At 41.3% G+C, this 249801-nt stretch overlaps 8 protein-coding genes and 4 non-coding genes across 20 annotated transcripts; 7 read left to right on the top strand and 5 right to left on the bottom strand.

Annotated features, from left to right (window-relative positions):
• The first annotated feature begins 6404 nt into the window (after window positions 1–6404).
• On the top strand, window positions 6405–42923 carry LOC103187947 (phosphatidylcholine:ceramide cholinephosphotransferase 2). 2 transcript variants are annotated; one of them, XM_007907688.2, is made up of 6 exons: window positions 6405–6641; window positions 30920–31657; window positions 32189–32306; window positions 38001–38154; window positions 39380–39546; window positions 40800–42923. In XM_007907688.2, exons 2-6 carry the CDS (start codon window positions 31215–31217, stop codon window positions 40977–40979), a joined length of 1062 nt encoding a protein of 353 aa, XP_007905879.1. In that variant the 5' UTR covers window positions 6405–6641; window positions 30920–31214; the 3' UTR covers window positions 40980–42923. The 2 variants fall into 2 exon arrangements, with proteins under 2 accessions (XP_007905879.1, XP_007905881.1); XM_007907690.2 differs by lacking the exon at window positions 6405–6641 and adding an exon at window positions 7610–7744.
• Window positions 42924–47194: 4271 nt separating this feature from the next.
• Window positions 47195–65521, bottom strand: LOC103187948 (protein regulator of cytokinesis 1-like). Of its 3 annotated transcripts, none has more exons than XM_007907696.2 (14): window positions 65376–65521; window positions 64032–64164; window positions 62375–62497; window positions 60794–61027; window positions 58848–59018; window positions 58588–58737; window positions 58211–58358; window positions 57434–57570; window positions 56568–56663; window positions 55026–55169; window positions 54506–54583; window positions 51437–51517; window positions 48331–48486; window positions 47195–47566 (listed from the first exon to the last, which is right to left on the bottom strand). In XM_007907696.2, exons 1-14 carry the CDS (start codon window positions 65387–65389, stop codon window positions 47504–47506), a joined length of 1728 nt encoding a protein of 575 aa, XP_007905887.1. In that variant the 5' UTR covers window positions 65390–65521; the 3' UTR covers window positions 47195–47503.
• Window positions 65522–66389: 868 nt separating this feature from the next.
• idua (alpha-L-iduronidase) lies at window positions 66390–113225 on the top strand. 5 transcript variants are annotated; one of them, XM_007907699.2, is made up of 14 exons: window positions 66390–66504; window positions 69634–69774; window positions 88933–89015; window positions 92256–92363; window positions 94130–94225; window positions 96487–96689; window positions 99232–99411; window positions 102958–103171; window positions 106964–107179; window positions 108769–108890; window positions 109246–109371; window positions 111029–111105; window positions 112016–112131; window positions 113005–113225. In XM_007907699.2, the coding sequence occupies exons 3-14, from the start codon at window positions 88937–88939 to the stop codon at window positions 113097–113099; spliced, it is 1632 nt and encodes a 543-aa protein (XP_007905890.2). In that variant the 5' UTR covers window positions 66390–66504; window positions 69634–69774; window positions 88933–88936; the 3' UTR covers window positions 113100–113225. The 5 variants fall into 5 exon arrangements, with proteins under 5 accessions (XP_007905890.2, XP_042195392.1, XP_007905892.1 ...); XM_007907701.2 differs by lacking the exon at window positions 69634–69774 and having other exon boundaries at window positions 66475–66504; XM_042339449.1 differs by lacking the exon at window positions 66390–66504 and having other exon boundaries at window positions 69580–69774.
• Window positions 72115–83655, bottom strand: slc26a1 (solute carrier family 26 member 1). Of its 2 annotated transcripts, XM_007907698.2 has the most exons (4): window positions 83574–83655; window positions 82602–82682; window positions 78928–79588; window positions 72115–75335 (listed from the first exon to the last, which is right to left on the bottom strand). In XM_007907698.2, exons 3-4 carry the CDS (start codon window positions 79555–79557, stop codon window positions 73803–73805), a joined length of 2163 nt encoding a protein of 720 aa, XP_007905889.1. In that variant the 5' UTR covers window positions 79558–79588; window positions 82602–82682; window positions 83574–83655; the 3' UTR covers window positions 72115–73802. The 2 variants fall into 2 exon arrangements, with proteins under 2 accessions (XP_007905889.1, XP_007905888.1); XM_007907697.2 differs by lacking the exon at window positions 82602–82682.
• Window positions 113226–114146: 921 nt separating the features above from the next.
• rbp4l (retinol binding protein 4, like) lies at window positions 114147–128956 on the bottom strand. Its single transcript, XM_007907703.2, has 6 exons — window positions 128917–128956; window positions 120496–120613; window positions 118825–118961; window positions 117619–117731; window positions 116397–116609; window positions 114147–114577 (listed from the first exon to the last, which is right to left on the bottom strand). The coding sequence occupies exons 2-6, from the start codon at window positions 120610–120612 to the stop codon at window positions 114564–114566; spliced, it is 594 nt and encodes a 197-aa protein (XP_007905894.1). The 5' UTR covers window position 120613; window positions 128917–128956; the 3' UTR covers window positions 114147–114563.
• On the top strand, window positions 125157–125247 carry trnay-gua. The gene is given in 2 exon segments: window positions 125157–125193; window positions 125212–125247. It is a non-coding gene; the product is annotated as a tRNA-Tyr (tRNA).
• A 162-nt stretch (window positions 128957–129118) lies between the features above and the next one.
• Window positions 129119–129211, top strand: trnay-gua. Its single transcript has 2 exons — window positions 129119–129155; window positions 129176–129211. It is a non-coding gene; the product is annotated as a tRNA-Tyr (tRNA).
• Window positions 129212–130497: 1286 nt separating this feature from the next.
• On the bottom strand, window positions 130498–130590 carry trnay-gua. Its single transcript has 2 exons — window positions 130554–130590; window positions 130498–130533 (listed from the first exon to the last, which is right to left on the bottom strand). It is a non-coding gene; the product is annotated as a tRNA-Tyr (tRNA).
• Window positions 130591–131711: 1121 nt separating this feature from the next.
• trnay-gua lies at window positions 131712–131803 on the bottom strand. The gene is given in 2 exon segments: window positions 131712–131747; window positions 131767–131803. It is a non-coding gene; the product is annotated as a tRNA-Tyr (tRNA).
• A 2721-nt stretch (window positions 131804–134524) lies between these two features.
• On the top strand, window positions 134525–163086 carry LOC103187952 (phosphodiesterase 6B, cGMP-specific, rod, beta). The gene is made up of 21 exons (XM_007907704.2): window positions 134525–134998; window positions 141435–141587; window positions 141686–141775; window positions 142992–143132; window positions 143475–143549; window positions 143650–143714; window positions 143839–143905; window positions 144447–144494; window positions 146378–146527; window positions 146633–146776; window positions 147770–147835; window positions 148619–148765; window positions 152071–152178; window positions 153340–153449; window positions 155152–155239; window positions 156653–156753; window positions 158529–158636; window positions 158969–159032; window positions 161538–161612; window positions 161795–161878; window positions 162891–163086. The coding sequence occupies exons 1-21, from the start codon at window positions 134525–134527 to the stop codon at window positions 163053–163055; spliced, it is 2523 nt and encodes an 840-aa protein (XP_007905895.2). The 3' UTR covers window positions 163056–163086.
• Window positions 163087–186316: 23230 nt separating this feature from the next.
• On the top strand, window positions 186317–190132 carry LOC103187953 (myosin light chain 5). The gene is made up of 7 exons (XM_007907705.2): window positions 186317–186403; window positions 186503–186610; window positions 187522–187597; window positions 188308–188412; window positions 188505–188583; window positions 189065–189113; window positions 189929–190132. Exons 1-7 carry the CDS (start codon window positions 186401–186403, stop codon window positions 190028–190030), a joined length of 522 nt encoding a protein of 173 aa, XP_007905896.1. The 5' UTR covers window positions 186317–186400; the 3' UTR covers window positions 190031–190132.
• A 23567-nt stretch (window positions 190133–213699) lies between these two features.
• On the top strand, window positions 213700–217639 carry nkx6.1 (NK6 homeobox 1). Its single transcript, XM_007907713.2, has 3 exons — window positions 213700–214306; window positions 215526–215698; window positions 217363–217639. The coding sequence occupies exons 1-3, from the start codon at window positions 213700–213702 to the stop codon at window positions 217603–217605; spliced, it is 1023 nt and encodes a 340-aa protein (XP_007905904.2). The 3' UTR covers window positions 217606–217639.
• Window positions 217640–249801: the final 32162 nt, after the last annotated feature.

Below are 249801 nucleotides of genomic sequence, written 5' to 3'. Positions count from 1 at the left end.
ACCCCCCCCCCGACACACACCCACACACATACCCGACACCCCCCCCACACCCCACACACACACCACACCCCCCGGACCCTCCCCACACACACCCCCCCCCCGACACACACCCCACACACATACCCCGACACCCCCCCCCCACACCCCCCACACACACACCCCGACACCCCCCCACACACACACCCCGGACCCTCCCCACACCCCCCCCCCGACACCCCCCCCCCCGGACCCTCCCTCACACACACCCCCGACACCCCCCCCCCCCCCCGGACCCTCCCTCACATACACACACCCCGGCCCCCACCCCCCCACCCGGACAGCACCCACATCCCTCCCCCACCAGCACCCACACCCAAACCTCCCACAGCCCCCAGCACCCGCACCCCCACCAGCACCCACGACCCCCAGCATCCATACATCCCAGCACCCACACCCCACCAGCACCCATACTCACCCATAGCACCCCACCCCCATCACCCACACCCCTCCAGCACCCACAAGCCCCCAGCACCCTCACCCCGCCCAGCACCACACCACACACACACCCCCAGCACCCACACACCCCAGCACCCACACACCCAGCATCCACACCCCCAGCACCCCACACCCCAGCACCCACACACCCCAGCACCCACACACCCCCAGCACCCACATCCTACACCCCCTGCCAAGACCCACTCTCCCCAGCACATACATCTCATAACCCCCAGCACCCACACACCCCAGCACCCACACCCCCCCAGCACCACACACCCACAGCACCCACACACCCCCAGCACCCACACACCCCCAGCACCCACACACCCCAGCACCCACACACCCCAGCACCCACACCCCCCAGCACCCACACACCCCAGCACCCACACCCCCCCAGCACCCACAAGCCCCCAGCACCCACACACCCCAGCACCCACACCCCCAGCACCCACACACCCCCAGCACCCACACACCCCAGCACCCACACCCCCCCAGCACCCACGCACCCCAGCACCCACACACCCCCAGCACCCACACCCCAGCACCCACACCCCCCCCAGCACCCACACCCGGTACTCCCCCCTCCCCCCAGCACCCACATCCTGTACCCAACACCTACACCCCATAGCCCCCCAGCACCCAAGGAACCTGACGGCTCAAAGCACTTGAGCTGCTCCATACCCTGTGTTATTAATAATACGATACTTGCATTTTGTTTTGCACCTTTCACTTTAGGAGGATGTCTGAAAGTGCTTCATAGGATATGCTATGAAATGTCGTGACTGGGTATTTGTTGGCGAACACAGCAACCCCTTTCACCCGCAGTAATATAATGCAAACAGCCATGAAGTACATGACCAATTTTATTTGAGAGATTGTTAGCAACGCACCAGTAGGAACAGCCTTCTCTTTTTGAATAGTGCCATGGGATATAAAGCATCCACCTGACTGGCAAATGGAGCCGCACTTTAATGCCTGATCCAAACACCTCCAACACGGCAACAAATCCAGCACTGCCCTGAATTGTCAACATTAGATTATATAAATTCAAAGTCTCCACATGGGGCTTGAACCCATAACCTTCTGACTCTGAGTCGTGAATGCTACCAACTAAGCTAGAAATTCTCTAAGTTTGGATGGTGTCCTTTGCAAATTTTGTAGTAAATTAATTGTTTATTGCAGAGGGTCCTAAATTACATGTTTTGTCTGCAGATTAAACATTCGCCACTCAGTCACTAGATGGTGCTACAATACCTATCAGCCACTGAAAAGGAAACTGCAGATTTCAGGTCCATGTTCACTGCTACACAATAATAATCCTTGCATTTCATACAGCACCTTATCACATTGTTGAAATATCTCAAAGCGCTTCATAGGATATACTGTGATGTGTAGTGACTGTATTTGCAGATGAACTCAGCAGCCAATTTGTACATTCCACAAACCTGCATGAAGTGTGTGACCAATTTTAAATGCATTGGTGCTTGACTCATAGACCACAATGTGCTCCTTAAGTACAAGCAGTTTCCTGGTAAAAAAAATATAGAAAATACTCACATTCATGAAAAAGATAAGCACAGTATAACATTTATTTCAAGCAGTTAAAATTTCAGTGCAGACCTGATAAGGATTGACATCTTGGGAGAAATATATATTCTACTTGCTATTAACCCCAGTGATTCTTGAGATTGCACCAGTTTTATACGGGTACAGGTGCATTTCCCAATGGCTGAGTTTGGAGGTGGGGGAATCCAGAAGAAGGGGACGTATCTTAAAATTGGAACTAGACCATTTAGGAGTACATTTTCACACAAAGCATTGTGGAAATCTGGAACTTTCTCTCCCAAAAAGCTGTGGATGCTGGATCAATGGAAAGTTTCAAGATTTGAGGTGGATAGATATTTGTTAGGTAAGAGTATCAAGGGATATAATAATAATAAAATCTGTGCATCTGATAAAGTGCCTTATCATGTCTTTGGGACGTCTCAAAGCGCTTCACAGAATAAACTGTAAAGTGAATTGACTGTATATTTTGTGGGTGAAATGTGGCAGCCAATTTCGCACAGCAGTGTCTCACAAACAGGCGTAGATTGAACGACCAATTTATTATTTTCTTTTAAGGAATTATTACCCCCGGAAAAACAATCCGCCAATCAACTAACAACTGGGTTCCTACTTACTGCTAGGTAAACAAAGGTGTATGTAGTTAGGAAGCTTGCCCAGAATTTTGGCCTGCTGGAAATCAAACCAGGTCTCTTGCTTGCAAGGCGAGTGCTCTAACCACTGAGCTACAGGACTCCATGTGGGGCAAAGGTAAGTGAATATAATACTATTATATTATATAAATATAATATACACAAAAATATATTTGGTATAATGCCTTTCACATCTGGAGGACGTCCCAAGGCACTGGGAGAAAATGGAGAGAATAGAGTTGAGGAACAGATCAGCCATGATCCAATAGAATATGGGAATAGGCTCGAGGGCTGAATGGCCTCCTGTTGTTCCTATGTTCCTTTAAGTTGGTGTTCCTGAGCCAGGGAGCGTAAAACTCAGCCAAGATTCTTGCTCCTGATCCCTCGTGCACAGTGGTAGCCACCCTTTTTCATCTGCCAACCAAATAATTTTTCCTTTATTTAATTTTTCTTCATTTATGTCTGTATCGCAGCTCAGTAGCTATTGGAAACAAGGAATTGATTTGGTATGGACTTGTCAGGCCACTATTTTGCCACTTCTTGAAGCTCCAAGAAGTCAATCGCTATCCACTGGTTGGAGACCCTGATCTAGCAGATTTAGTGATCTGGCATCTATCAGGCTTTTTGGCAAAACACAGCTACACTGCTACTAATCCTGCATGTTGTGCCACTCTTAAGATGATTACATTTAACTTTCTCCTCGGTGATATCTCCACAGCGATGTGAGTTAGGCTGTTGACTTTTTTTTCTCACTTCTACCAAAGTTCTCGTGCATTAAATGAATAGATAGAAACCCCACCTACTCCCCCCGGTACAACAGCCACTCAGATGGCACAGAACCAGCCTTGCAGTCCATCATCAGATTTGGCTCAACCACTTTCGAAATTTCCACCTCTCCCTCTCCAAAGATAAGACCTCCTTCTACTCCAAGGTCAACCTGGAGGTCAAGGACTACCCGAAGCTCCTTTTCTCCACTGCACATGGCCTCCTCCCTCCCCAAGCCTTCTTCATTCTAACCTCTGACACCAAATGCAACTGCCTTAGGAACAAAATCAATAAAATTCATCTGTCTGTATCTTCTGTTTTTTGCCCTCCCTCCATCCTTCCGCCCCATCCTCCGTGCCTTCTCCAATACCCCTAACCTACAAACTTTCACCCACATTTCTTCTGTATCCCTCCCCCCACCCTTTTAACCCACGTGAAACCCAACAACTGCTCCCTTGATACCCTCCCCACCCAATTGCTGATGATCCAAGTGCCCCTCCACTGCCCCCTATTGGTAGACATAGGCAACCTGTCCTAAATCCAGTAAAGCACTTTGAGAAATCCTCCAGACATGAAAAATGCTATATCAAATGTAAGAATTATTATTATTAACTCTGTGTCATCAGCCCTCCTTAAAAATCCCACCCTCAGTCCTATCCCTGCTCTGCCCTACCCATACCCATTAGTGACTGAGCTTTCAAATTGTTTACCCATAACCTCTGGAACTCTGTCTCACACCTTCCCTCTGTCTTCAAATCTATTTAAACATATCTCTTCGACCGTGCCTATGGTCACCTACTTCCTCTCGCAAGGGTTTCCACACACCCTCCTGCCAACATTCACTGTAAAAGTCACCTCTGAATAATGGCCATTTAAATGAATGGACATACCTCGCTAAACTTGCTAAGCCAAGGCAGGCTGGCATAGGCTGACTTGCACTTTCCACTTACATCCAGTTTACGGCTATTATGAAATGAAGTCTGGGTCACACAGAGGGTGTGTTACACGCCTCATACATTGAGTAATTGAAATCAGCACAGAATCAGATTAGTATTTATTGGTGTAAGCGGCTCACTGACCACTACAGTGAATTCATATCTGTGACACATAATGACAATCATTTAACCAAATGTGTTATTTGCCAGCTAGTCCCAACCATGCTAGCAGCTCCATTCTGTCATGCAGTAAATGAGACAGGATGCTCCCAGAATCCAGGACCCTGATCACAGTGACCAACCACTCACCAAACAACTGTGAGTTAAATCACCATGTAATTCATTCACTGGGTATTAGTTGGTCCTTGGCTCAGTTAATAGCACTCTCAGCTCTGAGTCAAAAGGTTCTGGGTTCAAAACCCATGTCAATAGTGCCATTGGATAAGACAATAACACAGGGACCAATCTACTTGTTTGGCTGGATGTCAAAGATCCTATGGCACTATTAGAAAAGAGAACAGAGTTTCTCCTGTTGGTGTGGCCAACAATCCCCCAAATAAAATTGGTCATTCACGCCATGGCTGTTTGCAAATTGGCTGCCGTGTTTGTCTACACGTTACATGTGCATCACACTTTACAGCGAAGTGCTTTGAGGTGTCCTCCCGGCATAAGGTGTGGTATCAAATGTAAGGATTATTCTCATAACTCCTGTGTGTGAGGCTTGTTCATTACTTGCTATCTGTGTCACATCCTGAGAATTACACAATAATGTGAAATATTGTGATGTCACCGTGTCGGGATACACCTGGTGGTTACTTGTTTGACAACATTTTTCTCCTATTAATTTCCTACTGTAACGTATTTATTTTTTTAAAAGGGTATTGATTTTGGCTAAGATTTACACTCCTGTATCCTGGTAGCATTAGCACATGAGTGAAGGCGTCACCACGTCCACTGGGGCTTAAGTTCACCTTTGAAAACTCACTTGTGGCACCAGGCTAAATGCTAAGTAACTTGAGAGCTTTATTCAGCTTCTATCACTTTAACACAAGCTCATGGATAAAAAGCATCAACATCTCTTTGCGTGTGTGTGTATGGAGGAGGGAAAGAGAGAAGAAAAAGAGAATGTGGCCTTAAATCACATTTCATTTCAAATTGATTTTTTTTTGATATACATAGAGAAAAAAAATGTACAAGCAGATAAAGTGAGCAATCGGTTTATCACATGGAAGTCTCTTGCCCAACCTCCAGATTTGTTCAGTGAGTGGGTGGGACTGAATCAGCTGAACAAACCTTGTATATCCACAGGTAGATCTGAGCTTGTGTCAAAGTGATCAAAGATGAACAAAGCTCTCACGTTACCGAGCCGAAGTTAACCCGGTGCCCGCTTCCCAATTGGTGACGTGCCTTCGGTCGCCCTCCCACCTCTCTGCCCTCCCTCCCTCCCTCCCTCACCCCCTACCCCACCCTTCCCCTCCCCTCCCCCATGCTCGGGTCCTGACCCCTGACGATCCAGCGCCTTGGGACGTCCCCCCGACGTGAAAGGCGCTCTTATAAATGTGACTTGTTGTTGTGGTGGTGATTTGGGGAGAAAATCGAAACTCAAATGTGAGCACTTGGTCGATTGCTGTGTAAGCTGCGAAATTCGAAGAGAGTAGAGCAATAGTGTAGAGAGTGTGTGTGGGGGGGGCGATGCAAAGAGGGAAAACTTAAATGAAGCGCCTTGAGGTCAGGTTCATGCGCAGTCTGTGTGGGAGGGTGGAGATAGAGAGGGAGACAAACAGGAATACTCAGTCTCTGCTCCTTCTCACTGATAAACAGAGACCAACCCCCCACACCCACACCCTGAACCATTGCACAGCCACAGCCAGGGAGTGAGTAAGTGAGAGAGACAGAGAGCAGTCCACACAGTGGTAAGAACTTCCCTCTTGACTTTTAGTCATTCTCTTTTCTGACTTTCAAAAGTTTTTTTTTCTTAAAAGTGTCAGCAGCTCCCCAGGGAGGGAGGGAGGGTCCCATCCTCCAAAGTAGGTCTATCCACTGTCGTTGGGGGCTTCTTTCCAGGCAAGAGGACGGTGGGGGGTTCCCTAAGGAAAGGGAACGTCAGGAGTATCACCTTGAAGGAACCAGGGAGCAGGTTTGCAGGGACTGGCCCCTGAATTCTCCAGTCTTGGCTTGAAATTGCAAGGAGTTATTTGAACCACTTCAGCTCTGGAGCACACACAGGACTTGACTGGGTGCGACTTCGCTTGGGCTGTTGATACTGAAGGTCTCGCTTTTTATACCCAGGTCTTGTATGAATGAAAGTGCAGGAGGACCACTGCCCCCGACCGAGAGAGAGACACACACACACACACAGAGACACACACACACTGTGAGAGAGCGACACACAAACTGTGACACACACACACACTGTGAGACACACACACACACTGTGAGACACACACACACACTGTGAGACACACACACACACTGAGACACACACACACACACTGTGAGACACACACACAAACTGAGACACACACACAAACTGTGACACACACAAACTGTGACACACACAAACTGACACACACAAACTGTGAGACACACACACACACACACACTGTGAGACACACACAAACTGTGAGACACACACAAACTGAGACACACACAAACTGAGAGAGAGACACACAAACTGTGAGACACACACACTGTGAGAGAGAGACACAAACTGAGACACACACAAACAGAGAGACACGCACACAAACTGAGAGAGAGACACACACAAACAGAGAGAGACACACACAAACTGTGAGAGAGAGACACACAAACTGTGAGACACACACAAACTGTGAGAGAGAGACACACACAAACTGAGACACACACAAACTGAGACACACACACACTGTGAGAGAGACACACAAACTGTGAGACACACACACACACACTGAAAGTGAGAGACACATACGCACAAACTGTGTCTGGTAAAGGAAAATCTCTCGTCGTTGTGCCCTGTTGAGTGGGTAAGCCTGATGCAGGTCAGTGGGATTGCTGCCCCTTATTACCCTGAGAAATGCACTTCAGTCAGTTGCAGTACTTGGCAAATAAGCCCTGAGCCCCACAGCCCCAGCACAGGGCGATTAGTTGAGTTTTTTCTCTCTCTCTCTCTCTCTCTCTGGACGTGCATTGATTTAGTTCTGTGTTTAGTTTCTCAGTCTCTCAGCTCGTGTGTGTTTTTTTTTTAATTTAAAAGCTCTCCAACGTGTGTGGATCTGTTTCTGAGACCTGCTCCACGCTTTCAGGGCATCTTTGGCTCAACACCCAGACTCTCTCTCTCATTGCTGTGCTCTTGGGAGGAATGTCTTCTCAGCAGTGGATTTGAAGCGTTTGAAGGTGACTCAGTGTGGCAGTAATCGCCCATGCACTTGTGGGAGGCAGCATCGCCTTTTGGTCAATTGCCATGCAGGAAGGGGGTTAACCCAGCCAGGAGGAAGCAAGGGGTTAAACCAGCCAGCAAGGGGTTAAACCAGCCAACAAGGGGTTAAACCAGCCAGCAGCTATTGCAAGGGTTTCGTCTCTTCGAAGTATTGCTGAACTTTGGGCTGTTGGGTGCTGACGTGTCAGCGGGCGTTTTAGTGTAAACTTAATCCACGCTGCGTTTCCCTTGTGGTCACTCAGTTCATAATGTCTTGTTGCTGATCCAGCAGATAAACTGCTAGGACAGGGCAGGCAGTGGGGATGAAAACTGTTGGGGAAGGGTGTGAATACTTAACCGTTCTCGTGGCTTGGGGTTTGTCCTCAGTCAAGACTTTGGGCAATCCCTGATTTTTAACTATTATTTTAAATTATCTACTGAGCAAAATAATTTATTTTTAAAATGCATCTACCAAATGCAAGCACAAGAAAGGTTACAGTCGGAGATGCGTATATTTTTTAAAATCACAAATGTTAAACTCTGGGGGTGGGAGGAGAGAGTTGCAAACTGGATAGATCGTCAATCTAGGAATGTGTAAAGTGGAAAATTATTGTAGTTTAATACAAGTGACTTGCCTGTCAGACCCAGGGCTCGTTGATAAAGAATACAGAACTGGTACTGGGCACACAGGTGGCTGAAAGTCATTAAGCAGTTCCTGCAGAATAGGTAAAGGCAAGATTTAAATAGTGTTGGACCAATGGAATGGGGAAGCAAATAATTGGCTTGAAGCAATTGCAAGTTGGTGAAATAGGACTCGGTACAATAAAGGTCTGATCTGAAGATACTGTCGTCTGAGATTACCTGTTTGTTTAATCTGACTGATTTCTCCCCTAGTTTTAAGATTCAGCCAATTTATGGATTGCCGAATTGTTTGCCGCGTGATTGACTGCTCTGGAATATTTGGACAAATGTAATAATGTTGATACTGTAAATTTTCCTTCCACTTTGTTTTCTGTAGCTTGCTTTATAAAATCTGTTTGTGTAGGAGATTGAGGCAACAAATTCTTTTTTTAAATCTTTAATAAATAATTAATTTGGTCGCTCAGTCCATCTCAGTTTGTGGGATACTGCTGTGCGCATTTGGCTGCCGTGTTTCACCCACAAAATACACAATCAACTCACTTTACAGGATATTCTGTGAAGCGCTTAGAGACATCTCACTGAAATGATAAGGCGCTATATCAAATGCAATTATTATTACAAGAATATTAGTTGTAGATGTGATCATCAGCAAAATGGTCAGCAAAACCAGTAATGTAAAACTGATATTATTGGGGTTTAATTTGTGATATTCACGGACCTAGTTAGGTGCAGTAATTGTGGGTTCTTTGCAAAAATCAATTTTTGAGATTCATAAAACAATGAACTGTGATTCCTGAAAGTAAGCAATGTTCAAAAAAGCTGGCAAGGAAAGTTAATAACTCTTGCATTAGATATAGAGCCTTATCATGTAATTGAGGATTCAAAGAATTTCATAGGTTTTTCAGTAAGTACAAATGCAGGTGACAGTATATTTGTAGGCAAATGCAGCAGTTAATTTTCACACAAACAGGCATAAAGTGAATCATTTTATTTGGGGGAATTGTTGGTCAGAGAACCGGGAGAAATTACTTTTTCAAAGTTCACAAATTAGAGTCTTTGTTACCAATGGTTCAGTTTTGGACTGTAAAGTCCAGTTTTAAGGGCATTGTGTAGTGTCCAGTCAGAAGCATTGACCGACACCAAATGTCCGGTTACTGCCCGCAGGCCTACAACTCCCAGTGTCCTCCATGCATCGGGCACGCATAGAGTATGCACATAATAACATAGTACTAGTGTCCAGTTTTGAGAAACTAGAAAGTTGACAACCCTAGTTACCAGACAGTAGCACTGGAACCTGTACCATCTCCTGCCTTCCACCGGTGTTTTTTTTTATTGGTTGCGAAACCACTTTCACTAGCCATAAAATTTGCCAGGGTATGATAATTATTTGATAAGACTCTGTTCTTCTATACAATTGAAAACATAGGAACAGATTCAGTCTGTTGAGTCTGTTCCACCATTCTATTAGATGGTAGTTGATCTGTAACTTAATACCATTTCCATTTAAGTGATGGTGTACCTGTTGAGTCCCATAGTGTAGTGGTTAGTGGGCTCATCTCGCAAGCATGAGGACCCGGATTTGATTCTCGGGTAGGGCAAAACCTTAGCCAAGTTTCCTTACACTACACGTCTCTGGTTATCTAGCAGTAAGTAGGAAACCAGTTGTTAGACGATTGGCAGTTTGCTTTCCACGGGTAATAATCCAGCCATAAAAAAGTTTGTAAAAAAATGGTTACAATTAATTTGGTGACTCAATCCACAACTGTTTGTGTGCCCACAACATAGTTGATTCACTTTACAATACTGTATATTCTGTGAAGCGCTTTAGGATGTCTAAACGATTAGATAAAGCATTATATGAAATGCAAGGAATATTATTGTAGATTGTAAATGATTTGTAAGTTAATACCATTGACGTGATGGTGTACAGACGGCAGGAAGTGACTCAAGTGGATGAATCCGTTGCTAAAGCTACTGGCTTGAGCAACACTGAACACTGATGATTTGATTCTCCAATCTGTGCTGTTTGCTAATCTTGGCGGTTTGGGGAGTGCTATATTTGGTTTGTTGTCCCTGGACTTTAGAAGGAGAACATTTTTCCAGACTTTCCCAATCCTGATTGTATCCGGTTTCTCCTGTTGAAAAGTTGGCACTTGTGGATGGTTGGGTGAGGAAAGGATTGAACTCCTGTTCAGCCAGTCTACAAATCCTCAATGTGACCACTCATAAAGAACAATTTACATTTATGTAGTGAGAGGATGTCTTAAAAGTGCTTCACACAGCCCAAGGTGAGGGTGGTGACTGAAGCCACAGTTCAAAAAAAGTAGTTCTTAAAGTGGACCTTAAAGGTAGGGAGGATGGAGCTAGATGGAGAGTCTCCAGAATGACTACTTGGACAAGTTAAGGGGTTGCTTAGTACTAGTAGAAGTGCAGCCTCAGGTCACACTGGTCAGAATAAAGCTATCATCAGAAATCCCTTTAGTTTTCAGAAAGGGATCATTTCTGTTGATACTGTATTTGGATCAATTGTTGACTGGTTTGTGGCTGGAGCAGTTAACCCCAGAACAGCATAAAATCTACTGCCTTTAAATTGTTAACTCAATACTCAATAAGATTATCAAATACTTTTAATGGTCCTTTGGAATGTTTATCAAAACAATTAGTGGGTGCGGTGGAAAGGTTCCCATGTGAACTCCCCCACCCTTGCCTGATAGTCGGCTTATCTTTGTTTGGCCATCATAGCACATTTGCAGTGACTTTAAAGGCTAAAGTGTGCTGGGTTATTCTTATGGAGATTGGCCAAAAAAAGTAGTAGATAAATAAATAACTAGATGGAAGGGGAATTATGTGATTAGGTTGAGGCCTGTGTAAATTAAAGAAATGCACAATTGGTATGTAAAACATTTGAGATTAAACCTTAACAAACAGTTTGTCGCTCCCGTTGCAACACTAAGCCATGCAGAACAGCAACAACAAAATTACATTTGTATACAACAACAAGATTTCATTTATAGAGCGCCTTTCACGTTGGGAGGACGTCCCAAGGCGCTGGACAGTTGGGTCGAGACCCGAGCAGGGGGGAAATGGTCAGGGTGAGGGAAGGGAGGGAGCAAGGAGGGGGTAGAGAATCGAGAGGGGAGCTGAAGGCATGGTTGAAGAGAATAGCACCTTTCACGTCGGGGGGGGGAGGACAGAAAAGAATGGCTTTGAATCTCTGTCTTTGCTGAGTTAGCTCATTTCTGCTGGGACTGCAGTAGAGTACAGAGTGTCCACAAAGTCCTGTAATCCCCACATGTGGGTTTTTGTCACTACAGTGCACTGACCAATAACTGAAACGTGTGGAAGAATGATGATAATTGTATTTCCAAGTACTTCACTGTATTCAGTACATATATTTAGACGTTAAGAGGATCGATGTGAGTGAGTGCCATCATTTTCATGGCAGATAATGATCCATGTTTTGTGTGACATCTTCCGTAACATGATGGAGCAACAAGGCAAAATACATCTGACAGCTTGTTTGAGCTCCTCCATAGACTCATATCACTATTTCGATTGATGGAGTGGAAAATCAACCAGGATTCCAGCTTCTGATTACTTTCTCAACCTATAAACCCTTGTTGAAAGGTGGATGTTGGATGAGGAACATGATGAGGTTTAGCTGTGATTTTGCCCCGATTCTCATCATCAAATATCCTGGAGACACTCCTCTCGACGTGAAAGGGGCTATACAAATGTAATCTTGTTGTTGTTCTCACTTCAGAAAAGACGAAAACTGCAGTTACTTAGATGAGATACCAAAACGTGACTGGTACCTGTGGAGCTGTACCCCAATAGAGGGAGCTGACTGACCGCTTTCAGGGGAGCAGGGGATGTCATTGGTCTCAGAGAGAGGGAAACAACCTAAGAAATGTAGAATTCTCTAATGGTTGTGCATTTTGCAATATTAATTTTGTAAAAGTGTCTGGAATTCAATTAACGATTTCACATGCTTTTTGGCCTCATTGTATTTTGGGCAATTGGCACTTTGTCTGAATGGAATTTGAATTATTGCAACCAATCTAGAAAAATCATCCAATGTGGAGTGTTAGGTTACTTAAATCGAGTCATACCACTGCAGGCCAGCAACAGCCAAGTTAAAACCACTAGTAGTTGTAGCACATTCAAATTCATTTCAACAATAACAACAACAACTTGGATTTATATAGCACCCTCCACGCCAGACGGCGTCTCAGAGCGCTTCACAGTAACGGATTCCGGGGCCGAGCCAGGGGGAGGGGGAGGAAGGTATTCAAAGGCGCAGTCGAAAAGAAAGGTCTTCAGAAGAGACCTGAAAATAGGAAGAGAGGGAGTGAGACGAAGGGAGTGAGGAAGGGAGTTCCAGAGCCTCGGGGCATAGTGGCTGAAGGTACAGCCGCCGAGGGTAGAGCGGAGGACTCGGGACAAGGAGGAGTCTAGACCTGGAGGAATGAAGGCAACAGGCATTGTTTTAAGGAGAGAGGTCAGGAAGGTAGGGGGGTGCTGAGGAGTGGAGGGATTTGAAGACAAGGGTGAGGATCTTGAAGTCGATCCTCTCTGGGACAGGCAGCCAGTGCAGTCTGGCAAGGACTGGGGTGATCGGGGAGTGGAGTTTGGTGCGGGTGAGAATGTGGACGGCAGAGTTTTGAATAATCTGGATTTGGTGGATGGTAGTGGAGGGGAGACCGGCGAGGAGGGCGTTAGAATAGTCCAGCCGAGAGGTGACAAAGGCATCGATCTGGGTTTCAGCGGCTTTCGGAGAGAGGTATTGGCGGAGACGGGCAATGCGTCGGAGGTGGAAGAAGGTGGTGCTGGTGAGGGACCGGATGTGGGGGAGGAAGGATAATTGGGGGTCGAACCTGACGCCTAGGTTGTTTATGGGTTCGGAGAGTTTTAGTGAGTTGTCGGGTAGGTGGAGGAGGTGAGAACCATGAGATTTTAGACATTGACGAGAGGCAAAGTGTATGGCTTCCGTCTTGTCAACGTTCAGCTGAAGAAAGTTTCTGCTCATCCAGCCCCTGAGGTCTGACAGGTTGGCTGACAGAACATCAGGGGACTGGGGGTCACAAAGAGAGGTGGAAAAACAAGAGTTGGGTGTCGTCCGCATACATGTGGAAATGTACCCCATGTCTGTAGATGACATCCCCAAGGGGTAGCATGTAGATTAGAAAGAGGAGGGGGCCAAGGATGGATCCTTGGGGTACCCCGCAGGTAACCGGATGAGAGCGGGAGGAGAAGCCATTTGTGCAGATGTACTGCTGGCGGTTTGTGAGGTAGGACTCGAACCAGGCGAGTGCGGCCCACTGAGGTGGATGACGGAGGAAGGGTGGTGGAGGAGGATGGCATTATCGACTGTGTCGAATGCGGTGGAGAGGTCCAGGAGAACAAGGAGGCAGAGGGAGCCTTGGTCACAGATAGAGAGGATGTCGTTTGTGACTTTCACAAGCGCAGTCTCTGTACTGTGGGCAGGGGGAAACCAGACTGGAGGGGTTTGAAGAGGGAGTGGGAGGAGAGGTGTGTGCGAAGTTGATTGGCAACAACGCGTTCTAGGACTTTTGAGAGGAAGGACAGGTTAGAAATAGGGCAGCAGTGGCTGGGGTTTGAGCGATCTAAGGAAGGTTTTTCAAAACTGGTATTTCAAAACTGATCTAGAGTTGTAAATTGACTCCTTGCTCACCTTGACAAGAGCGAGGGATAAATAAAATTGGTAATTCACTTCATGGCTTTGTTTGTGGGACACTGCTGTGTGCAGATTGACTGCTGCATTCACCTGCAAAAAACAGTCACTGCACTTTGCGATATATCCTGTGAAAGGGTTTGAGATGTCACCGTGTTTCAATAGGATATACTGCGTGTGGCAAAGCAGATGCAGATACAAGTGATTAAAAATGGACCCTGGCTATGCTGAATCGTTTCAGTTCAGACATGAAGAACTTGGCATTGTTTATAACACCTTATCAGGTCAAAACATCAGGCTTCATAGCAATTGTAGTCAAGTGTAATGGTAAACTTGGCAGCCATTTCTTTATACCGTACGGTGGCACGATGTGAATTCATGGTCTGAGTTAAAATGCTATAAATGGGTTTACAAGACTGTCCCTGGCCTACACTAGGAAACTGGTCATATAAAGTCATTTTAGTGGATTCTCTTTACCGAGCATCCTGGAGTAGTTCGGAGTGTGAACAAGTCCTCAATTAGCAACAGTGGTGCTCTTTAAAGAACAAATATAGGGAATTCCTTAACTCTTTCCATGTGCTAATTAACATTACTGTGTGCACATCGGTAGCAGTGTTTATCTGCAAATAGTTCCAATGCTTTGCAGCAATTACCTGTGATGTGCTTAGAAGTGTTTCAGCATTATATCAAATGCCAAGGTAATTACTAATTAAGTGTACAACTGAACAAGTAGAATGTATACTGGTATACTTGAAGACCTTGGGCTGAATCCAGACTGGTGTCTGCCTTGATGGGGATGGATAGATTTCTTCCCACCCAAAGTATAAATAGCTACTGTTGGAGCAGATCTCCAGGGCAAAGTTGGGCTGGGTGGAGAAGCATTGCAGGGAATGTGGATGTTGATTGAACGTTAGGATTTAGACCACAAGTCAACTAAATTCATCCTTTTCTGGGTTTGGGGTTATTTTGGTCTCTGGTCACAGCTGTGATTTCTATGTAATTGTTGGCAGTTCCAATGTGTACAACTTAGGGAGTCGTATTGTGTGGTCAGAAACCTTCTACAGATCATTATTTCACTAATTACCTCTTTCCTCTTGAGAAAAACTCTCTGGATACAATCCAGTTGTGTGATATTGATAGCTCATGTTCTTAAGGTCAGAAGAGAATAACTTTTATAGTATTATTTCCAGTTTAATATTTTAGTTTGGCTGTGTATACAAATTGCTATGAATGAATGCCCCAATGGTAATCCATGTAATGGTGAAGGGAAATCACTTGTCCAAGGTTTAATAGATGAATTTAAGGCTCAAGCTTCTTTTTAAAAAGATTTTGCTAAATTGAACACATTTTCCAAGATAAATATCCCTTTCCTCCACCAATCTTGTTATTTCCTCCTCTCCTGAAGGGCTGATCTTTCTGTGATTCAGGTCCATCAGTGTTGGACTTCTTCTGATATGTCACCCAAATGGCTATTCTTCATGTATGAGTCTACATAGTGAGTCTTTGCTGGCGTTTTGATTGTGAATGGCGTAGAAGGCAAATATTTCTAGTAAATACCTAGGCTTTGGAAGGCTCCAAAAATACAGTGGATAGAGCTGCATTTTATGGACCAGGAATTTCTGGTTCAAATCCCAATCCATGCTGAGTTTGCTAATCTCAGGGCTATGCAGGAAGGCTAAAGTGGCCTCGGCCATACCAGGATTCAGGCAGGTCAGACAGCCACCATGGTGCTTGCTCCCAGCCTTCACTGGCAATATGCCATGTGTAGAAGCCGCTGATCCACCTGATCTGGGGTTCCAAGATGGATCATGACCGCAGAGACACAATGCACAAGACCCCGGAGAAAGGTGGCAAAGGTGTCCCTAATATAGTCCCGATCCTCATGGCCACCTCTATGTGTAGCTGCCTGAGGTGAAGGAGGCTCATTGGTACTCCCGAAACCTGGTGGTCTTCCAGCGGAATGAGGGGATGGAGAGGGCCTGCCTCAGGCTCACGCACGCTAGGATCAGGGGCTACCTACTGAGGAACGCGCTGAAGCTCATCTCAGCCTCAGTAAAGGCTAGATGGGGCCTGACCCCAGCCAGAGCCGCTCCTGTGCTAACCGCGATCACATTGGTGTCACATCCCCACGCGCCAGGGTCCCTACCAGTGACAGGCGAGACGTCAGGGCGGGCTCACCGGGTAACTCAAGAGTACACCCAAAACTGAATAAACATTGTGTGTAACCATGTAAATGTACAGAGGGATGCTCGAGATGTAAATAAGGAGCGTCACGAAAATGTATGTATGTCTGCCTGCCTGTCTGCTTCCGCCCCATAAAAGGGGGAGTGGCAAGGAGTGAGGTAAAGGCATACTGTCCTGTGAAAGGATGGCAGAGAAGAGACTAGCCAACACGTGTAACTGCTCCCTGTAGAAAAGGAGAACAGAACCCCGGCAGGGATGCTGCGGTGACAGGCACGGGACTGGCCAAGTATATAATGTATGGGTTTGTGTTTGCGAGGTTTCCAGGTGTGAGTTTGGGTAAATGTGTTCATACGGTGCACTTCAGATGGAGTGTGCAGGCACGGCACATGGATGCAGTGCACACAGGGGTGATTCCCAAATGTCGTAAAGGGAGCGTCCCAAACAAATGTGTGCACAACCTCTGTGCTGTGAACCTGTTCCCACTCCCCACTAAGAGGGGAGGGATAGGGAGGGGGTTACAAGACCTCATTTGTAACTGCGCCCTACAAAAGGTGGCAGAACCCCGAGGTGGAAAAGCCTTGGTCTCTTCACCAGAATGGAGCATGCAGAGGCCACCCCCGTCACAAGGGGCCGGGTCTGTTACGTTCTGTACGGGATAATAACATGTTGCGTCTTCTTTTCTGTAGCGGGTTTGACGCTGTCTGAGACGAGCGTAAATATATCAACAAATAAATATATATTTTTTTTTTTAAAAAAGTGTAGAAGCCGGGTGGGGAGCGGTGAGCTGACACTCGTAAGTGAGGGATCAGAAGGCAACCAGCATAGGTGGAACTGCACCCCAGCGAGGTGAGGCCAGACCAGGAGCAGGGAGGCATTAACCTGAATATGTAGAAAATTAGAAAAATAAGTGGAAACAATAAATTTTAAAAACAACTGATTTTATTTTGTTCCCTCCGGAGTTCATGGGATTTTTCTTCTGTCTTTTCTTCCAATGTTTCTGAGGTTAATTGAAGTGCCCGGACTGTAACTGAGGCTGGGATTAGCCAACCAAGGACCATCTGGAAATTGGGCCTCTAACTTTTCACTTTTAACTTTTGTTTAAAACACTTTTAATAATTAGAATGTAGTTTATGCTCTTTGGAGTTGCCATTTCACAAAATATGTAGTCAATTTACTTACTTTATGATATATTATAAATATATGATATATATGTGGAGTCCTGGAGCTCAGTGGTTAGAGCACTTGCTTTGTAAGCGAAAGACCTGGGTTTGTTTACCGTCAGGGTGAAACCTTGGGCAAGTTTCCTTACTCCACATGCCTGATAATAATCCCTTAAGAAAAAAACAATAATAAATTGGTCATTTCAACACACAACTGTTTGTGGGAACTGCTGTGCGCAATTAGCTGCTGCATTTCGCCCACAAATATACAGTCAATTTACTTTACAGTCTTCTGTGAAGCGCTTTGAGACGTCCAGAAGACGTGAAAAGCAATATATCAAATGCAAGGATTATTATTCTGTGAAGCGCTTTGAGATGTCTAAACAACATGATAAGGCCCTATATCAAATGCAGGGATTATTATTATTATAAGCAGAACTGAATGTTAAAATTATTGCAACTTCTCCTAAATTAAGTTTAATCTCAGTATGTTGAAGAATAAAGTAACAATGAGTTTGGGTTGGAGATCTCTTTAGTTATAACATGCCAACTACTGTTATGGCACATATTTGGTCACTGGGGTACTATATTGAAACAAAGTTGGAGTCCTGTAGCTCAGTGGTTAGAGCACTCGCTTTGCAAGCGAGAGACCCGAGTTCAATTCCAGGCAGAGGGCGAAACCTTGGGCAAGTTTCCTTACTCCACACAGAGCCTAATAATAATCCCTCCAAAACCAAAAACAATAATAAATTGGTCATTTTCAATCTACGACTGTTTGTGGGACATTGCTGTGCGCAATTGGCTGCCGCGTTCGCCCACAAATATACAGTCAATTCACTTTACAGTGTGTTCTGTGAAGTGCTTTGGGACGTCCTCCGGACGTGAAAAGCGCTTTATCAAATGCAAGGATTATTATTTTTATTATTATTAAGTGTGAAACCCGGTGCTAGTGATGCCATTGCCTGGTGCTTGCCTACAGGTATCTAATTTGGTAGCAGTTATTTTAACATTGTGCAACCATATTGTCTGAAAGCTCCGGACTGACACCATATTGGGCTACAGATCAGTCGTTCAATCCTGCAGGTGGTTGCTTTGATTGTGAGGTAAAGACTTCATGGGTACAGTATTTACAGAGTTTTAACATTGCAACGGAGCAGGTGGAGTTGTCCTCTATTCGGAGACCTGTTGTGTTTTCTCCAGTAATGGAGAAATAATACTTGCATTTAACATAATGCCTCATCACATGACTGAGGTATATTTAGGATGCAATGAGATAGTAGAACACAAGTACTTGGGTTCAGAGATGCGAATGGCAATTTCAGGACTGATATCAGTAAGTTTTTCTTTTACTCAGAGGGTAATGAACCACTAGAACAGGTTGAGGCTGGGACATTTGACTCATTTAAAAAAACAGCTTGATACTGTAGTAGAGTGGGTGTTCTGGAAGGATGAGATCAGATGGTCTTGTCTTGTGGTCATCTTGTGGCTCTTTTAAAGTCAAAAGTCAATTATTTTTGAATAGCTCCCATCCCCAACACCCCCCCACCCCTCCATTCCACAGTCATGGGACACTCGCCTCGGCTGAGATTAGGCACAATTGAACCCATCCATCACCTCCATGCAGCTGCTGACAGATATGGAGTGTAGAATTTGGGGAATGTAGATTTAATATTGATGTTTTTTGATGGCTGCAGCAGCACGTGTGTAATGCTTTGACTGTCATGCTGTCTTTTTTCCCCCCCAACACCTCACATCACCTACCCTAACCCCTGGCTTAACTTTGCAAGCTCAGAGCAGGCAGGAACATGCAGAATGTTCATTTCTGGCAGGATTTGCTGATACTTAATGCAAAATGTCAGCTATTCGAGCTGCATCCTGCTAATCAGAACATGGGAATTCCTGTACATTTCTCCTGGCACAAACCCTGTATTTATTTTGGATGAATCTCTGTCCCATACAACATGACCTAAATTACTATTAGCCAAGCTATTTTTTTTAAACTATAATATTTCATGACTGTACATTGTAGGTGGGTGTGTGCATTCTCTCCTGAGTCAGAAGGTTGTGGGTTCAAGCCCCACATCAGACTTGGAACTCGTATACAGCCCAAGCTGACACAATATAGCAATGTGGGATGTGCTGATTAGTTTGAGATGCCAACCTTCGGATGAGATGTTAAACCAAAGTCCTGTCTGCCTGTTCGTGTGGATGTTATAGATCCCATTGCACTATTCGAAAAGCGAAGGGAATTTCTCTCGTTGTCCTGGCCAACAATCCCCCAAATAAAATTGGTCTCTCACTTAATGGCTCTTGTGGGACATTGTTGTGCTCAAATTGACTACCACATTTACTATAAAACCATCACTACACTCTACAGGACATCTTGTAAAGTAGAACAACTTGCACTTATATAGCGCCCTTTACACAGGCTAAGGTCTCAGAGTGCTTAACTGTTGCAGAGCCTTACTCCGAGCTCTGGGTGGGTGGGAAAGGGTGGGTGTGGTGGTGGTGACCGTAAGCACGATCAAACACGAAAAGCTTTCAGGCAGGACTTGAAAATGAGGAGAGAAGGGACAAGGCGGAGGGATTGAGGGAGAGTGTTCCAGAGTTTCGAGGGATAGTGGCTGAAAGTGAGACCTACAATGGTGGAGTGGAGGGTGCGAGGGACAAGCAGGAGGCAGGTGCCAGTTGAGCGGAGGCGGTGGATGGGGAAGTGAAGAGGTCAGAGAGGTAGGGAGATGCCATGGAGTGAATGGATTTGAACATGAGTGTGAGTACTTTGGTACATCTTCCTGATATGAAAAGCGCAATATCAAATGTAAGTAGTATTAATAATATTTTTTGCTTTTTAAGTGTTTTTAAGCTAACTGAAAACCCAAATAACACCCAGAATTCTGTAACATTCTGAGAGATGCTCCCCAATCAGAAAAGTCAATGACATTTTTTGTTTTGTTTTGTCTGCATTTTTAGCTGCTGAAGGCAATGGCTGAGAATGGCCCAAGGGTGTTGGATGCTCTGGTACTTTGCCCAAATGGCCTTCCTTGTGTGAGCCTAACCATTGAGATAAGACTGACTCGAGTATCAGTCCTGTCCTAGTCACATCCACAAGCAAACTGAATATTGACATATTAAACTTGTATGATGCCTTCATTGTGTACACCAGGGCTGGCCAACTTATGGACAGCATGCTGCCCGGGTGACTATTCTATGCACGCAGTGGAATCCAGCGTAGCTTATTGGTTGGAGCACTCACCTCACAAGCGAGAGGATCTGGGTTCGATTCTCGGGCAGGTCAAAACCTCAGGCAAGTTTCGCCCACAAAATATACAGTCAATTCACTTTACAATATAGTCTGAGAAACACTTTGAGACATCTCAACGACATGCAAAGGTGCTCTATCAAATGCAATTATTATTATGTGCCCTTTCCCCACATAACAGGAAAAGTGCATAATAATAATCTCAAGTTGGCCATACCTGGTGTACACCATTGTTTTATTTTTTTCCTGTGTGCAAGTAAACACATCATTCAGTTCGTAAATATCCAGAAATGCATCATATTGATGAATCCACTAGTACACATTTGTTGAAGTTTTTATTCATTTTTATAAGTAACCCTGATTTTTGTGAATCATAAAATAGCTGGTGAAATTGTTTTAACTTTGAAGAAATAACATAAAATCTACACAGTAGTTTTGAGCATAAACATCAAGAAGTGTTTACAACCTTGTTTCGACAGCTGAAACAAAGGGAAGTGACCTGAGCCAGGAAGCCTGACTTATATTTGTGAGACTCAATCGGGAGCTGTTTTGCTTTTTTTAAACAGAACCCAAAACTATAGTTTTATTGCTTTAATCTTCTTTTAAAATAAAACGCTCATTGCGTGACTGATGAACTCTTTGATAACATTTTTAAAAGAAACAATTCTATGAAAGTTGCTGGGTTGACAAAGGACCACCCAAGAGCTTTTAAGAGACAGGAGTCGAGTAGAGGCAGTCTATTCATCCTATACTTGTGCCATTTGAGGCGTTGCCAAAACCCCCACCTTTCTCACGTGGTCTCAGCTGTGGGACTATTTTGCATATTACACGAATTGCTGCTCTACCCCATTTAAGATGGTGATTTTGGACCTGATTGTATCATGTCACATGGATTTTGCATGTTAGAAGATTCATTGCTACCACTTTGAAGTGGAACAGGACATTCTAATATCTTGGCCAACATGATTGTCTTGTCCAAAATGCCTTGTGCAAATTCACCAAAACACGTTGATCATCTCATTGCTGATCGTGGGATTATGTGGATCAGTGGCTGTAACCAATAATAATAATTGCATGTGATATAGCGCCTTATTACATCTTTGAAACGTCTCAAAGCACTTCACAGAATATACTGTAAAGTGAATTGACTGTATATTTTGTGGGCGAAATGCGGCAGCCAATTGCGCACAGCAGTATAAATAATCCTTACATTTTATATAGCACACAACAGTAATAATAATAATAATCCTTGCATTTGATATAGCGCTTCTTCACATCTCAAAGCACTTCACAGAATATACTCACAAACAGCAAGGAGTGAGTGACCAATTTTATTTGGAGATCGTTGGCCAGGACACCAGGAGAAACTCCATTTCTTTTCAAATAGTGTCATGGGATCATTAACATTCATCTTGACAGGTAGATGGGACTTTTGTTTAATGTCTCATCTTAAGGATGGAACCTCTGACAATACAGCACCCTCCTGAATTGCATTGGAGTATCAATCTGGACTATGAGTTCAAAGCCCTAACCATAAGACCATTAAATGTAGGAGCAGGAGTAGGCCATTCAGCCCCTTGAGCCTGCCCTGACATTTAATAAGATCATGGCTGATCTTCTAGCCTAATTCCATTTACCCGCCCTATCCCCATATTCCTTAATCCCTCTAGACTTTAGAAACCTTACATAGGACTTAAACCCGCATTGATCTGATCTGTACACATTGGCTTGCAGAGAAATATCTACAACTAGATATCACAACAAGAGTTGTACGAGTATAATTCCTAGGCCGTATCTTGTCTAAGTAACTGGTGTTAATGTATGACTTCAGATTAGTAATTATCACAGATCAGTGTGTGCAAATGATGTGTATAGAGGATAGAGAATGAGAGACATATTCAGTGTAAATCTGAATGCTGTATAAAAGATCAATTTGTTGCATCACTGAATATAAAAGTTTAATAAGAACACAGTTCAATTAATGGTTTTGATTAGGATTTAATTTATTGTTATACAAAATTACATTTGTATATCGCCTTTCACGTTGGGAGGATGTCCCAAGGTGCTGGACAGTCAGTGATTTGGTAAAGGTGTTGGGATAAGGGAGGGTGAAGGGCAGGGAGGGTGGAGAGTGGCTGAACGCACGCTTAAAGAGGAGGGTCTTAAGATGTGCCTTGAAGGAGGCGAAGGAGGGAGCGAGGCAAAGGGAATTTCTTGGATGTTGATCCTGCTAGTGCCTGAGGTGTGGAGGCACCATGGGAGCCAATCAGGAAAGCCTCGGTCTTATTGATGTTCAACTGAAGAAAGTTAGCTCTCATCCAGGACTTGATGTCTGACAGACATTCTGTCAGGACAGCAGTGGTCCTGGAGTTAGGGTGGAAGCAGAGAGATAGAGTTGGGTGTCATCCAGATAAGTGTGGAAGTTGACCCCAGATCTGCGGGTGATGTTACCAAGAGGAAACATGTACAACTTGAAGAGAAGTGGACCAAGGATAGAATCCTGCAGAACATAGTATGAGACGGTGCGGGGAGAAGCCATATGTGCAGATGAAGTGGAAACGGTGTGAGAGGCAGGATCTGAACCATTCAAGGACAGAACCGGACGCACTGTCTCCTAGCAATCCCTGCACACAGACCCATACCCGATAAACTAAATTGATAACTTTGGAAACCTGAGCAGATGGGTTCTGAGTAGACAGAATGATTTTCCTTTTGCAGACCCCTGGATTTGGTGCATATATTTTTTTGCAGACACCTGTACGTTTGTAAGTTTTATTTACTGTACTTCATGAGGTGAGGCTTCTGGACCTGGACTTGTATTTATTGGAGAAAAGTACAGAAGAGTATATCATCCAGATTATCAGATGATTAGAGCTGCGGGTGATGCAGTCTGATGGTTCTTTGACTTAAACTGATTTGAGGACATCAGCTAAAAATACATAAACTGCTAGTGACCAAATTGCTGGACGGTTCTCCCGGCACAGACTCATGGATATGTGGACCTAAGATAGGGTGACCATATTTTGTAAACCAAACCCCGGGAATATGTATTGAAAACATTTTTAGCTCGCCACAATTGCTGATGCTGGTAGTACTGGAGAAGCTTGTTGGATTAATAGCTGCGTTTCTCTGATGAATGTATCTGCTTTACAATGTTATTGTTCTTGCTCAGTTTGTTGCTGAACTCAAGACGAGGCAAATTTGGCCCCAGGGACACAATCCTTCATCCGGGGATTGTCTCTGGGAATAGGGGACGTATGATCACCCTACCTACGAGGCTGTAGGGCTTACATGCCATTTGAAATGAACAAGTGCCATGGAACATAACAGCTGTTGGGTTTGAAGGGAAGTGGGTTCAGAGAGATTTGTAAGTGGGAGCAGATATTCCTCAGTTGCTTATTACCTTTGGGAATTGAGTCGTTCCTGTCCAAACCTTTCTCTCTTTTTTGTGTTGTCTTTGACAAATTATCTTTCCTTCTTCCATGCCTCATTTTGTTCTGACACACTCAGCACCCCAGCACAGGAATAGTGTCTGGTGCAACATTTGTATTCCACAAAATACAGTCGCTACACTTCAGTCTATCCTATGAAGTGCTTTGAGATACCCTTCCCAATGTAGAAGGCAGTAAATCAAACAAAAAGATTATTTATCACGTCATGAGTACCTACAAATGTTGCCAGTAATTTTATTTGACTCTTTGTAGATGCCAGATACAAGCAGCAAAATAAATACCCCTTGGTACCAACCCTGAGATCCCCTTTTCACACATTTACAACTGTGTTCATGGTCCTTAATCAGTTGGATTTTACCCTTTTGCTTCAGGTCATCCGTGCATACTTCACATGCCATCTGTCAGCCACCCCCTTTTCAGTGACCCTTAACTTGATAACAGTAGAGATCCTTTTGCCCTATTTGAGCAGAGAAATCCTATTTGACTGGCGAACAGTGAGGGATAGGCCTTCAGTAAGGCAGAGGTGTGCACTGAACCAAGTGATCAACCTGACATTGCAGGTTGACCTCACTTGAGTACTGGTTTTATCAACCTCTTGACAAGAGATAATGTAAGTTTTTTTTAATTTCAGTAGTTTACAAGTCTTTTTTGATCAATAACTAAATCCTGTAGAAGCTTAAGGGTATCCAAACCAGGCAGTTTCTTGCATGGAAATTCTATCCAGCTCCCTCCATGCTCAATCTGCAGCTCTCATGGATTCTCACATCTAAATAATAACGTATACTAGTATTGATAAATACCGATGTTAGTAAATAATCCTGCAGATGAATTGGCACCTTTCACATTGGGAAGATAACTCAAAGCATTTCACAAGTTTTTTTACTGTACAGAGTAGTGCCTGTTATTTTGTAGCCAAACCTGTTTGTGCCCCAAGTGCAAGATTTTCAGTAATGTTTCACCATCATCCGAGGTAATAAATCAGAATCCTAAATATTTATTCAAGACGGTAATGTGACTCCACGTTGCTGTAGCAAAGTCTAGCTTTGTTGCAGCACTTCCAGAGAGGGGTGTGTTTGAAGCATGAGACACCATATCTATCTTTATAACATGCTGTGAAATCCTGTTTTTGTATTGGGGAATCGCACATTGAGATTTGTGTGTGCTTTGATCACTTGCTGTCTGTTATTCAGTTTCTTTCCTTTCTGATTTTTTAAAATAATGTGAACTCCCCTCCCCCCCAAACAGGGGATTTGTAAACCAATTTGTAGCACCTTAAAAAGAAACCTAGCAATGTTGAAAATCTGCAGCACATCATTCTGTATTTGAAAGAGAAACACACGTTGTCACCTGAGGCTTTAGTGTGCCCAAAAGGGTTAACTTGTCTTTCTTTTGGGCTTTGGGTAAGGGTAAGACACACGCTGATGTGGATTATTAAATGGTCGAGGCCCCATAGGCAAACAAGAATGAGGAGCGATGACCCTGAGCAATGATGAAATAAGCCAGGGCTTCTCAGCTTTGAAAAGAGTCATCCCAGAGGATTTTAACATCCGGCTGAATAGGCAGATGGGCCCTTGGTTTAACTTCTCATCTGAAGGATGGCACCTCTGACACCCACAGCACTGTATTAGAATGTCAGCTTAGACTATGTGATTCCAAGTCCCGACGTGGGAGTGGAAGCTACATTTATATGTATTAAATGCTAGACAGAACAGAGAAAGAAAAAACAGGACTGTATTTTCACGCACCAAGGCAGCAGAACAAGAAGGCACAGATTCAGGATTGTGATAGGAAAATTTAGGTCAGTCGGCAGGAAGTGACTTTATACAAGCTGGAAGAGTTACCAGGAAGGGTGGTTGAGGCCAGCACACTGATTTAACATAAGAAATTACTTCAGGCTATAATGGGAAGGGAAAGTTGGTGTTCCGGAAAGATGTGATGAAATGGGCCAATGAGCTGTCTTGGGATGTGGAAACCGTGGGAATAATAGCCAAAGTATTAGATCCTGATTCTAGATGTGAAAGTACTGAAAATGTTGTGCATTTTTATCCCCATGGTGTAAATGAGGCTAAATACATAGCATTGGAGTACTTCAGTAATTCTTCGCTTAGAAGTGTGTGTGTCAGCCTTGTGCAGTGATAACACTCTTGCCTCTGAATCAGAAGGTTGTGGGTTTAAGCCCCACATCTTGCCTTGAAATCGCATGGTCTAAGATGGAACTCTTAATGCAAGAGGTGGGCTGCATTGTTGGAGGTGCCATCCTTCAGATGTTAAAATAAGGTCCCATCTGCCTAATGGCTCCCATATTCAAGTGGAAATTAAATATTCTGTAGCACTGTTTGTGAAGAGAAGGGAGTTTCTACTAGTATCCTGGCCAACAATCCTCCAAATAAAATTGGTCATTCACTTCATGGCAGTTTGTTAGATGTTCTCTACACAAATTGGCTGCTGACTTCACCCACAAAATCAGTTGCATCGCTTTACAGAATATCCTGTGAAGCACTTTGAGACATCTTGATGACATGATAAGGCACTATTTCAAATGCAAGAAATGTTATTAAGCAACAGTTTGCTTTCTTATGTCAGGAATAGTGTTCGATCGGGGAGTGGGGGAATTCAGAAGTGGAGTAAATAGCCTTATTTTTCTCTTGGGTGCTATATTGTGACGAAGTGGTGCATATTTTTTAAAATGAGCCCCCCCCACCTCCCGTCTCTCTCGCTCTCTCTCCTTGTTTTTCTGTTCTATTTTGGCTTGAGTTTTCAGTTTCTACTTTGCACTATTGTCTATTGTATCTGTCTTCAAAGGCGATGGGTACAGCTGCAGTTTCATATGAAATGTAACATTTTAGTCAACCTCATCAAACAGATAGGAATCACATTAATATATTTTTAAAAAGATACTCGAACTTCTCTCTGTGGTGTGCTGAATGTTACAAGTCATGTTAATGTTAAAATAATTTACTTTTTCCCCAATACAAATAGGGGAAGAGGAGGAGAAAGCTATAACTAAAATCTTTTTGATATTATTTCTATACTCAGCGAATGACTGCACCTTAAAGCCTTTTTACTAACAAAGCCTTCATGCTTGATGAAAGATTTAATGAGTTGAGGTACAGTAATAAATGGATTTACCTTCTCCCAGTGTTGCTTAAATTAATACTTGAGCCAAGTTTCCAAGGCAATACTGTTTGAACACATTACCTATTGTGTGCACCATTGCTAAACCGTCTAAGATAGAATAGTATTGGGCATTTTCTCCTGATCCTGTAATGACAAAAGTACAGCACAAAGGAAGTTTTTTTTAAGCATTTCTTAGAAATGGTGCTGCTTTAGTTCTTAAAAGGCTTAACAGGAACTACGGCGAGTAACTTGTGATTTGGCTTGAATGCCTCATTGATGTGCAGTAAAAGTTTTTTTAAAAAAAAATTTAGATAACATGATAATAATCACATTGAATCTGGTTCGAAACATCACACTTTTCACCCCCTAGGAATGTTGCCAAATTGCTGTTGAAGTGAGAACCTTGTTTGTGAGTGTTGGGAGGCTGTTTGTCTTTGAGGGTGTGAAAGCTAAACCTGATTCTAACAGTCTGGAGCAGGATTCCTGGCTGATTTCAGTTGCACCCTTCTGGATTTTCAGTTTTGCAAAATCCAGTAGTTCCATGTAATCTTTAACCCATTAGATGAACTGCAATAGATGGGTTATGGTATAGCGCTCCACCTGTGGCTGTTGAATGGATCAGAAAGTCAAAATCCCAATCCGTGGAAAGCAATTTCCTGGCCGGTTTCCAATTTGGCAATTCTCTTCATTTCTGGAGTTAATATCATAAATTTACCTTGTGGATTCAATGAAGTAAAGCTACGGTCTATTAAATCCCTGAATTTTGGTATTTCCAGCTTGTTGAAGGATATGGCTGATGAATAGTTGGAAAGTCAGGTTGTGAAATGAACACTATAATCCTGGCTGGAAAGATTACAAACTTGTTTTAGGTACGACCTTTCATCAAGCTGAACAGGTGAGTTGGGAGAAGTTATATAAAGGAGAAGACAAATCAGTAGGAAGAATAAACAGATGTACAATTTGAAGCAGTTTATGCGGATATTGGAGACTAAATCATGAAATTTGCCAATTGTATTTGACATGCTAACGGATACCCAGTCACATCTGAAAATCATAAGCCCTATTTGCCATAAACAATACATATTGACATTTATATAGCACCTTGCACATCAGAAGGACATCTGAATGCAATAAAGCCACTTGTCATATTTATAAAAATACACTAAGATTTGAAAAGCCATCAAGTGAAAAAGTAAGTTGGAGAGCAAAACACCAGCAATTCGCCTGCCTTTTGGAAATCACCATTCACAAAGCAGTCAATTGCGAACATCAAAATGCTTTTGATATTTGCAAGTTTTAACTAGCACTTTGAATCCTGTTTGCGAATCTCAACAATCAGACAAGAATAATGCATTGTGAATGGCTAGTGGTGACAACCTCAGGAAAAGCAGAGTGGATGAGTCAGTGTCATGTCACGTTATCCTTATCCCTGTGTCAAGTTAATTTATATTTAATCTAGGGTGATCGAAATGGTTCCTACAAAAATGTTAAGATAATTCTGGCTTGGCTGGAGTAGGTGTGGGGGCAAAGATGAGTGGCGAGCCAAGATCACAATCTTGCTTCAAAGCCAGAGCCAAAGTGATTGACATTTGTTTCCCAAGCCGCTTAGCATTGCTTAGTTGGCATCAAATACATTACTATACAGCATGCAAGATTGATGCAGGTGTGTGGAAAAGGTTTCAGGGCAGTGGTGTGAACCGATTTGAAGGGGCAGGTGTTGCCTGTCCCTTACATAAATTGTACGAGCCAATCAGCCCAACCAGCCTATGATCGTACTCTACACAAGTCTTGCCTCCTTATTTCCTCCCATACCACTCTATTCCCTTCTCCCTTATTATAATAATAATCCTTGCTTTTGATATAGCACCTTATCATGTCTTTGAGACATCTCAAAGCGCCTTAACACAATGAACTGTAAAGTGAATTGACTGTATTTTGTGGGCGAAACGCGGCAGTCAATTGAGCACAGCAGCGTCCCACAAACAGTCGTGGGTTGAGTGACCCAATTTTTTAAAGGTATTATTACCCTCGGAAAAATAATCTGCTAATCAGGTTCCTATGTACTGCTAAGTAAATGGAGGCGTGTGGAGTAAGGAAACTTTCCTAACTTCCCTAATTTTGCCGTGCCTGGGAAGCGAACCCGGATCCCAGTGCTCTCAACAATAAGTTACAGGAATCCTTGTGTGTATCCAGCTTACTCTTAAATGAATCCATACTATCTGATTCAACCACTACTTTGGGTAGCAAGTTCTCACTTCCCTCTGCTTTTATTGTGGCTTCAGGACAAAGTGCGTGGGGAGAAATGGTGACTGTAGGGTGACAATTTTTAGATTATATATGTCCATTCCTCAAAAGTGAAGGGAGCTTATCCCAGTATACCTATGCCCAACATTATTGTTTTAAATCTCAACTTGATTCAACCTATACTGCTTTCAGCTTCCTAATATCCATTAGTTCACTTTTCACAATTTTTTGTATTGAGGCCGAGAATAATTCAGGAGTCAGTTTGGTTCAGTTGGTAGCATTCTCGTCTCTCAAAGTTGGCTCAAGCCCCACATCAGGAACTTTGATCTCATAGTCTAGGCTGATACAATGCAGCGCTGGGGTTGTACTGCATTTTCAGAGATGTCATCGCTTCAGTTGAGATGTCAAACTAAGGTGCAGTCTGCCTGTTCACATGGATGTTAAAGATCCCATGGCACTATTTGAAAAGAGATAGTCCCATGGCCAACAATGCTTCCGATACAAAATTGATTATTTACTTCATGGCATTTTGTGGGAAATTGCTGTGTACAAATTGACTGCCAGGTTTACAAACACACAGTAGCTGCACTTGACTGTAAAATCTTCGTGCTTTAAGGCATTTCTATGATGAGTGGAATTATCCATTTCTGTCATAATCAACAACAATAACTTGCATTTATACAGCATTCTTCACGTCGGATGGCATCTTGGAGTGCTTAACAGTGGCGCAGCCCGATGCTGAGGGAAGGTGACTGTAGGCACGGTCAAAGAGGAATGTCTTCAAGTGCAACCTGAAAATGGGAGAGGGGGGCAAGGTGAAAAAATTGAGGGAGGGAATTCCAGAGCTTTGGAGCATGGTGGCTGAAAGCACGGCCGCCGATGGTTGAGCGGGGTGTCCGCGGGCAACAACAAAAACAAGATTGCATTTATAGAGCGCCTTTCATGTCGGGAGGATGTCCCAAGGCGCTGGACAGTTGGGTCAGGACCCGAGCAGGGGGGAAATGGTCAGGGGGAGGGAAGGGAGGGAGCGAGGAGGGGGTAGAGAGTTGAGAGGGGAGGTGAAGGCACGGATGATGCAGAGGTATGGAGTTTAATGCAAGTGAGAATGTAGGCGGCAGAGTGTTGAATTTTGTAGATAGTGGAGCCAGGGAGACCAGTGAGGAAGACATTTTGAGTAGTCGACAGCCTTCTGATGGCTCGTTGGCTTCCAATACTTGTACTGATTTTTATGAAGTAAACGTGTTATACATCAAATAGATTGTTCAATATGGAGTTTCTGTGCAATTCTGCTCTGTTAATTTCGTTAACACCTGAATTTCTTCCAGTTTCATTCCTATTGTGTGCAAGACGTATTAGTATGTGGTTGAAAACACTGATGTTTGTCTCTGTGTTTTCCCCAGATGGAAATTGCACTGGAATGAATCGGACCTTTCTCTGCTTTCCACATCAATGCTGCAGCACCTTGGAACACCTTGGTCCTACCATGTGCAGCTGCCTCTAGCTGAGACCTGGATCACATTGACTCCAAATTCCCCTATAGTCCTACCAGTTGCTACTCTGATCAAGGGGTGGAAGACATTACACAGCGACGTCAGTGATGCATAAAGTTTTTAAGGAATAAACTGTAGACGTTGCTCCAATTGGCAGGTTTGTGTACCTTTTGGCTTTGGTGGATTAGCAAATTCCTCGACATTGATGGAAGTGATTGAAATGCGGTCAGCAGAAGAACACGTGCGAGATCAGCAGAACATGCCTTCCAATGGCTATGCAAGAGCCCTGTTAGTTCCCTACACCCACGAGGGCATCAAATCCAGCAGTTTACCAAATGGCATCAGAAAAAGTCAAAAGAAACAGAAGGAGTACATCCAGATCTCCTTGCCTGATTCAAACTTTAAGTTCCCGCTGGAGTGGTGGAAGACTGGCATCGCATTTGCTTATGCTGCATTTAATTTGGTGATGACTAGTGTGATGATCACAGTTGTACACGAAAGAGTTCCTCCCAAAGAGAAGAATCCTCCTCTTCCTGATACCTTCTTTGACTATGTTGACCGTGTCGAGTGGGCTTTCAAAGTGTCTGAAATCAATGGCATGGTCCTCATTGGCTTTTGGGGAATCCAGTGGTTACTCCTTAGGTATCGGTAAGTAATCCACTTGCGTGTAAGTCACGCTCTTTATCTTGCCTTCTTTGTATATTTATTTATTCAAGTGGTTAAGCATCACTCAGCTGGTTATCTGAAAGTGCGGAGGTATTGCTGCAACAATAATGCTGGGATCATGTCCCCATTATAGTCAGTTAGTGACTCAGAAATGCAGATAATGAGAGTTTTGCACATAATGGAGTGAAATTTGCAATTGATATCATATTGAATAGACCTGAAACAGTAGCATTCTCATTGAAGATTGAGATTGGTCTATAGCACATTGGACATTTTAATACAATAGAAATTTGTTATCTTCCTTATCAAGTAACTCCCCTATAAGACTCATGTCATGTTATTGATGTGTTCACTGAGAGTTGAGCTGAAATTCAAGGTCTGTACTCTGATCACTGGGGAGGAGAGATTTGTTTTGTTTTGTTTGTCTCTTGTTCTTGGCATCTTCAGTGATGATGCCAAATCTATGTATAATGAGAGAATAGCAGTTATAATGTGATTGTATTTCTACTGTAGGTCCATTGTGGCACGCAGATATTTCTTCATAATTGGGACTCTGTACCTGTATAGATGTATCACCATGTATGTAACCACTTTACCTGTGCCTGGAATGCACTTCCAATGTGCCCCAAAGGTAAGGCAACTAGCAGCAAAATGCTTATCTATTTATTTATTCTACTGGCTGGGTGGGGGGAGACTAAGAATGCATTGACTGATATTAATAATGATAATATTCCTTGCATTTGATATAGGGTCTTACCACATTGTCAACGTTAAAGAAGTGCTTCACAGAATATATTGTAAATTGTATTAACTGTGTGGGTGAATACTGCAGCCAATTTGTGCATAGCATTGTCCACGAAGAGCCATAGAATGATTGACCAATTTTATTTGGGGGGATTGTTGGCCAGGAGAAACTTGGCTTTTGTGGCTGTTGCAAGGGAAAATGGCTAGATAATGTGAGTTATTGTAAATGATCTGGCACCTCACCTGCAAATATTGTTTGCTGATTTTCCAGCTATGTTTGAAAGACCATTGTAAGGTGACACTGATCCACCATTTGCTTGGTACCGTTTGCTGAAGAGGCTATTGATCCAGAAAATGTGCCTTTTTTTTCCCCCCTTGACTCCCTTTCCGCCCTGGGATAAGAATGTTTTTACAAATGGAAAACCCACCTGGCACTTCCCCTTTAAGACTGAGATGCAAATTGCCATGTGTTAATTTGCACAAATAGTGCTAATTGACATTGATGGAAAAAGTGCCCAGCAGTTGTGTTAATTATCAACTGGACCATGCAAAGTTGGAAGTGGACATCTTTCTCTCGCCAATACCATTCACAATGGCTGCACCCAGGAGCCATGCAGTGGATTTAACTTGTGGTTTATGGATCACAATCTGAACTTTGGCTTAGCCATCTTAATTCTGTTTAGCCCAGCTGGCATCCCACGGACTAGTGGTCCAAAGCTGCAATGAATGAGACACAGCCTCAACGTGTGCTTCAGGGAGCAACTGTTATAGCTGCACACCCTCAGACTACTCGATAGTTCAGCAAATCACCTCTTCTTCAACAGTGTTAACCAGTGCTGTCGGTGTTAACACATCAAAAGTTGCAATTTCATCCCAAAGTCTTAAAGGGATATTGCCTTGTGGCTTTCCCATTTGGATAATTCTCTTATCCCGAGCGTGGAATATGACCTAGGGAGAAAAACATCTCAACTTTGAAATATCTGTTGAAATGCCAAACTATTGTCACGTGCAGGCCAAGGTACAGCTTGAAGCAGCAATGGGAAGGCAGTGGGATACATATTTTGGATAAGGTTTACATGCCAAAATATATTCTTGTGATGCGCTTCACTATAGTCTTCCAATTCAGTGCCAGGAAGCTAGACCTTAAATTGAGGCTCTCTCCTGCCTGTTCAATTGGATGTTAAAGATCCATCGCACTATTTGGGGGGAAAAAAAGGAAGTTTCCTCCAGTATCCTGACTGACAATCCCACAAATAAAATTGATCGTTCACTTCATAGCTATTTGTGGAACACTACTGTGTTTGCATGCAAAATGCACATTAATATCATTAACTTTACAGTAATTCCTATGAAGGTATGTTCACTATGATTTGTTCTTATGTGATAGGTGTTATATCAAATGAAAAGATTATTATTTTATTAATACAGAAAAGGTAGGAAGAGCAAAAAAAATTTGACTTTTATAAAGGACCTACCTGAATACTATAGTATAAAAACAAAAAAACTTAAATCCCACTTTGTGATTATTGGGAATAGTTTTGATGCATAAAGTATGTGAATATTCACCTGGCAATGCTTGCAGATAAACATGTGTGTATACACACACACACAGCTTGAATGTCTTATTTATTCTACACTTTGTTTGGATTAATAACTGCATCAGTCCTGCTCAAGGCTTACAAGGCCACTTTGAGGAGATAGTTTCACCAGGACATTGATTTGCAATGCTGCTGTGTAGTAAATGCAGGAAGTGCCAATCCACAGTCAGGGTCCTCTAGAAGCTGCTCCAAACATTTTTGATGTAATGTTATGTAACCAGCTCTTCACTAACATTATAAATTAAAATGGGATAATAGTAATTATTATGTCCTAACTGACTACGATTTGATTACCCCCAGGTAAAATTGGTTATTCACTTTGTAGTGGTGGTGGGGGGTTTGGGGACAATGCTGCGGGTAAATTGTTTGCTCTGTTTTGCTTGCAAAATGCAGTCGCCACACTTAACAGTTAAATCCGGTGAAGTGTTATGATGTGTTCTGCTTGTTCTGAAATGCTGTACACTATCCAGTGCCTTGGGACGTCCTCCCGACGTGAAAGACACTATACAAATGTAATATTGTTGTTGTGACAGCTGCTATATCAAATCAAAGGGTTATTTTACTTAAGACAGAAAAGATAAGAAGATCTGGGTGAAGGTTCATAAACTGGTTTGCTGGAGCTTTGTAATGTGTGTACGACTTGACTTTCAGGCTTTTAGCGAGTGCTGCAACATTCCTGTAGTGGGCAGAAACTTGCCTCAAATTATCCTGACAATGAAGTGCCTGCCCTCCGACAATGTGCTATTTCCCCACCCCCACTGATAACCAGACACTCCAGGTGCATGACTCCTGTTTCTTGGCTGAGACCTCACAGCATTGTAGAATTACTGACTGTTGAGATGAGAGGTCAATGACCTGCTCGCGCCTGTGTTAATTTGAAACTTGCAGGTGCAGCTACCTTCAAATGCCAAATAGACATAGATTAACTTGAGCAATTGCTGGGAAAGGACACAATGCTCATGCGCTTAGCAATGGGGTTTTGCTTACAAGTGTAGAAATATCTAGAGCACAGCTAAGAAAAGCATTGGTATTTCAATGCACAGATTACCCTTTGTGTTTTTATAAAAAAAAGTTGAAAAGAAAACTGTTACTATTGACTCTTGCTATCAGAATCCCTTCAAAAAAAAGTACAACAACAACAAGATTACATTTGTGTAGCGCCTTTCACGTCGGGACGACGTCCCAAGGCACTAGACAGTGTATAGCATTTCAGTCCCAAGCTGGGTTCGGGGAGGGAGAATGGAGGGGATGGGAAAGGGGGTGGCCGATGGCATGGTCGAAGAGGAGGGTTTTGAAGGAGGCTAAGGAGGGCGCGAGACAAAGTGATTGGGGGATGGAATTCCAGCGGTTGGGGGAAGAGTGGCTGAAGGCTCTCCCGCCAATGGTGGGGCGGGTGGGTTGGACATGGAGCAGGCTGGAGCCGGCTGAGCGGAGGGAGCAGGCGGGTTCGTAGGGGGTTAGGAGGTCGCAGAGGTAGGGTGGGGCGAGGCCATGGAGGGCTTTGTAGGTGAGGACCAGGATCTTGAACTGGATCCTCTGAAGGATAGGGAGCCAATGGAGTCGGGCGAGAATGGCGGAGATGGGGTCACGGAGTTTGGTGCGAGAGAGGACACGGACTGCAGAGTTCTGGATTATCTGCAGCCTGTGGAGGGAGGAGTTGGGAAGGCTGACAAGCAGGGGGTTTGCATAGTCGATCCTGGATGTGATGAAGGCATGAACAAGAGTGCAACAATTTTCCCCCAAAATTTGTTCATCTTTAAAAATCAGAAGTGGGGAGAAATTCCTTGGATCAGTTACTGAGTATGTCAGTGTGGAGAAGCTGAACTGATGGCAAATTTATAACTAGCATTTTTAATTCGCAATAGCACTCCCCACCCACCCCAGTCCAGCTTTCATGTGATGGCCAAACAATTTTTCCAGCAGGGTTTCCCTTGTTAGAAATTAAAAACTAGAACCATACTGATTTTACTGCTCTCTAAAATGTGCCCTACCACAGCACATCAACTGTACATTAGAGCTCCCTCACATTTTCTATTTCCGTGCCCTAATAATGTCACAAGTATATATTAAAGCTCTCTCTCACATTTGCCTATTGTCACTCCACTTTATAGTAAGTCCACTTTGAGATCTCCTCCCAATGTGAAAGGCACAATATCAAATGTAAGGATTATTTTTGATGATGCCTGTGTCCTAACTTTCCTAATTATCACATTGTCTCGGCAGGACAAGAACATTTCAAGACAACTTTTCCCCTCAGCATCCCCTTCCCAAGTTGTCATAACAATTAATTATCAAGTATTTTGTGCTCATCCTCAGCAAAAAGCACTAAAAAAGAGTAAATGGCCACCAAGTCATTTCTATTATTCTCCATTTTGTTTCTCAACTGAAGAACGTATCTCATCCTGTAGTACTTTGATCATAGGCAAATGAGACTGGATGAGATCAGAAGATTATAGTACAATGACCAGTCTCGTTTTCCAAACTATTGCTCACGATCTCATACCTGTTCCCCACAGTTGTAGTCCATCTTTCGAATTTTGCTTTAGAATAGCCACTTCCATTGCTGCACAGCAGTAACTTGAGTCTTTGGAGTTTACACGTCGACAATTTGAACAGGATTTGATAAATAAGGAATCTACAAGGGATTTATTTCTAGTACTTGAAAGGTTTTGTGGCTTCACGCCCGCCTAGAGCAGCTCTGCCCTGAAAGTAGGTCGTTTGGAGAAAAGTTCCTGCAAGTCAGTAAGACACTTCTTGTTTTCTCATTGTATTCCTCCAAAGGGAATTACTGTGTTTTAGACCCCAGTGTGTAACACGATCAATGAACTTTGTGTAGAACGCAAAATGCTGCAAGAAAGCAAATTGTAATATGCAGTATGTTAAAAAAGATTCCATTCGCTTGTGTAATGCTGGATCTAGCTTACAGTCTACAGTATTCAAGAACCGGTTTTCAAATGCAGTGAGGCTGCTGGTGTTTGGATTCCACTCTCTGCAATGCAGAACATAAGCCAAGACACCCGAGACAAATGGAACCAACCTTGTGAACGTGAACTGCTGCACACGATTTCCAAGCTTGTGTGGCCATGGCCCAGTTTAAAGGTTATCAGCGCTTAAACAGCATTGCTGGCCTGGAGACATACCCTGGAACACTGGTAGCTATTGCAGCCAGCAACATGTTAGCCTTGCTGATGCTCTTTGCCTTTTAATGCAGGATAAAGACCCACATTAGGACTGGTTGATAACGTACTCTGGAAGCAACAGCCACTCTGTGTCTGTTAGCGTCAGCAGTCGGCTCAACTGGAAATAAACCAAGAGTTCTAAGGCCCAAACATGTTACTGGTGAATTTGCAATATTAATCATGAGGAAAGAACCAAAAAGTAAATGAAGAGCTTCTTCCTGGTGTAGAAAAGTAGACTCCTGCCTAAAGAAAAGTAATAGCAATGCGCAGAGCAAGGCGATGAAACGTTTATTAGGTTGGTTGTAATAAAGAGATGGGTTCAAGAGACTACGAGATGCCATTATATTAATCCTTAATGATCCTTACATTTGGTATAGTGCTTTTCACATCAGCAGGACATCCCAAAGCACTTCACAGGATTTACTATATAATGCAATGACTGTTTTATGGGCCAATGCGGCAGCTAATTTGCACACAGCAATATCCCACCAACAGAAATGAAGTGAGTGACTAATTTTATTTCGGGGATTGTTGGCCAGGACACTGGGAAAAACTCTTCTCTTCACAAACATTAGCCCGGGATCTTTAACGTGCACCTGAATAGGTAGCTGAATTTAGCATACACATTCCTAAGACGGCACCTCCAACAATACAGTTGTAATATTCATTCAGAGAACACAATGTTTGAGGTGGGAAAAGAGAATTTGAAGTTTTTTTAAAAATGAAAGGCGTTTCTCATCTTATTCCAGTTGTTGATGACCCTTGGTGTAAAGAAATGTTTCCTTATTGCGTTTGTTCTTTCAGTTGAACGGAGACTCCCAAGCGAAACTTCAAAGGATCTTGAAACTGATCTCAGGCGGAGGACTTTCCATCACTGGTTCACACATCCTGTGTGGTGACTTCCTGTATAGTGGGCACACTGTCATGCTGACGCTCACTTACTTATTTATCAAAGAATGTAAGTGGTGGTCATTACATGCTGCTGAAAGGGCAGGGCATTGGATAGTGTGCTGTGGTGCAGTTGTAAACTAGAGATTTACACATGCAATGCAAACGTACTGCAATAGTATCTAATATGAGTCGCAACAACATCTTACATTTATTTAGTGCCCTTCACAGGATAGCACAAGGAGGTGCTGAGCCAGAGGCCAGGCACTTCCCCACAGGAGTGAAGGGAGAGTCACTCCAAACCGTGGTCAGTTACAGAGAGGATCTGTCTCTTCGACATTGGGTTGTCTTTTCCATTAAGATCGAAATAAAATGATAAATGTGCTGTGCATAAATTTAACTTGGGAATATACAAATTGGAGGAGGCCTTTTTGGCCTGTGAAGTCTCTGTTACTCCATTTTGTTAGATGAAATCTTTTCATCTCTTCTTAGTTCCCATCTAGTTCCCCTTTAAACGTCTCAATTGTTTTTTTTGTATCTAGGGCATTCTTGGAAACCTTTTCTGGTCTCACTTTTACCTTGGATTTTGATTTGTGGAGTCCTGTAGCTTAGTGGTTGGAGCACTCGCCTCGCAAGCAAAAGGACCTGGGTTTGATTCCTGGCAGGGTGAAACATTGGAAAGTTTCCTTATGCCTCTCTTTAGCTAGAAATAGGTAGGATCTCAGTTGTTAGTCAATTGGAGTTTACCTTTTTCGGGGGCAATAACCCCTTCAGAAAAAAATTATAATAATTTGCTCACTCAATCCACGACTGTTTATGGATTGAGTGCAATTGGCTGGCGCGATTGGTCTAAAACAAATATACAGTCAATTCACTTTACAGTGTATTCTGTGAAGCGCTTTGAGCCTTCTCAAATATGTGAGAGACGCTATATAAAATGCAATTATTATTATGGCCCCCTATTTTGACTCTCCTCTTCCAGAGAGAATTATACCTATTTATCTTGTCAGTTCCCTTTGTTATGTTAAAGAACCTCAACCAGATCAATTAGCTTCAGACCTCTGAGTAAGGGTTCGTTGGTGTGAGAACCGGGGCTGTTCCTAAGTGGTTGCTGAATGGAGGTGATTGTTCGACTGTATTAATAATATTATTAATGTGATATTATCTTGGTCGTAGAAAACCTTTTTGATTGCATTGTGAGCCTTGCTGTTCTGCCTGTGAATGTATTGTACTGCGGAAGACTTAATTTGGAACACATCAAGTAATCCGAGGCCTTTGTTTTTTGTTTCCGGTAGATTCACCGCGTCGGTTCTGGTGGTATCACTGGATCTGCTGGCTTCTCAGCGCCATGGGGATTATGTGCATTCTTCTGGCACACGAGCACTACAGTGTGGATGTCCTTGTGGCCTATTACATCACAACACGACTCTTCTGGTTGTATCACACAATGGCTAATATTTCGGTGAGCTTCCAGTGGCTGATGGAAATAGTCAAAGTGATCTTTTACTACTTTAAGCTCATCAATCAATGTCTAGTCAGGACTGTCAGTGATTCTCCTGAAGTGAAATGTGATATAGAAATGTAAATTTGTATTTGTATCAGAGCCTCCCAACATGAAAGGCGCTATCCAAATGTAATTTGATGTTGTTGTATTTGAAGCAATTCTAAGCTTATCTGCCTGTGCTCTGTTGCACTCTTGAATACACCACTAAACGGCGTGAGAGGGTCGTTGACTCGCATGTATTCCTTCTTTTGGATCAGTTGGAATTTATTGAAAATTTTATTGAGGGTGGGGAGGGAAATCTAACCGTTTTTGGGTGTTGCGTATTCCTGGTGTTTGAATGTTGTGACTCTAGAGACTACTTTTTTTTAAAAAATCATACAAAACCAACAGAGCAGCAACCATGTCTATTACTTGGTCTCTATAAGGAAATGGGATAACTGTACCAATTTGTCTGCATTAGGACGTCAACAAAATATAAATAGCCACATCAATTTACAATGTATCCTGTGAAATGCTTTCATACCTCTTGATGATGTGATAAGGCACTATAATCTAACGCAAGAATTATAACTGATTATTCATAGATTCAATTGTACTAAATATACAATGTCGCTTGACTCATTTTATGCATATACATTAAATGTAAAATGATTGTTTTAGAATCCGTAATCTAGAATATCTTAATATGTATCTATACGTATATCAAATGAGTCCATTTTTGTCTATTGTTTATAACAGTATAATAATAATCCTTGCATTTGATATTATCACATCATTGAGACGTCTCAAAGCAATTCACAGAATATATTGTGGATTGACTGTACTTTGTGGGTGAAACGTGGCAGCCAATTGCGCATAGAAGACTCCCACAAATAGTCATGGATTGAATAACCAATTTGAAAACAATTTTTTTGAGAGATTATTACCCTTGGAGAGCGATCTGCAAATTGAATAACAACTGGGTTCCTTCTTACTGCTAAGTAAACAGGGGATTGCAGAGTAAGGAAACTTGCCTAAGCCTTTGCTCAGCTCGGGAATCAAACCAAGGTCCTCTTGCTTGCTAGGAGACTCTGCTAACCACTACACTACGGGACTTATGGTGGGCTTCCCCCATTATAACCGAGTAACAAAAAGATTGTTCTATGTAATAGTTGATGTGCATCAAATCCTTCCAGTACCTGTGACTTACAAGCTCTTGTTTTGCTCAACAGAATCTGAAAACGCCTTCAAAAACCAACCAGTTCTCCCAGGCCTGGTGGTTCCAAATCTTCCTTTTCTTTGAGAAGAATGTGCACAGTTCAGTTCCCTGTTCCTTCATGTGGCCTCTCTCTTGGCCTCCAAGCTGCTTGAAGACATCCTGTAGAAAATACACACGAGTACAGAAGTTGTGAGGAGCCAGCAGGAATCCAGAGATCTTAAGACTTGGTCCCTGAGCCACCAAACCAAAGTGGTCTACACTAAAGAAGATTCTTCAGTTTGGTAACTAATCAAACACCCTTTCCAGAGTACAACTTGAATCTGACTATAAGAAATCGGGGAGGATGTTTTTTTGGCTTTGGATAATCCTTTTGTTTAGGTCCAGGTTTAGCTCAATTTTTAACTACTCTACAACCATTGCTTGACGATTGGGTTTATTTGACAACTGAACATTTTTATATTTAACTTAAATCTCAACTTCAAGCACATGTATATTAAAACCATCTCCTCTATGCAATAATTAAACAAGCTGCTATGTCATTACTAAATCCTACCTGGGTCTTGACGGCGATATCGTACTGTCATTCCTTGCCAAAGAAATTCTATCATGGTCAACCACTCTACTTGAAGGAAGAGTTCCACATGAGATTGAGCGTTCTATATCCTGCTGAACATATTCCAAAAACAAATCCTATGAATCAGATTATTTTGCACAATGTTTCAGATGACCATCAAGACTGAACTTCGAACATTTAAAAAAAAAAACTGCCACCATATGAATCTGGGGCAGACACTGTGTTAACTTTTGCAGTGCAGTATATGCCAAATTCAGACTTGACCGAAAAGGGACGAGGAGCTAAATTCTAGTCCAGCTCCGTTCGCGTTTTCTCCAGTGAATGAAATCGGTCGCCTCTCGTTACCGTGTTGAAGTGCTGGTTAGAGTTACTCTGGGAGAAGGTGTTTTGCGCGGAAGTTCAAAGTGAGTTACTAAAACTGTTGTAATGTTACAATCATGGCTAAAAATTTAATTTGGATGGTATTAGATATTTAAATCTGACTTCTTACGCCAAAATAAAACTGCACTTTCACACAGGTCAATGGTCTGATAAATGTGAAATTCAGTGATCTCGATATAATAGTTAATACTGAGAGCAATGTTATTTGGTTTTGGATTTAACAGTCCCTACTAGCTGTGCAGATTCCAGCCAATGTAACAAGCTTAGATGTTCACGCCCTGTTGAATTTTGTAAAGTGATGGGGAACTTGGGTTTGCACAAACCATTGTCTATAGTGTGAATGTGTATTTGTTCTTATGCCTGTCACATCTGCTAACAGAAGCCATGTTGTATTTCGTACACATATTGGGAAAGCTACAATTTTCTATAATGAACTTGTATAAAAGATCAGTACCATGTATGTATTGGATCTGGATAGCACCTTACACTTTCAAATACAGGGTTAATTTCTTAAAGTGGAGAAAGTATTTTGAACTGAATTGCTCTATTGGTACACTGGGACAGTGCCTGAGCAGCCAGTTATCTCTTGTCGATGCTAACCTGACTTTAGTCCAGCTGCCCTTTTCTGATGTGAAGATGGAGCACTATCTGGGATCCTTGCTACGGTAGAGGTTGCCACTGCAGTGAATGCCATATATCAGATAATGGACATTGATGCCAAATCTGTGCTCCCAGGTTGCCTCTACCAGTCATTCTAACTGAGGCATACTGTTCAGGTGTCTGCTGAAAAAGTGTATATGATTGTTGGGCAATTCAGCAAAATAATCTCTCCTTTCAAAGGAGTGGTAATTTTTTGACACCTACATTAAAGAGCTCCATTTGGGAACCTCTGCAAAGTTGGGCAATGAGATAGCTTCACATTCCAAAAAGTATTTCCTTCAAATCTAAATACTCACTGGTGAAAGTTAGAGAATATTAAAAGGGTTTAACTAAAGAGACACAATTTTTTTAAATTCAGAAATGTCTATTGTAATTTTTAAGATCCAGTGCCTTATATCTTAGTGCCAGTTGGTTTACATGTTGAAAGTACACTGCTCTGTATGGTGTTGGTTTTGTTCAGACTGTCTGGCAAAAATTATGTATAGAATTCATCTGAGTAAAAGGATTTGATTGAGACTTTAATCATAGCATGTTATTTCAATGCATTTGCAGTTTATGTTTTAACTTGCCTGAAAGCAAGTTGCAATGTACATCCACGATGGAGCTTCTTATTTACAGACTGTTGCTGTGAACTCCAGGGCCTTGCATCTTCACTCTGCTTCCTGACACTTTTCTGCCTGAGGATCTTTCCCATTGTTCAGGAAGGCTCTGATTACAATAGAAAGGTTTCTGCCAAAACCAGTGTCCCTCTCCCTGCTGCAACAAGAGGGACAGTTTATCCCACTCTCTCTTGTGGGGTTACCTCCAGAAGCCAGATGAGGATCCACCTCTCAATAAAAGATGGGACCTCAAGAATGCATGATTGACCATGTATCCAATCAGACACACAAAGCATCAATGTATTACTAATGTATCTGGTCACAGAGGGGCAGAGCTCCAATATTTTGCCAGTGTATCTAGTAGTAGCTGACACTATTTAACCTTGTTGTCTTGGCAGTTGTGGCCTCAAGCCTAAATGAAGATTCACTTGGACATGGTAAGTGCCTCAAGGCACCAGGATGCTTATATTTGTATTACAGTATTTCTACTGAAGGCAAAGCTGTCATTGTTGGTGTTATATATACCCAGTGTTAGAACCAAAGATCCAGCAAGGTTTCAGTGCGGGTATTCCTGGAATAGCTAACAGCATTGTTGCATTACTTTCTCTATCCGATGAAGCCTTTGTGTAGTTTCCTTAATACCCTCCCAGTTGATGTCAACTATTTATAAACCAGGGATTGACCTTGGGCCTAAGTGATCTGTTCAGTTCACTTTACACTAGATAAGTCAGTCCTTGGAGAATTCCTCAAATATGCCAATTAACAAAGTGAAGGAAGCTATAAACTGTATATGCAAGTTGTTGAATATTCTAGTCAGTAACCATGCTAGCAAATGCTGCAATCAATTGACTCACAAATGAAATTTCAAACCTGGAATCAAGCCGCGTGAATCATTTTTTTCAAAAGAAGGCTTGTGAAAATGTAAACTGAGGAATTTCATGTATTTCTGCTTTACAAGGGGCTTTTCGTTGCTATTTTTCCCCACTAGCAGCTAGTTCAGTTGAATAAGTCACTGGAAAACCTGACTGGATTACTAAACAATTGAAAACCTTCATAAACCACCTCCATGCATAGAAATGTCAGTCTGCTGAATGTAATGATTTTGTTCAACTCGACAAAAGGTGGGATGCTTGGAAGCAGCACTTGGGTAAATTCCAAAGAGAGAATGCATTGCAACATTGAAACCTTTGAAACAAAGGGTATATTTAATTTTTCCTTTATTACAGAAATAACTATTTCCTTTGTAAAGTACTGGATAGTTGAGTTTATTTACAGTATTTGTCTTTCATGTTGCCTTGATGTCATCTCATTTGCTGACTAAAAGGATCTGGTGGCAGTACTTTTGCCAGTGCTGCTTATTCCAATCACCCTCTAGAACTCCATCCTGCAGTCCCTCCACCTCACCCCTCCCTTGCCTCCTTCAAGACCCTCTTCAACCGTGCCTTTGGTCACCCTCCCCGATTCCCCCAGCTTGGGTCTGAAACATTGTCCAGCACCTTGGAACGTCCTCCCAATGTGAAAGGTGCTGTACAAACGTAATTTTGTTGTAACCAACCACTGAGCAGTGCATTAAGGGAGCCTGGCATTACTTGCCATCCTTTGCTTTCTGAAGGAAGTGGCTAACTAATGTATATAATATCTGCATCCTCTGCTGTCCCTCAACACAGCCTCATGTTGGACTTGAGCTCATGGTCCAGACTGATACTCCTGTACAGGGGAGTGTTGCATTGTCAGTGTCAACATTAATAATAATAATAATATAATAATAATCCTTGCATTTGATATAGCGCTTTTCACGTCGGGAGGACGTCCCAAAGCGCTTCACAGAATATACTGTAAAGTGAATTGACTGTATATTTGTGGGCGAACGCGGCAGCCAATTGCGCACAGCAATGTCCCACAAACAGTCGTAGATTGAAAATGACCAATTTATTATTGTTTTGGGTTTTTTGAAGGGATTATTATTAGGCTCTGTGTGGAGTAAGGAAACTTGCCCAAGGTTTCGCCCTGCCTGGAATTGAACTCAGGTCTCTCGCTTGCAAAGCGAGTGCTCTAACCACTGAGCTACAGGACTCCTGTAATTGTCTCACCTGTTGGTTGGCATCTATTGGTGAAAGGGAGCCACAGAATAGATTGATTTCAAGATCCTCAGACTCCCTCCCATCCTTATGGTCTACCGCAAGACCTTTTGTGCTTTCAGTCACCCTTTTGCCCCCTGCCCCAAAATCCACTGCTCAAGCTGTCAGCTCTGAAGTGGCTTTGACTTATTCACTTGATGTGAAAGGTGCTATATCAATGAAAAATTGTTGTTAGGGTACTGCTGGAGTTCAACCAGCCAGACACATAGCTTGCCGTTGATAGCACTGTCTGGCAAGTTTCTCTCTGCTTGTCCAGCTAGGACCATCCTACCTGCTAGGGCTTTGGCTTGCAGGGTTTAACAGGAGCTGAGTGGGAAGAATTTCTGCCCCAGTGACTGACCTCCCTTCTAAATCCTGCTGATAAACTGGGCTGGCTATGGTCATCAGCAGTGCCCTGGTACTTCAGGTTTTTAAAGTTAAAATCATTGCTACAGAAGTCTGCAATGGTACACTGCCTTCTATTCACAACAGTTGATCCACCCTACCCTGGGCGCTCTTATAACCTAGTTCAGAATCCCCAGCATCTCAAGCATGTCTATGAGCACTGCTTCAATCCAACTTAAACTGACCTAGTGCACCTCCTAGTGGTGACACTAGGAACAGCACACAAGCCTGCAAATTGAGATTGTGTCTTCTCCCTATCATGTGATTTATCCAAGATTCCTTCTCTTTGGAACAGCAGGTTGTGGGTTTAAACTCCATGCCAGGATTTAAGTGCTTAATCTTGGTGGTTGACCTGTATATGGGGACAATAATGTTTGTATTTCATATTGTACAATACAAAATTACATTTGTGTTCGCACCTTTCATGTTGGGGGATGTCCCAAGACACTGTACCAATAATGTCAATGTTTCAAAGCACTTTACAGTAATTGTTACATTTAGTGACCATTTGTAGACCAACTGCTAATTTGAGCACAGCAATGTCCCACAACATCCCTGCAGTGATTGGGAAATTGTTGGCCAGCAGAATCAGAGAAATTCTTCTCATTTTAAATAGTATCATAGTATCTTTAACTTTTCCAATGAATTGTTCACCAGCCTTATTACATGCATTGGTTTCTCTTGGGGGGCATATATTATTGGAATTTTGACCCTTTGGCTATGGGCTTTAAACCCAAATATCTGAGAGAATAGTACTTACTGAGTCAAACTGTTATACACTCTTTAAAGTTGTTAAAATTCAGATTGGGCAACAAGCACTTGAGAACCAAGTGTCAGTGGAGACCAACGGTAGACAGCCATATAGACACCATTATATAGACAAAGGTACAGATCGCCATTTTCCACCTCAGCCACATTGCCCGACTCCATCCATATCTCGAAACTGACGCAGCTGAAACCCTCATCCACACCGTAGTCATTTCCTGGCTGGTCTCCCCAGCACCACACAACACAATTTGTTCAAAACTGCCACCCAGATACTCACCTGCACAAAACTATGTACCCCCATCATACTAGTCCTTGCGAGGCTCCACTGGATCCCAATCACCGAACGGATCGTTTGAAAGATTGTCTCACTCATTTTCAAATCCCTTCATACCCTCGCATCACACCACCTATGCGACCTGCTTACCCACTGCTCGGCTGCCTCCAGCTTGCCCTTCGTTCCACCATCAGTGGCCATGCATTCAGCCACTATACCCCAAAATTCTGGAATTCTCTCCCTCAATCCCTCAGTCTTCAAATCCCAGCTGAAAACCTTCCTTTATGATCGTGCTTCCATCCCCTCTCCCCCAGCTCATTGTCAAGACTGTCAAGTGCTCCAGGACGCTGGCAGACCAATATAGAAGCCACAGAGGGCAAACATCCTAAACAGGCAATTAGAACCTAAATTTAACATCTCATTCAAAAAAAAAAGGCACTTCTAACAATGAAACATCCCCCTACTGTCCAGTCAACAAGGAAGCTCCATTTTCCAGTTTATGAGATCAGTAAAAGATTTTAGATATTTAACTTGGAAAATCAAACCTGGATAAATCATTTAAAAATGGATCCAGATACAATTCTATTGAGTGAGCAATTTCATATACATGAACTTTGCTAGGCAACTAGATCAAGTAATTAGAAGATTTTATTAGAGAAATTATGAATAGTAACAGACGTTTCCATTTTCTTGCATCACAAGACACTTACACAAGAGACCTTTAAAAAATCAATCACCATTTCAAAAACACCCACTGCTCATATGAGCAGTTAAAGGTTTAAATATAACTTTGGATATACAACTTGCTTTCATACAAATTCACGATGAGACAGCAACATGTGCTTCACCATGATTTAAAAATAGTCTCACAAATAAGCCAAACAACTCGATGTTGCTTAAGTGTCAATGAGCCAAGTACAACTCAGTAAACCAAAGACCTCAGTTATTTTCAACAGTTGTTGAATTTAGTTGTTCACTGCTTGATTTTTTGTTGAGATCACGCTGAAAGATAAAAAATTATGGTCAGAAATTAGCCACAGAGATCACAACCTGACTCTTAAATGTTTTATAAAGGCAGAAATACTGTAGATTCAAACAGCCTTCAATATACTAAATTAGAATGTCTAAGTAGACCATTTCTTGCACCCCATCCCTCTGCAATATGGTTAACCGAATTAGTAATTTGTACACACACTTATCATGAAAGAATATTGCAGTGCTTCAAAAAAAAAATGAATTAATTTAAAATCAAGTATTTGTTATGTCAGGAACCCTGGCAGCTAATTGTTGCCAGCAATGTCCCATTAACAATGAGATGAGAAGCAAGGTAATGAATTTTTGGAGTGGATTATGAGTTGCATATAAGTAAGAAGGAATTACATTACCCATAATTATATAATTAGCCCAAATGACGATCTTAATATACAACCAATAAATGTTAATTTATTTGGCAGTTAATTTCTTAAGGGTATCTGTAATTCCTTCTGTGCCATACCAGTCTTCATAGAGCACACCATTTTGTTTAGCTTTGGAGAATCAAGACTGAACCTCACATTGTAGCATTACTCAAAATGCCAGAATGAAGTTTAAACTGTTTAAGGTTAGTTCTAGCCAGACTATAGTATTAGAACATAGACACATTTTAAAAAGTGTTCAACAAAATACAATCACTCCAGTTTATGGTAAACCCTGTGAAGCATTTTGAGATATCCTCCCAATGTGAATGTTGATGCATCAAATAAGGATTTCTTATAACGGTTATTTACCGAAAACTCTGAATAGCTGGTAACCAAGCGGTTCAATGTACTGAGTGGCTGAGGTGTCCTGGGTGAAGGTGCCACACTGATGTGTGTTTTAACCTGTTTATGGTCTTGTAGAGCTGGTCTCTGCAATAGATCTGGCAATTTGCTGACACATGGAGTCTAAATGGAAACAGTCAAAACTCTAAAATCCATCTTATTTTTTTAAAAATTACAATGTTCAAATACTTGATCGGCTTGTTTCAGGACTCTAAAATTAGAAACATTTAATGAATACAATATATTTATCACTACAAAGGGCTCAATAAGCCATTCTAAAATTCTTCAATGATGAATTTCAATCTCATTTGTGCTTCAAAAGTCTAATTTCTGCTCTCATTCTAATCCCACCTTTGGATATACGGTGGTGACTGCTGACTTTCTATCACAAGGCAAAATAAAGAAACACAAATGGCCACAAAGCAGAAGGAAAAAAAACTCTGCAAATCAATTTGTCAATTAACTTCCCAAACAATCTTAACATTTCAAACCAATTTTGTTTGTGTCACTGAAACCCATAGGTTTCACTAAACATAGGAAACATTCTTGCAGGACCACATCCTACTGTTATGAAACCTTTGAGGAAGCAGCTGAGATAATGAGTTGCAAAAAAATCTAACTAATGCAGGTAATGCTCAATGGAAACCATATTGCTTTGCTGAGTATAGTAAATAGCATAATCAGTTTAAAAGCAAAGGGAACTCAATCCATCTTATTTTGTAAAGTTCATTTTAAGTTCAATGGGAAGCCAGATGAGTGACAGTATAGTTTTTGTGCTAATATTCCTGAAGTTTGAGGTTCCACAAACTAGTAAGGATATTACAAATGCACTTGAGGAGATAAAGTAAAGGCCTAATTTGAGACACCACTGTTAAATATATGTTAAAAATGACAAATCTAGATAAATTTTATTTTAGGGAGGAAGATGCCATTTGACAGAATAACAGGGATGACGAAAGGAAATAACATAACATTTAGGAGCAGGAGTAAGCCATTTGGCCCTTCGAGCCTGCCCCGCCATTCAATCATGGCTGATCTCCTAATCTAACTCCAGCTAATAACCTAACCCTGCCTTATCCCCATACCTCTTAATCCCTTTTGCAATAAGAAATATCTATCTCAGTCTTGAATATGTTCAAGGACTGAGCGTCAACAGCCCTTTGGGGTAGTGAGTTCCATACATTCACCACCCTTTGAGTGAAGAAGTTCTTCCTCAACTCAGTGCGAAAGGGCTGCCTCTGATTTTAAGGTTGTGACCCCTGGTTTTAGTTTCTCCAACCAGGGGAAACAATCTCCCACTATCTACTCTATCGTGCCCTTTGATGATCTTATAGGTTTCTATAAGATCCTCTCTAATTCTTCTATTTTCTAGAGAATATAGGCCCAAATTGGTCAGCCTATCCTCATAACTCAACCCCTTCATCCCTGGTGCTAACCAAGTAAATCTACGCTGCACCCCCTCCAAGGCAAGTACATCCTTCCTTAAATAAGGAGACCAAAACTGCACACAGTATTCCAGGTGTGGTCTCACCAGGGCCCTATACAGTTGCAGCAAGACTTCCCTACTCTTATACTCTAATCCTTTCATAATGAATGCTAACATACCGTTCGCCTTCCTAATTGCTGCTGCACCTGCAGACTAACTTTCTGTGATTGGTGTACAAGGACACCCAAGTCCCTCTGGACGCTAACACATTCCAATCTCTCCCCTTCTAAAAAATAACCCGCTCTACTGTTTTTGCTACCTAGGTGGATGACTTCGCACTTCCCTACATTATACTTCATCTGCCACCTACCTGCCCAATCACCTAACCTATCTATGTCGTGCTGCATTTTTTTAATGTCATCCTCTGTGTTGACACTTCCTAGTTTTGTGTCATCCGCAAATTTGGATATATTAACTTTGATGTCCTCATCTAGATCGTTGATGTAGATGGTAAGTAGCTGAGGCCCAAGGACTGATCCTTGTGGCACTCCACTAGTCACATCCCGCCAATCTGAAAAGGACCCGTTTATCCCTACTCTTTGTTTCCTACCCATTAACCATTCCCCAATCCACATTAATATGCTCTCCCCAATTCCATGGGCCCCTATCTTTTGGACTAACCTTTAATGTGGCACCTTATCAAATGCCTTCTGGAAGTCCAAATAGACCACATCCACTGATTCACCCTTATCTAGTTTACTCAAAATATCCTCAAAAAACTATGAGATTTGTCAAACATGAATTCCCTTTTGTAAAGCCATGTTGACTTGGCCTAATTATATTGTGCTCCCCTAAATACCGCACTACCACATCCTTAATCAATGATTCTAAAATTTTTCCTATCACTGATGTAAGGTTAACTGGCCTATAGTTCCCCATCTTTTCCTTTCCACCTTTTTTGAATAGTGGTGTGACATTTGCGATCTTCCAATCCATGGAGACTGTTCCAGAATCCAAGGAATTTTGGAAGATCAGACATAAGGCCTCCACTATCTCATAAGCTACCTCTTTTAAAACCCTGGGATGCAAGCCATCCGGACCAGGGGATTTGTCATTTTTTAGTGCTAACAGTTTCCCTAGCACCAATTCTCTACCAATGAAAATTTCCCTAAGTTGCTCCCTGTCCTTAGCCCCTTGGTTCATCTCTATTGTTGGCAGACTTGTTGTGTCTTCTAGGGTGAAGACAGGTGCAAAGTACCCATTTAGGGACTCTGCCATGTCCTTATCCTCCATTACAACTTCTCCCGTCTCTGACTGAAGTGATGCTTCTTTAATTGAATAGTTTGCCATCACAGATTAACACATGGATCCAGCAGTCAAGCTCAGAATGAAACAGATGCTGCAAAGGAAACCATTTTTAACAGCCTGTGTACTGGAGCCCTATTTCAATCCAAAGAGAAACACAAATATTGAATATGCATTGCAACACTGAGTGTATTAAAGGAAATTTGTTCAGGATTCCCTAAACACAGCTATAGGTGACAAATAAAATCCTTTAATTTGAAGACTATGCATTCCCCACCCCACCCTCCAAATACACATGCGTCTTAAGAACTTGGACCAGAGTTCTTAAGACAGAACACCGACCTTCCGACCAGAAAGAGGCGGTTTGCCTACATGGACACTGGAAACGTTGGAGCCACCGCTCACCGAAGAGGCTCCATCAAGCTGGAAGAGAAAGCATTTAAAGAGAATGAAATAAAACTGCTTTTCGAATAGAACAAAGATACAACTAACTCATGTATAGCTAGTTCAATCAAGTTAACTGTCAAAAAAAATGCCACCTAATGTAACTTGAGCATTAGCATCCAAATTAAAAATTAAATAGGAGAGATTTATCAGATCAATATCGAGTTAACGTACCAGTTATGAATATGCTGGCTCACATAAATTAGTGAGCACAAAATTAGTTTATTAAGGCTATCTTTTAGCTTTGTAAGCTAGTTTTGCTTGTCAAAGGGGAACTTGAAGCAATTTGAATACAAAGTACACATCTTGAAATTAATAACATTTAGAGGTAAAGTACATGTCAAGACAAGATAGCAAATAGATCCCAGCTGCCTTTTCAGGTGGATGCTAAAGATTTGAAAAGAGAATGGAGTTTTTTTNAATATAAAAAGTATAAAGCCCAGCAGTCTTTCACTTAGCTGGTCATTCACCTGCAAACTATTCGTGGGGCAAGCTTCAAATAATATCACTGAATCTTTACCATCCACCAAAAAAGAGATTGGTTTTATATCACATCCAAAGAAAGGCAATCCAGAAATGTAGCGTTCTCAACGTTGCACTACTGTCAGCTGACCACAAGTTTGAAGTCCCTGATCCAGGAATTGAAGGTCTTCTGACCAAGAGTTGAAGTAATACCAATTGAACTAAGCTAACTGCCAATCATTCCCTCAGGAATCTGTCTCACCAAGTAGTATTTTTCAGGGTTATCTTGTGTGGCTATTAGCTACCATTTTTGCCACCCACTACTAGAAGACTTCACTTTTAAAACTTACACTTGGTATAGTACCTTATCAGAGATATCTCAAAGTGCTTCAAGGGATTTTACAATACAACATTACATGTGTATGGCGTCTTTCACGTTGGGAGGGCAGCCCAAGGAGCTGGACAGTCAGGGATTTGGACTCGAGCAGGGGTTTGGGATCAGAGAGGGTGGAGGGCAGATAGGAGGGTGGCCAAAGGTGCAGTTGAGGAGGAGGGTCTTGAAACGTGCCTTGGAAGAGGTGAGTAGGGAGCATGGTGAAGAGAATGTGGGATGGAGTTCCAATGGGTGAGGGCAGAGAGGCTTAAGGCCTGACTGCCAATGGTGCGATTGGCCAGGCGGCGGAGGTAGAGCCAGCCAGAATCTGCTGAGTGGTAGGAGCGGACAGGTTAATATGGGGTCAGCAGATCAGACATAGGAAGGAGCAAGGCCGCGGAGGGCCTTGAAAGCAAGGACAAGGATTTTGACCTCTATCGTTCTGGGGGATGGGGAGCTGGGCGATGGTGGGGGTGATAGGGTCACAGAGCCCGGTGCAGGAGAGGATACGAGTTGCAGAGTCCTGGATGATCTTCAGATTTTGGAGGGAAGAGTTGGGAAGGCCGACAAGCAGGGAGTTGGTATAGTCAAGCCTAGATGTGATGAGGGTTTCGGCGACCTGAGGGGCGAGGTAGTGGCGGAGCCTGGAAATGAGGTGGAGGAAAGCCAGAGTGAGTCATGGCACGGATGTGAGGTAGAAAGGACAGTTGAGGGTTAATCAAGACACCAAAGTTCCGGATTGGCTCAGTGAGGTGGAATGTGCATCCCTGGATGGTGATACTGTCAGTGCCTGAGGTGTGGAGGCACTGACAGGAGCCAATCAGGAGGGCCTCGGTCTTATTGATGTTCAGCTGCAGAAAGTTAGCTCTCATCCAGGACTCGATGTCCTGGAGTGGTCCTGGAGTCAAGAGTGAAGGTAGACAGAGTTGGGTGTCATCTGCATACCATCCTTGGAAGTTGACCCCAAGTCTGCGGATGATGTCACCAAGAAGGAGCATGTACAAGTTGAAGAGAGGACCGAGGACAGAGCCCTGAGGAACACTGCACAAGACTGTGCAGGGGCTGGAGGAGAAGCAGTTTATGGAGACAAAGTGGAGACTGTGCGAGAGGAAGTATCTGAACCATTCCATGAAGGTTGAGGTGAGAGAGGTGGTGGAGGAAGATACAGTGGTCAACTGTATCAAAGGCAGCAGAGAGGTCAAGGAGCAAGAGGCAACAGATGGACAGAATTTCATTTGTCACTTTGACCAGGGCTGTGGTCAGCACTGAAACACGATTGGAGCGGTTCGTATAGAGTGGCGGGAGAAGAGCGAAGCAATGACTTGTTCAAGGATGTTGGAAAGGAGAGGGAGGTTATAATAATAATAATCCTTGCATTTGATATAGCACTTTTCACGTCTTCTCGACATCTCAAAGCGCTTCACAGAATAGACTGTAACACGGTAGCTAATTGCGCACAGCAGTGTCCCACAAACAGTCGTAGACTGAGTGACTAAATTATTATACCACCATGCCCGTTCAAAATGAAGTTTAGAATCTTACCCGGTATAACTTCCTTTTAAGAAGAGACCAATTTTCATCAGCCCTTTCTCATCAAGTCAACTATACTAGTTACTGCATTTGGTATTGTACCTTTCACATCGGGAAGCAGTCCCAAAGCACTTCACGTAATACATACATTATAAGTGGAGTGACTATGGTGGGTGAACACAGCAGTCAATTTGCACAAAAGCACAACTGCCAACTATGGAAAGAATGACTTATTTTATTTTGCAGACTGTTAGTCAGGACAGGGAGAAACTCCCTTCTTTTTGAATCATGGACGAGATCTTTAACATCCACCTGAACAGGCAGAGAGGGCCTCAGTTTAACATCTCACCCGAAGCAAGGCAACAATGCAGCACACCTCAGTACTGTGCTGCAGTGTGAACTTAGACATTGAGTTCCAAGTCCTGATGTGAGACTTGAACCTATAACCTTCCAACTCTGAGACGAGAGTGCTATTAAATAACTATAGGGACAATAGCAATTCTATAACTATCGGTTACAAGAACATGCATTTGAAGTCTGAGAAAGGGATAAGCATCCGAGGGGTTCTAGAAATAGCACTGAAACAAAACAGTTTGACTTACTCTTCTGATTTTGTTGCTCGGAGTACTAAATCCACCCAGAGGCCGTTTTAGAGATGGTTTGCTTGAAACTCCACTTTCCTTCTTTTCACATTGGAAAGAAAAAAATTATGCAGACACCAAAAGCAGCAAACAATCCTTTAGAGCTTATATTCAAACAAACCTCAGGTATCTGTTTACAAACATATTTATGTTAATATTTTGTCCTATTAAAGTATGGGGGAAAGTGTGTAGGAGAGTGGGATTATATCATGTGGTTCATGGAGATTTTGTGCAGACTGGAATCAGCCAATGACATATTTCTGTCATGCAACATTCTATGAAGACCAAGGAGTTGACTGAAAACCAGCTAGTTTCAGCGCTGCTCATTAGAGATATTTTAAAATATAAAAGTAGGATTATAAATAATTTAAGCCTATAGATCATTCAAATGTGTTTGGGCTGGAAAATATTCAACTGAACATCACATAAAGAAGTTGGCTTCACTGAAGAGAATCCGTTAATATTCAAATCATCTACTTACCGGTCCTTGCCTTTTCTCTCTCTTTATTCTATATTGTTCCCACTGCTCAGCGATATAATCAATAAACCTTTTACCATTAACCAGGAAGGGGCAGCCTTGTTCTTCTTCCCATTTTTCAATGCATACTTTCAGTTCTTCCTCCATCTGAAATTCAAGATTTAAATAAAATTAGAGAAATGGAAGCATAGGAGAAATGTGATGCAATTAAAACTGAGTTGTTTAAGACCAGATATGAACTTGGAGATTACAATGCCACACATAGAATTTACAATATAATAATGGGTCCAGACACCTATTGGCACAAAGAGAAAGAAAGGATGCAAATGGTTTAAGAAACTATTACTAAGGGCAGCAATTCATGTACTTTCATGTGGAATCCTGTAGCTCAGTGGTTAGAGCACTCGACTCGCAAGCGAGACCTGGGTTCGATTCCTGTGCAGGCCAAAACTTTGGGCACGTTTCCTGACTCCACACGCCTAGCAGTAAGTAGGAACCCAGTGATTGGCAGATCGCTTTTCCAGGGGTAATAATTCCTTCCAAAAAATAATAAATTGGTCACTCAATCCACAATTGTTTGTGGGACAAAACTGTGCACAATTGGCTGCTGCGTGTCGCCCACAAAATAGTCAATTTTCTTCAAAGACATGATAAGGAGATATATCAAATGCAATGATTATTATTTGTGTATAGTAATTTGACACAAGGTAATGATCCCACTAATATACAGTCAATTCACTTTACAGTGTGTTCTGTGAAGCGCTTTGGGACGTCCTCCCGACGTGAAAAGCGCTATATCAAATGCAAGGGTTATTATTAATGTCAAGTCCCAAAGCTCACAATAAGTTGAATGTTGTAGCACCCTCTCGTGAAAACTGAACAATAGTCAATGTTGCTTAACGTCACATTAAATCCTGTGAAACACTATGGGATATCCTCCCAACATGAAAGGCACTAAACCAAATGCAAGGATTATTTTCGAACTCCCTTCTGGTTCAATATCCCATGACAAATATTGATCTTCAATTGAATTCCTCACTCAACAACAACGTGCACTAATATAGCGCCCTCCACACAGGGCAGCGTCTCAGAGCACTTAACAGTGGCTGAGCCTGACTCCGAGCTGGTGGGGAGGTGGCCGTAAGCATGGTTGAAGAGGAAAGTTTTCAGGCAGGACTTGAAAGAGGGAAGAGATGGGCCAAGGCGGAGGGATTGAGGGAGAGTGTTCAGAGTTTGGGGTGCAGTGGTTGAAAGCGCGATCTCAGATGGTGGGGTAGAGGGTGCAAGGGACGAGCAGGGGGCTGGTACCAGTCGAGTGGAGCACCGGATGGTGGATTGGGGAGTGAGGTGAGGTGACGAGCGCGTGCACAAGGGTTTCGGCTGCATTTGAGGTAAGGTACGGTCAGAGGCGGGAAATGTGGCGGAGGTGGAAGAAGGCGGTCATGGACAGGATGTGGGGGAGGAAGGACAGCTAGAGGTACGGTAAGTGTACATAGGCTATTGTAAGTGTACATAGCAAAGAGAAATTCCTCAGATAGTGTTCACCTTTGGCAGCTTTCTCTGAAGTTGATTCCGCTCCTTCTCTTCTTTCAGTAGAGTTCCACCTCGATTAGCATATCTGTTTCGGTCTGACGCCTTCTTCTACAGAAGGAGAAACATGGCTATTTCTGCAGTCCAAATATTCAAACAAGATCCATGGTGATCTCAAAAAGATAAATGACCTTGGGACACTGAAGCTTCTGGCTTAAATCAATTTCAAAACTTTCAAAACAAGATGTATCAAACTACAGATCATTCACACTTTTCCTACTGACTGTCAATTGTCCAAGGCAAATTACATGATCAAGAAATTGGGCGACGTTTCAAGGTGCACAGTGCAGGAGACCACGACAGTTAAGTGCAATAAAAAACACAAAGCACATCAGAAAGTTAAGCATACATTATGTATGGGCGAGAAAAGACAAGTTCCAGTCATGAAGTGCTGTATGAATTAAGGCACAGTAAGTAGTTTGGGATTCTAACAATGAACAAGAGACAAAAAAGAATAAACTGAAGCAAATAAATAAGTCATTTTTCTTCAGAAGCAGCAACTGAACGATCAAGACAAAGCAGTGGAAAGAATTCATAGAAGTTTGAGAACAATAGCCCACATAATATCTTAAACATTGTAACCTACAAAATGAGTTTCATTTTTTTCCAGGTTACGCAGATTTGTCTTGCAAGTTTGAGCCTCAGATGATAAAACTAAATAAGGATCAAACCAAATTACCCAATACTGGATCTAAATAATAGTAAGCCTTTTATAGAGAGAATGTCAAGGACAGATTGATTATAGCACATACCACTAATAGTGACACTGTAAAATGAAAGCATTTAAAAACAATGAGAAAGCTGAGCTAGCAATCTTATACCTCCAATTCTAGAAACTGCTTCCATTTCTGCTCCCATTTTTCAACATTTTCAAACATATTCTTGTACTTCTGATGATAAAGTGACATTTTCAGCAGCTCTTCATCATGTTCTTTCAGTAGTTCTTCTGTGAAGTGATCTGTATGGAAGTCATTTAACATGAATTGAATTTTTTAAAAAAACTATTAAACATCCACATCTTTTTCACATTTCCTTTGCTTTTACTAGTTTCATAGTTTATTGCATTCAGGTTTGACTACACCAGATCCCTGCTTGTCAGCCTTCCCAACTCTTCCCTCCACAAGTTACAGATCATCCAGGCTTCACTGGCTCCCCCAGAAGATAGAGTTCAAAATCCACATCCTCGCCTTTAAGGCCCTCCACGGCCTTACTCCTTCCTACATCTGTGACCTGCTAACCCCATACCAACTTGTCCTCTCCCTCTGGCCTGCTTCACATCCCCGCCCAGACCACCCCACCATCAGCAGTCGGGCCTTCAGATTCACTGCCCCCACCCTTTGGAATTCCATCCCAGTCCCTTAGTCTTGCTTGCGCGCCTGCTTCAAAACAGGTCTCAAGACCATCTTCTTCGACTGTGCATTCGGCCAATCTCCTACCCCTATCCTCCACTCCCCCCCCCCCCGGATCTCAACCTCCTGCTCTGTTCCAAATCCCCGACGGCCCAGCGTCTTAGGACATCCTCCGGACGTGAACGGCGCTAAAGAAATGTAATTTGTTGCTGTGGTCAAAAACATACTGAAATAGGGAACGGTCATTACCATCAGAGAGTGCGGCAAAGCTTGTCTTTTGTTTCTGACTGCAGAAACACTTGTCCCAGTAATTGTGTAGCTCTTGGCGGATGCCAGTGATAACCTGCTTAATGTTCTTGGCTTTCACTTGCTCAAGTCGTTCAACCTCATGTTCTAACTATAATAGAAAGACAGCTTCAGTAAAGCAAAGAAAACTCAAAACTGCACATCAATATCAGAATTGCAGGTAGAAACCTAGTTAGTGGGTACAAGCATTCAAGCTAGCAGTTCAACAAAAAAAAAACAAGAAAACAACAGATCTTCCATTTCCAGCCAGTTTTGCTTCAAAGTTAACTTAAACACAATCCTTTTGTTTTTAAAGTTCACAATATGAATTCGATACTAACCGCTCGATTTATATCAAGTATCGAACCTTGTTCAGGCAAGACAAAGTCTTTCTGCTCCTCTATAGGGATTTGCAGTAAAGACCACAGAAGCTTCATTTGTTTTTTCAGAGTCTCCTGTGTAGCAAGCAACTCTTCCTTTCGGAGCTTCAGCTGCGGTTGAAAACAAGTGATGCAAACATTACACAATTTAACCGTGCCACTTCACAATACAATTTAGCCTCTGAAAACTCATCAAAATATAGTTCAGCAGATTTTCTGACCTGTTCAAGCAACACTTCAAGTGCTTTAATGTTCCCATCAGAGAGATAAAAGAGATTAGCCGTCTCAAGGACTGCATCATTTTCAAGTGTAGTATCAGGAGAACAACCTAGATCCTCAAATAGCTTTATGATTTTTTGTTTGAGCCCAAGGAAAATATCTTGCCGACGTTCCTAAAGGAAATAACATACGTCAACTAACAAATCCCACATTGTAACCAGCTGCAAGAAGTGAAATAGAACTCGTAATGCACTACTCAGTCAAGAAAAAAAAAAAAAAGTTGTATAGTTAAGACTGCTGGACAAGTATCAGTACCAACATTGGCAGAATGAATGGGCCTGAAACAGGCTTGATGGATATGGAGTGATGTATGCAAAGTGCAGCAGCACTGCTTAGTTACACATGACAAGTTAAACTCTCACCCCAAACAGTTCACTAGGCCCACAATCTGCAATTCGAAACTCAAACAAAGCAGACGATACATACTTGTCTTGACAATGTAATAAGACAACAACTTGCATTTATAGAATGCTGCATCAGTACCTGTCAAATGATTAAGGATAAATCATTTATGTAAAGTGCTGCAACTGTATTTACAGGTAAATGCAGTAGCTGATTTGTGTACATCAATGTCCCACACAGCCATGAAATTAATTACTAGTTTTATTTACTAGGACATCAGGAAAATCAGTTATCACCACACCCCTACTCCAAAGAAACAGGTAATAGACTTTTGGTAAAGGTTGTTTTAAAATGCAAGTTAACAGCGTTGATTCATCCATATTCTCACATGCAGCATTGGTTGTTTAAAACCAACAGTTCACAATTGTTTTCAAGCCTTAATTCCAGAAAGTCAAGCATGATGCCACATCCTTGCCAAGGTCTAAAACGTAAAAGCGGGATTCCAGAAGCAAGGTGATCACCTATGGTATGTGACTGCCATACCAAGGATTATACTTGTAGTATAATAGTTTGAAGTGTACAAAATCTTTTAGCAAAGGAAATAATTCTAAAAATAACCCCCAAACTGGAAACACATAAGCCAAATGATAAAGGCAAGACTGAAGTTTAAAAAATGGATATCATTCAAAGCAGAAGTCATAAAAGTGTAGAGTGATCCAGATGAGGCAGTGATCAACAGAAAGGTAGGAGGTGATTTGTCTGCAAGCATTAATCACTAGTCCTAAACAGCAGTATTACTATTTCATAGCCCTCAAAGGAAATTAGACAACTGGTCAGATATTGTAATCCAATTACACGACTTACAAAAGTGCTCATGTTAAGCAGGTAAAGTAACAGGTGTCACTTTGAGCAGGTTTTAGTTGCTCACACCCCCTCCCCAAAAAAACTCCCCAAATTTACATAGCAGCAACAAGAGTATATCACCAGGATTACATTCAGGCCCTTTATGTCCCAGAGATTACAAACTAGGTCGCTTGGAGTTAGTAGGATGTGGGTTCAAACTCACACGACAGGATTTGGAATTGTCTAGCCCAGTGGTGACCAACCTATGGCTTCAAAAAGTCTGTTCTAAATTGTTTTGTTTTTCCTTGATTGTATTTTATGATATAAATCAAGAAAAATGTTTTTGTTGGTCCACCACTGGTCTAGCCTGATACTCCAGTGAAGTCCTGGTGCTGTGCTAGATTGTCAGAGGTGTCATCCTTTGGACGAGATGCTAAACTGAAGTCCTACCCATCTGTTCAGATGGACGTTAAAGATCCTATGGTACTATTCGAAAGAGAAGGAAATTTTTCCTGATGTACAATCTTCAAGATAAATATGGCCATTCACTTTACAACCATCTGTGGGAAACTGCTGTATACATTTGCTGCCACATTAATCTACAAAACAGTCACTTCACAGTAAATCTGGTGAATCACTTTGACATCCTCCTGATGTGAAAGAGTATTAAATGCAAGATTATAAACAAATGTATAAAGAACACCTTTTCTTTGGAGATGTACATTATGTGCTCCTTAAGCTCCTTTACTTGTTGGAAAGAAGGAACTTTGCCAGTGGGAATGTAGTATGGCGTTTTGCAGATATCAGTGCATATAGCTTGATCTTCATCTTGAAGGCTTTTGCACTCTTCCAGGCGGACATTCTTCTCTTTAGTTAAAATTTCAAGCTTATTTCGAAGCTCTTTTTCCAGCTGAAGTATAGTAATATTCTCATCAACCTGCCAATTAGACATTAGTTTTAGCCTCAAACGCTGACAGGTCAAGATTCCAGTCAATATACATTTCACAAAGCATTATATTCTTACTCCTCTTCGACCATGCCTTTCATCACCCTGCTTCCCCACCTGCCCTCCACCCTCCCCGATCCCAACCCTCAGCTCGGGTCCGAAACTCTGACTGTCCAGCACCTTGGAACATCCTCCCGACGTGAAAGGCACTATACAAATGTAATTTTGTTGTTGTTGAGCTACCTTATTCTTCATATATTCAAGCACTATTAGCACAATTTTGAGGTGTGCAAACTACTTGTGCGCATTTTCAGCTCAAGCCCAGCCACCTATGCTGAAAACAAATTGTGTTCAATGCTAACAAAGCTGTTAACCTTTTACCCATTAAGTAGTTAAATGAAATCAAAATAAAGAAACTGACCCTGTGAAACCTTATCCCAGAAAGTCAGCAGCATGTCTAGCCCATGATGATTTAATTAGTAGGACCCCAGGAAGATCGCTTCTTGTCTGATACACTACAGCAACCAAGGCAAGCACCAACATGCCTAGTGGGTTATTGATCTAGGAAGCTAAATTACACTAGTAGAAATAATTGAAAGTAAATTAGTTCCTTCCATTCTTGCTTCTGAAGGCAGACTCAACTTGGCTACAGTTCTGCAGAAGTCAATCATTCTCCAATTATGAGTCTAGACAGCTAGTGTTGAGAACATCTCTTTGATTATGGGGCATCACAGCCAAGTCCAACCCTTGTCTCACAGATCTACACAAATATTTCTCAGCAGGGGACATGGATGGAGGACTGGAAACCCTGACTTTCCTCACATCCAAACATAATTTATCAGCATAGACCAGGGATCAATCCCTTGACCTTCCTGATCTGTGTGGCTTGGTTTCACTCAAGGCAATTACCAAATGAGTTATCAGGACATCTCTGCTTTATTTACTTTCAGTCAAAGTGCTGGAGGACCAGAGGATTATTTCATTTTAAAGGGGTATTGCCCAGGAGTACCTTTTGGTCCAAACATTTATGCTAAAACCAAAGAAGTCAAATTCACCCCCAAAAAAGAAATAGCAAGAAAATGTCACTTCAATACCACATCGTAAATCAATCTCTTCCTACACAGACTGAAGTTCTGTGAAGACAGTGTAATTCCATATTGTCTTGCAGGACAGGTGCTGACCTGCACAAGGAGCCACTCAACTTTTGGGGGAAAAATAAATGTTTCCTGACAGATGGTTACTTGGCAATCACTTCAGACATCAGGCGCATATCTAATGAAACAGACTAGTTAAGTTTAAGTCAGACAGCATATATTGCAAGTTCTTAACTAACATTACCTCATATGGATCTCGTTCAAGCTCAGAGCATAGTATCTTTAATTCCTTTTGCGAATTCTCAATGCTCTCTTCTAGTTGCCCTTTCATAAATTCTTCTTCATGAATCATTTGTTCCAGAAGATTCTAGGAGAAATGCCAAACTTTAGAGAGCCAATGCCAAACCCATTAAGTTTCCAAGCATTGTCCAGTTACCCAGGACACATTTTAAATGTATGTTGTGTTCGACTCACTGCCCACGAGTGGTTAAATGCTAAGCAGCAAAAACAGATACAACAGAAACTCACTAATAAGTTCTCCAAGTGTGGAGTCCTGTGGCTCGGAGGGGGGCGCACTCACCTCGCAAGTGAGTGACCTGGGTTCAATTTCCAGCAGGGCAAAATGTTGGGCAAGTTTCCTTACTCCACACGTCTGTTTACCTAGCAATAAGTAGGAACCTGGTTGTTAGTCGATTGGCGGATGGCTTTTCTGGGGGTAATACTTCCTTCAAAAAAAATAATCATAATAAATTGGTCACTTCAATCTACGACTGTTTGTGGGACACGGCTGTGTACAATTGGCTGCCGCATTTTGCCCATAAAATATAGAGTCAATTCACTTTGCAGTATATTCTGTGAAGTGTTTTGAAGCATCTCGAAGACATGATAAGGTACTATATCAAATGCAAGGATTATTATTGTTAATCAAATGGATTGAGGAATCTTAACATATTAGCAAATTGATCCCAGTAGATAGTTTGTATTATATAATATTGAAATGAAAGACTACAGCTTCCACTGTATCACATTGTTACCTTGCTACACCTCTACTCTCGAAGATTGCTTAGCTCTCTAAAGTTAGTTTCCATTTGTGCTATAAATGTTCTAAAACTCCTTCCTTCGGTTATAAATTGTCCACACAAAAAAAGTCACCACTTTACACCATATCCTGTGAAGTGCTCTGAGATGTCTTGATGACATAATGGGTGCTATATCAAATACAAGATTATAACAATTCCTCTTGCTTGCCCTTTTCCTTAAACCAATGCACTTCATACTGGGTTTAAGCAGGGTCTCCTGCAAAGACACTCAAGCTTGTACTTTGATGGAGGAGAGAACCTGCTAATTGCATGTGGCAAGGAATCATCCAGCATGTGCGGTTGGGGACATATGTCCTTCACATGCCTGGAACCTTATTGGCCCTTCACCTATGTTAGGCACTTAAGAGCAGTTTTCAAACTTAACCTCAGATGGCTTGCTCTCAGCCATTGATCAGGGGGAGGAAGAGAAGAGAAAGAGGGGTAAAGGAAGGAAAAACATTATACTCAAAGTCTTCAGGTATTTGGCATATGCAAGTGTGACAGTAATTAATAATTACTAATTATCTGAAGCAGAGGAGACACCCAGAGGCCAAGTAGGTTAGAGGTTTGCTAGACAGCATTTTACTGCTTGTTGATGAGTCAATCACAATAAAGCTGCTGTCACATGTGAACCAAGCAGCATGAAAGCTCCTTTGCCAGATTACTTAACTCAATTTAGATTTCAAATCATTTAAATTCAAGCAATAACAAAATCACAATTATTGCCATTTGACAGATTTTTAATTCAAACAAATAGTTATCTCGGACATTCTACAGAAAGGTGTGGAACAAGTTTCACACAACATTTGAGAAAGCAACTACCTCTATATAGTTATTCACAGATTCCATCCGCTGGACCCTCATATCTTCCTGAATGCCAATGGAATCCCACAGATCCTGGAGTTTCGTCAGAGCATGATTGAGAAGTTGGACCAATGAAGAAGCGAGAACGCCACTAAAATGAAAAGAAATTTACTGCAATAATTCAGTACGATACACCACACACATATGGAACTGAGCAACCAGCAGGGAACATACACCACTGAAAGGTTTGCACTGTAATGCATTGGGCAGGGTGGGCGAAGAGAAACAAAATCCGCATTTACATAGTGCTTTAGCATCTTCCACATAAAATATCTGAAACGACACGCCAAATATAATTGATATCATGCAGGAAAATAAAAAGTTATGACAACTTAAAAAAATAGGCTTTAGGTTTATAGTTGACAGTAATGGAGGAGCACTGTATTGTCAGAGATGTAATCCTTCAGGAGAAAACTCTAAACCGAGAGGTCCACTTGCTTGTTCAGGTGGATCCTTGCATTTCATAATGTTGGTACTTAGTGCATCGTCTTCGACACTGGGGGAGGATTTCAAAGGCTTCACAGTACTTACTGTAAAGCAGTCATTGTGTATTTCGTAGTCATAAGACACACAGCTGCCAATTTGCACAGCAAATGTCCCAAATGCACAAAATCCCACAAAAGGATGCATCATTTCTCCCTGTGGGCGTGGGATGTTGCTGTGCACAACACATTGCACCTGCAGTATATAGTGGAGTCCTGTAGCTCAGTGGTTAGAGCACTCGCCTTGCAAGCGAGAGACTTGGGTTCAATTCCAGGCAGAGGGCGAAACCTTGGGCAAGTTTCCTTACTCCACACAGAGCCTAATAATAATCCCTCCAAAACCAAAAACAATAATAAATTGGTCATTTTCAATCCACGACTGTTTGTGGGACATTACTGTGCGCAATTGGCTGCCGCGTTTGCCCACAAATATACAGTCAATTCACTTTACAGTGTGTTCTGTGAAGAGCTTTGGGACGTCCTCCCGACGTGAAAAGCACTATATCAAATGCAAGGATTATTATTATTAGTGCTTTTCACGTCGGAAGGACGTCTCCCGGCGTCAGACTGTTAAGTTGTGGCACTCAGTGCAAACACACAGGGCCGCACGAGCACTGTCTGTGTAAAAAGGGCGAACAAACAGCAGACTGACTGCCAAGTTTAATTGGCTTTAGAGGGGCCGCCATTTGACCAAACCCCCGGCCTAAACCACAGGGGGGAACCAAGAGACGAAAACCAGAGCTCCTCCGAGGCTTTCTCCTCCTCTCCCCCAACACTACACGGACGAGAACCCATTTGATGCCCAGGACAACCGCCTCACCTTCGCCTCGACATGTTTTGCTTCCCGTCTTTCTCGCAGAGACGATGATTAAACTGAGGCCTTCACAGACCGGACGACACTACCACTCACTCAACCACCCACCAACCGACTCACCCAACTGACACTGGGTTTAAATCTGCCAGAGCCGCCGCGAGCGCCGCCTATCATTGGGCAGAGCCCGAGACGCTCTGGACCAACCAGGGGCGCGCTGTGCGTCATTGCGCGTTGACGATAGGCGGATTTGGGAGGGCGGAGCAAGGCACGGAGGGGGGGGGGGGTTGGAGCTCGGCCAATCAGAGAAAGCGTTCCGGCGAAACCTGCGCTTGTCATTGGTCAAAGGCGGGAGCACCGCGGCCGCACCCGTTTCGCGCGAGACTTTCTTTTAAGACAGAGCCTCTCACGTGCAATTTGTTGTTGTTGTGTCTTTAGCTGTGATTGAGAGTGAAAAAAAAACTGGCTTTGGGCGGGTGCCTAATTTTTAATACTTTTTAAAAATGATTTCAAGCTGCAAAACGTGTTTGGTGTGGGTGTGTGTGTGTGTGTGTGGGGGGGTTCTTTTTTTTTGCATCGAAGAAGACCTAATGTTACCCAGTTTGAAAAAGAAAGCACTGAAACCCACCTAAAATCGGCCGCTCCGCTACCCCACGGAGGCAACGCGTTGACGTCGGGGGCTACTTTTTCGGGGGTCCACAAATGGATTGTAATTTCCGGCAGAACCACCCCCGACACACACACGCGCACGCGCACACACACTCCCCCCCCGCCCCCCCGATCACGTGACCAGGGCGGCTTCGGCTGGAGGGGGGGGGGGAGAGCGGTCACGTGGCCGTGGGTGACGGTTGACAGTTGGAGGCGAGCCGGTCCCCTTTTGCCCCTCTTATTTTCCACAGCGCACCGCCGAGCCGCCTCTTCGCTCGGCCATGAAGGCCGGCCTGGCCGCTGCGTTGGGCGCCGTGCTGCAGTGTGTGCTGCTGCCCCTGCAGGGAAGCGCCGGCGGCTCCTCCTCCTCCTCCTCCGCCGCCGCCCTGCCGCAGCCGCCGGCATCTTCCCGTTCTTACTCCATCGTCGTGGACGCGTCCAAACCGCGGAGGAGGCCGCTGAGGCACTTCTGGAGGAGCACAGGATTTTGGTGGGTGCTCTTTTGTTCAACGCCACGCAGTAAAACTCGCCGCACTGACATATAACGAGATGCCGCAATACACCGTCGTGTGTTAGGGTCGGCCTTGCACTCGGTGCAGCGCCTCATCACGGCTTCAGGACGTCGCAAAAATAGCGACGATGTTGTAGGCGAAACGCGGCAGCCGTTTGCAGCAGCAACAACAACAACAACAGCATTGCATTTGTATAGCGCCTTTCACGTCGGGAGGACGTCCCAAGGCGCTGAATGGAGTACAGCATTTCAGACCCGGGCGGGGGAGGGGAAGGGGAAGGGGGGGGTGGCCGATGGCCGATGGCATGGTCGAAGAGGAGGGTCTTGAGGCGGGACTTGAAGGAGGCTAAGGAGGGGGGGGCGAGGCGGAGTGACGCGTCCAAACCGCGGAGGAGGCCGCTGAGGCACTTCCGGAGGTTGGGAGCAGAGTGGCTGGAAGGCTCTCCCGCCAAATGGTGGGGCGGGTGGGTCGGGGGACGTGGAGCAGGCCGGAGCCGGCTGAGCGGAGGGAGGGAGGGAGCGGGCGGGTTGGTAGGGGGTTAGGAGGTCGCAGAGGTAGGGCGGGGCGAGGCCATGGAGGGCTTTGTAGGTGAGGACGATCCTCTGAAGGATAGGGAGCCAGTAGAGGTCGAGTGAGAATTGCACACAGCAATCAGCACATAAGTATGATCTGTATGAATCATATAATGGGCTAAATCCTACATCTCCCGAGTCCCCTTCAAGAGTTTATATTCAATGCAAGTTTGACAGGACTCACGCTTTGCATAAATCATATTAAATATACAAATGTAATCTTGTTGTAGATACGATCCCAACATCTCACTAAGGTCCCAACCGATATGGCTTATGTGAGTTTTACTGTGAGTTCAATCAAGTTTTATGTTGAGTTTCTGCCCTTCCCTCCCCCCCTTTCCTCCACCCCAATGGCAGCTGGTGACCTTTTTGGCAGATGAGGTAATCTGTGAGTTTGCCAAACCAAACCAGGGGTTTGGCCAGAAATTAAACTTTGTTTGAAGCCCAAAGTCCATTTGCAACCCAATGTTATGCTTTGCTTCCTTTAGGGGCAGCAGAGTGGACAATTCAAGTCAGTGCTTTTGAAACTCGTAAGAAAACGTCCGCAAGACAAACCAAAAAAACTTTTTGGAGGTTTAAATTTTAAAAATTAGGCATAAAAAAAGCTGTTTTTTATCCACACACAATACCAACAAAAACATGCTTGCACCCTCCCAATCTGGTAACATTGGCAGCTGGTGACCTTTTTGACAGGAGAGGTAAACCATGAACCAGATTATCTTGGCAACAGGCACTTCATGCACGCGCAATTGTCTTGACCTTGCTCCTGTGCTGACTTGCCCAATGCGCTCAGTTCCTGCTCACTGGTCTGGCAATCCTGCTCCGAGACATGGAACTTCTAGGTCAGACAGTGCCACACTCGCCTCACCTGACGAGCCGTAATTACACCCCACCCGCACCAACACGGGTGCTCAGTGAGCTGTGTGAAGTGCATTGAGCCCGTCACTCCAGAAGCGAAAGGCTCTGTGTAAATGTAATTGTCATTGACACTAACATCAAGAACATGTCAAGCAGAGAAGTTGTAACAAAGCAATTCACTTTTGGTCAAACAGGTTTCTCGATCCCATCACGATGCTCAAAAGAGTATCCAAACCAGACGGAGATATGAACACGTACATAAGATGGCAGGGGGGAGGGTGGGAGGACTCTAAATTAAAAAGAATTTAGGAGGAGTTACTTCACTCAGAGGGCAGTGAGATTGTGGAACTCGTCCGAATGAGTGTTGGTTGAATCAGATTAGATGCATTTAAGAGAATTGCTAGATATACATATGAGGGAGAAGGGATGTTGTGGATGGAGTAAGGAGTAGTTGGAGACTTGAGTATAAACACCGGCACTGACAAGTTGGGTCGAATGACCTATAAATGACATATTCAGCTGATAATAAATACATTCTATTTATTATCAGCTGAATATGTAAATATGTAATATCAGCTGAATGGAATGTACCTTCGCTCTTTGGAGGGACATACCATGCTTGCATAAATTTGAAGAGTATGAGCTGCAAGTTCGTGAGAGTAATGTTTGTTGTTTGGAAATTATAAAGGTGCTCAGTGCAAAATGGATGCTAACATTGTCAGCAATCAAACTCTGTTATGCACATGTCAGGGGCATACTGGATTGTCAGCTGGAGATGGCAAATCAAATCCCAAAGTAGACCAATACATTTTGTGAGCACAACTCCCAAATCCACCAACAAAAGCCTGTCCAGTGCATTTTGACAACTGTGTTGTTAGGTACTTCGGTACTCATTGCTAAAAGGAAATATGTTGATGAATGGGAAAAAATTTCTGTGAAACGTTTGTATGTGAGGTAGATGCATATTGGGTATTGCAGCCTTTTGCACCTTCAAATTTGTAACATACAATTGTAATTAATCTTAAAATGTGAAGCGACTCCCTCCTCAATTTTATTTTTTTCTATGTACTATTTCTAACAGACTCCTTCATAAAGTCAAAAAATAGTTTTATATATTGTTTTGACTGTTGCATGTTTACTATGTTTTTTGAAAATATTAACTATAAATTAAGTTTGGCTTTCTTTCTGAAGGGAAAACTGTTATGCTTCCATCATTCAGGAAGGTTGAAATACATAGTCACACCACATTACAGTATATCCTGTGAAGCACTTTGAGATGTGGTAAGGTGTTATATTAAATACAATCAAGGATTAATGTTAAGTGTATTGTGCAGTGGTCAGACAACAGACGCATTACACCCAGTACAATTGAAAGTGCTACTTTTTCCTTCCTGACATTTGCAGTGCTCAATAAGGTCTTTGGTGAGAATTTTCGCCTCACTAATGAGAATATACTACAGGTCAATTACTGTTAGTTGGAAGTGATAAACATTAGAATCTGAATAGGAGTCCGGCACTTTATTGTTTGCGATATTAGGCAAACAATAACTCATAATTCAATAAATCAATTCAGATTAAAACAAATTCACAGTCCTTTGCTATTATAAATTTTATTAACATTTTCCTGTGTCATTTTATTTGTCATTTTTATTGTTGCCTTTTATAAATGTTTTACAGTCCTCCTTTGCCGCACAACAAAGCAGATGTGTTTGACTTGAGTAGGGATCAGCAGATTAACCTCGCATATATTGCCTCAGTCCCTCATAATGGTATCGAGCAAGTTCGCATTCACTGGCTATTGGAGTTGATCACAGCCAAGTGAGTCTACAATATTGAAAATGCATATAAAATGTACATGAAATGTTTTTGTGCCTTCAGCTCCCCTCTCGACTCTCTTCCCCCTCCTCGCTCCCTCCCTTCCCTCCCCTCACCCTGACCATTTCCCCCCTCCTCGCTCCCTCCCTTCCCTCCCCCTGACCATTTCCCCCCTGCTCGGGTCATGACCCAACTGTGCAGCGCCTTGGGACGTCCTCCTGACGTGAAAGGCGCTTTATAAATGGAATCTTGTTGTTGTTGTTTGTGATATTTTCCTGCAGCTGTGGTTAATCTAGCATTAATCTTGGATTAGGGTTGAGAGCCCATTATCTGCAGTGCTTGAGTTTTGTGGATATAGAAACACTGCAGATAGTGGGTCATCACAGAAAATGCAAATTAGCTGCAGTGCTAACCAAAATCTTCTAATTTCAGGAATTATATGGTCATTATAGTACATGCTGTTCCAGATGCTCTAAGACGCTATCCTGAGTGATGGGTATATACTGCAAGTGTACACTATTCAGCCCTCTCCCTTACCTTTTCTCCCTCTTTGGTTCTTTCTTACTCTCTATCTCAGATTATTTTGTTTCCTCTAACCTATCTTTCACTGTCTCTGAATTTCACTATTCTTCTCTGACGTTTCTTCTTTCTCACCCTGATTTATTCTCTGACTTGCTCTACAGTCTGTTTTTAAACAATATGTTGTGCTTGGACCAAATTGCTGAATGAACACTTGTTGTCAGTTCCTAGTGACACTGGGTGGGTGATTCACATTCCTGTCCAACTTTACCCTCTCCCCATCCCCCCACACAACCCGCAACATCAGAGGTCCACGTCACTTTGAATCAGCTTATTCAATTCAGATATGTGGATATTCAAAATAATCAGCATCAAATACATGGCGCTTGTATTCTACAATTCACATCCATATTGTTTTACCAGTGGAAGGACAGGGATAAAAGAGAACCTTTTTATCAGTCACTCAAGGTGTTTAATTATTCTCATTATCAAAGTCCATCCATTTGAAGAGCCTTTTTTTAGTGGTGTGTCAGCCCGAGTTAGTTGGTAGAACTCCCATTTCTGAGTCAGACGGTTGTGCGTGGACAACCTTCCACATCTGGACTTTGAAAGATGGATAAGTTTAAACATCCCATGATCTTTAACGATTCCAGACTATTTGTCCTGACCACCAGTATCTCAAATAAATCAGTTATTCAATTCAAGGCTGATTGAGGGACATGGATTAGTCAGCTGAAGTAGTCATAGAAGTAGTATAATTCGCTTCAAGCTTCTGGGATGCTAACCTGTGTGAGGGGTGCTTTATAAATTTTATTGTTGTTTACCAGTTTTGAGTTACTGAAGAATGGCAAGGGCATCCTCCTAAATACTATGAAGTGAAACCTGGTGAAAAGTGCATGTATGAATGAGAAGGGTGTGAATACTCATTTTCGAGACTCACACATAAAGAATGGTTACTCAATGCAGGTACCGAAAACTGCTACATTAGCTGGTATCTATAGGAAGAGACCAAACCGGGGCAAGAAAATAAACAAAGTGTGTGTCTGTCTGGCCCAGTTGATTGTCTCTAAAAAAGAAGGTTGTGGCTACAAGTCCCACATTGAACTCACATAGTCTAGACTAGACACTCCAATGCAGTGCTACATTGTTAGATTTGCTGATCTTCGGAGGAGATGTTAAATCAAGTTCCTATTTGCTTAAGGGGATGTTAAAGATCCATTGGTACTATTCTAAAAGAGAAGGGAGTTTTTCCCAGTGTCCAGACCAACAATCTGCCAAATAAAATTGGGCATTCACTTCATAATAATAATCCTTGCATTTGATATAGCACTTTTCACATCTTCTAGACATCTCAAAGTGCTTCACAGACTATACTGTAAAGTGAATTGACTGTATATTTGTGAATAAAACACAGCAGCCAATTGCGCATGGCTGGGTCCCACATTGATTGAATGACCACTTTTTTTTAGGGATTATTAGCCCAGAAAAGCGATCTGCCAAACAACTAACAACCTGGTTCCTACTTACTGCTAGGTAAACAGAGGTGTGTGGGGTAAGGAAACTTACCAACATTTCGCCCTGCTGGGAATAGAACCCAGGTCTTTCAAGTGTGAGGCGAGTGCTCTAACCACTGAGCTATAGGACTCCACGTGGCTATTTGTGAGACATTGTTGTGCAAAAATTGGCTGCTACATTTGTCTACACAATACAGTCACTACACTCTAGAGTATTATCCAGTGAAGCGCTTTGAGACATCCTCCTGACATGAAAGTTGCCATATCAAATGCAAGGATTGTGATTTGTTTGAATCAGAATGTACCAAAGTTTGTGAGATGAACATTTATTCAATATGATTACAAATACAACTTTCACAAAATGATTGCAAATTATGCTTTGTTTACAGTTTGATTCATACTTAGTATTATGAAATAAATGCTTCAAGTAACAATGTGCACTCTGCTAAATTTGTGACCATGAGCCTGTTGGGAACGGAAGGATTCAGGAGTGTAATACCGTACTGTAATTTAGAATTTAGTGCATTTACTTTTAGTGATTTGTCAGAAATACAGTAGCTTTATTTCCATCCTATATATTCATAATGTTTACATGATTGGTCCTTACAATTTAAAATGAATCATGCAATATTCTAATATTGTCACTGTTAGAATCACTCACTTTAGTATATTGTACTGTACATATGCCCTTCCGCTTGTTCAACTGAAACTGGACACAAGTACAGTTTTACTTTCTAGATGAAATTGACCATGATTCTGCATCATATTAGATGTACAGGAAGTAGAAATGAATTTTCTCTTTATTTGATCAGGATCTCCTCTCCCCGGGAAGCAGCCTATTGCTGACGTTGTGCACTAGTTAATTGTTAAGCTCCTATCCACTCTGGCTAAAATACAGTTTTACTTTCTGTGCTGTACTATTGAATGAATACTATTAAGCTGAGGTACCATCCGGCTTGTTAATTTCAATTGCCTTTATTCTTTTTGGGAAATATTGCAGAACCAGATGCTGCAAATTATTAGACAATCAAGTCACCATTCCCTTCTCAATGTGATGGTTCCACTGCACTACAGAGTATACACAGCACAATGCTCAAAGTACCATGTTGTGCAGAAGTGAATGTCTTTCAGGAAGCCCTATGCATGATGGTTTACCATATGTTAGGCAGTTTCACTTCGTAGCGAAATGTTTAACTTTCTCTCTGTTTCTTTGTGTATAACCGTAGATAACTAATGTCTGCATGCTTTCTGTTTGTGATCGCGTCTTGTACTGATAGCAGGGATTTACTTGGCTTCTGTTAACCCTGCAAGCCAAAACCTAAAGCTATGGTGGTTCCAAATCAAAGAAGCTTGGCAGGCACTGCTCTCAAAAGTAAGATATAGTCAATAATCAGTTTAGTTTGTTAAACTCCAGCAGTACCCTATTCTGGGGTTCCCAAGCCTTGGTGAGCTTAATACTTTCTGGATTTAGATAAGCAAAGAGCTTCCCTCCGGGGGAGAGTGTTTATTCCATTCCACACAGTAGATGACTTACATATATGGAACTCTGTCTGGGTTAGATACTCTTTAAGCATGATGAGTTCTGCATATGTCACCCGGATGGCCAAAAAAAAGACCAACCTTGGCTTCGTCTAATGTCCATAAATTGATCAATCACAAGCAGCAGTGATGGCTGAATTCCCCTTCCCTGCCCCTTGCCAGTGACACGGAAGCCAATAATCCCATTCATTTAAATTAACACACCACACATCAAGAATTGAACTTTAGACTTTCCCTATCTGGATGTCCCACTACACTGTCAGGTGTAATAGATCATACATTTATCCACTGAGACATCAAGCAAGTCTTTAAAGGTATAGTTTAAACAATGTAGTTCAAATGCACACGTGAACAAAAAAACCTTAAATGCTTAAATAGGCAATGTGGCATGTGATATCACTTGCACATGAATGTCTTCATGTGGAGGTTAAGTAGCAACAACCCTTGGTCTGAGAAATCTTAAATGGAAGAGTCAGCTGAGACAGACCAGGCGGCTTCAGCGTACCGAACAGCAGAATGTACACTGTAAAACATCAAAGTATCTATGCCTTTGGAGCTTGCTCCAAAATACTCTCCTCTACTCAGAGAATCAATTACTGAAGGATTACAGTTAGCCAGAAGGACTCTGATACCAATCTCATTGTAATCCTTCAGGACTGACTTCATTGTGTTAATGCCAGCAGTGTCCAAGAATTGGATTGTGGAACATTCAAGAATAATTGTGTGAAAATCATAGGATTTATAGACAAAACGTTCATTGGTGATGTCGTTTTCTTGCATGTTGCCACTAAATTCCTCTTTTTCCTTTCGTCCTTTCTTTGGAACATTTTGTTGTTTTTCTGCTTTTTTGCACTTTGCAGCCACCAAAACGGGGTTGAGATCAACTTTTTTGTAAAGGGCATTCAGGAAGAAGTCTTTATTAGCATAATAAAGTGGGGCTTCAAAGCGGAAGATCTTAATTCTAGGAATGAAGGAAAGATTTTTATATTCGGTTTCATCTTTGTACAAGCTGGTACCCTGGATTTGGCCCAACAAAGGTGTCCTTGGCAGTTGAGTGCGAGCAATAATGCACAGAAGTGAAAAGACTATCCCAATTAAAAGCCCTAGTTCAGTGGTTAATAAAGCTACAGATAGCATTGTGACACCCCAGACCAGAGTGTCAATTTTGCTGATTTGCCATTGCTTTGGTACATCACGAAATTTTCTGAAAGCTCCTCTTAAACTGACTATAATGATACATGCAAGCACTGATTTCTGCAAAGAATATAAGAGGGGTGCTAGGGAAAGTAGCATCAGTAATACTATCATAGCAGTGATGATACTAGAGAGCTGGGTTTGACAGCCGCTTGATTCTTTGATGAGCGTTTTCACCAGAGTACCACTGGAAGCGAAGCTGTGAAAAAAGGATGGGACTATGTTACAAAATCCAAGAGCAAATATCTCTTGGTTGGCTTTTATATTGTACCCGTGCTTCTTTGCGAACATCTCGCAGATTGAGATTGTGAAGGTAAAGCTCATGATTGCAATTGACACAGCATCTATGGCAACTCTGGAAAATAGACTCCAATTTGGGATCTGGGGCGTTAGGAATCCTGTGGGGATTTCTCCAGTAATGCTTGAGCCATATTTTTCATTTAGGTTTGCATAATGGGATATTATTGTAGCTACAATTACAGCAACCATCTCTGTTGGCAGAGGGAACTTAATCTTGTGCTTATATCGATCTCCTAGTTCTTTGACAGTGATGAGCACAGGAAGACAGACAGCAGTTGTTATAAGATCACAGATATTGGTTTGGTGGATATTTTTAAAAATATTTATCCACGTTAGAATAACTGTACCAGGTCCATGGCTGCGTGGAATTTTTAGTCCAACAAGATACTTGACTTGTGTTGTTAGGATCGTAATTGAGGCTCCTGTTGCAAATCCATCCAGCAAAGGTTGAGATAGATACTTTGACACAATCCCAAGGTTGAAAACTCCCATCAGTACCTAGCACAAAAAAAGTTAATAATGACAACAAACCTGCATCTTTAAAGAGGCATTGATTGATGAAGATGGGGAGGGGAAGGGGACAGAGGAAGGGTCCCACCTCTCTGACCTGCTGACTCCCTACCAACCTGCCCACTCCCTCCGTCCATCAGGCTCCGGTCTGCTCCATGTCTCCCACCCGACCCACCCTGCCATTGGTGGCCGGGCTTTCAGCCTCTCTGCCCCACACTCTGGAACTCTATCCCACGGTCCCTTCCCCTCGCTTCCTCCCTTGCCTCCTTCAAGGCCGGTCTCAAGAACCTTCTCTTCGACCGTGCCTTTGGTCTCCCTCCCACCTCTCTGCCTTCCCTCACCCCTACACCACCCCTCCCCCATGCTCGGGCCCCGACATCTGACTGTTTATCACTTTGGAATGTCCTCCCGACGTGAAAGGCGCTCTATAAATGTAATTTTGTTGTTGTCATCGTTGTATGATGTAGCACATTGCTTTAGAGTTCTAATTCACTGAGGAAGTGCATGGTATAAGAACTATGCTCTCCCATACGGTTTGTTACCAGTTTTGCTGTCACAGCTCTGAGCGGATATCAGATGCGTCTCAACTGGGAGGAGAAATTCAAGGCAGACCACATCTCCCAACAACTACTTATTACAGGACCATTGGTTGATGCCTGGGAGCTGTATCCTTGCCCTTGACAGTGCTTAGCATAGGGAGTTCGGGTAGCAAAAAAACATTCAGTCTTTACACTCAAAAAGCAACAAGCAAAGTCAAAATCTGACTGGTGGCTATATGGGTCTGATTGTTTGAATTATAACTGCAGGTTATAAGATTAAAATGACTAAGAAAGAATTATAAAAAGTGCCTATGGACCTGAGGTACACTTCTCAGCAACAACGTGGTGCTTTAACTATTTGCCTGAAAAATGTTTTACTGATGATGGATAGAGGATTGATTAGACTTTCTGTACAAAGTAACTAGACATCGTTATTTTACAAAGGACGCCCTAAAATGTATGCTAGATGTGCACCATTTCTAACCATTTTATGTCTAACCATTTCTAAGATTTACTCACGTCAAATTATTCCCTGTAAATGAGGAAAACTGCAGTTTGTCAAAAGTGACATAAAGCTTTTTTTTAAATTCAGAAATCCTGGTAATTCCTGGTATTATAAAATGCTACTATACTTAGTAACTCACATTCTTAGAACTTTCAAGTTGTGCTGTGTTTCAAAACTTAACATGTATTTCCACCATTTGGAGGTGGGGAAGTAAGTGATTTATGTGTCACAGAAGTTACTCGAAGTGAGTTGGCGGTCTGTCTTGGAGGTTAGGGAGTCTGTTTTTGTTGACTATTGTAACGGAATCCCAATAAAATTGAACTTCTAGTTTATATGCAATAGCGTATGAATAAACTTAGTAACTGTGTAGTTAAAATAATTATCCTGGAATTTGATGGAGCGCCTTATCACATTGTAAAAAAGTCATTAAAGTATTTAACAGGATTTAATGTGGCAATGAATTTTCACATAGTAATGTCCCACAAATGGCCTTCAAGTGAATGACTAATTTTATCTGGAGAATATTGGCAAGGTACCTGTTCTCTCCTTGTCCACATAATTGCCCCTCAAAAGCTTGGCTGCTTGTCTAGAAATAATAATGGTAAATCATAATAATCCTCACATTTGGAATAGTGGCTTTCACTTCAGGAGGATGTCCCAAAGGGCTTCATAAGATGTACTGCAAAGTGGGACTTCTAATCACATAGTCTAACCTGACACTCCAGTGCAGTACTGGGGGTTGGTTTCCATTGTTGGAAGTGCTGTCCCTCGGATAAGATGTTAAACCAAAGTCCCTTCTGTTTGTTCAGTGGATGTTAAAAATCCCATGGCACTATTTGAAAAGAGAATTGAGTTTCTCCTGATGTCTTGGCCAACAGTAACCAAATAAAACTGGTCACTCACTCCATGGCTGTTCGTGAGACATTGCTGCGCACAACTGGCTGTGGTGTTTCACTCACAAAAATGCAGTCAATCCACTGCACAGTATATTCTGAGAAGCGCTTTGAGATGTCTCTGTGATGGGATAAGGTCCTATATCAAATGCAAAGATTGATATTGCAGCACTATGCTTCTGCCACTAGAGTGCATCAGTAAGCAATCGTGATTCAAGTACTGAGGAAACAGGAGTTTGCTAAGTCTAGTGGCAAATCAATTTATTTCCCAAATGAACAATTTACTACAGGGCAAAACTTTGGGCATGTTTCCTTACAATACATTGCACCTTTCACGATCGGAGATGGTGTCAAATCTTGTCACACAACTGACAAGGAGCCCTAGCTTGGGGGTGGGGAAGGTCGGGGGAATGTAGTTGAAGCTTGTTTTGAAAGTAGGGAGGTATTAAGGCAGAGAATCAAGTTCTAGAGAACATGGCCTTGCTGACATTGAGCTGTAGAAAGTTAAGACATCAAGTCCTGGTTAATTCTGACAGGAAATCAGTCAGAACAACAACCTGGGATCGAAGGTAGAGACAGAGTAGAGTTGGGTGTCATCCATCTGGATGTGGACCCTCATGCTTATGGATGGTGTCAACAACGAAGAGTAAAAAGAGGCTGGAGAACAGAACCCTGAGGAACACCGCATTTGACTGAAGCCGTTCGAGGAGACAGTTTGGATACTGGGAGGAAAGAGGAAATTCAAAATGGACAGACTTGGAGGAGAGGTGGCAGAGAAGAATGCAGAGACTTTGTCCTGGAATAAGAATTAGCACTGTATTTGCTATGACAGACTCTTTTGTAACAAGCTTCATTGCACAAAACCATTTTTTTTAAAACAGTAAAATGGGAGTGGGACTAAAAATATTAGGTCTCAATCTTTGTGTCTCATTGTATTGTTCACCTGTTTTCCACTGAACGTAGAACATTGAATCTGGCACTGGAGGGTAGCAGAGACATGAAATAGTAAGTCATCAAAATGCTAAAGATACTTGTAAAACAAAAATTACACTGTCTCCTGGTAAAAATAATTTTGTTAAAGAATTGGAGATGTATTTTATACAGAGGATACTCTTAGCCTTTTCTTTTATGTTATGAATTCTCAAAAGAACATTAAAAACTTGCCTAAAATTCTTTATATTTTGCACCACATTCCTGGGGAAAAAAGGTACTTGCAACCTTATTGTAATATAGAAAGACTGCAGTTCTTAGATTAGGCAATTGTTAACTGAAGATCCCATCCAGTTTCCTCCCCCCTCCACTCCAATTTACTCTAGTTCACCATATTCTCAAAAAAATTGCTCTATCAAGGTGACAGTGTACTTGTAGGTTAGGTAAAGCCACACTAAATAAAAATCAATCTCTTTTTACTTTTGTAAGTTAAATTATTTGCTGGGAAAATACATCTACACCTGTAGACTTTCCTGTTTGACCGTGCCTATGGTCACTTCCCCAATCTCCTCAGCATCAAGCTCAGCGTCAAGGTTCGCTACTGTTAAGTGCTTTGAGATGCTTCCCAGCTTTATAACTGCAACGTGTTATTTTCTATACAGCAACAGGTTTGAAATTATGAAAAGTATAGCAAACTTTTAAGAAAATGTTACCTGATAAACTCCAGCCATAAAAGTCAAGGCAACTGCAATACTAGCAGCATAGCATTTTTCGTCACACTCAATATTTAATGGCCCAAGGAAGGTAATGTTCCTCACAGCTGAGTTAACACTGGCGTTCCACTTCTCTCCACTGGCCAACACCCTTGGCAGCTTTTTGCTGTCTTCACTTACGTCAAATCCAGCCAGTTGAAGCTCCCGATCAACTACCTGCCCCACCATAAGGCACATTAAACTGAAAATGCCCACTGAAATGTGGCGAGAGGTACCCATCAGAAAATAAACAGTGTTGGCGAAAAAAGATGTGTACAGGCTGGAGATGGGTTCCAGGCCAGCAAGCAACGAATATGCTATTGATTGCGGAACCAAGACAACAGCAACAAGCAGACCTGAAATGGCATCACCCACAATCCATTTTTTAATATTGTACTTTGGGAGCCACTGGAGAACAGGAAAGAAGCCTGTAATGATGTTCTTAACCTTATGCAGAGAACACGAGCAGTTTTTCTTCAGTTTCTTTTTGATAATTTCTTTCACCTTCGGTTTTTCTCTTTCTGTCCTTTCAATATATATCTGAGAATCTGAATGAATCTCCATTTTGATCAATTGGTCCTGATTTTCCATTGCTGTCAGATGTTACTGTAGAGTGGTATATCTGTAATAGTAAAAAAAATGTTTCAAGACAAATCAAACTTACAGTAATACCAGTTGTTCAGTTCCTCTACAGTGATCCTTTTGGTATACAAATCAGACTGATCTGATTTTTTTGTTTGGATCATTACACATTATATGGTATAATCCTTTTTTTCTTTGTGGCTAACAAAGTAAAACATGCTGAAATTACAACTATTTTTGCGGGGAGGGGGGGAAACAGTCAGTCCTAGCTGTGGAAATTTAGTCTGGACTTGACAATCAAAATTGGTAAGAAAACTTTGTAGATTTGTATCCCTTTAATTCATTTTCAACTTTGCTGTACTATCTAATTTCAATTTAAACACCTGCTTTAACTGACAGGTTGATGAATGGGTTGCAGAGGTAGAGAGGAGCAAGACTGGAGCGCTTTAAGGGTGAGCACAAGGATCTTGAACTTGATCCTCCAGGGGATGGGGAGCTAGTGAAGCTAGGCAAGGATGGGGATGAGCGGCTCATGAATATTAGTGCGGGAGAGGACATGAGCTACAAAGTTCTGAATAATCTGCAGCTTGTGGAGGGAAGAGTTGGGCAGTCCAGCGAGCAGAGAGTTACGGTAATCAAGCCTGGATGTAATGAAAGCATGGATGCGAGTTTCAGCAGCCTGAGGGAAGAGAGAGTGGCGGAAGCAGGCAATGTTGCAGAGGTAGAATTGGTGATGGCACGAATCTGGGATTAAAAGGACAGCTGAGAGTCGAATAGAGACGAAAGTTCCGTACAGGCTTGGTGAGGTGGAGAGTGCATCCATGAATAATGATGCTTTCAGCGCCTGAAGCAATGAAATGCTGACGAAAGCCAAGCAGGAGAGCCTCAGTCTTGTCAACACTCAACTGTAAGAAATTGGTTCTCCTCCAGGACTTGTGTCTATAACCTACCCGGGCTATTGACAGACTTGTGCTATAATGAGTCACTATATTGGGGAAGTTAAAATATGTGTGCGCGTCAAGCAGAAAAGTGTCTGGTTTGAGACCAGATTTAAATTTTATTTAATTTTTTTCATCAATGTGTGAATATTGAGGTAAATGGGAATATGGTGAATTAGTGTGTTTAGTGATTTCAGTGTGTTACGGTTCATAAATTTTCATTAAAATTAAAATTCATTTGCAATTTATATTTTTGTCATATTTACACTAGTGAAGTAATTACCACAAAGTTGATGAGTCACTTTTAAAATTTGCTCTCCAAAAAAGTGTTTGTCTTCTGTTTAACATGTTTTGAATATTAATTCAGTACAAATGTGTATATTTTTAAACCAAATTTTCTTGGTTAAAAATATACAGTACTTTGAAAAAACTAGTTTTCAAGAAATTTAAATGCTGTGAAGTATCACTATGCACCATTTATTTTAGTGGTTACATGATGTTAATGAATTGTAGGCAACACAACAACCTCAATATAAACATGAACAAGTCTGAAAATTCTTAAAGTTATTATTGAATAAAATGGATACATCTATTCTTGTTGGAATATACAGTACCAAGAATGTAATGATTGAAAAGAGTGGGTAGGAAACAATTGTTTGCATTTGCAAGTATATCCACAGGCATTCAGATTGAAACAATCAAGTTAGTTATTTTTGCCCTGGGCTGAGAAGATTTGATTAAAAAGTAAGTTGCTACTCATGATAATATTCAGTAATTCCAAACAAGCACAGTACATTTTCTTTATTTTAAACCAAGTACAGAAATAGTGACTCATTTTGCTCCAAATATGCTCTGTATTAATGATTTATGGATTGTTTAAACATTGATCCATTAACCAGGAATTATACAGTTCAGCTTATACATCAGCTAGTACATTTGTAGTATCTGCTTATAACAGCACAAAAATCCAATTTGTTAAATACGTTTAACACCCTTGAAAAGGCAGATAATTTTCCAATAAGTAACGTTTTCAAAAATCTACAAAGCTTGTTTCCACATAACACATTCCACATAGGCCTGATGTTAATCTGGTTCTCTGCTGGCTAGACCTTAAAAATATTCAATTTAAGATCCCAATCCCAAATAAAATTAATTGATTTCTGAACTGTGTACCTATTTCTAATATACCTTAATCCCACTTACACAAAGTGGCTATTGTAAGTTTCTAATCAAAATGCTCCCCATCTCTTTCAGAATAAAATAGTTTAGACCATTAATTACTTTCTTGCAGTACCTATGCGTATCTATAATTGTAGAGAACCACTGTTTTAGAGCTCTTCTCTTAGGCTTCTCTGAATATCCATAATAGAGAAGAATTCTTATTTAATTAATTGAATTTATAATAATAAGCTTTCTATTTGATATAGTGCCTTATCTGTTGAGACGTCTCAAAAGTGCTTCACAGCATTTGACTGAATTGCAATGAGTGTATTTATAGGCGAATGTGGCAGCCAATTTTCCCACAACCAGCCAATGAAGTGAGTGACCAATTTTTAGTTTGGGGGATTGTTGGCCAAGACACCAGAAGAAATTCCCTTCTCCTTTCAAATAGTGCTAAGGGATCTTTAACGTCCACCTGGATAGGCAGACTGGGCTTTGTATTAATGTCTCATTTGAAAGATGTCACCTCCCAACAATGCAGAACACCTCCAGCCCTATGTCGGAGGGTCAGCCTAGACTTGAGTTCCAAATCCTGACATGGGGCTTGAACCCACAACCTTCTGACTAGGAGGGTTGTCACCTTTAGATTAACTTTTAGACAATGTGATAAAGATTATTTTGCCCAGGAAACTGTACACAATATGCCATCAGTGTCATTCTTATAGTACATGGTATTAAAAATAGCTTTTAGTGCCTCGCTGCCTTAAAATCAGAACAGTCAAATTACAGAGTTTGCATTGGTTGCAAATTCTGCTCTTAAAGATAGGTACTTAAAGAATAGGAGCACAATTGAGCAGCTAAATCAACCATTGCTGTTTAAAAGCAGGCAATACTATTGTGGACAGAGCATTTTGTTTAATGAAAATATAATTTATGCATGGCAGTTTCACTTACCGATGATAATATGATGGAAGTTGTTGGATGCTTCAGCTCATCATCTGGCTGTGTGAATTAAGTAGTTTTCTTTTTGCATTTCTGTTTTATACAGTGCAACCCAGAGATGCAGACAGTGTGTTATCTTCAAGTGATTAAGGCACATGTGTATAATGCATCCCTTGTACTGCTCAAGCAGAAATGAACCACTCCTTTCTGTGTGGTTACTTATATAATGGAATTGTCTACCTAGGGCAGGATTTAGCAATGTATGCCTAGTATTTACTTAGTGTATCACTTAGACAAACCAATTCTTTATTTTATAGCTTTTCTGATTTCCTTCAGTTGGGATCCTAGCTAGAAAGGTATTTTGACTATTTAATGGTATGCTAATTTTAATGGTATTGTCACTATATTGAAAAAGCCATTTCCATTATGTATCCTATTTATTAATTGAAATATTATGTGCTTCCAGTTTATCATTAATCGGTTGTCAAGGTCGGTGATACAACCTTCCAAACCTGCATGTACTTCTCCTAGATACTAGGGGAGCATGCTGCATTGTTGTAGTTGTTTTCTTTGAGGTGTTAAACCAAGGCCCTGTCTGCCTGTGCAGGTAGACATTAAAAATCTAATGCCACTATTCAAAAAAAATAAAGGAGACCTGACTAACAATTCCTCCAAAATGAATTGATCATTCACCTCATGGCCTTTTTGTGAAACCTTGCTGCACACATTGGCTGTTGGTATACTTACAGATACACAGTTAGTACATTTGACATTACAGTAATTACCTATGAAACATTTCAACATTATAAGGTGCTATAAAAATTCAAGTTCTTTCTTGCTTGTTTGATTGTTAATCCAAAATAGTCCACATTGTGCATGCCACACACATCATTGTACCCTTTCACACAACAGCTTTAACCAACTAGTTGTAATGTAAACCTTAAAGTAAGTAACTTTGTCTGAGTCAGAAACAGATTCACTTACCCTGCCTAGTTACAAACCCTGGCCTTGCTTCTCCACGGCCCTAACTGATGCCAACAGAGACTTAACTTCACCATCACAGTTACACTCCACTTGAATTTGCTCTGCTTTTATATACTAGGAATGAAACCCATTCCTTCCATTAATGCTTTACATCAGTCAGCCTATCAGAATCAGCCCCACCTCTACCATTCCCCCAATAGTTTTACATAAACAAATTGTACTCTGGAACTGACACAGTAATCCTCTTAAACAAAATTAACTTTTAAACCTGCATATGAACTCCCAAATTCTACCTCTCACAATTGGAGACTTACTCTGTTAAAGTCCTATTCTGTTTTTTCTGTAGTTGCTGCACTCAATCGTTAACAAGAAAATTGGATTAAAAAATTCAGCATTTGATCTCTTCCTTCCAGAATATCTATCCAACTGCCTTCTCATTGAGCATTAAAATGTTGAGTTCAGCTCCCTGGTCTCAGCCATGTTTCCAGTTAACTGATTGCAACTGTTAATTATTCTCTACGTGAAGAAATACTAACTGGTGTCTGCGCTAAATGCACCCTTCTCAACCCTTAACTTGTACTTTTTTGTTCAGCATCATTGGTGTATCTAAAAGTATTGTTCTGGGTTTACTGTTTCTATCCTGGTATTTCAATTTGATGTACATCTCTAAGATCCTAAGGTGGAGTCCTGTAGCTCAGTGGTTAGAGCACTTGTCTTGCAAGCAAGATACTTGAGTTCAATTCCAGGCAGGGCGAAACCTTGGGGAAGTTTCCTTATTCTCCACGCCTAATAATAATCCCTGTAAAACAAAACAATACTAAATACTGTTTGTGGGACACTACTGTGCGCAATTGGCTGCTGCGTTTTGCCTACAAATATACGGTCAACTCACTTCACAGTCTATTCTGTGTATTCACAGTCTATTCTGTGTATTCACAGTCTATTCTGTGAAGCGCTTTGAGACATCGAGAAGACGTGAAAAGCGCTATATCAAATGCAAGGATTATTTATTAGTATTATCCCCTTTAAAATGCTTATTTTTGACCAATTCTTTACAACAAATTACAACTTGAAAATATACCCCTTGGAAACAGTAGATAGACTATCCCCCAGAGGATAGATAAATCCTTGTCCTGACTTTCTAGGCTCTCCACAGTCTTGCTCCTTCCTACCTCTGTGACCTCCTAACCCAGGGCTGGGCGATTATTTTGGCTGGCGGGCCACTTGACGAGGTTTGGTAAGCTTCGTGGGCCACACACTTAATATAGATGCAAATGCTTAATAATAGCTCAAAATCAAGTCTTACACTTGTACATGCATAAAATAAAGTCTGTATAATTGACATTCATTAAAATTAGGTTAAATAAAAAACTCATCGAGCAGACATTTATTCAACATTTATTGATTTATTCACATATTGAGGAGAATGTAAGAAGCTCATTCAATGGGAAAAATGAAAGCCCTGATGTGCGTTAACCAGACAATTGAAGTCGCGCATCGTCTCCATTGTTGCAGTGCAGAGTACTGCTGCAAGGTGGTCATCAGTCATCACAGATCTATGTTTTGATTTATTGAATTTCATCACAGAAACTGTCTCCTCGCATATATGTGTTGATCCAAATAGCACAAGCATCCTCCAGGCATGAGCCTTTATTTTTGGAAAGATATATTCATTAAGAGAGGTGTAAAAACTGGGAAGCGGCACTGATTTAATAATAATAATAATCCTTGCATTTGAGATAGCGTTTTTCACGTCTTCTAGATATCTCAAAGCGCTTCACAGAATGTGCTGGAAAGTGAATATTTGTGGGTGAAATGTGGCAGCCAATTGCACAAAGCAGTGTCCCACAAACAGTCGTGGATTGAAAATAACCAATTTATTATAGTTTTTGTTTTTGGAGGTATTATTAGGCGTGTCCATGACACTGCTTAGTTTTAGAACACTCTTACAAGGACCTTTGGTGGATAATGCAGTGTAGAAAAACAATATTCTGGATTTGAATTGCTCCGCAAGCAATGGATCACATTGCAGGTCAATAAGCTGTTCTTAGTTCCCACACTCTTTTTAAGACCTTTCCTAAACTAAGCCATCTTACATTCATGTGATACGGAACATCCGTGCACTCAGATTCAAATTCCTCAAGCAGAGTTACAAATTTCCTGTGGTTTAATCCTCTTGCTCGAATGTAGTTGACCACTTTCGTAACTGTGTCCATGACAGTGCTTAGTTTTAGAACACTCTTACAGAGGACCTCTTGGTGGATAATGCGGTGTAGAAAAACAATTCTCTGGATTTGTTTCTTTGACTTGATCTTGAATGCTTTTCAGTAACCCAGCATTTTTGCCTGTCATATTTGGACTTCCATCGGTGGTCAAGTTTACCAATTTTTTTCATTCCACTCCTAATTTTAAGATATACTTATTTACTGCCTCCAAAAAGTCTTCTCCAGTTGTTGTATCTTTCATTGACTGTATTGATGCCAATTCTTCTGTGAGCTCAAAATGTTTGGTGATACCTCGAATAAAAATTATGAACTGGGCTGTGTCATTGACATCACAACTCTAATCGAGTGCCAGTGAAAAACATGCAAAATTGCTTACTTTATTTTGTAACTACACACTTTTTTCTTTATTTATTTTCTTTTTTAACTTATTTTTATTTTATTTGTTTTATTTTCCACCCACACTGGTAAAAAAAAAATTACATGTCCATTCTTTGTTGAATATTCGACCTTCAGCGTCCACTTTCCGCTTCTTTGATAAACTTATTTCGAATTAACGTCCTCTTCAGTGAAAAGTATTGCAGCGGTTTCCGCGTGTCCGTGTTTCAAAATTTGCCGATCCGTACATGTCGGACGTCAGCCTGATTCAACACTTAAGGGAGCATACGCACAACTAAGCAGAATGATTGGCTGATGTTCCTGGTCTGATTCAAATGCGAACTTTGTGGGACTTTCTGGGACCGAACAAGCTATAATTTTTTCTTTTGCTAAACACAATGACAGGCAGTAAAGAGTAATTTGGCAGGCCAGATATGGCCCTCGGGCCGTATTTTGCCCACCCCTGACCTAACCCCATATGAACCTGTACGCTCCCTCCATTCAGCATGCTCCAGCCTGCTCCACGTCCCCCGCCCGGCTCACCCCATCATCGGCGGTCGGGCCTTCAGCCTCTCTGCCCCCACCCTTTGGAACTCCATCCAACAGTCCCTTCGCCTTGCTCTCTCCCTTGCCTCCTTCAAGGCACATCTCAAGACTGTCCTCTTCGACCACGCCTTTGGCAACCCTCCTATATCTACCCTCCCTGCCCTCCGCCCTCCCTGATCCCAACCCCGCCCCCACCCCGTCGGGTGCAAATCCCTGACTGTCCTCCCGACTCGAAAGATGCCATACCATGCACGGAAAGGGCCATTCAACTCAACAAATCAGTGCTGGATAAAGGGTTAGAAGGTAAAAGGTACATTAGAAAGTTTTATAAGAACATGGGGATGATGCAATATTTCGGAACATCTGCTCTCTGAACCATGGAGAGGAATCGTGGCTGGAGCCCACAACCCAAAACTAGCACACCTACTCTTTCTCTTACCCACATACTTTTGACACATCCTCCTAACATGAAGGGTCCTATATAATGTAAATTGTAATGTATATAAACTGCCTTAGCCTTACCAAGGTCTATTTGTCCAAATTCCTTCCTTAATCTACTTCTCTAAGCTCCCTTTTGACCTTTCCAAATTTTCCCGTTTATTTAGCCGTTGGTTTATGTCCTCACAGTTCCCTCTAACTCCTTTGCCTTCGGTTAACTTTCTTTGTTAACTTTTTAACAAGAGCAATACTAGTTGTAGTAATGCACTTTATTGATGAATCGATCACACTTTTGGTACGTTGACATCTCAGTTTTGCTTCTCGGTATAAATCACGAATTGTTACCTAACTACGAAACAGAAAAACATTGTTTGGGAACTCAACCAGTCATGCTGTATTTAGTAAATGGTTCCCTTATAGTATGTGGACTCTTTGACCTCTTAAGAGTCTGAATTACTGACCTAGGTAGATGCCAGTCATGTTTTACATTAACCAGCAAAGTAATTTTCTAAAGTAATTTGATTACTTCAGCATTTTCCAGAGTTTAGTTTACCAGAAAGAAAAAATGTTTGATCCATAGTATACAGTACAGTAGTCTGCCTTCTCTACACAAGTGGAGTCCTGTAGTTGCAAGCGAATGGACCCGGGTACAAATCTCAGGCAGGACGAAACCTTATGCAAATTTCCTTACTTTACACACCTCTGTTTAGCTAGCAGTAAGTAGGAACTCAATTGTTAATCGATTGGCAGATTGCTTTCTGTGGTAATAATACCATCAAAAAATAAATGAAATAATAATAATTTGATCACTCAATCCATGACTGATTGGCGGACACTGCTGTGCAAAATTCACTACCGCATTTCACCCACAAAATATAGTCAATTGACATTACAGTATATTCTGTCAAACACTTTGAGATGTCTCAACAAAGTAAGGTACAATAACAATATTAATAATAATCCTAGTATTTGATATAGTGCCTTATCAGGTCGTTGATACATCTCAAAGTGCTTCCCAGAATATACAATCCTCCTACCCTCCCTATCCTCCACCCTCCCTTATCCACCCTCCCACCAGCTTGGATCGAAATCACTGACTGTCCAGCACCTTAGGACGTCCTCCCGTCATGATAGGAGCTATACAAATGTAATTTTGCAATGTATTTTATACTTTAAAGTGAATTGACTGTATTTGTTGGGAGAAATGCGGCAGCCAATTGCGTACAGCAGTGTCCCGCAAACAGTCTTGTATTGAGTGACTGAATTATTATTTATTTTTGAGGGGATTAGTAGCCTCGGAAAACAATCCACCAATTAACTAACAACCGGGTTCCTACCTACTGCTAAGTAAACATGCCTGTGGAGTAAGCAAACTTGTCTAAAGTTTCACCCCGCCCGGGAATCGAACCTGGGTCCTCTCGCTTGTGAGCACTGTGCTATGGAACCCCATCATCACTACATCAAATGCAAGGATTATTATCATTATAAATACTCTAAGTAGTTTCTATCTGTCTGTTCAGGTAGCTCATGGCGCTACTCAAAAAGAGAAGAGTTTTTTCTGGTGTTCTTGTCAACATGATAAACTGTCATTCAAATTATGGCTGTTTGTAGGACATTGCTGTGTGAAATTGGCGGCTGCTTGTTGGACATTGCTGTGCAAAATTGTTACGACACTAAACAGCAATTCCCTACAATTTCTTTGTAGTATTGCTTTTCTCTACGTTACTATAGCAAGATAGTTTCATTTATTTAACCTTCCTTTCCCTTTTGAGCAGAGAGATGAATGGCAAACTTATGTACAACTTTACAAACTTGGATCGTTTCATCCACCTTTTGTGGGAGAATGGTCTTAAGCCAGGTAAGTCACAATCAGCAGGAATCAAATCCAAGAGCAGATTTAAGTAATACTCTTGTCCACATATTAATACATTATGCTCATCCTCCTTAGTGAAGTTAGGGCCATTCTGATGAAATGGTTTAATTTACTGTTGAGTATGAGTAGGGTCAGGAACATATTCTCACTCCCTTCTGCCAGTAGACTATTGAGGATGCTGCAGATGCATTCGCCCAGAAATATACGGTCAATTCACTTTACTGTATTTTCTGTGAAGCGCTTTGAGACGTCTAGAAGATGTGAAAAGCACTATATCAAATGCAAGGATTATTATTATATGTAGTGTGATGAAGCTGTGTGTTTCTATCATCAGTGGACAGTTGATTGTAGTGAAGTATTCTGCCACAATGAAGTACCAAATATATTACACGACTCCAGTGGTCAAAGAGAAACTCACCCAATATGAAACTGACAATGATCGGATGTGACAAATGAGATAAGTGAGTCTACACTAACCTCAGGTTACAGTTTGTCCAAATACCACATTATTTCAATTATTTTATAAAGGAATCTAAGTTGGTGATGCTATGTTTCAAAATCAGATGAAGGCAAATTGTGGTATTTTGAAAAACTAACCAAACTAGCACAGTTTAGGTCACATTGGTTTCCCACTTACTGGGGCCACTGTTTTGAAAGTGGAAGTGACATTTCAGGTAATGTTTTACAGGATATCAGTTTAGTTAAACCAATATCCTGTAAAGTGGCATCGAAAGACCAAAATCAAAACTTTGGTGATGGCTGCTAAAAATATTAAGATTCCTTTCAGTGGCATCTTTGCAGTTCAAAGGCTTTTGCATTTAGAATTTTGCAACTTGCAGCTGTGGAACTAACCACCTTTCTTACCCCTTGATGCACAGAGTAAGATGGTATTCTGTGCATCTGGACTCTTGGGTCAATTGAGAGGGTTCAAATTAACACTTTCCATCCATTTTGCTAATATCATGAATTAGATCACACTATTAAACTTATAGGGCCTGAATTGTAAAATGTTTAGCATCCCTTAGACCCCAGTTTCAGGCCCAAATGCGCAAAATTTAAAACTTCTGTAAAGACATGGGGAAATTTAAAGGAAACAAAAACATTCCATTGGAACAAGTCTTCATTTATATTTGTCCATGAAAGAAAAAAATCTGAAAATTTCCCATTTTCACTCCAATCTTGTCTACTTTGTGAGTTTGCAGCTAACTTGACAATTTATCTTTGCCTGCTAGATATTTGAACAAAGCATTCATTAATACTCCTCTTTTCCCCTCTTCCCACCCACCCCCCCCCCAGCAAAATGAAAATATCAGTATCTTTCCATGGAAATATTTTCCGATGTTCTTTTTCACAACAATGCTCCCAAGTTGGTAAGAGAGATCCAAGTGCAGGCTACTTCCTAGCTAATTTTTGGCAATTCGAGAAGCATCCATGTATCCTTCAAACCTTCTGACAACCCTCTTATCAATGCCACCACTTTGGCTTTAATATTATTTGTGCTCCTAGTCTTTAATTATTAACCTTCGCAACAAGTCTTATAGCTGACAGAAAATCCCTTTTGAAAATCCATACGTATTAAATCTAGTGTATATTAAATTGCCTTTCTCCATATGCTAATAATTACTCTTTTCATAGAGGCGTATGATAAAGGCATTTCCATCACTGCTTCTCTATTCAAATTCAGGACTACAACAACAACAAGATTACATTTGTATAGCGCCTTTCACGTTGAGGACGTCCCAAGGTGCTGGACATTGTACAGCATTTCAGACCCAAGCTGGGGTCAAGGGGGGAGAAGGGAGGGGAGGGGAAGTGGGGTGGCTGATGGCATGGTCGAAGAGGAGGGTTTTGAGGTGGGACTTGAAGGGGTTTGCATAGTTGAGCCTGGAGGCAATGAAGGCATGAACAAGAGTTTCAGTGACCTGAAGGGTGAGGTAGTGGCGGATTCGGGCGATGTTATGGAGGTGAGAGAAGGTCAGAGCGGGTCATGGCTTGGATGTGGGTACGAAAAGACAGTTGAAGGTCAAACAAGACACCGAGGTTCCTGACTGGCTGGTGAGTTGAAGGGTCCAACCATGGAGGCTGATGCTGCCAGAGCCTGAGGTGCTGAGGCGCTGGCGCGAGTCAATCAGGAGGGCCTCAGTCTTGTTCACATTCAACTGTAAGAAATTTGCCCTCATCCAGGACTTGATGTCCGACAGACAGTCTGTCAGGACAGCAGTGGTCCTGGAGTTGAGGATGGAGGCAGAGAGATAGAATTGGGTGTCATCCCCATACATATGGAAGTTGACCCCATGTCTGCGTATGATGTCACCGAGGGGGAGCATGTAGATATTAAAGAGGAGAGGGCCAAGGACAGAGCCCTGGGGGACGCCAGACGTGACAGTGCAGGAGCTGGAGGAGAACCTATAAGAGGCAACAAAGTGGAGACAGAGAGAGAGAGGAATCGAACCAGGCAAGGGCAGGTCCGCGAAGATTAAGTAAAGAGGAGAGGCGGTGTATGAGGATGGAGTGGTCAACACTGTCGAAGTCGGCAGAGAGGTCGAGGAGGACGAGGAGGCAGAGGGAGCCTGGATCACAGATGTTCAGAACGTCATTATCTAGATGGATAATTAATCAATTTTACGACGTGTAGAGCTTTGTTGCAAGTCAAAGTGTTGAACAGTTTCAAGGTTGTTTACTCATTCTTTTTAAAGTACTCTAGCTGGTTGCACCAAACTAGTTCATCCACATCCAGCACATGATCCCAGTAGAAAAGGCTTCAGGGCTTAGATGGTTACTTAGATCAGCAGATGTTTTATGATAGACAAATGAGGCAACAGAAGACAGCAACAAAGTATGGCACTCTTGTTCCTGGGGTCTAAAATACAATTTCTAATGGAAACAGTTTACTATTTATAAGAAATTTGAGTGATGAATTAATGGGAAATAGTGTACGTCACGCCGATTTATGGGAACTGTGCTCTGAAAGTTGTTTGTGTTTGGCAGAGTTCTCAAGGCTGGGGTGATGTACTTTAATTTCTTTATTAAAAAATGCTGTTAGAAATCACCTCCAGTTATTAATTAATTTTCTTACTTAATATTAGTTTTGTGGGACACTGCAGCCTTAATGAGTGTTTAGGATATATATATTTTTAAATTGATTGCTTATTTTATTTTTGTTGCGAACTGTACGGTTTGTTTGTTGATCTCTGATTTTCAAGAAAAAATGTTGATATTTTACAGGGTTTGAGCTTATGGGAAATCCATCAGGCTACTTCACCAACTTTGAAGAGAAAGTACAGGTGATTGAGTGGAAGAATTTGATCACCCTATTGGCAAAAAGATATATAGGTTAGTACATAGAACAGCTGTCATTCACTTTGCAGTTTGTGGGACATTGCTGTGCACAAATTGGCTGCTGCATTCACTTACAAATACATTGCCAGTACATTTTACAGTAATTCTGTGAAGTGCCTTGAGACGTTTCAGCAAGATAAGGAGCTACATCAAATGCAAGGATGTTATATTTTTCTAGTAGTGAAGTGTAAGGTATTTGATAAGTGGCAGTGACTACACAGATTAGTCCAGCTGATTGTGACCTAGTTTAAGACCATTCTCCCACAAAAGGTGGATGAAATGATCCAAGTTTGTAAAGTTGCACAGAAGTTTGCCAGCTACCTCTCTGCTATTAATCCTAGGCATTCATTTTATTACGTTGAATTGAATGATTCAGAGGTTGCCTCTTCTGACCAACTGTCAGCAAATAGCACACAAAAACCCACATTATAATTGTAATTATTCCCAAGTAATCTAGTATACCTTCGTAAACGTTGGTTCTTTTCAAGAGGCAGAATTGGGATATACGGATTCTTGTAAAATACAGTGGAGCCCCATTATAATGTACTTGTGTTGTAAAAAATCGCAATCAGTGCTTTAATGAGGTTTGACTGTGCAGCTGGCCAACTTGCTTCTTGCATACTAGCAGGTTTCTGCACTAAAACAATCATGGCCAACATAAATTCTTATTTGCTGCACTTGAGATGGGTCTTGAAGGTGGCAAGGAAGGGGGCGAGACGGAGTGACTGCGGGATGGAGTTCCAGAGGGTAGAGGCAGAGTGGTGGACGGCCCCCCTGCCAATAGTGGGGTGAGCAAAGTGGGGGATGTGAGGCAGGCCTGCTGAGCGGAGGGAGCGAACAGGATGGTAGGGGGTTAGGAGGTCAGAGAGGTAGGGGGGAGCAAGACCATGGAGGGCTTTGAAGGTGAGGACCAGGATCTTGAACTGTATCCTCTGTGTGATAGGAAGCCAGTGGTGTTGGGCAAGGATGGAAGTGATAGGGTCGCGGAGCCTAGTGTGGGAGTTCTGGATGATCTGCAGCCTGTGGAGGGAGGAGTTGGGGAGGCCGACAAGCAATGAATTTGCATAGTCGAGCCTCGATGTAATGAAGGCGTGTATGAGGGTTTTGGCGGCCTGTGGTGTGAGACAGTGTCAGAGCTGGGCGACGTTCCGGAGGTGGGGGAAGGCGGAGTGGGTCATGGCACCAATGTGGGGTAGAAAGGATAGTTGAGAGTCAAACAAGAAGCCAAGGTTCTGGACTGGCTTAGAAAGGTGGAGTGTGCAACCGTGGATGGTGATGCTGTCAGTGCCTGAGGTGAGGAGGTGCTAACGGGAGCCAACCAGGAGGGCCTCGGTCTTGTTGGCGTTCAACTGAAGAAAGTTAGCTCTCATTCACGACTTGATGTCTGACAGACATTCTGTCAGCACAACACAACCAATCCACTCCAAGCATACAATTGAAGCCATGCTTATAATAACCATCTAACGTAGTAAAAGATAAAGCTTATATCCTTTTTGCACCAGTTAGTGGAAACTCTTCTACAACCTCTTGTCCTTGACCTAAAATGTGACTGTTTGGCAAGCTAGGACCACTCTATCCATTAGTACTTTGGCTTGCAAGATTAATTGATTTGTATAATGTCTGCAATATTGAGCATTAACAATGTCATCTTTTCAATTTTAAAACAAAACCTATAGACTAAAACAGGATACTGTATCTGTTTTACAAAGATAAGAATGTTGTCCTTCACTTTCTCACCTTGGGTTACCATTTAATTACAGATATGTATGGAGAGGCATATGTGTCTAAATGGAACTTTGAAACTTGGAATGAACCAGATCATCATGATTTTGACAATGTAACATTCACAATTCAAGGTGAGTCAAATATGTAGGTAGCAATCACGTAGAACCATTCAGCCCTGTTCCACCATTTAATTAGATCATGGCTGAGCTGTACCTCAACTAATCCTTTCAATTCCAATTTCCCGCTTTCTCCCCATATCTCTTAATACCCTGACCTATCAAAAATCTGTCAACCTCACACTTGAAGGTGTGGGTGGATTCATCATCCATGTCCTTTTGGGGGAGAGAATTCCAGATTTCTACCATCCTTTGAATGAAAAAATGATTCCTGATTTCACTCTAACATGGCTTGCCCCCTTGTTTGGATTTCCCTACCAGAGGAAATAGCTTCTCTGTAACTTCTCTGTAACTTCAAATTGTGCTCTGAATCCATCAGCTCAACAATGGGGTTTAAAGTGACATGTTTTGAAGTACAACAATTTAATTTGAAGCCGATGTGCATCAATAGAGCAGTGTGCAGCGTGTGGGTAAGCAGCTGACTTTTTGCACGCATACACAGTGAACACTGATTCTGATTTTGTTGATCGTGGCCATTAATTAAAATGTCAAAAAAACAGTGCCATTAATTAAAATTTAAAAAAGCAAAAACAAAATTGCACTTTTAAGTCAGCAAAATTAAAATCACACAAACAAGCATAAGGTGCACTGGAATGTTATAAATCCCAAGTGCCAACTATAACATAATCTTCTTTTATATGTGTGGTTCCTTTGCGCATATTGATCTTGTGAGAGATTGTTAATTCCCTGTAGTAAGTGAGATAACAATTTATTTTATCAATCTAATCAATTCTAATAATTCTTACTTATTTAGTTTGTTACAAAAAGATTTTCTGTTGCTTAGCAAAATAACTCCAGTTCCAGCTATTGAACACTCATAAAAGCTTAATTTTACCTGATTTGGAGTATACACAAACTCTCGCCCAGATGGAGATACAAATGTTTGCCTATGCTCCAAAAACATAGATGCAGCTTGATGAAAGACGAATAGGGATCACAAAGTACCCATTGGGCATATTGTTAGAATTTGGCCAGCTAACACATCACAGCTTACCTCTATGAAGCACTGGTGAACTTCCCATTGCATGTCCTACTAGGACTACTCTATTTTTTAGGTAGGTTAGCTTGCAGAGGTAAGTGTTAGGGCAGATTTATTTATCTTCCGCAATTGAGGTCCACCAGTCCTCTGTCCTATCACAGATATCAGGGACCAAGTAGCAAGAATTCCATCTCCATTGACTTGACTATCCGCCTATGTCTCCATTGACTTGTCTATCCTCCTACATCTCCATTGACTTGTCTATACTTGTCTATCCTCCTAGTCAGTGGACCTCGCTATTTCAGAAGTGGAAATACTGAACCCACCACAGAGTAAACTTCTCTCTGCTCTCCCTTTGTTACAATGGTGATGGAGAGATCCTACTTACTTCACCCCTCCTTCCTGCCCAGATTGCACGTTGATCAACAAATAGCAGCAATTTTACATTTATATAATGCCTTTTACGTCAGAAGGACATCTCAAAGAGCTTCACAGAAGACATTTATCAGGCACATGTTCTAATGTGAGCTCTTCTTGAGTAGTGTGGTGAGCAAGAAAGCTGCACAAAAAGTTGTGAGTGCATCACCACCATCATTCATGCCACAAACCAGACATATATTGTAACCATTAAATGATCACACAATCATTTGTTATTTATCTATTAAACCATAGAAATTTATATTACAGAAGAAGGCCATTCAGCCTATTGTGTCAGCGCTGGCTCTTTTAAGGACTATCCTTTAAGTCCCATTTGCTTAGCTCTCAGTACACGAACCAGAAACCAGGCTAGCAATTGAGTCTCAGATATAAGATCATGGGCTTGCAACCCACATTCCAAGTAGCATCTTATAGTAACCATCCAAAGCTCTTTTATTCTCACAGGCCTTTTGATGAGCATCCTTCTTCAGTGTGGTGGAGACATCTTTGTAGGACAGTTTATGATGTGCCAATCACTTGACATTCTGGAGATCCAAATCCAAGTGTAATTCGAAGGAGGTGGCAATAGTGAATAGTATATGACTCTATTGACACACACAATTATCTTTTACATGTCTGCTTAAAAAACGATATTGAATTTAAATTTTTCACTGTATTTAGAATCGAGTAACATGATTTTAACTATATGTCAACATTGATTATTTTAACTACAACAAATTGCAATTTCATGCCAGAGTGGGAGATGTAAATAAGCAGTCTTATTACATTTCAGTCTTTAAAACAACACTGTCTGTTTTAGGATTCCAAAATTATTACGATGCATGTTCAGAAGGTCTGAAAGCTGCTAGCTCATTGCTCCAACTAGGTGGACCAGGCGATTCATGTCACCCTCTCCCACACTCACCTATAAGTTGGGGCTTGCTGAATCACTGTTACAATGGGACCAACTTCTTTACTGGAGAGATTGGAGTGCGACTAGATTACATTGCTTTGCACAAGAAGGTTAGTCATGCTGAATTTCATCATGTTCTCAAAATAAAAACTACCGGGGTCTAATTTGCAGTAATTTAACTGGATTCCACACAATTGGGTAGTATGTCATGTCAAGTCACCATAAATTTGCTCTAACACAGTGTACTACAGAAACAGAGTTTCCACTGATTGACATTATACAATTTCTTATTAAGATTAAGTAGCACTGTAAATTAGTCTCCAGCATTCATAAACCTGCAGAACAAACTTGTTCATGGTTGACTTTGTTTTCTCATCACTTTCCTCATCTGTTTATAGGGTACAACATTTTTTTAAAATGTTTATTTTCAAACAATATATACCACAGCTATTCATAGGTATTTCAGTACCTGCCTTTGACGTTGGAACCATTCAAGTCTATTTGGTCTTGCCCCCTTCTCTTTTGCTGCATAACATAAAAAGTTATCCAATTGATCTAATTAATTACCTGAAAATGTAGTTCTCACCCAATTTCTCCCCCCATGGTTACCTACTAAATATACATCTAATGTAACAGATAAACATTTAATTTACTTCTATGAGCAAACCAGTATTAAAATGTGTTTTCATTGTAAAATAAAATGTTGAATAGCAGATTGCATCTGAATGTTTTTGAATGAGTCATGACCCTGTTTTGAGTTCTTGTTATTTGTCATTCCATTAACTTCTGTGTAAAGTCCACTGAACATTGGACATGCTTTTTGTGAATGATTCTGCAAAGTATTATATTAAATTGAAGCTATTACTTTGTATGTTAAATGTCACTTTGGGGTTTAATTTTTTGAATTTTTTAAAGATTTTACCATAACTAAGTTGTTAATAGGTAAAACTCATGGCATTTCAATAAATATCTCCACCCTAAGTAAGTAGGTTTAACATGAACTAAACCAGGTGCTTTTGAGTGGAGGGTAAATTCCCAATGTACTGCTAACGCTTGTTGGAAATGAAGAACAATCATATGTCCTCATCCTCACCTACAAGGCCCCTACTTACCCGCCCGTACCCTCCGTTCCTCTGGCTCCTGTTTGCTCCACATCCCCCGCCCCAACCGCCCTACCATCGGTGGCCGGGCCTTCAGCCTCTCAGCCCCGAGGCTCTGGAACTCCTTCCCCAGTGCCTTCGCCGCCTCCTCCTTTTCCTCCTTCAAAGCCGGTCTCAAGACCTTTCTCTTTGACTGTGCCTTCAGCTCCCCTCTCGACTCTCTACCCCCTCTCGCTCCCTCCCTTCCCTCCTTGACCATTTCCCTCTGCTCGGGTCCTGACTCAACTGTCCAGCGCCTTGGGACATCCTCCCGACGTGAAAGGCGCTCTATAAATGAAATCTTGTTGTTGTTGTTTTATATGTTTATCTCTTATTGTTCATGTACAATATTTAAAAATTCTGCATGATTTTTACATTCATGCCCCCACAACTCCCACAGAAAAACAGTAATCTAGCTCCCTACTGGTCTGGAACCAAATAATTATGGTGAGAGAAAGTAGATCTAGTTTTCCTGGTTATTTAATTCTGCCTTGTAATGTAGAATTAACTTGAAGGGGGAACAGGTGCCGTGGGTTATATGTGTAATAGTTCATACAAGAGCAGAGAGTTAAAAGTTACGTGTTCCTTTCTAGCTTTATAAATGATACAAATTAGTTTCTATTTGTTCTTATCTTGACTAGAAACAATATTCCCTACACATGTAGGAAGGCGAATGCAGCTGAATTCCTGTGGGTCAAATATTACAAGCTGAGTATCTGTTTCTTCTGTGTCTCACAACATAGCATAGAAATTTTTTTTTTTTTTCTATGGGTCCTATCATTATACATTTGTGTCAGTCGGTTTGAAACTATTTCCATTGTTTCCTTTCAAAATAATGTTTTAACGGTATTTTGTGGAATTATATTAACTTCAGACTTAGACTAGAATCTAGAAATTTACAGAGCAGAAGTATGCCTTTCGGCTCATTGAGTCCATTTAGTCCCACTGACTCGGCCTATCCCCAATATCCCTTCAAAACGGTTTCTTTTATATAGCTGTCTATGTTCTTCGTGAAACAACAATGGACTCTGCATCTACCACCTTACTTGGTAGGATAATTGATAGTCATAATGGCTGATCCAAACGCAGCTTATAGTACTGATAGTTTGTTTTAAAATTCAGAATATGTAAGTTGTCCACATTTAATTGGCTCTGGAACTCCCTTCCTCACTCCCTTCGCCTCGCCCCCTCTCTTCCCACTTTCAGTCTCGGCTGAAGACCTTTCTTTTCGACCGGGCTTTCGGTCACCTTCTTCCCCCTCCTCCTGGCTCGGCCTCGGGATCCGTTACTGTGAAGCACTCTTGAGACGCCATCCAGCGTAGAGGGCGCTATATAAATCCAAGTTGTTGTTGTTGTTAATTGCGTACGACCCCAATATTTGAAGAAGGTCTTCTCAATAGTCAGAATTGTATAGCTGGTGTGGTACAGACAAGAGTAACATGTTTAAGAAAAATATAATATAACACATTATACAAAATGAAGCAATTTTACATATAACATTTTATTTTCACAGGGTGGAGGCAGCTCGTACCACATCTTAGAACAAGAAATGGATACAGTTCAACAGATCCTGGAACTTTTTCCTAACTTTAAGCCTATTCCAATTTACAATGATGAGGCTGATCCGCTAGTAGGTTGGTCAATTCCTAAAACATGGAGGGCAGATGTGACATATGCTGCTATAGTTGCCAAGGTAGATACTGGTGTCCATTGTTAACATTTACTCCCATTCAAACTGCTTTCTTTAAGTATTCCATTCTACCTATGAATAGTTTCAGTCTGGCTTCACTAATCCTAAATTTACTGCAAACTCAGGAAGGAAATTATGCTGAGAGGTCAAGATAACTTGGCATGACATAGAAATGGCTATGAACCACTGAAAGTGTTTCATTAGGGACACCTGCCTTTTCTGTTGTTTGACTTGACTGAAGTGGCCTCGTGAAATTGAGTAAGCCATTTTTAAGCAAGTTATTTCAGATCCAGTCCAGAATTGATACAGAATCCCACTCTGGATGGGTCCCATTAATACCAGGTTAACCCCAAAAAATGACTCCCTTGTTTTAGGGTGTTATCTGTGTTTTGAGAGCTGAGAGATCATGTAGTACTGAGTGTTAATGTGCACTGATGATTTAAGATTTATGTTTAAAAAAAATCTATGTGTACATCTGTAAGTGGAGCAGTGTTAAAGCCGACTCAAAGTAGTTCAGAGTACTTCACCTTTTTGTTTCTTGGAGGAGGATGGCAAAACAAAATTGATGAAATCTCATGACCTGTGGGGGTGGGGGGGAAACTTTTGCCACTTGACATGAAATGGGAATGCAAAACGTTTAGGCTTTCTGCTGTTTGTCTCCATTTACTTTCTCTGCCGTCAGGAACTATGATGTCAGATGCAATATATCTGATTTTCATTCAGTTTTAAGTACTATATTTAACAGTTTTCTCATACCACCTTGTGCAAATTACACTGGCCAGGAACCAAAATTCTATTTGTGGCAGTCAGAACATCAGCTTACTGTGAATATAATTAGTTCAATGTTTATAGGATAAAGTAGGGTCAGGTAAATTTCAGAATTCACAATGGCATCACCTTCAATACTGTTGGAAAATATTGTCTTTTATATGGGGATTGAAGGCTTTGCTGCCCTACATTAAAGACTCACATATGCATTATTATATTTGTGGGATGCTACCCTGCCTGAGGGTTGCTATACAAATGCTAGTTGTTTGTGATACTGTCTAAATCTAAGCCTCTCCCCATGCCAATCAAATTTGTTATTCTTAAACGGTTTATTTGTTGTGTAAAGAGGAGCTTATTTAAGGAGTGTCCAGCTGCTCGTAAGAATGCAAATAGCCAGAACAGCTGGTGTGTTCTTACCTTGTGTTACCAGTTTATGTACTGTGGTTGTACACGTGTTATTGATTTTAGCTATGTTTTCTGTGAAAATGAAAACATATTACCAAGCAAATTAAGGCATTTACGTTCAAGGCAATATTGTGTCATACATAGGAAATCGGTTGAGAGATAAGGGAGAAATAATTCGTATAAAAGGGAAGTTCTCTATTTGGTGGACAGTGATAGGTGGTGTCCCTCGGAATTAGTGCTGTGGCTTCAGCGTTTCACTGTATGTATCAATGACCTGGATACAGGAATAGAGAGGATTATTTCTAAATTTGTGGATGCCACTAGACTAGGAGCTGTTGTAAATTATGACGAGGACAGTTGAAAAATACAGAGATATAGACACAGCACTCTCTACAAAGTTAACAACAACAACAACAACAACAACAAGATTGCATTTATAGAGCGCCTTTCACGTCGGGAGGACGTCCCAAGGCGCTGGACAGTTGGATCGGGACCCGAGCAGGGGGGAAATGGTCAGGGTGAGGGGAGGGAAGGGAGGGAGAGAGGAGGGGGTAGAGAGTTGAGAGGGGAGCTGAAGGCACGGTTGAAGAAAAAGGTCTTGAGACCGGCCTTGAAGGAGGAAAGGGAGGAAGCAAGGCGAAGGCACTGGGGGATGGAGTTCATAAACCTTCGTGTAATGTAGCATTGAATTTTGCAACTAATACTTCAAGTGCAGTCTCTCCAGTGATCTGTATAACTTCAACAGTTCCTCATTGCTTTTAAGTTCTTTACCTTTGGCTTGGAATCCCAGCATTCAACTTGCCTTGCCAATGGCACTCTATACTTGTGTATTTGTTTTAGTGATTTATTCACTAATATACCCAAGACCCTTTGTTAATCTGTTCCCTCTAGAATCTACTTCCACCTCCAATTTTTATGACCATAATGCTTTACTTCGCATTTGGCTATACTGAATTGCATTTATCATAATTCTAACCACTTGTCAGCCTAATCTTTTAATGTGTACCTCTTGCAAACCTCTGCATTTTTCTTCATTTGTAAACTTGGATATACAGTGTAAGCCCCATTATGAATCTCCCAATACCATTTTGGTTTGACTTTCATAGCACTGGTGTGCAGTGGACATGCATTAATCGCAGTACACATTGCTTTTGGTGATGAATAGGCTGGGTAAAGAAAGGCTAACTTCTAGATCATCTGATTGTTGCTAATGTCATTTCCTATATGTGTACTATATGCAGGAAGTGCTGTGTGATTGTCATTTCACGAAAGAAGTCATAACAGCAGCACTTTATCACACATGTGCAGCACAAAGTAATTGACCTCAGGGATGCTTTCTGTGTTTTGCATACATTTGCGCAATGCACAGAAAGTAACATCTGATTATAATAATAATCCTTGCATTTGATATAGCGCTTTTCACGACTTTGCGATGTCTCAAAGCGCTTCACAGAATAGACTGTAAAGTGAATTAACTGTATATTTGTGGGCGAAACGCAGCAGCCAATTGTGCACAGCAGTGTCCCACAAACAGTCGTGGATTGAAATGACCAATTTATTATTGTTTTTGGTTTTGGAGGGATTATTATTAGGCTCTGTGTGGAGTAAGGAAACTTGCCCAAGGTTTTGCCCTGCCTGGAATTGAACCCAGGTGTCTCGCTTGATTTAGCTGATGATTCAGTAATCAGCCATCTTTTCCGTGCTTTGTCGTAACATGACCTCTGAGATTTTGGATTCACACAAGCACATTATAACAGGATTTCCTTATATACCCTTCTATACCAAGTCAAGATCATTAATGTATAAGGTAAACAACTGTGGGCACAGCATTAATCATCTATCATCACTTGCCACACGTGCAACATACCTGCCAATATATATTTTATGTAAAAAGAGCTCTGGCCTCATGAACCTTACAAAAGCAGACAAAATAATAATTCTTGCATTTGATATAGCGCCTTATCACATTGTTGTGACATATCAAAGCGCTTCACAGGATATATTGATTGACTGTATATTTTGTGGGCAAAACATGGCAGCCAGTTGCACGCAGCAATCTCCCACGAACATCCATGGAGTGAGTGACCATTTGGGGGACTGTTAGCCAGGACACTAGGAGAAACTCCCTTTTCAAATAGTGCCATGGGATCTTTAACATCCACCTGAACAGACAGATGGGGCCTCGGTTTAATGCTTCATCCGAAGGATGGAGGACGTAGATCAATCTATTCAAATTTATTTTATTGCATGTAGAATCCTATTCTTGGATGTGCTCTACCCCTTTACTATTCCTAATTGATGACTGTTGCAGAGATTTAATTGAGCCTATCAAGTCATAACCTTTGGCTGACCTGTTTTTGCTTTGTTTTCTACAAGGTAATAGCACAGCACCAAAATCTGCTGATGGCCAATCCACTAAACTTCAACTTTGCATTACTTAGCAACGACAATGCTTTCCTGAACTACTACCCAAATTACTTTACACAGAGAACTCTGAATGCAAGGTTTCAAATGAACAACACAAAGCCTCCCCATGTACAGATGGTTCGTAAACCAGTGCTCACAGTAATGGGATTATTGGGATTATTGGGTAAGTAGAAAAACCTCCTTAAGATGTCTGCTTGTGTTAAGTCTCTACATTTATGGTAAGCTATTCACATAATCAGTATTTAAAGTGACTATTCACGCCAGAACCCACAACAGTACTCTTTTTGTTGATGGACACTTTTAGGGTTAATCTTCAAAATTATTTCTGTGGTATTTTTTCTCTAGATTTAAGCTTTAACCTTGACCTAACCCATCAAATATTTACAGTACCCCACCACATCAGCATTCGGATCATTTCACGGTTACTGAGAGGCAAAAACCTTTTGCATCACAATGCATGTTCTAACTAAATGTACTGAAAATGTGGTTCAGTTTGATAGCAGCATGTTTTCAGCCCTTGTGTACTTGAAAAGATAAAACACTGTTTACCAGCAATTATTCATGCATGAGCAGAAAGGTCCCGAAGTACACATTTTGAGATCTGTTTTGTAATGCATATAATATAGGTTTGCATGCATTTATTTTCTAACATTTAGCATTTTTAATGGACCATTCCAGGTCTGCCCGGGGCCAGAGAGGGTTATGTGGCTGGGTGTTTCTGAATTTTGAGAGAGGATATTGTCACTTTAAGCTATTTACAATGTGATTAAGGCCAGTGTATGGTGGGTACAGTAGCCACAATTCTAAACTCAGAGATAAACCAGTTAAAAGTAAATCTGGAAAACATTTCTTCACACAGAAAGTCATACAGATATGGATTGCATTGATTCAAAAGGTGATGTGATGTTTAATAGGAAGATAGATGAGTATGTAGCATGTAAACCCCCTATCTACCTGCCCGTACCCTCCGTTCCTCTGGCTCCGGTCTGCTCCACATCCCCCGCCCCAACCGCCCTACCATCGGTGGCCGGGCCTTCAGCCTCTCAGCCCCGAGGCTCTGGAACTCTATCCCCCAGTGGCTTCGCCGCCTCCTCCCTTTCCTCCCTCAAGGCTGGTCTCAAGACCTTTCTCTTTGACCGAGCCTTCAGCTCCCCTCTCGACTCTCTACCCCCTCCTCGCTCCCTCCCTTCCCTCCCCTCACCCTGACCATTTCCCCCCTGCTCGGGTCCTGACCCAACTGTCCAGCGCCTTGGGTCGTCCTCCTGATGTGAAAGGCGCTCATTAAATGGAATCTTGTTGTTGTAAAGGTATTTAGAGAGATGGAGAAAGGAAAGGGACATACTATTAGAAAGGTAGAAATGCCATGAGTTAACAAAATGGTAGTTTGGGTTTGGTAGGTCAAATGGCCTCTTCTTGTCCCAGTGTTCTTATTCTGTGACTATAGCACATCTCCCAGTGCATGCAGTACCTCATATGGAAAGGAAATAGCTGCAGAACAGATCACATTTGGTGTGAGACTTATACACTTACACATATAATTAGTCCATTCTTATTCCAAAACTTTAAAAAAGGTTTTCAAAGAACCCCTCTCTGATCACAACCTTATATAATATAATAGTCCTTGTATTTGATTTATTAATTTTTGAATGATTTGTTGGATGAAATTTAATTGGTGCCAGAAATGGTAAAGAAAAGTCCCTTTCTTAGAATGCAATTTACTTCTAAATATAATACTGAGTAATACCTGAAATAATTATCTATCCAGCATCATAGAGAAATAATAAGACACATTTTTCTCAATTGTTAAAGTCCCTGCTAAGAAGTAAAAACATGACATTTTATTAATGGATTAACCAAACTATATATTCTTTATGTTAATGTGATGTACTTATTTTATTTGCCTGGGTTTATTGGATGTTGTGTTATAAGTCCTCTAGAATTGTGGAAAATAGTTTTAAAACGTTTAAGCTTGTTTAACAGCAAAGAAGTAAAATGACTAGAACTCTTTATACATCAATTATAATTTTATATTCATCTTTTGGAGTATCAATGAAGGAACCTTATGAAGGTATATACAATTTTAACCAGGATTGAGAAAGTAAACACACTTTCAGACAACACCGAAACAGTACGAAAAGAGGACATAGCCTTCGGATTGCAAAGGGCAATTTCAGGACACACACCAGGAAGTATTTCTTTACCAAGAGGGTAGTTAATGACTGAAACCGGTTATGGGGAAGAGTGGTTGAGGCCAGGAGTTTGGAATAGTATAAAAAAACAGTAGGTACAATGAAAGGATGGGAAGATCAAATGAGCCGAAGGGCCTTCTTTACCTGAACCTCACTTTTAATCTTGTGACTGAGGTGAACCTCTCTGCCCATTTGATCTCATCCTTTCAGATTACGCATTCTGTCATTTTCCTAATACAGCTACAAGTGTTTTTTCTAAATAAGTCCAGTGTTATGGCATCTTACTACCATTCCTGATAACCTATTCCTGCTGTTAAAAATAAGAGGCTATTCAGTTCATTCACTGTTTTTCTCTTTGTGCAGTATCTTCTGAGGATCAGCCTTTCAGTTTAGGTAACTGACAGTTCACTAAATAAAATGGTTGAACACTTCTCAAAAGTGATTTCTCGTAGTGATTTTCAACAATGATGATAAATTTGTTGGAATGACTTTATAAGCATGAGATAGTGCTGGACAGGAATTTGTTTACCTACATGAACAAGACTATATATAATAGGTTGTGTGTACTGGAGCTTGGCAACTCTTCACAAGCACTTTTATGTTTAATGGTACAGTAACCCCTTGTGTAAGTTGCTTACCTTCTCAGTCATAGGTATTGGAGAGAATGAGGTGAATACGCTCAAAATCAAAGAACTATAATCTGAAGAAGTCCAAAATCAGAGGAACATTGAAAAATGCTCCAATTGATTATCAGCAATTTTCACCATGGCTTAAAAAGGTGGATAATTTGCTGACAACTTTGTTAAAGGGTTAATGTGATAATCTTATAACTGAATGGGATATTACGGATTGAAATGGCGATTAATCCTCTTCAGCTGTAAAACCTAGAGAAGGGCACTGGAAAGGTTACAGATGAAATCACATGTCAGATTTTATTTGGATAGTGGGGGGAATTATATAATAGACAAGTACTACGTAACTGATAATGTACTGTTCAAGAAAATATGAAGATATTACCAAACAAAAAGTTGGGAAGTAACTTAATCCATAAATCCAATTAGAACATAAAAGTGCTTGTAAAATGACTACATTACATTAGTGTGAATTGTTACTTTCTACACTAGCCATTTTATGATGTGTCCAACTAATGTTCTTAGTTCAGGATGATGTTTGCCAAATTATGGGCAGGAGAGGGTCAGTTGATCATGGGGGTTGAGCAGAAAATAATGAATCCATACAATTCTATTATTATTCTCATTGGATTCAAGATTCAAATGCTGCCTGTTGTTTATCTGCCACTTCAGGGGACTTCCACAGCAGTTCTTGGATGGTGCTATGATAGGAGATTTGTGTTTGAACCTGTAGATTTAGTGTATTAAAATAATTAAAAATAGATGTTTCTTAATTTAGAGACGAGCAACATTATTCGTAACATGACTCTACCTCAAAAAGAACTATTAAATTGTAAATAATATTCATCAGTGCTATACTATGGAAATGATACTGAGAACATATGTTCTATATCCAGAAAATAGTTGAGGATAACCATTTTTGATTATAATTTGCCAAATTTCAAAACTTTGATGGTGGTTTTGTTAGGAGAGAATGTTCTTTAAACATTGACAACCATTCTTTTTCTTGATATCATTCAGTTAGTCTTATTTTGTAATTTAATCCTATGTCTAAATGGGGCAAAATATGTTCTGTGGTGGTTCACTAGGATTGTAATAACCAAAGATTTCTACATTGTTCTCTTTCTTATACAGGTGAGAAACAACTTGCTGTAGAAATATTACTCAGTGGACAAGCTGTAGATTGGAACAGCACTTTGGGAGCACTGGCAAGTTCTCACATGCCTTTAAATTCAGATACATCAGATAGTTGGCAGTCCACGGTACTCATTTACAACAGTGATGACAATCAGACATCCTCCAACATTAGCTTGGTGACAGTCAACCTGACCAATTTTCCCATCCAATCAGGTAAATTATGTTATGTACAAATAATAATCCTTTAATTTGATATAGCTCAATTTCACATCTTCAAAATGTCTCAGAGCGCTTCACAGGGCACTTACTGTAAGGATGACACCCAACTCTATCTCTCTGCCTCCACCCTCAACTCCAGGACCATTGTTGTCCTGACAGAATGGATGAGAGCCAACTTTCTACAGTTGAACGTCAACAACACAGGGGCTCTCCTGATTGGCTCCTGTCAGCGCCTCCACCCCTCAGGCACTGACAGCATCACCATCCATGGATGCACACTCCATCTTACTAAACCAGTCCAGAACCTTGGCGTCTTGTTTGACCCTCAACTCCTTTCTACCCAGATTCTTGCCATGTCCCGCTCTGCCTTCCCCCACATCTGCATTGCCCGGCTCCATACTGTCTCATACCGCAGCCACCGAATCCTCTTGCAAGCATTCATAACATCCAGCTCGACTACGCAAACTTCCTGCTTGTCGGCCTCGCCAACTCCTCCCTCCATAGGCTGCAGATCATCCAGAACACTGCAGCCCAAGTCCTCTCCCACACCAGGCTCCGCGACCTCATCACTCCCATCCTCATCCGACTCCACTGGCTTCCCATCACACAGAGTATACAGTTCAGGATCCTGATTCTCACCTTCAAAGCCCTCCATCGTCTTGCTCCCTCCTACCTCTGCAACCTCCTAACCCCCTACCACCCTGCCCACTCCCTCTGCTCAGCAGGCTCACGTCCCACACCTCGCCCTCCCCATTGGTGGACGGGCCTTCTGCCACTCTGCCCCCTCCCTCTGGAACTCCATTCCACAGTCCCTCTGCGTCGCCCCCTTGCCTCCTTCAAGACCCGTCTCAAGACCCTCCTCTTCGACCGTGTCTTCGGTCACCCTCCTTCCCCCTTTGCTCTCCACCCTCCCCGATCCCGACCCCCAGCTCGGATCCGAAGCACTGATTGTCCAGCGCCTTGCGACGTTCTCCCAATGTGAAAAGCGCTATACAAATCTAATTTTGTTGTTTGTTGTTGTAGTGACTATACTTTATAGGCAAACTCGGGAAATAATTTTTTTTACTCAAAATAGTATTTTAGAATTATTGTAGTAGTAAAACTACCCTGATGTTTAAGCAACTTTTTACTTTAATAGTTACAGTACTTGAACTGACAACATACTAAGACTGGAATTCCTATGGCAGTCTAAAAGTTAAAGTACAACTTAGGCCAATATTTTCTTGCATTTGAGTCTTACTCTCAAACCAAAACTCGTGATAAATGCCCTCAAAACATGCGGTGACTTGTTGGGTGAGCTGGGTTGAAATATAGTAGCAGCATGTGGTAATACCATTACTTATTGATTATAAAGCAGAGTCTAAGAAGGATAAAATTAGTTGGAGGTTTCTAATCCTTAGCTGTTAAACCTTCTAGAATTGTGGAGTCACAATTAGAATTTAATTTAATTTCATATTTAATTTCATGGACCAAAAATCTGTGGTAAATTGTAAACTAAAACTACAGAGTACACACTGATGTCTTCCTTTCCAGAGGGCATTACAAAACTGATTGCTTTCCATTCAATTTTAATCTTTCTTTAGAGCTTGTGTATGTCATCTACCACCTGGACAACAAGGATACCAATCCATACCAGCAGTGGAAGAATCTGGGAAGCCCTGTTTTCCCCACAGTGGAGCAGTTTTGCAGTATCAGAGGAATGGAGGTATGGTTAGTGATTAAAAGTAGAGATTTAGGAAAATGAAATAGCTTTTGCCAACCCTCTTGAGCAGTGAGGTGAGGTAAAACAGGATGGTGTAACAGGTTCCAATGAATGATAGCATTCAACACACAGATTTTTCTTTCACTATAATAATAATAATAATACTGATACGCAATTAGTTATTAATGTTTATATTGGGAATATTAAGGATTAAGAAATGGTTTGATGGATTTGAAACCTATAATTATCACCATTGAAAGCATACTAAAATTAAGTTTTGCATATGTGTTTCTTGTGTACTTTGAAATGTAATCTGCACACTGGTGCATTGAGTAACCTGTAATTTTGTTTCAATTAGGATCCTGTGATAGAGGGGCCAATACCATTCCCTCTAGAAGGCAACTTGACTTTGAAACTGCAGCTTCCTGTTCCCTCAGTGTATCTCTTGCACATCTGTGCAAAGCCTTATGAACCTCCAAAGCAGGTTATAATCTGACATTTTCAAATTAAATCACTCTTGCCAGATCAGTAGATGGTCATTTCACTTACATTTTGAAAGGTATTATTTAATACACAAATGAAATCTTGTTGTACAATCTCAAATTTACGTACACATTGATGTATTTGAAACAGTAGTCTGTAACATTTGCCAATACTATTGCAGTGGCGATTTGTAATCGAATTGCAAAGCAGTGATCAATTGAAGAGTTGTCACTTACACCTTATAAACTGTATGGTTGTCATTTACTTCTTATTCCATGTATATATTGATTTCAATCAATAATATAGCAGTTAATGGGCTTTATATCCAGAGGGATAGAATATAAAATTGTGGAGGTGATGGTGAATTTATACAAAATCTTGGTTGGATCATATTTGGAGTACTGTGTCCATTTCTCGTCTCCAGACTTTTAGGAAGGATATAGCAGTGATGGAAAGCGTACAGAATAGGTTTATGAGGATGATACCAGGGCTGGCAGGTTACTGCTATCAGGATAGACTGCATAGGTCAGGCCTTTTTTCACTAGAGAAGAACATTTAAGGGAGGACCTAAGAGAAGTATTTAAAATTATAAAAGAGTTCAATAAGGTTGACATCAATAGGCTGCTTCCACTGGCTGGGGAGTCCGTAAGATCAAAAAGAGAATTTAGGAGAAATTATTTCACGCAGAAGGTTGTGGAATTGAGATTTTGAACTTGCTGCCTGAAGTGGTGGTTGAATCAAATAGTACAGATACATTCAAGAGGAAACTAGACTTTCACATGCAGGAGACGGGAATAGAAGATTATGGGACCAAATGAAGGAATGGGTGGAGACTCGTCTAGATTATAAACACCAGCACAGACTGGTTGGGCCGAGTGGTCTGTTTCAGTGCTGTATTTTCATTGTAAAGCTTCGTAAACTAATATGGAGTTCCATTTTCTGAGTACTAAATGTGACTTGAAAGGACAGCATAGAGAGACAAGTAGCTAACGTTTTTTATACCTAGTCATTCAGTTATATTTTATTATGTGCAGCATAGTTTGCTTTTTATAGATTTCATTACATGGGAGAACATTTTACAAGAAAATGTTCTAATGTTCTAGCTGGTTTACACAGGATTGTGATATGGATTGTAGTTATGTGGTAAATATTGATCTATGTTGTCTTTTCCTTTCGTATCATCACAGTAGTTTAGCTGATCTCTATGTACAGTTTAAGAACAGATTTTTAAAAGAAGAATTTGAGTGGGGCTTTTCTATTATAGTCATAAATGCAAAATTATATAAATGTTCATTTTGTCTTCATGACAGTATTTTTACAACAAATCAATGTTTTAAAGGTATCATTCTCTTGTTCTCAACGTAAGCCTATTGCATTTCTGCTGAAGGGTTGTCATCCCATAGTCACTGTGTCTCTGGCATTTGCTTTAAAAAACAGCAAAAATGGGGTCTGAAATTTAATTTTTGATGTCCGAAGAATTTAGTGATATTGTAGCTTGTCACTATTGTGGTTAGTCAAGCTAATAAATGCAAAACTTATGCACAAGAATATTAACTTATTGGATCCTTTATGGTAAATGTAAGGAGGATTTGACTAGTGGGTGGAGAAACAGTGTTGTCAAAGATTGTTACAACTCATTCCTTTGTTTGTATTCACAGACAACAGGTGTGAGATTCATCCCTTTGACATTGGGTCAAGTGGCTGTTTTATGGGATGATGGATGTGTAAATTCAAAGTGAGTACTTGATAAAGCTTATAATATAGAAGAGAGTTAAATACAGTGGCTTCATTGTTAGCAATTGGGTGACTGGTGCAGTCTTTCATTTGCCTCTCCCGCTTGCTGCATTGGGTGTGCGGCAATTTTCTGGGTGTGGACCTTACCCAGTCTCCCTTTATACAAAGAATGCAAATAAAATTTACAACGGTAAGACAGCTACTAAGGCTGGAGGAGTTTTTTGTTCTATTGCTCCAGGTGCTGTTGCCTCTTGAGGTTGATGAATATTCACCTCTGAAGGTAATCGGACGTATGTGGTGGTGATCACTTGCCTTTGTTAGACAATCACCAAGCACAAGGCTGTCTCAGCCACATGGTTGTAATGTAAATGTAGTATAAGCTGTATTTTAATTTGGTATCCATCAGGAAATGTTGATGGATTCCATTATTGGTATGATTGGGATATGAGTTGATGCTATGAAATTTTAGATATTTGAAGCATTTTGTCACCAACTTTTCTTCTCTATAATAAGTTATTTTTATATAAATATATATATATAACCATGATGCAGTGGCCATGGTAAAATGGGATAAAATGATATTACCTAGAATTTTGCTCTGCAAAATGGCATCACACTGAATCTTTTCAGGAAAAATTATGAGAAATTTTTTTGTAAAAATTGAAATATCAATATACAGATAATCCCTTTGTCAAGGGGGCAAATTTATTTTGAGTATCACTATTAATTGTAATTTGGGTGTGTAACAAATTGTGTGCGTTAACTATCTTGTTTTGATTCTGGTATTGCAGACTTAGTAGGTTATCTGTCTCGTTTTGAATGTGGTTACAGTCAGTGCGCTAACTGTCCTGTTTTGAATGTGGTGTTGCAGACTGAGTGTGGTGACTGTACTGTTTTGATGTTCAATGCAGATGTTTGAAAACATTTGAAGTTGAGTTTTCAGTCGATGGGGATGTGTATAAGAGGATCAATTCCAGGGCGACCATCTTCACTGTGTTTATACATTCTCCTCTGAACAAGAAAAAGGGTTAGTACTTTCAGTTTATTTTCAATTTTCCAGTTAAGTAAACATAAAATGTTTGCTGGCAAATCACAGTAGCTGGAGACAAGGCTGTCCCTGGTGGAAGAGTACTGATCTGCACCAATAGATTTTATCCTTGATCAATTCATCAAACTTAGAAATGAAAGCAATACAAAATCCCATAATTTTGATCTTTTCAACCCTCCTTTGATTAGCATTAAGGTTTTCTCCTTTATTCTATTTGTTGTAACCTCTTAAGTCTTTTCCACTTTTACTTCATTGATAAAAGTATGAGGCAATGAGGCCCATGTGTAGCTTGGCATAAATTGTAGCTTTCCTGATAGAGAAGTGTATGTTCTCAGATTCCAGAAGAATATCCTTCACACGAGATTCTACTGCTCGAGCTCAGATAACAAACTTAGTGTAAAAAATAAATTCCCAAATTATTCGAATGAAGAAGGCTCTTCAACCTATGGAATCATAGACAATTATGGCACAGAAGGCTATTCGGCCCATTGTGTCTTTGTTGGCACCTTTAAGAGCAATCCTTTCATTGCAATCCATTTAACTGCCCTTTCCCCATACCCCTGTACTTGATGACTCCTTTAACTATTTCCCTTTTGAAAACAAAAGTGGATTCTGCCTCGACCACTGTTGATAAGAAATAAGAAATACTTATCGGTGTATATCCTAAATCCTGTGCGCTCTTATCTATTCATGTGGAGGAGTATAAACAGTAGTTAGAGTTAGCATGGACTAGTTGGGTCAATGGTCTGTTTCATGCTGTACATGCTATATAAATCTCTTTCTGTTTTTTAAGCAATTAAAAAAAGCTTTAATTTTTAATTGACCAAGAGCTTGATCTTGTTTCTTTGACAGAACGATCACAAGTATCTGGTTTCTACCGAGTTCGTGCAGTGGATTACTGGGGCAAGACTGGAGGGTATTCAAACCCTGTTAAATATATTGAATAAATCTTTTTTTAAATTCTAATCAAAATATTTGTAATGACGATGATGGACTCAGAAAATAATAGTTTTGTGTGTATGTATTAAAGGAGAACTCAAATGGTCAAAATCATAAAACATTTTAACAGCAAATGTAAAATATTCCTTATTTTGAAGTTGTCCTTTTGTACAAATATTTGAATTGTATTTTACAGTCAATACATTTTATATGGAAGCTTGCAAACTGTGCTAGATTTTAAAAGATAGTTTGGCAAAGAAAATCCAAAAAAGACTGGTTGTCACTGAAGTTAAAGGCATTAGCAATACAAATTTAACTGATGCAAATATCTAATTCGCCAAAACAACACAACTTGCACTTGCATAGCGCCCTCCACGCAGGGTAGCATCTCAGAGTGCATCACATTGGCGGAGCCTGACTCCAAGCCCAGGGTGGGGAGGTGACCATGAGCATGGTCGAAAAGGAAGGTTTTCAGGCAGGACTTGAAAAAGGGGAGAGAGGGGGCAAGGCGGAGGGATTGAGGGAAAATGTTCCAGAGTTTTGGGACATAGTCGCTGAAAGCGTGACCTCCGATGGTAGAGTGGAGGGTGCGAGGGACAAGCAAGAGCCTGGTGCCAGTCGAGTGGAGGCCCCAGTGGTGAGTTGGGGAGTGAGGAGGTCAGAGAGGTAGGGTATCCCAAACATGTAAGGTACCCCTGCCATACACATGTTGGTGCACATACACATGTATATTTGTAGGAATTATCTACCGAGTTTCCCTGTACTGTGATCAGATCATTTTCTTTCAATAATAGAGGTCCTCAATTGTCCGCACTTCTTCAGACTGTGTACTCCCTAATTAAGGCTGCTCATTAGGGTCCAAGCCATTTTAGTGAGCAGCAGCATCAACTGTCTCGCCTTATCTCCTGAGACCTTACTCCTCCCCCAGATGTAGGATTGGACACGCAACGTGAAATCCAATGGGCCGAAGGGCTTTCTTCAGCTGAACCAATCTCGTGATCCTGCAGATTCAAATCTACAATTGGTGTGGATAAAAATATTGCATTTCATAACCAATGTCATTTTGAATTTATTTTGTTTTATTACACTGTTATATTGGAATAAATAGGATTTTGATTTCAACACATTTTTTTTCTGAACACAATCTCGTTTTTGGTTACAATTTAAAATACCATGTTGTAGTGTCCTTTAATTTTGCCAGCACACAATCTTTGATATTTCATGGCAGCAAATCTTCAGCAAATCTGCTCATTAATATAAATGTTTACCATATTCATTATTGATAAGAAATAACTACAGCAAAGTTGAAATAATTGTAATGTGGCTGTAGATTGGTGATAAATACTTTTGACCAAGAAATTTAAAAGACCTACAACATTGTTGCGCTTGGAGTTACAATCCTTGTGGTGTTCTTCTGTGCTGAAACTCTCCATTCCATCTTCAAATAAATAGCACCTCTTGTTAGTGCCACTTTAAGGGCAGGCACCTGAAACAGGAATGAATGAGAGCTCAACTAAGATACAGTCATGGGGGAAATTGTTTTTAAACACTAAAATTTGTTATTGGTTAACAATCTTAGTTCTTTCCACCTGTCTTTAAACAATTCTACAAAGCCATCTGAAGAACTGATGGTTTTGTCCTTTGCCTCTGCTGGCCTTCAGATACAGTTGTGGTGTCAAATTTTTCAGATGACACCAAACTGGGAGACATGATACACAGAGAAAGGGACTGCAGAGGAATGCGGATTAGCAGAATGGGTGGACAGATGGCAAATGTAGGAAAATGCGAAGTAATTCACTTGTGCTCAATTTTGAGTACCAACAACTAGGAATGACAATAATAATAATAATCCTTGCATTTGATATAGCACTTTTCATGTCTTCGAGATGACTCAAAGCACTTCACAGAATATACTGTAACGTGAATTGACTGTATTTTTGTGGGTGAAACATGGCAGGCAATTGCGCACAGCACTGTCCCACAGTCGTGGATTAAGTAATTTTTTTTTGTTGTTTTTTTCTTGAATTATTATCAGGTGTATTGATATGATAGATTGGCCTTAGAGAGTGTGCAGTGTTGATTTGCTAGAATGATTTGTGGTGTCAAGGGCCTAAATTATGATGAAAGGAAGTAAAACATTAGATTGTATTCTCTCAAATTCAGGAGATTGAGGAGTGATTTGATTCAGGTGTGTAACTGAGGTGGGAGTGTGGAATTCACTCCCACAATGGGCAGTGGTGGTAGAGTCAATTGAAAAATTATAAAGGCTTTTAACAGGCTGAAAAGCTCTTTCCTCTGGTGGGAGAATTGAGGACTAGAGGCCATAGTCTTAGACTTAACGCTTAAACCAGAGAGCAGGCAGAGTCAATTGAAAAATTTAAAAGGCAAATAGATGTTTGTTTAAGAGACAAGGGTGTCCAGGGATTTGGAGAGAGGGTGGGGAGATGCAGTTGAGTTGCAGATCAGCCAAGATCTTGGAAAATGATGGGATAGCCGATGGGCCAAATGGCCTCTTCCTGTTCCTATGTTCTTAAAAGTAGCTACACAGGTAGACAATAAGGATATAAAAAAGCCAATGGGGTCTTGGGCTTCATATCCAGAGGGATAGAATATAAAAGTGAGGAGGTGATATTGAATTTATACAAAAACCTGGTTAGGAATGCTGCATCCAATTCTAGTCTCCACACGAATGAGAATCATATTGTAGTGAGTGAAAGAGTACAGAGTAGGTTTATGAGGATGATACCAGGTTACTGCTATCAGGATAGACTGGAAAGGTTAGGCCTATTTTTGCTGGAGAAGAAATGTTTAAGAGGCGGCGTAACAAGTGTTTAAAATTCTAAAAAGGTTCACTAAGGCTGACATAAACAGGGTATTTCTACTGGTTGGGTGAATCCGTACCCAGCGGACACAAACTTAAGATAGCGACTAGGGGGTCTAAAAAAGAATTTAGGAGGAACTACTTTACATAGAGAGTCATGAGATTGTGGAACCTGTTGCCTGAAGCGGTGGTTGAATCAGATAGTGTAGATATATTCAAGATGAAGTTAGACCTTCACACATGAGAGAGGGCATTAGAAGGAGTAAGGAATGGGTGGAGACTTGTGTGCAGTATAAATATCGGAATGGACTAGGCCGAGTGGCCAGTTTCAGTGCTGTCCAGTCTTTGGAACTCATGTAATGCAAAAGTCAATCATCGTGACAGTACAGTAATTCATGTGCCAAAGTCTACTCAAGAAGAAGCTACTTCGTAAACTGAGCTTCAACTCCGCTCTTTTATTGGATCTGAATGTTGTGGTACTCACCAGACTGGAGAACTGGTTCAAACTGCCCAGAGAGACAGATGTCCTCCTGCTTTTGACGGACAATGCGCTGAATGGTTGATGGGAGCCCACGTGGGTTGCGGGAGAAGATAAGGGCATAGCCATCATCGCAGGTTCCATCATCCTTCAGTCTGCGGCAGGCATATGTAATGGCATAGTTATCATAGTCGGTGTCAATAACCCAATATTGGTCACCTGCACAGAGCAAAACCAAACATTACTCAATATTTGGTATCTTGACTGAAATACATGTGACCTGGGTTTGATTCCCGGCAGTACCAAAAGTTAGGCAAGTTTCCTTACTCCAGACGCCTGTTTACCTAGCAGTAAGTAGGAACACAATTGTTAGTCGGTTGGTGAATCGCTTCCTGGGGATAATAATCCCTTTAAAAAATAATAATAATAATTTGGTCACTCATTCCACGACTGTTTGTGGGACATTACTGCGCAAAATTGGCTGCTGTGTTTCGCCCACAAAATGCAGAGTCAATCCACTTTATTATATATTCTGTGAAGCGCTTTGAGACATCTCAATAACGTGATAGGATCCTATATCAAATGCAAGGATTATTATTATAAGTAATCCATGAAGTGCCCAATGATTCCACTTAATGCTAGGTTAACCATATCCCATGTATGCTTGTCATTTTGGTTTAAAGGGTTCCTTTGGAGGGGCAGGAGAGCGTTCCAAATCTCTGTGTTACTGAGGAGTCCTGTAGCTCAGTGGTTAGAGCACTCGTCTGGCAAGAGAGACCTGGGTTCGATTTCCAGGCAGGGCGAAACCTTAGGCAAGTTTCCTTACTCCACACGCCCGATAATAATCCCTCAAGAAAAAAAACAATAATAAATTGGTCACTTCAATCCACGACTGTTTGTGGGACACTGCTGTGCGCAATTGGCTGCCAGGTTTCGCCCACAAAGTATACAGTTAATTCATTTTACAGTCTATTCTGTGAAGCGTTTGAGACGTTTAGAAGACATGAAAAGCGCTATATCAAATGCAAGGATTATTATTGTTATTAATGTGTGGATAAAGCAAAACTAGAAAAGCCAACCGTTGAAAAGTTGAAGTAGTGGCTTTAATGGATTTAAATTCAATATGAATTAAATAATGAATTACATGGATCAATTTTTGCATGAAATTGTTATGCAATGTAAAAAAAATGATGTATATGTAAATCCACAAATGTTGCAAATCACTTACCTCCACTAGACAAGTAGCTTGCAAGTCCCTGGTAAGCCATCTCCATCTTGGCTGGCGTGCCAGGGTCAGGTACTATGTATTGAGCTGACATATCTGCACAGATCACCCAGAACCTGCCAATAAATGTTCAACTATTTAGCTACAAATAAAATGGCAAGGCTATGGTATCTGTTGTAGCCAATATTTCTAAAGCTAACTTCCCTGAGGACCCGGTGGGTGAAGACACTGCCGAGTTAGAAGTGGAACGTACAGATCATAAGTCACAGGTTCAAATCCCATACTGTGCTGAGTTAGCTGATCTTAGCCACGGCAACATTTGGGGTGTTCCAATTGGCCTCAGTACGAATTGAATCAAGCCAAAAATATCAACAATCTCACCACTTTGAGCGTTTTCCAATAATAATAGTTTCATTAATAAATTGCTATGGATGAGAAACTATATATACATGGTACTGAATGTAAGTAAAATAAATAAAAGAAAATAATACAGCAGAACATAAAGATTATCAATAGTTTCAAAAGATGATTTCACAGCAAGTAGGCTTTTTCTTAAAAACACTGTCACGGGTTGCTTTTGCTCTCCCTCTATATAACCAGGCTTGCTGCCTGACGTGTATTTGTTTTGTGTGCACTCCCTCACCAATTAATTGCTCCCAGTATTCAGGTTTCACACTTGCAGGCTCTACTATTCTCACCAATTCTACTAGATAACAGTCCTCACTCTAATTATGCATTTGTTGCTCAGGAAAGGGAGAGTGGAACCTAAAGAGGTGAAAAGTATCAATGAAATCCTGGGGTAAATAAAGCAAGAAAAATATTGGTGTGAACAATCACGATCAAATGGGCATGTCAAATGACATTAAAGTTCTGAACAGGAACTGCGCTTTAGAAATCAATTCTAATGTTACACACCTATAATTTTACAAGTTGTAGGATCGAAACACAACGAAAACCATAATGCTCATCCATTGAATAGTGGTGCAAGGTGATCCCATTGACATTTAGATTCACCAAAGAATTAGCCCTGTGCGCCATTTAAAATTAAGCTATTGGGTGGAGAAAGGTGTACTATATATGGGTGAAATCGGCACAGTTTCATTATGCTTTCCTTATAACACAGAACCCGTGATAAAATGCCACACATTTGAAAAAAACACAGCCTGTCCTGGGTCGGTTGTGATTTTTTATTTTAAAGTTATGACTCACCCAAAAAGTTTCACTCTTCCCTTTGAAGAAGCTGTCATAGTGCCTTTATCATCCACAAAGTACTCAGCTGAGATATTGTCCTGGAGGAAGAGCCCCTCTGGGTCTTTCTTTAACAACGCATACCACTTTCCAGAATACTACAGTCAACGGAATAGACAAACTCTGGTTATGTAACAAATCAAACCCAAAACCTATTTTCCTGAATATATAACATTTCTCTTCAGTTGCTGTGCACAAAGTCTATTACGTGAAAGGTTTGGATGAAGAAAATCCTTTGTCTCTTGATTTCATGCTTCCTGAATATCCACCCATCTGTCTTCTCATTACAATATCAATATTCTAAAGCGGTTCAATGTCCTGGCATCAACCACTCTTCTGACAACCCATCCCAGTTGTTGTAATTTATCATCTGTGTAAATAACTAATTCTTCATCTGTTGCTCTTCAGAAGTCTTAACCATTCCCTCTTGGGCTGCTACCTTAGTTTATCTAAAAATATTATTCCGAGTCACCCTTGTTTAGTCTTTCCCACCATTGCAGGGATTATAGTGTCTGGCAGTCACTGCCTGCCAGATGTGACCTTTCTGACACTTCACCTCTGATACATAATGCAATGCTGTATTGGGAGCAACTCTGAGACCAGACAGTTATAGTTACACTGCCCAGTCACACCGACTCTTCAAGCTGAGAAGGCAGAGGTCACGTATACACACGTAACCACACATAGCTGGTCACAGGCATCTAACAGGTGAATTTCTAACATCAGAAACAAATCAACAGAGTCAGCTCTTTTTTTAGTTTTAGAAACATAAGTATTTTGCCTACTTTTAAAATTTGAGGGTTTTTGACAACATGAACGAGGAGAAATTATTTTTACCAAATGCTGAGTCAATAACAACAATAAATTACATATACTAAAGGGAATAGACTTAAAGTAAGTGCCAAAGACCAAAGGTATAGGTTGGGAGATTTTTTTTTACACCATTAGGAATGCCCTTCTGGGGACGGTGGTCAAGGCAAAATTTATCTTAGTTTTTAAGGGGGATTTAGATAAATATCTGATAAAGGAGAAATATTTGGAGGAAAAGGCAAGATAATGAGACTAATCAAATAATTCTTCCAGAGAGGCAGTGCAGCCATGATTGACTGAATGGTCTCATTCTGTGCTGTAAACGTCTATGGTTCAATGGTTACATTTCAATCTCTGCTTTATGTTTAAACAAGTAGCTGCACACCAAATTGCTCACACTACAACCTCTCCCAGAAGCACCAAACTACAAACATCAGTTGTTTCCTTCTGAGAAATTGGCAGCATTATAATGTGCATTTCACACTGGACAACACAAAAGATCAAACTGAGATGAATACAAGTATAGCAGAAAGATTAAACAGCATAATTGATGTGACACAACAAGAGTTATTATATTAAACATCTCACAATAAATCTGCTGTCTCTTTGCTACCTCTAGATTCACAGTTAAGTGATGAAAAATTTACATTTATTCAGAATATAAATTGTTTTCTGTTTATAACTGAGCACAGTTTACAATAATCAGTATAATCTTGGCTTACTTTATCACTGACAAAATAATTAAAAAAATAAACAATAAATGCAGATCCATAGTTATCTCCAGCATTTGGACTTTAAATAAAGAGAAACATGGTGACATACCCTCTTGGGATCAAAACCGTCCTTCACACTGAATTGATCCACCAAACAGGAGATGGCCAGCGATTCCTCAATAAATGCGACAAGAACTGTCAGAAGGATAAATTTGGAATAGTCCATTCTGTAGAAAAACAGAAATACTTGACTTTGATTTTGTTTCGCCCAGTCAAATCATTTTGCAGTATATTCTGTGAAGTGCTTTGAGACGTCTCGATGACATGATAAGGCGCTATATCAAATGCAACGATTATTATTATTAAAGTGCAGTGCTGCTGTGTAAATGTGCTTCAATCCGGATGTCGTTCATACAGACATTCTCTTATGCTACCAGCTTGTAGGTTCATCTGTTTCAGTCCTGTTACACAATAACTATATTTGTAAGTTTCCTTTTTTAAAAACTACAGATAAAGCACTTCTACATTCTGCAACTTCCGCACATTGTAAAATCTGAAGACAGATAAGCAGCAGATCTAGAAAATTGAAAGAGATCATCAGTAAAAATTCAAATGGATCTATTCCCAGAAACCTACCTGTTGCAAACTGGAAAGTTAAGAGTCTGTTGGAAAGAGCAGCTGGTATTGCTTGTAAATCACTCTTGTGTCTTTCTGTTCGTAAGCTTGGTCAGCTCTCTGGGTTGCTCACACTTCTTTAAATATTGATGAACTGACTGACTAATTTGTTATTTTTATTTTTGAAATGCCTAATCGTTTCTTAATCCAGTTTGAAATCCGCGCTAATCCCTGTCCTGAAGGAGACATTTACCAGCAACAGGGGTTATATAATAAAAGCGTGACCTTTTAAAACATTGGGAAACCCCATATAATTCATATACAGCAGTTATGTATTAAAATTTATTATTTCCAAATAAGTAAAGATCTGCTGAATCAGGTTAAACAAGCTGCCAAATAATCTTGGTTCGGAGGCATCTCACAAATTAGAGAAACAAAAAGGTTCAACAACAACTTTTTTTTGTAATTATAAAGACTGAATCAGTCAGCGGTTTTCCACTAAATTTTAATTCTACAGGTATTCACAGAGATGGTAGATTCTACAGTACAACTTTGATACAAGTGCTTGGACAAAAAAGAATAACCATTACAGCTAGAGGTGTTGTTGCTTTGACTCTTTGTTCACTGCTACCCTCTAAAAGGTCTAGAACCTCTTTCAGTTCCCACATAATATTTTTCGACACATAACGGCTATAAATTATAAGGGTTTTTCCAGTTCTTACCAATATGTTTAAAAAGCCTGACCAAGCAGCCCTCCCTCAATCAGAGTTGTTTAATTGATGTTTGCTGTGCCATTAAAACCGATACTGCGATTTCCCCTTTGAAAACTTGTAACAATGCTCATTAGCCATGAAGTGATTGACCAGTTTTATTTGGAGGCTTGTTGGCCAAGTAATAATAATAATCTTTGCATTTGATATAGCACCTTATCTCGTCTTCGAGACGTCTCAAAGCACTTCACAGAATATACTGTAAAGTGAATTGATTGTATATTATGTGGGTGAATGCGGCAGCCAATTGCACATAGCAGTGTCCCACAAACAGTCGTCGATTGAGTGACCTACTTATTTTTTAAGGAATTATTACCCCCGAAAAGTGATTTACCAATCGTCTAACAACCTGGTTCCTACTTACTGCTAGGTAAACAGGAGTAAGAAAACTTGCCCAACGTTTCGCCCTGCCTGAGAATTGAACCCAGATCTCTCGCTTGCGAGGCGAGTGCTCTAACCACTGAGCTACAGGACTCCTATAAGTAACTGCTTATAACAGATATTTTAAAGAGATGGCTGGTGCTACCTAGTGTCAATTAGGACTTTTTCTACAATTATTCTAATTGGAATACAGTCTTATATACGAGAGAACTTAGACAGCCCTTGAACCACACAGCCATCTCTTTAATTTATCCATTGGCAATGAAGTGGAGGAAGAGGGGCGGTCCTGGGATACAAATATCTAGTTTGTTAAAAGTGGGATTGCAGATAGAAAGCCCGTTAAGAGGGCACACAGGATTCTGGACCAGAGCGCTTCATAGAATATATTGTAAAGTGAATTGACAGTATTTTGTGGGCGAAAGGCGCAGCCAATTGTGCATAGCAGTGTGCCACAAACAGTCGTAGATTGAGTGACCAGATTATTCTTATTATTTTTAAAACATTTTTTGAAGGGATTATTACCTCCAGACAGTGATCCGCCAAACGACTAATAGGAAAGTTCCTACTTACTGCTAGGTAAACAGAGGCATATGGAGTAAGGAACTTGCCGAAGATATCATTCTGCCTTTATATACAGAGCCATTGAATACAAAAGTAAGCACGTTGTAGAAGTAATTGGTTCATCTCCAACTGGAATATTGTTTGCTGTTTTGGGTGTCACATTATAGAAAGGATATTAACATAGGTTCAGGTGGATGATACCAGAGACTAAATAATATAACTTTGAGGAAAGGTTCGAGAGATTAGGACTCTTCTTGATGGACCAGAGAGCGAAAAGCTTTGAGCAAATTAATCTTGAAAACCCTTTTTCTGCTGGTAGGAGATTGCAGGATAAGAGGACAGGAATTGAAGAACTGACCTGGTGAATAAAAGGAGAGGTTTGGAAGAATTTCTCCTAAAGGCTTTGTCCGGGTGTGGAATGATTTGCCAGGGATGGCTATTGGAAGAGTATTGATAGGAGCATGTAGTAAAAAGTTGGACAAGCACAAGCAGAGAAAGAGTGTCTGAGGATACAGGGAAGAGAATTGAGATTAGGATGGATGGCCTTGAGGAGGAGCAAACACCAACATGCCAAATAGGCTGAAAGGCTGTATTGTATCGTACATTTCTATGATTCAGGAAAGGGAAACAGCCTGTTGCTTTAAAAGTTTGAAATAGAAGCATAAATGTTACACTGGAACGTGACGCACAGAACAGTAGTGAGAACATGTGCTTGAGGGGACTTGACCAGGGATACGTAACATAAATGCAATGAAGCTTGCCATAAAAGGCAAATCCTTCTCTGTGCCTTATTGCTAATCAGGCAGAGGATTTATGAGGCTTATGAACGAAAGAGCATCACAGGATAATGACCTGGATGAGAAATCACCAGACTATTGAAAAATACTCCTCAGACTCAACCCAGACTCCACAAGGAAATTCTTTGGTAATACTAGCCACTCCTCTTCCACATTTATCTTGTGTGAGTCTGGCTCAGTAGTAGCCTTTGACTCAGAAGGTTGTGGGTTCAAACCCCACGTTGGGATTTGAATCACATAGTCTGAGCTGACACGTCAATGCAGTGCTGAGAATGTGTTGCATTATTGGAGGTGCTTTGGGTGATACATTATCCCGAGGACACCTGTTCAGGTAGACGTTAAAGACCCCCATGACACTATTCAAAAAGAGAAGGGAGTTTCTCCCGGTGTCCTGGCCAACAAACCCCCAAATAAAATCTATCACTCACTCCATAGCTGTTTGTGGGACATTGCTGTGCGCATACTGACTGTGGTGTTTCGCTCACAAAATATACAGAACAAAACAGTCAAACTTCTACAGTATATCCTGTTTAGGGCTTTCAGACGTCCCAATGATGTGGTAAGGCACTACATCAAATGCAAGGATAATTATAATCATAATAATTGTTATTTATTATTGCTCTGATCACCAACTCAGTGCAGCTAGAGGAAAGGTCTCTGCCAAGTTTTCTCTTGATCCCCCTCCTCCCAAAAATTATATCAAGGACACTTCAGAAAACTTATCGAACCTCAAACCCACAGTATTCTTCTTTCAGGGATTGGCTTCCTCGACACTGCAGGTCCATGTACTCAATCACTCAGGAACCATTCTGTCCCCTCACCCTGAATACTCAGCACCTGAAGACCAACTCTAGGTGCCTTGGATTGGGTTAGCCTTCCACATAATTATATTTAAATGCTGAGTGCTAATTATATCAGCAGGTCAGGTGGCTGTGGGGAATTGCAGAAGATCCACTGCGTGCTGAGGCTGAAGTAGTATGCATGTGAAATGACATAAGCACTGACCCAATGCAGATTAATACCTGCACGTGCTTCACCTCTGCTCATTATCAGCTTCCTCAAATGGCTGAGCTCTCCATGCCTGGTAGCAAATTAATGTGGTAATAATTCACTCATTTCATATTATTGCCTGTCATGTCAGGAGGATGCCTCAAGGCCCTTCATAAGATATACTGTAAAGTGGAGGGACTGTGTATTTTGTTGGCAAACGCAGCTGCCAATTTGTGCATAGCAATGTCCCGCAAACAGCGTGGAGTGAATGTTCAATTTTATTTGGGGGTTGGTAGACAGGACACTGGGAGGAACTCCCTTCTCTTTTCAAATAGTGCCATAGGATCTTTAACGTAACCTGGACAGGCAGATGGGGCCTCCATTTAGTGTGTCATCCAAAGGATGGCACCTCCAACAATACAACGCTCCCCCAGCACTACATTGGATTAATCAGAATAGCTGATACCCTAGTAACTGGCAATTAAAATTTACGATCCATTGTCATGAGCCAGAACGTCACAAACATTACTGTTGAGCAAAATGGTAGGGCAACATTCAATCAATATCAATTGTGCTGTTTAGAAATTATTCCATTCAGCACCAGCCCATCCTATTAGCAAAACTGCAAAGCTGCACTCCAGTGTAGACTCTTTATGTCTTCGATAGCTCAGCTGGTAGAGCGGAGGACTGTAGTGGAACACGTATCAAGTCATCCTTAGGTCGCTGGTTCAATTCCGGCTCGAAGGACTGCCACATTTTTTTTTCTAGTAGCGCAAGACAAAATCAATATCAATTGCATGTGTAAATCAACAATAGGAAAAACTGAGAAAGACGGTGAAATAATAGCAGAAAATGTTCATTGGTGCTCCAGCAGACATAATCATCCGAACAATCCTTTTTTTGATATAACGCCTTTCATGTCTGGAGCTTATCCCAAAATGTTCACAGGATGTACTGTAAATTGCAGTGACTGGGTGTTTGGTGGGTGAACACATGAGCTAATTAGCGCTCCAGCAAAGTTCATGAAGTGAGTGGGCAATTTTCTTTGGGGAATTTTTGGCCTGGACACCAAGAGAGAATCTCCCTTCTATTTTCAAATACACTATATTACAAATGTATACTTGTATGGATTCTTTCACATCAGAAGGACTTCCCAAGGTGCCGGACAGTCCAGGTTTCCTTCCAAGCTGAGAGTGGGGGTGAGGGCTGAGAGGGAAAGATGCCTGAAAGCACTGGGAAAGTGGAAGGACTTGACACAGACCTTGAAGGAGGTGAGGGAAGGAGTGAATCGAAGAGACTCTGGATGGAGTTCCAGAGAGTGAGGGCAGATATGCTGAAACCTGAGCACCCATGGTGGGGTGAGCAGGACGGGAGATGCTGAGTGGAGGGAGTGGCTGGTTTGTAGGGTTTGAGGAGGTTGCAGAGGTAAGATGAGGCGAGACCGTAGAAGGGTTTAAAGGTTAAGATGAGAATCTTGAACTTGATTCGCTGGGGGAATGGGAGCCACTGGAGCCAGGCAAGCGTAGAGATGATCAATTTGTTGTTCCTAGTGTGGGAGAGGACGTGAGCTGCAGAGTTCTGGATAGTCTGCAACTTGTGGAGGGAAGAGGTGGGCAGTCTTACAGCACAGAATTGGCGTAATCTAGCGTGGACATGAATGCGTTGATTAGGGCTTTGATGGCCTGAAGGGAGAGGAAGTGGCGGAGGTGAGCAATGATACAGAGGTGGAGAAAAGCTGAGCAGATCAGAGCAAGGATGTGGGGTTTAAAGGACAGTTGAGAGTTGAACAAGACAACAACAACAAATTGCATTTACATAGTGCCTTTCAGGTTGGGAGGATGTTCCAAGACACTGAGGTTCCACACAAAATCTGTGAGCTGGACTGTGCATCCATGTAGTTGTTGCCTTCAGTTTCTTCGATGAGAAAGCACTGATGGGAGCCAAGCTGAAGAGCTTTGGTCTTGCTGAACAGTTCCACGGATTGTTAACAGCCACCTGGACAGGCAGACAGGATCTCAGTTTAAAGTCTCGTTTGAGCTCTCCCCTTGCATTGCATTGGAATACTCAAGAGTAGCTGATACCCTTGGCAGTCAAAAGCCACAATCCATTGTCAAAAGTCTGGCTTCATAGATATTGCCATTGAGTAACGTGTGTATATATGTATGTGCAAGTGAGAGGAGGGCAATGTACCCACATTTTGGTGCCCAACCATTCAGGACGTCCTCCCAATGAGAAAGGCGCTGTACAAATGAAAAATTGTATTGTATTAAAGAAAATGTTGACAATCTTTGAGCAAATGCTGCTCTTTGAACAATACTGATCTTTGTGGATCTGACACCTACACCGACCTTAGTGCCTATGGTACATTTAACACACAAAATCTGCCTCCAGGCCTCCTGGTCAATCAGTAAAAGGTTAGTGTTTGGCTGGGGACAGTCTATAGTTTAACTCTCCTCTGCAGATCAACCCTGGAATACAAATATTAAACAAAAGCATAACTTGGAAGCCGCTTTGGGGTCAATGATTACCAGTTACACTTGTCTCTGCTTCAGTAATGTCAAAGATGCCTGTGATGTGGAGAACTGGACTAGATAACAATGAGCAAACAGAGAGGTTAGGAGAATGTTTTCATGCACAGAGTAGGAAGGATATGGAATGCTCTGCCAGAAGCTATCGTTGAGGCAGAATCCATATTGGCTTTCAAAAGAGAACTAGAAAATTACCAAAAAAGGAGTAAACTACAGGGGTATTGGGAAAAACAGGTAAATGGGACTGAAAGGATTGCTCTTAAAAGGCACTCTGGGCCAAATGGACATTTTTCTGTGCTGTAAATTTCTATGGTTTTATGGCGAACCTTCCACTTATTGGGAGAGTTGTACTGCCACCATGTGGGCCGTTTTTGCAGTGTAAACTGTACAATACAACTTATATTTATTTATATAGTGTCTTATAAGTGCCAGGAGGACATCCCAACGCGACATTGACTGCCAGGTTGATCGCAAAGCACACTGTCACTGTACTTGACAGTATCTCCTATAACCAACAAACATTTTAAGTTTTTTTTAATCTCTGCTGGCTAAACATAATCATAGCAGGCAAAATAGATGCATTGGTCATGTGGTCATTTAACATGCGACAGAAAGATCGATGATTCCCTGCATTCTCCACTGGAACTGTTTGTCTGTGGATTATTCCAAGTCAATAAATCATTCTAAATGATTCCATTCAGTACAATCCCACACCACCAGCCAAACTGTAAAGATGCATTGCAATGTAGACTCTGTGTGCTTTCAATAGCTCAGCTGGTAGAGAGGACTGCAATGGAACACATATAAGAGTCATCCTTAGGTTGCTGGTTCATTTCTGACTTGAAGGAGTTTTTTTGGGGGGTGTGCGAGGAGGGTTCATTGTCAACTGTTATGTGTAAAACAACAGGAGGAGAATCTCAGCCTGAAAAAGGTGGTGAAATAATATTAGTAAATGTTCATCAGTGTTCCAGTGAATATATAATTCTAATAATCCTTATGTTCGGTATAACGCCCTTCACATTGGAAAGACATCTCAACATGCTTTATAGTTAAGGTGCAGTGACTGTGTATTTTGCAGATGCCAATTTGAGCAAAGAAAAAATCCCACAACAACAACAACAAAATTACATTAATAGAGCGCCTTTCACGTCAGGAGAACGTCCCAAAGTGCTGAACAGCCACAAACAACAACAACAACAAGATTCCATTTATAAAGCGCCTTTCACGTCAGGAGGACGTCCCAAGGCGCTGTATGAAGTCACAAACAGTCATGAAGTGAATGGAACTCTTGAATAGTCTGTGAGATCTTTACCATTCACGAACAGCTAGGTGGGGCCTCAGTTTAACATCTTATCCAAAGGACAATAACTCAAACAATACAGCAAACCCCCAGCACTGCATTGAAGTGTCAGCTTATACTGTGTGATTCCAAATCCTAATGTGGGGCTTGAACCCAAACCTTCTGACTGGAGTATACAGTAATCACTTCAGGCTCTGTTATTTACTGCAAAGCATGACTGTCACCCAGCAATGTGAAACTGGTATGTGTGCTAAAATTACACATTCAGTTCTGCAGTTCTGAACTCTAAGGTTAAGAGCTTCCGTGCCTATCTCTCAGACTCATTGAACCTGTACACAACCTTGGCCTCAGGTTTGAATCCCACTTCTCCTTCCTACCCCACATCCAGAACCTGACCAGCAGTGTCTTCCTCCATCTCCGCCAAAACACCCGCCTTCACCCCTCTCTTAATTCAAACCCTGCTGAAACCCTCAATCATGCTTTCATTACCTCCCACCTTGACCTTTCCAATGCCCTCCTCACCAGTCTCCCCAGCTCCACTATTAAAAAGGTCCAAATGATTCAAAACTCTGCCGCCCGTATCCTTACCCGTACTAGGCTCCGCACCCCTATCACCCCAGACCTTGCCAGGCTCCGCTGGCTCCCTGTTTCAAATCTTCTCAGCTGAAATGCTCTTATGCTTCTTAATTTCCAAACTATCCACCACCATACACAATCAGCTCCATTCTACACCATTAGTAAGATTGTAAAGAAGCATTATATTGCTTTTATATACAGGTCTTAACATGTGCCTTCGATAGCTCAGCTGGTAGAGCGGAGGACTGTAGTGTAGCAATTAACGAAAGGCATCCTTAGGTCGCTGGTTCATTTCCGGCTCGAAGGACACTTTTTTTTTAGCAGGGGAGAAAAACATTTAAAGAATGTTTTTTGGTCAGCGGGTGTCTGATACACAGAAACCCATCACTGTGCTTAAGAGTAACCAATCCCAACTGTTGGGAGTTCCACATAAGTATGGATATTTCTATGTGTCTGGGATGAATGTGTACTCTCCATCGAGGTCTGCTTCCTGCTCACTTAATCCTGGAAAGTAGTACGTGAATGTTGGCAAGAGCCAAGACTTGGGGACCCCAGAGTGTGCGTTGGGGTATTGGTGGAGTTTAACCAGCTAAACTTATGTGGCTTACTATTTCAAACATTGATGAGCAAGTTTCATGCTGCTTATCAACATTAGGACCACCCTACCCAATAGAGCTCACAAGAGCTGAGCGGCAAGAATCCCTGCCTCCAGTGACTGTTCTGCCCCTCCAAATCCTTTTAATGAGTCAGGCTGGCTGTCATCAATGGTATATTGGAGTATTGCGGTCCTGCCTGGCTCAGGAACCTGACTACCACAACTACCACAGATGATTAATTTTATTTAACATTCCATTGCTGGGCCAACTCAGCTCCAAAGAGATCCCACTACCACCAACTGGGATTGTTATTACTGTTAATACTGTAGTTGGTTGTTAAATATCCAACAAACACAGGTTTAAGTCCTTGCTAAGTGGATACTGGGTATCAGGAGTATTAATTGTTAAATTTAACAGCTTCTTAAGATAACTGGCAAAATTCAGATCATGTTTTTATAAAGGAGAAAGCATTGCCATTAACTCTAAAGACATATGGAATTGTACCCATCTTGAATGAATAGTTACTACCTATAACATTTCCAGTTTTAGCATCAAACACATTCTAATCTGAAAGCAGCCAACACTGCCATCTCCTGACTATTGCTATTATATACACACATTCACCGTCCACAATTGTGGAGCATAATAATAATAATCCTTGTATTCGGTATAACACCTTTCACATCAGGAAAATGTTTTAAAGTCCATCTCAGAATTTACTGTGCGGTGTAGTGCAGTAATCAGAGTACATCGTCCCACAAATAAAGTACAGGGTGACCAAAAAGTTGTGATACTATTGCAATGTCTAATAAGTCTTAAAGAATTTTTTTTTGGATAATAGGGTACTTATCACAACTTTTTTGTCACCCTATATGATTGCCCCTCCCTGTGCTCCCCCTCACCCCACAAATGAGGAGTTACTCCTGTTGTGTTGGAAACTTAAATCAATGTGCTCATCTCTTTTTAAATGATGTGCATCCCCTTAAAAATGTGGCACTCCTTCGAGCCGGAATTGAACCAGCGACCTAAGGATGACTCAATGGTGTAACTCCACTACAGTCCTCCGCTCTACCAGCTGAGCTATCGAAGGCACACTCTACCTCCACAACAATGTTGTTTCATAGTGTTGCTGACGTGTGGCACCTGCTAATTGTGAAAGCCAGTGGCTGCTTTGTAGGTCAAAATGCACAAGACCATTTCAGATGAGAAAGGTTCTTTTAGGGAGAGCTTCATGGTGCAATGAACAACATGTCTAATTACTGATGTGACTCCATTGGTATGTTCCACTACAGTCCTTCACTCTTCCAGATGAGCTATGCTACACTACACACTATGCTACCCACCATCCCCCTCCCAACACACATACATGCATGCATGCGCGGACACTTGTTAATGGCATGGACTGGTACTGATTGTTGAATGATGACGGATAGTTTGTTGATCAAGAAAAACAAGAGCATTCCAGCTGAGAACGGCTCAACTGCTAAGAGCTCGGAGGATAACATGTCTAAACCACCAATCAAAACATTATTGATCTGAATTTTCCCTGAGGGTCTGATTACATTCATTGGAACGTTCAGAAATATTTTCTTAATACCAGCTGCAGTTTGGTCTCCTGTTGTTTAATATTCAACAATTTACTTTCTAGTGCAGAGCTAAAAAGCTCTAGCAGACATCAATCCCTCTACCTCTTACATGCTGAACATGCACTTTATTATTTGAGCTAATTCCGCCCTAAACTGCGAGAATGGCAATGTACCAGCAAAGGAGATCTTGAGTTGTGACAATATCATAAACCAAAAGAAGTTAAAGAAGTCTATTATGACTGTGCTCATCCTCTGAAAGAATTATCCATTTTGTCCACTTTCCTGCACATGTTTTTCAATATTTCTTAAGCAACTATTTATGTGATCCCTTTTGAAAGTCATTACTAATTCTACTTGTTTTTTGGTAGGAATTTCCTTGTCCAAATAACCATCTGTAGTAAAAGTCTATAGACTGTCCCCTTTTTGATATCCATCTCAACTCACTCCCTCCAGTTACGAACAAATGGTAATCAATGACCATAACATTACGAGCAAAGTTTCATTTGCCCCTGTCTCCCTCTCCCCACAGGACAGGTCACTGCTGTCTTGCTTAGCAAACGCAAATCCCCATCCCCCACTTTCTCTGAATGTTTTTTCCCCAAAAGCTGTACAGTAATCCAAAAATTCCTTCGAGCCGGAATTGAACCAGCGACCTAAGGATGACTTGATGGGATACTCCACTACAGTCCTCCGCTCTACCAGCTGAGCTATCGAAGGTACACTAAGCCTGTCTTAGTGCTGTTTAACAGTTTTGCTAATGGTGTGGAATGGTTCTCATTGCAAAAGACAGCAGATGGTTTGTAGATCAATAAAGCACAAGTGCATTCAAGTCGAGAACAGTTCAGTTGCAAAGTGCTCAGTGGTGCAATTTGGCTACAGCTCAACAGCGTGTAGATTGTCACCTATCTGGCTCATCTTGTCGAACTTTCCATCTTCTTCAGACAAGGGAGATCATTTATGCATAATAATAATTATATATAATAATTATATTATTATTATATCATTATTAATTTGCTTCCTGCTTGTGAAAAAATAAACAACAGATTTTCAAGTTCATGTCAGTTACAATTGCTGCACAAAATTGACATTTAGTACAGTAGGTAGCACGTCAGTGTCAAAATTGAGTTCAAACCTCAGAGGGCAAGGCTTATTTTGTGGGTTTACAATCCCAGTAGGTAATATATTGTCTATCACAGTATCTATCTCAGAGCTGTAAAGAGAATCTAAACCCTGAGTGAATAATACTCCAACAGAGTGTTCTTTGCTTTTGTGGATCATATATGCTTTTTTTCATATTCTAACTTTCTCAGGCTACAGTTTTTCCTTCTGTTGCCTTTCATGTAAACAATACTTTCTAAATTAGAAAGATCTGCAGGTGAGATTTCCTGCTAGAGCGTGTGGGTAACATCAACAACACCAGCAGAGATTAATAAACCTTGCATTATTTGATAATGATAATAGAATAATCCTTGCATTTGACATAGCTTCAATTGCCTGCCAGACATTAAGTCCTGGATGAGCTCTAATTTTCTCCAGTTGAATTTTGACAAGACAGAGGCTCTCCTACTTGGCTCCCATCAGTGTCTTCTTGTTCACTCACTGACAGTATCAACCTGCATCGATGCACACTTCACCTCGCTTTTGCTCAAAAGTTCAAGTGCGGAACCTTGGTGCCTTGTTCAACTCCCAAATGTCCTTTAAACACCACATACTTGCTCTGACCCACTCAGATTTCGCCCACCTCCCAAATATTGCTTGCCAACCCTCGTCCAAGCAATTATCACATCCAGGCTTGACTCCTTATCAGGCTCAGCAGTTCTTCCCTGAACAGGCTGCAGACTATCCAGAACACTGCAGCCCGTGTCCTTTCCCGGACCAGGCTCCATGAGTCTATCACCCCCATCCTCGCTCAGCTCTATTGGCTCCTCATCCCTCAGAGTTAAGATCCTCATTCTCTCACTTAAATCCCTCCACTGTCTTTCTCTCAACTTACCTCTGCGACCTCCTCAAACCCTCTGGATCTTACTGTTTCTTTCATTCAATAAGCACTGGCCTGCTTTATGTTCCTATCACTATCTGCCGCCTCACCATTGAAATCAGGCTTTCAGCCTCTCCGACCACACTCTCTGAAATTCCATCCCAGAGACCCTCCCCAATTCACTGCCTCACTCACCTTGGTCATGGATGTGTACAGAATGGACCAAATGGCCTACTTCTGTGCTGTAAACATCTAATAATTCTATTAACGCAACCAGTATCTCTCCCCTCCTCCAGGTTTGTAATGTATTTAAGTAGAGATGGAAACGATTTTCATCCCTTACCCTGCTGCCGTCAATCCTAACTATTCCAGTAGTGCCAGTCATCTTATTCTTCTCGCACTCTTTAAGCTTTGCTGATAACACAGACAAGGCCGAATGGCTTAAGGAAGAAAAGCAAGACTTGCTTGAACTTTCTTCTAATCTTAGTTAAATCAAATACAATGAATGAGTTTTAACTCCAGAAAGAAGCAACAATCTACAGTTAAAATCTGCAAGTAAATTTGCAGGTTTTGATTTTATCCACTAATTTTGTCGAACAATTCCACTTTTACAGGGTGAAGAAAAGCATTGAGAAGAAATGGAATGAAATTTATTTGATGTGGTTTCTCCAAGTGGGAGACTTGAGCATCTGGCTTACATTTAAACTCTTTCCCAATGCTTGGTCCCTGCTACTCTGCAGGTAAATTGGCCCATTAACTTCATAGTAATTCATGATATCCTTCTCGTTGACAAAAGCAGATCAAAGTGACTGTGCAGAGAATATGAGTTTATAGGAGAATGCATTATAAAATAATGGGTTCGTTCATGAGCACTGCAAATAAACAGTGCAATATTTGTTTTGATTTCTTTCAAACTCGCAAGGCTTCCTGCTGGTGTAAAAGTAATCAGATAATCTCTGGTAATAGGAGATTAGAGCTAAGGGGAGCACATTTAATAAGAATGTACTGAGTGTCTTAAGTGTATCTCAACTTCTAATGAATATTAACGGATGCACTACCAAGACCTTTGAAATATTTTTATAGCAAATGCCTCAAAATAAAGGCTGGTAAGAAATTGATAGTGCTAGAGACAGTCACGTAGCCTTAAAAATATAGTAAATAGCATTAATATTCGGCTAGGATTGGCTGTCAACTATGTCACGTGGCACCTGATCAGGTTTGTTTGAGAAGATCTGCGTGTATAACAGTTCACCTTCAATAGTATTAGGAAAATACTTTGCTGATGACAGTGGAATTGGAGCAGAGGAGTCTAGTCTTTGGGTTTGAACAGGCACCGACCGACAATGCAGGTGCCATGAGTTAGATCTGGTGCTGAATATAACGAACCCTTGTGTACCATATTCATCATCCTTTGAGTTGAACAGCGCCGGCGGAGATCAAACAGACAGAAGCCACCCAAGATGAGCGGGTTGAGCAAGGAAGATGTGCAAAAGTTCCTGGACACCAATCCTGCATTTGCCAAGCAGTACTTTGACAAGAAGATCCAACCACAAGCAATTGCTAAAGAATTGTCCAGAGCCCAGCCTCCTGCCAAATCCATGAATTTTAAGGAGCTCAGTCAGGTGGAAGAGAGCGAGATTCTCTTTGATCTCATCCAAGACATGCATGAAAATGTAAGCATGGAGAAAGTGGTATTTAAAACTTTGCAAAGGATCAGCTTCCTGATCCACGCAGACCGAATGAGTCTGTTCATGTACAGACAGAGGAATGGCATAGCAGAGATAGCCACCAGGCTCTACGATGTCAACAAGGATGCAGATTTTGAAAGCTGTTTGGTGCCACCGGAATGTGAGATTGTTTTCCCCCTGGATCTTGGCATTGTAGGAAATGTGGCCCAAACTAAGAAAAACGTCAATATCCACAATGTAAATGAGGTAGGTGTGTAAAGACGAGAGGGAGGTAAATATTTACCGATAATGCTTCAATCTCCGAATGCAACTGTTAGTTATTATTTGAAAGATTGCTCACTTACGGACTTTTATGTGTCATTTTATCAATGTAAAATTGTGCTGTTGCTTCTCTGAACCAGGGCCACACGATTTAATGGGATTATCCAGGTCAATGCATCTTCCTGCATTAAGGTTTAAATAGCTTCAGAAGCTTTTCTTTCCTTTTTGAGTATGTTACAAACGTATGTTAGAAATGTTACAAATATCAGAGGGACTGTCAAACTGAAATCTTGAGAATAGGCTAACACTGGGATCAGTCGTGACAGGATTACTTCACCCACAAAATATAGACTCAATTCACTTTATAGAATATTCTGTGAAGCTCTTTGAGACTTCTCGAAGATGTGATAAGGCGCTATATCAAACTCAAGGATTAATATTATTACTATTATTGCTTCAACCTCAATACAACCCTTAAACATTGCCTTGTTAAGTGGATCTGACAAAGATTGCGCAGTTCTGGAAATTATTCAGAAATTCTTTGTTCCAGAATGAATCATGGCCTCAATAAAAACTTCAATATCCCCTGTCACCTTTAATAACCAATTTCTTTATTATTTTCATCAAAACTACTTCAATTTACATCTCTTAAACATTTTGCAAATAACGCAAAAACATGAAATTGGAATGCTACTAATTCAATTTGCCACAATAAAGTCTAACCTGTAGTATTTCTTAACAGATTTCTTACTAAGAAATGTGTAATTATTAAATTTCTAAAGCATCAAATGTGCCACAGATTGCACTATTGAATTTCCAGAACAATATTGAATGCTTTATTTAGCAGATTGATGTTTTAGAAATTCGATAACTTTGTATTTTCTGTTATGAAATACTGCAAAATAAACCCTAATATCTTAGCATTCACATCCAAAGGTATACTTCTGATGGATTCAAATCCTCTTGGTGTAATCTGCTTTATACACGGCAAGAACCCTGTGACCTGGTTATAATATCTGGGATTACCTTTTCAGGTTACACCTTATTAATTATATAGACAACTAAGGTCAATTCAATCATCACATTAAAAATAGACTGATCTATGCAATTTTAACTGTACACTGAGTACACATTTAATGCTGTCTATTTAACTATACCATGCCTCATAAAGTCTGTAGGAAACACATCTCAATTAAATGGGGCATGCTTAGGGGTCATGTTAAATTACATATGAACTCCACCTGGCTTGACATTAGAGAAATTAAAGAGGGGTAAGAAAGTAGCCTTAAGGAATTAACAAAGTGATCATATTCAAAATGGATTAGGGGTAGCAGGCAGTGAGACAATATAAATCGTATCTCCAGGGATCAGTGTTGGAGCCCCAGATTTTTCATCCTACATATAAATTGTGTTTTCTTACAAAATACAGTCCACTACATTTTACAGTAAATCTTGTGAGCCATTTTAAGATGTCTTCCTGACATGAAAGCTGCTGTATCAAATTCAACGATTATTATTGTTATATTATTATAAATGACCTGGATACAGGTAAAAATATGGGAATATATCAAAAGTGACTGATGACGCTGAATTAGGAGTTGTAAATTGTGAAGAAGTCGGCAGATAATTGCAAAGAGCCATAGACTGATTAAATTAGTGGGTGGAATTAAGGCAAATACAGTTTAATGAAGCAAAGACTGGACACAAGAATGGCAGATGGCATTATGTTCTGAATGTGGAAGCACTAAAACAAATAATCCTTGCATTTGATATAGTGTCTTATCAAGCACTTCACTAGCTTCGAAGCATATACCAGCTTTGGTAAGCATCCAACGATAATTAGACACCAATTGTAGTTCTCTGAGAATGTGCTAGATTGTTTTTAAAAGAAAACCTCAATCTGAACTAGGAATAATCTGATTTCACTCAAACCAACTAAGACCTCACTGCATTAAGACTTTGGATATACTGTTCATCCCAAAGTAGAATCCCTAGGTTATATGTTTGTTTCGTCTGCCACCAGACATGTAACAATAGGATTCAAATCAATATACATTCCAGCTATTAAGCAGTCAGTGTTCATCTCAGAAGTTCCATTAATCTCAATCCACGACTGTTTCTGGGAAATTGGCTGCAGTGTTTCACCCACAAAGTACACAGCCAATTCACTTTACAGTATTTTCTATGAAATATTAATTATTATATAGCTATATAACATGCTGTATCATTTGTGGCATTTCACCAGTGCTTGCGCACTCCATATATGTCTGACTCAGTCATCGTAATGGAAAAGTAATCATACATCTTAGCTCTCCCTAGACGGATCAGCACAGGAGTTTAAATGAGCCGAAGCTCCCCAAAAGCAGATATCAATGTACTGCTAATATCACAATACTTATAGACCTGCCAGTATGCTCAGGCCTCCATAAAAATCCGAGTTAGAACTAATGAAGGACAGAGTAAATCCCAACCAAGTAACATGCCCCTTCCTCAACATCCAGGCTATAAGCTGCATAAAAAGGTTATTGGTTTCTTAATACAGTCGAGTTCATATAATGTTAAGTCACCTATTGTGATAATTTGCATAATGTTATACTGGCAGCCGGTCCTGATTGTGTTTGGTATGTTTTGTACATATTTGATTTTGAGTAGTGTTATAGCCGCATAATGTTATAATTCGTCTAATGTTGTGCAAACTTGTGGTCCCGATTCAAAAAAGATTGAATAATGTTACACCCCCCGGAGTGTAGTGCTGCCAGAATAGTCACAAAGAGACAGGTGGAAGTCTAATGAGAGCACGAGATAGGTTGATGGAGAGGTGGATGGTCCAATGAGAAGAGGCTGCTCCAATACAGTATTTTGGTGCCCATAATAATAATAATAATTATCCTTGCATTTGATACAGCGCCTTATCATGTTGTTGAGACGTCTCAAAGCATTTCACAGGATATATTGTAAAGGGCAGTGTCTGTGTATTTTGTGGGCGAAATTGCACAGAGCAGTGTCCAACAAACAGCCATGGAGTGAGTGACCAATTTTATTTGGGGAATTGTTGGCCAAGACACAGGGAGAAGCTCTTTTCTCTTTTTATATTGTGCTATGTGATCTTTAACATCCACCTGAACAGGCAGACGGGTTAACGGTTTAATGTCTATCCGAAGTCCATAGTGGCTGTTATTTTTGTGATTCAATTTCAAAGGTAAAACAGTCAAAAGGAACCGATGTTATTAAAAAATAACATTTATAAAGTGAAAGTAAAGTAAAATATTGTTTTTTAAATTATTTTTCTTATCCTTGAAATTGTGAATGCCTTCATAACAGTCTGGAAGTGTTTTCAAGTGTGTATAAGGGAAGTTCCCCTATTGCTACAGTACATGTAACATCATAATTTAGTCTGGTCCGACAGTAGACTCGACTGTATCTCTAAAACCATTTCTTTCTCATTTCTTTTGGGAAATTGGGTTTCCCTTGCAGTTATTAGCAAGACTTTAACATAAAGTGCAAACTATGTTTTAAAGATACTTTATTCAAATAAAAGCTGCCTCATCAATAAATATGGGTGATATATATGTGAGACATGAAACAATAGTCAGGTAACTTGAAAGTATGCTGACCATGAGGTTAGGCCTCACAATCCTTTTACTTCACTCACAAGTAATAAGTCCCAGCCTAGTCAGTGTTGTATTTTCATAAACTACTCATTATTATTAGTCATTTTTACTGTTGGTAATGATTGACCCAATTTCAGACCACTATGTTAGGCTGTATTGTTGTACATTGGGAGAACTGTAAATTAGACTGTACCTAAGGAGCAAAAACACTGGGATTGACAGATTCTTTACAGGGTCCTAGTACAGTTATAAAACATTTTGACCCAACCACTTTATCTTTGAGACAAGACCCTGGCAATTGAAAAATAAAATACTGTTTAGATTTCAAATCTGATAGTTTTATATTTGGCCACTGGGGTTTGAACAAATGTAAAGGTTTTGTTACCAGTGACGAGGCTGCAGCACATATAAAGATGGAATAGGGGATCTCAAGCTAAATAAAAGATAAGGTGAAGGTTGAGTTCCTTATCTAGACTACTGTGCCCTATTACTCAAGAGAAGCTGTGTGGTGTCACAAGTGTGTCTAATATAGGTTAGACGAACTACGTTAGTTAATGGGTTGGATTAACCATGTGCCAAACAGTACAAGTGCCCTAAATTATATAATTAACAGCATGTAAGGAATCACAGATCCTATACCTTGATTATTCATTACCTAATTAAGGGTACCTATGTGTGTTAGTTAGCACATGACAACCTATCCTGCAAATTTTACACAAATCTGCAAATTAGAACTCAGTAATGTGTTGAGTAATGGACAACTTGACATATTTCCTTTACCATGATGAGTAATCAAATGAAGCTCCCAGGTGGTGGGATTTTGTTGGAGATTGATCAGATCATGGGATTCTTATCAAATATCTTGCAACTACATTATAAGAAGTAAAGGGAATGCTCCATTTGAAACAGAAACATGTTTTATATTTTATGATGCCTTTCCTGCCATTTCCTTAGGCAAACTATTTCTGATCTTTACCATTGAATGTTCCTTTAGAGGGAGGCCAACTCCTTCAATATGAACTATGAAGCAGATTTACATCGAACAACATCTGCGTCAACAGTTGTGTTGAAAAAATTGGATCTTCATCGAAAGGAACATTCAATGATAAGCAGCACAATTAGATTCAGAGGAAATGATTTATTGTTGGTGGGAACCTCCCATGTTACTGTCTTCAGAAGGTTCTGTGCTGGGTTAGAGGACAATTAGATAACACTTCAAATTAAGGTGACATAACAACACAATAAAACAATAGTTGCATTTGATATGGCACTTTTCACATGAGGAGTAAGTCTCAAAGTGTTCCACAGGATACACTGTAAAGTGGAGTAACTTTGTATTTTGTAGACGACCATCCCCAATCCCAAGCAAGGCTTGTTGGAGAATAAAGTATAGCTTTTACAAATTTGATCGAGGTATCGTTTCTAAATTCAAATAGCAATTTAGCATTTTTATTATAAGATTTTATAACTATATCAATCTTGGATGAAATGTTTTTCACAACCCAGTCAATCAGAATGCACAAAATGTACCATCTATCTACTAATAGCTTGTAATTCCTATTATTAAGGGTTTAAAGACACTGAGGCCTAAACTTTAACCCAGTCTTAGCTTGCAAAACCAATCTGTTTTAAAATGTAAGATAATAATAATACTTTCATTTAATGTGCCATCTTAAATGCCCCAAAGTGCTTCACAGAGTTTGCTGTGTATTTTTAGACAAGTATGGCAGCCAATTTGCACACAAACAATAGGCAGTTTGATGATGAATGCATTGGCGCCTCAGTATGCTGAAGCATGCCATGTTGTAGTCTTTTACCCACACTTCCCCACATTATAAGTTCTCTATCTCAGTTGAACTGCTGTGAGCAAAGTCAAGAGAAAACTGGATGGACTGTTTCCAGAATGTCTCAACATTATTATTGATAAAAATGTCAAAGGTCCAATAGAGAAAGGGAAGAAAATAACCTTCAAGAAAGGCTGTTTTTATCAACTCAGAACCTCAGAAGTTCTGCTTAATAAATGCTTGATTGGCAAATTTGATTAAAAGATTGTGAAGATGCCAGTGTCTAAAAGAGAAACTCCTGTAAAGATTGGATCCCTGATCTTCATCTTAACACCATCACTGTAAAATTTCACCTTCTCTGTAAAATGCTTCAAAATTGTTACCCTCCATGAAAATCACTATATAAATACTGTTATTGATCTTCTAACATCTGCGTTTGTCAATCTGGCTCAGTGATTGCACTCTCACCTCTGAGTCACAAGATTGTGGGTCCCAATGTTGGGGTTTGGAGCTCATATAGTCTACGCTGACATTCAATGCAGTGCTGGAGGAGTGTTGCATTGTTGGATGTGCCATCCTTCAGATGAAACATTAAACCGAGGTCCTGTCTGCCAGTTCCGGGGGACATTAAAAATCCTATTGCACTATTGAAAAAAAAAGGGATGTCCCAATGTCCCAATGTCATGATCAACAATCCCCCAGTAAAATCATTCATTCACTTCATGGCTGTTTCATGCACTTCGGACACTGCTGTGTGCAAATTGGCAGTCATCTTTGCTCGCAAAACCACAGTCACTCCACTTTACAGTATCTCCTATGAAGCACTTTGACAAGTTCTCCTAACAAGAAAGGCGCTATATCAAATATAAGCATTATTACTATTCTAAAGGGATATCACTTCATACCTATAAATGTCTTGTTTTCCAGGGCATAATGATAGTGCTCCTAACTATTTGTCATGTGCAATTCTCTCTCTCTCTCTTTCACAGGACATTAATGTGTTCTTTCTTTTCTTCTTGGAATTAGTGCAGCTTCTTCAGTAGTTTTTCCGATCAATTGACTGACTACACTACAAGAAATTTATTGGCCAGCCCCATAATGAACGGCAAAGACGTTGTTGCTGTGATCATGGCCGTAAATAAAATAGATGGTCCTTATTTTAATGAAGAAGATGAAGATGTAAGTCTTTCAAGGAATGACTTGGTGCGGATTGATAACACAAAGATGTGTGTATTCAAGTATCCATGGATTGTAAACTATACCTTTTCCTTTTCTAGCTTTTTTTGAAATACCTCAACTTTGCCACCTTGAACCTCAAAATTTTTCATCTGACCTATCTTCATAGCTGTGAAACGCGAAGGGGCCAGGTAAAAAGTTTCCTCAGCATATGTGATGTATTTGGGGTTTAACATAAAATATATAGTGTCTTCGGGGTTTAACATGTAATATACAGTGTGAACATGAGTGAACTTCCTCCTATAATAAATTATAATCCTTGCATTTGATATAGTGCCTTTCAGGTCAGGATGATGTCTCAAAGCACATCACAGGATATACTGTCAAGTGTAATGAGTAATAGTGACTTTAATTTGCAGCGGAACATGGCAGCCACTTTGCATATACTATTGGCCACCAGATGTCAGCACTGACTATTTATTTCACTTTGAGGAAAATATTTTTGTTTTGTAAATTTTAGGCGTTCTAAGTTACTTTTTTATTGAATATTTTTTAGAATTGATCTGCCGATGAGTGGAAAAAACTTTCTTAAAGAAGTAGCATTACACTAAGCACAATGGGCAAAGCTCTTGCAATTAGACTGTTAATTTTGTGAGTTTTCCACAGAAAATTCTCCATTAATGGACTATGCTAAGATGGAAATAGCGATAGCCAAAGTGTGAGATAATTTCTGAATGCTTTCATCATGCAGAATTCTCTTATTGGAGCAAAGAGCTTGAGACTTTACCATACCTCTGAGTAGCTCAATCCACCACTTCATTGGATTTGGGGACAGAAGGGAAATTTGCAGTATCTATGTCAGAATTAATACTGGTTGTAACACTGGTTAGAATTAACATATCACAGTCCCAGTCTTGCTAGGTCCTGACATTCACGATTTGAACTCACAGCCTAGGCTGACACCCCAGTTTATTGCTGGGGAACGCTATATCCTCAGAGGGCACACCCGTCTTCCTGTTCAGGTGGATGTTAAAAAAATCCAAGGCACGATTTGATAAGAGAAGAAAGTTTCTCCCAGTGTCATGCCCCCAGGCAAAATTGATCATTCACTTAATGGCTCTTTTTGGGGCATCACTGTGTGCAAATTGGCTGCCGCACTCATCTACAAACATACAGTCACGACACTCTACAGAAAATCCTGTGAAGCACTTTGAGACGTCTCAACGAAACGATAAGGCACTGTATCAACGCAACGGATTATTATTATTATTCAACTATACTTTTAATTGGAGATTCGTAGAGATTTCAAAACACTGAACAATTTCTACCTGCCTCAAGATCAAATACAACCCAGGTGTATGGATTTGTTTGATATTTTGACATGGTTTATTTATTTCATTCTTATAGGTTCTCCTATGGTCAGCCAACAAAGTATTTGAGGAATTGACAGACATTGAGCGACAGTTTCACAAGGCCCTATACACAGTGAGAGCCTATCTGAACTGTGAAAGATACTCAGTAGGACTTCTAGATATGACTAAGGAAAAGGTTTGGATCATATTATCTGTCATATTATTGTATTCAAGCACTGCATCATTGTGGAATCCTATCATCTTGATAGGCAGAGGGATTGAGGGAGAGAGTTCCAGAGTCTCGGGGTGTAGTGGCTGAAAGCACTGGCGCTGACGGTGGAGCAGAAGGGACAGGGTCAAGCAGGAGGCTTGCCTTGACAGTTTGTTATCCTTTTGGATCGAATACCATCTTCTTAAATAACTTAAATAACTTCCTAGCAATGTATTTTAAAATATATTTCAGGTTACCCATCATGTTTAACATTGGTTTCTGTAATAACAGATGCAACAAAATCTTAATCGCTGTTTCCTTTTGCAGGAATTTTTTGACCTGTGGCCTGAGCAGATGGGGGAGGTGCCCCCTTACCAAGGTCCAAGAACACCTGATGGCAGAGTATGTCTCATATCTGATTTCATTCAAAAGATTCTGAGAGCATTTTGCTCTGCACAAATTCTGACAGCATTAAACGTCCTAACTATCTTTTATTCCTCAGGAAATAAGCTTTTACAAAATCATTGACTACATTCTGCACGGGAAAGAAGAAATCAAAGTCATTCCGTAGGTTTCAACTCCATTTTCACCAAGCTGAATTGTTTCTTAACATATAGCGCCTATTACTATTATTATTATTGTAGATCTAATGACGCTGTGTAACTTGTGCCTTCCTCTGTGATTTATTCAGGACCCCTCCTGCTGACCACTGGGCCCTAAGCAGTGGCCTACCTACCTATGTTGCAGAAAGTGGTTTTGTAAGTTTTGTTCACCGAAACATTGTTTTTGAACCAAATGCAATTTGTTTTACGTAAAATCTACCATAACAGTATTGAACCTCGATCAATCGATCAACATAGAATACTACAACCCAGAAACACACTATTCGGTCCATCAACTCTGTGCTGCTGTTTAGCTCCACCTGAGTCGATCCCAATCTCCTGCTCTCTCCCCATAACCTTTAATATCCATCTTTTTTGAACATTGATCTGATTTGCATTTGAAAGAATTTATGCGATATCTCTTTAGGAAGAATTGGGTGGTGATCTATCTTCCAATTCTCTCCATCTCCCATTGCTTGATGCTTCCTGGTGGCAACTAAGGCTGGTAGCTTGCTATATGGGAAATCACCTTGGAGACAAAGCAGGGCACTTGTTTCCAGCTACTTGCTTCCAACACAATGCCTTGAAGCATCAGTTTGCTGTGCCTTCGTGCCATTCTCAGTCTCTTGCAATCATTAAAGCTATCACTTAAGTGCCTTGTCCTCAGTAATATGGTGCGCAATTGTTGTCTTTACAGATCTGCAACATCATGAATGCAGCAGTCGATGAAATGTTTCAATTTCAGGTAAAATACATAATTCTCACTCTTTAATTAAAAAACACCGTGACATGGGAATACTTCAAACCCAAGGGAAAGAACTGATTGAAAAATTTGCGGATTGGATTCACTGTGTCCGAGTACTTACAAATATCCTTAATTATGTTATTAATAACCAATATGAAGAATTGTAGAATGCATTTGCACATGGTTAGCCCAACTCAGAACACTTGCACATGTATTGTCAGCCACGCCTGCAAATTCTGAACTGTCACATTTGGGAGGTGAGCCTTCATGCAGTCGAATCTTGATTGGATGAAAATTTCCCAAATTAATTCAGTTTGGGCAGCCTTAGCCCAGGTACTAAATAATAATAATAATAATCCTTGTATTTGATGTAGCTCTTTATCACGTCTCGCGATATCTCAAAGCGCTTCACAGAATGTACTGTAAAGTGAATTGATTGTATATTTTTTATGGGCGATACACGGCAGCCAATTACGCACAGCAGTGTTCCATGAAGAGTTGTGGATTGAGTGACCAATTTTTTATTATTTTTTTTGGAAGGAATTATTAATTATTATCCCCGGAAAAGCAATCCACCAATTGACTAACAACTGGGTTGCTACTTACTGCTAGGTAAACAGAGTCGTGTGGACAAGGAAACTTATCCAACATTTTGTCCTGCTGGAAATTGAACCCAGGTGTCTCGCTTACGAGGCGAGTGCTCCAACTACTGAGCTACATGACTCCACTAAATAGCCTTTAGTGGGAGACCACAGCCAATCTCACTTAGACAGACCATAACAATGGCTGGTGTGAAAAGTGGAATATCTCTTACCAGTGCAATTGAAGGTATTATTCTAAATTCAGATTTAAGATAAACCATTGTGACAGAGCGGAAGAAACTTTAATCTGTGGTGACCTGTACTATTTCTGACCTGAGAGTATTCAGTAATAATAAAATAATCCTTGCATTTGGTATAGCACCTTATGACAGCAGCAAATCATCTCAAAGCCCTTCTCATGATTTACTGTGAAGTGCAGTGACTGTGTATTTTGTAGGTGAACGTAGCAGCGAATTTGTGCACAGCAATGTCCCACAAACAGCCATAACGTGATTGATCCAATTGCATCTGAAGGATTGTTGGCTAAGACACTGGAAGAAACTCCCTTCTTTTTCAAACAGTGAGATTTTTACTGTTCACCTGAATAGAGATAGGACCTTGGTTTAGAATCTCATCTGAAGGACAGCATCTCTACCAAATGCAGTGCCCCCCTGGAGTGTCAGCCAGAGTAGACTAGAAAGTCCTGACGTGGGCTTCAACATACAACCTTCTGGCTTAGAAGCGAGAGCGCTACCAACTGAACGCTACCAGACTGACATACCTGGTCCTGCAACAGGGCACAAAAACTAGGAAAATGCTCCATTCCATATAGTATCAGCCCTCATTTTTGTAAGGAAGCAAAATAAGCTGATCACCACCTCACTGAGTACCTGTATGGACTTTACCACAACTCCTCTGACCCATTAGATAGAATGACTTTTGAAAAATAATCTGCCTGCTCTTCCTAAAAATTATTTTAAAAGTAAAAATGTTAAAAATTAGTGCTTGTACACCTAGGAATAAAAACTATATATCCACTCGCTGTACGGAAAACAAGGATAGTGACTGAAACAGCTTGAAGGAGAAGACCTCCTCCTGAAGTCAGGGAAGGGATTGTTCAGTCCCAAATTTATCAAGTTTCAAGGACCTGTTTTTAGTAACATTTTCTAATTCTCACCAGTGCCAATTAACAACAACAACAACTTGCATTTATTTAGTGTCCCTCACACAGTGTAGCATTCCAGAACGTGTAATTAAGGAACAGAATCTGATTTTTGACCCCTATATTTTTCTTCTATTCAGAAAGAATCATTTGATGAGACAGGGTGGGTTATCAAAAATGTCCTCTCGATGCCAATAGTAAACAAGAAGGAAGAAATTGTTGGAATAGCTACATTTTACAACAGGAAGGATGGCAAACCATTTGATGAAATGGACGAAGTCCTCATGGAAGTAAGATTTGGACTCTTCCGCATTTCATTTCACATGTTCATCTTCAGTTGAACATTACAGCTCACGAGTCTATGCTTCACTTCTTTTCCCTCTGTTCATTTCCAGTCCTTGACGCAGTTCCTCGGCTGGTCTGTTCTCAACACAGATACGTACGATAAAATGAACAAACTGGAATTCCGGAAAGACATTGCGCAAGGAATGGTGCTGTACCATGTGAAGTGCAGCAATAAAGAAATTCAGAACATATTGGTAATTGTTTTGCAATTATCAATATTCCCTCAGAGACATGTGAAAAAATCTGTGTGAAAAAATCTCAACTATTTTTTATTGGTTTGGATGTGGGAAAAGATGTTTGAATCACAGTGACACTCTACGAGTGATATAACAATGTGTCTCATAGTGATTGTCACCAATCCAGATTCACTTTCTGAGTATCCTTTGAAACACCTTGACATTGTAATAGATCAATGGCAAGTTGGATATTCAGGAAGGATAATATCAAACATGCTTCTTTATCCAATACCATCTTGTGACCTTGTAAAATCTCACAATATGAAACCCAAAGCCTCTAGAATTGCACGCGCCCAGCAAGCTGAGTGCTCATGCTCACTACAATACAGTACAATTAAATTTACATTCACACAGCGCCTGAACAAGAGGGCACAGGTTCATGTCGGGGAGGTTGTCTGAAAGCACTTCACAAAGCTGGATGGGCACCCAACCTGGGGGTGGGAACTTGCAGTTACCCAATCGCTGTTGTAGATGCACCTTCCCCAACCATTGGGAAAGCCATGGCTGTCACATTTATACAGGCCCACGAGTTTGGCTGCATCATTTGTTCAGCTGCATTTATATTGACAACTGGGTCTAAAATGTGACAATCACAATTGATAGAATTGTAACTAGCAAATCATGGATGGATGTATTGTGTTGTGTCTTGTTGTCATGTTTTGAGTCGAGTCAGGGCCAAGCCTCTGTGTCACGGCTGAGATCAACATCCAAATCACATTCCAGAAGGTTAGCATTAGACACATCCAAAATTCACTATTTAGGAATTCCTTTGTGGATTTTACAGTTTAGATCTCGATGTATCCTTCAAAAGTTTCAATTAAATGGACCAGACATGCAGAATTACGTTACATTTCAAAAGAGGCATTGCATTGAACAATGTTCAATGTTTGCCTGTTATTTGCCTGTGTTTCAGCTACTTGTTTTGTTTTAATCAAATCTCTTTCTTATCAGCCAACGAGAGAAGTTTTCAAAAAGGAACCGCATGAATGTGACGAAGATGAGCTACAAGAATTACTGGTAAGAAGACAACCTGATTGCTGGTTCCCTCTTCAGTCTTACATTGGGCTAGTGCAACTGGTCTTTACTGCTGGGAGCAAGTTAATACTGTATCGCCTCCAGTTATACAAGGAATAGGAATGGGAAAAATGATTTATGGAGGAGAAATTTGATCTGGAATTTGGCAAATTCTTAAACACAGACAGTTTTTACCAACCACAGAAAATCCCAGCAAAGTTAGGTTGCCAAATTTTGGAAGCTGTGAAATGCTACTTAACCCATCACTATGCTTAAGAGCTTCCAAACCAAACTGAGAACTCCATTTATCTCACTTACACATGGAAATTTCAGAGATTGTTGGAATGGAATGCACACTCTCTCCCTGGAAAGACGCATCATGCTCCTTGACGTATAATTCCAGAAAGCATTAGGTGCAGGGTGACACGAGCCAAGGCTTTTCGACTAGAGTAAACCTAGACCGGGTAGAATTTCTTCCCATATATTTTATGGTGCAGAGGCTGAGAAGAGTTATGCTGCTTACAAGGTTATGATGATTATTATTATTATGATGAGAGCTCGAAGCTCCAGATTCTTGGAGTCATTCAACCCTAGAGAGACCCCAGTTAGTTTTCCTTCCTTCCAACCTCCGGGAAAGATTTATAATGAATGTTGCACTGCAGTGGATATGTTTAATAGCGACAAGATCATTTGTGTAACTCCATCGTGTTTCATTGAAAAAAAATACTGTTTCTGTGAAGACTGCAGGGTGTTGCACATTTTTCCATCTTTCTATTTAATTTGCAGGATCAAGCGCTCCCGGATCCTAAGGAATTTGAAATCTATGAATTCAGATTCAGTGATTTGGAACGCACAGAGCTGGAACTTGTGAGGTGTGGCATTAGGATGTATTACGAGATAAAAGTTGTGAACAAATTCCACATTCCTCGAGAGGTGAGTGAGACTCTGGTGTCCATACATAAGAAAGGACATTAATAGTCAGCTGTGTGAAGCATTTTGAGCCATTCTCGCAACGTGAAAGGCACTACATAAATGTAAATTGTTGTCACTGTTGTTTTAATGGAAAACAGGCTAAACACAGTAAGAGGTAAGGTTTATGAGTTACCATGTTTCAGAGATACAGTTCAGTGAGACTCAGGCCCAGAAAGACAGCAGAACAAGAGGGCACAGGTTCATGGTTTGAAGAGCAATTTTAGGGCAGATATCAGGAAGTATTTCTTGCCTGAGTCAGAAGGTCGAGTCCCAAGTCGAGAATTTGAGCTCAAAGTGCTGAAAGACTGCCGTGTTTTAGAATTAAGCTGTGGTGCCATTTGCTTGATCAGGTAATTTAGAAGACATCATATTGCTATTTGTAAAGAGAAGTGGCCCAGTGTCCTAGCCAACAAGCCATCAGAGATTAGTTATGGTTTCCTGACTGTTTGTGGGACCTTCCTGTGTGCAAATTGTCACGTTTGTCTACAAATACACATTCACTACAATTCACAAGAATTCCTTTTGAAGCACTTTGATTGAGTAACTTCAATGTTATAGGTGCTATATCAAACAATAATAATCCTTAATAATCCTTGCATTTGATATGGCGCAGAATATACTGTAAAACTAATTAACTATTTATTTCATGGGCAAATATGGCAGCCAAAATGCGCACAGCACTATCCCACAAACAGTAGTGGATTGAGTGACCAATTTTTTTTTAATCCCCTGGAAAACGATCTGCCAATCGACTAACAGCTGGGTTCCTACTTACTGCTAGGTAAACAGAGGCGTGTGTAGTAAGCAAACATGGCCAATGTTTTGCCCTGCCTGGGAATCGAACCCAGATCCCCTCGCTTTCAAGGTGAATGCTCTAAACACAGGACTCCACAAATGCAGCGATTGTTATTATTTATTAATGTTTATCTGGCCCAGACACGATGGACTGAATGGCCTCCTTCTGTGCTGTATAACTCTATGATTCTATGAAGGGAGCAAGTAGAGGCCAGGGTACTGGACTCATTTAAGTAACAATTGATGCAGTTTTGGGAAAAGAATAGGATTAGTATACTGGAATGGTGCAGTTAAATTATCAAAATGGTTGTCAAGGAAGAAACATTGCTTATGTTAAACTAGGAATAATGATATTTATATTTATATTTTCTGCATTTCTTGGGTAGTGGTGTGGGGGTGGGGGAGAGGAGTTCCTAGTTCACTATGGTAGTAGCTATTGAAGCAGCTCAGTAGAGTATGAAGAGATGAACTCTACTTGCGTGGGGTGAGGTGTCACTTTTATAAGATTAACACAATTTCTTTCTTTCTAAGTATTCCTCTTTGCAGACTCCCATCTTGTTGGGGGCTTCCATCCTCCTTTTTTATTGGTTTTCAGTTCAAATAGAAGTAGCAGTCGTTCATTTTCCCCGAAGGGTTTCTATTCTTGGGAGGAGAAAAAGTTGAAAGGGTGACTCACATGATTAATCCATCTTGGACTGTACTCGCAGGCTTTCCCTCCCCATGGCCCACAAGTAGCTTCTCACTAACAACAGATGAAAGAAAGTAATAGCTTTATAGCTACCATCTGGGTCCATATTTGTAATATCAATGGAAATTCACACCTTCACTTCTGGTGTATTATTTCAATACAGTTCTTGCAGTTGATTGCAGGTTGCATTATTATTATTTACTGTCTCCGTTTACCCCTCTTTGGTCCCCATTTCATACACCATCACACAACTACAGGTGTCAGCTTGACTCAGTTGGTAGCACTCTCATCTTCGAGTCGTAAGGTTACGGGTTCAATTCACAATATTTAAGCTCATAGTCTAGACTGATGCTTTAGTACAGTGCTCTATATTGTTGAAGGTGCCAACCTTTGGATGAGGCATTAGACTGAGGCCATCAGTCTGTTTAGGTGGACGTAATTGCAAAGAGATTGGCATTTGTCCCAATGTCCAAGCCAAAATCCCCCAATGCTCCCTTGGATAAATAACAAATAACAGAGCTGAAACTCATAGTTCACCACCATCATGAGCTACCACCTAGACTTAGCTTTTAAAACCATTTTGTCTCAAAATGTAAGATTTTTCCAGATATTGGCAAATTTTTAAATCCAATCTTAATTTGAAAACTGTTTTTTGCATTTCTTAAAAAAAAACGTGACTTTCAAATGAAAACTAAATTAAAGAATTTATCAAGACAGTCTCACTGCTGAAGGCTAAATGCAATTTCAGGCCTCATATAATGATAACAATAATAATCCTTGCATTTGATTGCATTCTCTAACAATGTGGAGTCCTGTAGTTCAGTGGTTAGAGCGCTCGCCTTGCAAATGAGACACCTGGGTTCAATTCCAGGCAGGGCGAAACCTTGGGTAAGTTTCCTTACTCCACACACCTAATAATAATCCCTCCAAAACAAAACAATAATAAATTGGTCATTTTCAATTCACGACTGTTTGTGGGACACTGCTGTGCGCAATTGGCTGCCGCGTTTTGCCCACAAATACACGTTCAATTCACTTTACAGTCTATTCTGTGAAGCGCTTTGAGACATCGAGAAGACATGAAAAGTGCTATATATAATGCAAGGATTATTATTATTATTTAGCATCTTATCACGTCATTGAGATGTCTCAAAGTATTTCACAGGATATACTGTCATTTGACTGTATTTTGTGGGCAAAATGTGGCAGGCAATTGCGCACAGCAATGTCCCACAAACAGTCATGGACTGAGTGACCAAATTATTATTATTTATTATTTTGGAGGGAATATTACCCCTGGAAAAGCGATCTGCCAATCGACTAACTACCAGGTTCTTATTTACTGCAAGTTAAACAGAGGCGTATGGAGAAAGAAGACTTGACTAAGATTTCGCCCTACCCGGGAATCAAACCCAGGTCTCTCGCTTGTGAGGCGAGTGTAAGCTGGGGAATTGTAGGTTAATTGTAGGTGAGTATACCAAAAGGAGCTCTCACAAACCTCCAACTGGTGGGCTACAGAATAACATTCACGGGGGACGAGGAATAATTTAGCTGCTCTTGGTTTGCGATAGTGTGTGACATGGGGTCCAAAAAGAGACAATGTGAGGGAATAAATACTTGTTGAAATCATGACAAGAACACCAATCTGGCACCGCACAGTGCAGAATCTCCACATCAGCTTCTGAATCATAGATCAGCATTTTCTGGTATCTGTGTTTGCTGGTTAAATATAGCCTCTCATCTTCCTGTGAAATGACTGCCATGTCCTTTGGCTATTTTGCAGGTATTAGTGCGCTTTATATACAGTTTAAGTAAAGGATACCGAAAAATCACCTACCACAACTGGCGCCATGGGTTCAACGTTGGACAGACCATGTTCAGTCTTCTGATGGTAAGTGTTTTAAGAAAGGTTTCCCATTTCCGTCTATGAATAAATAAAACAGCAATTTCCCCCACAGAAAAAGGAAAGAGAGAGTGGGGAGTGGATGCTCTAAAAGGAAACCTGGGCTGAGACTATAATATGGGTCTTCATTCACTGGTCAGAGTAAACTGCTAAAATTCTGGATTGATCTTTGGAGCAGTTTCTGAAATGAGTTTCAGAGCAGGTGCAACTTAATAATCTGCCACATGTCTGCCACATGCAGAAACTCATCACCATGCTTAAGAATATCCAAACCACATATGTAATGCCCCTACACATGGAAATAATGCATATACTCTCCCTAGAGAAATGCACTATACTTAAAACCAGAGATTATTAGGCACGGATTGGCAATAGCCAACGCTTGGGAACCCCAGAATGTTTATTGAGGTACTTTTGGAGTTTAAAAAATTAAAAGCACACTGCTTGCCATTGAGACCACTTTTTGGCAAGCTTCCCACTACTTGTACAGTGGAACCACTCTACCAATTAAGACTTTGGCTTGTAGGTTAAGAGGAGCTGAGAATCCCTTTTTCCAATGGTAAGCCTGGATTGCTTCTCTAAGTAAGCCAGGTTGGCTGGTCTGTCATCAGCAGTGACCTGAAGTGCAACACAAACAAACCCAGGTACATCTCTTTAATGCATTAGCAGGTATCCATTACTCTTGTTAATACATTTATCATAAAATACATACAAGATACAAGGTGGTCCCATTAGAATGTGGTTGAGTGGGAATTCACTTAGACTAGAGCATGGAGGAATGGGATTGATTTGGATAGCTCTTTACAAAGAGCTGGCACAGACACAATGAGCCAAATGGCCTCCTTCTGTGTTGTATAACTCTATGATTCTATGATGGGTTTACTTTGGACTCATATACCAGGAGTATGGTACAATCAGCTTCTGGTGCTGCTTCTCATGCTGAAAAATGGCCAACGTATGGATCATCAGGTTACTGCTGATGTACTGCGTGTGGTATATGTGTGCAGGAAGAGTTGCTGACAAGGCTTTGTGAAAGAAATGGGGTCAGAAATCCCTGATGATTTGAAGTCAGTCAATGTCACATTTCATTATAATGTAGCCTCTGAGAGATTGGACCCAGATGGCTCATAGGTTGTTTTGTCTTTACAGACTGGTAAACTGAAACGCTACTACACAGACTTGGAAGCACTCGCCATGTTAACCGCAGCATTTTGTCATGATCTCGATCACAGAGGAACTAACAATTTATATCAATTGAAGTAAGTTCTTCCTAAAAAGCATCCATTAAATCAACTAGGATTGGTAAATAAAGGAACTATACAGAAGAATCTCACTATAACGAACCCCCTCGGGAAAGGCAAAGATGATTATTCACTATTATTCACTATCAGGGTATTCACTATTGTAGGGTTTCGCTTAAGAGGTGAAAAAATTGTGTCTTGTTATTGGGATCGTTAAAACCGGGGGTTTGTAATAAGCAGGGTTCATTAGAGTGAGGTTTGACTGTATAGAGTAAGAAGATATTGCTGTATTAGAGTCTTCCTTAAGAAGATGTTAATTAAAGAATCCCCGAGATAACTGTTTGGCTTAAAACCTCATCACCCTCTTTATGTCCTGCTGGTTGCAGTATCTCTCCACCTTGTGCATCCAACTCTGCTCTTGTCCAATTCTTCACCTGCTCCTCACCAACATGCTGTTAGTCTTTCCAAGAATGAAGGAAGGTGTCACTAGTGGTTGTTATTAATAATCCTTGCACTTCATATAGTGCCTTATCACTTCTTCGAGACGTCTCAAAGCGCTTCACAGAATATACTGTAAAGTGAATTGACTGTATTTTGTGGGCAAAAGGCAGTAGCCAATTGCGTACAGCAGTGTCCCACAAACAGTTGTGGATTGCAGTGACCAATTTATTTATTTATTTTTGAAGGAATTATTACCCCAGAAAAACAATCCGCCAATTGACTAACAACTTACTGCTAGGTAAACAGAGGCATGTGGAGTAAGGAAACTTGCCAACAATTCGCCCTGCCGGGAATCCAACCCAGGTCTCTCGCTTGTGAGGCAAGTGTTCTAACCACTGAGCTACAGGACTCCACATTGTTACAGAATGGAGGCAGCAGATTAAATCTAAGAATTAGAAAGAGTTAAGCAAACACAATTTTCACAAATTAAATCCCAGCGGTCAGCAATGAGTTTGTGGTCAGGAAATGCGCCACTTTCCAAACCCACCTTTCTCTTTGATTGTGCCTTCAGTCATCTTTCTCCCATCTCCCACCCTGCTCTGTCTCCCACTTTCAGCTGTGTGAGATGCTGTATGAATGCACCTTGTTGTTGTTGTTGTTGTTGTTGTTAAACAACTTGGCTCCCATAGCTATTTCCTTCTACTACATTTCTATATTGCCAAATGTCATCTTTTACGGAATGTATCCATGCATCTAAACGAACAAATACATAGTGATGCTTTGTATAGTAAATCCGGTTAGAGATCTATGAAGTGAAAGGAGGGTATAGAGTTAGAAGTCCATAGAGCCAAATACATATACAACTGACACTTTTTGTTCATTGCAATGTTTCCCTGCTTTCTTTATGATTCTAAGTGATACATTCCTTTTGCTGTAGGTGAAGCATTTTTACATTGGGGTCTCATTTGCATTATTCTTTAATTGGATTCCTTCATAAGGATTCACATTAAAACTCTTATCGACTCGTGGGAACTCTGTTTCAGAAACCAATCAGATCGGAGTGGAATTCCCCTGAAATGTGTTTCCAGTCATCAGAAGGAATGATAAGGATTGCTTTTTAAGGAATTCTTCCAATGGAGGATACTAATGGCAAAGGTCCTACAGTATTATAAGCAGACACGGCATAGTTACCATATTTAGCGGCAGGAGGTTTTACTTTGCATCAGTTTTTCTGATTTCTTTGGAAACTATTCTCTTCATTTTCCCCCCTGATAACCAGATCCCAGCACCCACTGGCAAAACTTCATGGATCCTCGATTCTGGAACGTCACCACTTGGAGTTCAGCAAGACCTTGCTTGAAGATGAGGTAAGGCTATAAATTCTAGGGTGAGGAATGCTCCAATTAACCCCAGCACAGTGGAGCTGTCTTTGCCAACATCACAGTGGACTCATAAACAACAACAACAAAATTATATTTATATAGCGCCTTTCACATTGGGAGGACTTCCCAAGGTGCTGGACAGTGTACAGCATTTCAGACCATAAATGCAAACACATGGAACTGGAATTCAAATAAAAACAGAGTTTAAAAAAAAAGAGAGGCCCACAGCAAAGGGGGAATTTTCGCCTACAAAATACACAGACACTGCCCTTGACAAAACAGTAATCCCATGAAGCGCTATGATAATAATAAGTAAGAATAATTCTTGCATTTGATATAGCATCTTATCACGTCATTGAGAAGTCTTTTAAGAACTGTGTATTTTGTGGGTAAAATGCGGTAGCCAATTGTGCACAACAATGTCGCATACACAGCCATGGAGTGAATGACCAATTTTTATTTGGGGGATTGTTGGTTAGGGTTAGGGTCACTGGGAGAAACATCCTTCTTTTTTCGAATAGTCCCATGGGATCTTCAACATCCAAATGAACAGGCAGAAAGGACCTCAGTTTACCGTCTCATCTGGAGGATAGATCTGTCCCCGAAAATGCTATATCCCATGCAAAAATTGTTATTATTATTAAAGAGAAAAAAGCAAAGCTGAGTAAATTGTAGAAATTCTGCAAAATAGCTGAGGTTGAATTAGTGATTAATGTTATATTAAAACAATTTGGTCCTCACGAAGTTGAGGATAATAAATGAATCATAGTATTGAATATTCTGATCAAATGTGGCTTCCGACAGCTTAAAGCAGAAAGTTTATGTGTTCTCTTGCCCTTTATTTCCCACTTGTCTTGAATTTTCCTGCCCCTGTTGCTCTTAAGAACTAATTGTGGCTGTTCTTCAACTGAGAGAATAATGGAATTTTTTAGTGCAGAAAGGGAGGGAGGGCCATTTTTTGTCTCTTTGTGCCCATTGCAGCTCTCAACAGAACTCTCTGTTTAGTCCACTCCCTTGCCTTTTCCCCCCGTATGTGGACAGATGGTGACCATTATTTCTCCTCCCTATCTGTGTGGCTTTTTAGTCAGTGTGGCTCCACTTTTCCACTAGCTGCCCTCAATCTCACTAGAGACTCACTTTGCTGCTGGTGCCTCTCGTACAGGAGCAGGGCATAGGCAGGATTTGTAGTTTAAAAGGCTGCAGAGCTGCAAAATTCACAATGATGAGTTAAAAGGACCTTTTCACCCAAAGCCCCCTGTGATGGATTTTAATTTTATACTTTATTCTGGAGTTGTGAGATGCAGAAAAAGACTTACTGTCAGTCATTTAAAATGTTGGATTGTCTTCATGATATTAGTTTTTATCCATTTTAACTGCATTTTGTTTGTTTCCTTGCAGGATTTGAACATCTACCAGAATTTGAACAGGAGGCAGTATGAAAATTGCATTCACTTGATGGATATTGCAATCATTGCTACAGACTTGGCCCTCTACTTTAAGTAAGGGACAATGACTTAAAGTAATTCAATGCCAATAGGATGGATTTTTAACCACTGGAGTTCATGTGGTGAAGAGTAAGAAAAAAAAGTCGTGCTAAGTTGTGTCTTTTCTGAAACACAAATCTCAGTTGTGAAGATTTTGTCCTTGAAGAACCAAGCTCGCATAAGAGCTGCATTGAAACAGCAGCTTCCTTGTTTGATCGGTTTTGATTCCCTATTTATAATAATATTATTTGCATTTGATATACACCCTAATTGGGTCATCAACATGTCTCAAAGCGCTTCACAGAATTTAATGGGAAGTGTGGAGACTGTGTTTGAAGGGCAACACGTCAGCAAATTGTGCATGGCAATGTCCCACAAACAGTCATGTTGTGTGGCCAAATTATTATTATTATTTTTGGAGGGATTATTACCCCCACAAAGCGATCCACCAATGGACTAACAACCTGGTTCCTACTTACTGCTAGGTAAACAGGCGTTTCACCCACAAAATACACCGTCAATTCACTTTACAATATATTCTGTGAAACACTTGGACATGTCTCAACGACATGATAAGGCACTACATCAATTGCATGGATTATTATTATTAAATGCAACAAACAATTTGGACACAGTAATGTCCCACAAACACTCTAGGATTGTTGGTCAGGACACCGGGTTGGGGGGGATCAACAGTACTGAATAACAGTACAACAATATTTCAGAGAAACAGGCTTTAAAAACCCATAGTATTTCTACTCATTGCTATTTTCTGTGGAATCACTTGGTGATTCAATTTGTGTTAACTGCTGTATTGTAGGAGCAGTGGTTGGTTTGCAAAAAGCAGAGGATCTCCCTCTAGTGGGTCAGTATGTTGACTACAGTACATGTGCAGACAGTACTGTATTTGCAATGATAGGAGGGGCTGTTTTGTCAAAAAACCAAGTCAGACAGGCTGTGATGTAGGCAAAACCCAAACCCTTGTTCCCCTCATTTCAAATCCTTTGATGCCCTCGCACCTCCCTACCTATCCGATCTGCTTACCCCCCACTCCACCACCCACTGCCTCCGCTGGGCTGGCTCCAGCCTGCTGTTTGTCCCCTCCACTCCACCATCGGTGACTGTGCTTTCAGTCACTAACACCCCAAAATTCTGGAACTGTGTCCCTCAATCCCTCCACCTTGCCCCTCACTCCCCACTTTCAAATCCCGCCTAAAGACCTTGCGTTTTGATTGTGCTTACGGTTGCCTCCCCCCTCCCTCTCCCCCTGGCTTGGTGTCAGACTCCGCCACTGTCAAGCGCTTCGGGACACTTTATAAATGCAAGTTTGTTGTTGTTAAGTTTCTGATACTGGCATTTGGGTTTACTTTTTAAAAATAATTGTAGGTTTATTTGCACTTTGCTGTCCATGATTCACTTGAAGCACCTTTATTGCAGAGCATTGAATGGGTGAGGCTCCGCTTGAAACTATGGGGTAACTTTGTGGTGTTTCATATTGTGTTCTTTATGTTAACACAAGGATCGCGTTATGAAATCCTGCAAGCTTTAACTCTGAAAGCTTTACTGAAGTTTACGTGTAAAAAAAAACTTTTGAACTGCGCCTCTCTCCTAATCACAAACCCCATATTTCCCACCGTACTCAAGTTCCCACTTCACCTTTGGTGTGTAAATGCAAATCGTTATTGTTATGTGTACATTGGTCACAGCCAGAACGCCACTTTATCCTCCCAAATATCTGCTTTGCAGAATGTTTCTCACTGGCCCTTAAGAGTCCTTTCCTTATATTACAGAAAGAGGACAATGTTTCAAAAGATTGTTGACCTCTCCGAAACTTATGAAGATGAAGCAAAATGGGTGGATTTCCTGTCGCTGGAGACAACCAGGAAAGAAATTCTCATGTGAGTGATTTTTAAAGTTATCTCAGGAGGACTTCACCGAGAGTAAGTGAGGGAAGGTGGTAGATTGAGAATACTGGGCTAGTGTGAAAGCCTTTGAGATCATAGAATAGTACAGCACAGAAAGAGGCCATTCTGTTCATCATGTCTGTGCCAGCTCTTTGAAAGAGCTATCCAATTAGTCCCACTCCCCCACTCTTTCTCCATAACCCTGCAATTTTTTTCTATTCAAGTATATATCCAATTCCCTTTTGAAATGTGTCATTAAATCTGCTTCCAACACCCTATCAGGCAGTGCATTCCAGAAGCTGACTGTAATGTCTCTTGTTGTATAGGGCCATGATGATGACGGCGTGTGATTTGTCTGCCATCACTAAACCCTGGGAGGTTCAGAGTAAGGTGAGATACCATCCGTACTCTCATATCACACACACTGTTTGTTCAGTGATACCATTTGCAATGATGGCACTGTCAGAGGATGTGGTTGCTTAGCCTGTGATTTTGTTATCTTCGCACTCAGAAGACATCATGTGGGAGGGGGGCGCGGGGATGGGGGGAGGAGAGTGTCTTCTACTTGTCCCCTGCCTCGTGAGTTGGCAATTAATGTTGTGATCCTTTTTCAGTCTCTAACTAACTCTTGTGCCCGCATCAGAATTTGAGCTGATAGACCAGGCTGTCTTCTAGCGAATCAATGGGGTGAGCAAAGCATCAATGCCATGAAACCTGAATCCCGCCCGCCCTTCAGGTGGATGTTAAAGATCTCATGGTCCACTATTCAATCCAAGAAGGGACCCAATGTCCTGGCTAATAATCCTTTAGTCAAATTGATATTCACCTCATGACCGTTTTGGGGACCTTCCTGGTACAAATCACTGCCATGTTTTCTGACATAAAATAGTCACTACACTTTAAGCAATTGCTTGTGGAGCATTTTGAAATATTTGACGCTATAAGGTGCAATAAAAATGCCAAGTTCATATTCAATTTCTAGTTCTAGCATGTAGCCCAGCATACAATGTAGAACAACAACAACAAAATATATTTGTATAGCGCCTTTCACATTAGGAGGTCACCACAATGTGCTGGACAATAAATGTTTCGCAGCTGAGCTAAGGGTCGGGATCGCGGAGGGTGGAGGGCAGGGCGTAGAAGGGGGATTGAAGACATGGTCGAAGAGGAGGGTCTTGAGATGGGTCTAGAAGGAGTCACGGGAGGGAGCGAGGTGGAGGGACTGTGGGATAGAGTTCCAGAGGATGGAGGCAGAGTGGCTGATGGCCCGACCACCAATGGTAGGGCGGGCGAGACGGGGGACATGAAGCAGGCCAGAGCCTGCTGAGTGGATGGAGCAGGCAGGTTGGTAGGGGGTTAGGAGGTTGCAGAGGTGGGGTGGACCAAGGCCATGGAGCGCTTTGAAGGTGAGGACCAGAATCTTGAACAGTATCCTCTGTGTGATCGTAGGCGCAGTTGAAGAGGAAGGTCTTCAGACGCAACCTGAAGATGGGGAAGGAGGGGGCGCGGTGAAGGGGTTGAGGGAGGGAATTCCAAAGTTTGGAGAACCAGGCGAGTGCGGCGCCACTGAGGTGGATGATGGAGGATAGGAGGTGGAGGAGGATGGCGTGATCAACTGTGTCGAACGCGGCAGAGAGGTCCAGGAGGATGAGGAGACAGAGGGAGCCCTGGTCACAGCAGAGAGGATATCGTTTGTGACTTTCAAGTCACAAGTTGCGTAGTCTGGATGCATGTGATGAATGCGTGTATGAGGGTTTCAGCGGCCTGTGTTGTGAGACAGTGGCAGAGCCGGGCGATGTTGCGGAAGTGAGGGAAAGCAGAGTTGGTCATGACACGGATGAGGGGATGAAAGGATAGAAGAATGATGGTTATGTGGTTTGTGAGCAACACTCCTCATGATCAACACTCCTTGAGTTATGACCCATGTAACCCAGTGTGTATTTGTTTCTGTCAGCATCTATCTACCATTGTTGGGAGCAGATGTTTAATAACAAGTAACAACAAATTACATTTGTATAGCACCTTTCACATCGGGAGGACGTCCCAAGGCACTGAATGGATAAATGACAGGAAATGACATGCAGTGTCATGGAGTGAAATAATAAAAATAATCTTTGCACTTGATATGACACCTTATCAATTCATTAAAACGTCTCAAAGCACTTCACAGTATTTACTGTAAAGTGAAGTGACTGCACACTTGCAGGTGAACTTGGCAGACAATTTATGCGCAGCAAAGTCCCCCAAACAGTCATTAAGTAAATGACTAATTTTATTTGGGGCTTGTTGGCCAGGACACCAGTAGAAACTCCCTTACTCTTTTTGAATACTGTCGTTCCATGGTATCTTTAATATCCACCTGAATATGCTGAGCCACAGGACTCACCTTTAACCCATGGTCTGTACTCTTCACTCAGAGAACTATAATTGACCTCGGTGCTCTTTGGCTGGGAGAGGAGTAGATTCAGTTAGATTTCCAACTCCGACTTGATCGATGTTAGAAGGTGCATGTGTGGATAGAATTAGCCTTCCCTGCAATATCTCTCAGAGTTAACACAAATAGTAATATTAATCTTTGCATTTGATTTAGCACCTTATCACGTCTTCGAGACATCTCAAAGCGCTTCAAAGAATATACTGTAAAGTGAATTGACTATATATATATTGTGGGTGAAACGCGGCAGCCAATTGTGCACAGCAGCGTCCCACAAAATAGACATTTGAGTAAGGACTGGCAGTGAGCGTGATCAGTGACCCAGCGAGAGTCAAGGCTCTCACAAGAGGAAACTGAAAAAGAAAAAAATGGGGTGCGGGGAAGTCTGAAGGTAAATGTGATTATTTGGTGTTTTGTAAGTAGAGCGAGTTATGTACTAATTCCTTCTATTTGTGCTACAGGTGGCACTCTTAGTAGCGGCTGAATTCTGGGAACAGGGTGACTTGGAAAGGACTGTATTGGAACAGCAGCCTATTGTGAGTATCGAAACTGCAATTCAACCACTTTAGAAATAGAAATTCAGTAGACCAGTAACTCCATTCTATTTGTAGTCATCTTACAGTGCATTTTAATGCAACTGCTAGAAAAGTGGCATATTTTTGGTATTTGAACTGCACAGATTGGAAAAATAACTCTTGTATTATTTCAACTCCTCTAGCCTATGATGGACAGGAATAAATCCGCTGAACTGCCTAAGCTTCAATGTGGTTTCATCGACTTTGTGTGCACATTTGTGTACAAGGTACATCTTTTTCATATACACTGGGATTTCAAGGACTAATTTTGCAAAATATTGTATTGTTTGTTCCTCTTTTAAACCACCACTTTGTGTTGGAACCCAATCCCTCTGTTCCCTCTTGAAGTCTTTGAACACATATGATGTGTGTGTCTGTGTGTGTTTATATAGGTGGGGGGAGAGGTTGCATCAAAGCAAATGTTTTAGCTTGTTCATGTTGCAGTTTTTAATTGTGTCTCACTCACTCACTGTTGTCATAATTGATTCACTAGTAGTGATGAAGTCACTAACTATTCAGTGGATTCTGCAGTGTGCTGATTTTTTAGTTGCGTTTTTGTAAAATTTTCATCAGTGTCCGGAACTTTCTTTCAACTAATTTATTTATAGATCTGGATTGAGTGTTATTAGCATAATTTGAAGACTATGGAGGGAAAAATGAGACATGGGCTCTCACAACTAGTAGTAACCAAGGTGGTCAATAGCAGTCAATAATTAATCTTAGAGTGAATGCTCTCCAAACCATGTGGCTGGTAATAACTTTTGACTATTTTGGACCATATTTTTGCTCAATGTGATAATTATCACTTTTCCATTCTTATCTTCATAATGGACAGTGGGATCATACTTTTCCACCCAAATAACCTAACTATATGTAAAATCCTCCACTGAACAACCCATTTAGTCATGGGAGTTTTCTAGAAAGAATTTCCAGTTCACCCCTTCCCCCACCGCCATCCCCCCACCCTCCCCACACCTAGTCCAAACTTTGTACAGATTGCGACAATCCATTTACCACTTGAAGGACGATACCAGAAGAAATTAAGCACGTTTTTGTGCTCGGATCCTGACAACTTTTTAAGAACAAAGTCAATCACATAGTTCAATAGGCAACAGATAGAGGGCATTTTGCCCAGCAGTCGGGGGTGGATTTGAACCCAGGTCTCAGAAACAAAAGGCCCCAATGTAACAGCAAATCCCTCGTTAAATGCATTGAACCTAAATGTAACTTTATTTTCAGGAATTCTCACGCTTTCACAGTTCTATCCAGCCGATGCTCGATGGTATTCTCAACAACAAGAAGGAATGGAAGGCTCTTGCCGATGAATATGAGGCCAAAGTAAAGACTGCAGAGGAGGCCAAGCAGAAAGCAGCAGGAGCATCAGGAGCCAAGAAAGCTGGTTAATAAAGCATAGCTCAAATATGTGATATTTGAAGACCGGGAAATATGGTTATCTGTTCATGGCTATTAAACAGAATATTACAATATTAGAATATTGGTTGTTATTGAACCTAAATCTAAACCTCTCAGAATTTGCAATTTGATGGGGGGGAAGACTGGTTGGTGTGTTAACGAATTTTCTTTGACCTTCAGCCAATGTTAGTTGGATTAACGTCTCCTCTCCAGAGGTTATGATTTCAGATACTCAACCCCGGTTTAAGCAAGAACTTAATGTGGTAGTGAATTCCCATCAGCTAAAAAGGTGGTCAATAGCTGTCAATGGTGTAGGAAATAAAGAAAAGGGTGTGTGTTGCAATACTATATGAGCAAATCCTACAATAAAAAGTTTGCAAAAGAGCATATTTTTCTCATATAGAAATCCAAGGAGCAAAATACAGCCTTTTCTTTCCAGTCCCACCTAAACAAAACTCCTATATACTGTCTATTTAAATCACCTTCCTCTCTGCAGAAAGCACTTTTTTAATTTTATACCCAGAATAGCAATCATCTGCAGCTACAAATCTGTATTTGTCCTTCTGTTACTTTTCTGTCCCTTTATTGTCCAAACCCCAAATATTTTCCTGGCTGACAATCGCCCAGATAAAATTTACTTCATGCTGTTTGTGGGGCATTGCTGTGTGTACACTGGCTGCCATGTTTGCTTACAAAGTACATAGTCACTACATTTTATGATAAATCCTGCAAAACAGATTGAGGCGTCCTCCCATTGTGAAAAATGCTATACCAAATGCAAGGAATATTATTATTTTTATTTAACGTTGATCTCTGACGGAAAGCACTGGCATTGGGGTGTTTCACAGAGGGGAGAGGATGTGGTTACTGAGGAAAATGAAAGGTGGTTTCTAGAGCAGGGCTACATTGTGATGCATTCTGCCTAAGCCCCTGTTGATAACTGCACATTTGTGGATGGATTGCTACCATTTGCCATCAGTATAAACTCAGCAGAAAAGGTGTGTATAAGAGAAGTGAAGAGAGAAAGCTTTAGTTTATTAATAATAATTCTTGTATTTGATACAGTGCCTTATAATGTCATTAAGACATCTCAAAGCATTTCACAGGATATATTGTAAGTGGATTGACTGTGTATTTCAAGGTGAAATGTGGCAGCCTGTTTGCGCATGACAATGTCCCCAAAATAGCTATGGAGTGAGTGACCAATTTTATCTGGGATGATTCTTGGCAGGACACTGGAAGAGAGAAACTCCCTTCTCTTTTTGAAAAGTGCTATGGGAGCTTTAACATCCACCTGAACAGGCAGACGTATCTGATACTGATGCTGGATAGAAAAGGTAGAAAATTGTCCATTTGCAGTGATGAGATTTCATCCTCTCACCTTGATGATAACGATAAGATGCCCCTTTCTTTACTTAAAACTACGTTGAGCAGAAAGGGTTCTAGGTGAATTGGTTCCTTTAAATGCTGACTTGGAGGATGATATTTCAATTTTGCCTATTTCTAATTTGAGGGGCACTTTTTAATTAATGAGAAGGGATGGGAGATTGTGTAGAGTACAAACACTGGCATGGACCAGTTAGGCTGAATGGCCTGCTCCATGCCCTATCGCTCCATGATGTTGTGACACGATAAGGTTCTATATCAAATGCAAGGAATATTCTTTTTTTTTCACTAGCAAAAAACTTTCCATGTTAATGTAAAAATTGGCTGCAGCGTTTCGCCCACAAAAGATAGTCAATTCACTTGACAATATATTTTGTGAAGCATTTTGAGACAATTCAAAGACGTGATAAATTGCTATACCAAATGCAATGATTATTATATTAAAAAAATGGAACACCTAAGCAATCTCTGATTCATCTGTTTTTCTCTTTCTATCCTTTTCTATCAGATAATGACGCTGGTGGTGAGGAAAAAGCTCAGTCCAAGACTTGCTCTATATGCTAAGATCTGGTGGTCCTGAGATGCTGTGCCCTCTTCAGCTCTAGAATGATAAGAGACTGCACAAACTGTACAGCAGCGCTGACTGCAACAGGCAGCAGGGATCAAGAGGATGCCATGACATCGTAACCAATAAACCTCACGTGGAATAGTGTTTGAAAGGTAGATTCTGGACAGAGCGATGCTGACTTGTATTAAAGGGGTACACTCATCTCAGCAGATATTCTGTTGTCTGGCTGTTACTTGCACTTTAATTCCTCTTTTACAAAAAAATATTGTCGGGGGGGGAGAAAAGAACTTGTAGAAAACATTCTGAGTATGCTGGTAAAATGTAGCGCATCAATCCAGCAAGTGTATCTCTTGAATGACTAACTGGATGTTGTATGCACATTTAAAAACCTCTACACAGGACTGAAAGGGTGAGCTCTGCCTCAGAGCTCATCACCATTATATATTTTGCTCCATTCAAAATCAATCAATGAGTTTGCATCCCAGTTTTAACATAATTCAACCTGAGCCCCAAAATGGGATGCAAAATAGCATTGAAGCACATTGAAGCAAGCTCCTTCACTACACATAGACCTGAATAAATCCAACATCTTTTTAATGATCACTGAGCTAAGAAAAAGTAATCGCTTGTGTCATATTGGCTTGTAATATATACAATAACTGATGCAAAATTGTATATATTATAAAATGTATTACATAGGGAGGAGGTTTCAGTCAGAATACAGTCGTAGTGTTTAGTGCGTGTGTGTTGTCACCCGATTCCCTTTAGTTGTGTTATTGGCTTGCAGCTCTTTTTGACTATCAGTTTTGGCCCATGAAATACCTTTAGGAGTTCAGAGTTTGCTGTGTTAAGGACAGCAGTTACTACTGTAATCATTTTAGATACTACCTTCACAAACCACCCCCCTGAGTAGAGTACCTTAATAATAATCCTTGCATTTGATAAAGCGCCTTATCACGTCTTCGAGACGTCTCAAAGCGCATCACAGGATATACTGTAAAGTGAATTGACTGGATGTTTTCAGAATAAAATAGCTAACTTGCAGTTCCACACAGTCGAGTGAATGGCTCCCTGTAAGAACCATTTTATTGTTTAAATTTTACAATGAATCACAAAGAACACGAGTTTTACATAAGTGCAAAAAACTGCGTTGTCTTGGTTATTGAAATGGAGATCTTGGGTTCTAATTTGCAGGTTGGTTTAGCAACCCATGTAGAACATTTGAAGGTTGGGTTAACCATGTGCATACAAAGCCAGGTGCCTTTATTTTGGTCATTAACATCCAAGATGAAGGATTACAAATTTGCATCTGTATTTGTCTCTGTGTGTATGTGGGTTTGCAAATGATAACCCAAACCGTAAATCAGATTCCATTGTTAACTTGAACACGCTTATGTTTTAAAAAAGCTGAGTGTACCCCTTTTTAAAACCCTGAGCAATAATTCCACAAATGAATAAAATAATAAAATATTGTACTAACTCTTGATGAGTATCACATGAGCATAGCCGAGTGCATAGCTGGGAAGCGGTGATCAGGCTGCAATTGCACAATGGGCAGATTGTCCAGACTAGGTATTACTACATTGACACATATTAACGCTATTTTATCTTTGTAAAAATGTTTAATATATTTTTACTGTCAATACGTAGCCCCTGATTGCAGATGGCTTCAGAGCCCTGAGTTATCACATGTGTGATAACTCTTAAGATTAATCAGAACAAGTTATATTTCCTAGATTTGTTCTCACACTGAAGGTACGTCTTAGAACGTTAATTGGTTGTGCCACAGGCAAACACCTTTTCCAAGTGACCATCAGTATAGTTTCACACTCCTGGTCAGGAGTGAAAATATCTGCTGTGATCCATCTTCAAAAACGTGCAACAATACGGCAAATATTTCACCGGGAAAAATGTGCAAAGATCTTTTGTATGCCCAACTTTACTGATAATGAAAACTGAAAACAGAAGGTATTCTTCACTAATCACACCGTAATTTTAAAAATAAAATTAAAAAAATCTGTATAAAAAAATGCTGCTTGGGCTACATGAGTGTATTTGTTGTGATTTTTTTTCAAGTTCCTCTGACTGAGCAGTCTATGCAATAACTACGATTGTTGCAAAGTTCATAGAAAACAGGGTAAAGCATATTGTAGGTGTTCATTTGACAGTGATTTATTTCCTCTGAAGAAATCGCTGCTCAATAAGAATGGGTAGAAATTCCAACTCTGTCACACAGTTTCAAGATATTGGTAAGTGATAGGGTGTTAGTGAGTTAATCCAAGTGGGGTCTCCTTTTAGAAACTAGAAGTGCATTACCCATGTCACGCTAACCTGCAGGATCTCTGTTCCGACAGTTGTTTCTGTCAGAGCGCTGTTCTGGTGGCTCAGGGTTACAGACTTCCAGTTTTCTTATTAAGGATTTCCAATTAGAAATCGTTGCATATTTGACACAACCGAGTGCATGATTGGCCTTAAACTCCTGCTTACAAACATAAAAAAGAGGGCGATTATTGAAGGTGATCTACACCACGCATTACAAGTTAATTCAGTCCCACTCACAAGGATTACTTTGACTGTTGTACAGATATGCAATAGTGCTTTCGATTGGTTAATGACTGGTGATTAATCGCTTGATAAATCTTCTTACCGAGTGGAAAACACTCAGCGGTTTGCTCAAATCACCTGGCATTTTATTAATGCTTATCAAGGTCAATTACTAATTTAGATTTATTGGTGATGTAATTCATGTCAGCATGGTTTACTTAATAACGCTCTCGCCTGTCCATCAGAAAGTTGCAGCTTCAAGCCCCACCTCTGGACTTAACCCCAACTCTGGATTTGAGTTCATAATCCAGGCTGACTCTTGTTTAATGGGGGAAGACCATTACATTGTCAAGAGGAATGGTCCTTGCATCAAGGTCCCGTTTGCCTAGTCAGTCGGATAATAAAAATTCATATGACACTATTTGAAAACAGAGGCAAGTTTCCTGGTCAACAATCCTCTGCAATTAGTCACCACTTTATGGCTGTTTGTGGAACACTGGCAGTGCAAACTAAATAACAATAATAATAATAATAACTCCTGCATTTGATATCGCGCTTTTCACATCTTCTAGACGTCTCTGGAATTCTAATTCAAGATCCTCATCCTCACCTATAAGGCCATTCACGGCCTTGCTCCCTCCTACCTCTCCGACCTACTATCCCCCTACCTACCTGCCCGTACCCTCCGTTCCTCTGGCTCTGGTCTGCTCCACGTCCCCCGCCCCAACCGCCCTACCATCGGTGGTCGGGCCTTCAGCCTCTCAACCCTGAGGCTCTGGAACTCTATCCCCCAGTGCCTTCGCCGCCTCCTCCCTTTCCTCCTTCAAGGCCGGTCTCAAGACCTTTCTCTTTGACCGTGCCTTCAGCTCCCCTCTCGACTCTCTACCCCCTCCTCGCTCCCTCCCTTCCCTCCCCTCACCCTGACCATTTCCCCCCAGCTCGGGTCCTGACCCAACTGTACAGCGCCTTGGGACGTCCTCCTGACATGAAAGACGCTCTATAAATGGAATCTTGTTGTTGTTCTCTCAAAGCGCTTCACAGAATATACTGTAAAGTGAATTGACTGTATATTTGTGGGCGAAACATGGCAGCCAATTGTGCACAGCAGTGTCCCACAAACAGTTGTGGATTGAGTAACCAAATTGTTATTGTTTTTTTTCTTGAAGATTATCAGACGTGTAGAGTAAGGAAACTTGGTTTCACCCTGCCAGTATTTGTCTACAGAAACAGATACTACATGTGATAATAATTACCTGTAAACTGTTTTAGTTGAATAGATGCGGTCTCAAATGCTATTATCTCTTATTCCCACAAAGTATATTGATTTGAGTGTCCAACATGAAAGTCACTACATAAGTGTAAATTGCATTATGTTATATTTGCTCTGTGGTGTTCGTATTTTGGTTTAGATTTGTGCAAACTTGCTGAAAATAATCCTGCAAACTCAGGAACACTCTATATCAGTGAAAAAAACATAGAAATTTATAGCAGAGACCATTCTGCCCATCTTGTCTACAATAATAATCCTTGCATTTGATGTCGGGCCTTATCACGTCTTTGAGAAGTCTTAAAGTGCTTCACAGGATATATTGTAAAGTGAATTGACTGTATATTTTGTGGGCAAAATACAGCAGTGGCTATGATGGATCTTTGAAAGAGAAATCCATTGAATCCCAGTTACCTACCTTTTACCCATTCCCCTGAAAATTGTTTCATATCGTTCGACTTTCTTCCTGAACTGTATTCAGCCAAACAGTCAATATGAAGTGAATGATTAATTTTTATGTGCAGGAATGCTGTTTTGTTTTGCCCCTTTTTTTGAATTGGATCATGGGATCTTTTAACATCCACCTGAACAGGCAGACAGTAAAACAATTTTCACTCAAATAAAACAGCAATGTGGTGTGTAGGTATTTGATTGATAACTGGAAAGCACAGCTTTTAACTGGATTAAGGAAATAGGACAGAACATCTACACTTGTTAATTTGTATCAATTGAATGTTAGCCTAATCTAAATAAACAGCTCCACGTGTTAACAAACGCTGGAAACCACTTTAATGCACATTTACAACCGAAAGCAATAACACTGAATTTCTAGTGTTTCAGCAAATGATGAATCCTGCTATGAATATTAGCGTGACGTTCATATTTTGTACATTATGTATGACTTGTTACATCGGTTGTGAGCTACGTTTCTCAAATTACTCACATAACTTGTGACAGTTCAAACAAAAAAAGCAGCATTGCAAATTAACTCAGAAAATATGGTGCACGGTCAGAACTTTAAATGATTTTTTGCACATTGAATTGTAATAAAGGGACTGCTTATTAGTTGCATTTTAAAACATTTGTATATTCAAGAATCTACTTTAAGAAGTCAAAACATGAAGAGATATCAGATAGTCTGTAAATTGTTTTGGTGAATTAGACCCGTGTTGCACCTATGAATACAGTAAAATCCTGCAAAAAGGTTTGAGATGTCAACCTGAGGTGAAATACGCTATACCAAATGCAAGGATCATTATTTTATGATTAGGAAACCTGATAACTCATTCTGATGTTATTATATTGCAGATGTTGTCCAAAAAATTGCACATTGTAAATTTCTTCATGATGCACTTAATGGTTTGATCTATTTGATCTTCCTTACTTGAATAGCTGTGTCTAGTTGGTTAAATTTAACCCAGAACAATCGCGCAGCAGTATAAAACTCCTTGACCTAATTCAAGGGATTTATCTATAAATATGAGATTATGATACTTATCACTCATCTGGTAATGCTCACTTTGCAAAGGGTACAACAAATAATCTTGCTCTGGTAATAAAAGATGTGCTAAAGAAGTAAAAGACAGACATTGCAGTTACAAATTGTTGCATTTGATAAACCAAGTGCTTCACAGGAGTTTCTCATGGTGATCTGTGGTGCTGGTGGACCTGGTAGTCTTACATGCCTTGAAGAAATCACTTTGTGGACATTGAAGATATCATAGAAAGGGATCTTTAAAATCTTTTTTTTGTGGTGAAAGTCAATGGTAAAAATTGATTTTCTCAAAAATATTTACTTTTTTTGGTTCCTGGGTATCACAGTCCAGCTGATTTTGACATTTAAATTGCACACTTGCAAATGACCTCTGGTCCCTGAAAGTGCACAGATAATCTCAGCACAATGCGTACATGTTTCAGGGCACACTCTTGGCACCCAAATATGTTCCTTTGCACCAGAATCACTTAAATTTGTTGATAGCAATTTGAGAAAGCTGTTGTACTTTGTGGTGTTCTCTACTTACTTTTAACATAGCCAGAAAATATAAATCAGTGACAGATGTTTACTGATATTGTAAAGTTAGAGGGTTTGTGCATCAATTTTTTTTCCCCTCAATTTTCTCCCATTTTGTCACAAAAGATTCCAAAAAATACCCAGGTTTTTTTTGTGTGGTTAAAATAACTTTAATGGTCCTTAGTTATTGGACGAAGCTCAATTACAATTGTTTCTTTACTTCAATTATTCACCAGTTATATTAACAGAATCCATAGTAATCAAGTTGGATCTCTATTTCTTTGTGACAATTAAGCTGGTAAATCATTAGAACTGAAAATTGTTCACCATAATTAATCACGCATTACTGGCCTATGATCTGAACTACAGTACAATATTTGCTGAGTCCCACTGTACAGCAACTATTACTTGCATTTATATAGTGCCCTTCACATGAGGAAGCATCTCTGAGTGCTTAACAATGGTGGAGTCTGACACTGAGCCAGGGGAAGGCGACAGTAAACACGATCAAAGAGGTAAGTCTTCAGGTGTGATCTGAAAATGGGAAAAGAGGCGGCAAGGCAGAGGGATTGAGGGAGAGTACTGTACAACTTCGCTTACTCAAGAGCATGATACTGTATACAAACCACCGTAAATGGCACAGCATGTGCAATTTCAGTGGTCTAATGTCAATAAGAGGTATTTTAGATCTACTATGTAAAATCAGCAAGCATGAACTTGCTTTACCATTTTCCATTTTTCAAATAAGGTCTCCTTACTAAAACCCATAGCTGCTATAAAACCGTAGCTGCTATAAAACAATTAAACTGTGATTGGTACATTATGTAATTCACCTGAATTTTTTCCAAAGACATCTGTAAATGACTATTTTGTTAAATTTTGTTAACTTAAGTGCAATTGATATACAGTAGATACAATACATTCACCAAGATAGGTTTAAACACAAAACAAAAATAAGTTCAAATTGATGTTTGCTTTTTGCATATTTATTTTGACATAGTAGAAAGGACCTATTATATAGATGCTTATATTACATAGTTCCTATTGTATTTTAGCTATAGATTTCATGCTATGCTGAACATGGTGTCTCACACACTTTCATGCCTATTCTTCGACAATTCCAGCTTTCACCAGTTAGGACTCAGGGGTAACCAGAAACATTCACGTTTTAGTGATTTCTGCCTTCAAAGTATCACAATAATATTTAACTTCATACACTACTTGTGATTATATGTAATGATCAATTAGCTCTTGCCAACACATGTGAATTATCAAATACCAAAAGATACTAATGACGGGTAAGTTTCTCAATTTTATTCATAAACATTTACAGCCCAGAATATGGATCTGAACCATATTCGAGAGGCAAAACTTACAGAATAAAGTCTAGATTTCTTTATCACAACATCACTAATTTCTGCAGACTCAACAGATGTCACACTTAGATGACTTCAGTTACTCTGATCAGTTGATCTTGAAACTCCAGACAATACCTTTTGCTACCTTAAAGTAATCTGATAAATTGTAGTATAATATATTCCCCAAGTTGGGTTTGACAGAGGTAAAAAGTAAATTTAAATCAAAGACCACCAAAGTGTTCAGTTAAAATTTATTTTCTGCTTTATATTATATTATGAGATGGGTAGAGAGGGCCACAAGAAAACTGCCAAAACATGACGAAAATTCCATGCTAGTAAATGGAGAGGGCAGTGTGCTTCTTCTTCGTCCAAAGTGATTTAAAGGGTAATCATTTCAAAATGGTATCTTCATTGGCTGAAATGAGAAGTCACAAATTTTAGCAAAATTGTTTTGTACATAGAATGCCTACACAGATTATAATTCCTAATTTGAAATCAATTATTAACCAATCATACCATTTTATCTAACAGTTCCAGAAATATACAGGTAAACCATTCAAAGTACAGTAATGCTGGAGTTTCAACAGTGTACTACATTGTATTATATACCTTCTCGCAACAGCTTTGCTACACGTTCAAGTTCCTCTCGCTTCTGTTTCTCTTCAGCCTCAATTCTCCTCTCCTCCTCTGCAATAGGCTTCAGGTAACCTTAGTCATAAGAAAACAAGTTAAAACCTCCTAACAATCTACCAATTTCTATGTTACTGGGAACCTCAGTTTCAATTGACTACCAAATGTTCTCCTAACAAATGCAACTGCTCAAGATCATCAGACATTAAAATGTTATGAAACACAATCTATTAGTATTTCTCTAAATAGCTGGAGACCGAAATAGGCGGCCAAACAGAACTAGAATAGGACAGAACCTACTGTTTTCCTGAAAACAATACCTCCCTTGATTTCAAGTAGTGCCATCTACAAGGACCAGGAAAGACCAGCAGTGAATAGCTGAGCTATGCAGATCAGGAAGGTCCCATGTTCCACCTCTAGTTTGTTCTGACTTAGGCAGTTAACCAGCAATATGGCAGCAACAAAATTGAAAATTGTCTTGAGATTTTAGGTGGGGAAAAACAACTAGAGTTGCTGTTCCATGTAAGATAGCACTAGGAGATCTAAAAGAGAATTTAGGAGAAACTACTTCACACAGAGGGTAGTGAGAATATGCGACATGCTGCCTGAAGAGGTGGTTCAATCAAACAATATAGATGAAGAATTTTTATCTTTGAGGAAGATGAAAATATATGAGGAAGATGGGAATAGAAGTGTATGGGAGGGAGTAGAGTGGGCAGAGACTCATGTTGGAGTATAAACACCAGATTAGTTAGATCGAGTGGCCTGTTTCCATGCTGTAAATTATAGGTATATCTGTATTCCTGACCACTCTTCATACTCAAACATGAACATTGGGCAAGGAGAGTGACTGGCACTGTGGGATCATGCATAGCAGAAGAAAAAATCCATTGTGCACCATGAAGAAGGGAAAGAAAAAAATAAGAAATTAAAAAAGGGCAGCAACTTGCTCTGCACATAAAAATAGGTCTCCATTGAAGGCAAAGCTGGGCTCAGACCCACTAGTGGAGATCTGATTCTTACCATATCTCTGCTTCCCATAGATGACACCAACTATCAATGCCGAGTACCTAGCCATCTGTAACAATATAATACAGGTTTAATAAACATGTATTACTTCTCTCCTGAAAATATTATGAAATAGAATTAAGAATCATAATAAGGTTTTACACAGGTAACACAAGAACCAGGATTAAAAACAATATGGAAAGACATGTGAAGCACACAATTCATCCTCCCAACAAGAAAGACACGTTATCAAGTGCAAGTATTGACTATGTAAACATAGGCTGTTTCCACTGGTTGGAAAGTCCATGCCCACGGGGCAAAATATAAGATAGTGATTAGGGGATCTAAAACATCATTTAGGAGGAATTACTTCACGCTGAGGGTAGTGAGATTGTGGAACTCACTGCCTGGAGTGGTGGTTGAATCAGAGAGTGTAGATACATTCAAGAGGAATCTATACCTTCACATGAGGGAGAGGGGAATAGAATGGTATGGCAGGGAGTAAGGAATGGGTGAAGACTTATGTGGAGTATGAACACTGGCACAGACTGGATGGGCCATGTGCTCTTGTAAAAAAGAAATGCTCAGGTTTAAAGTGCAAGAATTTTTTTTTACACTTAGGTCATAATTACCTTGTTAAAAATAATTCAAAGGAAAAATTATCGATACTTCAAAAGAAACATGGCTCAAATCTGGCACAAAACGAGAACATTTGAAATTATTTGACATATATATTAAAAAATCAAAGCAAGGTTTGGGAATACATGGATTTGGGGAGAAAGGGAAAATAATACATAAACAAACTATTTAAGAATTGTTTAGGACATTGATTAGGCCTCAGTTAAAAAGTATTGTATTCTGTTTTGGGATTCACATTATATGAGAAATGGAGAGGGTGTGGCACAGGTTCAAAAAAAATATCAGTTACGAGACCTAATACATACGAAAGGAGGCTGGCTGAAATGGGGTCGTTTCCACTGAAGCAGAAAAGATTGAGAGAGAATATGATACTGAATATGCATGACACAGTAAAAAAAATTTAGTTGGAGAATCAGTGACAAATTAAGATTATTGGCAGAGAAAAAATATGGGAATTTCTTCACTCAGAAGGATGTTTGGGCACGGAATTCATTATTTGAAGCGGGTAGTGAAGCTGGATTAAGTCATTCAAGGGAACTGGATAAGCACCCAACGGGTAAAAGTATTAGGGGATAGGGAGAAAGAAGTGAAAAGTTGTTATTTTTTTTGAGGGGTTATTATCCCAGGAGTCATCTGCCAAACAACTAACAGCCAAGTTTCTACTTACTGCTAGGTAAACAGAGGAGAGTGGAGTAAGGAAACTTGCCCAACGTATTGCCCTATCCAGGAATCAAACAACAACTTGGATTTATATACGCCCTCCACGCCGGATGTCATCTCAGAGCGCTTCACAGTAACGGATCCTGGGGCCGAGCCAGGGGGAGGGGGAAGAAGGTGACCAAAGGCGCGGTCGAAAAGACAGGCCTTCAGCCGAGATCTGAAAATAGGAAGAGAGGGGGCAAGGCGAAGGGAGTGAGGAAAGGAGTTTCAGAGCTTCAGGGCATAGTGGCTGAAGGCACGGCCGCTGATGGTGGAGCGGAGGATTCGGGGGACAAAGAGGAGGCCAGATCCGGTGGAGTGAAGGCACCGGGCACTGTTGTGAGGAGAGAGGTCAGAGAGTTAGGGGATGCAGAGGAGTGGAGGAATTTTAAGACAAGAGTGAGGAATTTGAAGACAAGAGTGAGGATCTTGAAATCGATCCTCTCTGGGACAGGCAGCCAGTGCAGTCTGGCAAGGACCGGGGTGATCGGGGAGCGGAGTTTGGTGCGGGTGAGAATGCGGACGGCAGAGTTCTGGATGATCTGGATTTTATGAATGGTAGTGGAGGGGAGACCGGCGAGGAGGGCGTTAGAATAGTCCAGACGAGAAGTGACAAGGCATGGACCAGGGTTTCAGTGGCTTTTGGAGTGAGATACTGGCGGAGATGGGCGATGCGTCGGAGGTGGAAGAAAGCGGTGCTGGTGAGGGATCGGATGTGGGAGAGGAAGGAGGTCAAACCTGACACCCAGGTTGTGTACGGGTTCGGAGAGTTTTAGCGGGAGGTCGGGTAGGTGGAGGAGGTGAGAACCATGCGATTTTAGATGCTGACGAGAGCCAGAGTATGGCTTCCGTCTTGTCAACATTTAGCTGAAGGAAATTCATGCTCATCCAGCTCTTGATGTCTGACAGCAGGCTGACAGATCATCAGGGACTGGGGGTCGCAAAGTGAGGTGGAAAAATAGAGTTGAGTGTCGTCCGCATACATGTGGAAGTGTACCCCATGTCTGTGGATGACATCCCCAAGAGGGAGCATGTAGATTAGGAAAAGGATGGAGCTAAGGATGGATCCTTGGGGTACCCCACAGGTAACCGGTGAGAGCGGTAGCAAAAGCCGTTTGTGCAGATGTACTGCTGGCGGTTCGTGAGGTAGGACTCGAGTAGATGAGTGCGGTCCCACTGAGGTGGATGACGGAGGAAAGGCGGGGGAGTAGGATGGCATGATCTTGCTTGCGAGTGCTCTAACTACTAAACTATAGGACTATGTGTTTTCTAGGCCAATGTGTAGCCCATATGCACTCATCAACGTCCCTCAAAAGGGTGTGCAGCAAGTGCAGCCATCACCAGTGAGGGCTCAAACCTGCGGATGTCAATGAGTGACTATCTTCCTGGTGGGGGGTTGTTGGTAGAGCCTCCTTGGAGATGCGCTGGCTCCAAAGTGACATAACAATAATAATAATCCTTGCATTTGATATAGGGCTTTTCACATCAGGAGGATGTCCCAAAGCGCTTCACAGAACACACAGTAAAGTGAATTGACTGTATATTTGTGGGCGAACGCGGCAGCCAAATGCGCACAGCAATGTCCCACAAACAGTCGTAGATTGAAAATGACCAATTTATTATTGTTTTTGGTTTTTGGAGGGATTATTATTAGGCTCTGTGTGGAGTAAGGAAACTTGCCCAAGGTTTCGCCCTCTGCCTGGAATTGAACTCAGGTCTCTCACTTGCAAAGCGAGTGCTCTAACCACTGAGCTACAGGACTCCATGTTTGGTAACGGAATCAAGACAGCCTTGTGGTCCACTACCTGAGTCCGGCTGTATTCCAGGGCACTGCTGATGACAACATAGCCATCCTTGGTTCATAGACAGGACTTGGCAGACCAGACTAGTCACTGGGATGCACAGAATCAACCCCCTCAGCTCCTGTTCACCCCGCAAGCCAAAGCCCTAACTGCTTGGGCGGACCGGGCTGGACAAGCAGCGTTCCCGCTTGCCAGAAAGCGATATCAATGGCAAACCTACGCGGTTTTAGCTGGTGAAAGACTCCAGCAGTACCCCAGCGCACATTCTGGGCTCCCTAAGCCTTGGCTCTTGCCAACCTGCACCTAATACTTTCTGGAACTGCGTCAGCAGGAAGCGTTCCCCCCCCCCCCCACCCCCCACCCCACCGGGAGAGAGTGCGCATCCCATTCCAACAATCCAGCACTGGGATTTCCATGTACAATTCCTCTTCGACTGTGCTTACGGGCACCTTCCCCCCCCCTCCCCGCCCACCCAACCCCCACACTGCCGCCGGCTCGGAGTCAACCTCCGCCACTGTGATGCACTCTGAGAGGTTACCCTGCGTGGAGGGCGCCATGTAAGTGCAAGCTGTCGTCGTTGTTGTTGTTATTTCCAGCGCCTTGGGACGTCCCGCCAGAGTGACAGGCGCTGCCCGAAGGTGATGCGGGATGCCTGGAAATCTCAGCTGCTTCAGGAATACTCTTTAAGGGGAGGCGACGCCCGAACAGAAAGAGAAACGAGCGAAGTGCGAGAAGCCCTGGGGGGGAGGGGGGGGGGCCTCCATCCAGCGGGCACGGGCCGGGAACCACCCGGGGAAGGTGAACCGGACACTGGGGGTGGGGGGTGGGGAGGGCTCATAGTCCTCCGCGTCAGCCAGGCCAGGCCCAGGCCCAGGCCAGGCCGGGGCTCCCCGCAGGCCGCACCTCTGCGGCGGTCTCGGTTGTCAAGGTCCCCGCTTTGACCTCAACGCAGGCTGCAGTAGGCCCGACCGCTGACCGCGAGGCAGTGCCCGGGAGGGAAGGCTGGCGGCGGGGAGGGGAGGGGAGGGGGCAGCCGCTGTGGCTGGCGGTTGGTTGGTCGGTTGGTTGACCGGTGCCCTCTCTCCCTCTCCCTCTCTCTCGTACCTTGATCAGAGGCGACACCTGTACCGGAGGAACCATCTCAACCGCCACTCGCGAGCCGCCCCCGAACAACTGACGCCGCTGCCGTCGCGAGACCTCGGCTCAACGTCACCACGCCGCCGCCGAACCCCCCCCCCCGCCCCCCGCCCGAACCCCCCCCCGGCTCAACGTCACCACGCCGCCGCCGAACCCCCCCCCCACCGGCTCAACGTCACCACGCCGCCGCCGAAACCCCCGCCCCCCCGGCTCAACGTCACCACGCCGCCGCCGCTTAGCGTCATCGCGTCGACGCGAGGAGCCGTGCGCCCTCCCGCCGAGGTGAGCCCCACTCGTGACTGCGCGTGTACGGTCAAGATGGGAGCAGGATTGGGCGGGTTCACGCCCAATTGGGCGGGTTTATTTAATAGTCACCCTAAAATCCTTGCATTTGGTATAATAATAATAATCCTTGCATTTGATATAGCGCCTTATCACGACTTCGAGACGTCTCAAAGCGCTTCACAGAATATACCGTAAAGTGAATCGACCGTATATCTTGAGTTCAATTCCAGGCAGAGGGCGAAACCTTGGGCAAGTTTCCTTACTCCACACAGAGCCTAATAATAATCCCTCCAAAACCCAAAACAATAATAAATTGGTCATTTTTCAATCTACGACTGTTTGTGGGACATTGCTGTGCGCAATTGGCTGCCGCGTTCGCCCACAAATATACAGTCAATTCACTTTACAGTGTGTTCTGTGAAGCGCTTTGGGACGTCCTCCCGACGTGAAAAGCGCTATATCAAATGCAAGGATTATTATTATTATTATTATTATCTTGTGGGCGAAACGCGGCGGCCAATTGCTCACAGGCAGCGTTCCCACAAACAGTCGCGGGTTGAAAATGACCAATTTATTATTTTTGTGGTTATTTTTTTGCAGGAGTTATTACCTCTGGAAAAGTGATCCGCCAATCGACTAACAACCGGGTTCCTGTTTACTGCTGGTAAACAGAGGGGTGTGGAGTAAGGGAACTTGGCCAACGTCCCGCCCGGCCCGGGAATCGAACCCGGGTCCTCTCGCTTGCGCGGCGAGCGCTCTAACCGCTCTGTTTGTTATTACTGTGCGTGAAAAACTGGCTTCGGCTTTAGGCGACTGACTGATCTTTTAAGATTTTTTTTTAAACCTGCAAACCTGGGACACTGCTGTGCGCAATTGGCTGTCGAATTTCACCCACAAATATACAGTCAATTCACTTTACAGTATATGCTGTGAAGCGCTTTGTGAAATGTCCAGCAGACGTGAAAATCGCTATATCAAATGCAAGGATTACTATTATAAGGATTACAAACAGTTTTTTTCTGCTTTGAAGACCTTTTCTTACACAGTTTCAAAAACGCTGACTGAAATGGACCCACTCTGCTACTCTTATACAGACCAAAAAGTCTTACTTTTCAGCTACCCCATTATCTAAATAAGTATATCATCATTTCTTTAAGTCTTATTAGACATTATGATGGTATCACGACTTTTTGGTCACCCTGTAGTCGGCGACACATAACATTGGCTACTTTTAAGTTTGTGTTTGGTTGACTTTAGGCTACAAATGCATTTTAATTTCAGTCAATCCCTGGCTGTGAGTGAGATTAGTGGAGTGAGTGTTGGTTTCAGGGTACACTGTGCTGGAGCAAGGTCAGGGTCGGCAGCATCCAAACCTATGGATTAAGCGTTCCAGGAAGCTGCCCCGCGTGAAGGGCGCTATATAAATACAAGTTGTTGTTCTTGTTCATAACCTGCTCTTTATTGTACAGAAAATCAGTTAGATTGCACTCATAGGAACGTTGGAGGAGGCCAGCCTCTTCCACCAGTTTATTAGATCACTAGTTTATTGCGTACTTGCCCACAAAACACACACTTTACAGTAAATCTTGTGAAGATCTTTAAGAAGTCGCCGTGATGTGGTAAGGTGCTATATCAAATGCATGGTTTATTATGATGATAGATTTTTTAATTCCGGTGCCCCGTTATTTTGTTGTAGTCCTTAATACCTCTAGGTATCTGTCTACATCTCTTCTAAGCATCCCTATTGATTCCACCTCTACATCTTCCTGAGGCAGAGCATTCCACATTTTCACAACCCTTTACATGAAGGAATTCTTTCTGAATTTGGTTCTTGTTGTCTTGGCTGTGATTTTAAGGCTAGGCCCCCTTGTAATGGATTCCTCTACCAAAGGGAACATCATCCATTTTTCATTATTTTAATTAGGTGTAATTTTACATCCAGTGTTAAGTACCTAGTTATATAAAAGATCTGATAGATATGGAGAACGTGGAGAAAGCAGAGATTCACTTGGACGATAACGGGTTAAGCCATCTGCAAAGATGTAAAAATTGATGTTATTAATTATTATAGAGAAGGTTAAGGGGGAATCTAATAATCCTTGCATTTGATACACTTGTGGTGCCTTTAATGTGGGAATATGGCAAGCTCTGTGGTTTTAGCAGTACTTCATCACATACACTGGCGTTCCCAAGCCTTGGCTCTTGCCAACTTGCATTTAAAATATTCTCTTGGATAAGGTAAACAAGGATATCCCTCCAGTAAGAGAGCATATATTCCATTCCACTCACAAGAATTTCCATGTGTATGTGGCATACAAGGGACTCTCAGTCTGGTTTGGAACTTCTTAAGTGTGCTGATAGGTTTCCACATGTGTTAGACACCAGTCTGACCCAAAAATAATTAAGTGTCTCAAAACAATTCACAGGGAATTGCTAACAATTGTAATAACTGTATTTTTAGGCAAACACGACAGCCAACATTGATATAACAGATTATCTATCTGGGGAGTATTAGTCAGAGCGTAAGGAGAAATAATAATAATATCGTTGCATTTCTTATAGCACCTTATCACATTGTTGAGACGTCTCAAAGCTCTTCACAGGATATACTGTAAACTGGAGTGACTGTATTTTGTGAGCAAAATTCCTTTTTCAATAGTATTAGAACATCTTTTGACATGCAGATATTTTCACAATTCAAAATGATTTTTGATAAGGTACAAAGAAAGGGTGTTTCAACTGAATGGTCAGTGAATAACTCAAAGACTAGAACAACAAACTACATGTACTGTATATCCCACCTTTCAAGTAAAAGAACATTTCTAGAATGAGGTAACTTTCAAGTGAATGCATTTTGTTATGTAAGCAAACACACAAACACATTTGCTTCACTATACTTGGATGTTGAAGCTGAATACATAACAGGATTTAAAACGGGAATTGGAAAAGACATTGAGAAAATTATTATAGGAAATGAGGAAAGACCAGAGGAATAAGTTTGCTCCTGTAGAGAGCAAGCGCTAGCATAGATATAAGAAACCAAGGGGGCTTGTTCTGTACTGTACTTATTCTATGATTCAAATTTTTCTTGGCAAATGTGACTTGGATAATGATGCGGTGATGGAAGGGCATGTGCCAAGATAATAATAATAATAATCCTTGCATTTGATATAGCGCCTTATCACGTCTTCGAGATGTCTCAAAGCACTTCACAGAATATACTGTAAAGTGAATTGACTATATTTTATTTTGTGGGTGAAATGCGGCAGCCAATTGCGCACAGCAGTGTCCCACAAACAGTTGTGGATTGAGGTGACCAATTTATTATTTTTTTTTGAAGGAATTAAGATCAAGAGAAATATGGTTGAAGATGGGCAAAGGAAGGACTGAGTAAGCGTGATTGGAGAAGAGCACATTAATAGCATAACAGCAGAGAATGTGGGGACTAAACCAGGTAGTTTTGCCTTGCCCGCACCACATTGCTTGCTCCAATCCATGCTGTTTTAATTGCTGAACCTATTTCTTACTGAATCCTATTTCTTTCCCATATCGGCTTCTTGCATCCACAATATCCTCATTGAGATAAGACAGCAAAGCTTGTAGACAACCTCAATAATGCAGGAAACAGTGCTGCACTGTTAACTCGCTATTAGATGGTCTTGAGAAAATAGGGATGGTTTTTCGTTTCCCACCCACCAGTGTACTTGGAGTATGAATACTAAAGCAACTCTTGGGGCATTTCATCAGTGTTGTTTGCCTCATGTTTTAAAGCATATTTTGTGATAGCTCTGTGCTTTTCATTACATAGAACACGTTAGAAAGCAGGTATATATTTCACCATCAAGCTCTGAATTACATGTTTAAGCCAACCTATTAGTTAACTACAGCACTAAATCATTGTAGATAGCGATGCTGCATAATGAGTTGGACAAATCATTTAAAAAAATACACAGTAACATTGAAACTGTCAGCAGTGACTGAATCTGTCAAGAGATAAGTGCATTTCAGAAAAAAATATATTTTGCAGGGGGGATTTTGAACTCAAGAGTTTGGGCCAAATATAATCATTAAGCTCAGTCAGCCCTGCTGGGAATCAATGGTGATGGCTCAGCTGTCCGTGTAAATAGAACTCCTCCTTTGCATTGAGTGATATTCTCTCTGGGATGTAATCAGCCCATCAGGATCTACTTTTAGCTTTTGCAGTTGGACACTCCCATCATTCTCTGTGCTTCGCCAAGTTATACAGATTTTGAAAGTGCTTCTCAGTGAAACACTTTTCTGCATGGCTTACTAAGTCTGTCATTCTTTAAATATTTTACACAGCAATGTCCCACAAAGAACAACGTAGCAAGTGATGCATTTTATCACTGTGGTTGATGGCTAGAACAGCAGAAGAAACACTTTTTGATTAGTGCCATCGTATCTTTAACAAAATACACAGTCACTACACATTATATTAAATCCTGTAAAACACTTTGAGACATCCTTCTGATGTCAAAGGCTGTATATCAAATGCAAGGAATTTGAATTTAATTTAAAGTCTGATGCGGGACTTAAACTCCCAATCTTCTGACTCAGAAGCATGAGTGCCACAAAATGATTTGAAGATCAGGACAATTCAGCTTAAGACTATCTCAAGTTTCATAATACCCTGCGAACATAATACTGATTGTAAATTGATTCACAGAGAAGTATGCTCAAAAATCAGAGTGCCTTCTTCCATTTAAGACAGCTTATCCAGTTTGCCTTTTCAAAGTTGGCCTCGTCCCTAGGAAGGGAATGTTATTCAAGATTTGGATTCAAACTCAGGTATTCTAGTTAAACGGTAGAGGCCTGAAATTTCACTTCCTGCCTGTGAAACTAATAATTTAAAAAAAAATCTTGCAGAATAGAAAAATTCTTAATTGCAGCCTTAATTAGGAACCTGGATGACACAGGTTTCGTTACCAGCAGGATTAAATATTTATAAATCCATTTTGAATCATTCAATACTGCCTTTTCAATTCCATTTGCTCATGGTGATGAATGTGTGCCAATATGAAACACTTTCGACTCTCCTCTCCACAGACATATGTCCACTCTCTTACATGCGACAGAACTGCAATACCGATAGAGATTCAGGACCCAAATTCAACTCGGATGCCTTAAGGGAAACAGATTTGGGGGCAGATTTTTTTTAAAAAAGCTGTTTCTTATACAGTATATATTTTTTATGCATGTTTGTATGTATATATAATATATATGAGCCAGGGTGAACTACTGAACTTTGGAAATCATATCATATTAAATATATTATCTATATGTTATTTTGCAGTAGTTTTGCAAAGTTGTGTTATCTTTACACAGGACAACTTGAATAAGGAAGATTAGGATTTAGTCTTCGGAATTTCCAATCTGTGCTCCCAAAAGTAACAAACAGTTGCTGGAAGGATGGATATTTTTATGTATTACAGGGTTTATGACAAAATGATGAATCAAGATTACTTTTTGTGTGTGTTTGCGATGCCTCAGTTGCTTGTCTAATTCAATTCTGGTCTTTCTGCCTGAACAGGCCAGGGCACCAAATTGCATTCAGGAGAGAAATCCTCTGCTTCCATTGCAAGCACTGAGGGTATCTCGAATTCACTTCAGGATGCACTGCCCATGAACGGAATTCATTGTGAGGGGGTTAAGTACTCAGGTGGAATCACAGCAGTCGAAAGTGCACCATCAATCATTCATTCTTAGCTGAATCTTGGACATCCACATTCTCTTGAGTGACAGACAGCAGAATTAAAGTTTTGGATAAAAGAAATGTCACAACAAACGAGTGCAGTGGCAGGGAAACAAGTTGTGGTAAATGGAAAGTTCAAAAATCTTGGATGTTCAAAGTCTTAACAGGTAAACTCATTAACAGAAAGTAAACAAAGATTAAGAGTATCTCGTGGGCTGTAATACAATTTTGGGATTTTGATGACACTATAAAGCTTGAGATTTGCTTCTGTTGCAAAGCTTTGGACATGTTATGTTCTCGGTTATTTTTTATTGCCTGTTGCAACAAAGAAGAAAATATTGGTTGCCTGTAATCTCTTGCAAACAAGAGGCCCCGGATTCGATTCCTGGGTAGGACAAAACCATAGGCAAGTTTACTTACTCCACACATCTGTTTACTTAGCATTAAGTAGGAATCCAGTTGTTAATCGATTGATGGATCACTTTCTTTGGGAATAATCCCTCCAAAATTTTTTACAATTTGGTCATTCAATCCACAACTCAGACTGATGTAGGACACTGCTGTGCACAATTGGCTGGCGTGTTTAGCCCACCAAATGCACAGTTATTCCACTTTACAATTTATTCTGTTAAGCATTTTGAAATTTCTCAATGACATGATAAGGCTTTATATAAAACGAAAGAATTATTATTATTATTAAGTCCCAATGTGTGACTTGACGCCACAACCTTCTGATTCATAGGCAAGAGTGTTACCAACTAAATCAGGCTGACATATAATAACATATGTAATCATTAAGGGTCTAGCCTTTCTCTGTTTAAAGAGAGGTAAGGCAAGGTTGTCCACTGTCATTCAACCTGTTCAATTTAAATAGCATAGAGTAATATAGAGAAGGACATAGAGTGTCTGTGACAAGAGAATTGCAGTGCTTCTGCTTGCAGATGAGATTGTGATCTTTATGGACTTGCCCAGGAACCTTGTGCACTGCACTCACCATTTTGAATACCAGCTCATTGATGGTACATGGTGGTGATATCCCCAAATGGGTTATTATAGCTCTGCACAACTTGAGGAGAAGGGTGCTCCTCGAAAGAATAGATTGGAAGAGCAAACTGGTCATTCTCACTTCTTTTTAATGATAGCAAAATCCTAACGCTCGTGCTTTACAAAATGTTTATCTGAACAGTACTCCATCACAGTTTGGAGCTCTTAGGCATGCAACAGAAGCAATTCCTTTGGCTTATATTCGACATCCAGGACCGAGCTGTGAAATGGATTTGTGGGACCTCTAGATCATCAAGGAGGCTGGCACATCACATGTTGTCCTTCTTAGGTCCAGGTTGAAGGAAGATGGTGTTCATAAAGCTGACAGGGAAACTGTAAGCCTTGAGTTGATAGCTAAGGGAAGGTATTTTTTTCACCCAAAATTTATACACGCGTTTCATCATATTGGTCATTTACAGAGAGTGAGATGATGTTGTTTAATATTTTCATCGAACAAATGCTTCAGCTTACCCAGACTATTTACTGTCTATTTTCACTACAATGTTCCACGTCTCCCACAGTGGAATGGTTATTTGTTACAAATTCAAAATACACATTGACTGAAATTTTCATCATATACCCAATAGTGCAAATGTTTTCGCAACAATTCAACAGATTTTTTTAAGGCAATTTGGACATTGTCCTTAAAAGTAAGCTTTTAACTGAAAATGTATTAAGTGATTGTCATTTAAATTAAATTACAGAGTCAATCCACTTTACATTCTGTGAAGTGCTTTGCGACGTCTCAATGACATGATAAAGCGCTATATCAAGTGCAAGGATTATTATCTTTTTCAGATGGACATTAGCTAAAAAATGTTTAACGTTTAACTTATTTAGATCCAAAGGTGGGCTATGAAGTTCAGTTTGTAGTGACAAGGTTCCTGTCAAAACGATGTCCGACTCTAACTTGCTAACTTCTTTGAGCGTTAAGTCATCCCCTGTGGAATTAATTAAATTTAGTCTGAAATATCAGAACAGGTTTGCATCATGTGCTGATCCTTTAAAAGGTTTCAAAATATAAACGGTGGTCACTGGAGACCCATTTGCCGTCTGGCTCAATGTTTCCATGTAAGGAGTACTTTTCGACCAGCTGGTAGCTGCTTGCGAGATGCACCGTTCTCCCCAGGGTGACTGGGCACCACTCAAACTACAGCCTGGCATTTTGTCCCCCCATCCTACAGCCTTCCCAGCTATATAAACCACAGCCCTGGGACACATAGCAACACAGGGGCACAGGCAAGCATGGTGAGTTCAGAGTGATGGAAGTCAGGTTGCTTTGGCTGCAGTCGGTCAGAATGGATTGATCTCTGACTCTGTGATTTCTTCATTTTATTTGCACTCCAGGCCAGCAGAAAGACCAAAAAGAAGGAGGGAGGCGCCAAGCGAGCCCAGAGAGCTTCGTCCAATGTGTTCTCCAGCTTTGAGCAAACTCAGATCCAGGAATTCAAAGAAGTAAAGCAACTGTTTCTAGATGATGAGTGATCTAAAATGTATGTGTGTGAGAGAGGGAGAGAGACAGACAGGAAGTAAATATAATTATAATAATCTTTGTATTTGACATAGCGCCTTATCATGTCGTCGAGACCTCTCAAAGTGCTTCACAGGATATATATATTGTTAAGTGGGATATATCCTGTGAATGTCCCACAGACAGCCATGAGTGAGAAAGACAGAAAGACAGAGAGAGAGAGTGTCAAGAGAAAAAAAGGAAAACAAGAGAGGAGGTGAAATGAAGAGCAGGAGGGCAAATGGTGATTAAAGGACTGAATGATGTCAAATGTCAAAACCTGAGAGGGAAGAAGATCATTAAATAGAGAAGAGAAAATTCTGCTGTTTGAAAAATCCTGATGCACACCGCCTTTTAGTTTAATGCAGTTCTTTTTCAACAGCTGCCCAATTTCGTTACCAAACAAGCTGACATTCTTGGTGTTCAGGGTAGTTAGTTTCTTATTTGTGGAGCTGTCAACACCGCCTCAAATACGGACAATAAATTGCAGAAACTGTCGACATACATAGTAAATTTACCTTTTTAACGATCTGAATATGTGTTATTGTTACTGCTTCATTGTTACTGGTTGTTACAATTCTTACGGTTTTATCTTGGTAAAATATAGCCTACTGTTTAAATAGATTTGCTTTTTTATTATGTTGGTTAAAAAATATCGATAATTTGTTAATATATTCCATATGAATTGAAGGAATCTTCCACCAAACTAAATTATAAAGAAGCAGACAGTTTTGCAGTGCAGTGTTTGATCAGAGACAGCAGAATAACTATGAGACTTAAATGTGAAGTGTTATTCCATATCCAGCGGGTGTTTCTAAACCTGTTGGGTTTTTATTCCCATTTTCTTTCTCTTCAGGCTTTCACATTGATTGACCAGAACAGAGATGGTTTCATTGACAAGGAGGATTTGAAAGATACTTATGCCTCCCTGGGTAAATGCTGCTTCAGATCAGCAATAAATAATAATAATAATTGTGTGTGCATTTGGTGTGACGACTGTAATATGAGGAATATCTCAAAGGGCTTCACAGAGTATCTATAAGTTAAAAGTTTCTGTAAAGTAAATTGAGAACAATGTTTATGCCAATTCCTGTGTACAGATACTGTAGACGGGAGCAACACTTATAATTTTAATTTTATAACAAAGGGATTACTACCCCCGGAAAGCGATCCGCCAATCAGCTAACAACCGGGGTCCTACTTACTGCTCGGTAAACAGAGGCGTGTGGAGTAAGGAAACTTACCCATGGTTTTGCACTGCCCGGGAATCGAAATCGAGTCATCTCGGTTTGGAGGCGAGTGCTCAAACCAAGACGCTAAAGGACTCCACTTGTGCAAAACATATAAAGGAGGCACTGAATTTACTGAGGTAGTGGGTCCACATAACAATGAAGCTCTTGGGTGAATATTTTGATGTTCAGTACTACTGGTATCCAAAATAGCATTGCTTTATTTCCACCATCCTGATAAACCGGCCTATCCTCCCTTGAGTTAAGCCTTTTTTAAAAATGTTATTTCACTTTTCTCTTCCATTTCAGTTGAGTGTAATTTCTGAAATTATGGAGATGCAAACAGGAATTGTCTTGCTCTGCGCTCTTTCTCTACTTCCAGAACGACCAAAAGTATTTCTGTTCTTTTTTAGGCAAACTCAACGTAAAAGATGACGAGCTGGAATCGATGTTGCAAGAAGCTACGGGACCGATCAACTTTACCATGTTTTTAAATCTATTTGGAGCGAAGCTACATGGTTCGTCTGTTTGTTGCTTCACAGTGATTAAACCTCTCCCATCCCTGGATCCGGATCCCTTTAACCTTGTGGTCGTCTTATTATTGATACAGGTTCCGATCCAGAAGAAGTGCTGATAAACGCATTCAAAATGTTTGACCCCGAAGCCAAAGGAAACATCAACAAAGAAGAGTATGTGCCCCTCTCACTTCACTCCGTGTTGGCTATTCTTCTAAATCCTTGTCCTTAACTTTTAAGCCCTCCATGGTCTTGCTCCTCCCTACCTCAGTGACCTATTGAACAACCTGTCCGCTCCCTTCGCTTTCCAGGGACTGGCCTGCTCCACATTCCCTGCCCTGCTGACTCCACTATCGGTGGTCGGGCCTTCAGCCTTTCTGCCCCCACCCTCTGCCCCTCCGCCTCACCCCCTCCCTTGCCTCCTTCAACGTCCATCTCAAGACCTTTCTTTTCGACTGTGCCTTCAGTCATCCTTCCTCCTCCACCCTGCTTGCCCTCCACCCCTCTCTGATACCAAACCTCAGCTCGAGTACAAACCCCCCATTGTCCAGCACCTTTGCTCGTCCTCTATGCGAAAAGCTCTATATCAATATAATTTGTTCTTGTTGTTTGCAATGCTCAGTTTTTGAATGTCACCTTCCCATTTTATCTATAGGTTAAAACGCTCGCTAATGACACAAGCCGACAGGTTTACTGCAGAAGAGGTTTGTACGCACCCCGATTCCTTCATTTTTTTTTTGAAAATACACGTTTATCTCTGTAGGTCACCAACCAAGAGCAATTTGCTCTCCGTGCCCCTTTCTATTGTGCACTATGCATCTGTTAGCAAAGGCTGTGGCAGCACAGCTCATCTGCTGATAAGCAGTTCCATTCAACTGCAGGACACATCAATACGCACCTACACTGGAAGTTTTGTATCTAGAAGCATTTATGTTGGGATTTTGCATTGGCTTAAGTATAAAAGCATAAATGTTCTAGAAATGTGGTAGAAATTCCATCTGGATCTAGACTGACTTAGCGTTTCAGAATATTCAGAAGTTGAGAAAAATTCTTACCTACGGCCTTCATTTTGATGCCAATGTTTTTGTAAGTTCTTTTAAGAACTAGGGGAAAACAGTTTCAATAATAAGCCTGAATGCAACACTTTATCAATGTCTGCATGCTCTGAAGGGCAAAGAAAATAGAACAATAATAATAATTTCATGTGATTATATCATTGAGACGTCTCAAAGTACTTCACAGGATATGCTGTAAACTGCTGTAAACTGTACTGAACTGTACTGCGTATTTCAGTAAATACTCAGGAGGAATTTCTCCACAAATATTATTGGCTGCTGGGACCTGGGGGGGACCTGAGCAGAAGGATTAGGTTTGAATAGAAGCAAAGTGATGTTGAAGAATATCGTGTAGCTTTGCTTTGTAGACTTTAGAGTTTAGGAAGTTTCTGTGTGGAGCTTTCTCCCGGGAGATAGTCTATATTGTAATGCCTCCCCCACTTCCTTTATTCCATGTTCTGCAGGTTGACCAGATGTACCAATCCTCCCCGATAGATTCAGCTGGTAATCTGGACTACAAATCTCTCTGCTACATCATCACACACGGTGAAGAAAAGGAAGAGTAAACAAAGTCACCTCCACTTCCTCGACCCCTGGCATTGCTATATTGTTTCCACCACCAGCTTGCATCAACAGTGAATAAACCAAAATGTGAACAGTGAATAAGCAAAAATGTGTCTTTAGTTTCTGTCTTCAGTGACCAGTTCCATAGTCTGTTTATAATAATAATCCTTGCTCTTGATATAGTGCCTTATCACGTCGTTGAGACATCTCAAAGCGCTTGAGAGAATATATTGTAAAGTAGATTGACTGTATTTTGCGGGCGAAACGCGGCAGCCTCTTGCACGTAACAATGTCCCACCAACAGCCGTGAAGTGAGTGACCAAGTTTATTTGGGGGATTGTTGGTCAGGACACCGGGAGAAACTCCCTTCTCTTTTCCAATAGTGCCATGAGATCTTTAACATCTACCTGAACAGACAGACGGGATCTCAGTTTAACATCTCATCCGAGAGACAGCATCTCTGACAACGCAACTCCCCCCCAGAACTGCATTGGAGTGTCATTTTAAACGCTGTGATAAGGCGATAGGCAGAGATTATTTTTGAGGCACACCAGATTAGAGGCTGGATCTCACTAGCCAATACTCCCAATGGATTTGCGTCTCAAGCCAAGATGTAGAGTGAGTTCTGGTCTGTTCAAAACTCCCAGTGTTAATGTGTTAGTTTGGAACATTCAGTGTTGGATATTTGGCAGAATCAGCATCTGAATTCAACATCCATTTCCCACACTAAGTGGGCTATTAGACAGTACTAAATTATAAGAGCCGAAAGGCGGGGATCACTCGCCTGTTCTGAATTATATCTACCATCACCATTTGCCATTGCAATTACTCACTTCACTCCTTAAAGGGGCAGGTCATGAAAGTAAAGTGTCTTGCAAGTGCTATAAATACCGGAGAGTATTATGATGTAATGAAATCTGCTCGTATCAATTTATTCTTTTACAATAATGTTTATTGCAAAAAAGAGTTTAATAAAAAGAGAAAGAACACCCTCTGCTGCTACAGTTATCACAGCCACAGCAAATGAACATCAGAATTTATCCCAGTGACAGCTACTGAAACTGCCCACTCACACCACCTGTTTTTGTGGATAATGTGCATTTCCACGCACCTGACATTTATTTTTGTTTGTGTCTGTGAGTGGGCAACATGCATGCTCACTTTGTATCTACATTTCTACATATCGAGCTGTTTTCCTGCTCTTGAGATAACTGAACAGCTGCCCAGAACAGTAAGAATGTTTGTAAACTGTGGACCTAATTTGCGGTTTCCCTTAACTGGATACCTTAGTAAGGAATCTGAGTCGTGCAAAGTGAGACTCCTTCCAAGTAAGTCACATTAACTCATTAATTCTACTCTGAGAATAGTTCCTGCAGGTGAATGGAAATTGTAATAGGATTCTTTATGAAGAACACTACCAGGCTTCACAGAGGAGATCTCTTTCTGTTCCCCTGTGCTAGGGGGTTTGCTTATTTTGTCAAGGCTACAATTACAAGTTGAATTAGATGGATCTTGCAGGTTAGACTGGATTGCCATTGGGTGATAGACAAGATGTGAGTATTTGTATAAGGCCTTTCTATAAGAAGGGTAAGGACCTCAGAATGTCACATTACTACAAAAAGCTAATAAAACAAACTCTTTCCTTCGCTTTCAGTTTCCCTACAATTAAAAAGAAATAGATGAATATTTAGAAGTAGATTTCATTCCAAGATTAGGTTGTCCCGTGTTTGGAAAGGAGGAGCCAAGATCTGCCTCATGGATTTTTGTCTAATATCATTGTATCAAAGAGTCTTGGACAACTGCAGTCAGTGTTAAAGATCAATTCATTTGCATGGGTAGATTGCTAGAATTAGCCACTAGATGGTGATGCAGACAGTAGACAAACGAAAATAGGCAAGATACATGACTGAAATCTATTGAATAAAATATAAGAGTCCAGATGTACCAATCTCCATAAATAACAAACAAAATCCCCCCATAAACCTACCTGCAAGAGAATTTTTTTTTAAAAGGGAATGGTTGCCAAAAACGAGCTGAAGTAAGGCAGGCTAAAGGCAAAAGACAAAATACTGCAGATGCTGGAAATCTGAACCACAAACAGAAGTGGCTGGGAACACTCAGCAGGTCAGGCAGCAGGTCAGGTTCTGACATAAGATCATCGACCTGAAAGGTTAACTCAGTTTCCTCTCTCCATAGATGCTGCCTGACCTGGTGAGTGTTCCCAGAGACTTCAGTCCATTCCTATTTATGTCACAGTATGAGAAGGACACAGTTATAAACTCTTTCAGATCACTGACAGTCTCAAGCATCTGATCCCACAATCAATTGATCTACGTGTGCACATTTGATGTAAAATGCATTTGCTATTATGGGATCTAAAGCGCAGCAATTCCGAAGAGATTCCTTAATAATGATTCCGAGGCCAAAAACAGGGACTGTTTCAACACAAATCCACGTTTAACTTTTTTAAAGGAAAGTTTTGATTTGTAGGCATTTGAGGTCCAGGAAATCTTAAAAATCTTTAGTCAAAAGGCACCAGCTAACTTCGATACATTAGCTGTGTCATATAAATCTGTTATTCAGGCCTATAAATGTACAACAACTTTTATGAGAACAAATTGATCCAACACCCAGGATATCTTGACAAGAAATATTATGCTTGAAAGCACCTCAAACTAGCAGGAAAACAACTTTAGTCACTTTATTGCTAAACTGTGCAGTTTATCAAATTCAGTCCTTATATGTTTTATTATTTATGTTTTTGTTTATAGCTTGCTGTAATGACATTTTTCACACAATTTGAAGGTGCAGCATTGCCATGCTTACCTGTTAGGTGGAAACAAAATGGCCCACAAAATGCACGGTTAATTCACTTTACAATATATTCTGTAAAGCACTTTGAGATGTCTCAACGACGTGATAAGCAGCTATTATTATTAACAGCACATGAATATTTCAAGATTGTGGTAGACTTGCAGCTTGGCACAAACTTTCTGTTAATCCTAGATTTGAGAAGTATAAAGCACTGAGCTTGTTAAAAATAAAAGTGCGGTCATTCAAAATTTCTGTGCTTGGTCGAAACTGTAGTTTTAGCTGAGCAAACCATAATGCAGCTTTTTATCTACACCATAGATACCCATGCGCAAATTGGCTCAGGCATTTGCCCACAAAACACACAGTCATTCGACTTTACAGAATATCCTGTGAAGCTCTTTGAGACATCCTCTTAATGTGAAAGGAGCTTTATCAAATGGAAGGATTATTATTATCTCAAAATCCTCTTGCTATGGGTGGGCTGGATAGATTGATGGCCTACACCATGGGAAGGGTAGATGGACAGCTATTAGTAAGCTAGATAGTCTACACTGCAGACAGGCTAAATCGATCGATGGCCCGTGAGCCAGAATGACCCATGGGGCTGTCAACAAGTGATCTCCCAAACATTTCACAAGTGTTGGCAAGTCCGTGTTCGACCGTTAGTGTGTTTTCATTTTTTTCTTGATTGAATATTTCTTGAATAATGGCATAATCAAGAAATACTCAATAAAGAAAATGTATTTTGTTGGCCAAGGTTGGCCACCACTGATCTACACTATGTGCATGCTAGATGGACTGATCGCCTACAATTCTACACTATAGATGGAAGAGTAAGCTGGATGGACTGATAATGTACACAACAGATAGGCTAGATCAACCAATGACCTACGCTATAGGGTGGGTAGATGGACTTATTGTCTACTCAACAGGGAGGGTGGCTGAACGTGTAGTGGACGGGCTACTTCTTTCTTTCTTTCTTTCTTTCTTTCTTTCTTTCTTTCTTTCTTTCTTTCTTTCTTTCTTTCTTTCTTTCTTTCTTTCTTTCTTTCTTTCTTTCTTTCTTTCTTTCTTTCTTTCTTTCTCTTTCTTACTTTCTTACTTTCTGTGCTGCTCTGACTATACAAAAGCATATGGAACTGGTACCAAGATAATTCTGTCTGATTCTTCCAACCTCCATGTAACCTAGATCAGTAACAGAGTACCACTGGGGTAATTGAATCTGCATCGCATTCTATGTGGCACAGCATGCTTCTGCCCCAGTCGCTGACTTTATTTTATGTTTACTATAACAAATATTAGCACTGATGTAAGAGTGACCAACAATTACAAAACTGCCAGCATTTATTAAGCGCTTAATAAATATTGTAATGATATCAGCGCTATTGAGATGAATATCAATACATCAACACAGACAGTGCAGACTTTACATTCCATTTGCCGTCTCTGAGAGCCCAAGTCTCAGCCAAATGGATATAAATGTGCCAGTATGAGTTCTGAATAAAATAAAATATCACTGGTGTTACACATTAATTAATAAACTGGGAAGTGTTGTTCTACAAATTTGTTTAAATCATTTGCAAGACCAAAGTTAAATATAAGAAGAAATTGTTTTTTTATGAAAGCTTTATCACTTGAAACTGAAGTGTAATCACTGTCCAAGTGTAGTGACTGTTTTTAGGTCAACATTCAGTCAACAACTACAATAATTAGCATTTATATAACACTCTTCATGCAAGGTAGCGTCTTGGCGACCTTAACAGTGGCGGAGCGTGATGCTGAGCCAGGGGGACGGAGAAGATGACCCAAATTATGATTTAAGAGAAAGGTCTTTAGGCACAATCTGAAAATGGGGAAGGAGGGGCCAAGACAGAGGAATTGAAGAAGAGTTCCAAAGTTCTGGGGCGCAATGGCTGAGGGGATGAGGGGCAAAAAGAAGGCTCCACTCTTCGGATCTCTCCCAAATCCCTCCACCTCACACACTCTCCCTTGTCTTCTCAGGTCATCGAGATGTCTCAAAGCACTTCACAGGATTTAGTGTAAAGTGGAGTGACTATGTGTTTTGTGGGGAAAATGCAGCTAGTATAGTGCACAGCAGTGTCCCACAAAGAGCCATGGATGAGTGACCAATTTTTATTTGCAGGATTTGCAAGTCAGACACTGGGCTAAACTCCCTTCTCTTTTCAAATAGTGCCGTAGGATCTTTAACATCCACTTGAACAAATAGACTAAACAAGTCGACTCATGTTAAACTAAATTGTTGGATCAAAGTGAGGAGAAGGAAAATTAAGAGAGGATTGGGGATGTAGTAGCTGACTGCTGCTCCTCTCTCCCCTCCCTCAAATTCAAACCGAAGGCCAAGTTCACTCATGAATGTATTTGGAGATGTCATGCAGCAGAATGGGCCAATCCCTCAGCCGTAAGGGATGAAACCATGGTATTCTAAACGCCTGATTCCCAGCTCTCCTTCCTGCTTGACTCACAGTCAATCTCACCGAGAACAGGACAGTGAGCCCAACAAGGGGCAGGAGAAGTTTGAGAACTTGACTGACCCTATCCTGGTTTGTAAGAGGTTCTCCAGCCAGCAATGGAATGTGTAAATAATTGTCTCCAACTGCATCATTTTCTATAGCATTGGAGGCCTGAAATCCTACCCAATTTTAGCCTGTAAAACCATTTCTCTTAAAGTTTAAGATTGCGTAGAATAGTAGAAAATTCTGAAATTCAGTCTGAATTTAGAATGTTTTTTTCTGCAGTTGTTAGCATTAAAGGGTAATCTGATTAAGGAGTTTACAATAATGGAGAGAATCGATAAGATAGATCGTGGATGACTCTTCCCTCTGACAGGGAAATTTAGAATATGGGGTATTAGAAGAGGTATTAGAAGTGAGATCAGGAAGCATTTCTTCGCATGGTAAAAGTTATCAATGGTTGTGAGGTCATTGTGAAATGTTCAACATTTTCCTGCCACTGTATAAATCATTGGTGAGACCATACTTTAGAATACTGTGCACAGTTCTGGCTGCTGCAGTACAAGAAGGATATTGGAGAAATCAGGAAAATACAGAGGAGGGCAACCAAAATGATTGAAGAAATGGAAGGCTGGACTAGAGGAGTGACCAAGTAAATTGAGCATGTTCACGCTGGAAAAGAGAAGATTGAGAAGCGACATGATTGCAGTCTTTGAGATTCTAAAGGGGAAAGACAATATAGATCATGACAGGCTGTTTCAACTTGTCCAGAATAGTAGAACCAGAGGACACAGCCTGCGACTGAAGGAGGGTAAATTCAGAATGCCATTTTCAGTGAGCCAATAGTGAACCTGTGGAACAGGCTCCCTAGGGAGATGGTTGAAGCAGGAAGTGTTGATTCTTTCAAACACAGATTAGATGTTTTTCTTTTAGGAAACAACATTATGGGATATAGTACATAAGTAGTTTGGGACATATGTGCATGTGATCATCAGGATGGTGGAAGGCGACTAGATTGACCTTGGTCTTTTTTCATCTAGCATTTTTTATGTTCTTATATGAAACAATGTGGAATGCATTGCTTCAGCAGATGACAGTGTCAGAATCACTGGGAATTTGTGAAGGGAGGGTGTTGAGGTATATGGAGAAAGGTGGGGAAATGGGATCAGAAGATCTCTGCTGCAACACCCTTTACTGGCTATATGGTCTGTGGTTGGTTGAGGAGAGATCAAACTCAGCTGTGACACCCTCTGGAGCCAAGTGGTCTGCTGACTCTCAATGCCAAGGCTGACAGGTGAACAACGACCAATTGGACAGGGTACCAGACGGTAGTCAGTGCCTGTGGAACCACACCCCAACAAGAGTGGATCAGTCCATGAGCAGAGAGGCATACAATAGTAGAGAACATTAGAAAAATAAATGGACACAGTATTTTTTTAAAAATCTGCCATAATTTGGCGGAGCAAGCTCAGTGGCCCAAATCATTTCCTCTTGCTCTTGTCTTGCTATAGCTGATGTGATATTAGATCCCTATGGTTCACATACTCATTCAGACATTTGGAAAGTCACCATTCAAAAGGCAACATTTGTTAACATTAAAAAATGGAGAAACTCCGACCAGACATATCCATTTTGTTTTTGTTTCCAATCTCTGTAAAACCTTTTGTGTCACAGGAAGCAGTCATGATGTTCTAACAGTTAATTTGGGTGGGGGGGTGGATCATTGACCGAGGATCACAGCAGATGTGTTGAACCGCTAGCTTGTAATAAAAGCCAACCCCAATGGCCTCATGCACTCATTCATTTTACAAGCCTCCAGCAGTGGGGGATGACTTCATCAAAAAGACATCAATCTTCTTGAAAGTGACAGCCATAAATAGAAATAAACACAAATGACAAACAAATGAAGGTGACTTTGTTGATACAAGTTATCGCCAAAGGGAACAAGGACCTTAAGTCACTGCATTGCAGAGCAGTTTCAATAACTGGTGATGGGCTGAGTTGTCAACGGTAAATGTGAAAGCTGACATGGGTCTGAGTTTTGGGGTGCAATATAAAACGCGGGGCCCTAACAGAACTCAAGTCATCAAGCAACTCCCTTAGATGTGCAACCACAAAACCGCTATGGTGTTGAATGAAAGACCTGAAAAAGAAACGGTGGAAAAAAACAAGGATCGAAGGAATTGTATCAAGAGCAGATATTGCAGATATTGGCAGCCTTCTCTTGTGAAATGATTCTCCTTGTTCTCTCAGCCAACTTGGATCAATTGGTAGCACATTTGTCTTTGGGTCAGAAGGATGTGGGCTCAAGGCCCAAGATGGGACCAGGATGACACACTTTGGATCAGATAGATTTACATAGAACGTTACAACATGGAAACAGGCCATTTGACCAAATTAGCTTATACTCCAACCAAACCAACCCCCCCAGTCCCTCCCAATTCCCTCTCTTAATCTCTCCCCTAATTCGGTTTGGGTGTATGTGAAGATGTTAAACTGAAGTCCCGTCTATTTGTTCTTCAAGTGAACGTAAATGACCCAATGACACTATTTAGAAAATAACTTTGTATTGGCCAACAATCTTCCAGGTAAACTGATCTTTCACTTGATATTTGTGGGACCACCACGTGCAAACTGACTGCTCATTTGCGTGCAAATACAAGTCACTACACTTGACAGCAAATACCTGTAATGCTCTTTTTCACATTCTAGTAGGTGCCCTATTAAGTACAAGAAATATTATTTCTACATAAGACCCATAAATGTGCAATATACTGTAATTGTCCTCAATTAACTTTAACATTTGAAACACTGCACTTCAGTCTAATGCTAGAGGTACACTAAATTGGAAGAGGTGGTGTCCTTCGGTTGAGATTATAAACTGAGGTCCCGACTGCCTGTACAGGTGGAAGTTACAGATCCCAGAACATTACGTGAAAAGAGAATGGAGTTTCTCACCTTGAACAATCTCCAAAATAAGATTAGTCACCTGTATCATTGCTCCAATGCTCTGGGACGCTACCTTGAGTGAGGGGTGCTATAACAGGCGTAGAGGCAAGTTGTTGTTGTTGCCGTGTGCAAATTGGCTGTCTCATTCGCCTATAAGATACAGTCACTACATTTTACAATAAATCCTATGATGTACTTTGGACATGAAAGGCACTATATCAAACTCAAAGATTATTATTACCATTTTGAAAGAGCTTTTAAATGCATTGATTGTAATCTAAACAGTCCAGTTATTGGATTTCTTGTTGGAAAAATAAAATGAAAGTAAATTTCGTGACACTGCATATTAAATAGTTTCTGCAACAGCATTTATACCTGTTCAAGTTGGATGTCAGTTCCTTTGTCAGGCTATTGTTTAATCATTGTGTGTGAGAGCATTTGACAGAGTGCCTGGGTACAGTGAATGTGCCATCGGCAGATAAGCTAAAACTGCCTGGGATTGCTGAGAGTTGTGTAAGCAGTCTGCTCTGTTTCAGCCTCCAATAAGGAATTATCACCATTGCAATATGTCTGTATGTCTTCTGTCTGTAATATGTCACTTTACTGATGCACGTCACCTTCATGATATTGCAGAAGAAGTGATTTTGAAGCCATACCATCAGACAGTGTTATTTCACTGGATTGGCTGCTGCATTTCGCCCACAAAATATACTGTCAAATTCACTTTACGGTATATTCTGTGAAGTGCTTTGAGATGTCTCAATGACATGATAAGGCGTTATCAAATGAAAGAGTTATTATTATTATTGCTGATTGGCATTTTCTTAGTTGTTAGCTTACTGAGTACATTAACAGCAAGTTAACTGCCTGACAATCTTAGGAAAGACTGTAACAATTGTCTGCGTGATAGCAGAGTGGTATCTAGTTATTGAGTCTCACGAACAGTACTGTAATTAATTCACTTATTTAATTGTGTTCATGTGATTTATGAACCAGTGTAACATGGTAAAAGAGTGTATTAGAACATGCCAGTGCACTGTGCTACTGGGTTTTAATTTGCAGGTTGTATAATTGTATAAATGACAACTAATGGAAAGGATTTACACAATCACTCGCTTAGCAGTAGAGCAGCCTGACGCCGAGCTTGGGGGAGGGAGGAGGTGACTGTAAGCACGGTCGAAGAGGAAGGTCTTCAGTTGTGTCTAAGAGATGGGAAGGAGGGGGCAAGGTGGAGGGATTGGGAGAGAGAGTTCCAAAGCTTCTAGGGGTAGAGGCTGAAAGCGCGGCCGTCGATGGTGGAGTGGAGGAGACGAGGAACAAGCAGGAGGTCATAGCCAGCTGACCGGAGGCCGCAGGTAGTGGAGTGGGGAGAAAGCATGTCAGAAAAGTCAGAAGGTGCCAAAGCGTGAAGGGATTTTAGACGAGTGAGAGGATCTTGAAATCGACACTTTAATGTCATAAAGCACTATCAATGCAAGTTGTTACAACTTATCCCTTAAATATGTGCATTTGAGCCGTCAATCTTCTACACCATGAGCTGCTAGCTGTGGTGGTTTGGGGTTCTGCCAAGCGAAGAGTGGCATGCTAACACTGAGCCAAGCTGACACACACTGACCGGCAGCAAAGAAAGGAAAGTAGGCAAGCAGACTAGCCAGAAGAGAAGACCTACACTCAGTCCCAGCTCACAAAAAAAAGATCTTTTGAATTAGTTCAAAATATTAATTATTATAAATTGCATTGCTACCTAGGTCAAACATTTCCTCATGCCACTAAGTGCACTAAATTGGTAGTTTAACTCAGAAAAAGCTTACCTCAGTCTACTTGCAGAAACATTCTTCACATTTCACCAAGTCCACACGGGAATTCTGTTTTTTATCATTCGTTTTATTTTTGTCTTTAATCATAATAGCGATTTTTTTACATAGGAAACCTTGCACATGCGACAGATGTTTTTCACATATTTAGAGAATGGTTGGGTAAAGGTTGCATTAAAAATACACATGGCTTATTGACTTAAAAGAAAACAAACATAAAAATACACTAGCTTCAAGGGCTCCTCTATAAAGCTGTAGAAATGAGAAGGTTTCAGATTTAAAGGCAGTCTATGCTAATTCAGCTAAGGCAGCATCTTGATGTGCTACAATTTTTATCCTTAACACCATGTCAGATCAGAATATAATCACACTCAGTTATAGTAGCAGTAGTAATAATAATCATCATCATCATAATAATAATAATAACAACTGGGACTGTTAATAAGACTATTTAAAAATGGCTTGACAAAATATCTGGTGAGCAAAATATCAAACTGCTGCAAAAAGTAGCCATTTTAGGAATATTAAGTATATTAAGAAAAGTGACATCAATTCATATGTAAAGTGATAGTATTATTGGTCTGGCTAACCCATCACTGAAAAACATTTTGAAATTACCTCTACAGAGTGATTTAAACTGTAATAACATAATAATAATAATAATAATAATAATAATAATAATAATAACAATCCTTGTTTTGATATTGCAACTTTGAGAGGACATCTCAACATGCTTCTCAGGATTCACTTCATGGCTATTTGTTGGACCTTGCTGTGTGCAACTGTCTGCCACATTTTGCCTACAAAATACGCTGTCTGAAACACTTCACAGTATATCCTGCGAAGTGCTTTGAGACATCTCGGCAATGTGATGAGTTGCTATGTCAAATGGAAGGATTATTATTGGTATTGTTAAAGTATAACTATACATAGTTATATATATATATGTTCACTGTGTATTTTGTAGACGGACATGACAGCACAGCAATGTCCCACAAACAGTGATGACATGAATGAGCAATTGTATGTGTTTTATTTGTAATACCCTGCAATGCTGTTGTCACTCACTGTCTCGGGTTACATATTAGAATCCAAAGTATGAGGTTGGCTAACAACAATAACATTACATTTGTATAGTGCCTTTCACGTTGGGAGGACATCCCAAGGCACTGGACAATCAGTGTAACAATGCTGGTGCAAAACTTTGCAAGTTATGCTAACCATGTGCAAATACAAATATGGGCTTAGGGAATTACAAGCACCTTTAAATATGAAATAACTGTAAGAATTTTCACCAATTATTAATTGCATGACTAAGCGCCCCTCTAGGTGTTTGCATATGGCTAACACATTGACCCAACCAACACATCAGAATGGTCAGGGGTTGGAGGATTGCTGACTCCTGGAGAATGCTACCCCAGCAAGGAGAGAAGAAAATGAGTCAAGCTTTGTAGAAGTGTTGTGACCTTGACACAAATGACAGTGAAGCTGGATTGCAGCATTTAATAAGATGATGTATATTATATGAATGGCAAAACCTGGATGTTTCCGAGTATTATGATATGTAATGAAGAAAGGATTTAGATAAAAAGTGCCCTGGATTGTACTGTTTAAAGGAGAATCCACAGTATGTAGATTGTGTAGTGAGTACAAACACAGAATGGTCCCTCTTTGTGCATATAAATAGCCTGGATGTAGCACCTATAGTAGAGAATAAAAAGACATAATAATAATTGGATCACAGAAGTCTTCTCTACATTACGTATTATCTCAGTTTTCGTTTCACTGAGGAGAGCAACTGCTGCATAACATTCACTGTATTAATTCGAGCACACAAAGTGCATTTTGCCTTTTGCTTTCCCATTCTCCCTTTGAAGTACATTCTGAAATGCAATAATGACCATACACACTCACACATCTTCAAACTCGCCCTCCACAGTACTCTGTGCCCTGTGCGAAATTGAATCTACTTATAGGGATCTTTATAGAGATTCGGAATCTGTTAAATGTTTTATGCAATATTTAAGATTTGATTGTTTTACCATATGCCTGAAAGCCACCACCAACAATTTATATTTACGTAGCGCCCTTCACGCAGGATAGTGTTTCGGAGCATTTTAACAGTCCCGGTGCTTGACGCCGAGCCGGGGAGAGGAGGGAGGTGACCATAGGCACGTTCGAAGAGGAAGATCTTCAGGCGATGGCCGCGGACGAGACGAAACCACGCAGGTTACCGCAGAAAACTTAGTTCAGGTCAAGTGTTGGATGGAATGAATGGGAATTTGTTCAGGACAGAGAAAGAGAGAGAGAGAGAGAGAGAGGGGTAAAGGAAAGAGTACTCTGGTTTTGGCTAAACTCTCTCAACCCAGTGTACTCTAGTCCACAGGATGGCGCAGTTCCCATCGTGAAGTGAAGCAGATGCAGAAGCTCTCTCTCTCTCTCTCTCTCTCTGGTTGTGCTCTGTGCTTGTGAGGCTCCTCACTCAGAGGAGAGAGAGAGAGAGAGGGAGAGAGCAGCGACTTGGCTGATGCTCAAGAGATGTTTATCCCGAGTGTGACAAGGAACCATCAGTGAAACATACTCGTGTTTTTTTTTATTCATTTCTCTCGTATGTGGTGCTCACTGACTCTGAAGAAATAAATGACTGTGGCAATCCGACCACTGTGAATTGCTCACTGTTCTCCCTCCACTAGTCTTTTTTTTCCCCCTTTCTTTCTGCACCAGCCTGTTTTGTTCAATAAAATAAATGATCTGGAGATGGGAGTGGTGGGTGGAGTGGGGGGGGGGTTGTGGATCAGGAGTGGCTTTCGATCTTATACATGGAAACCAGGATAAGGCCGAGTGTAGCAATTTAAAGCATTTCACTTCTAACATTTAAAGCACACGCGGATGGAGGATAGGAAATAACAACATTATATTTCGTTCCTACTTCACATGTCGACCCAGATTCACCCCCCAGCCCGGGGTAGTGTGGCCAGCTCCTTGCCTGTAACATTTTTTTATACTTTAAAAATAAATCGATCAAATGCGTTTGCTTGAATTGCCACAATATCGCCTCTGTAAAGTTGCAACAGGAACTTTATACCGTGTTTAACCTTGACACCAGTTAATCATGTTGCATTAAGTCCAGAGAGGATAAAATACCCCCCACCCCACCCCCACCCCAGCAGTGAGGTGTGTGAGATTAAGCTCATGCAACTGCTGTAAAGCAACTCTGGTAAGGAAAGTCGCGCAGAAATGAGCTGCAATTCGGAATTTAAGGCAATTGGGGGCGATTCTGGATGATTGCCATTCAAACCTTTTTGTCTGTTGTGTAAGATCAAAGTCGTGATCGGGCGCTTGGCATCCGGATAGGATACGACTTCGACCACCGGTTAGATCTGAATGAATATGGATGATCGTGAGTTCATTGGAGTTAAAAGATTGACTCGCAAACTTTGAGAAGAATTAAAGAATTCGTGGACAGACAGACAGACAGACAGACAGACAGACAGACAGACAGACAGACAGACAGACAGACAGACAGACAGACAGACAGACAGACAGACAGACAGACAGACAGACAGACAGACAGACAGACAGACAGACAGACAGACAGACAGACAGACAGACGGGTTTTGTTCCAGTTTAAAAAATGCCTACGTTGAAATACACCGAGTGCAGGGATGGTATCAATAATCCAAATAAATCATTTTGCATTTATTTCGCAGTGTAATGGAACCGCTGAAAGCAGTTGTGTTGAAAACAAATGTCACATCAGCCTTTTTTGCACTGCCCCCCAAAAAAATGTCAAAATGTGGCGAATCAAAATAATTTTGACTTCAAACAGGAATGAATTCCCGAATCGCGTAGTTTGCATCTTACTTACAAAGAGCTAATTCTAAGAGGGGTACTATTCCACTTGTTATTTGTCAATTTGCATTACATTTAAACTAAATTTACATTAAATTCACTTTGCAATATATTCCGTGAAGCGTTTTGAGACGTCTCAATAATTTGATAAAGTGCTTTATGAATTGCAAGGATATTATTATTATTGTTATTATTATTATTGTTATTGTCAGGGAGGCAGGAGTTCAATATCCCAGTGGGATCGGAAATCACACTACAGAGAACTTTGGAGGAGGAAAACCAAGTACTTTTTATATGAACTAAACACAAGGGCCCGTTCAACTGAGGTCTGAAACTGCGTTGACAAGGAATAAAAGGAGAGAGTGGTGTAACGCAGTTAAGTTGCCAGTTAAGTACTTTGGGATTCATATTGGAAGTACTGTACATTATTGCCTCGTTGATGTATCTGTGCTTTCGCACATGTTTTTGGAGCCTTGTTATAACAATAATCCTTGCATTTGATGGAGCGCCTCAAAGCGTTTCACACAACATACTGTGAAGCGGATTCACTGCGTATTTTGTGGGCGAAACTTTTCGGCCAATTGCACACAACAGTGCCCCACAAACAGTCGTGGATTGAGTGACCAAATCAACATTATTATTATTATTTAATGTTCGGGGAGAGGGGATTATTCCCACCGGATAATAAGCGATCCACAAATTGACTTGTCAATTGTTTGCAAGGAGGGGATGGACAGCAGCGTTACACACTGTCTGGGCACACAAAAAAAAGAAAGACCAACACCCACTGAGCAGAATTAATAAGGGGGGAAATACTTTCCAGTGGCGAGTGGTGCTGAGGTGGCACAGGAGGTGATGGTCGGGATGATTAACGCTGGTGACTGTAACCACGACCAGAAGGCAGAACAGCCAGTCTAAGGGGTGGTACTTTGGCAGCAGGTTTCACCTGCCCTGGGTCTGTCCCGGGCCAGGGTTTGGTCGGCTCCCCGGATCCCTCTTCCTTGTTGTCACATATTTTTCGGGGGAAGAAATTGCACACGTTGTATTGTTTTCAACTGCATTTCCCCCCCCAAAAAAAACGCAGTCAACTCTGCTCTATCTTTTGCTGCATCTTTTAATGAATGAGGTAACAATCAAAATACGGGAAAACACAAACAAACTATGCTTACACACGCACACACATATATATATATATATAAAAAATCTAGTATTAGAAGTATTACGTCTTTTGCTCCTGTTAAGAGCTCCTTGTCAAAGCATTAGTGTCGTGACCCTGAGTTGAGTGGTTTAATTTGTTGTCAGTGTGTGAGTTGCTGGGAGTCAGATAGTTTTAGAGTTTGCACTGTGTGTGATGGGTGGTGGGGGGGCAACGTACACAAAAAAAGGACCTTTTATTCCAAATAATTAGAGAGGATTTATTAACGAGGTTTCCAAAAAAGACATACATTTGCACCTGACTGTCCAGTCCGCACAACTCTTAGCGTCGAGTTTAATTCATTGTGAATCCTTGTGTTCTTGTTTTTTTTAAAAAAAAACAAAACGACAACTGTTACGTTTGATTCATTTTAAATTGGGGAAAAAATAACACAATTGTCGCAAACCACTGGCTGGGCGGTGGCACGCGATTTGTTTTAAATCTGCAAATTAATTACACGTCAAAATAGTTTTTTTTTAGATGACGTGGTAGCCCCCACTTTATTTTTTATTTTTTTTTAATAAAAAAAATCCCCTGCCCTGGGGAATCATTCTCCTGTTAAAGCAAATTGCGGATCATTAATTTAAATCGATTTACAAACTGCATCTCATTCACGTGTGGGGATAATCGGGTGATTTTACGGTCTCCGTCCATTTATGGTCACAATATATTCGACACAACAAAACTCACATCACTGCAGCATCATTTTTAATGAATGCACTGACATTCGGTGATTTTTCGGTGATTCGTGTGTTTTATGTTTTTAAAAAATCACGTTTACTCATTATAGCACTAGATACATATAAAAAGTTTTTATTTTTTTTTGGTGGTGGGGTGGGGGGGGGGGGGGTGGAGAGAGAAAAATGCAACACGCAAAACATTTGTGTCGATGGCTTAATGAAACCACTTTGCGGATTAAACTGTCATAATTCATTCTCCCTAATGACAGGGTGGAAGGGATGAGGGTTAAAATTAAACATTTGTATTTGATTTAGACTGAGGATAAATCATTTTGCGGGTGGAAGGTTCACTGCTCTCTCCCTCTACATCCCAGGATCTGAGGACTCCTAACACCTCTCTCTCTCTCTCTCTCTATGGGGAAAACTATCAGGATGATATATCTATGAGAACTACCGTTATTAACAGGACTACTTAACAAACAGAGAGCGTTTCCGTATTTCTCTGTCTGCCTAGCAATCGCTTGTCTTCAGAGCAATAGCAGACAGACACCCTTTTGTGGGCCAGATAGACAGGAAAAAGATAAAAGGAATTATATATATTTTAGGACAGTCCATGCAATCTCCCCATTCAGTGGTCACGAAAGGGTAATTAGCACATGCCCCTCTCCCAGATATCCTGTTAATAAGCCAAATAGTTAAAAGAAATGACACCATATTGATCCCACAAAGTCCCTGCAGACTCACCGGCAGATTGTTTGAATTAAACACGCGACCGGTGCATTTTCCCCACGTTCATTTATTTTCCCGTCTCAAACTATCTGAGGCTGACCTGTGTTTAAACCAAAGACACGCCAAAGCCGCTTTTACGGGTGTGTTTCTTCATTATTCCGTTGGCAAATAATATTAGCAATCCTTGCGTTTGACACAGCACATCATCGCGTCGTTGAGACGCCTCAAAGCGCTCCACAGAATACACTGCAACGTGGATTGACTTGAGTGTTGTGTGGGTGAAATGAAATGAAGGTGGGGTTTTGCGTTAAGAGTTGGTGCAAAACTCCTCAGGCGGGTTTCAAGTGCAACCAGTCTGACAATTGTTAGTGTTTCAAATGCAATCTTGCTTTTATGAAATCTGAATGACACTTTCCTCTTTTACGGGCACTGGTTACCAGCTTTAAATTCAATTACATCGTGAAACTGCACTGACCCGCTGAGAGCTATACCCGGACGCCTGTTTCTGATCTCCAAATAGCAAATGATTATCGACAGCAGTACCCTCTGGTGTAGGTTGTGAGAGAGAAAAAAAACTCGTGGCGGTGTGTGTGTGTAGGGGTGTGCTTTTCTCTCTCTCTCTCTCTCTCTCTCCATTTTAAAGATCACCCCGAATGTCGAGCATATAAGGATCGCAAAGAAAATCGTAAAAGGTAGGGTCACACACACACACAAAAATATATATATCAAAACTGCAGCAAAACGGATGGGCAACTGAGTCTATGTTGGAGAATAACTCTGCAGCACAAAGAGAAGGACGGGACACACTGCTATAGCCACAGGAGTGAAGGGAACATATACAGAAATATATACTGAATTATATATATATATACCCTGTGTGATCAGTGTGAGAGATCACGTCTGATAACCCCTCTCCGGCTCTCTCACTGTCCCCCCCTCTGCAAAGTGAACCCGAATTAAACCACAGCCCCCGTTGGGGAGACAAATTCATCCTTTTTCTCCCCCGAAAATAATCGAATCGAATTGGTGCAAAATGCCAAGCAGGAAGCCGGCGAGATGGCAGAGCGAAACTTCCAATTTTGCAGGGAAATGAGCGGGATCGTGTTTCTCGGAGGCGCCACAAGTTATACCTGGTCACAGCCAACGTGTAGAAAGGCTTAGGGTTGAGTTCAGCCCCGAAAAGTGTCCAACACAGACAGCCGTGTGTGTGTGTGTGTGTGTGTGTGTGTGTTGTGTGTAGGCGGGTCGTCTCCTCTTCTCTCTTGTCTCTTTCTCTCTTTCTTTGAAGACGGTGCAAGTTATCCTGTTCAAATGTCCACAAACCCATGCAAAATAAGCACACTCTATGATTAATACGGCTAAACAACAGGGCGCACACATACACACACACTCACTCACTCACTCACACACTCACTCACTCACTCACTCACTCACTCACTCACTCACACACTCACACACTCACTCACTCACACACTCACTCACTCACACAATGTGGAACAGCTATTAAGGCAGATCGAGTAAGTCCCGTTGCAAGAGTAGGAGCAAATGAACACCCAGTAGTTAATGAAATGTAAATGCCCCGCATTGAGATTTGGTGAGAGATTTCTAACCGGTTCTTCTCCTCACTCGGATTCAGAGAAGCGATAGAATAGCTGCACTGTAAAGCATTTTATTTTAAAAGACACAGTCAATCCACTTTTCAATATATCCTTTGAGGCAGCGTGATAAGGCGCTATATCAAATGCAAGGATATTTATTATTATCTTTTTTTTTGGGGGGGTGGGGGGTGTGGGGAGGTGGGGTGATTATTTATTGCAATAAATTAACCGTAATTAAGATACCTGTTTGCACTCTGTATCCCCCCTCCCCCCACAAAGAAAAGGTCTCAGACTGATAGCAAGTCCCACGGGACACACACACACACACACACACACACAGAGGGTTCGTGTGTTGCAACATCCCAAACCTGAAAACATTGGCGTGTGGCTCCAAACTGTTCAACGCCAGTCCTTAAATAAGCATGCACGCATGCATGTGGGTCGTGTGGAAGATGCACCAGTAATTTTGAAATTAATAAACGTCTCCCAAATTTTATGTCGTCCCTTTCCCCCCCCAGTCTCGCCTGGCTCCAGCTATTTTTTTTTGCCTGATGTACCTGCATCGATTGAGTGTGCTCACGCTTCCCCGCATTAACTCCCCGCTCACGGCTCCTGTATGGACTCTGCGTCAGAGATTCTGACCTTATTGACTCCAATAGGAAAACTAAGGTCGTTCACTTTTTTCGGGGGAGTGAATAACAGATTATTGCGGTTAATAATTAAGTAATCATTAAAGGAAACACATCGCGGGCGTCCTCCTCTGAGTAGGCAACTCGCAAGCTCTCTCTCTCTCTCTGTCTCTCTCTCTCTCTCTCGCTGAACTGCAACCCAGACACGTTGGGTTGAATAATAAAATTACCTTTTTTTTTCTGGCATGTATCTGGGGGGTGGTCATGTTTAGTTACCTCTCTCCCCATCAACCCTCTTTCTTGCATACACAACACAGAACGAACTACCCTTCTTACAGCGATTTCAGCTTCCAACAACACCACAACCAGCATCATATGAGAAAGCAACTCGTTGATGTATTTAAAATTAAGTTCGTTCTCAGATCTACTGTCAATATAAGGCAGGACTACTACACAACGGACACAATAAAGCTTCCACGTGTATCTATTTGGAAAAAATAAATTCTCTCCCCTCGATAGAGATCAAGACTCTGATATATGCAATGTTCTTTTGCAAAGATAACCTCGAATGGTTTGTGCATGTGGACACATGTACCTAACATGCTGTTAAACGCTAAGATCAGACCTGTCCTTCGCTAAACAGGAGAAAGATGCTTCACTGACCGACAGTTCCCAGATCCCGTGTGGAAATAAAGAGAATTAATCATCGCACCGAGTCTCAGAGTAGTCGAGGAGAGGTCGGCGTTTTTTTTTTTTTGGTTCTTCCAGAGGGTCCGGCTGTCGTACATCTTGTACGGACAAGGTATTTTGCGCTGATGCCAAGTTGGTATTTGGATATCTAAAGGCTCCCACACGCTCAGTATGTTTTAAACGATGTCTCCACACTGCACCCACGCTTGTCACCGCCAGGTGTCGCGGTGTGAGCGATTGAGTGCAATAGTTGTCAATGCAATTCCATCCATAGGACCGGTCTCAGAGCTCAGCGACTGGTCACCCAACATCACACCGAGTCCCCTTTAAATCAGACCTCTTATTTCTTTCTATGTATGTTTTCCGCTACAGTCTAATCTGTCTGCAATTCTACGAACGTACGTGTTGCCTCATTATACACTGCAATTGTATGCAGTTTGGAAATCGAGACTTAATTCAAAGACTACATACCCAATCTTACCTTCAGGATTAACTGTACCTGACAATTCCACACAGACGTTTTGTTCCGCATGAACATTTTATGATAAATGATGTGGGTGCAGATATATACGGTTATACGCAAAAACAGTGCTCTCTCGCCGATTTAAACTGTTAAATATTCTTTGTTAAAAAGTTGACTTGTCACTGTTCTTTTCAAACAAAATGTTTCTGTGTGAATCGACTGGGAAAAAAAAGTGCTTTACTGCCGTAAGATAGCGATAACGATAATAATCCTTGCATTTGATAATAGTGCCTGATCACGTCGTTGAGACGTCTCAAAGAGCTTCACAGGATAGACTGTAAAGTGCATTGACTGTGTGTTTTGTGGGCGAAACACAGCAGCCAAATTGCGTACAACAGTGTCCCACAAACAGTCGTGGATTGAGTGAGCAATTCTTTTCGAGGAATTATTAGACCCAAAAAGCGATCCGCGATATTAACATTAGCAGTAAACCCAACATTGGTCGATACATTGAAGGGGCTTTAGTGCCCAAAATTGGTGTAATATCAGCGGCACTAGGACCCGGCAGAGGTGCTGTAGACATGCAGAAATTCCTGTTGGAATAAGGTTCAGAAGTGTAACCTCTGGATAGATATCAGCTGTATAACTAAAAGTTACCGCTCCTGAACCAAAAAAAACCCCATCAACGTGAGTAAGAATTATTTACAAAATATCAATATTGATTACAATTTTAAAAAAAATGTTCTTCGAATCCACAAAGTATTGGATGTGACACTGAAACCAACACAATTTGGGTGCAGGTGAACATGTACTGTACTGAGCAAGGACTAGTTTTTTTTTCATACCAATAAAAAACAATTACCAGAGTAATTGACACATCTATCTGTAGCTATACATTAAGGTGTCTTCTTGTCAATAAGAGCTGCACAGACGCATTGAATTTTGCAGCCATCTGACAGAAATTCCGCGTTTCCTTTTAAAATTGAAGATATTTTTGCTTGTGGTTACTTCTGATCTCCAGCACATTCATATTTACTGTATAAATAACCTGCCCGGGTAGATGTACACACAGGGCAGTGGTTAGCATTTATAGAGCAGATGTGCATATGTGATATAACAGATCATTTGGGGAAGTATACACTATTTTTGAAAAATGTGATTTTAAGAAAATCTTGCAGTTCGAGAAAGAAGACTCATTTTATTATGAATCATTCCTTTTAAGCCATAAAAGTGCGGCTTACTGTACAGCTTATTCCATTACAATTACTTACATCGTCTCTACTTTGGTCATCTCACTGCAAAGTTTCCAGTTTGTGATTCAAAATATAGAACAGAGTTGTACAAAAGTGAGATCAGAGACACACCAATCTCCAAAGAATTGGCTGTATTTGTACTTCCTAAAACACAGTGTATCATTATCTGATATATTCTCGCCGCTGACTTGTGTTTCTTTTGTAACCAAAAGGAAAGTCGATTTTTTTTTCATCCAAACACATTTTGGAACCGATTTCAGATAAGGCAATAAATCGTCTCCTGTATTATCCAAGTGAAGGAAAAGATGCACAGACCGATAAAACTGGAAATCCCCGCAGCCCACGGCGGCTCAATTTTCACCTGAAAGAACAAGTCAGGTTAACGCTTATCTGAGTCAACGACTCTTCGCATTGCTCGGCGCAAATTGGCTGCTAAATACAGTCGCGTGCAAAGTACAGTCACTACACTTTACAGTGAACCATGTGGAGCGCTTTGAAACGCCTCCCAGACGTGAACGGCGCTATTGTATACCAATTGCAAGGGTTATTAGCAGAGGTGAGGTGAGGTGAGGTGAAGGGCGAGTTAATTTTCGCCACTTGCATTGCGCTGTGTGTGATCCAATAATGACAGTACACTGTACTGTTGACATTAATGCAGATGCCTTTATGAAACGCAATAAAAATCTACTAAAGAGAAACGCTGCGGTGTGTAATATACAGCATATGCATATGAAACGTTTTCTGCTGTTTTCCAATGTCTATCGATTAATAACGGAACATTAGCAAATGACACTGTGAATTTCAGTGTTGTTGGGTTGTGTGGACGACTATTTTTACTGAGGTTAATTGTTCTGAATATTCGCGCGTCTTTAAAAGATCGGTCTAACCCTACAATATCATAGTTACACGATTCTGGTAAATGTCCTCTCGTATTTCAAATTCTAATTTTATACAATTGCTGTAGTTTCCGTGTAAAAACGATTTGGTTTGCAACGTGTCTTGATATCATCCGACGAAGGATAGGATATGTTTGATTTGATTTCTCATTAAAAGAAACAACTACAGGTTAGTGGAAACAAATATTGTGGTCTTGTAATTATGTTAAAATAAACTTCTCTGTGTAGCACTTGGAGCTCATCAGAAAGAAGTGTGTGCAGTCTCGAACAGCCCATAGCGACGCGTGTGTTCATCTGCACTCGTTTTATGTCCCAGTGTCAATCTGCCGGACGATATTTCAACATCCACTCTTGTTTAATGAAAAACGAGTTAATTTACACATTCCTTGGGAAGCATATGTTACCCAATTAACATCTTAACAACTGAAACACTCTGCTTTGTGCAGATCTATTGCATCGAGAATTGTTTTCCCTTTCCTTTACCCACCACCGCCCCCCCCCCCCACCCCCCAACACCCACCCCACCCCCCAAAATAACTTCCCACCAATCCAATTCTTAAAACACAAAGAGATCCGATCGTTAGTTTAACAAAACAAAGCAGTGACTGGTGATTTTATTAAAAGTCCTCCAGAAAAAAAAAGGACGAGTTGTAAAAAATAGTTTGGCTCTTTCTCTCTCTCGTTCTGTTTGCTATTGAGGTTTTGAAGCTTTCTCTTCCCGTCTCTCGGCGATGCAAACAGCCCAGAGGTGGGACTTGGACACCAGAGCCAATGGCAGGTCCATGAGGATCAGATCCAGGCGTGTGTTGGGCGACTGGAGCCCCGGTGTCTCCTCGCCATCTGCCAATGGACTCTCACAATACCTCCTTCTTGGCCTGACTGGTCGCCTTGATTGACAGGAGGAAAGTTTGAGGCACTTTCCCTCCAACAGTATAGATAGAAAGCGGCCTGAAGTGATGAGAGTGTTTTATTGCCTCAGAGCGTTTCATCTGGGGTGGCAGGACAAGAGCTCAATAAGTCTTTTACCTTTTTTCTCCCTCTCTTTCTCTCTTTCTCTCTCTCTTACTCTCTCCCTTTCTTTCTTTCTCTCTCTCTCTCTCTCTCCCCACATGGAAATATAGATGCAATCATTCCGAGAGAGAGAGAGAGAGAGAGAGAGCAAGCACCTCCCCAGCCATCCAACAACCAACCAACCAACCAACCAAACCAACCAACCAACCAACCAACCCATCACTGCACCTGGGAATCTAAAAGCTGAATTTTCTTTTCGTTTTGGCATTTCGGTTTTATTTATTTGTGTGTGTGTGTGTGTGTGCGTGTGTGTGTTGTTGTTTTTTTGTTGTTGGTTAGTTGGTTGGGTGTGTTCGGTTAGATCTTAAAAGTAAACGCGACGAAGGATCAAATCAGAAGGGGTGGAAAAAAATAACTGGACTTTGTTGGAGAGATTTTTTTTTTGGTGGGGAAGAAGCCGCTGACATCCACCCCACCCCATTGCCCCCTCCATCCATCCCCTCCTCCCCCTCCCCAACCCCCACCCACCCCATCCCCACCCACCCACCCACCCACTCCCTCTCTCTCTCTCTGTCTCTCTCTTCTCGCTCAGGACACTGGTGGTTAGAAATCTGGCCGCTTTTGGTGATGTTAGCGGTCGGGCAGATGGATGGGAGCCGGCAGAGCGCTTTCGTGTTGAGCAGCCCACCCCTGGCGGCTCTGCACAGCATGACCGAGATGAAGAACCCCCTGTACCCCTATTCCCTGGCGGCGGGGCTCAGCGGCGCTGGGGGTCCCTGCTCCTCCTCCTCCTCCTCCTCCTCCTCGTCCAACTCCAGCCCACACGGGATCAGCACCGGCGCCTCTCCCAACGCCACAGGACTCAAGTGCACCTCCGGTCTGTCCGCCCCGACCTGCCACCCGCTCTCCTCCTCCGCCACCCCGCACGGCATCAACGACATCCTGAACCGGCCGCTGATGATAATCGGCGGGGGAGGTGGTGGGGTCGCCGGGGGGGGAGGAGGGGTGGCCTCTGGCTTGCTCTCCGGGATCCCCCGGTTCAACACCAGCCTCAGCCCCCCGCCCCCGGGGATGTACTTCAGTCCCAGCGCGGCGGCGGCGGCGGCGGCAGCGGCGGCGGCCGTGGCCCGTTACCCCAAACCGCTGGCCGATCTGCCCGGGAGGACCCCCATCTTCTGGCCGGGAGTCATGCAGAGCCCCCCGTGGAGGGACGCCAGGCTGGGCTGCTCACCGCGTAAGTACAGTGCCGAGTTTGCCGTAGACGAAGCCACTGGGGGACCCGAGAGGTCCACCCGGTGGCCCTCCCGCACCCTCCCGGCGGTCGCATTTGTATGTGCGGCGCCGGGAATGGAGATGTCGGGAAGCAGTCGATGCTCTGTGGGGGTTCGTCTGCAACAGCCCAGCGGGAAGCTTCGGGGACCTCAGATCCAAAGTTGCTCGGTTCCTCCAAACCAGACGACACCGACTCCCGCATATACTGCGCCTCACATCACCCGTTTGCACCGTTATCCCCAAATATTACGTTACCCTCTGTGTCAACTCGACTCATCTCCATCCCTTTCATTATTTAGGTTATTGCAACTCGCTACGACTTACTCCTGTTACTGCACTCCCCCCCCCACCCCACACCCACCACCCACCCACCCACCACCACCACCCCCCAAAAAAAAAATTCACTCTTTCTCACTGATTTCGTTTTTTTCTTTCGTTCATTCCGATCTTTGGCAAAAAAAAAAGCATTTTTTTTTAATATTCCAAACGCCCGAACGGGCGTTTCGTTTCGTTTCGTTTCGTTTGGTTGAGAGCGGCTTTTTTTTGTGTTGCCTTCATCATCACAAATCGCTTTTTTTTTTCGAAAAAGATTATTCAAGTGCAAAGAAAAAAAAAACCCCAACAACTCTTCGAGTCAAGAGATCCCCCCACCCCCTCTCTCTCTCTCTCTCATTCGCAGACCATTTCGAGTTACAGAGCTCGACTCTTCACTAATAATATAGCAATTCATATCTGTACCCACTAACTGCATCAACTGTATGGATTGATTGTGAAGCGCTCGATACATGTTGCATCGTTTTAGAGAAAATATTTTAAAAAAACACAAGGGGTTTTTGTTTTCATCCCCCTTCCCCCCCCAAAAAAAATCATCCCTCCTTTCGTTTCTGCATTGTTGGAATCACTCAAGAGACTGCACTTCATAACCAGTTGATGCTTTTATATTTATAGATGTCAGAGATGTTGCAATGGATAGAGAAATAACTCCCTCCCCCCAAAAAAATACATATGATCACATTTTCGAAACGTTGGGTTTTGCCATCTCTCTCTCTCTCTCTCTCTCTCTCTCTCTCTATATATATATATATATCTTCTATTTGTAATTATTGCTTTGCTAGAATCGTGCAGTTTTCGCTCATCTTTGTTTTAAAGCTGGGGGGGGTGTTTGGAAATTGTAATTTCAGATCACGGGGCGGTACTAATTGATAAAGACGGGAAGAGGAAACATACCAGACCCACGTTCTCCGGACAACAGATTTTCGCCCTGGAAAAGACCTTTGAGCAAACTAAATATTTAGCCGGACCTGAAAGGGCAAGGCTGGCATATTCACTGGGGATGACCGAGAGTCAAGTCAAGGTAGGATTATCTTGTCAAAGCTTGAATTGCTCTGCCCGGTGTGCCAGCGGCGAGATAAAATAAGATAAAATAGTAAGGAATGCAGAAGAGAAATCCTATTCCAGGGAAACGCTCTCAGTTTACGTTCACCAGAACATTAGATTTGGAAATGGCATTTTACGCAATAGACCAAAAGGTATCTCTCGCTCTTTCTCTCTCTCTCTTTTTTAAAAAAACAAACAAACCCCAGAAAGGTGCAAAATAACTAAGAAAACGTTGAACGACTCGAATTAAAAGGCGAATGGATCTAGAAACGGGCGGGTTTGACATCCGCACAACGACGCCTTTCGACTTTACTGTCCAGTCCAGGAACACTTAGTGAGACCTGGATTGCAGCACAGAAAATATCTTAATTTAACGTCCATAGTCCCACGGTGCTTTCTCCTTTTTAGCCTTGGGTTGAACGAATTTTTGCACTCATTTTAATTAAAAAAAAACACACGCACAAAAAGACACCCAAGTTATGAGAAACCCGTGAAAGGTTTTAACTGAGAAATAAACGTGCTTTAGACACACCGCGTCTTATATCAGCATCAAATTAAATTGGCTCGAACCCGTCCCCGTGGTAAGATAATTAATTGTCCTTTTGTTTGGATGTTTTACATATCATTTTCTCTCGCATCTTCGAGGAGCGTTGTATCGGATCTGGAAATGTTGTGGGTTGGTTTGCAGTTTGGGATAATAGTTCTGCTGGTTTAAGGGCTGGAGGTGTGATCTGTTATGTCTTCACGTTGCTGAAGCGTTTGCCCACGACTGGGAACGCAGAGCTAAATTTACCCCAACCGTTAAAGAAAGTTGATGAAAGCAAACAAATGCGATTTACATTGTGCATTGCAAGTGTGGGATAGATTATGGCCTGGGGTATGCGAGGTCTCTTTTCTGACCTGGCGTTGTAGAAGGCTGGAAATACTGTAATAATATTTATCAGTCACATTTTGGTCATGTTAAACTCACAGCGATGAACACATATCACTCTTTGCTGATACAAATGGTTATGTTTTCGAGTCTACTCGATACTGAGATATGCTGGAGTGTTTATTTCTCAGTTAAAACCGTTCACGGATTGTTTCGCCAACAGGCAGTCAGATGGGATGTAAAGATACTGGAAGATGCAGGTTAGATAGACGGGGCATCAATATTTTAAAAGGGCATAATTACATTTGGTTAAGAGAAACCTGTATGCATTTTAAATGCGATGCATCTTAATGACAATTGATCCCAACCTCCTGGCTTCTGCAGAAATGAATAACGAATACATTTTAGTGACAACTAATCTGCGAGCACGTAAGGATTTCTTAACCGGCGGGCAATATTGTACCACAGTGTGTGAATCTCTCTGCAGCGCAGGGAGGGGGTGAGGGCAGGAAGCCTTTCTGGAAAGTGGCATTTCACTTCTGATAGTTTCGAACAAGAGCACGAAAGTGGATAAAACGTGTGTTCAATGAAAATAAAAGCAAAAGACACACACACACACACACACACACACACACACACACACACAAACAAACAACAACAGCAGCAGCAACAACAACAACGACAACGAGCAGGACCAGGCGTTTCTTCGTGGAAATAGCTCAGGCTCTTTTCAGCGACTGTTCAAACGAGGTGTTGTTCTCTCAATCCAGGTCTGGTTCCAGAACAGAAGGACGAAATGGAGGAAGAAACACGCGGCTGAAATGGCAACAGCCAAGAAGAAACAGGACTCTGAGACAGAGAGGCTGAAAGGCACGTCGGAAAACGAAGAGGAGGACGATGAGTACAACAAGCCTTTGGATCCCAATTCGGACGACGAGAAGATCACCCAATTACTGAAGAAACACAAACCCACCGCTTTGCAAGTCCACACAAGTGAAAACGAAAGCTCCTAAAGCAGAGGTCGAGGACTCGTTGGTAACCTTCCCAAAGCCCTGAACTCACTCTGCCAGTCTCTCTCTCTCTCTCTCTCTCTCTCGCTCTCTTTCTCTGTGTACATTTTCAGAGATGTATATATTTTTATAGTCTATAAGTTATGAGAAGACTGATCTCAAGCCCACGGCTTCTTAGCACCGATCCAACATATCTTCTGGTACACGTCTACTCAAAAGGACACAACTCGTTTGATCTCCAACTGGGTTAATCTCTGGTTTGTGGAAGATATTTTATACCAAAATAGGTATATATATATATACAGTATATATATTCAGACCGGAAATACGTTTTTTTTTGTTGGGGGTGGGGGTGGGGGTGTGGGCGATACATGTAAATAACTCGTGTATTAAATACCGAACAGGAAAAAAAANGAGAGGATAACTGTGAATATTTATGTGTAAAATACTTTTTGTATAAGGCAAAGATGCGTTTAAAGCCAGCCTGGGAGGGCTGGTTATTAATGTACAGGTTCGTTTCGTTTTGAGTTGGTGTTTGGAAATCTGGTGGAAACCGAATTGCCAAGCCTTTGGCAGGATTGGTGTGGGTGGAATATCTTTTAAGGCGTTTTAATAAATCACACGGTCATCTGGAGTTAAACGATCGTCCCTATTTCCAGGCGACTCTTGCAGGGAAGTTTCTTGTTAAACAGAGGGCTTTATTCAGTTGAGCCCCTGATCACTATCCAAGATCTTCGCAAGTGGGTTTGAGACTTTCCCCACTATACCCCCCCGCCCCCCCCCCCCACCCCATGTTTCCATATTATTTTTCAACTGCAGCCAAGATCCATACTGTTAGTCGCAACATTTATACCAACCAAACGATTGCTTTGACTTACAGTATTTGCGCTAATACTGTATATATTACCATTGCCCCTTGAGATTTTTTTCAAAAACATTTTTCCCGTTGAGAGATAAATATAATGGTGGGCGTTTGCAACAGATTTATTGATGTTTAATGGCCAGACTGAATATATATTTTTCCCAAGAGTCAAATTTGCATTTGAATCAACAACAACACCCCCCCCCACCCCACCCCACCCCCAGCCCCCCCACCACCCCCAACAACGGTGGGATATCGGTTCAAATAAGCGAGAAATTGTTTATTCATTAAAAGAGGGTGTTCGTGGTTGTGTGTTAGTGGCTTAAATTGTTCACAAATCTTATTGTTGGGACCCGCTTGATTTTTTTATGGGGGGTGGGGGGGGGGTGGGGGGCAGCAACTTAGTTCATGTACTTTGGAAGAACACAATAATTTCAACCTCGCTTTTAGTGTTAAGTCCATATACCATACAGCCTCTCTAACCACTCCCCCCCACCCCCCCACCCCACCCCCACTCCCACACACACACACCCCTTGCCCCCACCATCGCACATTCGTACGGAATTCATGTAATTCGACTGAAGCCGGATAAATATGCACTTTCTGTTTAATTGTGAGATTAAAATAAAGGAATACAGTGTTGGTGACGAGGATATGTGTAAATGCCTGTGCTCCCGTTTAAAGGAATCATCTGTGAGTGTGTGTGTGAGTGTCTGTGTGAGTGTGTGTGTGTGTGTGTGAGTGTGTGTGTGAGTGTGTGTATGTTTGTGTGTGTGAGTGTGTGTGTGTGTCTGTGTGTGTGTGTGTGATGGAATAGGGTGAAAGCTCAGGTTAAAACAGATAAAATGGGAGACAGGTGTGCAAGTAGTTGGGAAGAATTTGTCTTAAAGCAGTGTCAGGCCATTTGGGAAACATCAGGAGAAGATTTTTTTTTGCTTTCCTGTCTTTGATAAAGGCAGAGGAACCTGTAAACGCTTGCTCCACATCTGAACGACTGTCACAACTGTTGTCATTACACTATTTGTTGCACTTTGTCGCCACAGCAGCCGCCAGAGTGGTAAAAGCAGATTCATTCTCTTTGCTATAGAAACGCAGTCAAGTCAGTCACCGTATATTGATAGTATTCGCTTAAGTCGTTGAACTGAACGTGTCAAACTTAAGATGGTGTTGCATTTTTTTTGGTCAGGCAGGTGGGTGGATGGGTGTCTGACACATGGGGACACCCATCACCAGGCTCAAGAGTATCCAAACCACACTGAGAAGTCCATGCATCCCACTTACACATGGACATCCCAGAAATAGATTGTTTTGCATCAGAAGGGGTGGGGGGGTGTCCCCTAATCCCGAAGCGAATTTAACCTGCTTTAGAACCTAAATTCCCTCTCTTCCTGAGGGGGGAGGAGAGGGACAGAGAGGGGGCGTGGAGGGGGGGGGGGAGCTTTAATCATATATATATATATATCCTACAGACTGGCATCTAGATCAATTCTTTCATCTACCAGCAAAACGATGGCTTTGCATTTGGAATATAGATCAACGCATTGCATGAGGAATAGTCCAGAGTTAAAACAGTATGACTACACCCCCCCACCCCCCCCACCCCCCCCGACCCCCACCACCGCGTTTTCATTCTGCACCATTTATTGCACTTCGCCTCGAAGATAGCAGTCATTTTCAGTCGTCAACGTTTTCCTTCCCAGTCGCTTACGAATTAGAAGCAGCGAAAGACTCAAAATAAGGAGGCAGCACGTTGCTGGCGCTCGCCTTCGACTGGTTGAAACTCTTCATTGGGTCAGGTTATCTGGGTTTTGTGCAGTGGATGGATCTTGCCAAAAAAATGTCGCTGTGTACAAAAAAAACACTGCAAGGAAATAAAACCCTGGCTGAGCGATTAGTTAGGAACAACGATGCAAGTTGGGCCCCTTTTTGCATTGCCTCTCCATTCAAAAGGCGAGCGAGGTGCAGATGTGCGAGATCATTGACCACAATAATAATCTTTGCACTTGATTTTGAGCCTTATTTATCACGTCGTCGAGACGTCTCAAGGCGCTTCACCAGAATATACTGTAAAGCAAATTTGACTGTATGTTCTGTGGCCGTGTGGTGCTGATATGATGGAATCGTTAAAAACCTTCATGACTAAATGTGTGCTTAAACGGTTTTCCGCGTACCCCGTGGAATATAAAATAATATCAAGCAGATAGCGGGATTGTAGAAGATTTGCAACACATCCCTGTCCACACTCGAATGTTTTTTTTAAAAAAAAGATATGCAGTGACCAAGTTAACAGCAGTCGACGTTTGTTGAATTTAACAATGATTTAGCTGGAAGAGAGTTAGTCTAAGTAAAAATCCGCAAGAAGATAAAATCCTAACACGAATGATTGGACCTTGAAATATTATGAAAGAAAATCTAGATGTGCAAACAGCGTGCAAGGCGATCGTGTTACTGTGCTTTTGATGTTAAAAGAGGTCCAAATAAGATCGCTGCTCCTTATTTACATGTCTGTGCAACGCAGAGGTCTGGGGGCAACGATTTTAATCTCAGCAACTAGTGGCGTTTCTTTCTCTCCACGTTATTAAACCGGACCCCGCTCCAGAAAGAGGACCACAAGCTCTTGTAACCTGTACCACAACAGCCTCGTGGCCAAATAGCAGGATGGAAAGGAAATGCTAATTATTATCGAATACTATTCGGGTTCCCCCCCCCACCACCCCGGAGATGGCGTTAGAGTTGTGTTGTGTGTGTGTGTGTGTGTGTGTGTGTGTTTGTGTGTATACATGTGTAATACTTAGCCCAAGTTCATTTAAAATTTAAAATATGCATTTTTTTCCCCACTGGGCGATAATGAAGGTGGTTCAGATCGCTGTAGTTGGTCAATTACAAATAATGACAGCTCACACCGTGCTTTCATGTTGTTGTTTTTTTTTGGGGGGGGGGGGGGTGGGGTGGCGGGGGGGGGGTGGTCTGGGATCATTTTTATTGCTCTCTCCCCAAATCGCTCAAACCACACACAAACCTTCCAAATACACCATATTTTTGATCACCAACTGTGGGACTTCTGCGCAGATTCGTTTCAATTTCTGTCCATTAAAAAGCCCCCACCACAAACAGGTAGTTGCTGAACTGACAGAGTGTGTTTGACTCGGGCACTGCAGTGCACTCCAAGCAAACCTATTTAAAACTCGATCACTATTTAAAACACGCTTAGGCACACAGACTGGATCACAGACACACAGACTGGATCACAGACACACAGACTGGATCACAGGCACACAGACTAGATTACAGACACACAGACTGGATTACAGACACACAGACTGGATCACAGGTACACAGACTGGATCACAGGTACACAGACTGGATCACAGGTACACAGACTGGATCACAGGTAGACAGACTAGATCACAGACACACAGACTAGATCACAAACACACAGACTGGATCACAGGCACACAGACTGGATCACAGGTACACAGACTGGATCACAGACACACAGACTGGATCACAGGCACACAGACTGGATCACAGGTACACAGACTGGATCACAGGTAGACAGACTAGATCACAGACACACAGACTAGATCACAAACACACAGACTGGATCACAGGCACACAGACTGGATCACAGGCACACAGACTGGATCACAGGTCCACAGACTGGATCACAGGTACACAGACTGGATCACAGGTACACAGACTGGATCACAGACACACAGACTGGATCACAGACACTCTCGATGGCCCTGGCTTCTCTGGGCATGTCTTTGGTTAACAGTGAGTCTCTCTATATGAGTCCACATTTCGGCCTTTATTCACAACCTCCTGGTTTAATCCTTTACACTGAGGCTAAAGGCATCATATACATCTGTTGCTCCCTCACCAGTCGCATCCGTGGCTCACCTCTCTCCCCGTTCCCATCGGGTTTAACTCTTTTTAAAAAGCGTTTTGAAACACTTTGGGGATAATAAATGCCCAATCTGTTGGGAATCCACTTGGAATCAGGACTGTGACTGTCGGTAAAGATTAAAGACAATAACCCGCTGATCTGAGCAACACCCAACATCTCTCCCACAGCGCAAAATCCCAACAAAACAAACGAACACCAGTGATACAGACAAGTGGGGAATCCGACAAACAGACAGACAGGTACTGGTGGACAGACCACTCTCTCAGTTGCACAACACATCTTGTGCAAATGACTTATTTGGAGTAATTCACTTCTACTGTACTTGTAAAATTACCTAGAATGATTTTGCACCGTCATTCACCAAAGCACATCGGTTTTTAGCATTCCCCACTGGCCCCAGTTTGTTTATTTTTATATCAAGCAAATGCATAAAAACAAAATCATCTGGAGGAGAATATTTTTGGCTAACCTTTAATTTCAGGTCAGTTACCCTTCCTTGTCTTGTGGCGCCAGATAATTTAATGGCTTCTATCTGTGAAGCATTGAGTGTGTGTGTGTGTGTGTTTGTGTGTGTGTGGTGGGTGGTTGGGGGGGGGGTTGGGGGGAGGTGGGGGTTGTAAGTGGTGTAGAAGTAAGTGGTTGTCTGTGATCAGGGGTTTGGCCTGGACTCAGGGACGTGAATAGTTCACAAAGGATCAGCCCACATCCCACTGAGTCCCACACTACAGCCCATTCACCGCATTCAAAGAGAGATCAGGCACCACCAGAGGATGCTATGTGTTATTGACGGCTCAGGGACTTTAAAACCTGCTTTGCAGACGGTGACTGCACAAGTTGACAGCTTCGTATTGATTAAGAGAAAGGTCCGGATTGGTTAGATCGTTTCCCAATAACCATGTTCATTACATGCTAATTTGGGTCAATAGGCGGTAGGGAGTTCGTGTGTGGCCCTGTGCTGAGCTCAGCAAAGAGAGATCCACCAAAAAGCCTGGGAAATAAAACAACCTGCTGCTTCCTCAAATGCACCAGCGATGGGAGAGAGAGAGAGAGAGAGAGAGAGACTGACACGAAAAATAGTTGCACAACAGTAAATGCAACTTCAGATATGCCAAAGGAAAAGTGAGAGGTGATCTGGACCCAGCTAAACAAACCCTCCACACATTGTTGTTTAGATTATACCATAAACCCGGTAATAAATGAACTTAAAACTGCAACAAGAAGGAATTGCAGTATTGCATTGTAAATGCTGAGCTCCTCACCTGCACTCAAGATCCCTTTTTACTAGAGTACAGCCTTTTTTTTAATGATTATTCAGTAAATCTCACATAAGTTGTATCAGTTGGGATCATACATTTAATGTGACTTATGCAAAGTAATGAGTTATGTCAAATTATTAAGTAATATTAGCTCTTGAACTAGACTTGGGCAGATGTACAATTTAGGCGATTATATGATTCATATGGATTAGACTTGTGTGAGTTTTACTGTATGATGGTGCTGGGGGTAGGGGGCTGGGGTAGTGGGGAGGCAAATCCATAAAATAAGGTACTTGTAGTTAAAAAAATGAATTATAATGATCGCTGAAACATATCTATGTTTAGTTTACCAGCTCAGAAATGGCTAAATCCTCTGAGAGAGTACTTCACCTACAAAATACACAGGCACTACACTTTGCACTGTGTAGCTCTTTGAGACGTTTCAATGACGTGATAAGGTGCTGTATAGAATGCAAAGGTATCAAATTATTATTGATTTGTTGATTTTATTATATTACATTAGCATTTCTTATAACTGTGTTACAACTTGTAAAAGATCAGATTTAATGTTAGGGAATGGTTCTCAACCTTTTTGGGCTCAAGACCCATTGGTAAACCTTGTTGACCTGTCAAATAGTTTTAGTGCAAAAAACGTCTGGCTTACTAAATATTTTTTAAGAACGATTTACAATATACACATTAACGTAACAAGTATTAAATGCAGCAAATATTAAAATATATTAGAAACATAGAAACAGGAGTAGGCTTTTCAGCCCCTTGAGGCTGTTCCACCATTTCATAAGATCATGGCTGATCTGCTCTTCAAGCTCAGTTACCAGCCCTTGCCCAATATCCTTAATTACTTAAGTATCCGTAGTATAAATCCTAGGTTCCACTTAATGAGAAACCTGAGTTACTCTTTGATGAGTTTATCAAAGTTTGGTGTAAAAAGAATTCCCACTATCACTGCTGCTTGCAACAGAACAATATAAACTTCTTTCTCTTTCACAGTCCTGTTGTGCAATGTAATCTTTAATATCCATCTGTACAGGCAGATGGAGTGTTGGTTTAAGATTGGCCCTCCAACCATGCAACACTCTCTCCATTTCACTGACTACAAGACTCGCTTCTCTGACTAAAATACACTATAAACTCTCCACTGCAAAATTACAGTAAAATGATGGAATATTGCATTTGACTGGCTGATCACTGGTACCTGCTGCTATTTGAATAACTTTATTACAGAGGTTGCACCGCAAGAACCGTAGCGTATAACAACCTCTACACTGTTTATATTAATTTAATTAGTGGCGTTTGTAATTATCGGCCGGCCAAGGCAACTTGCGAACCAGCCTTCACATTCCCGGGTTATTGTGGAACGTTGAGAATTTGGAACCCATGGATTTTGCTGTAGAAGCTCATGCACACCATTAGCATGCTATGTAGCGCAAGTGGCATTAAATAAAAAATAATAATAATAATTTGGTAACTCAAACCACAAATATTTGTGGAACACTGCTGTGTGCAATTGGCGGATGCGTTTCGCCCACAACATATACAGTCAATTCACTTTACAGTATATTCTGTGAAATGCTTTGAGACGTCTCAAAGACATGATAAGGTGCTACATCAAATGCAAGGATTATTATTATTACTAATTTATTATTTTTTAAAACCGCAAAGTGCACACACTTTCAGCATCTGTTTGAAACCCTTTGACACATTCTGGTGACCCAGTTTTGGGTTTTGACCCATGGGTTGAGAAACCCTGCACTAGACTATGGTGTTAACTGATCTCTAACAAGACGGCTGTAGGAGGTACAGTTCTAGAATTGGCCTGGTCCGTCTGGGTAAGAGAGGGAGAAAACAGGCATCTTTCCTGCTTCTCAGGGCTGAAATTTCATCCAGTCGTAGCCTGCAACCAACTTCCTTAAAATTTACCACCACCTTGCAACATTCAGGCAAGGTCCACTTACCTGATTTATTGATTCTGCCACAGTCTGTAGGTTCAGATGGGACTGTCCCTCAATCCTGGTATTATAGAGTCAATACAAATCAAGACACGGATGTCACTGCTTCGCTTCCAGATATATTGGAAGAATTTTAAGGCACACATTCAGCAACTTGTGATTGTTCCTTTTGGAAGCCAAGTCTCTGTTGTATTTTAGCTTAAGGCAAAACCATGGGATGAGACCATAAATAGAAGAGATCGTTTGTTAGCCAGAAAGGAAATCAGAATATCATCCGAGAAAGGGAAATGGGATGACGTTGTCACTATTAATCCACGGCCCACCATTAACGTTTGTTTTCAAGATACAAGCTGCTGTATTTTAAAGGTTGATAAACCCTTCAAAACAATGTTTGTGTTTGATCAAACATATGTTGAATCAATCCTATGCTTGTCCCATAACAAAGTAATCCATCTGGCTCAATTCGTAGCATTTTTTTTTGCTGCATGAAAAGGTTGTGAGTTGAAGTCCAATATTGGGATTTTAAGCTGATAGTCAACAATACTTGAAAAGAGAAGGGAGGGAATTTCTCCCGGTATCATGGCCAACAATACGTCTGGTAAAATTGATCATTGCTTCATTGATGTTTGTAGGACTTTTCCGTGTATTAACTGGTTACTGCATTCACCTACATATACATAGTCACTACACTTTACAGTAACTTCCTGTGAAGCACTTTAAGATGTTTTGGCATTATAGACCCAATGTCAGCAACAACAACAAAATTACATTTGCAAATGCAAGGATTATTTTTTAAAAATATTAAAATGTATTACTGGTAATTAAAGAGTTTATTTAAAACTCTTTAAAGGCCAAGAGTTTTAAAGGAATAGAGACTCTTTATATCTTTATCAGCAACTTTATGTGCTAGTTTGCTAATTGCTAAATTGGTCATGAACATAAACCTTAGCAAATCCCACACAAATTTGATTTGATGACAAGTAGAAGCCTTGAAGGTGCTCGCACAGATCATGGTGACCTTGCTCTAGATATTTCGGTGTGTCACGTGTGTAGTGGACCCCTGTGTCAGAGATAACTGGCATGTTGTCACAAGTGTGCTGCGGTCAAATTGTCTGCAGCATATCTGTCCCATTTTAAGGACTTTTCTATTTGACTGCACTTTCGGTCACTTTACCTCCCATCGCCGGTTCCCCCACCCAGCTCAGGCTCCCAGTCAGCACATTGAGATCCTCCTGACACGAAAGGTGCTAGTTATACAATAATAATAATCATAATCATTGAATTTGAAATAGTGCCTTATCACGTCATCAAGACATCTCAAAGTGGTTCACAGAATATACTGCAAAGTGAATTGACTGTATATTTTGTGAGCGAAACGTGGCAGCCAATTGCGCACCGCAGTGTCCCACAAAAAGTCATGGATTGAACGACCAAATTATTTTTATTTATATTGAAGGAATTATTACCTCGGGAAAAGCGATCCACCAATCGACTAACAACCAGGTTCCTACATACTGTTAGATAAACAGAGGAGTGTGGCGTAAGGAAACTTACCCAATTTTTTGCCCTGCTGGGACTCAAACTCAGGTCCTCTCACTTGCGAGGTGAGTGCTCTAACCACTAAACTACAGGACTCCATGTCCTGTACATCAATGTAAATTGTTGTTGTGATAGGCAATGACCTAGATGTATTGTGAGAGCGGGAGCTATTATTAACTACAGGAGGAAATGCTTTTGAATACACCTAACTTGCTAACGAGGAATAATACTTTAAATACAAGGAATGCAGTGATTCCCACAGACAAAGGTAGTGGAGCTCTGGAGACTTGATGCACAGTTTGCCTGATGGACACAGGTTTGTTTCTGAACTGATTTTGTGGATTGCAGCATGCTTTACGAAGGGTCAAAAGCATTTGTTGCCAATGGAATAGCTATGAGGTATGAGGCCAGGGAGGGTGTGGAAACAAAGTAGAAGGTGTCTCATCTCCACCTCTGAAACTGCATCTCTGTGCTTAGCTCATAAACATCCCGAGCGCCCTTTGCTGCCTTGGAGTCGATGATTTGAAACTACTGTTGAATTGAAAAATGTTGCCCAGGCAATTAGTGACAGACTTACGGGCTGCACTCGAGCATGTGATAAAACACAAATCATTGAACATTGGCCCTATTATTCTTACCTTCAGTCAGATATTGCAACTCACTGACTGGTGAGGCTTGGATTAAGCTCCGGAAAGCCTTGAGTGACTGCTACTGTTAAGAAGAAGTGGCATTGATCAATTTGTTTTACATTTTATTTTAAACCCGTGGAAGCGATGCCATCTTAAGATGTCAAATAACACATATTAAACACAGTACCATATTTACTGTGGAGATGTGTGTTTAGTGAAGCACTAAATGACATTCCTTAGTGGAACGAAGGGCAATATATGTTGGTTGCATTGGGAATGAATACATTTAAATTTTAAAAATGAATTTCAATTTTAAAAATGAATATTTATAAACAGAACATTTTAAATATTCGCTGTGTAGGCATCACATTGAATTCTTCGATATTCCACAGTATTCAATTGTTATCTTCTTGTCTGCTGGCTTTCAGCCACCTTCAGGATTACCACAACCAATAATGTAATAATAATAATAATCCTCTCATTTCCAATCAAAAGGTCGTGAGTTGCACTGCCCTGCAGGACTCCACAAAATGTTAAGATATTCAGGATAAATTAGATACTTGTTGAAACTGTAGGAACACCTTATTTGGCTATCATAGCATTGCATTCACTCAAAACAAAATAATTTGACATTTTATTGGTTTTCTTGGATTTTTTTTGTTGATGCTCACGTTCTGTTTGATGTCAGATTGAGGTATCTAACACAGACTCTTAAAATATAGTATTTTTGCGACATGATGAAATGACAGGATTACTGATTTATCTATGGATTTAGTAGGAATAATGATGTTGAAGCAAGCATATACGTTGTCAGTCTGGCTCAGTGGTAGCATTCTTGCCTCTGAATCTAAAGGTTGTGGGCTCAAGCTCCATGTTGGGACACTGAACTAACATTCTAGATTGATACACCACCACCAGCACCAAGAGCAATTTCCATTTGTATAGTGCCTTTTACGTCAGGAGGATCCAGGTTTGATTGCCAGGCAGGGCAAAGCCTGAGGCAAGTTCCTGGAGTCCTGAGCTCAGTGGTTAGATTACTCGCCTCACAAGCAAGAGATCCAGGTTTGATTCCCGGCAGAGCGAAATGTTGGGCAAATTTCCTTACTCCACAAGCCTCTGTTTACCCAGCAGTAAGTAGGAACTTCGTTGTTATCATGGATCGCTTTCCGGGGGTAATAATTCCTCCAAAAGAAATGTGGTCACTCAATCGACGATTGTTTGTGGGACATTGCTGTGTGTAATTGGCTGCTGCGTTTTGCCCCCAAAATATACAATCAATACTCTTTATATTATATTCTGTGAAGCGCTTTGAGACGTTTCAGCAATGTGATAAGGCACCATATCAAATGCAAGGATTATTTTTTTATATATAATGCCTTGCCACATCAAAACATCTCAAAGCACTTTTCAGTAATTGCTGTCAAGTGGAGTGACTGTTTTTTGTAAACAAACACAGAGGCCTTTTGGCACCCCGAAAGATCCCATGAACAACCACTCACTCAGATCCATGAGTGACGGATTAATCTGAAGCACAGTTGAGCCATAACATTGGGAGAAACTCCCTTCTCTTTTCAGACAGTGTCATGTGATTTTTAACAGACAGCAGGAACTTTGACTTAACTTCCCTTGTGATGGACAGCATCTCTGACAATGTCTGCCTCCTCTGCTGTACTGGAGGGTCAGGCTGGGCTCTGAACCAATCACGGTTTACTGTAAACCATTAAAAAACTGTATATTATAGCAAAAGCAATCTCTAGGAATGTGTTGCAGGTTAGAACAGCCCAGCACTGGTCTGGGTGAACTATTTGAACTATGCCTTCGTGAGATCCATGATATCATCAGCTACCTTGACTTGTCGGACTTGCAGGTTTCAGCAAAGCCCAAGTTATCTCTGTTTAATTCTCAAGGGTACTCCTTAACAGCAGCAGTCAATTACAATGCAGTAAATACAGTATTAATAAACGCCAAAGGGTTAGGTACTGATAAATTACTGCTGAATTTAAAACTGGTGTCATATACAGGGGTGCTAGACACCCCACCACAGGTTCACTTCTGCTCCTTCTCCCTCTGGCCAGATCACTTCTCTCCTGGGAAATGTTATCCCAGAAAGTTGGTGCAAATAATGTCTAGACATAAACAAATATTGGGGCCTAAAATGTCAGATTTTTAATAATAATATAATTTAATAATATAATTAATAATATAAATTTTGATATAGTGCCTAATCACATCATCTAAAGGTCTCAAGGCTTTCACAGGATTTTCTGTAAAATGCAATGACTGTGTATTTGCAGGTAAACACAGCAGCCAATTCACTCACCAAGTTTCCCACAAACAGTCAAGGAGTGAATGACTAATAATTTTATCTGGAGGATTATTGGCCAAGACACTGGGAGAAATTCCTTTCTCTTCTGTGAAAAGTGCCATGGAATCTTTAACATAGACCTGAACAGGCACCAGTTTGACATCTCAACTGAAGGACGGCACCTCTGACAATGTAGCAAATCCCCCCGGCATTGCATTGGAGTGTCAGCGTTGAATTTGAGCTCAAGAGTCCCGATATGGGGCTTGAACCCAAAACCTTCTGACTCAGAGGCCAGAGTGCTACCAACTGAGCCAGACTGGCACCTATGGATCCTCTTAACAAACAATCCTGGTGACCCACGGTATCTCCACTCCAGAAGTGGGCTGAGTAAGAGTGGAGACCACGCAGGTTAGCATGACTTTCCCACTTAACAGAATGAGGCCTATTTTCCCGACTTAATTTCTTACTGAAAAATTCCACATTTCCCATCCTCTGTTCCCATGAACATGTCAAGCAGATTGTGCTTCACTTTAAGGCCCACAAAATATAGTCAATTCACTTTACAGTATACTCTGTGAAGTGCTATATCAAATGCAAGGATTATTATTATGGCTGTTTGTGGGATATAGTTGTGTGTAGATTGATTGGTGTGTTTGCCTTCAAATATGCACTGACTACATTTTACAGAAACATTATGAAGCATTTTGAGATGTTATATATCAAAGCTATATCAAACATTTGGTTAGTGAATAGGTAGTTACTATTTTATTGAAATTGTGAAGGCTCCCATCTAGTCCAGTCTTTTAATTACCTAAAAAGCTAATTGATCCAGATCAATCTCCAAAAGACACATTACGTTGTATCTTGAGTAATAGACTGCAAGAGACACATCCCGACATTTTCACTGTGCTGCACATTTTCTGATGGTACAGCCATAAATGCAGCTATTCCATCCAGTACATAACTCGTCTAAACTGATTGAGAACTTGAGGTCTATAATAAGCAAGAAAAGGTCATACAGACCACCTGTAATCTCCACTGAACATGAGTTGGGCAGTAAGCTTCAGTGCAGGAGCCTTACTGTTTAGCGATTTTTTTCTTTACTGAAGGGGATTGATATTTCATTTCACTGAATTAAAGCAATATTTGCTGAATAATAATAATATTCCTTGCATTTGATATAGTGCCTTATCACATTGAATAAATGTCTCAAAGAAGTTTCACAGGATTTTTACTGTAAAGTGAAGTGACTGTGTATTTGTAAGTGAAATGAGCTCTTTTGTACACCAATTGCTAAACAAGTGACCTTTTCATTGCTTGTTTTTAATGGGAAATCCTGTTTATCCAGATGAGGTCCAAAACTGTGGCGATATATAATTGCAATAATTCACTTACAAACTACTTAGTCCATACAATTTACAGTGTATCCTGTGAAGCACTTTGAGAATCCTCCTGATATGAAAAGCGCAATGTCAAGTGTAAGGATTATTATTATTTATTTATTAACAATGTTGAATTACAAAGTAGTGACTCCTTCCAATAATAATAATAATCCCTGCATTTGATATGGTGACTTATCACGTCTTTGAGACATCACAAAACACTTCACAGAATATACTGTGAAGTGAATTGACTGTATATTTTGTGGGCGAAACACAGCAACCAATTGCGCACAGCAATGTCCCACAAACAGTCATGGATTGAGTGACCAAATTATTTTTTTTTGAAGGAATAATTACCCCCAAAAAAGCGATCCGCCAATCGACTAACAACCCGAGTTCCTACTTACTACTAGGTAAACAGAGATGTCTGGAGTAAGGAAACTTGCTCAAGACTTCGTCCTGCTGGGAATCAAACCCAGATATCTTGCTTGCGAGATGAGCGCTCTAACCACTGAGCTACATGACTCCACGCCAATAGCCAAAAGTGCATCACATCCACCCCTCAAATGGTATTGCACAAGTAGATTTGTTGGAGTGGAGCTCCCACAGGTTAACGTGACGTACTCCGGTTACCGGGAACAAACTCTTAATTGCAGCTTGAAATTGTTATTAATGACTCCTCTTCTGAACGGATCCAATTTAGACTTCAATTTTGCTAGCTTCAGTGATCGCCATATGATGGACTCTATTGTTTTGCTTGTAATGTTAAATGACATCTTTAAGGTCAAAACATCCTCTTCATGAGATCATTGTGAAGCCTTTAAGTGTGTCTCTGTATTATTAAAAGTAGCTCAGTAATGCATTTAATACTAGTTTATCTGCCTGCATTTGTCCCTTTGGCTACCAGAGTACACATGCTATGATGTTTTAAATAATTGCTTTTGAAGAAGCCAAGAGACTCAGCCTGTTAGCTGAACTGAAGGTCATCCAACAACCAATGCATTTCCAAAGGTGCTATTTTCTCTTGACAAAATGCGCAAGAATGAATGGCCACTTTATTATTATTACATTGACTGCTGCTATAGCCACTCTTAATGTAACCATTTGAGATGGAAGCAATATGAGACAGCGTCATGTTATACTCAGAAAAGTGATAGCTCTTCAATATAACCAGCTTCGGGCTGCCTTGGGGTCAATCCATTCTGCCACTTGTGATTCTCACAGCCTCATGTTCTAATTCCTCTTCAATACTTCTTTTTTCTATCATCCTTGCCCTCGATAGCTTATATTAGAGTCAAAGCCCTTTTGCTATTTTTATTTGAAAGATAAGTGGGAAGATCGAGCAGTAATATAAATGCAGCACGGTATTTTATTTTCAGCTGTAAGAGGAATCGGACGTCACGGTAAATATACCCTACCAGCGGATCTGAGTTAGGTGAACACGAGCATGCTCTCATAGAACGGTGATAAAGCTTTGTGATGGCTGTAAGAGAGCACAAAGTTTCACTTTAAACACAAATACACTGTTTGCACTGGGCTACCATTATAATTCTGTGTGCTTCTGTGTACTTGGGTGCTTGTAGTATTCTTACATTCACAAATGAGTAGCTCTTTGTCACAGTTGTAACATTTTCGCTGTCATCAATATGTAGAACCATAGAACTATGGACATTTAGGACAGAAGAAGGTTCACCATGTCTGTGCAGGCTCCCTCAAGAGCAATCCTTTCAGTCTTGTTTACCTGCCATATCCCATTATGTGTGAGAAAAACATTCTCCTAACCTCCCATTTGCTTGTTTACTAATTATCTTAAATTGTTGGACCCTTGTTACTGAATCACTGACCACTGGAAATAATTTCTAATATTTCTAATTATGTTGGATCCAACCTGTTCTGAAACATTGCATTTTTCACCCTATATTTTGAGGCCAGTTTTATCGAGGTTGCCACGGTTTGGCTTTTGAACATTCATTGAGCCCATTGCTCACAACTGAAGCCTCTGAGTGGTTTATGTCAGGTTCCTTGCACATGGTATAAGTTTTGGATTCATCAGCTAAACAAGTGCGGTATTTCATCCCACAAGAGGACTATCGACAGTGCTTAAGGCTTTATAGCACTCTCATGGCTTGATACATGCAAGATATATTTTGTTTCTCCTTCAAAGCTGTTGATAACAAAAATCTCAAAACTCTAAAAAAAATTGTTTGTTGTTGGAATTTGTATTGTAATGCATCCAAAATATTATTAAACAATTGTCAAAGATCTGGTTAACATTTCTATTGCAGCTTTTATTTCAGAACTGTGGTAAAGTTCCACCTGGTCTAGATTTCCACTATTTCTACCAGAATTCAGCAAATTTTGAATACAGTCCTAATTATGAAGTTGATTTTGTTAAACAAAACTTACTGAAAACGTCTTAAAAATTCAACTATATTTAAGATTTTGTCAAGTTCTGTACACTCTGAAATGCTACGTTAATGGAGAAATTCTAGACTCAAGTAGAATTTTATCTGTTGGAAGTCTTAAGTGCTAAACATTATAGATTTATTTTAAGAAACACAAAAATAGCAAATAGCAGGGTATGGTGCTGGCTATAGCTTTTTATTCAGCAAAACAAGAATTATCATCATCTTATTGTCGAACCGAGGTCCAGTCTGCCTGGTGGTGGATGTTAAAAGATCCTGGGGAAGAAATTCTACTTTAACTCGATTTAGATTTTTTCTATTTTTTGTAGCTTTTTAGAGCGTCCTTGGCCAATTTCTGGAACACAACCTTAATTTTGATATTCGATTCTTTTAACAGCTTGAAAGCTAAGACTGAATTCAACAATTTGCCAAATTGTGGACGCCATAAAATGCTACATAAATAGAGTAAATTTAGATCTGGATGGAATTTCTCCCTACCTGTCAGACTACGACTATTAATAATCCTTGCATTTTATATAGCTTGCACCTTATCATGTCTTTGAGGTGTCTCAGAGCGCTCCACAGAATATACTGTAAAGTAAATTGATCATACATTTTGTGGGTGGATATTTTTTTAAAAAAATAGTCTCTCTCCCAGTTGCCTTTCGTCCAAACTCACCCCCAAAAAAAATTCAGATTGATCGACTGCACAGCTCATTCTCACAAATTGGCTGCTGGGTTTGACTTCATAACATTCACTTTTGATTATTCCCCTTTGTAATGCTTTGCTTTGAGGTATGAATGGCGCTGAGATTTCTGTACTCAGCAGCTGTCCTCACGAACCCCCAGTCAGTCAGTGGGCAATTGTCATCTCTGAGGGCAATTTATGATCCAGTTAATATTTACAGCCTCAAGTGAGGCACAGAAGTAAAATCTGAAACCAGCTCAGTGATAAACTGCCACAATATATTTCCGTACAGAGAGTGCCACAGTTTGGGGAACGGAAAGACCAGTCGGGAAGTAGTCCCACAGTCTCCGTAGCCGAATAAATAATTTGAAATACAAATAACAGAATAACAAATTAATCCCACGGCTTGTACAGCCGCACAATGAATGTTGTGTTATAAGTATCAGGAGCTTTTAGTGTGCAGGATTTATGACGGGGAGATTCTAAAAAGATGAAAGAAAAGATAACAAAAGGATAAATATTATAAAATCGGGTGCATTCATTGCGTATTTGTGCACACTTAACGAGGTTGCGGCTTATATTGTTTTCCCGATTGGTTTACATGGCATTTCTCAATGCCCTATAATTATAGATTTGCATTGTGGAGTTAGGTAGATTCATAAAAGGAACCTCACTTATGTTCAAAGTGTAGAACAACAGTCTACCATCTGGGATTGCCAAGCATATTTGACTGGAGGCCAGGTTTCTTGATGATCTTACTTTCAGAAGGTCAATTTTTCAAGCAACTTTCTGTTCAATTAGCTTTGGAATCCTGATGGCACTCATCACACTTTGAAGAAGAATTTATTTTCCATAAAATATGAAACAAAAAAAAGACATCAAAATCCTTTGGGTTGTGGGAAGTGTAATTTAAACTAATGGAGCTCATGTGTCAATCTAACAAATATTTCACCATTTGCATATTTCACCAATTGCAATCAGGGAAGTCACACCAAGTCCTGTAACACATTTGTGATCGACTACAGATTAATATCAAATAATACATAACATTTGCATTGTGCACATTTACAATGCATTTCCTGTAAACTGTTTGCTTAATCATAATGCTAAATTTGAACCAAAGCCTTACAGTCCCCTGTGGTAGGTTTGTAACATCGGAAATATGTTTGAAAACCTATGTGCTTCGTCTTTTCCAAGCTCACTCTGCTCACCGCCTCCGCTCACCCAACTGGGGCTTGCTACACATCCCCCACCCTGTCTGTGCCACCTTCAGTGATGGAGCCTTCAGCTACTGTGCCTCCAACCTCTGGAACGTCTTCCCACTTCCCCTCCATCTCTGATGACAGCATAGACTCATCAGCAGGACTTGGAAATGCAGACCAATTATGGGGGCAGGGAATCTTCCCACTCAGCTCCTGTTAACCCAGTAGGGGCGTTAATAGGAGCAAAGCTCTTATTAGGCTGGGTGGTCCTAACTGGACAAGTGGAGGGAAAGTTTGCCAGACAGTGCTATCAATGGCAAGCTGTGGGGTTTTAGCTGGTTAGACCCTTATGGGGAATGGGGTTTTAGCTGGTCAATGCACACCCTGGGGTCCCCAAGCCTTGACTCCTGCTGACCTGCACCTAATACTTTCCGGAATTAGTTGGCCAGGATGCGTCCCTCCATGTTAAATTTTAAGACAGTGGTTTTAAGGCTAAGCAGATAAATAATTTGGGGCCTCTGAATCCACATTTGTCATCTCCAGATTCATTGTCTGAGATTGTGTTTGTAGAGTCAACTAGACCATCTCTCTCTCACGTAAAGGATAGCCTCCTTCTGCGCTGTACATTATGTGATTTCTATGTTTCTATGCCCAGTCAAAATCCCAAGTTGTAAATAAAAGAAGTGGAATGTTAAGGATATCACACCTATTTCAGTGTTAATGATTCAAATGGATCAGTCTGGCTCAGGTGGTAACCCTTTGCCTCTGAGTCAGAAGGTTGTGGGCTCAAGCCCTGTATCTGTGTTTGAGCTCACAATCCAGGCTGGCACTCCAGTGTGCCTCTGTAGGTGGGTGACAAAGACCCCATAGAAATATTCTAAAAGTGAAGAGTTTGTACTGACCAGCAGTTCTCCAGATGAATGGCTATTTACTTCATGGGACTTTGGTGTGGATAATTTTTCTGTTGCGTTTGGCTACATTTGACCACAATTACCTGTGAAGTGCTTTGAGGTGCTTCAGGAGCTATAATAAGTCCAAGGATTGTTATTATTATGTTGGAGGAACCATAGAGCGAGCTGTGGACTGACTGGTCTGATGATTAGTGGCTGCTGAGCTGGGAAATAAATACTCTGAGCTGTATGTGCAGCAGTTTAGGCACGAGTCAGTCGGGATCACATGCTGAGGTACGTGTGTGGGCAGAATGTGATGTAGAACTTCTTGTGCTGGTCACAGCTTGAAAGTGATAAGTTTTGAAAATTTCCATTGACTTTCCAATGACCGCACCTTACAGAAATACCCGAAATATTGCCCTCCAAGAGAATAATAATAATAAATAACCCTTGCATTTGGTATCGCACTTTTCACATCGGTAGGACATTGCAAAGCACTTAACAGGACTCATTGTAAGTTGCAGTAACTGTGTATTTTGTAGGCAAACACTGTAGCCAATTTGCGCAAAGCAACAGCAATGAAGTGAATGACAACATTTTTATTATATCTTAGACTGAGTTTAAGAATTTTCCAAAATGCTGCACAGTTTTGCATTTTAAGACAAGGGTCCTCTGACTAAGCCTCTGAGAAATCTCAGGCCGCAGGCAGGTCTGGCAAGCTTTTAACCTGCTGCTTCTGCCCACAAATCCACTGGGGGAGCTATTTTCAACATTCTGGGGAGAAATTCCACTTGTGTCCAGAATTCATCTATTCTCTCAGCATTTCAAGAGAATCCAGAATTCAATCTTGAAGCCTGTTCTGTGTAATTCTTAATTTTGTTTTACAGAAAAAACAATTCAAAATGAAGTCTGTGTTTAGGAAATTGTCCCACTGCTTTACATTGTATCCAGTGAGGCACTTTGAGATATCTTGACAACGTGATATGACTTTATATCAAATACAAGGATTATTATTCTTGTTAAATTTTGAACACTCTAAAATGCAAAGAAAACAAGAGTACATCTAGATCCAGGTGGGATTTCCCCCCCACGGGTGCTGAAAAATGGGGCTGAATCAAGAAATATGGACTTTAAGGAAGATTTCCAGATAGAAAAACATTGCATTTTTTAACATCTTAAATGACCACAATCTATCGATATGACTTTTGCTAGAATATTCAGCCTCTTCTAAATTTTACTTAGGGGCACTGTTAGGCTCAGTCTTAAAACGTTTGTGGTTTATATGCTTGTGGCATTCTGCTAATCTGTTCCTTGTGTTTACAGGGACTCAACTCCCCATAGTACACACTGATCTCTTTGTGCTGTTTTTATCTGTAGTGGTGTTGCACCTCTGAATCTGCCATCTCGCAGTCCTCATCTCTCCCACCAAAATTACCAAAGAACGAACAAGTGATAACCATACTCATCCTTGTGTTTGTTGTGGCACCTTATCACATTGAGGATAGAAAGAAGAGCGCAACAGCTTCCAACCCCAGCACAAGAGATGGACAGACTGAATTGAATGACTGGAGGTGAGAGGAGCAGTACTCCATGCCATCAGTCACCACAGGTAGGTGGGCTTCACTGCTACCGTGACTGCTTGTGCTGAGTAATTCTAATTGTATTTCCACAAAACCACTTTCCAGCATTAACGGGAAAACTTGCCCTGCTCAGGATGTCCATGAAAGATGTGTTTGCTTCTCACTTGACGCTGACTAAATTCTAAGTCCCTGTTGTGGGCTGTATGTAGTTAGCTGTCACTATTTTGACGTAATGTGAGCTGGATATTCATGTGGTTTTGGAGACAGCAGATAACAGCTGTCTTGAACAGCAGTTACATCTCTCCTGGAGGATTAGGAGCATCTGCTGCCTAATAGATGCTGTATGAGGCAGGCCGCTGGGACCCTGCACACTGAAACTGGTGGCTACGTTTTCGATCTTGATATGCACCAACTAATCACAGGGAAATGTACTTGTATATGACCTTTTTGTGACAATGACAGTAATGCTTTCACTTGTTATTATATCTGTAGGCTGCTGGGCCCTTTGCTCTGCTGGTAACGTTTCCCAGGTTTATTCTGAAAACAGGAAATAAAATAACCAAAGGAAGAACGAGAATATAACAGTCCCACGTTTCTATGCAGCGGATGTTTAAATACTATCAAATAACATTGGGAACCTGTTGAGGACGGGCCAGGCTTTCTGACTTTTTTCACATCCTCTATTTGTGTCAGCCTGGCTCATTTTGTAACACTCTTGTGTCTGAGTCAGAAGGTTGTGAATTCATGCCCCACGTTGGGCCTTGAAACTCATATAATCTAAGCTGAAACTCCAGTCCAGTGGCATGCTGCATTGTTAGAAGTGTCATCCTTCAGATGAGAAGTTAAACCAAGGTCCTGACTGCCTGTTCAGGTGGATGTTGGAGATCCCATGGCACTATTCGAAAAGAGAAGGGAGTTTCTTCTAGTGTCCTGACCAATGATTCTCCAAGATAAAATTGGTCACTCACTACGTAATGTTTGTGGGATATTGCTGTGCGCAAATTGGCTGCTACAAAATACACAGTCACCCCACTTTACAGTGTATCCGGTGAAGTGCTTTGGAATGTCCTTATGACATGAAAGGCACTGTACCAAATGTAAGGATTATTCATTCATTATTATTTATAACTTCTTCTTCCTTTCGGGAAGAGAAAATCTAATTTATGGGGGCAGGGGGTGTTCAATGGGAAGAAGGAAAATTTAAATACTCTGTAATTTTGTCTGATCCTGACTAATTCCAAATATTACTTGTTCAATTAAACAGTCACTGGCAACTTCCATAATCCAACAATCCAAGCTCAGCACACAAAGGGCTGGAGGTATTTCACAGTCGCGTGGCATCGGGGTGACCTTTCTTGTTCCAAAGCAGCTACGAACTGGTTTGGTTTTACGTCTATTTTCAACTTGAAAAGGAGTTTTTAGATGAAACTCTTGCTGGGGTGCTGTACACAGTCTCCATTCATTCACTTTTGTTATTGCAGCGTCTGAGAGCAGAAGCAAATATTTGGCAAATGGGGAATGTGGGCTGGCTGTGGTGCCAGTGATGCGCTGTGCTTTTCAATCCTTGTTTAAGCTCTCAAGCCTCCCTTTCTTCTGTATGTCCCCAATGATTATAATATATATATCAAAACTGATAACAACAACAACAACAAGATTACATTTTTACAGCGCCTTTCACATCGGGAGGACATCCCAAGGTGCTGGGACACACATACATTTAAATATTAGATACACATATAAACGTTTGCCAACCAATACACAGTCACTCCACTTGACAGTAAATCCTGTGAAGAGCTTTGGGATGTCCTCGCCACGTGAAAGGCATTATGCCGAAAGCAAGAATTATTATTATGAAAAGATCTTACCAGAAATTGTCTCGTACAATGATGTGAAAAACATTTTGAAAATATCACCTGTAGCAACCTGCAAATTCCTACCCAATGAAGTTCTTGCCAATTATTCCACGCTTTAGATATCATTAAAAAAAAGCAGTACAGCAGCATCAGCCTCTCTCCCACCCCTGGCTCTCCCGCTCCCGTAAGAACGTATAGACCAAAACCAGACAAGAAAGAAGTTTGATTTTTTACAATAACATTCTGCTCAAGCCAGTCTGTCAGTCGTCCCACCCTTTTCTGATGAAGCTCGTCACTTGATAAGTGGCCTGTGCTTGAAAGAGCACCGTCGACAATGGTCCTCACATTATCTTGTGCCACCTTACTCCAGGTCAAACCCTTATCACAAAGTAAATAATAAACTGTTCTCATGCACAGCTTAAAGTACCGAACTCGCAGCAAAGCCGAAAAACAGTGCAATTGGTTTTTGGCATATAGCTGTGCTGCTGGTTGCTATGGGATCTCTATGCAGGACCTGGTAGTTATACTTGCTCCTGTGCGTTTTGAAGTCAATTACTTTTGAGGCAAAGAGTAAGGCTGAGCCAACTCATGTGGAGAAAATTTGTGGGGTTGCTTTGCAGCTCACCTCCTGCAGTGTTGAAAAAAGGTGTTGTGGGCTTGAGAAAGAGCCAGACCCTTTAGGCCCCATGCGATATTGAAGCAATGTGCAATACTGATGGGAATATGGCAGAGGGCACAGTACAACAAGTTAAAAGCGGTGGTAAATTTCAGCCCTCAGGGGGAGCTGTGAGCAGCGCATTTGGTATGGTTATTTTAAAATCCTATAGAAACGTGTGAATAAATCCCCCTCTGGTTTTATAGTCAGCAAATAGTGTGTAGGTTTAACTGACGAACAAGTTGTTACAGTAGTATTAAGCATATCGAGTGCAAAATACTATGATCTGTACTTAAGGTCGTACAACATAATAATAATAATCCTTGCATTTGATATAGCGCCTTATCATGTCGTTGAGACGTCTCAAAACGCTTCACACAATATATTGTAGAGTGTATCAACTGTGTATTTTCTGTGCGAAATGCGGCAGCCAATTGCGCACAGCAGTGTCCCACAAACAGTTCACACACAGCGACATACACAGGGCTGGGAAGACCGTTGCAGTCAATTTGGCTGGACCCTACGCATGACTGTGAACTTGAGCGTGAAGCATGAGCTTTTGAAATAGATGTTTGCGTACAGGCAGCAGACACTGCAGTGACTGAGGTAATGTTGACCTTTGACCATGTAAATCAAAGGGGGTCTTTTATCTGCGACCCGCTCTTAATTTTTTTTAATGAACCTCAGATGCCATCCATAATCCGGCACACACTGATGTCATGATTTACAGGTCTGACAGTGAGAATGTAAACGTAGGGATCGATCATGTCAAGTTCATCCCCGGGAAAAAATACATTCATTTATTTGCACCTCGACAAATGAAACAGATTTAAACCATTTTTATTCTGCTGTGCTGAATGATCCTCACTTGAACAGAAAGTTTGTTGTGTGCAAAGGGAATATCAGAACCGTGTAAAACAGTTCTGGAATGCATCAGTTGATATATTATATAAAAACCAAGATAATATTTCCCCCCCATTTCAATTTTATTCTCTTCCCAACCTGCGCCTAATACTTTCCAGAATTAGGTAAGCAGAGTGCGTCTCTCCAGGGAGAGAGTGTACATTCCATTCTCTGGGATGTCCATGTGTAGATGGGATGCATGGAATTCTCAGTTTGGTTTGGATATTCTTAAACTTGGTGATGGGTTTCCGCGTGTGTCAGACACCCGGCTGACCAAATAAAAAATCCCTGTTCTCCTGTTCCTAAGTATCTTAGGAGTCCTGCAGCTCAGTGGTTAGAGCACTCACCTTGCAAGCGAGACACCTGGGTTCAATTCCAGGCAGGGCAAAGCCTTGGGCAAGTTTCCTTACTCCACATGCCTGATAATAATTCCTCCAAAACAAAACAATAATAAGTTGGTCATTTTCAATCCACAACTGCTTGTGGGACACTGCTGTGCACAATTGGCTGCCGAGTTTCGCCCACAAATATGCAGTCAATTCACTTTACAGTCTATTCTGTGAAGTGCTTTGAGACGTCGAGAAGACGTGAAAAGCGCTACAGCAAATGCAAGGATTATTACTATTATTATTATTATTATCTTGTGTAGACATGAGGTTTGCTGTTCTGCAGGTCTTTGAACCAACAACCACAGAGAGAGAGAGAGAGAGAGAGGGAGAGCAAGAGGGAGAAAGAGGGAGAGGGAGATGCTTCTTCTTTTCTCGTGTCCAGAAAGTTCACTGAGTTCACACTTGTTGCGTTGTCACTTTTTTTTCATTTTGTTTTGAGGAAAGCAAGAAGACATCAAGACAAAAAAAATCTCTTCTCAAGGCTCAACCTGAGCCCGGATGACTTCATCTGCAGCAAATGTCTGCAACTGAGGAAGCTCCAGCTTAGAATAGCTGAGCTGGAGCCTCAGGTGGAGACACTGCGCAGCATTAGAGATGGGGAGAGCTTCCTGGACAGTTTTATCCTGGAGCCAGACACTCCCACTAGTCCCAGGGAACATTCCGCTGTTAGCCATGGACAGGACTGGGTGACGGTCAGACAGGCGTGTAAGGGGACCCCAAAGAGAGGGGCAGAGGAACCCCCGGCTTTAACCTTGTCCAACAGATATGAAATACTTGCAACCTGTGTGGACAAGGAAGTCTGTGAGGAAGATGGGAAAACTTACCCCAACACCTCTATGCAGGAGGCCACACTGGGAATAGTCAGAAAGAATATAGTAGTAATTGGGGATGAGACAGTCAGGAAGACTGACACACTTTTCTGCAGCCGTAGCAAGGAGGCAAGAAGACTCTGTTGCCTTCCTGGGGCCAGGGTGAAGGACGTCACTTCTGGGCTGGAGAAAAATTTGAAGCAGGAGGGAGTGGATCCAATAGTTATGATTCACATAGGGACCAATGATGTAGGTAGGAACGGTAGGGACGAGTTGAGGAGCAAGTTCCGGGAATTGGGAGTTAAGCTAAAGAGTAGAACTTCGAAGGTATTAACATTGGGATTATTACCTGAGCCAGGGCAAATTGGTACAGGCAAAAAAATTTAAAGAACTGAATACCTGCTAAAACAATGGTGCGGAGGGAGGGGTTTCACATTATAGGCCACTGGCACCAGGATTGGGGGAGACAGGAGCTATTCCAAAGGAATGGACTCCACCTAAACAGGGCTGGGACAAATGTCCTGGCAACACAAATAAATAGGGAAGTAGACAGGGCTTTAAACTACTAAGGGGGGGGGGGGGGAATTCAATCGCATGTAATCCGTCACAATTAAAATTAGGACCAATGAAAGTGGGAGAGCAGATTAACCAGGGAGATGAACAAAGTGTGTCAAGCGGGGAAAGGAAGCCCAGGGATAGGGCACTGGTGAATAGGATTAATAGCCCAAAGTCAGACTTAAAGGTGCTATATCTGAATGCGCGAAGCATTCGAAACAAGATAGATGAGTTAAATGCACAAATAGAAACAAACGGGTATGATCTAGTAGCCATCACCGAGACATGGTTACAGGGAGATCAAGGGTGGGAGCTAAATATTCCAGGGTACGTGGTGTATAGGAAAGATAGGCAATGTGGTAAACGAGGAATGGGGGGTGGCCTCAGCTATTTACAGTTTACATCAATGATCTAGACGAGGACATTGAATGTAATGTATCTAAATTTGCGGATGACACTAAACTAGGTGGGAGAGTAAGCTTTGAGGATGATGCAAAAAGATTGCAACAGGATATAGATAGGCTAGGGGAGTGGGCAAGTAAGTGGCAGATGAAATTTAATGTGGGGAAGTGTGAAATTATTCACCTAGGTAGAAAAAATAGAAAAACAGATTATTTTCTAGAAGGGGAGAAATTAGATAGTGTTAGTGTTCAGAGGGATTTGGGTGTCCTTGTACACCAGTCTCAAAAAGTTAGCTTGCAAATGCAGCAAGCAACTAAGAAGGTAAACGGCATGTTAGCGTTCATTGCAAAAGGTTTAGAGTACAAGAGTAGGGAAGTCTTGCTGCAACTGTATAGGGCCTTGGTGAGACCGCACCTAGAATACTGTGAGCAGTTTTGGTCTCCTTATTTAAAAAAGACATACTTACCCTAGAGGGGGTGCAGCGTAGATTCACTAAGTTGGTTCCTGGGATTAGGGGACTGACCTATAAGAATAGGCTGAATAAACTAGGGCTATATTCTCTAGAGTACAGAAGAATTAGGGGAGATCTTATTGAAACATATAAGATTCTTAAAGGGCTGAATAAAGTAGACACTGAGGGTCTGTTTTCCCTGGTAGGAGAATCTATAACCAAGGTCACAGTCTTAAAATTAAGGGTCAGCCTTTTAGAACAGAGTTGAAGAAACATTTCTTCACTCAGAGAGTAGTGAATTTATGGAATTCACTACCCCAGAAGGCTGTAGATGCTCAGTCCTTGAACATCTTCAAGGCTGAGACTGATAGATTTTTTAAATAATAGAGGGTTTAGGGGATATGGGGATAGGGCAGGTAATTAGAGTTAGGTCTGAAGATCAGCCACGATTTTATCAAATGGCGGGGCAGGCTCGAGGGGCCGAATGGCCTACTCCTGCTCCTAATTCTTATGTTCTTATATTCTTATGGGACATGCCAAAAAATAATTAGGGATTTGAATCCAGTGGGAAGTGGATGCGCAGTTTCCTCATCGCAGATTGGCTAGATTGTAGTGTCTGTTGCCTGCCATCTCTCCACATGGCATTATTGATAAGTCCAGATATACCTGGGTTTTCTTCTTGCACCTTCCATTGATACACTGTAGAGATGGAGAACATCAACCAGGATCTCAGTCCAAGAGGGTTCCCCACTGACCGTTGACTGAGTCCAACAACAACAACAACAACAAATTACATTTGTATTGTGCCTTTCACGTCAAGAGGACAACCCAAGGCGCTGGACAGTCAGGGATCCACACCAGAGCTGGTGATTGGGATCAGGAGGGTTGAAGGGCAGGGAGGGTAGAAGGGTAACCAAATGCACGCTGTTATCACTCCTATCCTTAAAAACCCTCCCTGGACCCATCTCTACTCCCAATCTACTGCCCCATCTCCAACATCCCTTTCCTCTCCAAGGTCCAGGAATGAGTTGTTGCTTCTCAGCTTCGCTATTTCCTCTCCCATCGCTCCCTTCACGAACCCCTCCAATGAGGTTTCGGTGTCGCCCACAGGACAGAAACAGCCCTGGTCAAAGTGACAAATGACCTTCTGTCCATCTGCGACCAGGGCTCCCTCTGCCTCCTCATCCTTGTTGACCTCCCTCTGCTGCCTTCGACACTGTCGACCACTCTATCCTCATCCACCGCCTCTCCTCTCACCTCAACCTTCACAGCTCTGTCCTTGACTGGTTCAGATCGTACCTCTCACACCACCTCCACTTCACCTCCACAAATGGCTTCTCCTCTAGCCCTCGAATTGTCTCATGTGGCACTGCTCAGGGCTCTGTTCCTGGTCCCTTTCTCTTCAATATCTATATGCTCCCTCTTGGTAACATAATCTGTAGACATAGGGTCAACTTCCACATGTATGCGGATGACACCCAACTATATCTCTCTGCCTCCACCCTTGACTCCAGGACCACTGCTGTCTTGATAGAATGTCTGTCAGACATCAAGTCCTGGATGAGAGCTAACTTTCTTTAGTTGAACATCAACAAAACCGAGGCCCTCCTGATTGGCTCCTGTCAGCGCCTCCACACCTCAGGTGCTGACAGCATCACCATCCGTGGTTGCACACTCCACCTTACTAAGCCAGTCAGAAACCTTAGTGTCTTGTTCGACCCTCAACTGTCCATGACTCGCTCTGCCTTCCTCCACCTCTGCAACATCGCCCGGCTCCGCCATTGTCTCACATCACAGGCTGCCGAAACCCTCATACGTGCTTTCATTACACTGAGGCTTGACTATGCAAACTCATTGCTTGTCGGCCTCCCCAACTCCTCCCTCCACAGGCTGCAGATCATCCAGAACTCTGAAACCTCCGTCCTCTCCCGCACCAGGCTCCGCGACCCTATCACCCCCATCCTCGTCCAACTCCACTGGCTTCCCAACATACAGAGGATACAGTTCAAGATCCTGGTCCTCACCTTCAAAGCCCTCCGTGGTCTTGCTCTCCCCTACCTCTGCGACCTCCTAACCGCTTATCATCCTGCTTGCTCTCACCGCTCAGCGGGCTCCGGCCTGTTTCACGTCGCCCGTCTTGCTCGCCTCAATATTGGCAGGTGGGCCTTCTGCCGCTCTGCACCCACCCAGAACATGGCCTGGATTCCTGGGATACTGACCCTTTTGTGAATCTTGCAGTTTAGACCCCAGTGTGATACTTGCAAGCATTATTTCCTTCACCTGGTAATCTGTGCTGGGCCAACAGCTGGTGAAAATGTCTCTGGAAAATTTGGTTGAAGAAGTAGCAAGCCTTCAAGCTGAGTTCCACTTGTCACTCTCTGTGTCGTACTAACCCTGTCTTGCCAGTGATGGAATATAATAGTCAGTTTGACAGGCTCAGAAGTTTCCCGTGCTCCCAGGCAGAGATCACTGTGTCAGATGTCTGGCACCTCTGCCCCTGTTCCAGTTTGTCTCTGGCAACACCTTATGCCACCTATTATATGAAGAATAACTTTGCTCAAAGCCAGTGTGCTAGCATTATCCTGAATGTGACCACTTTCAGCTGTCCATTATTTGTATTATTTTCTCTATGCCTGCTGACGTTATCCTGATGTAACCATTCTCAGCTATCCATTCTATGTTTGTATAGAATGGGATGTTTTCTTGATGTGAAAGGCGCTTTACAAATGTAATTTTGTTGTGTTGTTGTATATCCTCTGGGTTTATGCTATGCTGAATGTGGCCATTCTGCTATATGTTAGATTTATGTAATTTTTAAAAAGGAGGAAGCTTTTCTGTCATTCTCCAGCAAGGAACAACAAATATTACTTGCATCCATTTGTTTCTGTCATCCAGCAGTGAAACTAAAAATGTTTATGTTTATAATAATAATAATCCTTGCATTTGAGTTAATGCCTTATAATGTCGTTGAGACATCTCAAAGCACTTCACGGAATATACTGTGAAGTGAATACACTATATATTTTGTGGGTGTAACTTTATTCTAAGTTTGCACAGGTAGCCTTTTTCATGGGAGGAGGAGGATCTCTCCTATAACTCTCTGAGGACATTTGTGCCATTTTTAGACTATCAGAATGGAGATGATAATTTCTTTTGGATAAATAAGAGTTAACTTTTTTTCTTTGTGTTTAACTTTGTGGCCTCCTCTCTATTTTGGGAGTTACCTTCTGTAAGTTTCCTTACTCCACACAACTCTGTTTACCTAGCAGTAAGTAGGAACCCGGTTGTTAGTCGATTGGCGGATTGCCTTCCGTGAGTGATAATCCCCCCACAGTTAAAAATTGGTCACTCCATGATTGTTTGTGGGACACTGCTGTGTGCAATTGGCTGCCACGTTTCGCCCACAGTCAATCCACATTGCAATATATTCTGTGAAGCACTTTGAGACGTCTCAACTGCATGTAAAGGCGTGATATCAAATCCAAGGATTATTATATCCTGTGAAGTGCTTTGAGGACATCCTCCTGATGTGAAAGGCGCTATACCAAATGTAATGATTCTTCTTCTTCCATTCCCTACTTATCCAAAGGATGTCTCTGTTACCTGGTCACCTAGTTGAGAGCTCCCAAAATCCCTGTCATGGCAGATAAGACCTAGCTTTACTCAAGACCTATCACTCAGTGGGTCGGGAGAACATTATATTTCTGAGCTACAAAGTGTCGGATTAATAGAGCCAAAGAACGATTTATTTATTCTTTCCTAACTTGAATTGAATTCCTATGGGCGATCCTGGTGACAAATTTGTATTTAACATTAGAGAATAAACACTTTTGTTGACCCAGAGCCAGGGAAAGCTTTGCAATGTTTCAAGGCATTATGACACTTAAGCCATAAAAAAAGGAAATCACTGAACTATCCGCAAACACCTGGATTATTGGTGTGTATTATTGATAGCCATTTACATTATATGAATAGGAACCATCTGTAAATCCGGCATGAAAGATCTTCATTAGTACACTTCAGCACTCACTATTTTATTAGCACAAGCTGCACTAAAATAACTAGTTAACTCACACCAAAGTACATCCCTATAATAACCTATTCAATCATGTTATAAAGTCATGTCAAAACAAGTCACCATATTTCATCTTTATGCAAATAATTCAGTGTTAAACCATTTGTGTATTGCTAGGGTTTTATTAAAGTGCATTCTTTTTAATTCGTCCCAATAAAACATCAGCCCTATTGCCCAAGAATTATAGCAACTATTAGAGTAACATATGGACAATGTCACTCAGAAAATAAAAATCAACAGCTAAAGTGGCAGGGTCACAACAGGGAGCAAACACTTAACAAAATGGCAGTTAGGTAATAGATTTCCTTTCAGTGTATTTGTAGGTAGGGGGGGTGTCGTGTGAATCAAAGCTATATTACATAGAGCTGCCTGTACATGTAACTGCATTTAGACCAGACCATCATTCATTAACATAATTCACACCAATGTCTGGACTACAGGATGTAATGGAAATGGGGCAATGGGGAAAGTGGCCTGAGAAGCTAGTGAAAGCATTTGCTATTTGGCATCCCCATGAGGTCTGGTCAAATGGACTAATAATAATAATCCTTGCATTTGATTGAGTGCCTTATCACATCGTTCAAAAATTTAAAGCACTTCATGGGATTTAGAGTAAAATGCAGTGACTGTGTATTTGTAGGCAAATATAGAATTATACAGCAGAGAGGAAGGCTATTTGGCCCATCGTGTGTCTTTGAAAAGGGCTATCCAAATCAATCCCACCTGGCAGCCAATTTATGCATAGCAGTGTCCACAAAGAACCATGAAATGGTTTTATGTGGAAGAATATTGGCCAGGACACCAGGAGAAATTCCCTTTCTGACGTAAGAGAAAGATATGTGTCAGCCTGGCTCTGTGGTGGCACTCTCACATCTGAGTCAGAAGGTTATGGGTGCAAGCCCCACCTCGGGAATCACATTATCTAAGATGACACGTCAATGCAGTGCAGGAGGCACTGCAAGAGGTGTCAACCTTCAGGTGAGACATTAAACTGAGGTCCTGTCCAGTATACGATAAAGATCCCATGGCACTTTATGAAAATAGAAGGGAGTTTCTCCCATTTCCTGGCCAACAATCCCTCAAATAAAATAGTTCCCCCACTCCAAGGCTGTTTTGTGGGACATTGCGATGTGCAACTGGCTGCTGCATTTCGCCCACATACAAAAAAACAGTCAAACCCTTTACAGTATATGCAGTGAAGCATCCTTGAGACGTCTCGATGATGTGATAAGGCACTATATCAAATGCAAGGATTATTATTATAAAGATTTTAAACTTTGTACCAGGCTTCGTTCTGAGCATGCAAAATTGTTTCACTCCATGAGTTGCTGGGGGTTGGTGGGAGAGATTGCTGAGCAAGAGCTGCATCCTTACTGTCAATCTGTCTGTGTCTTTGTGATTACCAAATGTTCACGGCGCTCAGCTAGATAATATTTCTTCATATCATAAAAAAATTCCATACTCGAACAAATATTTCAGTCTCTCTGAC

The sequence above is a fragment of the Callorhinchus milii genome, unplaced genomic scaffold, assembly GCF_018977255.1.
Source record: "Callorhinchus milii isolate IMCB2004 unplaced genomic scaffold, IMCB_Cmil_1.0 Scaffold1, whole genome shotgun sequence".
Lineage (NCBI taxonomy): Eukaryota > Metazoa > Chordata > Chondrichthyes > Chimaeriformes > Callorhinchidae > Callorhinchus > Callorhinchus milii.
This window is presented reverse-complemented; position numbering and strand designations above follow the sequence as displayed.

Excerpts from the sequence above, each read along its gene's own strand:
- LOC103187953 (XM_007907705.2), top strand. Across the intron at positions 186,611-187,521 it reads AGATCCAGGAATTCAAAGAA|GCTTTCACATTGATTGACCA; the intron begins GTAAAGCAACTG and ends CTTTCTCTTCAG. Across the intron at positions 188,584-189,064 it reads GGAAACATCAACAAAGAAGA|GTTAAAACGCTCGCTAATGA; the intron begins GTATGTGCCCCT and ends TTTTATCTATAG.
- LOC103187952 (XM_007907704.2), top strand. The coding sequence starts at position 134,525 with ATGAGCGGGTTGAGCAAGGAAGATGTGCAAAAGTTCCTGGACACCAAT. Across the intron at positions 143,133-143,474 it reads TAGATATGACTAAGGAAAAG|GAATTTTTTGACCTGTGGCC; the intron begins GTTTGGATCATA and ends TTCCTTTTGCAG. Across the intron at positions 143,550-143,649 it reads CAAGAACACCTGATGGCAGA|GAAATAAGCTTTTACAAAAT; the intron begins GTATGTCTCATA and ends TTTATTCCTCAG.
- LOC103187948 (XM_007907696.2), bottom strand. Across the intron at positions 54,584-55,025 it reads GAGAGAAAAGGCAAGGACCG|GAAAGTGGAGTTTCAAGCAA; the intron begins GTAAGTAGATGA and ends TGTGAAAAGAAG. Across the intron at positions 47,567-48,330 it reads CCAGCTATTCAGAGTTTTCG|CGTGATCTCAACAAAAAATC; the intron begins GTAAATAACCGT and ends TTTATCTTTCAG.
- idua (XM_042339449.1), top strand. The coding sequence starts at position 69,623 with ATGTTTTACAGTCCTCCTTTGCCGCACAACAAAGCAGATGTGTTTGAC. Across the intron at positions 69,775-88,932 it reads TTGGAGTTGATCACAGCCAA|AGAGATGAATGGCAAACTTA; the intron begins GTGAGTCTACAA and ends CCTTTTGAGCAG. Across the intron at positions 111,106-112,015 it reads GATGGATGTGTAAATTCAAA|ATGTTTGAAAACATTTGAAG; the intron begins GTGAGTACTTGA and ends TGTTCAATGCAG.
- rbp4l (XM_007907703.2), bottom strand. The coding sequence starts at position 120,612 with ATGGACTATTCCAAATTTATCCTTCTGACAGTTCTTGTCGCATTTATT. Across the intron at positions 117,732-118,824 it reads GGAAGAGTGAAACTTTTTGG|GTTCTGGGTGATCTGTGCAG; the intron begins GTGAGTCATAAC and ends ATTTATTGGCAG. Across the intron at positions 116,610-117,618 it reads AAGCTACTTGTCTAGTGGAG|GTGACCAATATTGGGTTATT; the intron begins GTAAGTGATTTG and ends TGCTCTGTGCAG.
- nkx6.1 (XM_007907713.2), top strand. The coding sequence starts at position 213,700 with ATGTTAGCGGTCGGGCAGATGGATGGGAGCCGGCAGAGCGCTTTCGTG. Across the intron at positions 214,307-215,525 it reads CAGGCTGGGCTGCTCACCGC|ATCACGGGGCGGTACTAATT; the intron begins GTAAGTACAGTG and ends TTGTAATTTCAG. Across the intron at positions 215,699-217,362 it reads TGACCGAGAGTCAAGTCAAG|GTCTGGTTCCAGAACAGAAG; the intron begins GTAGGATTATCT and ends CTCTCAATCCAG.
- slc26a1 (XM_007907698.2), bottom strand. The coding sequence starts at position 79,557 with ATGGAAAATCAGGACCAATTGATCAAAATGGAGATTCATTCAGATTCT. Across the intron at positions 75,336-78,927 it reads TTATGGCTGGAGTTTATCAG|GTACTGATGGGAGTTTTCAA; the intron begins GTAACATTTTCT and ends TTTTTGTGCTAG.
- LOC103187947 (XM_007907688.2), top strand. The coding sequence starts at position 31,215 with ATGGAAGTGATTGAAATGCGGTCAGCAGAAGAACACGTGCGAGATCAG. Across the intron at positions 31,658-32,188 it reads TGGTTACTCCTTAGGTATCG|GTCCATTGTGGCACGCAGAT; the intron begins GTAAGTAATCCA and ends TTTCTACTGTAG. Across the intron at positions 39,547-40,799 it reads ACACAATGGCTAATATTTCG|AATCTGAAAACGCCTTCAAA; the intron begins GTGAGCTTCCAG and ends TTTGCTCAACAG.